The sequence below is a fragment of the Panthera onca genome, chromosome B2 (assembly GCF_046562875.1).
Source record: "Panthera onca isolate mPanOnc1 chromosome B2, mPanOnc1 haplotype 2, whole genome shotgun sequence".
In the NCBI taxonomy this organism is placed as follows: Eukaryota; Metazoa; Chordata; class Mammalia; order Carnivora; family Felidae; genus Panthera; species Panthera onca.
In genome coordinates, this window is record NC_138343.1 from 34,150,485 (window position 1) to 34,368,162 (window position 217,678).

General features: G+C 44.0%; 6 protein-coding genes, 2 long non-coding RNA genes and 2 pseudogenes across 12 annotated transcripts; 7 read left to right on the top strand and 3 right to left on the bottom strand.

The window, feature by feature from the left end:
- Positions 1 to 16,223: 16,223 nt before the first annotated feature.
- On the bottom strand, positions 16,224 to 23,919 carry LOC132666978 (uncharacterized). The gene is made up of 3 exons (XR_009604925.3): positions 22,433 to 23,919; positions 17,603 to 17,734; positions 16,224 to 17,281 (listed from the first exon to the last, which is right to left on the bottom strand). It is a non-coding gene; the product is annotated as an uncharacterized LOC132666978 (long non-coding RNA).
- Positions 23,920 to 27,629: 3,710 nt separating this feature from the next.
- ARMC12 (armadillo repeat containing 12) lies at positions 27,630 to 43,487 on the top strand. Of its 5 annotated transcripts, XM_060615305.3 has the most exons (7): positions 27,630 to 27,879; positions 30,709 to 30,757; positions 32,223 to 32,368; positions 32,585 to 32,719; positions 39,536 to 39,709; positions 39,852 to 39,923; positions 42,258 to 42,655. In XM_060615305.3, exons 2-7 carry the CDS (start codon positions 30,709 to 30,711, stop codon positions 42,588 to 42,590), a joined length of 909 nt encoding a protein of 302 aa, XP_060471288.1. In that variant the 5' UTR covers positions 27,630 to 27,879; the 3' UTR covers positions 42,591 to 42,655. The 5 variants fall into 5 exon arrangements, with proteins under 5 accessions (XP_060471288.1, XP_060471286.1, XP_060471285.1 ...); XM_060615303.3 differs by having other exon boundaries at positions 27,630 to 30,757; XM_060615300.3 differs by lacking the exons at positions 27,630 to 27,879; positions 30,709 to 30,757 and adding an exon at positions 30,767 to 31,616 and having other exon boundaries at positions 42,258 to 43,478.
- Positions 43,488 to 60,533: 17,046 nt separating this feature from the next.
- CLPSL2 (colipase like 2) lies at positions 60,534 to 62,581 on the top strand. Its single transcript, XM_060617174.2, has 3 exons — positions 60,534 to 60,620; positions 61,279 to 61,401; positions 62,486 to 62,581. The coding sequence occupies exons 1-3, from the start codon at positions 60,534 to 60,536 to the stop codon at positions 62,579 to 62,581; spliced, it is 306 nt and encodes a 101-aa protein (XP_060473157.2).
- Positions 62,582 to 70,290: 7,709 nt separating this feature from the next.
- CLPSL1 (colipase like 1) lies at positions 70,291 to 73,409 on the top strand (the record flags this gene model as incomplete). Its single annotated transcript, XM_078447619.2, has 2 exons — positions 70,291 to 70,756; positions 71,410 to 73,409. Coding segments are annotated over 2 exons (756 nt in total), but the record flags the coding sequence as incomplete, so codon positions are not given.
- Positions 73,410 to 76,286: 2,877 nt separating this feature from the next.
- Positions 76,287 to 80,144, bottom strand: CLPS (colipase). Its single transcript, XM_060615309.3, has 3 exons — positions 79,372 to 80,144; positions 77,727 to 77,849; positions 76,287 to 77,264 (listed from the first exon to the last, which is right to left on the bottom strand). Exons 1-3 carry the CDS (start codon positions 79,453 to 79,455, stop codon positions 77,133 to 77,135), a joined length of 339 nt encoding a protein of 112 aa, XP_060471292.1. The 5' UTR covers positions 79,456 to 80,144; the 3' UTR covers positions 76,287 to 77,132.
- Positions 80,145 to 88,164: 8,020 nt separating this feature from the next.
- On the top strand, positions 88,165 to 105,570 carry LHFPL5 (LHFPL tetraspan subfamily member 5). Its single transcript, XM_078446854.2, has 4 exons — positions 88,165 to 88,953; positions 95,597 to 95,833; positions 101,572 to 101,600; positions 105,096 to 105,570. The coding sequence occupies exons 1-3, from the start codon at positions 88,542 to 88,544 to the stop codon at positions 101,580 to 101,582; spliced, it is 660 nt and encodes a 219-aa protein (XP_078302980.1). The 5' UTR covers positions 88,165 to 88,541; the 3' UTR covers positions 101,583 to 101,600; positions 105,096 to 105,570.
- Positions 105,571 to 111,373: 5,803 nt separating this feature from the next.
- Positions 111,374 to 193,427, bottom strand: SRPK1 (SRSF protein kinase 1). The gene is given in 17 exon segments (XM_060615310.3): positions 111,374 to 113,920; positions 115,426 to 115,518; positions 120,433 to 120,502; positions 124,980 to 125,087; positions 133,527 to 133,627; positions 133,997 to 134,416; positions 134,793 to 135,006; positions 135,433 to 135,458; positions 136,972 to 137,137; positions 137,988 to 138,094; positions 142,148 to 142,235; positions 143,264 to 143,351; positions 144,297 to 144,405; positions 145,798 to 145,916; positions 192,805 to 192,984; positions 192,986 to 193,274; positions 193,277 to 193,427. Coding segments are annotated over 17 exon segments (2,439 nt in total). The 5' UTR covers positions 193,353 to 193,427; the 3' UTR covers positions 111,374 to 113,735.
- Positions 193,428 to 193,568: 141 nt separating this feature from the next.
- Positions 193,569 to 200,407, top strand: LOC144616373 (uncharacterized). Its single transcript, XR_013555604.2, has 3 exons — positions 193,569 to 193,749; positions 198,513 to 198,625; positions 198,847 to 200,407. It is a non-coding gene; the product is annotated as an uncharacterized LOC144616373 (long non-coding RNA).
- Positions 200,408 to 201,312: 905 nt separating this feature from the next.
- LOC132667919 (suppressor of cytokine signaling 5-like) lies at positions 201,313 to 202,972 on the top strand (annotated as a pseudogene).
- Positions 202,973 to 204,382: 1,410 nt separating this feature from the next.
- LOC132666412 (peptidyl-prolyl cis-trans isomerase A pseudogene) lies at positions 204,383 to 204,859 on the top strand (annotated as a pseudogene).
- The last annotated feature ends 12,819 nt before the right edge of the window (positions 204,860 to 217,678 follow it).

Consider the following 217,678-nt stretch of genomic DNA (forward strand, 5'->3'; position numbering starts at 1 on the left):
GTCTCCTCCAGGTAGCACAGCAGGGAGTGGCAAAGTTTGTATTTGAACTCATCCCACACAAGCCCTGTTCCATCTGCTATGGATCCACCTTTATGTTGGTTTCAGAACCCTTTCAAAGGTAGGTACGTACGGGAAGGATGTGCTGGTGTGTTTTTGTTTTTGTTTTTGTTTTTAAGTAAGCTCTACACCCAACATGGGGCTTGAACTCACGACCCTGAGATCAAGAGTTGCATGCTCTACCAACTGAGCCAGCCAGGTGCCCTAAAGATACACTGTCTTAAGAGTCAAACCACATGGTGGAGTGAATGTCTGTCACTTCATGGCTGCTTATCACATTTGAATAATTTTTCATTAATTTTGAAAAAAATTTCAGCCATTGTATGTTCAATTACTGTTTCTGTACCTCTTTCTTTCTGGGCCCCCAGTTGAAATACCTATTAGACCTTCTCACTACATCCTTTCTTCTGTATCTTCTATCTTTTGTCCTTCAACGCTTTGTTGTAAAAGTTTCTTGTGACTTTTCTTCGGTTCACTAATTCTCTCTTCAGCTTTTTAAAAAATTCTTCTCTTGGGGTGCCTAACATGCGACTCTTGATTGATCTCAGGGTCATGAGATCAAGTCGCTTAGTGTCCATGGGCATGGAGCCTCCTTAAAAAAAAAAAATTCTCCTCTTAAACCCATCCATCAAGCTCTTAATTTGTTGTTTGCTTGTTTGGGTTTCTTTTTTCAGTTCCAGAATTTCTCTTTGGGTCTTTTCAGATCTGCTATGTCACTTCTTATGTCTCTTTGTGACTTGCTCTAATTTTCAAGCTTGGCTTTTCTCTCCTTAAACAAAGTAAGTGTAGCTGTTTTATGGCTTATGTCTGTTAATTTCAATCTAGAGTCCCTGTGGATCGGTTTCCATTGTTAGTTTTTACTACTGGTTCTTCCTCATGAGGTTTTATCTCATCATGTACCTGGTTATGTTTTGGACATTGTATTTGAAAAATCATTTAAGGCAACAGTGATAACATCTTCCTCCCAAAAGGATTTCCATTGGTTTCTGCAGGCATTTGGGGACACTGGCAAGCTAAGATCACCTTAACTCAATTTCATGGCTTCTGATTTTCTGAGCTTCCCAGATGACTTGAAACTGGATTACAGTATGTGGGAGGGTTTGTTTATTTATGGTTTGTTTATTTATTTATTTATTTATTTATTTATTTATTTATGGTTCCTCCTTACCCAATGTTGCAGCTCTTTGAGGTTCCAGTCAAAGCCTGGGAGTTGTTTCAGTTATATATGGTTTCATAGCAAACTATCCTAAAATTTAGCAGTTTAAGACAGATGTCAGTGGACTTTTCCTTAAATGGCAAGATGGTAAATATTTTAGATTTGCAGGCCATATGGTCTCTGTTACAACTACTCAACTCTATCATTATAGTTCAAATCAGCCATAGACAATACATGAATGAATGGGATGGCTGTGTTCCACTAAAACTTTATTTACAAAGCCAGGCAGCCATTCTCAAGCTGATAAAGAATATCACCAAAAAAAACTCACAACTAACACCATGCTTAATGGTAAAAGACTTGATATCTTTTCCAAGAAAAAGACAAGGAACAGACATGAATGTCCACTCTTGCCACTTCTATTTAATATTTTACTGGAGGTTCTAGCCAGGGTGATTAGGCAAGACATAGAACTTAAAAGGCATCCAGATTGGAAAGAAAGTAGTAAAACTATCTCTAAACACAGATGACATGATCTTTGTGTATAGAAAATGCTAAGGAATCCACTTAAAAACTGTTAGAACCAATAAGCGAATTCAGGAGCACCTGGCTGGCTCAGTCAGTAGAGCATGTGACTCTTGATCTCAGGGTTGTGAGTTCAAGTCCCACATTGGATGTAGAGCTTACTTAATAATAAGTAGGGGTGCCTGGGTGGCTCATTTGGTTAAGTGTCCGACTTTGGCTCAGGTCATGATCTCACGGTTCATGGGTTCGAGCCCCATGTCGGGCTCTGTGCTGACAGCTCAGAGCCTGGACCCTGCTTTGGATTCTGTGTCTCTCTCTCTGCTTCTCCCCCACTCACGCTCAGTCTCTCTCTCTCAAAAATAAACAAACATTAAAAAAATTTAAAAAAATAAGTAAATTCAGCAAGTTTGCAGGAAACAAGATCTATAATAAAAATCAATGATATGTCTATACACTTTCAATGAACAATGAAAAAATGAGATTAAGAAAAAAATTTCCTTTATAATAGCCTAATAAAGAACAAAATACTGGGGTGCCTACCTGGCACAGTCAATAGAGTGTGTGACTCTTGATCTTGGAGTTGTGAGTTCAAGCCCCACGTTGGGTGTGGAGATTACTTAAAAATAAAATCTCAAAAAATAATAATAAAATACTTAGGGATAAATTTAACAAAAGAAGTACCAAACTTATACTCTGAAAACTACAAAACATTGTTGAAAGAAATTAAAGAAGACCTATATAATCCTATGTTCATACATCAAAAGACTTAACATCGTTAAGTTGGCAATACTCCCCAAATTATCTACAAATTCAATGCAATCCCATCAGAGTCCCAGCTGACTTCTTTATAGAAATTGACAAGGTGATTCTAAAATTCATACAGATTGCAAGGGACCCAGAACAGCCAAAACAATATTTAAACAAACAAACAAATAAACAAAGGGACCCTGCCTGGCTTAGTTGGTGGAGCCTGAGACTCTTGATCTCAAGGTTGTAAGCTCAAGCCCCACATTAGGTGTAGAGATTACTTAAAAATAAAATCTTTAGGGGCACCTGGGTGGCGCAGTCGGTTAAGCATCCGACTTCAGCCAGGTCACAATCTCGCGGTCCGTGAGTTCGAGCCCCGCGTCAGGCTCTGGGCTGATGGCTCGGAGCCTGGAGCCTGTTTCCGATTCTGTGTCTCCCTCTCTCTCTGCCCCTCCCCCGTTCATGCTCTGTCTCTCTCTGTCCCAAAAATAAATAAAAAACGTTGAAAAAAAAATTTTTTTTAAATAAAATAAAATCTTTAGACGGGCGCCTGGGTGGCTCAGTTGGTTAAGCATCTGACTCTTGATTTGGCTCAGGTCATGATCTGATGATTCAAGAGTTCGAGCCCCCTGTTGGGCTCCACGCTGATACTGCAGAGCCTGCATGGGATTCTGTCTCTCCCTCTCTCTCTGTCCCTCCCACACTCTCTCCTGCTCTCTCTCTCTCAAAATAAATAAATAAACTTAAAAAAATGTTCTAAGGTTGACTGTGTGATAGTTGCACACATCTATGAATATACTAAAGACCTCTGAGTTGCATACATAAAATGGATAAATTGTGTGGTAGGTGAATTAATTATAATTCAATAAAGCTGTTTAAAAAAAGAAGAAGAAGAACAGGGAGCCATTTATGGGCCATACTTTGCTTATTCCTGACTTAAAACGATAACTATTCTATTTAGTTGCTCATGATTCTTCAATGTGGAGCAGGGACACTGGTATCTACTCTATGTGGCATCAGTCAGGGCAGCTTGACTAGGCCGGAATGATCTACTTCCAAGATGGTCTTACTCACCTAGAGGGCAAGTGGGACCTCAGTGGGATGTTGGCGAGGGTCCTACGTTCTTCTCCCACATGGTCTCTCCATGAGGCTAGGTTGGGTTTCTCACAATATCCTGTCTCAAGATAATCAGACTTTTACATGGTGGCTGGCTTCCTCCAAAGGGCAAATGTGGAAGTTGCCAGGCCTTCTAGAGGTTTAGATCTGGAACTGACAGTGTCATTTCCACCATGTTCCGTAGGTGAAAGCAGGTCACAGGCCAGTCCGGATTCAAGGGGAGGGAACAGTTGTGGTGTGAGTACTCACACAATATCGTTCACTGGGGGCCTATACCAAAGTAACAATCTGTCCATTTTCCCTCTGTCCCCTAATGATTCACTTCCTTCCCAGTGCAAAATACACTCACCACCCCTTAAGACCCCCGAAAATCTCACCCCATTACTCTACCAGGATTGAGTTTGAACTCCCTAAGTTCAGGTCCAGGTATGAACGAGATTTCTCCAGTGATATTCCCCTGGATCTGACAACCTTTGAACTAAAGAGACAAGTTACCTGCTCCCCACAGGAAATGGTGACGCAGAGAAAGGACAATCTCAAAGTATATTCCTACTCGAAAAGGAGAAACTGGCAGACACAAAGCAGCCACAAGTCCATCGCAATTCTGAAATCCAGGTACACATCACCAGTTCCTCAGTTAGCTCCCAGTTCTTAAGGTAGTTAGACTTATTACATGGCAACTGACTTCCCCTAGAGCCAAAATATGGAAGCTACCTTCTTAAGGCTTGAACCCGACCTGGCACAACATCACTTCTGTCACATTCTATTGGGTAAAATGGGTCACAGAGCCAGCCCAGAGTCAAGGGGAGTACACACGGCATGAATACCCATAGCCATGGCTCACTGGAGATTATCAAAGTAATAATCTACCACAGGGGTGGTTTATCAGAGTCTCCAACCTCAGTAGGCCCTGCATTCCAGTTTTGTACCCCTAATCCTAATAAGCTTTCAAAAGCACAGCTCAACCTCTCTGATGACTCAGATTGGCAAATGCCCACGGACAAAAGCAGCCCCAAGTGCTGGACTCACTTCTCTGGTAGGGTTGCCAGATTTAACAAATAAAAATACAGGACATCCAGTTACATTTGAATTTCAAATAAACAATAAATTGCTTTTTAGTAGGAATATGTCCCAAGTACATATTATACTTATGCTAAAAAATAATTTGTTGTTTATTTGAAATTCAAATGTAACTGGGACTTACACTAAAAAAAAATGTTGCTTATCTGAAATTCAAATATATAACTGGAAGTCCTGTATTTTATCTGGCAACTCTAATCTCTCTGGATTCCTATCTGTTCATGTACCTTGGTTCAGTAATTCCTCACTATCTTGTTAGAGTTTTAATGCTTTTAACATTTAAAAATATTTGAAGATTGGGGCACCTGGGTGGCTCAGTCGGTTGAGCATCCGACTTTGGCTCTGGTCGTGATCTCACAGCTCGTGAGTTCAAGCCCTGCATCAGGCTCTCTGCTGACAGCTCAGAGCCTGGAGCCTGCTTTGGATTCTATGTCTCCCTCTCTGTCCCTCCTCTGCTCACGCCCTATCTCTTTCTCCCTCAAAAATAAATAGACATTAAAAAAAATATTTTTTAATAAAAATAAAAATATTTTAAGATTTAAAAATCTGGCATATGTAGTTGTCTTTTACAGGAGGATTGGTCTATATTCTAAGTGGTTTTTCTATATTTGGAGGAATTCCCCTATTGTGATTTTTGTCCTCAACCTGGAAGTCAGAACTCAGATTCTCAGCCTCTGTGGAAACTATACATGTGACTTAGCTCTACCAATCACACACCCAAGGGGGACTTGAAGTACAGAACATGAGGGTTGGTAAAGGGCTCCCACTTTTTGTTGGGCAGCTGGCTATAAAAAATTCAACTTTTTAAAAGTTTAATTATTTTTAAGAGAGAGAGAGATCAAGGGAGGGGCAGAGAGAGAGGGAGGGAGAGAGAGAGAATCCCAAGCAGACTCTCACTGTCAGCGCAGAACCCGACACGGGACTCAAACTCACAAACTGTGAGATCATGACCTGAGTCAGAAATCAAGAGTCAGATGTGTAACCGACTGAGCCACCCAGGCGCCCCCCAAAATTCAATTTTTAGAAATGAAGCAAATCTATGTTTGCTGTAATAGCGATTGTTAGTCATCCCCCAATATCTATTCTCTTCTCCTCTGATCTTGAGCAAGGTACCTGTCTACCTGGAATAAAGAATATGTTTCCCAAGGGTGCCTGGCTGGCTCAGCAGGCAGTAGAGCATGTGATTCTTGATCTCAGGGTCATGAGTTCAAGCCCCACATTGGGTATGGAGCCTACTTAAAGAAAAAAGAAAATGTTTCCCAGCCTCCCTTACAGCTGGGTGTGTCCCTGTGTTTTCTGGCCAATGAGAGTTGAGCAGAAATGTCATAGGAAGTGTTCTTAATGGGAGGAAGCATGTCCCTTTCTTTCCTTTCTTTCTGCTGGCTAGATGCAGATGTAATGGCTAGAGCTCAGACACCCATTTTGGACCGTGAAGTAGAGCCCTATGCTGAAGATGGCATAGCAAAAGGCAGAAGGAATCTGGGTCCCTGATAATTGTGGAGTCCTAGTGTTGTCTGACTACTTACTTCTAGACTTTATTAGTGAGAGATAAATCAATATCTAATCTTACAAGTCACTGATAGTTCGAATTTTCTGTCACTCACAGCCGAACATAATTGTAACTGATACAACTATGGATGTGGAGTGATTTCTAAGATAAATTGTTAAAGGAAGAAAGCAACGTGCAGAGCAATGTATGCAGTATGGTGGTATTTTGGGGGGAAATGCAGATAGATATATATGTATGTTTGTATATGAGCAGCCTTTTCCAGAAGGATATACTGTGAATTTTTCCCATGTACAAATATTACTTATTCAAAAGCTAATTTGGGATGCCTGGGTGGCTCAGTCAGTTAAGCATCTGACTCTTGATTTCGACTCTGGTCATGAGCTCACAGTTCATGAGATCTGCGCTGACAGCCCAGAGCCCGCTTGAGATTCTCTCTTTCTCTCTCTCTCTCTCTCTCTCTCTCCCTCTGCCCTTCCCCTGTGCACATTCTCTTTATATCTCTCAAAATAAATAAATTAACATTTTTTTAAAAAGCTACATTTATTTTTTTTATTTAATTTTTTTTTTTTTTATTTCTTATTTTGGAAAGGGAGGGCATGCGGGCGCCTGGGTGGCTCAGTGGATTGAGCGCCTGAGTTTAGCTCAGGTCACGATGTCACAGTCTGTGAGTTCGAGCCCCACATCAGGATCTGTGCTGACAGCTCAGAGCCTGGAGCCTGCTTCAGGCATGTGTCTCTCCCTCTCTCTCTGCCTCTCCCCTGCTCATGCTCTGTCTCTCTCTCTCACTCTCAAAAATAAACATTTAAAAAAATAATAAAAACAAAAAGAAAAGAAAAGGACAGCATGCAAACAGGAGACGGACAGAGGGAGAGAGAGGATCTTAAGCAGCCTTCACGCTCAGCATGGAACCCAACTCAGGGCTTAATGCAGGGCTTGATCCCACCACCCTGAGATCATGACCTGAGTCAAAATCAGGAGTCTGACACTCAACCAACTAAGCCACCCAGACGCCCCAAAAGCTAACTTTAAAAAAATAAAAAATTTAAAACTAGTTAATAATTTAAAATATTTTATACTTTTAAACCATAGTAATTGGTGAAACTACGGTCAATTTTCCTCTTTTCTTCTTCTTCTTTTTTTAAATGTCTATTTATTCATTTTGAGAGAGAGAGGATGAGAGAGAATCCCAGGCAGGCTCTGCATGGTCAGCACACAGCCTGACTTGGGGCTCGAACCCAGAACCGTGAGATCATGACCTGAGCTGAAATCAAGAGTCAAACACTCACCGTCTGAGCCACCCAAGCACCCCTCCTCTTTTTTCTACTTTTTTATATTTTTAGATTTCTATGCATACTTACATGCAAAATTGAATAGCCCAGACAATAAAAATAATTTACATTTTAAATAATTTGTGTTTTGGGGGAGCCTGGGTGGCTCAATCAGTTGAGCATCTGACTTGGGCTCAGGTCATGGGCTCAGGTCATGATCTCATGGCTTGTGAGTTTGAGCCCTCATTGGGCTCTGTGCTGACAGCTCACAGCTTGGAGCCTGGAGCCTGCTTCAGATACTGTGCTTCCTTCTCTCTCTGCCACTCCCCTGCTCATGCTCTCTCTCTCTCTCTCTCTCTCTCTCTCTCTCAAAAATAAATTAAAATTTTTAAATAATTAATTAATTAATAATTGTGTTTTGTTAATATGCATACCCTTTAATTCCCAGGACCTTAAAGACTAATATACTGAATGCACACTTTGGACTGCAAATCCGTTGAACAATGTATATTGAATACCTACTATCTATCAGGCACCATTCTAGGTAAATAAAACAGACAAAAGTTGCCTTTGTTTGTGGAGCTAAGGTCCTCACGGGGCAGACAACAAATAGACATACAAACAAGATTCTTTCAGATAGGGCTCACTGCTACAAAGTAAAAAACCGGGGTAAATGAGCCAAAAAATGTCGAGGACACCATCAGAGAGGGTGATGAAAGACCTTTGAGGAGGTGAAATTTGTGCCAAGACCTGAATGATGCGAAGGGGTCAGTTTCAAGAGGGGGAAATTTCAAGCAGACGAGAATTCCAGGAATGGGGACTAGAGCATGGAAGAAACAGAGGAATTGTTGGAGCAGCTGGGGAGAAGTGTGAGGCCGGGAGGAATGGTTCCAGAAGAGCTTGGAGGGGTGAGCAGACACGTGCCTCAGTGAGAGACCATTCCTCGCCTAAGCCGAATTGTGAAAATGAAAAAGACCAACAATACAAGAGCCAGTGGAATGGAGAACAGCTGGAATTCTCACACTTCTCTGGTGGCAACATACACTTCCACTTTGGAGCACAGTTTGGCAGTTTCTTTTGAAGCTTAACACACACTTATCATATAACTCACCAATTTTCCTCCCAAGCGAAATAGAAACGTGTTCACAGAAGGAGTTGTAGAAGAATGTTCCCAGCAACTTTTTTGCAATAGCCCCAAACTACAATCAACCCTAATCTTCATCAACAAGAGAACGGGTAAACAAATTGTGGTGTAGCCATACAATGGAATACAATACAGCTATGAAAAGGAACAAATTACTTACTAATGGAAGCAAAATCATAGACGAATGTCAAAAACATGTTGTTGAGCAAAAGAAGCTAGAAAGAAAATAGTACAGACTGTGTGATTCCTTGTACATGAAATTCTAGGAAATACCAATCTAATCCAAAGCAACAGAAAGCCGATTAGGGGCCGTTTGGGCCCAGGTGGGGACAGATTGCAAAAAGGAACAAGGAAACTTTTAGGGAGACAGAAATGATCTTTACTGCGATAGAGGCAAACACATTTGTCAAAACTCATCAAATTATACACCTATATGGGCACATTGTATTGTACATAAATTATGCCTCAGTAAAGTTTATCTAAACCACACACACACAAGGTGTGTGTTCTTATGTATGAGCCTGGTACATTTATCTGTCTGCTTCTCTCTGTATTTTCTAGGAAGTAGCTTGCAAGTAGTAATTTCTCACTTGCTCACTTGTTTTTTCCCCTGCCCCTAACCCCAACGAGAATTAAGCCTGACACCTCGAACTTCTAGCTTTTGAGGCCTGCTTCGTCACCTCAACCCTCACCACAGAGACGTTGATCTGCATTTCACAGAGAACAGAGGTCCAGCGTGGTTAAGTCAGCACGAGTGCTTTTCTCTCAAGGCGTCCTTGGTGAATTGGGGCAACCCCTCAGAGCCCCCAAAGAGTTTCTTTCCTCTGCTGGCCGATGCCTAAAATTCATGGGTCCAAGTGTCATCTTTTTGGCATTAGGCCTTTAGGAGCCTGGGAAGGGAGGTGGCCCCACAGGTCCTACAGAGGCTGGGGACACAGAGGTGAGCGAAATCCAGGCCCTGCCATTGAAACACTCGCAGTCCTGGCTCAGTGGTCTTAGTACAGTGGGCCTAAGACAGCCTGGAACTTGTTGGAAACACGGACTCCTGAGTTCCGGGGAGATTCTTATTTGGGTGGGGCATTGTTAACAAACTGCCAGGTAGTCAGTCCATTGCAGACCATCTTTGAAAAACGGGCTGGGACTGAAGAAATACTGAAACCATTTAGAATGAGCAATGGCCGAAATTGTCCCAAATGTGACGAATGCACCACAGCAGGATAAACACAAGAGAGATCTCACCATGCACAACTTGTGAAAAAACAAAAACACAGTGATAAAGAGAAACTCTGGTTCCAGGTTTAAGAGAAAGCTTTTGCAAGGTGGAAGGTGTTGGGAGAAAGTCCCAGACGTGGGTAAGAAGGGCAAGATAGGGCGGAAGGTGAACCTGATAGTTCAAAGAGAACTGTCTGGGCCCTTGAGGTTTGCTAAGGGGCAGCCAGTTGGACCTGGCCCTGGGAAAGGGCCCAGGCTCTGTTTTATAAGCTAATCCCCTCTCCACCTGCCCCTTTGCTATGAGGAGCCAGATTTGTACCCCATCCCAGTCTGGTTTTTCAGACTGTCATGGTTTTCTGGTTTGGGGCTGTCATGGCACAGCTGGATGCTGTTCTGACCCTGTCGTGCAAACAGCCGAAGGTATTTCCCAAGCCTGGGTACATGCAGGGCTCTGAGCTGGCTGCCCCCCGAGGAGACACAGAGGCACCAATGCCTCCTCTCCAGGGACTTAGCTCTGATGTCTGGAACCTGGCTGACCCTCGAACTGAAATTGGCTGTGTGCCCTGTGAACTCCCAGAAAGCATTTACTCAGGTTTCTTTGCAGCTTTGCTTCCCTGTCCAGACCCCATGGGCACAAATCAGAATTAATCATATCCCAGGAAGCCGGTGTATCAGCAGAGTGGGCATGCGTGGGCAGGGGCAAAAAGAGGGGTGACTGACTCAGATATTAGGGGTTAGGAGGGTATTGCTCAGGTCAACAGGAACCACACCTGTGGGGAGAACCCTGGGACTAGAGAGAGGTGGTAGCAAAGGCCAAGTCTGGTGGCCTAAAAGAGGGATAACCCAGTGAAATTTGCATCACTATGAAGACTCTTGGCTATGGTGTCCATACCAGCTAATGTCCACCGGGCGCTTATTGGAAGCTGGACCACGTTCTAGATGCTTTAAGTGTCTTAACTAAGGGAATCTTCAAAAACAACCTAAGGAAATTGTAGCACAGAGAAGTTAAATGGTCTGCCAAGCCAGCAAGTGGCAGAGCTGCGGCTAATCCTCTAAGCTACACCACCTTTCAGAAGTGAGCGTAGGGAGACAAGCTGTCGGCTGGCTGGGTGGCGAGCCTAGTGTGTTGAACTGTGGAATCAGCAAATTCTTCTGCCCTCGGGATTCTCATTCGAGCTTCCCCCCAGGTCGAAAGGCTTAATTTACATAGAGGATAGAAAATGAAAATTAAAAAATCAACCACTCGACCAAAAATGTGCAGTCAACCAGGGCAGAAATGAAGATGATGTCAGTGCCTGCTGCCCCAGTATGTGGCCGTTACCCACCTGCCTGGGGGGTCTCCCCTTCCACCGCATCCTCTCTTGCCTCCCACTTTGCTGCTCCACTCTTCCTACCACGGAACATTCTCGGAACTTCCACGCCCTTCTCCCTTCTCTCCAATTACCAAAATCTTTCGAGACTCAGTCCAAATCTCACCTCTTCCAGAAAACCCTCCCAGACATCTCCGGTTGGAACAACTCCGTCCCTGGCCCGTGTGCTGAGATAGGATGTTCTTTCAGCATCAGCCATAATTCACTTTGCATTAGGTCACTTCTCAGGGGAATCTGTCTCCCTGGTGCCATAAGCACAGAGATTGCTCAGGAGGTAGCTGACACCTGCCTATGCCATGGGCAGCTGGTCATAGTAAGCAGGTCACTAGAGGGTCTTGGGGACCTCTTTCTCCATTGACTTGAAAAAACAGGCTTGGAGACCCATCTAAATTCCATGTCAAAGGCCAGAAGATAACATGAAAATATGATGCATAGGATTTTACTCTCAAAATCTATTTTGAAAAAATGATCTACGTTCTAGAAAATAAAATAGCTTTGGCAAAGCAGACATCTTACATGAATGAAGATTGAGCCCTACTGCTTCATGTAATTAAATCTGAATGAGTTCATTCATTCATTCATTCATTCATTTGCTCATCAGGCATTAACCGAATCTGGTTGCTCAAAGCTATGTACGTTGGCAAATACTTAAGACAGTCAGCGAGGCAGTGTAGTGCAGGGGTTAACCGTGCAGACTCTTCAGCTGAACTGGCTGTGTGTAAATCCCACTACTGCTTATCAGGCATGTCACTTGAGGTAAATAAGTCACTTAAACTCTCTGCGTATCAGTTTTCCCATCTGTAAAATGGAAATGATAATTATAGCACCTATCAAGTTAGTGAGGATTAAATGAACTAATGAATATTAATAATATAATTGTCTAGTTATATATGTGTAAGATATAAAGCAGTCCGAATTGTGTCTGCTCTGTAGAAATGCTGGCTTTTAAATCATTCTTGTCAGCACTATTTTAAAATGTGTTCTAGCAGAGAACGGGGGACCCCCTCAATGTGGAAAGATAATGATGTCCTTCCTAGGTTAAGGAGGGGACAGGCATTCCAGGCAACAGGAACGGCATGTGCAAAGGCTCAGATGTGCACACCGGCACGGCCAGTCGGGGGAACCGGGAGGCTGGGGTCTAATGTGTAGTTGGGGGCAGGCTTAGAGATGCAAGCGCCGTGCACGGCCACCGCTGGTGGTGCCACGTGAGGTGTTTGGGCCTCCGTTCTGATGGCAATGGTGAGCCAGTGAAGGGCTCTCAGTTACAGATCAGCTGTGTGTTTGAGGCAGATGGTTCTGGTAGCCGAGTGAGGGAGGATGTAAGCTTGGAGGTGGGGCCCCTGGGGCCCCCCCGCCCCCCTCCAATTAGAAGCCCCGCGAGGGAGGCGGTACCAGATGCCTGCAGAAGCAGTGGCCGGGAGCCCTAAAAGGAGAGAACTCGTGAGAAAGAGGGAACAAGAATACCCCGTGGGACAGGGGACTGACTGGATGGGGTAGGAGAGGACAGATCTGGGGTGGCCCCCAAGTGCCACTCTCCGGGTGTTCCGCCCGTGTGGAACGAGACACATGCACGCGCGACAGTTGCTGCGTCTTACTCATTTCTGTAGCCTCCTCTTTCCCTCCTCCCCCTCCCCAGCACCACGCCAGGCACATGTTGTGTGCTCAGTGACTGCAGCTGAATCAGGTTTAACGGAACCCCAGTCTGCTCTCTGCCCAGCCCCTAGATTGGGCGACCGTGTCACAAACACAATCGCTCAGCCCTACCATGCTCTGGATTACTGCTGCGCTGTGCCCTGGAGGCGTCCGAAAGAAGCCCCGCTTTCCCTTGAGGAGGCCAGTCTGCCCGGGACCCCGCTCTCAGCCCCAGAGCTGCCACATCCACCTGGGGACTGGGCCCTCTTCAAAGCCCTCCTACCTCTCCAAGGGAAGAAGACAAGGGCCTAAGGCCCCTGCAGCAATGGGACGAATGAATGGAATGCAATCAAGAACTGACAGTAAAAGCAAAGAGATCTACCAGCCCCACAAAACGTCGCCCCCCTGGAGACATCTGTTCCCAGAAGTGGTGGAAACCTTACCCCCCTCCCCTGCCCCCATTCCTGTCAGCCACCCAAGCAAGGTGCTGCCCTGGAGTGAACCCACAGCTCTTGGGTCTTTCTCTGCTACCCGTAGGGTTATTCACTAGTAAGAGGAATGAAGGCAAAAGAGCCTGGTTTGCTATAAATCCAGAGGCAGCCGGGAGCCAGCAATGGAGCACTGTCCTCACCCCACACTCCCCCAGAGCATCCTCAGCAGGCAGGTATGAGCGGGGCTCACCCGAGAGCTGAAGGTGCAGAGGAGTCCCACATCATGGGAGAGTGAGTGTGTGTATACGTACACCCACGTGTGCATACACGGGAGAGTGTGGGCACCCCAGGCGCATGAGGGCACCACTGCATGCCATGCATTCCCTCATATTGCCCGTGTATACACCCATGTGTACGCACGCGTACCCATGCATGTGTCTTCATGTGCCCACGTGTGCGTGTGCAACGAATGTACGTGCGTGCACAGTGCCGCCCAGGGGAGGGGCAGGGGAGCAGAGGCAGCAGGGGGGTACATCTTTGCAAAGTTGATACATCTGTTTGTGGGGAGGTAGGTAGGAGTGGGTTTGGGTGTGGTTGTGGGAACGGGAGCCCTTTGTTTGTTGTGAGGGAGGATTTCTTCCCAGGTGTTTGTGAATGAGGACGGGACAGATGAGGTGGGGCAGCCGTTCTTCTGGCAGAGGCCGTGTCTGTCCTCGTCCTTCCTGGGGTCACCTCCCAGGGTGGCTACCTTTGCCCAAAGTGCCCCAGTTTGGAGCCCCGGCTTGGGCTGGGCTGCCCAGCAGGAAGGCACAATCTCACGGAGGCCCTGAGGAAGGATCAGATCAGTCTCGAAAGCTGAAAGGGGCATGTGGAAGTGGGGTGGGAGCAAGAACTCACCCCACACCTGCACTGGTGGTTGACAAAACAGATGTCTTCCCCACAGAGGCTGTCCTGGGACAGGAGGGTTGCAAAGTGAGGGAGGCTCTGTCTGTTCCGGGAGTGGAGACTTCGGGGCCACCCCTCGACAGATCCCAGATACTGGGACACCTGGGTGGCTCAGTCAGTTGAGCGTCTGACTCTTGGTTCCGGCTCGGGTCATGATCTCACGGTTGGGAGTCTGAGCCCCGTGTCAGGCTCTGCGCTGACAGCGCGGAACCTACTTGAGGTTCTCTCTCTCTTCTTCTCTCTCTGCCCCTCCCCCCCTGAAAAAAAAATAGATCCCAAATCCGGTGGGGGCAGCATGTGAATTAGGTCCCAGGTGACTGGGAGAATGTCAGAGGAAGGAAGGAGGAGGGAAAGAGGCATTCGTGTGGCAGAAAAACCTGAGCAAAGGCCCTGTGGTGAGGAAATGCAGGGTACACTCAAGAAAGTGAGAGCTGAGGGAAACGCGAAGCTCATCTCAAGTCCGCCTTCCTTCCGTGCATGGGAGAAAACCGGGGGCGCAGAGAGGGCACATCCCTCTAAGACCTAGAAGCAGGGACGAGGTCTCCTGACTTCTAGGTCAGTGCTCTTTCTGCTACTCCAGGACCAGAACGCCTGTGAGGGAAGAAAGCTGGGGAGTCAGGCTGTTGATTTTGCTTATCCTCAGTAGGGAGGACCGAGTCAAGGGTCCCTGTTCTTTGCTTCCCTCTGTCAGCAGCTCACTGTGTGATACTGCACGAGTCACTTTACCTCTCTGAGGTCATTTGAAGTGGGGAGAAGGCCTGGCCTCACCTGGCGATGGTACTCTTCACCCGCTGTGAACTGATGACATTTGTCTCAGTCATCCTCCTGTCCCCAGCACCCAGCAAGAAGCTATAGCACGATGTAGGTGCTCAAATAAGTGTTTTGTTTTTAAAATTTTTTAATGTTTACTCTTTGAGAGAGTGAGAGAGAGCTGGAGAAGGGCAGAAAGAGAGGGAGACACAGAATCCGAAACAGGCTCCAGGCTCCAAGCTGTCAGCACGGAATCGGACGTAGGGCTCGAACTCACGAACTGTGAGATCATGACCTGAGCCGTAGCTCAACCGACTGAGAGCCCCTCAAATACGTGTTTTTAAACAAAGGAAAGAAGAAATGATAAGCTCTGTGACTCTTATACCACCCTACTTTGAGAGCCTCAGCCTTTCCCCAGGCAGGACATAGGGTGAAGGAGGCCCCAAATCGTAGAGACCTTAGAAGGGAAGGCAGGAGAGATAAATAACCTAACTGCCCAGAGGCCCTGACTTCTCCGTGCCTCTGGGCGGATGCCCTTGAGAGCGCCCTTCCTCGCAGCCTTGGCCTCACAGAAAACTGCTGCCAGAGGAGGGGCAGGGACCTCACGCAGAACGTGGGGGTGGATGGACTCAGGAGGAGCCCTGGCAGGCCTCTCCCTCACTCCTGCTCTCCCCACTCACCGCCTCTCTGCTCCGAGAAGTGTCCCCAGACCTCTTGTTCCAATCCTGAGAGGTTGGGCTGGTTCTGGAACCTCCTGTTTCCCATGCCAGTGATTCCTTAGTTAATTCAGGATTAACCTCCTTTTTTGAGGCCCCCTTTTCACATTAAAGATTTTATTGCCCACTTCCCTCTTCTATGATAGCAGCTGTATTTCTTTGAACCTCGTAAAACGCATATGCGTGCACACACGCACAAAACTAATCTATGGTGTACAAATCAGATCGAGGTTGCCCCCCCCCCGGGGGGCAGAGATTGACTAGGAGGGGGCACACGGGAATTTAGGGGTACTGAAAATGGTCCAGATCTTGATCTAGGTGATGGTTGCACAGGTATATACACTTATCAAGTCATTAAGCTCTAAACTTAAGATTTGTGCTATTACTATATGTAGATTATACCTCAATGAAGTAATGCTAGTATCTAAAAGACACACATACTTGGGGTACCTAGCTGGCTCAGTCAGTAGGGCATGTGATTCTTGATCTTGGGGTTGTGAGTTCGAGCCCCAGGCTGGGCGTGGAGCCTACGTAAAAAAAAATTAAAAGACACACACAGAGAAATATATAGAACAGACATGCTCAGTTTAATCAATTATAAAGCAAGCACCCGTGTAAACACCACACCCTGCACCCATAGGTGTCCCTATGTCGTTAGTCCACAGTGTTGGGTGTAACCAAGTGGCTCCCCTTGGACCCCAACATCCACAGATTGGGCATCTCGGCTGCAGACATCATGCACTTCCTGCTTCTCAGACTTAGGGGGACACAGACAAAGGTGGGGTGGAACCCATGGGCTTTGGAACCTAGAATTTCCCATCAGCACAACCCCAAGCTTGACTACAACTCCTGTTCTGGTGAGCTGAAGGAACAGAAAACACACCCATTTCCCCTTTCTGGGAGGGGGGTTTCCGTACTGACCTCCCCCCCCCCCCCCCCCCCCGCCGCCAAGTCTTGGCTGGGGGGTGGGGGATGTCCCCAGTGAAAGTCAAGGAGAACTGTGCCTTCCCTGCATCCATGCTAAAAATAATTCCAGGCAGGGCTGCTGCCACTGAACAGCAGGAAGGACAGATTCATGTTTTGCTTTAAACCTAGAAGCAGCTCAGCAGTTGGGGGCGAGGGAGGGGTGGGAGAGGGAGGCTAGGGATCTGAGAACCCTGGCAGTACTCTCCCCACCCCCACCTCCCAGCTGCAGCTGGTCCTCTCAGGGGTGCCTGGGAGGGGGGTGTGAGTGCAAGAGAGAGAGAGAGAGAGAGAGAGAGAGAGTATGTGTGTGTGTGGTGACAGGGCCTCCCAGCAGAGCAGGAAGCCTGGGAAGGTTGGAGATGGGTGGGGAGGGGTCTCTGTCCTGCTAACTGGAGCGTGCAGCCTGGAAGGGCACGAGTCACGTACTCCACGGGGTCCCCACCTCCTCTGAGAGGAGCTCTGTCCCAGCAGCCCACACCACGCTCCTCTGCGGCCCCTGCCCGCCTGCAGTGTGGTGCCTGCCCCTCGGGGGCTCCTGGCACACACAGGGCTGAGGATTGTCACTTCACAGTCCCCTGCTCTGTCTGGCTTCTGCTCTGCCCAAAGAGATGGGGAGGTCCTCAAGGGCGGGTGCGGTCCAGTGGCGAGGAATTTCCCTGGAAACGGGAAGTACAAGATGTGTCAGTGTGGGATCCCAGCTCAAGGAGTAAGCGGCTGAGTACAGGGAAGAGGCCCCCCTGGCCGCCCTCTCCTGCTCTCTCTCCTCCCACTGCTCCCCTGCCTGGCTCATGCTTCAGAGGCCTCTCACGTGGCAGCAGGACCATTCTGTAGGTGACCTCAGTTTCCCAAGGTAACAGTACAAAACTATCACGAATTGAATGAATTGGACGTGTGCCATGTTCCAGGCACTGTACTGACTCTGACATGGATTATCTCACTTAATCCTCTCAGCAAGCCTCAATTATCAGAATTATTACTCTGCCTGTTTACAGATGATGAAACTGAGGCTTATGGTGATGAAGTGCTTGTCCTAGGATCCCACTGGTAGTACGCGGCAGAGACGGGGCTCAAAGTCACGATTTGGGACAGAGAATGTCCATGATGGATATCTAGAGAACAACGAGACAAAATTTTGGAAATTGGATCTTCCCAAATGATTTAGGACACACGGTTGCTGTACTTGATACTTTGGTTTAAACAAAACAAAACGAAACAAAACAGTGGCTTTAGAACCAAAATTTGTACTACCAGTTATGATTTGGGCCAAGAAATGTAACCATTCTGAGCCTCAGTTTCCATTTCTACCAAATGGGTACAATAATCCTTGCATAGAATTGCTACAGAGTAATGAATTTGAACCCAACGTTTTTTTTCTAAACCTGGAAAACACCATGCTCCTTACTGCCTCAGGGCCTTTGCCTGTGCTGTTTCCTTTTTTTTTTTTTTTAAGTTTATTTATTTTTGAGAGAAAGAGAAAGACACAGAAGGGCAGAGAGAGAGAATCCCAAGCAGGCTCCGTGCTGTCAGCCTGGAGCCCCACACAGGGCTTGATCCCGCAAACCACAAGACCATGACCTGAGCCAAAATCAAGAATTGGACGCTTAACTGCCAGAGCCACACAAGCACCCCACAAGTGCTGTTTCCTATACCTGAACCCTCAGCCCGTAGATGTTCACACACACTGATTTGTTCTCATCATCTTAATCTCAGCTCAAACTTAACTTTCCTTAGAGCAGCCTTGCCTGACTACCCAGACTACCCCATTCCCCTCAATTGCATCGCTCTGTTTTGGGGATCTGAAATTATCCTTCTCATTTATTTGTTTTATGTGTTTATTTGTTTATGGCCTATCCTACCTCTCCAACTGCCAAGGAGGTAAGTTTCCTGAGAGCGAGGATCCCTGTAGGGTTCAAGGACCCATTCCCAACGTTCAAAGCAGCACCTGGCAAACATCAGAGCTTGCTAAACATTTATGAATGAATAATGATCGTGCTTTAAAAACAGCATTATTTTCCAGTGTCTGACTCTCCCACAGGCCTCACTAAGCCAAAGGGCAGTAAATGTGGGTTAATGAGGGCTCAAGAGAGGGCTTTGGGCCTGGCCCAGGCCCAGCCCCAAAGCTCCCAGGCTGCGGGGAGCCATGAGGCTGCTTGGGCTTCCGGCTGCTCCAGGATAAAGGTCAACCCTCTTGCTGGAACATGAGGTTCTGCACCATCTGGGCCTGCCTGTCTCTGGCCTCATCTCCCTGGGTTCCCTAACCTGTACTCCATGTCCAGGCCAGACCAAACAACTCAAAGTGCCCACCGGAGAACACAGGCTGCTTCATGCCAGTGTGCCTTTATAGACATTATTCCTTCCACCTGGAATGCCCTGTACCCTTACTTTGCCTGGCTAGCTCCTTTCAGACTCGCAGACTGGCTTCCCCAGAGGGGCCCTCCCTGACCCCTCTGGCCACCCCCAGTCCCCAACTTCCCAGGGCACTATAATGATCTATTTTTGTGCACCTTCCCGAGTAGGCCAGAGATCCCTCAAGGGCAATGACCAGCTTTTGTGCCACCAGGATAAACCACAGTGCCTGGTGCAAACAGTAAGAGATTAACAGATGCTCCAGCACAGTGTTTAGACTTTGGGCCCCCAGGAATTAACACAATTCCTGGAGCACACAGTAGGTGTTCATTAAGTACCCACTGAACACGTGAACCTCAGCAACCTGACACTGGCAGAGCTGGAGGCAAGGGGAAGAGCTCAAGTGGGGGTAGGAATGGAAGATGCTTCCTTGGAAACAAGTCGATGTCAGTTGGGACCCTAGGAAACTTCCCAGGAGAATGAACACATAAACAGCAAAAAGAAAAGCAAACACAGATGGATGGAGGCTTATAAACAGGGCTCTCAGTGAGCAAAGACAGAGAGAAGGATGAAAGAGGAAGAACTGGGCTCAGAGGGGACAAAATGTGCCCATGAGAGCCGCAGAAGACAGGAAGCCAGAGACCGGGACAGGCCGACTCACTACAGGATGTCTGGTGCCCTTGCTTCAGCCTCTGGGGGTAGATAAGGGTGGCGTGGACAATGTGGTCCCTTCCTATGGTGGTAGAGCTGGGTGAAAGGCCACATGTCACGAGATTTTGGGACGTCTTGGGAAACTCTTCCTCTCTTAGCTCGGAAGAGGCCCCGTGTTATGAAACGAAGCACCCGAGATCGCACCGTCACAAACCAAGTTTCTTGCCTCTGGGTGAACAACCCAGCTGCTCTTGCCTCACGTTTCCCATCGGGAAAGTGACTGCTCTTCTCTTCACGGTAGAGGAACGTTAAGATCACGCCGAGTTGGGACATGTAGGTGAAACGTACGTGGCCTGACACAAACCCCAGGGATTGACATGACGGTGGTGATTTCTCCCAAAGTGCTGCCATAAATGGGTCCTAACAGAGACCATGCCGCCATGTCGCTGGGTGCCACAGACAGACCTGAGTTCAGAGACTCAGGCTCTGGTTTTTGAATCCCATGCCAGATCAATACAACAAGGCAAAGTTTATTCCCAGGTGAGGGGGTGGTAAGTGGCAGCAGGCGTGCCAGTTGGCAGAGGAACAACGGAGGATGCCCCCAGCCAGCAAGCCTGACCATCCAACTCTGCCATTCAGCCTCCTCCAGGGCCCCTACACTTCCAGCCTGTCAAATGGGCCGAAAACAGTTATACCTCAAGGCACACACGGACTCCCAGGAGGCAGAGTCTTTGGAATCACTTGAGAAAGAAGGGACTGAAACTGAGGCTTGAGCAATGGAGGACTTACAATTTAGGTGCATGGTCTAAGCAGCCTAGCAGACCATTTAGAAATGCTGGCATTGGCGGCACCTGGCTGGCTCAGTCAGTTGAGCGTCTGACTTTTGATTTCTGCTCAGGTCATGGTCCTGGGGGCGTGGGATGGAGCTCTCTGCTGGGCTCTGCACTGAGTGTGGAGCCTGCTTGAGATTCTCTCTCCTTCTGCCCCTCTCCCCCGTTCACTTGTGCGCGCTCTCTCTCTAGGAGGAGGAGCAGGAGGAGGAAGAGGAGGAGAAGGAGAGGAAGGGAAGAGGAAAGGGAAGAAGAAAGAAAAAGGAGGAGGGGGGAGGAGTAGGAGGCAAAGAAAAAGAAGGAGGAGGGGGGGGAGGAGGAGGAGGAGGAGAAGGAGACGAAATGCTGGCATTGATGTCAGACAAATATGAATCCCAGCTCTGTCACTTCTCTGAACCTCAGTTTCCTATTATTGTGAATAATAATATCACAAATTCCTAGGGGAAGAAGGCCAGGTCAGTCTCTGAATGTTGAAGCCACTTTGAGGAGGTTAAACTGGTCATGACTCAGAAAATCACTAAGTCACCAAGTGTCAAATTCCATTTCACAGCTTCTATTAGGAATGTGTGATTCCTGGAGGGTGGGGAGGGTCCTTTTCCACCCCCCACCCCCACCCCAGGCCCACCTCTGCCGTGTTCTCTGCTACTGATGGGGGAGGATCACAGATTAACAGGTCTGCCAAGCTTTGGGGGAGGCAACTTAAATAGAGCCTTCAGCTCACTTGTCCAGCTGGGCTTAAGAATATTGCTGAAGTGCTCGGGAAAACAAGAGTGGCAAGGAACAGAGGATGGACCTCAAAGGCCCAGAGAACCTTCAGACCTAAATCGGAGTCCATGACCTTGGAGGCAGTTGCAGGGCTGGGTGATGGGAGAGAGAAAGGGGACTGGGGGTTTTACCCTTTTGGAGTCCAGCTTTTCTCCTCCAGGGTCCTCTCTGCACCCCCGCCCCCACCACAAGAGTTTGGAACCCAAGGACTGATGCTTGGTGGGGTCCAGACCCCACGTGGGAGGTGGGCAGATGAGAGCAGGGGTGACTGACTGACAGCAGGATGCCACAGCTGAAGAAGAAAGTATAAATATAAAGCGGCCAGTGTAGGACTGGACAGAGGCCATATGAAACACACGGTACATTCCGGCCCCAGCGTAACAAACTGTACCAGCCTTTTGGAGAGCTGGGAGCAGCGTGGAGGGGAGGGAAGGGAGCAGAGGTTCCTTCGAGGTTGGCCCTGCCTCCTCCTCCCCCACTTCTCCCACAGTTTGGGCACCGCAGGGAAAGTCCCGATGTTCCTTTTGCAACCACAGGAAACCTACTATCCCTGCTCACACTCTGTACCCAGTGTTCCTCTCAGCAGCTCCAGACGGGGAGGGAGCAGCGAGTGGGGGAGGGAGAGAGGGCTGGGGGTTTAGGCAGCCACAGCAGCCCAGATAACATGAGGGGAGGTGGTAAGTGTCGCGTGGCCGCCAGGACGCTAACTCACAGACTCCCCGGCCCATAAGCGCTGCAACAGAGGTACAAATGGCGGTGAGGTGTAGGGAAGGAAGTGCCTTGCCCAAGATCACACAGCCAGTTGTTCACCAGGGTGGGACCAGAGTGCATCCAGAGCTGGGCAGCTCTCTTGGGTGTAGCGTGCAGGCGTGGCAGGCCAGGGAACAGGCAGTGCCCGTGAACTGAGGGTGGGGAGCCCAGATCCAAGGCTGCCTCTATGCTCTGGTTAAGCTCTGGGCAGGTCTGGCTTGGGCACCATCCCCTCCACTCCTTCCAAACCTACCCCCCTCCCTCCACCTAAATATTAGAGATAATGCATGTAAAGTGGCTAGCATGAAGGCTGGTTTGTGGTGATGTCAACCAGAATGAGTCACCTCCACGCCTCCTCTCTCCTCCTCCACACACACAGCCCAAGGCCTAGAACCTCCTGGGATCTTTCTCCCATATCACCACCTCCTTCCTGAGTCCCTATAGCTCTTAACATTTGGTACTCACCACCTGCTGGCTTGGGTTATTATTTAACCTCACGAGCTGTGTGTTTGTCTCTTCAACTGGTCTGCAAACTGCCCAAGGGCAGGAAATCATTTCAATACACCCAACGTTTACTGAACATCAACTCCAGTGCCAAACTTGGCCTGTGGGGGATGAGCTCAAGTGATGGGGGGGGGGAGGGGGCTCAAAGAGGCAGACTTTGTTTCCGCCTCAAGGACTTTTTAATCTGGTTAGAAGAACAGGATTAGTAAACAGATCACTAGAATACGAGACAGGCCACACGCTGTGCCGTGAGAAAGGTACAGACTGAATGTGCCGGGCATTGGGAGGGGAGAGGAATCAGATTTGGCTGGCGCTGTTTCAAGCGGGCTTTCTGAGCTGGAGCTGAAGAGATGGGTAGCCTCGGAGCATGGGCACCGCTGGCAGCAGAAATGGCACAGCATACTGCGGAGGTTGGAAGGTGGGAGACGAAAAGGACTTTAGGAATTGTGTCTTCAACTTTCTACTGACATCGTTAGCACGACCCAACAGAGCCTTCCATATGGTATGCTCAGTATGTCAGCCCTTTGTCCCCTCCTTGGTTTGGAGACGGTGGAACCTTCAGGAACTGCACTCAATGACGTCTTTCTGTAGATGGATGGGTAAAGAGAAAACGTGGCTCTGAATAAATCCGGGTTTGGGGCTGGAACAAAGGGAGGGGTCACGTTCCAGTTCGGGGTCGTCTTCTCCACCCTGCCGTCTGCTCCCGGGCTCTTCGTACTGCCGGCGTCCTGCCAGGGGTTTCCCAAGCTCTCCCAAAGGGCTGGGCTTGGTTTGCCAGCCCTTGGGAATCCCTGGAGTCTCCAGGCTGGTGCGAAGAGCGGACGGGGAAGAGGGTCCGAGACACGAGGAGGAGGAGGCTCCTCGTGGCGGGGGTGGGGTGGGGTGGGGGTGGGGGGGATCGCTTGAATCGGCCCCCCTCCAGCGGGCTTCCGTTGTCACGTGACTGCATCCCAGGTCTTCCAAGTGTGGGGCTGGCGCGCTCCCAAGCTATCCTCCTCCAGACGGGACCGAGCGCTAGCGGGGCTTGGGCGGCAGCCTGGGCGGCTCCTTCTCCCTCGAGGAGCTATCGACACCTGCCCCCCCCCCCCAAGTGTGCCGCTCGGGCCCCACGCGCGCCCGGGCTTCCACAGCAGGGCTCAGGTGGGGGCTGGAGAGGTCTGGGTGCTGTACGTAAGGCTGGCGCCCGGGCTGGGCTGCGGGGCCCCGCGGGCCGGGTGCGCGTCGCCGGGGCTCCGCACCAGCCCCCCGGCCGCCCCTGGCCGGGCCCCAGCGCGCACTCGCAGGGCTGCGGCGGCGGGGAGGCTGCGCGCCGAGCGCAAGCCGCGAGCACAAACAGGGCGAGGAGGCTGGTGTGAGCGCCTGGGCCCGGTGCCAGCGCGCCGGGGCTGGAACACAATGTCCCGAGCGGGCGGGCGAGCGGGGAGCGAGAACAGCCTGACTCAGCAGCTGGGTAAGTGGGTGTGCTCGCTCACCAGATCAACCGCTCTTGCAGCCTGCGGTCAGCGACGACCCGACTCTCGGAGGCTCCCTCGAGCCCGGGGGAGGAGGGGGGGGGGGGTGCGGGCGTACCGCCGGCTCCCCGGCTCCCGCCCCTGCCTGCCCCTGCCTGCCGCGCGGGACCTCTACGTGGCCCCTGTGAGCATCCCTCTGCCTTCTCGCCCCTGCGTTCCAGTGTCGATCGGCCCCCCAGCCTGAGCTGAGCAGCCTCGGCCCATCTGGGAGGGGAGCTGTCCTCCTGCCCCCCTGGGCAGGTGTGGCCCGGCCTGCAGCTTCTGTGTACAAGGCCCGTTTTCCCCAAAGCCCACCACTCTGGGAGGCCCCTGGAGGTCTTGGTGTGGGGGATGTAACTCATAGCGGCAGATGGAGGTAGAAATTTGTTCTAGGGTGGCGGGGAGCACAGGAAGAGGATGCTGAGAGAAAATGGGATATAGGGCAAGAAGATCTCCTCCACCTCTGTCCTTGGCTGACCCAGAGTTTAGAGTCTCTTCCTGTCCCCTCCCCTCAAAACCACGAGGCCCCTGAAGATTTCCTCAGAGGGAGGGAGAAGCAGGTGGGGAGGTGCTTTGAAGCCTGAGACCCCGCTTTTCTGCCTTCCCCACCCTCCCACCCAAAGCCACAACAAAGACCCATGAATCCTGCCACCCAGCCACAAAGCTTCTCCTTCCTCTGCTGTGCCTGCTGTCCCCTGTGGTCTGGTAGGGCCTTGGTGAGGATGACAGCCCAGGGCAGGACTCTTCCTGGAGGTGGAGACCTGTCCCACGCCCCAGCCTCCTGGGGTGTCTGCAAGGTGCCCCAGGGGACACGCTGTGCCTGGCGTGTGCCAGGGCTGGCAGGGAGGGGCTCCGTCCTCTGCTGAGTTCCAGGAAAGGCCCTGGCAGTCAGCACAGGCCTGGGTTCCAGGGCCTTTGAGGGTGGGGCTGGGGGAGGGACCCCAGGCAGCTGAAGTGCCTCACCTGGGCCTCATGCCCCTGGGCCATCTGATGGCATCTCTGGCATCCTCTGAGGAAATGGATGCCAATGCAGGCCTGGGCCACGGACCCCCTTCCCACACATAGAGTCATATTTCCCACATGTGTGCTCGCCCAGCCAAAGCTCACAGAATCTCCCAGCCAGGAGGTACCTCAATGTTGTCAACTCCAATCTTCTCCCTGGTATATGAAATCAGTCCAGGATATCCCAGGCCAGTGATGGTTCTGGAGCTGTTTGCACACCTGTAGTGACAGGGACACTCTCAAAAGACAGCCCACTGCCCTTCTCCAAGTCCAGTCACCTACAGGACACTTGCCCTCACATGGCCTGGAAGTGACTGAACTCATCCTCCTGTCCCTCACACCAGCTCTTCCCCGTTACCCACTGTGGGCTCTCCCATCCCCCGGACTCACCACCAAGGTGGGTTAATTTTTAACTATTTTCTCTCCTTCCCCATCCTGTATCTGATCCACTACCAAATTCTTCCCTTTGTTGCTTTTATTACAAGATGTATCGTTCCTTATTTTTCACATTCACCGCTTCCTCTCTATCCCCATAGATTCCACCTTTGGCCCAAATTCCCACAGCCTCTGTCACACTGTCCTTTCTGACCTAGGATTTTCCTTTCTCCTACTGGAATAATCTTTCTAAAACGCTGTTTAGTGTGTATGTTTTCAGCTTCAGATTCCTCAAACGCTGGGCATACCAGCTGTTAGCCTATGTGCTCCATAAGAAGGGGCCCAGATTAATTCATGGTGCGCCCAGACCACAGAGTCCAGCCCTGGGCCTGTTACATAGCAGAAGGGCAGCAAATGACCTATCCACTTGGTTGTGCTGACTTGGTGACCCCATTACCCTGGAGTCTGTTGGTTCCTCATGCTCGCTCAGGCCCTTTTGTTTTGAAAAGTCCCTATTTTTTATTTACCAAATCTTCAGAGAGGGGTGGGGAAGGGAGAAGCTGACATCCAAGTTAGCATCAGGGAGTTTGTGCGAGGTGCCAACTGCAAAGACCTTGAGTGCACAGTGAAATGAATGAGTGCAGCTGCCTGCTGGGATCCTCTGCTTTGGTAAGACACAGAAAATCACTGAGGAGGGTGGAAGGCAGAAAGGTGAGTGGGTGCAACCAGTGACTTTGGGTTTACAGACCGATCTTTTCGCCATTGGAGATTGCAGCCTGCCTAACTCTGGGTCCCTGGTCTGATGCCCGTGGATTGTTCTCTTTCTTGGCAGCAGATCATACACACACACGCACACATACACGCACACACACACTTTCTCTCTCCCTCCTGGTGATCCTGACCCCCAACATTTCAACATCTACCTCCTGCAGGAAGGCTCTGATACTCTACAAGCCATTTCGATCATTTTGTCAACTTCCCTCTGAGCCCTGTGAGCTGCCTTCAATCTCTTCTCTATTTTATCGCTTACTTATGTCCCGTAATATTTTCAACCCCATTGATTATAATCTCTTTCATGGCAGGGATAGTATCTTTCATTTATTTATTTAATATAATCTATTTGTTTAGAGAAGGGAGCATGAGATAGGACACTTTGACTTTGGAGGCCACATAAGCCTGGATCTGGATTCCAACACTTAGCTGTTTGGCCTTGGACAACTCTCTCAACCTCTGAACCAGTGTCTTCATCTGTAAAAGTCACTAGTGATAGTTACCTTGCAGAATGAGGGGCAAAGATTACAGAGAATACAAAGGGCCCAAAAAAGTGCCTGTTGCATAGTGATCAGACAATAGTTGGTCTTCATTCCCTGCACGCTGGGAGCCTTCCCTGAATTGGGGGACAAAGTTCCTTAACTAGCCTTCCCCCCCATACTGGAACACTTTTTAATCATTACACTGGTTCCACAGACGTGACCCGGGGCGCAAGGCCATCCTACCCTAACTAACAATAACGGGTGAGGGCAGGGTTCAGACCCTGAGCCACCATAGCCCAGCGCCTAAGCATGGCGCCCAGCAGAGCGCAAGCTCAATGAACGTTTGTTGAATGAACAGAACCGGTCCTCCCTTCGGTTTCTTGCAGCATCAGCGAGTGAGGAAGCAGATTGAAAAGCCCGCCCCCGCAGACTCCCCACCCCCACCTGGGTCCCAAAGCCTCCAGTAGCCTCCTTTCTCTAAGGTCTCTCCTTCTCCAGCCCGCTTCCCCCACCCCGGTTGCCTTGGAAACAGTGACGTGTGCATGCGGGGCGTGAGCCGTCTCCATCCTCTCCTGGAACCCCTGGCCCCTGCCTACTCAGACCCCGGCGGAGGATGAGATTGGGGGTCCTCGACCCTACCGCCCGCCTCCCGTCCCGGAGCTAGCCACGCCCACAGGGCCGCCCCCCGCGGGCGCGTAGCTCGCTCCAGTGCGGGCGCCCCACCCCCAGCCCGCCCGGCGCCGGTGAACTGGCGGGGGTCTGGAGAATGCCGGCTTCGGCCTCTGGGATCCCTTCCCACTCCTTCACCCCTGGCGGGCCAATGGATCCCGGGAACGCGGGCCGGCCCGCCCCTTCCCGGGCAGCCCTGGAGCGCGCTCCGCGTCCTGGGGGGTAGGCGGGAAGGGTGGGAGCCCCCGGGGCGCCTGAGCGCCGCGGAGCGCGGGAGAGCAGGGGTTAAACAAGGTGCCGGCGCCGGGCGCGGCGGGAGTGGGGGAAGGGAGCGAAGGGAAAGTGAGAGCGGGGGCGGCGGGGGGGTGGGGGGGGACGGGAGCGAAAGAACATCCTGTGCCCGTCGCCGGATGCGCGCCTGGGGAGGAGGTAGTCCGGGGAGGGGGGGAGCTAAGCGAGGAGGCCCGGGGCGGGGAAAGGCTCGGCCTCCGCCCCCCACCCGGCCCTCCTCCTCTGGGGGCGCCAATCTCAGTGCTTTCGCCGCGTTTCTCCTTGTCCCCCGGCTTCCGCTGGAGTAACGAGCTACAGAGAGGCCCCCGAATCTGGTTCCTGGGCCTGGGTAAGAGCCAGCTGGGGAGGGGACGGTCTCGGAAAGCGTTGTGTCCACGGCAGGGCACGGGCCGCACCCCCTGCCTTTCGTCTCTCCACTTTCTGGCTTTCTGCCTGGAGGAGCTCGCACGTATGGATTGCCCCCTGCTCACCAAGGGTCGCAACATAAATTCTGTCATTCAGTTCTGACAGCAGCACTTCCTGGTAGTTGGTAGGTGTCAGTAAACCCATATTCCGGAGGAGGAAACACAGGCTCAGATTATGGGATTTGCCCAAATCCAAGCCCATCGGACTCCAGAGAACGTTCCAATATGCAGTAGGCTGATTTCCCCTTAGTTTCTCCTGTGCGTGCAAGCGCTGGTCCCCTCCAGTGTCCCCCGCCATAAAGACCTAGCACTGTGTCTTGCACAGTAGGCCGCCAATAGCGTAATGGGCTTTTTAAATTAACTAGGTTGAAACACTCATTACCAGAGCTTGGTAGTTGGGGTTTCGTAGGTGGGGAATGGGCTGGGGGAAAGAGTCCTCCTGGTTTAAGTATTTTGGGGGGCTTCAGAGAGGCTCCAGAGGTGTTCAAGGCAATTAAATGGGTCAGGGGAGTTGAGATTGATTAGCCTGGAGAAGAGGGGTGGGGCGGGTAGAGGTGAATGTCTTTTAGGTATCACTGAGACCCATCATCTGTGTGCTCACTGCCTTCCCACACCCAACGTTTTTGTCCAGGTGAAACCTGCTTATAATAGTAATTGTAGTTGACATTTGATGGGCCCTGGGCACTGTTTCAAGGATTTAATCCTCACAAACCATCCCAAGAGGCAGACATTATTATTACCATTTTCCAGGTGGGGAAAGTGGGGGACAAAGAGAGCGCAAAGCTAAGTCAGTGGCCAACCTGGTTTTGAACCCTGGTGGTCTGGCTCGAGCCCACACTCTCCTTCACTAAACTAAGTTGCACCTACCATGATGGGAACATCAGCTTTGAGAGTAGAAAGCCAGTGCAGATGGCAGAGAGGTGTGTGCTAGGTCAGCCCTCGTGTTTTGCCTTGGTCAGGATAGGAAAGAAACTTGGGGCTGGTTGTGCGTATATGGAATCTCAGACTTCTCTGTCTGGATTTGACAGAAAGCAAAATAAGAAAACAAAAGCCAAGTTCCTACAAAGTTGCCTCTTGAACTTATGCACCCTGAGAACACTCAAAACACAACTACCATCTATTATCACTATCATTTCGTAAAAGCAAGCGCATTTTAATTCTCAAAATAAGAAAGACCTCCTCTGAATCAAAAGCAGTCGTTCCCAAGAAAGGACGGTCATTGACTTTACACCAACAAATGGACGTTCCTCTGTAATTTTTTTTTCACGGTGCTGTGGACTAGTGAGAATGTCACTCTGGGCATGGCCTCTGCCTCTTGGTCCCTCTGTATCATTTGAGAGCAGAACCAAGAGAAGTGTGCTTTAGGTGTAGCAGGAAGGAGTTGGGTTAAGGCCAAAAGAGGATGCTTTTTTTTTTTTTTCTTTAAAGAACAGGTGAGCGCTGCATTTACATAGGAAGTGAGGGTTGCAGAGTCAAGCCCACGGACTAGAGAGGCCAGTAGCCCTGGTTTCTACCCCAGAGAAGGGCAGCAACTTTGTTCTGAAGGATCTACCCTCAAATCCACCAAGGTAGCCTTAGAACATAAAGCAGTCCCATCAGGCAGCCATTTCCTGCCTGGAGTCCATGCGGCATGACAGGTGGTTCCATGGCAGCAGGGAGGCCTCCAGGGGCCTCTATCACCCCTCATCACAGAGTCCATGTAGTCACCCACCTTGGGTGACTTGGGTAGAGTGCTTGGGTAGGAATGACCCTTGAGGAGGGCCGAGGACAGAAGAGAGGAAAGGAAGAGAATGACCACCTAGGAGTGTTGCCTGTAGCCCAGGGTGTGCGATGTGAAGGCTCTGAGAGGACGGGCCCGGCTGGCTGCAGCCTCCTTGGGGATGCTACTTTCCTATTTCCTCACATCCTTCAAGTCCAGGTGTAGCCCAGGACCTAGACCCTTCTAACAGGAGCTTAAACCCAGGCAGGTGAAGCCCTATTCTGGCACAATGGTGCTCAGTGCTGGCTCTGGGCCTGAGCCTGGCTTGGGGTTTGTCACTTCCCTGTTTTGTACTAGGAGGCAAGGCCAGAGGGGACAAGCAGGGAAAGGGGAGAAAGAGGGAAGGGTCTAGTCTCTCCTGCCCTATCCTATTGGTGGAGACCAAGTCCTCCAAAGTCGAACTCTCATTTTCTGGGATGGTGGCATTTTCTCCACAGGAGGCCTCAAGCCTCATCTCACTGTGTAGGGGTGGGGCAGGGCACTGGGTTGTGGTTCTCCCAGATTTAGGCCCCCATCGTTTATTTATTTTTAAGTTTCTCTGAGAGAGTATGTGCACATGAGCAGGGGAGGGGCAGTGAGAGAGAGAATCCCAAGCAGGCTCCACACTGTCAGCCCAGAGCCCGATGCAGGGCTCAAACCCACAGACTGCAAGATCATGGCCTGAGCTGAAATCAAGAGTCGGATGTTCAACCGACTGAGCCACCCAGCCACCCCTTAGACCCCCATCATTTAAAGGCACACACCTACCCAAGTTTTAATCCTGGAGTTATAGGATGCTAAATCTGGATCCTCTCAGGTTGCAAATGCACAAACTGAGACCCAGACATGGGCAATCTCTTCCTCCTCCAGGGTCACACTGGTTGGGCCTGGAGTGCCTATATAACCAGATTCTTGCTCACTCCGGGTTGGATTTTGACACTGTTGACAAAAGTCGTGATTTTGACACTGACAGAAGTCATGATTGGAGCCCCTACTAAGTACAGGACTCTACCAGATGTTGCATATGCCGAGAGAGCTGCCCTCAAGAACTTTTGGCCAGACAGGTAATTACTACCCACTACAGGGGGAACTACAGTTGCTGGAAGGTGAGTTTGCCTCAAGGCTGCAAAACTTTACAAAGTGCTCCCCTTGATGGAAGGGGGCCCTGCCTGCAGAAACACCCAGATGCCCAGCAGTCAATCCATGGTGAAGAAATCAAAGATGAGAGGCCAGGGAGTGAGGGAACAGGGTTGCCAGTTGGGCACACCCGACACCCCTCCCAGAAACTTCCCAAGAAACAAGCCCAGAAATTGGGCCTCTGCTGCCCTCTAATGGAGGAAAGCAAGCCTCTAGAGCTGCCTACCGGGGCCCAGCCATCCTGGCTCTCCTAAAGAAAAGGGGACATGAAGGACCTTCCTGCCCCCAGAATTTTTATTCCCCTAGAGTCTCGAGCTTCATTTCCTACAGCCTCAGAAGCTGAAACTTCTCTCCTTCCAAGCGCCCCTGGCCATCTTGTTTCCCGATCACCACCCTCCATCCTGTTTCCCCAGTTTCCTTTGTTGCCCAGGTTCTGATTCTGGTACCCTGGTTCCCGGCCCTGCCAGAGTTCTGGTTCCAGAAGGCTCTTGCCAGGTGCCTTGGGCCTAGCTCCCACCTGGGAGCAAGGCAGCGCTGAAGACATGGGCATGAGTGTCCCCCAGTGCCTGGGGCAACTGCACATCCGCAAGGGTGTAGTGGGCTTGGCCACAGGTGCTGGGTTCATCTACTTGCTCTACAAGGCCATCAAGGCTGGCATAAAATGCCAACCGCCCCTCTGCACCACCTCACCAATCTGCATCGCCCGTGAGTGTACGGGCCCTGGGGAGAGGGCTCTGCCCCAGGAGGCACCTGCTCCCGAGGCCTCCAGTGTGGGAGGGCCCAAAGGTGACTCCTCCAAGCTCCTCTCTCCTCCCTCTTTCTCTCCTCCACCTTCCTCAAACCCGCCCTAGAGATGCTAGCTCAGAGTCCCCAGGAAGTAGATGGCTCTCCAGGACTCCTCTGGCAGGTCTCCGAATTTGACACTCACTCTAGCCCCCAGGATGCCACTGCTCGGAAACTTGGCATCAGCATTTCTTCCTAAGGGAACGGTTGGGGCACCTACATGCCCAGAACCTCCACCGGTCCATAGGACAACTTTGTGCCGAGTAGAAAAAGGCACCCTTCTGCCAGACTTTTTGATTGCCATCTGTTGGAATATCGTTGCCATATACTGATTATAACGAAATACCACATATGACTGCCATATGCCAGGAAATTGTTATAGTAAACACAAAACTATGACATTTAGGATACAAATGATACATCATTAGACGAAGTGCCCTGGGGCACAGCTCAGCTGTCTGTGGCGGTCCTGCATGTAGCAAGAAGGCCTCGCTTCAGAAAAAGCAAGACAGTCTTGTCCCCAGCTCCCTCTCCCCTCCCCCCTTCCCAACCCCATTCTCTGACCACTCCCGAGTCCCCAGCCTGAACCTGGCTGGGGTGGCTGTCTAGGCCTGGCAATCGAGCGAGAGCGGCACGGGCGGGACTCAGGTGAACTCCGGAGGCTCCTCAACTCTCTGGAGTGCAAACAGGATGAGTACGCCAAGAGCATGATCCTGCACAGTATCACGCGCTGTGTGTACTTGCTGGAGGCCGAGGTGAGGGAAAGGAAGCAGGAAGTCCCTCCCAACCAGCCCGGCCCCTGGGGGCTACGGCCGATCCCTGCCCCCTTGGCTGGACAGACTGTGTTCTGAGACCTGTCTCTCTGGCTGATGGCGGGAGGGGTCGTGCTGAGGGGCCTTGGTAACATGGGGGGCTGTGGGCCCAGGACACCCGCTTCTCCTGCCTCTTCTGTCTCTCTTGGCACACCCTAGGCCTCTGCTTGTACTACTGATGACATCGCATTGGTGGGCTCCATGCTGGATGACAAGGACAACAGTGTCAAAATCCAAGCTCTGAACACACTTAAAGCTTTCTCTGGCATCAGAAAATTCAGGCTTAAAGTCCAGGTGAGCAAAAGCAAGCGGTGGGGTGGACCACACAGGCTGTCCACAGACCGTGGGTTCTTTAATAGGCATGGGGTAAATAAATGGTCATGCTCCGGAAGTTTTGGGGTCTGATTTTCCTTGTAATCAAGTGAGAAAATGGTGGTCAGATTCCCGGCAGGATCATAAAAGCCTTTGAATATCAGGCTGAAACTGAACTAGGGTGCTAGGAGTATCTCTGAGCCCCAACTAGCAGAAAGCCCCAAGGTTCTTTCTGATACCATCCCATCCTACAACACCAATGGGGTGTCCTATGATGCAACTGCATTCTGACACCGTCTACCTGGAGTTAGTGCAGACCCCACAGATAAAGGATTCAGTCCCACGAGACTGCCTCCCACGTCACATGCCAGTCACAAGTGCCAGTACACTTAGCTATAAATTTGGACTTCCTCCTCTGGCTTGAGAATTCACTAGGAAGACTCACAGAACTCAGGAAAACACTGTACTTACATTTACCAGTTAATTATAAACTGAGGAGGAGCCAGATGGAGGAGACGCATAGAGCAAAGTATGGTGGGGGGAAGGGTGCAGTGTTTCCATGCCTTCTCTAGGTGAGCCACCCTCCTGGCACCTTGATGTGTCCACCAACCTGGAAGTTCTCCGAGCCCTGTTTAGGGGTATGTGTGGAGGTTTCAATATGTAGGTGTGATTGATTAATCATTGGCCATTTGTGATTGAACTCAATCACTAACCCCTCCCTTCTTCAACCTCCTTAATCATGGCTTGGCCTTTCTGGGCATCAGCATCCCCATCTGGAAGCTATCTACCATCCACAAGAGTCACCTGCTTGACATAAACTCCGGGGTAATGCAGAAGAACTTACTATGAAAAGCAAAACACCATTCTATCAGTCAAATGCAAGGATTTTTAGGAGCTCTGTGCCTAGAACCAGGGACAAAGACCAGATCTATCATATTGCCCACCCTCTGCTGTGTTGGTCTGATGCTGGTGGCTGGGCCACTGATGCCTTCACTACTACCACATAGAGAAAATACAAGCCACCACACGTCCCCAGGCTTACCTGTTTTCACACCCATCCTTTCCTGCTTTCCCGCTGATGCCATGGGAAAATGGCTTTCTTCCTGTCTGTGGTCAATGTTAGTCTCAGTACTGGATCCCATCCCCTTCTTTGAGGACTTCTTTCCTTAATTAGACTCTTTGTCTGATATGCCCCCCCCCCAACTCCTTCCCATTAATTCAACATGCTCTAATCCTTCCAATCCTAAAAAAACACCGTCCCATAAAAAAGAACCCTTCTTCCTTGACCTCCAAATTTCTCTCTAGCAAATGATCTCTCCTAATTAAAAATAAATATAGAAAACTTACAAATATTTTATATGTGTACGGTAGAAAGAACTATAAACAAAACACATGTAACCAAAACCCAGGCTAAGAAATCTAACATGACCAACAGCTTAGATGCTCCAGTTGCTCCCCTCCCCCACAATCCCAACCGGAGGCAATTATTTCCTCCATTTTGTGCATCTGTTCCTTGATTTCTTTATAGTTTTACCATATATTCAGGTATCATTCTGGCAACGCGAGGTAGTTAATAATAGGCAAAATGTAGTTTGGGATGTTTTTAAGCTTCAACATATCCGGAAGTGTGCAGTTTGTATCCTGTGGTTTGCCTTCCCCCCAGCACTGGAAGATTCATCTTTATTGGTGTAGGTAGCTCTGTTTCCTTGTTTTCTACTGCTGTATAGTGCTCTAGTTCACGAACATCCTGCGATTGTATTTATCCATTTGCCCATGGGTAGGCACTTAAATTGTTTCTACATTGTGCCATGAGCATTCTTGTATACATCTCCCTTGAGGATATAGGAGACTTTCTCTAGGATATGTATGTATGCAGGCGTGGGATGGCTGGATGAAAGGGTATGCCCAACTTTTCAAAAAGGGTTGTATTAATTTACGGCCTGTACTGGCTCTGCATGAATATTCCAGTTGCGTTATATTCTCCCCGCCAAAACTTGGTATTTTCACACTTTAAATTTTTTGCATCAAACTTTTTTGAGGAGGGGCACTTGGCTGGCTCAGTCAGTAGACCATGCTTGATCTTGAGGTCATGAGTTCAAGCCCCATATTGAGCATGGAGCCTACTTAAAAAGAAAGGAAGGAAGAAAAAATTTGGGGGGTTGGGGGGAAGGTCTCTAGGTCTCCACTTGGCTGGCTGCCTCTGCTTTATCCCTCAGCTCTCTCAGTTTCCCTAAGTCTGTAATTCTCAAACATATCAATTGCCTGCAGAGCTGTTTAACATTGAAGATTTCAGGACCCCACACCTAGAGAGTCTAGCTGAGCCGGGGAGCTATGTTTTTCACAAGCCCCCCCAGAAGATTCTGACGCAGCTGGTCTGGGCAACACTTTCCCCATCGTATCCTGAGGACCTGATCCCTATTCTCTGAGTAAAAGCAGCCAATCAGTTTTCATCTGGATGCACTTTCCTGCATCTCTGTCCGTAGCCTGGGGACTCCCTTGACCTCCAGACCCATGGCCAGCTGCTCCACTTAGACATCCTAGTGGCCCTCTAACTCAGCATGTCCAAAATGGAGCTTGCCCCTGTTCCCTAAGTTAGACCACCCTTTCCAGAGGGATCTGGTCCCATCAACCCCCTGCTTGGTCTTCCTTAAAGCTCTTAGCATAAAGATCACAGTCCTTGACTTCCTTGCCCCAGCCCCAGCCATTCACATTGTATGTTTCATGCTCTTCTGCTCCCTGGCCCTTGCACCGGCTGTTCCCTTTGCCTGAAACACCACACCAGATGTGCTCTTATCTGTCCTTCAGCTCTTAGTGGACAACAAGGGGTTGGGGCAGGGAGAGGCAGGTACCAGTGGGAATGCTGTGACCCTCACTCCAGGATTCTTGCCTCCCTCTTACATGGCTCACAAAAGTACAGCTTGTGGGATTCTCAGTCCTTGGTAGTATCTCTCAGTCCAAGCATCTTACGTCTTGGAAGTCAAGATCCCTTTATTCATTCAACAAATGTATATGAAGTACTTTGTGTTTAAGCACTGGAGACATAACAGTGAGCAGAACAGGAAAGATCTCGGTCCCAGTGGAAGCTTATATTCTAGCAGGGCAAGGCAGGCAATACACAAATTAGTGAAATCTATGGTATATTTCACGTAACAAGTGCTATGGAGAAAAATAAAGAAGGGTGGTAAGGAAGCTGGTATGGGAGCTTCCTATACAGTTTCAAAGGAGAAAATCTTTGGGACGTAGAGCTTGATGAAGGGTTCATAGAACTAGAAATAACACCAAAAGCATGATCTATAAGGGAAAAAATCGATACATTGGACTTCATCAAAACTAAAAGCATTTGCTTTGTGAAGAACCCTGTTAAGAGGCTGAAAAGACAAGCGGCAGGCAGGGAGGAAACATTTGCAAAGCACATAGCTGGCAAAGGACTCCTATCTAGATCATATAAAGAGCTCTCAAAACTCACTATTTAAAAAAATCTAAGTAGAAAATGGGCAAAAGACGTGGCGATATTGCACTGAAGAAGATCTATGAATTGCAAAGAAGCACACGAAAAGATGCTTAAAATCAGTAGACCTGAGGGAAACGTACTTAACGCTGCGGCAACCTATCACGACACACCTATTAAGTATTCTAAACTCAAAATTTGTGACAGTACCAGAAGCTGGCGAAGGCGGAGAGAGACTGGATCTCTTGTGCGTTGCTGGTGGGAATGTGAAATGGTACAGCAGCCATTCTGGAAAATAGTTTGGCAGGTTTTTTTGTTTTTTTGTTTTTTTAAAAACGAATTATATGTTTACCACACAACCCAGCAGTTGCACTCTTAGGCATTTATCCTAGAGAAATGAAAACTGTCTGCACAAAAACCTGTACACGATCTTATTTGTTGCCACTTTTCCTGTAATAGTCAAAAGCTAGAAACAAGCAAAATGTCTCTCAATGGATAGATGGTTAGACAAACTGGTAATCCACGCCATGGAACGCTAATCGGGAACACAAGGGAGTGAAGTCTTGACACACACCACAACTTGGATCTTAAGGGCATCACACTGGGTGAGAAACCAATCTCAGAAGGTCCCAAAGTGTGATTCAATGTATGTAACATTCTCAAAGTGAAAAAATTGTAGAGATGGAAAACAGATTAGTAGTTGGGCCGCTTTGGGTGGGAAGGGGCAAATGTGACCGTAATGGAGTCCCAGGAGGAAGATCTTTGTGGTGATGGGACACCGCTGATGGCATAATCCCTTGAGAGCAGTGGTGGTTACGTGAATCTACACACGTGATAAAATGACACAGCGCCAGACTCACACTTTGTGCCAACACCGATTTCCTCGTTTTGGTATCGTGTATAGTTATGTAAGGTGTGACCATTGAGGGAAACGGGGTGACAAGCACACAGGACCTCTCTGGGCTCTTTTTGCAACTTGCTGAGAATTTATAGTTATTTGGAAATTAAAAGTTTGAAAATAAGTATGTTGCATGTGCAGTGCTGTGGGGAATGGAATAAAGATGGGGGATAAGCAGGGCTGGGATGGGAGTGGTTGCAGTCTTAAAGAAGGGGGTGGTCAGGGAAGACCTCACGGAGAAGGCGGCATTAGCATAAAGTCTTCAAGGAGGTAAGAGAGGGAGCTATGACTACCTGGAGGGAGAGCATTCTAAGTAGAGGAAACAGCCTGCACAAAAACAAGATAAATGTGTATCTGGCATGCTCAAGGAATGGCTAAGAGACCATTGTGATGGCAACCACGGGAGCCAAGGAGAATAGGTGATGAGGTCAAAGAAATAGCGGTGGGGGTGGGGGGTGGGGGGAGGGGGGCAGAGCATATGGGACCTTGCAAGCCACTATAAGGACTTCAGCTCTTACCCTGAACGAACTAGGGACTTGAGCCGAAGAGTGACGTGTCTAACACATCTGCTATTCTGAAAATAGAGGCAGGGGGCGAGGATGGAAGCAGGGAGACAGGAGGCTCTTGCAGAAATCCAAGTGAGAAATCATGGTGGCTTGGAACAGGGTGGTAGAGAGGAGACGGTGAGAAGCAGCTTAACTGTTGATAGATTTTAGAAGGTAGAGCCAACAGGATTTTTCTGAAGGATTGGAAAAAGTGGTGTGAAGAAAAACAAAGCACAGTAGTTAAAGAGGACCACTTTAAAGATTTTTGACCCGAGTAATTGGAAGGGGGATGTAACCAACAGCAGAGACAGGGAAGATGGTGGAAGAAACAGGTTTGGGGACTGCATACATGTTAACTTTGAAAGGTCTATTAAGCATTCTGGCAAGGGACGCCTGGCTGGCTAGGTTGGCAGAGCATGTGACTCTTGATCTCGGCATTGTGAGTTTGTGCCTCACGTTGGGTATAGAGATCACTTAAAAAATAAAATCTTTAAAAATGGGGGTGGTTCATGCCGGTCAGAGTGGCTAAAATGAACAAATCAGGAGACTAGATAATGGAGAGGATGTGGAGAAATGGGAACCCTCTTGCACTGTTGGTGGGAATGTGGACTGGTGCAGCCGCTCTGGAAAACAGTGTGGAAGTTCCTCAAAAAATTAAAAATAGATCTACCCTATGACCCAGCAATAGCACTGCTACGAATTTACCCAAGGGGTACAGGAGTGCTGATGCATAGGGGCACTTGTACCCTAATGTTTATAGCAGCACTTTCAACAATAGCCAAATTATGGAAAGAGCCTAAATGTCCACCAACTGACGAATGGATAAAGAAGATGTGGTTTATACATACAATGGAATACTACTTGGCAATGAGAAAGAATGAAATCTGGCCTTTTGTAGCAACGTGGATGGAACTGGAGGGTATTATGCTAAGTGAAATAAATCAGACAGAGAAAGACAGATACCATATGTTTTCACTCACATGTGGATCCTGAAAAACTTAACAGAAGACCGTGGGGGAGGGGAAGGGGGGAAAAGTTACAGAGAGGGAAGGAGGCAAACCATAAGAGACTACTGAGAACAAACTGAGGGTTGATGGGGGTGGGGGAGAGAGGAAAGTGGGTGATGGGCATTGAGGAGGGCACTTGTTGGGATGAGCACTGGGTGTTGTATGGAAACCAATTTGACAATAAATTATATATATATATATATATATATATATATATATATATATATATGTATATATGTACGTATATATATATATGTATATATATACATATATATGTATGTATATATATATATGTATATATATGTATATATAAATAAAAGGGGGTGGTTGTGGTATGCCTGGGTGGCTCAGCTGGTTAAATGTCTAACTCTTGATTTTGGCTCAGGTCATGAGCCCAGGGTCAAGATATTTTCTCTCTCTCTCTCTCTCTCTCTTTCTCTCTCTCTCTCCCCCCCCCCCCCCCCCGCCCTTCTCTCCTGCTCATGCTCTCTCTCTCAAAAATAATAAAATACTCTAAAAAGCATTCTGGGTTGAGGTAGAATTGGCACCTGAATATATGAATCTGGAGTTCAGGGAGAGGTCTGGGTTGGAGACAGAAAGCTGAAAGGTATCAGCATCAATTGTATTTAACACTGTGAGTCTGGATGATATCACTAAGGGAGAGATGAAGATAGAGAAGAAAAGGTTAGGCCTAAGAACCAGGAAAGACTTCTGTGGAGGAGAAGCCAAGGGGAGAAAGGAGGTAGGAGTGACCTAAGAGGTCAAATAACAAGAGTGTTGTCTACTGGGTTTGGCTCAGGCATCATGGGTGGGGCAGGGAAGAGTGAAGGCAGAGGCTGGGACAGTGTTGGGGATCACCACATAAAAGCAGATCCTTCTCCCCCCACCCCCACCCCCCAGGAACACTCCATCAAGGTCCTGGAACTGATCTCCAGCATCTGGGATTCGGAGCTGCACATTGCAGGCCTCAGACTCCTCAACAACCTCCCACTGCCTGACTATGTGCATCCACAGCTGAGACGGGTGATGCCTGCCTTGATGGAGATCCTGCAGTCGGACTATATCCTGGCACAGGTGCCTGAGGACCGTGGCCCAGGCCCTGCCACTCCTGACCAGCCCTGCACCAGCACCTAGAGGGAGGAACAGAGATTTGTGCGTTCCCTGCTCGGGCCCAGAGCAATCTGCCTTCTCATGTCTTGCTCTTTCTTTTATTCAGGTGCAAGCCATTCAATTGCTGAGCTACCTGGCACAGAAGTATGATCTTCTCTATGATATTCTCAACTGCCAGGTGAGATAGGAACTAAAGAAGGGTTGATGGATACCAACTCAGATATTGGGGAAGGAAGAATCACGGATTCCCCAGGCAGACTTAGCCCTAACAAGATCGTCTTGTTTCTCTTCACGCCTTTGCACTAGATATATTGAAAAACATCCCCTCTTCCATTCTCCCAATAGAATAGAATTCATTTTGTTAGGAGGAGGATTCTCCTTTAAAGGGCCTTCTGAACTCTGAGAGCCAGGAATCCAGGCGACAAAACAAAAGACAATGTAGGTATTTTCATATTAGAGAAGAGTTGCTTATAACAAAAACCATTATTAGGAATAGACAAGGTCACTACGTAATAATTAGGTCAGAAGGATAAAGTAACTCTTAACTTATATGAACCTAATAACATAACCTCAAAATTTATATGGCAAGGTGCGCCTGGGTGGCTCGGTCGGTTAAGCATGCTACTTCAGCTTAGGTCATGATCTCATTGTTTGTGAGTTCCAGCCCCGCGTCCAGCTCTGTGCTGACAGCTCAGAGCCTGGAGCCTGCTTTGGGTTCTGTGTCTCCCTCTCTGTCTTCCCCTCCCCCACTTGCATTGTGTGTGTGTGTCTCTCTCTCTCTCAAAATAATAAACATTAAAGAAAATTTAAAAAAAATTATATGGCAAAAACTTGATAAAATTACAAGGAAAACATTTTTTTCTCTTTCTTCAGTTTTAGTGAGGTATAATGGACAGATAAAGTTGTAAGATATTTAAAGTGTACATAGTGGTGATTTGATATAATATAGATAATACATTGTGAAAGGATTCTCATTATCTAGTTGATTAGCAAACATATCTATCACTTCACATATTTACCTTTTGTGTGCGTGAGAACATTTAAGTTCTACTCTCTTAGCAAATTTTGATTATATAATACAGTATTATTAACTCTAATCGCCATGTTTTACATCAGATCCTCAGACCTTATTTATCGTATAGCCGAAAGTTTATATCCTTGTACCAATGTCTCCCTATTTCTTCTACACTGCCAGCCCCTGGCAACCATTTTTCTATTCTCTGTTTCCGAGTGTGACTTTTTTTTTTTTTTTTTTTTTTTTTAAGTTTCCACCAATAAGTGATACCGTGCAGTATCTGTTTTTCTCTGTCTGGCTTATCTTACTTAGCATAATGTCCTCAAAGTTCATCCATGTTGTCACAAATGGTAGGATTTTCTTCCTTTCACGGCTGAATCATTCTAAGGAAAAAACTGACACATCTACTACCACAATGGAAGATTTGGGAGATTTTAATTATTTTTTCAGCAATTAATAGATAAAAACCGAAAACTAGTAAGGGTATATTTGCTGTGAATAACTTAAATAAGCTTGAGCCACTAGACACACCTACAATTGTAAAGAACACTTCACAGTTAGTAAATGCACATTCATGTCAAACACACAACATATTTTAAAAAATTGGGGCACCTGGGTGGCTCAGTTGGTTAGGCGTCCAACTCTTGATTTTGGCTCAGGTCATGATCCCAGGGTCATGGGATCGAGCCCCATATTGGGCTTAGCGCTGGGCATGAGCTTGCTTAAGATTTTCTCTCTCTCTGGGGCACCCTGGGTGGCTCAGTCTGACTTCCGCTCAGGGCGCGTCTGACTTCCGCTCAGGGCGTGATCTCACAGTTTGTAAGTTTGAGCCCCGTGTGGGGCTCTGTGCTGATGGCTCAGAGCCTGGAGCCTGCTTCTGACTCTGTGTCTTCCTCTCTCTCTCTGCCCCTCCCCTGCTCATGCTCTGTGTCTCAAAAATAAATAAACGTTCAAAAAATTAAAAAAAAAAAAGATTTTCTCTGTCTCTCTCTCTCCCTCTACCCCTCTGCCTCTCTCTCTCTCTCAAAAAAAATTATTTTTTAAAAATGTGAGACAGAAAGAACATGAGCAGGGGATGGGCAAGGAGAGAGAGGGGAGGACAGAGAATCCAAAGTGGGCTTTGAGCCGACAACAGCAAGTCTGATGCGGGGCTCGAACTCACCAACCACGAGATCAAGACCTGAGCCGAAGTCAGATGCTCAACCAACTGAGCCACCCAGGCACCCCAAAATAAAAATATTTATAAAAATTAACAACATGATAAGCTTTAATATTTGACTCAACAGATTTCTCAGCATCAATGTTATGATCATATCTCTCATGTTTTATGACCACATTGCCATTGTGTTAGAGAATGATAACGAAAGGAAAACTACAAAAATCCTATTCAGTTGAATCTGAAGCTTAGGTACTGGGGAGCTGAGGCAATCGGAAGATGGAAGAACTTTAGAACTTGTCTTGGATTTCTTTGCCATTGTCGCTCCACTCCCGTCACAGGTGCATGCCAACTTCCTGAACCTGTTTCAGTCCACACAGCCAGGGAGTCTGCTGTTTGAGGTCCTGGTGTTTGCCGAGCGGCTAAGTGAGGGCCGGAATTCACCCCACTACCGTGCCGTGAAGTGGCATTACAACGAACAGTCGCTGCACGAAGCCCTTTTTGGGGATGAGTCACGACTGGCAGACCGGCTGCTCGCTCTGGTCATCCACCCTGAGGAGGAGGTTCAGATCCAGGCCTGCAAGGTCATAGTCAGCCTGCAGTGCTCCCAGGATGTGGGAGTCCGGCCCTCCGTCTGCCAGCCCAGCCGTTCCTACTTTAATAGCGGGGAATAAAATTAAGGAGAGCCAATAAATGACTATGGGAGAAAAGCGTGAGGAGCAGTTTCTGTTTAGGGCCTTCCAGGGGCTGGGTGGGGATTTCAGCCGGCCTGATTGCTACATGGAGCATGGCAAAGCATGGGTGCATCTCCCAGAACACGTCCCCACTTCTCTGCTTAGGGGACAGATTCCCTTCTGCCCCTGCTGCTTTTAAAATTTGAATGTGGAGCCAGTGCTTTAAGGGAGTTTTAGGGAGAAGGCACGTCTCGGGGACAGAGGCCAAAGATAATCAGCAGGAGACAGTATTGCATGGGCTTACTCAGCACGGGCCAGGCTGTGCCACAGTAACAAACAGCCTCCAAATTTTAGTGGCTTAAAAATGACAAAGTTTTTTTTTTTTTTTTTTAAGTTTATTTATTTATTCATTGGCGCAGAATGAGAGGGAGAGAGAGAGAGGAAGAATCCTAAGCAGGCTCCACACTGGCAGCACAGAGCCCAGCGTGAGGCTTGAACTCATGAACCGTGAGATCATGACCTGAGCTGAAACCAAGAGTCGGAGGCTTAACCAACTGAGCCACCCAGGTGCCCCGACAAGGTTATTTCTTATTCCTACTCCATGCCTACAGCTGGGGCGATAGAGGGACAGGTGTCTCTTCCAAACCCTCTTCTCTCTGTGACCAAGGCTGAGGGTGGATCTTCACTGTGTATCTACAACTCCTAGAGAAGGAAAAGGGAAGGTGGCAGTGATCACTGGCTCTTGAAAGTTACACCAGAGGGGCTCCTGGGTGGCTCAGTCGGGTAAGTGACCGACTTCAGCTCAGGTCACGATCTCCCGGTTGGTGAGTTTGAGCCCTGCATCGGGTTCTGTGCTGACAGCTCAGAGCCTGGAGCCTGCTTCGGATCCTGTGTCTCGCTCTCTCTCTGCCCCTCCCCCGGTCACACTCTGTCTCTCTGTCTCTCTCAAAAATAAATAAACATTAAAAAAAAAAAAAAAGCTACACCAGAAATGATGCTCGCACTTCACTAACCATAGAGGGTGGGGGAGATCAGTCTTACTATGTGTCCAAGAACTGAAAATATTTGGTGGAAAAAGCATTAATGACAGAGACTGCAGGCGTATTAGAAGAGTGAGAGCTCTGGAATCAGACTCTCAGGTTCAAATACAGCTCTGTCACGTACTGATTGTGTGACTTTAGGCAAGCCATGTACCCCATGTGAGCCTCAGTCCCTTCACCTATAAAATGACATATATAATAATCTATATAATGAGAGAACTTATCTCCTGAGGCTGTTGAGAGGATTACGTGGGGGATATGTGAGTTAGTGAATGTAAGACACAATGTTCTGCACGCGAAGGGTATTCACCAAAGATCGAAGATTGAGAGAGTGAAAGATTGACACTGGAAAGGTCCTAGAGAGCATTGAGTCCTATGTGTCTGCAGACCAGTCTCTTTGGGTTGCAGGCACCGGGGAGTCCCAGAACTCTCTAAGAAGCACCCTGAAATGCCACTAGAACTTAGCTTTAGAAACCAGAGTGATTATGTGAATAATATAAAATCATAACCATGTAATCTCCAGAAACAAGAAGACTGTCAAACCAAATATGATCACCTATTTTCAGAATTCCCAGATAGTGCATTTCCCATGTGTTCATTCATTGTGTTACCTGTGTTATTCTGGAAAACAAGCAGTAGTGGTTGTTAATGGTTTAAGAAAACATTACGGGGGGCACCTGGGTGGCTCAGTCGGTTGAGGATCTGGCTTTGGCTCAGGTCATGATCTCATGGTTCATGAGTTTGATCCCCACATCAGATTCTGTGCTGACAGCTTAGAGCCTGGAGCCTGCTTCGGATTCTGTGTCTCCCTCGCTCTTTGCCCCTCCCCCACTCATGCTCTGTCGCCCTTTCTCTCAAAAATAAATGAACATTAAAAAAAGAGAAAACGTTATGGGAGAAAACCCTAAAATTGGAGTCGTTCTATCTGCTACTACTTGATTTAGGAGGAAGAACATGTTGGCCCAGCTAAAGAACCCCAGTGTTCTTAGGGGCAGGACCACAGTCTAGTCTAAGGCCAACTCTGGCATTTTGCTGAAAGAAAAAACAAACCCAAAGAGGAAAAGTGATTTGCTCAAGGTTTCAAGACTGATCTGGGGAAGAAATAGGGTTAGAGCCTCCTAGACTCAAGCTTTTTGCTTTCATATTCCTTGGCCTGAGCCCCATGAGAGCAGACTCTGGATTCTAATCCAGAATCTGTGGCAGTTGAGGAAGATAGTGCTTTTGGCTTTTAGGGGTCTGTTTAGGACTGAATACTTGGGGAAATGTGTTCCCACTGAATTCCCGACCCAGGACCTCATCTATTGGGTCAGTGGGGGTGGGAGGAGGGTTGCTGATGAAGATGGGCTGATCAGAGAGCCGGTTCCTACTTGGGGACCATCCTCATCACCATCTCCCAAAGTCTGACTTGTCACCTCTGAGTGGACATCACTACCAGATCTGAATCATCAGCCCTTGTCTCTCTCCTGAGTGCAGGCCTGAGGGCTGCTCCTTCCTGCTTCTTGGATACACTGCAGTGACCCCAGTGGAACCTGTCAAAAGCCAACATCATCCTACCCCCTCCTCAGCCAGCTCCCTCTGTTCCTATGTCACCAGCTAAGTACTGGGCATCACCTTCAACCTCTGTCCACCACATCCAGCCAACCATTCAGAACATCCCACATCTACCCAGTTCTTCATTTTCCACTGCTGCTACCCTATTCCCTACATCGGGAATTCTGAGTTTTCTAATTCTGGTCTCCATTCTCTTTGACCCTACACACTCCAGGCTAATTTCAGAACCCCACACTGCATCATCCTCAAACACATTCACAGGTTCCCAACTGTCATGGTGAAATTTTTCTCAGCTCCAAAGCTAAGTCTCGTGATCTGACAGGTATAATTGTACTGACAACAAAAGTAGGTTGAGTTTTGCCCTCAAGGATATGGTCACCGGACCTCTTTTTTACATGATGGTGCCAAACGAATTAGCTTTGTATTCAAGGACCTTCATGATCTGGTCACCTTGCTTGCCACCAGCCTACCACGTCAAATCTCTTTACCAGCCAAACTGGAGTCTGCTGCCTAGTCACTGTTGCCCTACTTCTACCGCATGGGCTCTTGCCTCTAGGCTGTTGATATAATGTTCCCCCTACCTACAATGCTCTTCTCTTTCCTTTCTACTGGGCTGTGTCCTCTAGAGTCATCAGAGTTGGGTGACACCCTACTGCAGCCTAGAGCTTTCTCCAACAAGCCTTTGCTGCTTCCTGCAGCCCTTCACGTCTGATCCTTATATCTGGCATTTGGCTAATTAAAGCTTTGTTAAAAACTTTGTTCTTCTTTTTGCAGTAGGTCATATATGACTCCTGATAAAAACCTTGAAGGAAGAGCCTGCTCTGCGTAGGTGCATGGTAACAATTGGCTGATGGTAATAACAGGGGAGTTGGCAATGGGCAATGAGATGGGGAGGGGTGTATTGGTTATTTGTTGCTGTGTAACAAACTATGACAAAACGCAATGTCTCAATCTGGGTCCGATCAAGAGAGAGAAACTCCACAGTAACTTGAACGGGGACATTTTAATATAATTATTACCCCAGGTGATTAGAGTAACAAAAGAATTGGTGAGTAAAGGGTACAGAATACATGAATAGTAGATATAGGAGTAACCCCTACCCCCCATGGCTGAGGTCGAGGAAAGAGCACCCAAGGAAGAGGCACCCGCATCCCCCACTACGGCTGAATTCCAGACCTTGTTGAGTACATAGCCTATGGCTCGCCAGATGTCAGAAAAGTCACTGTACTGTCATGAGAGTGAAACTTGCCAGAGATCTGCCCTCTAGGATGCCAAGGAAAGTTCTTCACAGGGGGCTGCCAAACCAAAGGCCAGAAAACTGCCTGGGCAGGGTACAGGGGAAGGTGCTGCCCGCTGGGTGCTGCTGGCCTCTATGGACTGCAGAAGCCTGATACTAGGGAGCTCATGCGTGATCTAGGAGCCTCGTGCTGGAGAAGCCAGCAAATGCTCCTGGAGGTGGAGGCGCTCTGCTTACATTACTGCCCACAGGGGTCAGTGTCAGGAGAAGCTCCTAGCTACTGGCGTTGCTAGTCACTCTAGCGACTGGGCAGGGGTTTAGCTGTTTGCACTGCAGGAGCTTGCCAGCTGAGCGCACTTGATCCAGAAAACAAAAATTTTTTCCTCCTGCTGGGTCTCTCCAGATCCCTCCCTCTTAGCAATTTAAAACATCAGCAAGCATTTGTTATCTCTCATGGCGATTCTGAAGCATCTTAGCTGGGTGGTTCAGATCCAGTCAAGCTATGGTTGCAGTCAAACTTTTGGCCAGGGCTGCAATTATCTGAAGGCTTGACTGGGGCTGGAGGATCCACTTCCAAGATGGCTCATTTATTTGGCTGGCAAGTTGATGCTGGCTGTTGGCAGAAGACCTCAGTTTGTCCGTCTCCACAGAGATGCTTGAGAGTCCTAGTGGCATAGCAGCTGGCTTCTCCTAGAGTGGATCATCCAAGAGAAAGCAGGGCAAAAACTGCAGTACCCTTTCTGACCTAACTTGAAGTCATACATTATCAGTCCACCATATTCTATTCATTACAAGTCGTTCGCTGATCCAGCCCACATTTAAGGAAGGGAGAATTAGGCTCTGCCTTTTGAAGGGAGGAGTGGTAGAGAATTTGTGAACACTGAAGAACCACCGCAGAAGGCATTAATCAAAAAGGACTAATGGAACACCTACTGTGTGCTTAGCAGCGGGATGCATCTGTCTCCCCCTACAGAGGTTCTCTTCCAAGGAGAAGGGAAATTTCATAATTCATAGCTGCCACCTTATCCCTTCCCTCAGCTTTCCTTCCAGATGTTTAGCTTGTTTCCTTACCTGCAGACTTCTTTCACCTGCAGGCAATTACATTTCCAAGGAAACATCTCTTCCCATCTTTTCAGTTGATTCTGAGAAGGCTTCATAGAAGTGAGAGGCTTGCCTTGGATCTCCGGAGAGGAGAGGGCGGGGAGAGGAAAGAGGAAAGAGCTTTCCAGGGTGAGAAACGTGTGGCACCTGCTACAGCTTCTCTGTGGATGAGCAACAGCTTTCAAAATGAATGAGCAAGAAGCAAAGAAATAATAATAGGAGAACGTTTTTAAAAATGTGATTTCTTAAAATAGCTTATGTATTGTTGTCTGAGATGCAGTGGCCTAGATATATACAATAGAATGAGAAGAGGGAAGGAAGGCGGAGAATTTTACCAAAAGGGAAACCAATCAGTTTCCCTCAGATGGGACTATGTAGGGGCTGGCTTGCTGGTAGATGATAGCGAGCCAGACTGCCAATTACTCCTGATTTCCTAAAGGAGGCAGAGATCAGGGAATTTCAGCTGTCTCCATGAGATGACTTCCAGCAAGATCCCAACACAGTGTTCTCAAGCAAATGGAGCTGGAGTCCCTGGCTTTGTCCTAAGACTTAAAGCAGAACCTCTCCTTCTCTCTTAACTCACATTGCCACCAGCCTGCTCCCTGAGCCCAAAGCAATAAGAACTCCAGAGTCACTGTTACGAGTAAAGAAACAAAAAAGAGAGAGGAGAGAGATTGATTTCTCTTTTGTGAAATAGGAATCCTTTTATCACCAGCAAATAAAGCTTTAAAGATTATTTATTGGGGCACCTGGGTGGCTCAGTCAGTTAAGCATCCGACTTCATTCAGTTCAGGTCATGATCTTACAGTTTGTGAGTTTGAGCCCCACGTCGGACTCTGTGCTGACAGCTCAGAGCCTGGAGCCTAGTTTGGATTCTGTGTCTCCCTCTCTCTCTGCGCCCCACCCCCCTCAACTTGTGCTCTGTCTCTCTTTCTTTCAAAAAACTAAACATTAAAATTTTTTTTTAAATGTTTATTTTGAGAGAGAGAAAGAGTGGGGGAGGGACAGAGAGAGAGGGAGAGAGAATCCCAAGCAGGCTCCACACCCAGTGTGGAGCCCAACATGGGCCTCAATCCCCAAAACAGCAAGATCATGACCTGAGCTGAAATCAAGAGTTGGACACTTAACCAACTGAGCCATCCAGGTGTCCCAGCAAATATAACTTTTATGCCAATAATAATAGATGGCAAGTGTGGTTGACAGCCTTCTAAAATAACCCCAGGGGCACCTGGGTGGCTCAGTTGGTTGAGAGTCTGACTTCTGCTCAGGTCATGATCTCACAGTTCAAGCCCTGCATCGGGCTCTGTGCTGACAGCTCAGAGCCTGGAGCCTGCTTTGGATTCTGTGTCTCCTTCTCTCTCTGCTCCTCCCCTGCTCACACTCTGTCTCTCTCTCAAAAATAAATAAAGATTAATAAAAGTTTTCAAAAAAGACACTCAAAGGCATCTTTAAAAAAATAAAAATTAAAAATAAATAAATAAATAAAATAACCCCAATAATCCCCACTCCTAAATATGCCCTTCTATAATCTGCCTCCCTTGAATGTAATCTGGACTTAGTGACTTGCTTCTAACCAACAGAAGATGGCAAAGGAAGAGACTGTTATTTTTAAAACTTTATTTTTGAGAGAGAGAAGCGGGCTCCACACTGGCAGTACAGAGCCCAGTGTGGGGCTTGATCTCAGGAACGATATGATCATGACCTGAGCGGAAATCAGCAGTCAGATGCTTAACTGATTGAGCCACACAGGCGCCCCAAGAGACTGTTACTCTTTAGATTAGGTTACAAAAGACTATGACTTCCATCTTGCTTCCATTCTCTCTTGCCTTTCACTTGCTTGTGCTCATGAAGCCAGCTGCCATGCTGTGAGTTGTCTTTATGGAGAGGACTACATGGCAAGGAACCCTGGCCGGACTCAGGCCAAAGTCTGTGAAGAACCGAGTCTGTCAGTCCAAGATCCTGCAAGGAGCCAAAACCTGTCAACCACCACTTGAGGAAGCTTGGAAGCAGACCCACCCCAGTCGAGCCTGAAGATGACCACAGCCCCAGCCAACACCTTGACTGGAGCCTTGTGAGGGACCCAGAACCAGAGGACCCAGCTACACTGTGATTGGATTCCTGACACACAGAGACTGTGAACTAAGAAATAATGTGTTAAGCCACTAAGCTTTGGGGTAATTTGTTATACAACAATAGGAAACAAATACAACAAATGACTGTTTCATGGGACCAGTCACTGGGTGGGTTCTCTTCTTTCAGAATGAAAATGAGAACAAAAATCCACAACAGTACACTCAGCTGTGGGACCTTAATGCCTGTGATCCCTGCCTACAAGAAACTATGGCCATCAGAATGTCCTGGAACATGATATGGTTTCCTTTGAGAGGAATAAGAAGTGAGTGGAGAGAGAGCTTTCCTCCTCCATGACACTGGCCTACCGAGTCATTTGGTAAATCCACAACCCAGCCTGGGAGGTCCCTTTTCCCCTCTACTGCCTTCCTCTCCTCTAAACCCCACTCTCCCAGGGTTTCACAGTCATTGCCACCTTAAAACACCTCTTTTCCATGAGTTGGGCCAGGAGTCCCATAGCCGAAACTAAGTGGAGGAAAGAGTTAAGTGAGTAGGTATTTTTCTCCTAAGTGTTTGGCACTTGCTACAGCTTATCGGCTGATGAGTAACACGTTTCAAAATGAATGAGCATGGAGCAAACAAATAATAATAGAAAAGCATGGAAATGTGATTTCTTAAAATAGTTTATGTATTGTTGTCTGAGAAGCAGTGACCTAGATACGTACAACAGAGTGAGAAGAGGGAAGGAAGGCAGAGAAAGAGAGCGGGGTTCATGAACTTGGATTACATCTTTTGCCATTTCCTGGTGTTCTGTAGAGAGCACCAGAAGGTCTAAGCCACCAGAGCAAGTGTGAGAACCTCAGCTACTTCCAAGGGAGTGAACTGATTCCTCAGATTTGAGCCCTGGGTGAAACCTTATAGGAAATTCCCTGAGGCTGGAAGTACCCCAGGTCACGTTATTGGCAGGTGGGGAAGAGGCACTGTGTAACGAATCCTATTTCCTAAGGCTGGAAATCATCCAGACTAGCTACAGAGCTCCAGTGATGTCTTCTGGGCACATGGCTGGCGAGCATTTGTTGTTTCCAAAGTGTGTACATGTGGGCCACTGTGTTTGGCCCAGCACTGTCAGTCTGAGCTGACAAAGAATGACAAAGGGAAATGAATCCTCACTGTAGGACCTCTGCATTCTCCTATCACCCTGTGTACTTATATTCCGGGGGATGTGAGTACTTATATTCCGGAGTCAAATGTGAGTCCAGGGAGCCGAGAGGGTGTGGAATGGAGACTGCATGATTAAGGAGATTAGAGGCAGGACTCTTGGGCCTGAGCGGGAATGCACCTTATGGAATTAGTAGGCATACCTCTGGCACATACACATACAACATAGACTGCTAGACTGCAGCCATTCCTCATTGTTATCAGGCCACATGGCTGCCTAGAACAGACACTGCATTTCCCAGCTTCCCTTGCAGCTAGGTGTGGCCATGTGACGACACCTGGTCATCGGAATGGAAGAGTCCTTAAAGGGAGGACTCAGGCCCTGTCTTCCCCCACCCTCCATTCCACTGTCTGAAATAGAAACAGCTTGGTAAGCAATCTTGGATCAGGTTGATGAAAACAATACCCGCAGAGGCCAGAGCATCGAAATTAAAGCAGCCTGGACCACTGAGGCTGTGGAGATGCCATATCAGCCCTGGACTATGTACGCCGGGAACATTACATGCAAGAGAAATAAACCTCTATCTGACATTAAGCCATTTATTCTGTGGTTTATTTTACCATGGCTAAACATATTTGTATACCCTACAGCCCTGTCTAGGTAACGAGATGACACCACCAGTGATTTGTTTTACAGTTTATTTATGAGACAAACATTTATTGAGCTCTGAGTGCTCTAACTGTATCCTCTTAAATAGGTGCTGGCAGGTGAGCACAGAGCTGGGTACCAGTGGGGAGAGTGAGTTTGGTCCATCAAAGGACACAGAAAGGGGAGGCGAGCTCATCTACCTGCCCATCTTTCCCAGGACCATCCCTTGCCTCGGTTTCTGCAAGAGGAAGATATCATCTTTTATCTGTGAAGCAACTGTTTTTAGGGATTGTTTTATGATTACCATGGAAGGCTAGAGGGGATGGGCAAGTTCAAGTTACGGTGAGCAAGGCTGATGATGGCAGAGAGCAGAGGGAAGGAACAGTCTCTCTTGATTGTGGCTCGAAGAAAGTAAAAAAGGAGCTTCCACTCACCTGCCAGAGAGTAGGCCAGGATGGGTGCATAAAAACAGTGCAGTTGGTAAAGGGGAAGGTTGTGGGGCATGACACTTCCCGCCCCCCCACCCAAATTCCCAGAAGAGAGGAAAAACCCTGGCCATTGAATTTATGATTTTAAAAAACCTAACACATTAAACATATATGAAAAAGAAGCAGAGAAATAAAAAGCATAGGTTGTCAAAGTGACGTGCAGCTGTAAAAATGGAAAAGTTTTCAGACAGGAAGTAGAAACCTACCTTCACACCATCCAGGTAACCGGGGTCGCTTCCAGACATTTTGGCGGAGCGGGGCTGCTGTCGACTGGCTTGTGTAGCTTCTGTTCCACCTTGTCCTGGTGTGTCTTCCTATATAGCCAGGCTGGAAAGCGAAACATTAGACTATCACACCCAGGACCCCAGATGTGATTTTGGTACCACTGATCACACGCGCTGCCTGAGAACTAACGTGAATGGGGTTAAATGGGGCAGAGGTATTTGTGTGGGAGACGTTCTCTCTTTTGGCTAGGACAGATGTAGCAGACACAGGCAACGATCTTGATGGCAGCTTCCTGATCCTGAGGTCACAGCTAAGGTGTGTGTTCCTTGCGCCAACAGTTGTAGCAATGGCCTCCTGACTCTTAACCTTCCTGATGGTGGCTGAGTTAGTAGCTTCCCTGGCAGGTCAGGTCTGCAGTGTTTGTTGGGTTGCATTCCTGGAGGCTCAGTCTGGATCTCACTCCTCCAGTCCTGAATTTCAATGATTTTGTAAGCCCTCAGTTATCTGTATTACATCCCTTCCTGTTTAGAATAGGTACGATTGTGTCTGTTATCTGCAACTGAAGCCTGATGATGAAGTGCCTACCATAGAGCAGGTGTCACTAAATGTTTGTTGAGTGAATGAATCAATGGGCAAATGGAGATTGCTGAGATGTCCACAATGAGTTGGGCAGTCAGACCAGCTAGACTCAACAGAGTGGTAGAGTAATTGACGCGGACCACAAGTGGGTGGTGAAATCAATTTGGTGGGTTCTTTTTTTTCTTTTAATTTTTTTAAAATTTTACATCAAAATTAGTTAGCATATAGTGCAACAATGATTTCAGGGGTAGATTCCTTAATGCCCCTTACCCATTTAGCCCATCCCCCCTCCCACTGGTTACCCCTCCAGTAACCCTCAGTTTGTTCTCCATATTTATGAGTCTCTTCTGTTTTGTTCCCCTCCTTATTTTTATATTATTTTTGTTTCCCTTCCCTTATGTTCATCTGTTTTGTCTCTTAAAGTCCTCATATGAGTGAAGTCATATGATTTGTGTCTTTCTCTGACTGACTAATTTCTCTTAGCATAATACCCTCCAGTTCCATCCACATAGTTGCAAGTGGCAAGATTTCATTCTTTTTGATTGCCGAGGAATGTTCCATTGTGTGTGTGTATATATATATATATATATATATATATATATATATATATATACCACATCTTCTTTATCGATTCATCCATCGATGGACATTTGGGCTCTTTCCATACTTTGGCCATTGTTGATAGTGCTGCTTTAAACATGGGGGCGCATGTGTCCCTTGGAAACAGTACACCTGTATCCCTTGGATAAATGCCTAGTGGTGTAACTGCTGGGTCACAGGGTAGTTCTATTTTTAATTTTTTGAGGACCCTCCATACCGTTTTCCAGAGTGGCTGCACCAGCTTGCATTCCCACCAACAATGCAAAAGAGATCCTCTTTCTCCGCATCCTCGCCAACATCTGTTGTTGCCTGAGTTGTTAATGTTGGCCATTCTGACAGGTGTAAGGTGGTATCTTATTGTGGTATCGATTTCTATTTCCCTGATGATGAGTGATGCTGGGCATTTTTTCATGTGTCGGTTGGCCATCTGGATGTCTTCTTTGGAGAAGTGTCTATTCATGTCTTTTTCCCATTTCTTCACTGGATTATTTGTTTTTTGGGTGTTGAGTTTGATAAGTTCTTTGTAGATTTTGGATTTGGATACTAACTCTTTATCTGATATGTCGTTTGCAAATATCTTCTCCCATTCTGTCGGTTGCCTTTTAGTTTTGCTGATTGTTTCCTTCACTGTGCAGAAGCTTTTGATTTTGATGAGGTCCCAGTAATTCATTTTTGCTTTTGTTTCCCTTGCCTCTGGAGACATGTTGAGTAAGAAGTTGCTGCGGCCAAGATCACAGAGGTTTTTGCCTGCTTTCTCCTGGAGGATTTTGGTGGCTTCCTGTCTTACATTTAGGTATTTCATCCATTTTGAGTTTATTTTTGTGTATGGTACAAGAAAGTGGTCCAGGTTCATTCTTCTGCATGTCGCTGTCCTGTTTTCCTGGCACCACTTGCTGAAGAGACTGTCTTTATTCCATTGGATATTCTTTCCTGCTTTGTCAAAGATTAGTTGCCATACGTTTGTGGGTCCATTTCTGGGTTCTCTATTCTGTTCCATTGATCTGAGTGTCTGTTCTTGTGCCAGTACCATACTGTCTTGATGATTACAGCTTTGTGGTATAGCTTGAAGTCTGGGATTGTGATGCCTCCTGCTTTGGTTTTCTTTTTCAAGATTGCTTTGGCTATTCGGGGTCTTTTCTGGTTCCATACAAATTTTAGGATTATTTGCTCTAGCTCTGTGAAGAATGCTGGTGTTATTTTGATAGGGCTTGCATTGAATCTACAGATTGCTTTGGGTAGTATCGACATTTTAACAATATTTGTTCTTCCTATCCAGGAGCATGGAATCTTTTTCCATTTTTTTGTATCTTCTTCAATTTCTTTCATCAGCTTTCTATAGTTTTCAGCATATAGATTTTTCACCTCTTTTGTTAGATTTATTCCTAGGTATTTTATGGGTTTTGGTGCAATTGTGAATGGGATCGATTCCTTGATTTCTCTTTCTGTTGCTTCACTGTTGGTGAATAGGAATGCAACCAATTTCTGTGCATTGATTTTATATCCTGTAACTTTGCTGAATTCATGAATCAGTTCTAGCTGTTTTTGGTGGAATCTTTTGGGTTTTTCATATAGAGTATTATGTCATCTGCGAAGAGTGAAAGTTTGACTTCCTCCTGGCTGATTTGGATGCCTTTTATTTCTTTGCATTGTCTGATTGCTGAGGCTAAGACTTCCAATACTATGTCGAATAACAGTGGTGACAGTGGACATCCCTGTCTTGTTCCTGACCTTAGGGGGAAAGCTCTCAGTTTTTCCCCACTGAGGATGATATTAGCATTGGATTGTTCATATATGGCTTTTATGATTTTGAGGCACGATTCTTCTATCCCTAGTTTCTTGAGGGTTTTTATCAAGAAAGGATGCTCTATTTTGTGAAATGCTTTCTCTGCATCTATTGAGAGGATCATATGGTTCTTGTCCTTTATTGATGTGATGCATCATGTTAATTGTTTTGCAGATTCAATTTGGTGGATTCTAATCAACATTTTTAAAAGATGGAATAGAATAAACAATCTTAGAGCAGATCATATATAGTAAATGTAAGTATTATTTGTGAAACTTCAGTCCCATACACATATACACACATTATACATGCGTGTACACACACACACACACACACACACACACACATACACACACACACACACATTTGCAATGGTGATAATCCAACTATTCAACCACCAGCATGACACAGACATCAGTCAATTGGAATGGATGCTAAGAATAATTACTGGTTGTCTGAATACCAATATAAAGTGTATCTCTTTTAGTTGAAAAAAAAAGTGATTGAAATTCATGGTCTGTGGATTGTAGCTTAAGGTTTTGGGGGGATGGGAGGCCATGGCACATGTTTCTGAGTATCCTTCCTTTGGCATTGCCCCTGGTTAAAGGATCACGTCTATGACTCATTCCTAGTCCCGGGGGCAACCTTTCCTGATTCTAGAGCAATCCTCATGTGTCACAACTTGGGGTATTCTCCATACCTGTGTTTCTGCCTGCCAACATCCATCCCCACTCCCCAGGAACCAGCAATCTCCCATCTCCCCGTTGCCACCACCAGCACAGTTTTCCATTTAGGAGCCACCTCAACTGGGGTTACCTTCATGGCCTCCAAGTTTCCCAAAGCACTGACTGTCCTGACTGCATTCTGTTTTTTCCACAAGCAGACAGCTTGTCCTCACTGTGCTCTGCTCATTCTTACCTCCAAATCTTTGCTCACTCTGGACCCCCACTTGGAAAGCCTTTATTCTCTGCTTGCCTGAGTCCTAGCCTCCCTTCAAGGCTTTGAAAAAGAGCACTACCCCCTTCTGCTGGCATCCAGGGCTGTCCTGGGTGTTCTATGTATGACCGTGGTGTCTCCACCACTTCACCTCCAAATATTCCCCACTGCCTGTCTTCTCTAGGAAGCTTTGGCTGTGCTGTCTTCAGGTCTCAAACTCTTTCAGGCACCTGCTTGTTCATCGTTCTCCCCAGATCATCCTGAGAGCCCCCTCAGGGATGAATTGAGTAAGAGACAATTTCCACTACATCAGTTTTCTCCAGAATTTTATTTTGGATCTCATAGACTGATAAAACTTCCAAAAAACCTTGGGGACCGACAGAATTTGCATATATATATTCACAACATGTATTCAACTACTACGACATGGAAAACTGAAGAGGCATATGTCACTCTTGGCTGAGGCATTTAAGTGTCCGTATGCTTCCTCCATCTTTCTCTTCCACCTTGTATCATAAAAACACCAAAAAAAGGAGGAAGGACATGATTTCAGAACACAGACTCATTCTTTAAATTAAATATATTTATTTTTAACCAAAGCCCTACGTTACTCTTATTTTCATCATTTTGCTGTAGACCAGTGAGAACATTGTCATGGAAACCACCAGAAAGATGCAGGAAAGAAGAAAGATACTGGAGGATGTCAGAGGAGGGAAATGAAGGGACAGGGAAAGGGGACAGGGGGAGATTATGGAGGTCCACCAGCAAGGTGTCCTCCTGTTCTGGACAGACTCCCATTCTCATCATACAAGACTGGGGTGGCCATGTTTGGGCCCTGGCCAATGCGCAGGGCCGTGGCCACACTCAAAGGTCAGGTGGCTCAGCAACCACTCCCACATCCCAGCTCTGAACCCTGGTGATCTGGCTCCCACCCCCCTTCATACTGCACGGGTGTCCTGGACTTGTGCCTTTGACCAGCGCCAGCTGGATTTGGGAGACAAGCCATTGGTATAGAAGAAAGAGTGCAGGACTTGGAGTCTAGAGCCCAGGGTTTAGGCCCGGCTCTACTGAGTCACTTGTGGAAGTCCCTTCCTTCTCTGGTCCTCAGTTTCCTCACTTTAAAATGAAGGTTCTGGGACGCCTGGGTGGCTCAGTCAGTTAAGTGTCTGACTCTTGATTTGGGCTCAGGTCATGATCCCAGGGTCGTGAGATCAAGCCTTGTGTCAGGTTCTGCTCTGTTAGTGCAGAGCCTGCTTGGGATTCTCTCTCTCTGCCCTTCCCTTGCTCACGCACATGCACATGTACTCTTTCTCTCAAAATAAACTTAAAAAAAAAAAAAGAAGTTTCTGAATCAGTCTTAAATCATTTCTGAGGAAAACTGTGGCCCTATGTCTTAAAATTTTTTTTTAAGCCATGCACATAGAATTCCAGGGGCTCCACCATCCTCTCAGGGCCTTCAATAAACTTCCCAGGGGCCCTTGGACCCCAGATCAAGAACCCCAAATTGCCAATCCTGATACACAGCTTCTGGCCTCTTGCCTCCAAAACTGCCCTTTCCTGGGCAGTTAACAGTATTTTTCCAATTATCTAGCATTCACAAGGGCACAACCAGATACCACAGGGAAGGAGGTAACTCTGTGCAAAGAATTATTAGTGCCCGGGGATCCCCTCTAGTTCACAGTGGAGCTGGGAGATGTGGCGAGCTTCATGGTAACTAGCTGACCAAAGCAGAAGAACAAGGGTCTGAAGAGAGTGAGAGACCATGACTGCTGGAGAGAGAGGACACCTTGATGACAGGAATCCCTTTATGGGAACAAAGACTTCTGGCCACCCAAGGCAGTACAGGACAATTGTAAGAGCTTGGGCTCAATAGCTAGAATGCCCTGGGTTTATATCTGGCTCCGTGACTTAATTGTGTTATTTGGGCACAGATTTGGGAATCTTTGGGTTCCTCATCTGTAAAATGGGGATAAGAGGTAGCAGAAATGACTGAATACACTAAATATTCCAGGATTCCCTTGAATTTCCCCCCCTCCCTTGAAGAAGGTTGAGGTCATGTGACTAGTTCTGGCCAATGGTCACTGAGTGGAAGAGGCATATGTCACTCTTGGCTGAGGCATTTAAGTGTCCATATACTTCCTCCATCTTTCTCTTCCACCTTCCAGAATGACCCCAGAAACCAATCTTCCAGATAGTGTAGCTACAAGATGGAAGAAAGGTCTTCTGTCCCATATCAGACTTCACACGAGTGGTAAATAAAACATTATTGTGCCAAGCCACCAAAATTTCATTAGTTCTCTGTTGTGACAGCTAGTGTTAATTACCCATGACAAATATAGGGCTAATTGAGACAGTGGATCCAAAACTTTGAGTGCCATGGAAGCTGTTATTCTTAGAGAAAAGAGTTAAGGCCCCTATATTAGTCAGCTCAGCTGCCGTAACAAAATATCCTAGACTGGGTAGCTTAAATGACAGAGATGTATTTCTCACAGTTCTGAAAACCAGAAGCCCCAAATCACAGTGTCAGCATAGTTGGGTTCTGGTGAGGGCTCTTTTCTTGGCTTGGAGATGGCTGCATTTTTTGCTGTGTCCTCATATGACAGAGACAAAGAGACAGCAAGCTCTCTGGTGTCTTTTCTCCTTCTTCTCCTTCTCCTTCTCTGTCTAAAGTAATCTCTGTGCCAAACGTAGGTTTTGAACTCATGACCCCGAGATCAAGAGTAGCATGCTCTACCAAGTGAGCCAGCCAAGTACTGCTCTGGTGTCTCTTCTCATGAGGGCACTAATCTCCTCAGGAGGGACCCCTCATGACCTCATCTAAACCTAACCACCTCCCAAAGTCCCCATTTCTACATATATTATCCCACTGGGGGTCAGGGCTTCAACATATGAGTTTGGGAGGAGGCATAATTACATCTTTAGCACCCCCTACCAAGGCAGGGCTTCTCATACCACCGGCCTTTTTTTAAAAATTTTTAACGTTTGTTTATTTTTGAGAGACAGAGTATGAATGGGGGAGGGGCAGAGAGGGGGAAGACACAGAATCCAAAGCAGGATCCAGTCTCTGAGCTGTCAGCACAGAGCCCAACTTGGGGCTTGAACTCGTGAACCTTGAGATCATGACCTGAGCTGAAGTCTGACGTTTAACTGACTGAGCCACCCAGGCGCCCCTCATATCTCTTCTTTTTTTTTTTTAATGTTTATTTTTGAGAGAGAGAGAGAGAGCGCAAGTGGCTTGGGGCAGACACGGAGAGGCAGACACAATCTGAAACAGGTTCCAGGCTCTGAGTTGTCAGCACAGAGCCTAACGTGGGGTTCCAACTCAGGAAGAGTGAGATCATGACCTGAAACGAAGTCAGACACTTAAATGACTGAGTCACCCAGGTGCCCCTCATATCGCTTCTTAAGAGCAAATTTTTAGGGGCACCTGGGTGGCTCAGTTAAACAACCAACTCTTGATTTCAGCTCAGGTCATGACCTCTCAGTTTGTTGCAGTTTGTGGGTTCAAGCCCCAGGTTGGGCTCCATACAGGCATCTCAGAGCTTGCTTGGGATTCTCTCCCTGCCCCTCCCTCTCTCTCTGCCCCTTACCCCACCCCTCCCCCAATAAATAAATTTCTTAGAGCAAATTTTTAAAAAGAGAAGCAGGCAAGGGTGGGGTCAAGTGGGAGTTTCATGGAGAGGGCCATCCCGAGGAAGGCTCACCTCCCCAGAAACTCCGCTGATTGCTACATGCAGCTCTCCCTTAGCCCCCCTCTTCTTTCTGTGTCTTCCTCTCTCCTCCCTTCCATTTTGTCCCCCATGCCCTGACTTTCATAAAATTCACAGACAAATTCTGAGACAACTCATTAGGACTGCACAAGTCCTAGGTCTTGGAGGCCATCTTGTCTTACCTCCTGATTCTTACAGATGAGAACACTGGACCTGGAGAGGGTGTGAGAAGCAGAAGGGGGCGGGGAGTACTGGCTTCTTCAAAAGATAAGGGGTGGGGGACAATTTGGGGCACCAAGGACAGAGAGAGAAAGAGAGTGAGACTATTAAGAAGGAATCTATTTTCAAAGAAGAAGAAGAAGAAGAAGAAGAAGAAGAAGAAGAAGAAGAAGAAGAAGAAAGCTATTTTCGTTTCAGTATATCAACTTTGTATAATTTTTCCAAAAATTTTATTTCACAGGTTTTTTTTCTTTTTTTTTTTCAGTTTGGAAGTAATGCATATGGAGGCCCCTAGAGCCCCTAGTATCTACAATCCAGCCTGTCCAAGGCTTGAATCCGGGTGTCACCGAATACCTTGCAGTGCTCCCTAGGACCTGGGAGGCTCCTCCGTCGTGCTAGAAAGGGCTTCGGGCCCTTCTGCCTCAGCTCCTAAGCAGCCTGTGACCATTAACTTCACCACCCTCCACCCCTAGGCTAGGGCGGGGCCCTGGGGCGCCAGGTCACATGCTAGGCACAGGGTTTTCCCCCCCCATCCTGCCCCCACCCCGTGGCTCCTCAGGAGTCCAACCTGAGCCTCCAAGCTCCATGCTCAGGCCCATGGCCACAGCCTTCTTGCTCCTCATGGGGGTCCTGCTCCCTTACCAGGGCGAGTTCTGGCCCTTTAACAAGAAGAAGTTCATGAAGGTGAGCCAAAGAACGTCTGGAACCTTCCACTACAGTAGAGGGTGGTGGCGGTGGCATCATAGGCCAGCCAGGAGGCATCAGTTGGGTTTGGAGACAGAAGTGGGGGGTGGGGGTGGATACCACCCCAAAATGGGGACTTGTTCCCAGGGCTGGAAGCTTGATGTGTCCGCGGAAGAGTGTCAAAGCCCTACTTCACCTCCCTGTGGCCACTGAGGTCAAAGAAAGTGGTCTTCTGACCAGCATCCTGCCCTCTCTCCCCTGAGCCCACTTGTCCAGCCAGCCACGCCTCAGCAACCTGCCCTAATTCCTCCTTCCCCTATCCTAAGCACAATGACTGTTCCTTCCCTTCCCCATCTTTCACTCCCTCCCTTTCTTCCCACCCCCCCCTCCCCGCCAAAGCATGATCTGGGAGCATATGCTCCCCCAGCACTGGGGGAGGGAGGCCCAGGAAAGGAGAGGCAGAGGGAGAGGTACCAGTCCCCCTTCCTCTCCTGCTCCTCTGAGTGCTGCTGGAGTGGGTGTAGAGGGGTTGGCACCTGGCGGTCATCATCTCCCGGCTTCCCTTCCTGGCCCCCGGGGGCCTTGGCAAGGCACCAGGAATCCCCCCTCACTTTCCCACACAGCGAGAGGGCTGGTGACACAAGAGTTGTCCCCACAGATGAATGGGGCTGAGTGCTCCCACCACTCTGAGTGTGTCAGTGACTGCTGCCTGATGGACCTGAACAACAGGGGTGCTCTCTGTGCCCCCAAGGCCAGAGTAGCCAGGCTGTGCTTGCCCCAGGTGAGCCTCTGGGCTGGGGCGGCCCCCTCTGGCCGGAAGGGTGGGGAAGGTTAACAAAACCCAGGTGGCTGCCGCTCCTTCTTTGCACTCTGCTTGGAGTGCCTTTTCCCCTTCCTCCACCCGGCAAGCTCCTACTGGTCCTGCAGTACACCTCCAGCCACCTCCTCTGAGAAGCCTTCTCTGCTTGGAGCTCCCATGAGCTCATACCCTCGGCACAGCATGGCTCTCCCTGGTTTGCCGTGTTTTCTGTCTGCCTCCACCACTGGCTGGAGTTCTTCAAGGGCTGGTCGAGCCCTTACCCACCCTGGGCTTAGTATCTGCCCACAGTAGGTGTTCAACGAATGTTTGCTGAATGAGTATTCCCTAACCTAACATCACTGTGGCCAAGTAGATGGGAGAAGACCTTTTCCCTCCTGATCGCCACCTCCTTGCCACAATGACCTCATTTTTGGAGAGGGGCAAAGCACTGCAGCGGCAGGACCGTAGCTTTGGAGTTGGGCCTGAGTTTAAATCCTGAGTTTTTCAGGCCCTGTCTTTGCCTCCTCAGCCAGGTCACTTCTGCTCTCTCAGCCTTAGTTTCCTCATCCGTAAAATGGGGCTAAAGTAACAAGCTCACCAGGTCGTCCCGGCAACCACAGCGTTCACTGGAGCTGGGTTATGAGCTGGTGGACATGCAAAATGTGCAGGACGTCATGTTACTGCTCCTCTCTTCTTGTCGGGCCCCGGGCCCAGAGCTCCCTGGGAAGAATGGGCTGGCCTCCGGGTCCCTGTCTGGGGAGCTGCCGGTGCTGTAAGGAACCGGTCAGGCCCCTGACTTGACAGCTGAGGTGGCCAGAGGGTCTTTTCTTTATGGGCCCTTGCTCTGTTTTATTTAGTTCTCACAACACCCTGTGAGGTGGGTTACTATTATTATCCCCCTTTGACAGATGAGGAAACTGAAACCAAGAAGCTCATTAACCTGTCTATGGTCCCAAAGCTGCAGGGGGCTGCTCACCCCTTCACTTGCTCCTGCTCCCCAAGCTGTTTAAACTCCCTTCTCCCCTTTACCTTGGTGACCCCCAACCCTTGTTCGCATCTCCCGCAGACCAAGGGAAGCATCAACATCATATGCCCCTGCCAGTGGGGCTTGACGTGCATCTCCAAGGACCCGACCTGTTCCCGCCGGTGCCATTTGATTTAGAAAAAGATGCAGGCTGGTCACGGCCACCCCTCCCTCCCTCCCTGGGGGCCACGGGCCTGGAGAGTCCCCATCTTGCTCAAAGTCCAGCTCCTGAGACATTAAAGTCACTTCCTGACTCTGGCCTCTGTTGCACTTCCTGGGAGGGGAAATCTGGTAGGGATTGTTCCAGTCTGGGGCAGGAAGGTTTGGCCCTATCTGGACAGTGGAACTGCAGGAAGGGAACAGGGTAGGGGTGGGTGAGCCAAGAGGCTGGGTCCCGGAAGGGCCGAGTCTTGGGATGGAGGGCTGGATGGGAAGAGTGGGGTTGAAGAATACAGCGGGAGAGTATGTGTTGGGGTGCCCATGGGTGGGGGTGTGATAGGAAGGACTGGAAGGGGGTATTGAAATACTTTCCAAGGGCGGAGGTCATTGAGAGAGTGTTGATGAGAATGTATGTGAAGGCACAAAAATGTTCGTGCCTGGTGGTGAGAAAGGGACCTGGTACACAGAGGTCTCTCTCCATTCTCAGATATTATCGGTTCCATCGTATGGATAAAGAAACTGAGGCTCCGAGAGCTACATGATTTGCCCAAGGTCACATCATGGGGGGATCAGTTAGGACTCTTCCTGCTGCAAGTATCTAAAACAACCCAAACTGGTCTGGATGATCAGGAAATTCATTGGTGGTCACAACTGGAAGTGTGTGCCTCAGGTCTGGCTGAATCCAGCAGCTCTCAGGACGGATTCCTTCTCAGTAGCCACATAAGTTCCCGGTGTCACCCAACAGTGACAGCTCAGACTTCTTGAGCACTGATGTTCCACACACTGTACAAAGTGCTTTCTTATCTATATTAGCTTATTTTATTGTTACAACAAGTTTAGCGTAGGTACCCTAATTATCTTTATTTTACAAATAGGGGCGTGCCTGGCTGGCTCAGTTGGAAGAACATGCGACTCTTCCTCTCAGGGTCATGAGTTCGAGTCCCACGTTGGGTATAGAGATGACTGAATATATATATTTATATATATATATAAATCTACTTTACAAATAGGGTGTGTTGAATACCCTTCTCAGGAGTTCAGAGTAAGGGGTGGAGCTGGGATTCGAACACAGGCTGTCTTGCTCCCAAGGGCAGGCTCTTAACCACAAATCCACACCACCCCTTCCAGAGAAAGGAAACGTCTCTGTCTCCCCCTTCTCAGCCAACATCCTAAGACTGATTCTGACTGGATTGGCTTAGCGTGCAGCTCATCCTTGAACCAATCTGCTGTTAGGCAGCTCTTGCGTGAGCTGCACCTTGACTGGGCTGCGTACTCTCTGGCTTAACCATAGGAAGGGGAGCTCATGACCTTCAACTTCCCAGCAAGCTTTGCGGCAAAGCCCAGTTGAGTCACTGGGGAAACACGGCACAATTGTCCACAGTTCTCCGGAGAGGACCTATCTATATATCTGGGACCAAGTCATGGCTTTCTTTTCTTCAGGAGGTGAACATGGCAAAATTTTCATGAATATTGATGATAAAAAAAAAACCCAGGAAAATGATGCAGTTCCTCCCAGAGTCTGCTTACTGCAAACATGGACAACACGCTATCCCTAAGCTTGATGATAAGCTTTGTGGCAGGTGCGACTCCTCCCTTTAAGACCCCCTATAACAGAGCCCCCTGAAGCCAGACTCGAGGAGTGGGAGGGGTGCAGAATGGGGAAGAGTTAGAAGCATAATGACTCCTCCCGGCCTGGTGGGTGTGGAGGGCAGGTGTGCCAGTTATTTGCCTGTGCGCCTTCCTACTGCTCGCTCTTTATCCCTGGGGACTACATCTCCCAGCCTCCCTTGCCCTCTGGCATCTAGGACGGGCTGAAGATGAGAGGGCAGGAGAAGGAGCCATTGCCCCTCTTCCCACCTCCCCCAGCCCCACACCTGCCGCAGGTGGGGTCCTCCTGGCAGCAGTCCTCCCGTGTCCTTTGGGACAGCCACCCCTCCCCCACCTCCGGCAGTCCCCAGGGACTTCAGTCACTGTGTTTCTCCTGCCATGGGGCATCGGTGTCTTCCTGTTGCTGTTAATCTCCTGGTGGCCTTGACATCCTGCTGTGTTTCTCAGCTCCTCCATCCCCTATGTGACTGGCTCCCTATCTTTTTGTTTGGTTGTTTGTGAATGTTTGTTTGTTTATTTATTTGTTTATTTATTTATTTATTTATTTTTGAAAGAGCGCAAGCAGGGCAGAGGGGGACAGAGGATCTGAAGCGGGCTCTGCGCTGACAGCAGAGAGCCCGATGCAGGGCTCAAAATCAGGGACCATGAGATCATAAGCTGAGCTGAAGTCAGACACTCAACCAGCTGAGCCACCCAGGCGTCCCACCATTTCCCTATCTTCAATTGTCCCTGTTTCAAATACCTAGACTGGTTTCTGTCTTCCTGACTGAGCATCGACAGGCAGAGCAGGAAACCTTCCGAGTGGAGGGAAAGCTGATTCTAGAACACTAAACCCTCCTTAAATAGGTGGAATTCACTCAAAACACCGTTGCTTTAGAAAGCAAGCTGAGGTTGGTAGTGACTTATGAAAGATTGTATGAATATTTCTACTTTGGAAAAAATTAAAACCGATAAAGACTGAATACATCAAATCAAAATTGTGCCAGTGACATTTCATGTTGCTTTAAATTAGGCATACTGGGTGAGCCCCTATACATTCCCATTTGCCATGTTTAAGAACACTTACTGATCTTGCCTGCCAAAAACTCATTGCATCCTTTCTTTCTGTGACCCTGGATTTCCTTTAAGGAAACCACCCCTTCCGTTCCCAGTCCATGAGGTTGCATGGGCTCCATTCACAACAGAACACTAAATCTGACACAGATTGGTTCAGCAGGTGGTCGTGAGGCTGGTTCTTGCCTTTATGGATGGGTTTGAAGATGGACTCATGACCCAGTTTGATCCAATCAGAATGAAGGCTAGAATTTCTCCAAGAGTTACTGAGACGAAATGCTTTCTCCTCCACTGAACTTGAACGTGGGAGACAGTACTCTGTGGTTATTGGCAGCCATCTTATTACCATGTGGACTCAGAATGAAGCCAACACAGAGAGTTGAGCCAGGTGGTAGTGGCTTCATTTTAGCTCCTGTGACAAGCTGTGCCTTCCACCAGGTAGCTCTACCCCTGGGATTTTACAGAACAAAACCCAATAAACTCACTTTTTTTTCCTTAACCACTTTAGATTGGGTTTCTCTCACTTGCAACCAAGTAAGTCCTGACTGATTCCCTGTCTCTTGAAGATGAGAAGCTTTTCAGAACCTCTCTTTCTTGCTGTGGTAATAAATACTTACACTTGTTTCTTTGTTCCTTTATGGGAGTTAATATGCAGATTCAGAGGCATTGGTTTTCTGCATTTGGACGTTCAAGAATGAATATGTTCTGGGGCGCCTGGGTGGCTCAGTTGGTTAAGCATCCGACTCTTGATTTTGGCTCAGGTCATGATCTCAGGGTTGTAGGACTGAGTCTCTCGTCGTGCTCCACACTGAGTGTGGAGCCTGCTTGGGATTCTCCCTCTCCCTTTCGCTCTGCCCCTCCCCACCCAAATAAAAAATAAAGTAAAATAAATGTTCCTCGTTTGGAGGTTTTAGAGGAATAATCTTAAAATGTTTTTAAATGTTTATTTATTTTTGAGAGAGAGACAGAGACAGAGCACAAGCAGGGGAGGGGCAGAGAGAGAGCGAGACACGGAATCCGAAGCAGGCTCCAGGCTCTGAGCTGTCAGCACAGAGCCCGATGAGGGGCTCGAACTCACGAGTCGTGAGACCATGACCTGACCTGAGCCGAAGTCAGCCGCTCCACCTACTGAGCCACCCAGGCACCCCTAGAGGAATAACCTTAATGCTGAGAAGGCAAAAGCTCCAGTCCACCTTCATTTAACCAAATCTTTTCCCTCCTATCTGATCAGTCTTTCCTCTGCTCTGAGCCCCTCTCTCAGAAGGTTTATTTCTTTGTAAAAAAATTTTTTTTTAATTTTTTAATGTTTATTTATTTTTGAGACAGAGACAGAGCATGAACAGGGGAGGGGCAGAGAGAGAGGGAGACACAGAATCCGAAGCAGGCACCAGGCCCTGAGCTGTCAGCACAGAGCCCGACGTGGGGCTCAAACTCACAGACCGTGAGATCATGACCTGAGCCGAAGTCGGACGCTTAACCGACTGAGCCACCCAGGCGCCCCTCTTTGTAAAAATTTTTAATGTTTATTTATATTGAGAGAGAGAGAGAGAGAGAGAGCATGAGCAGGGGAGGGGCAGAGAGAGAGCGGAACACAGAATCCCAAGCAGGCTCCACACTGTCAGCACAGAGCCCGATGAAGGGCTCGAACTCATGAGCCATGAGATCATGACCTGAGCCAAAGTCAGACACTTAACTGAGCCACCCAGGTGCCCCTCAGAAGCCTTATTTCTAAGGCGAGGTCTCTACCCCTATAGTTTCCTCCTTCTCTCAAATACAAGGCAGAGACTCTGATGCCTCGATGCCCTGAATTCAAGTCCCATTTCATTTTCTTCATCCCTGGCACCGGAAGGACTGCCTTCCTGCAGGTAGCTTGGGCTGTGTGAATACTTCTGGCCAGTGAAGTGACCAGTGTAACTTCTGGGCCGAAGCAGAGAAGCCCAAGTGTGACACAATAAAAAGGAAGACTGTTTTTGATGGTTGGCCTGTGACAGTTTTCAAGCTGTCACCATTTAAGCATCGTGTCACCCCTGTGATGACCGCACTAGCCCGCAGTTTGCAGATGGGGAAGCTGAGGCTCAAAGAAGTTAAAAAGTCTGTCCGGGATCATGCTGCCAGTAGTCAGCAGAGCTGGAATTGGAACCCAGATCTTGAAAGTGCCAGAGCCCCAGTGCAGACTAGACTATTCTGCTGGCAGCCAAATGAGCATAGTAAATGGTTCAGGACGCAGCGGCGCTTTCTGGAAAACGTCCACTTCACCCCCTCTGTTTGTTCCTCTGTTCCTTTGATCTGGGAGCTGGCAGCCGGCCTCTCCAGTCAACCCTAGGAATGGGCAGTCACACCTCATTAGGTACCCTCCAGGCCTCCATCACATGGCAGTCACATGCCAAGGCAGGGATTTCGGTGGGAACTTAGGAGCACCACCACCAGCTCTGGGCCATGACGCAGCTGCTGCTCCTAGTCCTCTTCTCCCTCCTCCCTCTTTTCTTCCTTCTCACCAGCGGCTCATTTGGCAGGGGACGAACCAATTATTTGGTAAGGGACCTAGAGCATACAGTCGCCCCTTCTGCCATTGTGCTGAGACCCGCACTGTTTGGGGAGGTGGGTGCACACTGATGTGGGTCAAAGCCGGACATTGGAGGCAGCAGGGGGTGATGGCTGGAGGACGTCCGGGAGGAAAAAGAGACCCCCGTCCTAGTCACGGGAGCTGTGCCAGGATGTGCGAGGTGCTGCCACCGCACAGGGGAATATGACACAGGACTCCCCACCCCCGGCTTATGTCTGGTAAGAGAGACAGACATTCGTTCAGTCAACCCATTTTACCAAGCACCCAGGGAAATTCTTTTTGTAGGTGCTAGAGATAAGGCTGTGAACAAGACATAAAAATCCTTGCCCTTGTAGTGTGGCTATTCTACTCTAGGAGGCAAATAGGTAAAATATTTACATATCCCAGGTGATAAACACCTGAGGACAAAGGAAATAAGGAAGAGGCTTCAGGTGTGGTGGCGTAAGGAGAGGTTGCGGTTTGAAACCGTGTGCTGAGGGAAGACTTTATGAACAAAGCGAAATTTAGGCAAAGACCTAAAGGTGCGGTATTACAATATTACAACCAGAACCTACCAAGGGTGAGGACTTTAGTCCTAGAGACTAAGAAACACAGCAGTGAGCAACATAGGGAAAGAGCCTTGCCCTCAGAGTTGAGGCTCTAGCAGGAGGGACACAGAAAGTTAAAAAAGAAGAAGAAGAAGAAAAAAAGATGAAGATAATTTCAGAGAATCCTAGTGTTGTGAAATAGTGAAGCCAGGTGATGAGGGCTGCTGTAGCTGGGTGTTTGGGGAGGGCTCAGTGGGACACAGTCAGGCAGAGCTCAAAGGACAACATGTTCTGGGCAGAGGGACCAGCAAGTGCAAATGGCCAGGGGCCAGGTGATTCTGATATGTTCAGAGTCCCAGTGATGGCTGCAGGGTGTGTGTGTGTGTGTGTGTGTGTGTGTGTGTGTGTGTGTTGGAGGTGAGGCAAGAGATCTAGTGGTGGGCAGGCAGCCCTGGGATGAGTAAGCCCTGCAGGTCCCATAAAGAATTTTGGTATCAAAATGCCCTGGGGGGTGGGGTGGGGTGGGGTATTGCTTTGAAGCAAGGGAATGACATGATGGGATTTACCTTAAAAAAAAAAAAAAAAAAAAAAAGATTCCTCCTGGAAAGAATGGGGAGAGGGGGGTAGGTGAGACTGTTGCAGGGTGGAGGTCAGGGGTCTGGGGTGGGTTACTGGGAAGAGTGAAATGAGGGAAGCCAGTAAGAGGCTACTGGCAGTCCAACCCTCTCCTGCTTTATTTTCTTTATGGCACTTAGTCAAACGCAATAGATAGGATTATACATACATAAGTAATAATTGTTCATTAATAATATCTAACACATATATGTTAGGTAAAAACTATGTACAGTAAAATGCCCAAATCTTGATTTTACATTAAAATCAATTAATTTAAAACCCATGCAAACACCCTCGTAACCACCACCCCGATCGAGCTACAGAGCACTTCTGGCACCCTGCAAGGCACCCTTGGGCTCACTGTCAGTTGTAGGGCGAAAGGTAACACTCTCCAGACCTCTTCTGTTCTAGATTAGTTTTGCCTGCTTTTGAACTTCATGTAATGGAATCACACAGTATTCTTTTCATGGCTTCCTTTGCTCAGCATTTTGTGCCACTCTGTCTATTTCACTTATTTATTATCTGTCTTCTCCCTAGAGCTGCTCATGCTTGGCCAATAGCAAATCACGAGTCGCAAGAGTGACTGAAGTTAATTAATTAAAGTTAAGCAAAATTTAAAGTTCAGCTCCTCATTCACACTCGCCGCATTTCTAGTGCTCATTAGCCACACGTGGCTAGCGATCACCAAATTGGAACATGCAGAAAAAGCACATTTTCGTCCTTGCCAAAAGTTCTACTGGACAGCTGCTCTGGCGTGCCAGCTCCAGGAGGGAAGGCGTGTCTGGGCATTTCTGTTTGTTTTGTTCCCAGCTGTATCCCCGGTGCCTGAAACGTACTTGGACACAGTAGGTGCTCGGCATTTGCTTGTTGAATGAATTGAACTTGTCAGAGAGATGATGGTGGCAGTGACAGATGATGTGATGGCCTAGCGCTGGGGATCGCTGGTGTGGGTGAGTGTGGGGGAGGAGGGAGCCTGTAGGTGCCGTGCAAGCTCGACTGAAAAGGTAAGTAGGGGGGCTCCTGGGTGGCTCAGGTTAAGCCGAGTGCTGACAGCTCAGCGCCTGGAGCCTGCTTTGGATTTTAGGTCTCCCTCCCTCTCTCTCTGTCCCTCCCCTGCTCGTGCTCTCTCTCTGTCTCTCAAAAATAAATATAAGTTAAAGAAAAATAGACATTAAAAAACAAAAAAGTGAGTAGGAGTTTGCAGAGAGAAGGTTGTGCGGCGGAAGGAACCGCAGGAGCCAAGACGGGAAGGCCTGGATCACCCTGGTGTGTGTGTGAGCGAGAAGTAACCTATCTGCGGGACTCTAAAGGCAAACCCGTGATATCTCTTTGGTCCCCCTTTGGGAAAAATCCGGCGCCCCTCCGCACAGACATCCGCCGTCCCCAACTCCAGCCCGGGCGAGAGTGGGGGCTGCGGTGAGGGCGCAGCGCGGGAGGGGAACCTGCAGGGAGGAAGCCCAGGGGCGCCATCTCCCCGCAGGACGACAGGGAGATCTGCATCCAGGAGCAAGAAGTGCAAGAGCGGGTGCTGTCGCCGGGAGACCGAGGGCTGCGAGTCGCACTGCGCCCCCAAGGGGTCCGAGGGCAGCACGCGTCACCCGCAGGTGGGTGGCGGCGCCCCCTGGGGGGCGGGCGGGGTGAGCGGGGAGGACCCCCGGAAAGGAGGGGCAGGGGCGGACCCGGAGCCCAGGGGAGGGTGCGGGGTCGGCGACGGCGACCCGGAGCGGGGAATTGTCTGCTGCGACGGCACCTCCCAGCCGCTTGGGGGAGCCTGTGGACCGACCCAAGGTGGGACCCCACGCCAGGGGCTTGGAATCCAGATGGTTTGTTGTTGTTTTTATGTTTATTTATTTTGAGAGAGAGAGGGTGGGAGTGTGAACGGGGGAGGGGCAGAGAGAGGGGGACAGAGGATTCCAAGCCGGCTCCGCTCTGACAGCGGAGAGTTGGAAATGGGGCTGGAACTCACCAAAGGTGAGATCATGACCTGAGCCCAGGTAGGATGTTTAACCGACTGAGCCACCCAGGCGCCCCCATGCTTCTCTTTCTGATATAAGTTCCCCTTTTCAGTGGGTCATCTAAGTAAACTCTGGAAGTAGCATTGTCAATTGGCACAGGTAGAAGGTCTGGTCCTAATCATGGTTCTCAGCCCACCCTTCTCAACAGCCCCACGGGCTCTGCTGTGGCCCCAGGTGTTCTGGGCCAGAGGTTGTGGGCTGGGGTAGCCTCTGAGCTGGGTGTGCAGGAAAGGGGTGTTGGTTTGCTCATGAAAGGACTTCAGGAGAAAAGATGGAGGTCCCCTGTGGGAGGGTGTTTTTTCACTCGGGATAGACACCTGGGCTAATGACAGGAAAGGTGATGCCAGAGAATGAACTAGGAGAGCACCAACAATCCTAGGGGTCAGCCTGGAGGAGGCAACCAGAGGCACAGACTGAACAGCGCATGAAGGGGTCCCTCAAGCCCGGGCTCCTCTGCTGTGTGCAAGCAGATGGTCTTGCAGGGGAGCACTTCCAGGGGAGTGAAGGCTGCCCCCTCAGGGCTGAGGGCAAAGCAGCCCCCAAGGTCAAGATCAAAGTCCTGCCTTTCCCAGACATTCCTGGGCCTGTGTAAGGAGTGTCCCTGCCTGCCGAACCTGACGTGTGCATTTCCAAAGAATGAGAAATCATTTAACATCATCTATGGCCGTTGTAAGAAAATTGAAAAAAGGAAGTCAGCTAAGAACATTGTCTTGTAACGCTCCCTCTTTGCTGCCTTCCCCACCTCCTCCATCTATTCCTACGCCTCCCCAAATTTGTGTTCTTGCCCCTAGCCCTCAGAGCCTCCACCAGCAGGGGAGGGGCAGGGAGGGAGGGAGGGATGATGCACCATCACTGGAATAAAGACTTTTCAGTGTTTGCTGCCCCTGGTGCCAGGGGCTGGGGAGGCGTGGCTGGGATGGGCCGGGCACAGGTTGCTGGGGAGTGAAGGGGCTGAGAGGCCGGAAGCTTAGGCTTGGGCCTTTCCCCTGTTGGGGCATGAATGAAAGTCCCCCAGAGGAGACTTGAGCTCTTCTCCCCACCCCAACCCCTTTCTGGCTTCAGCCCATTCCATAATCCACCCGCCAAAAGCTCAGTTCACACCTGAACTCTTGGTTCCCCCTGACCTTAAAGGTCAGAAATGTGAAAGGAAGTGTACAAGACAAATGTGTATGAAGAACTGGCAGTCTCAGTGGGTAGAACATGTGAGTCCTTCTCTGGGTCATGAATTCGAGCCCTGCGCTGGGTGTAGAGATTTAAAAAAAAAAAAATTGCCTGTGTTTATGGAGCACTTACTTTATGCCAGGGGCGGTGCCAGATCCCTTACACACAGGATCTCATTTCATCCTACAAAAAAACCTTAGGAGGAGGGGTCAGAACTTTGATCACCCCATCTCAGGAGAACCTGAGACAGACTGAGCAACTTGTTCACAGTCACAGCGCTTGAACGTGATGAATCGGACTCTTTTGGGAGATCAGAAGAGAAAGGAGGGATGAGAAAAGGAGAGCCAAGGAAAGAGCGTGAGGAAAAGAAAGATCAGAGCGCCTACTGTGCTGTGGGGACGGGGAGACAATGAATCAGGACGAGTTTCTGCAAGCTGTACCTTTGGGTTGTGAGGCTTTAAGAGCCAGACGCTAGCTTGCTGGCTGTGAGTGTCGTGAATTCTCTGCAGAAGCAGGCTTCAAGGCAGCCCTGCTATATTTGGGTTACGTTCTGGGAATAAATAATTCAGATTTGGGACCCAAAGTTCCATGGTTAGCTACACTTCTGATTAGCTGAACCAAGTGTGAACCCAGATCTGAGCCAAGTATGTCCTCCAGGACGTCAGGCTTATGGTGCGAGAGCTCAGTAGTTGAGATGGAAGCTGAGGTTTACTTAAAGCACCCCCTGTAAGTCTTAGCAACACTCTAACCTTTATCTTGGCGGAAATTGCTCCTAAATGTGTCAGACAGATCCACAGTGTCACATGTACTTCAGAAAGACACAGGGCTGCGGTGCATGAGCTCCCCTTATTTGGAGAAAATCTATGAAAGGCCCTTGGAAGGGGAGATCGCAGGCTGGAAACCCAGCCTCCAAGAATACCTAATGTCTTCAAATTTAGAAGGGGAGGGGGAAAATACATTGCTGATGTGATTACACTGGTTTCATACAATGAAGAGGAGAAACTTTCCCTCTACCCTCTTAGGTTCAGTGTTGGGGGTCTGCAAATTAAACTGACAAAAGACAGATTGGCAAGAGAAAAGAGAGATTTTTTTTTTATTCACATACAGACGCATGTGGGGGAGTTCACAGAAAAAGGTGACCCAATGAGTCAGTTAGAATTTGGGGCATATATATCATCTTTATTGGGGAAGGGGAATGGGAGAAGGACCCTCTGGAAAATGGCTTCTTAATAGGGGAAGAAAGAGCACTTAGGGGAAAACACATTATTTTTTTTTTTCAACTTTTTTTTTTTTTTTTTAATTTATTTTTGGGACAGAGAGAGACAGAGCATGAACGGGGGAGGGGCAGAGAGAGAGGGAGACACAGAATCGGAAACAGGCTCCAGGCTCTGAGCCATCAGCCCAGAGCCTGACGCAGGGCTCGAACTCACGGACCGCGAGATCGTGACCTGGCTGAAGTCGGACGCTTAACCGACTGCGCCACCCAGGTGCCCCTAAAAAACACATTATTTTTAAGAAAGATAAATGGGCCCGTAGGAGAGTAGATGACAGTTATGATAGTTTTTGTGACAATGTCCATTTAGGTGTGGTGCTGACTTCTGCAGTGATGAGATTCCAGCACAAAGAGTCAATCTTTCTTGGTTGCCAGAAACTTCTCCAGGAGGGACTTTATGATAGTTGAGTTCTTTGGGGAGGCTCTGCTTTTAGACAGATGAAGGAGTTCAGAAAAATGCCTCTTTTCAAAATCCTTCAGCTTAAAAGAGCAGCACTGTCCAGCAGAAGGTGCAATGTGATTTTAAATTTTCTAATGGCCATACTTAAAAAGTAAAGAGAAACAGGTGGAACCAATTTTGACAATATAACACAATCAAAAATGTTATTTCAACGTGTAAAAATTATTTGAGATCTTTGACATTCTTCTTTTGGTAATAGGTCATCTGAATCCAATTTGTATTTTACGCGTACCCCAATTCAAGTGCTCAACATGTGACTAATTGGTACTATATTAGACAGCATATGTCTACAGGGTCCAGCATCCGGCATTTTTTATGGATTCAAGGCTGCAGATATTGCCACTTCTGTAGCTGAATTTGTAGCAGATCTAGAAAAAAGTTACAGCAAGGTGGGGAGCTCCTGGGGTTAGGATATTAAGGTAGAAAGTATCAATGACAAGGCTACAACCTATAGGACATCTTTATGGGAATTTGAAAACAGGGACTCCTTGGGGCACCTGGGTAGCTCAGTTGGTCAAGCATCCAATTTTGGCTCAGGTCATGATCTCCCGGTTCGTGGGTTTGAGCCCCGCATTGGGCTCTGTGCTGACAGCTTGGGGCCTGGAACCTGCTTCAGATTCTGTGTCTCCCTCTCTCTCTCTGCCCCTCCCCCATTCATGCTCTGTCTCTCTCTCTCTCTCTTTCTCAAGATAAATAAACATGAAAAAAAATAAAAATATTAAGAAAAAAAAAAAAAAGAAAATGGGGTCTTGTCTGGGCTCCAGGCTGGGTGAGAAGAAGGTGCCTTTGAACAGCAGCAACACAACAAAAAATATTCCCCTTCTTCCAGCAGTCGTGTATTACTCAGTCTCAGTGCCAAAAACAAGAACCACTCCAGATGGTTCAAGTAGAAAGGATTTAACACGGGGAACAGGGGGTTGAGGTCTTTGCCCCTTGCTGCCACAGAGCCCAGCTTCCCACTCACCCCTGGAAACTAGGAACATTTCCCTCGCACCCTTTATAGACTGTAACACAGTGCTGGGCACTATGGTCATTCAACAGATGTATGAAGAAGTGAATGAATGCAGGTTCCCACCCAGCTTTGGATCTAGGCACCACGGAGTATGACCCAACCCTGCCTCAGAGTCTGAGCCCCCTACTGGGTTAAGATATTGAAAGCCCCTCCAGTTGAGCACTAACTTAGGTATGGAGGATACTTACCTGACTCCCCAACAGCCTTTACCCCTCTTCCTTGCTAACTGAACCCCAGTATTGTTTGGCTGGTACTGGGCCCAGCCCTGGGAGAGGGATCTAATTAGCCCAAGCCAGTCATGGCGGTCCCATTCCCTTTGCCCAGTACTTGCTTTCCCAACTTCCCTTGTGGCCAGAGGTGGTCCCTTGACCCAGTTGGAGCCATTGAGATATGGAGATGTCAGCCTGGAGGCTTTTGGGCAAGATAAGAAAGTAGGCTAGGAGAAATAATCTGCTCTCAGCCCCTATCCAGCCACCCTCTACTCCATGCTTCTTAACTTGAACTTGGTAAGAGAATATGACCATTAGGAGCTGCCGTGAAGGCATCTGCCAGTTGAGAGGAGGTAACAGACGCGCAGTTCTGCCAACACTTCCTATCTCCAGACTTCTTTTTAATGTTTGTTTGTTTAGAGAATGAGTGGGGGAGGGGCAGAAAGAGAGAGAGAGAGAGAGAGAGAGAGAGAGAAAGAGAGAGAGAGGGAATCCCAAGCAGGTTTCCTGTCAGTGATCAGCGCAGAGCCTGACGAGGGGCTCAATCTCATGAATCATGAGATCACGACCTGAGCCCAAATCAAGAGTCAGACGCTCAACTGACTGAGCCCCCCAAGGTGCCCCCTCCAGACTTTTTAATTCACGAGAAACATGTGTCCCTATTTGTTTCAGCCATAATTCCTTGGTTTTTTTTGGTTACTTTTCAGGTAGATCCTGTCTTAACTCAGAAACCTAGTGGCTACTCTAAGGATTCCTTAATCACAGACTACAAAATCCTGGGGCTGGGAGAACATCTCAGCTTTAATTAGTTCATTCTCTTCCTTCTTTGCATGAATCTCCTCTCCTACATCCCCACTGAGGGTCAGTGAACCTCCACTTGCATATCTCAGTGACGGGGACCTCAGTACTGCCTAAGGCAACCTAGGTTTGATGGTTTTTATGTTAAACCAAAACCAAATTCCCTACAATCCCACCCATTTGTCTTAGTATGAATAATTGGGAAAGAACCAGGAATTGTAGAATGGGTAGGGGGGTGGAGTTAGCGGGTGTGCTGCTAACTTTTTCTTTAAGTTTTTAATTAGCAGACCTTTCTTTCTTTCTTCTTTCTCTTTCTTTTCTTTCTTTCTTTCTTTCTTTCTTTCTTTCTTTCCTTTCTTTCTTTCCTTTCTTTCAGTTTATTTATTTATTTTAAGAGAGCACAGTTGGGCCAGGAGTAGAGAGAAAGAGGAAAAGAGAGAATCCCAAGCAGGCTCTGTGTGGTCAGTACACAGCCCCACACAGGGCTTGTTCCCATGAACCGTGAGATCACAACCTGAGCTGAAATCAAGAGTCAGACACCTTACCGACTGAGCCACTCAGGCAACCCCCAGATTTTTCTAATTATGTGACATTGAGCAAGTTGCTTAACTTCTCTGAATGTTAGTTTTTGTTTTTGTTTTATCTATAGAGACGATATATTCTCCCTCCTAGATCGTTGTGAGGATTTGCTAGCAAAGAGTAAGCCCACAGCAATTGTTAGTGGTTTGACTCCTTAACACATGGGTTGTGTCAACCAGCTGGCATATCTGAGAGTTGGGTCCAGAAAGCAGATAGGACCCCAGGACAGGGGCTGGTAAATTTTGACGCAGGGCAGAGAATATGGGCCATTATGACTCCCCTCGAGAAGTGTGTGCATGTACCTGTCTGAGAACTTGAGGGGCAAGAAGCGCATCCCAGGGAGGTGTCACGGTCCCCAAATGGAGAGGTTCTCAGCATGGCTGCTTCACAACCTTGTCTCCAGTCTGTCCAGCCTCATCCCGCCTGGCCCCCGACCCATCCCTCCTTCCTCTGATCTATTGACTTCCTCTGACCTTGATGAGGCAAAGGCTTGAGGTGACATCAAGGAAGACGCTGACTCAACAAGAACATTCAGGAGCCTGGGGAAGGTTGCAGGAAGAGCTTTAATTGCTGAGAATCCAATCAGAAAAGGGAGGTGCTGGCCAAGGGGTGGCCAGCCAGGGAGGGGTGGTGGAAGAGGGGCAGCCTTCGGTGGTTTTACTCCCGGGAGCGTCCAGCATCGTGGCAGAAGCCAAAGTTGGTATTGGTGATGGAGCCCACGATGGTCTTGTCAACCTCACAGGTCAGGCCCCGCTCACAGGGACACTTGTAGTAAACCCCATAGAGTGTCTGCAAAGACACAGGGCCATTGGAGTCACAGGCTGTGTGTTGGGGGGGCTACTTTGGGCATAACATGCCCCCTGGCCTGACCCCAAGAACCCCTGGCCAGTCTCTTTTCAGTCTGTCTTCTTCTGACTGCCACCCCAGAGGGCACTGTGGGCCCCGAGGCTGGTCCCACTCTGTGCATTTACGCTGACTAACTACATCTCTCTGGGGAGGCCTCTATTCACCTGTCCGTGAAAAGGGGATAACAACCCCCTGCCCCCATTCATCTCACTGGTCACTTGTGAGGGTCAAAGGAGATGATGGCATGGGAAAGTGCTTTGAAGCCTGCTGACCTCCCCCTCTTAATCTCAGCGTTCAGGGCCCAGGCTGACGCTCCTCCGCGATCCTATCCCCAAGCCTGAGGGCCCTCCTCCTCTGAGCGGTCCCTCTTCCCACCACGACCGCCCCCACTCCGTGGGCACCCACCTTGGCAGAACACTCGCTGTTCTCACTGGCCTTGGGTGCGCAGCGGGCCAGGCTCAGCCCCGTGCTACGGTGGCAGCACTTGCTCTTGCATTGAAGGCTGTTCAGGCAGAGCTCGCCGTCTTCCTGCCGGGGCAGCCGGTTAGCCCAGGACCCCTTCCCTTGGTCCCTTCTCTACACCCCCCCTGCCCCGCCACCCACTGCCGCTGACAGTGCCTCCCCTGGTGGGGGCGTGTGTAGAGGAACCCAGCCCCTGGGTCTGGGGGCCAATCCACCTACCCCCAGCCCCAGTGTGTGAGAAGTGGGCAGGGTAGTGGTTGCGGGTCAGGACACGGGTTCTAGCACCCACTGTGCTATCAACTCCCTGGGTGACTCTGGGCAAGTCACTGCCCCACACTCTGCCTCGGTGTTCCCAAAATGGGGTCTCCAAACTTCTCTGGTTCCCACGCTCCGTGGAGGAGCCTGTGAAGGGTGAGGACCTTCTCCCTGGAAAATTCCTCCCTCCCCTGACTTTTACATATAACCTCAGGGGGATCCCGGACCCTCTGAGCCATGTAAGGCCCTGAGTTAAGAACCTTTGGGTACAGAGGCAGCATGGGGCAGCGTGACAGTGTGGCTCTGGAGCCAGCAGCCTGGGCTCCAATCCCTGCTCCGTGTTTTCCAGCTGTGTGACCTCAGGCAGGTGGTTTAACCTTTCTCTACAACTGCTTTCCATCTGAAAACGGACCTGATCCGAATAGGACCTATCTCGCATGGTCAGTATGAGGCATTTAGAACTGTGTCTGTGTGTCCCTCTAGGTCAGAAGCCAGACTCCCTGGGAGAGCTTTTTAAACTACTGCACATTTCTGAGCCAGGGTTTCCAGGGCAGGACCCTAGGGCTCTAGGTTTTTCTGAAGCTCCCTCAGCCAGTTTGAACCATTGCCCTGAGCATGTCCCATGCTGGTCAGCCTTGTCTGAGGCGCCAGCGGAAGAGGGCAGGACAGTCGTGGGCAGGATAGATAGAGATGCTTCACCTCTCAGCCTCCAGGCAGCCCCAGGTGGAGACATTGGAGGTTAAGATCGAAGCTTAAAAAATCTCCACCTGGGCACATGCACCCCAATATTTATAGCAACACTATCGACAGTAGCCAAATTATGGAGAGAGCCCAAATGTCCAATGACTGACAAATGGATAAAGATGGATAAAGAAGATGTGGTGTGTGTATATTATATAATGTAATAATACTCGGCAATCAAAAATAATAAAATCTTGCCATTTGCAACAATGTGGATGGAACTAAGAGTGTATTATGCTAAGCGAAATTAGTCAGAGAAAGACAAATATCGTATGATTTCACTCATATGTGGAATTTAAGAAACAAAACAGATGGACATAGAGGAAGGAGAGGAAAAATAAGATAAAAAAAAAACAGAGGGAGAGGTGTTGGTGGGGGCTGGGCTAAATGTGTGATGGGCATTAAGGAAGACGCTTGTTGGGATGGGCACCGGGTGTTCTCTGTAAGTGGTGAATCACTGAATTCTACTCCTGAAACCATTATTACACTATATGTTAACTAACTTGGATTTCAATAAAATTTAAAAATTAAAAAAAAAAAAAAAATCCCTGCCTGGATGTTCAGATGACTCCTTCCCTGAAGCCCCTCTTACCAGGTGGATAATGATTCCCCGAGGGTCAGGCACCGCATAGGCCACTGCGAGGGCAACCAGCAGAAGGACGAGGACCTTCTCCATGATGGACGGGCACAGCTGGTGTAGACAGCCGCTGGCAGGTCAGGTGGCAGAAGACAGACCCGGCCTGGGTGGTGGAGGTATAAAAGGGACTCTGTCCACATGTGACTCACCTTCCCCAGCCCGCTCGCTGGGCTGGATGTGAACCGAGGCCCAGCTGTGGCCAATCTGCTGGAGGGGCGTGTCCTGATAAAGCAAATGGGCGACACCTGGTTCCTTGTGCATGCGTGTGCGTGTATGTGTGCACCTGTGTGTGTGTGTGTGCGTGTGTGTGTGTGGTGGTGATACTGCATCGTGGTTGGGTGTGGACTCTGGAACACTTTTACTTGTAAAGTTATTAGCTGGGCAAGTTATCTGTTCTGAGCCTCAGTCTCCTTATCTTCAACTGGGGATCATTTTGAGAGTTGGGAGGGCTGAGTGAGTGAATATGTCGCATATATCTTAACACACATGGGTAGCTCAGCCCCGGGCTTGGCTCTGTCATTAGGATGTGTCAGCCGCTGTTACCGGTGCTCCATTCCCCGCTGGTGCCCGGAGCCCTGGTAGGGCTGGGACTTGGGTGAGGCGAGAGAGGCACCAAGGGTGTGAGCACCCCCTTCAGCTTTGCATGTAGGCATCTCTCTCCCCAGTCTAGGCCCTGCTTCTGGCTCCATCCAAACCCAGGGATCAGGCCCCGGTGAGGAGGGGCCCCAGCCTCCCCTGGGGCATTTTAGGGCAGGTCGAGGCTGCTGGGGCTGACCCGCTCTGTGATTGACCGCCAGAGGGGGGATGTGTGTTCTCACTTCCCACCTGCCCTCACACTGTGGGGGAGGCGGGGAGGGGGGGCCTGCCTCCGTGAGTGATTTCAGGGGCCCTTAGGATGGTCCTTCTCACGCAATTGTCTCCCGTTTCCTCTTCACTCAACATCTGCAGTCCCAAACCCCTTCAGTTAAGGCTTCCACTCAGCCTGTCCCCTACCCAAGGCCACCTGTGAACGTGAGCTGTAGTCTCTCCTGGCTGAGGACGAGGAAGTCTTGTGAATCGCAGATGGACCCAGGTCGGGGGAGGGGGGCTGAAGGCTGGGAAGGGTGCAGCTGCCAGAGTGTGCTCAGGTGTGGGACCAGAACAACTTTCCCTGGACGACCGCTCACTGCAGCCAAGGATCCCATCCCAGGAGGTGGAAGACCGCCCCGCTGTGGAGGCCCTGGATCCGGTTCCCCAGAGCACAGCTTGGATCCATATAGACTTGGCTTCCAAACTCGGCCCTCCCTAGCCACGTGACCTTGGACAGGTAATTTAAATCTGTAAGCCATCTGAGCCTGTTTCCTCTGTACCGAGGAAGATGATGGCTCCTTTGTAAGGTCAGGATTGAGTAAGACAATGCAGGTGGGAGTGCCTAGCGTCTAGTAGGTGTTCTGCCCTCGTAATACCCCCACCCCTCCGCCTTACAGCCCTAGAGGGTGGAATAGAGGGGAGTAGCTGGAGGAACGAGCTAGGAGACCCTCACAATGGGAGAAACCTGACACAAAAGTATCACTGATTAAAGCAACACTAGTCTGTCTTATTTTTATGGAACTCAGTGTTTAAAACCACTTTCCCCTATGAGGTCATTCTGGCCCCTCCTTCGCTTCCCACTCCCCTCCCCCCCAGTACCCCTGTGAGCAGAGCCACAGGGAGGGTAATTGCACTTTGCTTTTCAGCAGTCAAGGCCAGGAGGCTGGGGAAGGAACTGGAGGAGCTCTTTCCATCTGTGACCGGAGCTGTGAAAAGTGCATCAGTCCTATCTCCGGCTGGTCACAGCCAACTTCCCAGAGGAGGAAGAATGGAGTTTTTTCCGTTACAGATGAAGAGTATAGCAAAGAGAACTTTGGCCAATGTTTCTGCTTCCAAAATATAAGCAAAAATTAGATTTTTTTTTTTTTACCAAATCCCCATAAGGTTTAGCCACCCCTTGCCCAATCTAAAGAGTGTTGTGCATTGCGTTTTTCCCCTTTAAAAAGGAACCCCACATGCAATCACATGGATTAACTTCAGAGGCATAATGTTGAGTGAGGAAAGCCACAGACAGAAAACATACAACTGTGTGGTTATGTTTACATGCAGTTCAGGAAAAGGCAAAACTAACCTATGGTGATAAAAATCTGCAGGTTTACCCCTGGGTGGGCAAATTGGCTGGGAGGCGGCAAGAGGAAGCCTTCTGGAATGTTGGAATTGTTCTAAATCTTGATTTGGGGCATTGAGAGAGAGAGGGCATGAGTGAAAGAGGGCAGGGAGGGAGAGAGAGGGGAGAGAGAGAGACTCTCTGATGCGGAACTCACGAATGGTGAGATCATGACCCGAGCAGAAGTTGGATGCTGAGCTGACTGAGCCACCCAGGTGCCCCCACAGTATGTACTTTTAAAAAGTTGTGTTTTATTTTTGTTTTTATTTTTGGCCTGGCTTCTTAGCATAACACATTTGGGATTTGTGCACGTTGTGGCCGGTTTCTGTAGTTTGTTTCTACTGTTTCTGCTTCTGTTGTGTAGAATGGAACCACAGTGTGTTTATCCATTTCCGGCTGAAGGACATTTGGGTTATTTCTGAAAAATTTGGGGCAATTATTAATAAAGCTCTTATACAGGAGCACCTGGGTGGCTGGGTCGGTTAAGCGTCCGACTTCAGCTCGGGTCATGAGTTCGAGCCCTGCATCAGGCTCTGTGCTGACAGTTCAGAGCCTGGAGCCTGCTTCGGATTCTGTGTCTCCCTCTCTCTCTGCCCCTCCCCCACTCATGTACTGTCTCTCAAAAAAAAAAATAAACGTTAAAAAATGTTTAAAAAAGCTTTTATACATATTTGTGTACAGGTTTTTGTATGTGTGCAAGTTTTCATTTCTCTGGGACAAATAATCAGGAGTGAGATGGCTGAGTCTTGTGGCAAATGTTTGTTTCAATTTCTGAAAGATGTTGGACTGTTTTCCAAAAGAGCTGAACTAATGTGCATTCCTACCAGCAATGTATAAACGTTCCAAATGCTTTCTACATCCTCATCAGGGTTCGGCACTGCTGGTTTTTTAGTTTTTTTTCTCTTTCTTTCTTTCTCTTTCTTTTTTTTGTTGTTTGTTTCTTTGTTTTTGGTTTTTAATTTAGCCTTTCTAATAGATGTAAGAGCAGTATGTCATTTACGTTTCCCTACTGACTGATGATGTTGAGCATTTTTTCATGTGTTCAGTTGCCATCCATATATCTTCTTTGATCAAGTGTTTGTATCTTTTGCCAACCAATCTTTAATGGTTTTTTGTTTTCTTATTACTGAGTTTTGAGAGTTATCAGTGTCCTACAGGGGCTTGAAGTCTGTTGATATTATTGGGAGCCAGTAATGACTGGCTGGGTCCACCTTAGTGGGAAATCCATTCAGTCTCCGTCTGTCCCACCATGGACCCCTTGTTATGAGTCTCTGAGCCAGTGCAGGGTAGGAGCGGGCGGGGAAGGAGGCTGGCTAGCATTTACAGGAGTGGGGTGTCCTGTCCAGTTGATGTTAAAACCCTCTGCAGTAGCAAACCCTTGGAGAACATTCTTATAGGACTCAAATACTCTCTGGTTTTTGTCCCTATTTTGAGGATTCCATGTACCCTACCCCTTTCCTGAAAATCTTAACCCTCCAACCTTACTCTGTTGGAGACGATGACCATCTGGCTTGTACATTAGCTGCTGCCCACAGACTGACGTACCTCAGACTGTCTCTCCTTACAGGAGAGGTGGTATACTTTTTGAGGCAGCCATAACAAATTACCACCCACTTGGCAGATTGAAACAACAGAAGTTGGTTCCCCTACAATTCTGAAGGCCAAAAGTCGAAATCAAGGTATCAGCAGGGCTGTGCTTTCTACGGAGGCTTTAGGGGAGAATCGGTTCCATGCCCCTTCTTGCTTCCGGTGGTTACCAGCTTCCTTGGCTGAAACCCCATCATTCTAGTCTCGACCTCCATGGTTATGTCACCTTTTCCTTTTTGTCTGGATTCTCCTCTGTGTGTCTTAGAAGGATACTTGTCATTGGATGTAGGATCCGCCTAGATAATCTGGCAGGATCTTCTTATCTCAAATCTTTACTTATAGCTGCAAGGAACCTTTTTCTCAATAAAGTAATTTTTACAGGTTCTGGTTATTAGGATGTGGATCTTTGGGGGGTAGATAATTACAGCACTAGAAGTGCTACCTTCTGGGGAGATTTCCTCTCCTCACTGTCCCCAGGGCTGTCCTGAGTGGGGTTGTCATGCCATAGTAGTCCACTCCCACCTGGCCAGCACCCCCATCAGAGCTCTCTCTGGAGCAGGCGGAGGGTGGGGCTTCCACAGTGAGGGAAGAGGCCCGACTGTCCCCCTGGCCTCATACAGCAGAGTTTCACCCTCACATAGGAAGGAGGTCAGGGTGCTGGCCAGCCCAAACCAAAACAATGTGACAAGTGTCCACTAGAGACAGACATTTGTCTGCCTGCATCTTTTGAGTGACTGGTAGTGACTCATTTCTACAGCTCCCCTGGGGACATAGTGCTCTTTTTGATTTATTATTCGGAGAGTAAGAGAGAATGCCACAGGCTTTCACGTAGCTCTTCCTGGTACATTTGTCTTTAGCTCAAGGGTCAGGGAGCCAAGGTGAGGATTTGACCTGTTCCTGAGGTGATCTGGCGTAACCATTTAGAACATAGGATGGATTTCAGGCCTTGCAGTTCTGTACTGTCACAGCCCCTGAATCTTATCTTAATGGCCCTATGCCTTATAGCAACAGGTCTCAACAAATTCTCAGAGCCATAGCACATAAAGGTCTTGACTTAGGTTTTTTAAATGTTTATTTATTTATTTTGAGAGAGAGCGTGCTCGTGCCTGAGTGGGGGAGGAGCAGAGAGAGAGAGAGAGGGAGAGAGAGAATCCCAAGCAGGCTCTGCATTGTCAGTATAGAGCTGGACTAGGGGTTTGATCTCATGAACCATAAGATCATGACCTGAACTTAAATCAAGAGTTGGATGCTTAACTGACTGAGCCACCCAGGTGCCCCTTAACTTAAAAACATTTTTTAAAATGTTTTTTAGGGGCGCCTGGGTGGCGCAGTCGGTTAAGCGTCCGACTTCAGCCAGGTCACCATCTCGCGGTCCGTGAGTTCGAGCCCCGCGTCAGGCTCTGGGCTGATGGCTCGGAGCCTGGAGCCTGTTTCCGATTCTGTGTCTCCCTCTCTCTCTGCCCCTCCCCCGTTCATGCTCTGTCTCTCTCTGTCCCAAAAATAAATAAAAAACGTTGAAAAAAAATGTTTTTTATTTATTTTTGAGACAGAGACAGAGCATGAGCAGGGGAGGGGCAGAGAGAGAGGGGGACACAGAATCGGAAGCAGGCTCCAGGCTCCAAGCTGTCAGCACAGAGCCTGACACGGGGCTCGAACTCACAGACTGTGAGATCATGACCTGAGCTGAAGTCCGACGCTCAACCGACTGAGCCACCCAGGTGCCCCTTATTTTATTTTTTTTAAAGATTGTATTTTTAAGTAATCTCTACATCCAACATGGGGCTTTAACTCACAACCCTGAGACCAAAAGTCTTATGTTCCAGTCAGGTACCCCTCATTTTATTTATTGAGTCAATAATCTAGATGTCTGAGCTTGTCTTGCTTAATATTATTCAGTGCCCCCCCACTGAATTTCCTAATTTCTTCATTCTCCTTATTTTATTTATTTTTAGTAGGTGCTGTGCCCCAACATAGGACTTGAACTCACAACCCCTCAACCAAGCATCACATTCTCTACTGACTGAGCCAGCCAGGCACCCTTTCTTCATTCCCTTTAAATCTATTTTGACCAGGGCTGCCTGGGTGGCTCAGTCGGTTAAGCGTCCGACTTCAGCTCAGGTCATGATCTCGCGGTCTGTGAGTTCGAGCCCCGTGTCAGGCTCTGGGCTGACGGCTCAGAGCCTGGAGGCTGTTTCAGATTCTGTGTCTCCCTCTCTCTGCCCCTCCCCTGTTCATGCTCTGTCTCTCTCTGTCTCAAAAATAAATAAACGTTAAAAAAAATTTTTTTTTTAAATAAATCTGTTTTGACCAAAGCCACTTGGCTCCCAGAACTTGTCCCTCAGAGGGCACATGATCTCTGGTGTTCATGAGTGACAATTTTATTAGCTATTTCTCCTCTGTGTACCATGGAACATAAACAGGAATCTCAGAGCGTTTTGCCCGAAGCCCTCTTTCTGGTGCCAATGTTTGGATCAGTTAGGGCTCTTTGGTGCCCACGGCCAAAGCGTACTCTGGCTAATGAAATAAAAAAAGAAGGAAATAGAAGGATATAGGGTGGGTCACAGAGCTGAAGAAGGAGCAGGGCAACTGTCTAGGCAGAGTGGGAATCAGGGTGTGTCTGAAGTTCCCAGTAGCAGCAACTCATGGATTGTTTCTTAGGGATGTTGCCAAGGCCTGATAAAGCAATAGCTTTTTTTCCCTTTTGTCAGTCTACTACCAATTCAGATTCTCCAGGGAGAGACTGATGGCCTAGTTTGGGTCACCCACTCATCCTTGTCTCTGGAGTCTGTATGCCCTGTGATTGTCTCACCAGATCCTCAGGAAGCAGGAGAGTCTGTTCTCAGAGGCAGGGGAAGTTGTGCTGGGCAGGCCAAACAGAGGTGGTTCACCAGCCTAGAGCCTTCTCTGAGTGGGAGAAGATACAGTCTGTCTCTAGGGAAACTGCCGGTCTGATGGTGGACACATAGGCTGTGCCCTCAATGACCTTCCAGTCTGATGGGAAGACTGGTCACAAAACCAAAGAGATTTAAGAGAAAGAGGAAATGTAGGCAGTGGCACAAGTATGTTCAAGACAGGGTTTGGGGGGGGGGTGAGGGGAAAGACAGGGTTTTGGGTTTTTTTAGTAGTGAAAAACTGGAAACTGCTAAAATACCCTAAAAAGGGGAAATGCTCAAACAATTAAATGATTACATACTCTGAATCAATATACACACATTAAAATCATGTTTTTGAAAAAAAATAGTAATATGAGAAAATATTAATGGTGTAATGCTATGTGAAAAAAATTGGATACTAAATTGTCCAATTGTATAAAGCAGTATATGCAGAAGGAAGGAAATATGTCAAAATGTTAACAGAGGTAATAATAATGATAAACCTTTTGAGTACTTTTATATGTGAGGCCCTGTGCCAAACAGTTTACCTGTATTATTTTACCTAACCCTTAGGTGATAGGAACTATTCTCCCCATACTTTTTAAAAGCAGGCTCTACGCCCAGTGTGGGGCTTGAACCCGTGACCCTGAGATCAAGACCTGAGCTGAGATCAAGCGTCTGACTCTTAACCAACTGAGCCACTCAGGCTCCCTCTCCCCATTTTATAGATGAAGAAACTGAGGCCTGGGGAGGTTAAATCCACAGATAGTCATATAGCTAGTAAGTGGCTAACTCAATCCAGATGTGTCTAAAGCCAAAGTCCATGTGTTTTTTTAAAAAATGTTTATTTATTTATTTTGAGAAAGAGAGAGGGAGGGAAGGAGCATGAACAAGGGAGGGGCAGAGAGAGAGGGAGAGACAGAATCCCAAGCAGTTTCCACACTCAGCATGAAGACAAGCTCATGAATGGTGAGATCATGACCTGAGCTGAAATCAAGCGACATTTACCTGACTGAGCCACCCAGGCAACCCCAAAGTCCATGTTTTTAAGATAATCTTGACTCCCCTTAGCTTCCAATGTTGGGGTTATGAGTGATTTATATCCTTTTATGTAGCTTTCCTGAATTTGCTAGATCCCTACACCAAACATGTATTTACCTATACAGTCATGAGAAATACATATTTTGAAAAAGAAGGGGGAAAAAGAAATATGCAACAAAAACATATAAACAGGAGAAAGATATTGTATTGAACAAAACCATTTGGTAATGGATACCTGGGTGGCTCAGTCAGTTAAGCGTGGGACTTCAGCTCAAGTCATGATCTTGTGGTCTGTGAGTTCCAGCCCCAGGTCGGGCTTTGTGCTGACAGCTCAGAGCCCGGAGCCTGCTTGGAATTCTGTGTCTTCCTCTCTCTCTGCTTCTCCCCCGCTCACGCTCTGTCACTTTCTTTCTCTCTCAAAAATAAATAAACATTAAAAAAAAAAAACATATGTTAAAGTCTGGGAGGCCTCACAAGTATTGTCCTTTGCTGTGCTTTGTAGTTTTTTAATATAGCACTATCAGTCTGCATTGCAAATATATCTACGGATATACATATATGTAAATGCCTCACTGTCTTTGAGGGCAGGGACCCTCTTTTATCTCTGTGGTTTTGCCTAGGGAAGATACCCTCCAACATGGGGCTTAGCACATAGTAGGTTCTTAGAAATTGTTGATTGAAGAGAAACCATATGGACTAGAAACCAGTGACCGGAAGACACAATCAGAAAAGGTTTTGCTGGACTCCCCTGTATTGGGATTTCTGAGAGGGCGACTAGGGAGCCAGGGCGGGGTTGGATGGGATGGGGGAACAGTGTTCAAGGAGAGGTTTTGGTTCTGCGGCAGGAGTTGAGCGGGAGGAATGTGACAGCTGCAGCCCCACCCTCTCAATTTTTGTCACCCCCCCCCAACCCCCCCAACTCAGGAGGGTGAAGAGGGGTCTCAGTTCCCTGAGAAACTGAGCGGTGGGCGGGCCAGGAGCTCCGCATGCCTCCCCGGGCCGTCATCTGTTTCCCACCCTCCTCCGACCGGAGTCCCGAGGCGCTGGCCGCGGTGCTGAAGCAGCGCTCTCCGAGGAGGGAGGAAGGAGGGGCCGGGCCGCGGCGAAGAGGCGGAGCTCTATGAAGCTCTGAGCTGGAAAGGGGGGAGGGGCAGGGCGGCGCCAGCAGGCCCGAGACCCTGGCAGGCTTGAGAGGAGGCAGGAGACTGGAGACAGCCTGGCTAGAGTGGACAAAGGCATCTGGACAATCTTCCTCGGAAGAAACCAAGGTTGTCGTCCTGGTCTTATAAATCCTCTCTCTTCTACCTTGGAGGGACCCTCACCTTGTGTCCTGACCTCAGCCTCGTTCTCAAGCCCATCTGAGGAGTGACTGACTTCTAGGCTTTTCTGTCTGCGAAGCCACTAGCTTACAGCCCACAAGACCCCAGGTGAGGGCCTACTGCCTCACCATGGTGAAGTTGCTGCCCGCCCAGGAGGCAGCCAAGATCTACCACACCAACTATGTGCGCAACTCGAGGGCTGTGGGTGTGATGTGGGGCACACTCACCATCTGTTTTTCGGTGCTTGTTATGGCCCTCTTTATCCAGCCCTACTGGATTGGTGACAGCGTTAACACACCCCAGGCAGGCTACTTTGGCCTTTTCTCCTACTGTGTGGGCAACGTGCTGTCCTCTGAGCTCATCTGCAAGGGTGGCCCGCTGGACTTCTCCTCCATTCCCTCTAGAGCTTTCAAGACTGCCATGTTTTTTGTGGCCTTGGCCATGTTCCTCATCATTGGCTCCATCATCTGCTTTAGCCTCTTCTTCGTCTGCAACACGGCCACTGTCTACAAGATCTGTGCATGGATGCAGCTGGCTGCAGGTGAGCAGGGTTAATGGGAGGGCAAGTGGGGGCCCACCCCCCGCCACAGGGGACGCTGCACCATTCCGCCCTCTGGAGGCTCTTGGTCTTCTTCCCAGCTGTTCCTCTTTATTTTTTTTTTTCTTGAAGATTTAATTTTTTAAAGCAATCTCTACATGGGGCTTGAACATACAACCCCGAGATCAAGAGTCACATGCTCCACCGACCGAGTCCACCAGGCTCCCCTCAGCTGTTCTCCTTTAGCCCAGCCCTACTCAATGCTCTGTAGAAGCTTCTGAGGAGTAGAGAACTTTAGACTGGTTGAGACCAAAAGGATCGTTGAGATCAAATTGTTCAACCCCCTCATCTTACTGATAGGAACTGAGGTCCAGAGAAGGGGAGTGACTTGCCCAGGAGCACACAGCTAGTTGATAGAAGGTGTCCTGACTCCCAGGCCACCACATCAGAGGTTGTTGTTGCTCTGAGGAGGAAAAAGAAGGAAGCTTCCATTGTCAGCCATGTGGAAATAGGATCCAGCCCAGGGCAAAATGTCAGGCACATCCTAGATGTCTCCATCTCCCACTTCTGGGCGTTTGTTCTTTCTCTTTATGGATCCCCAGATCCCTGCCCTCACTCTTCCCCTCTCACCCAAAAGTGCTCTCAGGGAGATTCTAAAGTCAGTTGTTTATTTGGAGTGTTATGCTGTGACCTTTCCCATAGAAACTTGCATTGAAGTTCTCTCTTTCATGGTGGAGTGAAAGTCTTTGTTCCCTAGTTATAGGTTTCTGTACTTGAGGCAGCAAACGGGAGTGATATTTTGTCATGGGGGGAGTGGTGGTGGTGGCTAGGGTCTTTTATTATTATTTTTAATGTTTATTTATTGTTGAGAGAGAGCATGAGCAGGGGAAGAGTCAGGAAGGGGGGGAACAGAGGCTCCAAAGTGGGCTCTGTGCTGACAGCAGTCAGCCCTATTCAGGGCTTGAACCCATGAACTACAAGATCATGACCTGAGCCGAAGTTTGAGGCTTAACTGACTGAGCCACCCAGGCATCCCAGATGGCTAGGGTCTTTTAAAACTATGGAGGGGTGGGGCACCTGGGTGGCTCAGTCGGTTAAACCTTCGACTCTTGGTTTCCACTCGTGATCTCACGGTTTGTGGGTTCAAATCCCACACTGGGCTCTGCACTGACAGTGCGGAGCCTGCTTGGGATTCTCTCTCTTCCTCTTTCTCTGTCCCTCCCCTGCTGTCTCTGTCTCTCTCAAAATAAATAAATAAACTAAAAAAAAATTAAACAAACAAAAAACTATGTGGGGTAGGTGGCTACTTATGGTGCCCCAAAGCAGGCCTTTCCTGCCCCTTTTTCCTGCTCCTGGCCCAGGCAGGCCTCTCGGTCCTTGGGCCAGCTGCTCCCGTTTTCCTCTAAAGCTCAGGAAGACATGGCCTAAGGCCTTGTCCTTCAGCCCTTGGTCCCCTCCCATCCCAAGGACCACGCACAGACTGCCCATTCTAGGGAAATGTCCAGGGGCAGTGTGGGGACTTCAGACTAGAGAGCAAACCATCTTGATATCGTTGGTTAGAATGAGAAGTAGTATTATCCATAACAGGGGGAATGGAGCGGGGATCAGAATCCCAGACAACAAGGGGCGCCTGAGTGGGTCGGCCGGTTGGGCGTCTGACTTCGGCTCAGGTCACGATCTCGCGGTCCGTGAGTTCGAGCCCCGAGTCGGGCTCTGGGCTGATGGCTCAGAGCCTGGAGCCTGCTTCGGATTCTGTGTCTCCCTCTCTCTCTGCCCCTCCCCCGTTCATGCTCTGTCTCTCTCTGTCTCAAAAATAAATAAATAAAAAAAAAACGTTAAAAAAAGTAAAAAAAAAAAAAAAAAAAAAAAAAAAAAGAATCCCAGACAACAAAACACATAGATTCAAGACTCTGTCAGAGTTGGAGGGGACCTTAGAGAGCTATAGGTACCCCCCCACCCCCACCCAAAGATGAGGAATCTGGGACTGAGAAAGAGGAAAAGACTTGGCCAAACCTGTAACAGATCAACTGGCAACTAAGGACCAAGGAGAATTAAAGCAGCAGGTTCCAAGAAACAAGATGTATTCCAAACTCACTTTTATTGAGCCACACATTTACATAAGTATAATGACTTACAAAGCACTTTCACATCTACCCTCTGGAGGAGCCCATCCCTACCTAGTGAGGTGGGCGTTCCTCTTATTGATAAGAGGAATAAGAGCCTTATAGATAAGGCTCCTAATGGGTAACTTGACTTTTAGCACAGGTAGTGGTGGACAGAACCTTTGATTCCAAATTTTGTACTCAGGCTACTCACTTGGCTCCAGAGCTGCGTCTGCAATCCACCCACCATCTCCCTCTCTGGTCTCTCTGTATCATGAGTGAGAGGTTGGGACAGGGCTGAGGTAAATCTTGGTGGGAGGTGGGGAGAAGGAGGAGAAATGCAGATGTAGCAGTTCTGGGACAAAGAGGAGTAGAATGGACCCTGGCATGCTTACCAGCTGGTCCTCCATATCAGAGCTATGGGATGCTGGAAACACAACCATTCCTCTCATTCTCCACACTGCCCCCTCCCACAACCTCCTGCAACAGGTGTCATGTGCTGAACAGGCAGTGCTTGGGAGGGACTATGTGGGGGAGACGTCACCAGGCCATTTGAGTTAGACCCTGCCGGGTCATGGAGCTGGAGACATTGATAGCAGAGGTGGCCAGATGCCATCCCATGAAACATTTACATTGGGAAGAGCAAAAGTGGTGTCATGTTCCATTCTTTGGTGCAGGGGAATGGAAGATGAGCCAAAGGGAGGGATTAAGAGGGGGTCTGCTTTGCAGTCAGCAGCTGGGAGACGGGTCCATTTGAAGATGCCTAAACCAATTAGTTTAACCTTGCCAAGAAGCCTGAGGCCAGGGAAGGGAGCAGGAGAAAGGAAAGAGGATTGGTGCCTGGGCCAGTGGGGGGCTGTAGTTTAACAATGTTAATTGAGCTTCTGGATCCCAGGTATAAGTTGTGTGTGGTTCCAGCTCCTAGAAACACAGGTAGAGCAAGTTGCTTGTCTCTCTGAGTCTTGATAACCTCATCTGTAGGGTGTAGCAACAGCACCTCCCATCACAAGGTTCTTGTGAGGATGGGATGTATACTGCATGTAAAACACCTTGTACGGTCCTTGACACATAGGAGGTGCTCGGCAAATATGAAAAACACAAAAACAGTCAGGATGGGGGGGTGTGACAAAAAAACTCCCAAATCTTAGTGGCTTAAAACAAAGATTTATTCTTTGCTGGTGGCACAAGCTCACTGAGGATCAGCTGGGGGCTCTGCTTTCACCCTTCTCTTCTGGAACCCGGGCTGATGGAGCACCGGCTGTCATCTGGCTGTCATCATTGCAGAGGGAAAGGGAGCTCTGGAAGGCGTCTCCCCAGAAGTTACATGCTGTGGCCCGCAACCCCACACATTTCCGCTCCTATTTTGTTGTCTAAGGGAAGTCTTATGGCCTTGCCCAACTTGAAAAGAGAGGAGCAAGGAAATCTAACACCGCTATGTACCTGAAATGTTTGTGAACAGCTCTAATGACATTCACATCCCCTGAGGTTGCTTCCATCTGACTTCAATGCCAATAATAATAGCAGCAACTGACTTTAATTGGCTGGTTACCATGTACCAGACACTGCAGTAAGCATTTTCTTTCTTTCTTTCTTTCTCTCTCTCTTTCGTTCTTTCTTTTTTTCTTTCTTTCTTTTTGGTTTAAATGTTTATTTATTTATTTATGAGAGACAGAGAAAGAGAGAGAGAGAGAGAGACAGTGCGAGCAAAGGAGGGGCAGAGAGAGAGGGAGACAGAGAATCCCACGCAGGCTCCACACTGTCAGCAAAGAGCCTGACTCGGGGCTCGAACTCACGAACCATGAGATCATGACCTGAGCTGAAATCAAGAGTCAGATGCTTCACCAAGCTGAGCCACCCAGGTGTCCCCACAGTGAGCGTTTTCTATACATGATCACACTTAATCTTCGTAACTCCGCTATGAGTCAGGTAGTATTATCCTAATTTTACAGATGAGAGAATGGAAGTCAGAAAGGGTAAGTAAACTTGCCTGAGGATACCATGCTGGCCTCTGCTGAGAGTCCTGAGACATTACAAATGGAGTTGCCCCCCACTGTGCCCAGGTGGATGGGTCAGGTGCTCACAGAGGGTCATGGCACCCATTGTAACAACCTGTTTCCAGGTTGGAGGCCCTGGGCTATTTTCCAGAGATGCTACGGAAGGAGAAGGGGACCAAGGGGAGGAGATGGGGAGAATGGAAAGTCCAGAAGGGCAGCTCCTTTCCACATTGACCCATTCCACTCCTCCGCCCGGGTTAAGGTGGGGGCCACGGTTGGCACCAAAACTCTGGTCTTACACCAACTGGGGAAGGCCATAGGTTTTACCGAAGAGCTCTGGGAAAGTCCCCCCTCCCCTATGCTAAGTATCTTCCTGAAACACTTCTCATTTTGTCACGAAGTCTGAAATGTCAGCACTAAATACATTCAGCTCTTTGGAGTGATGTCAGTCTGAGAGTTTAGGGAATTAACTTTGAGGGAAAAAAAAAAAAAAGCCAGGAGCATGTGTTCAGGTCTTGACTCTGCCCTGGGCAACTCACTTGGTTTCTCTGAGACCTCAGTTTTCTAATCTGTAAAATGGGATATTAAGACATGGCCTACTTCACAGAACTGTTGTCAGGATCAAGAGGAAAAGGGTACACGAAGTATTTTGGACCTAAAAGACCTATACACTTATATGAATTAGCTTGTCCCATGTAAAATCAAAGGCGAGTTGATGCATTTAGGCGGGGAGGAGGGATCCTGATCTTTATACTTTACTCTGTATTTGTTTGATCTGTTGACTTTCCTTGCAAGCACAAACGGAGCCCAAGGTAGGTAACTGGGTCCTGTGAGGTGTTTCCCCGAGGTGCTCCTGGGTAGGGCACAGCCTCGGAACTGAAGAGCCTTTGGGCCTGTGGAAGGAGGGTGAGGGCTCAGAAGGTGGCACAGAGAATGGAAGGAACCCCCTGCCTGCATGTCGGTTGTGCTTGGGGTTGGCCTTGGTCACATCCCAGGATCGTGTCACATATCTTTGCAGCTAAGGTGGGGTGGTCCTTGGTGGGAGGGCAGGGAAGTGAGGAGAAGGAGGGAAAATGAAATTTTTGCCTGTAAATACTAAGTCAGTGAAAGCACAGGATGGGATAATTGTAGCTAACACTCGTGAAGCACTAAGTATGTGCTAAGCACTTTTCCAATATTAACTCATTTGCACCTCACTGCAATCCAAACAGGTAGGGCCTACTCATATTCCCACTGTATAGACGAGAAAACTGAGGCCAAAAAAAAAGCTTAAGTAGCTTGCTCTGAGTCACACAGCTAGTTAGGAAAGAGCTGGGCTTGAAATCCAGGCAGCCCGTTCTAGTGTTTCCCACCTTTCCTAGTGAGAGAATTACCTGAAAGAATGATTTTCAAAACAGGGATTCCCAGGGCACCTGGGTGGCTCAGTCAGTTGGGCGGCCGACTTCGGCTCAGGTCATGATCTCACAGCTTGTGAGTTCGAGCCCCATGTCAGGCTCTGGGCTGACAGCTTGGAGCCTGGAGTCTGCTTTGGATTCTGTGTCTCCCTCTCTGCCCCTCCCCCACTCACACTGTCTCTCTGTCTCTCAAAAATAAACATTAAAAAAAATTTTAACCCCCCCCCCCCCCCAGGATTCCTGAGCCCACCCCTAGCCTGGGAATCAGCATTTTAAACAAATATTCCAGGGGATTCTCAAATTTAGGGAAGTATGGACAACTGCAGTGTTATGCACTGAGTTAGGAGGGAGAGACCTATTTGCTTAAATGAAAGGTTCATGAGGGAAGCAGCCAGAGATGGGGCTGGAAAACTTTGTGTTTTCATTAAATCTAAGATTCCCAAGTTGTGGGACATACCATGATTCTGTGTGTGTAAAAAGGAAAAATACTCCTTTTTTTAAAAAAGTTTATTTATTTATTTTGAAAGAGAGAGAGAGAGGGAGAGCGAGTGGGGGAGGGACAGAGAGAGAGGGAGACAGAGAATTCTAAGCGGGCTCTGCCCTGTCAGCACAGAGCCTGATGCAGGGCTCGAACTCACTAACCAGGAGATCATGGCCTGAGCCGAAGTCAGACACTTAACTGAGCCACCCAGGTGTCTCCAAAAGAAAAAAATACTTGTAATCAAACCACGGCCTGAAGCTTTCTTACTATTTCAGAGATATCGGAGCATGAATAAATATATGTCTTAGGAGTGACGAGTTCTCTGGGTCGGGACCAGATTTTGGAGGGGTTTGAAGCCAGAGTAGCCAGTGCCTCGTCAAGTCCAAAGTGAGGGGCACGGCTGAGGGCCTGGTAGGATCACCTGGTGCCATGGCAGAACCTTCCCTGGGCGGAGGAGCTCCACTTTCTGCCTCTATCCCCACCAAGGGCAAGTCACTTTAACTCTTGGATCCTCCATTTTCTCCCCTGTGCTCTACAAGAACCATGGTAGGAGCTGCCCGCCCTCTCAAGGAGGAGGGGGAGTGACAAGGTGGCAACAGTGGGCGGGGGGGGGGGGCAGTAGCAGACTGAGCACAGCCAGCCTGACACCATCTTCACCCCCTCCCACCCCCTCAGCCACAGGCCTCATGATCGGCTGCCTGGTCTACCCGGATGGCTGGGACTCAAGTGAGGTGCGACGCATGTGTGGGGAGCAGACGGGCAAGTACACGCTGGGTCAGTGTACCATCCGCTGGGCCTTCATGCTGGCCATCCTCAGCATCGGAGACGCCCTCATCCTCTCCTTCCTGGCCTTCGTGCTGGGCTACCGGCAGGACAAGCTCCTCCCCGATGACTACAAGGCCGATGGAAAAGGTAACCTGCCCTCCCCCGGGGAGGTGGGGCTTCCTCTCAGCCGGTTACCAGAGGACTGGTCCCTGGCCCGGGGTTGGGGACGGACACCAAGACCAACTGGACACAGGCCTCGTTCCAGAGGCCAAAAGCCAGTGGGGGGTTGTAAGCTGGCGGCTGATGAGGCAGTGAGAGAGACCTGTGGGGCAGAGGCTGTCTGTGATAGAAGGGTGTCCTCATGCCTCCCCCGCCCCTGACTTCTGTCAGGGTCTCCAGGGGAGAGAACCCTGATCCAGCCTGGGGGGCGAGGTACGGCCTCCTAGAGAAGGCGGTGCTGGGGCTGGGTCCCCGAGTTCACCGGGAGTCTGCTTGGTGGATAGAGGAGCGGCCAGTCAGGAGAGGGGCTGTGTTGTTGGGGCAGGAGGAGAAAGGTAGATGAGGGGACAGATGTGACAGCTCCTGGAATGCATACGGTGGGCGGTCCCTTGAGTTAGAATAACCTTGGGGTTCTCTGTATGCCATCCTGTTTCAATTTCCTTCTGCCCAAATCCTACCCCTGAGTCATGAGTCAGTTGTAGGAGACCCGAAGCCCAGACGGACGCTTTAGCCTTTTCTGACTCCTTCCCAACTGACCTTTCTTCCTCTTATGGTACTTTCTGCTCCCGTTTCTCTTTCAGGGCATAAATTTTATCTCCTAGTCATAGGGCAAGGCCTGTCTCACATGCGTGTGAATCCAAAATTGCCCACTCTCCCCACAGTCTTCGCCCCATTGACCTGAACTCGAAGGGGGAGGCAAACTCCGTTGCCCCCTGGGACCAAGGACGCTTCCCAGATGAGGAACTTGCAGCCCGGAAGGGAGACCCCCCCCCCCCGCCCCCGCCCCAGGGCTACACAGAAAGGTGGTGGCAAAAATGACCAGACTCTGGCTCAGCCCAGGGCCCACTGCTCCATAAGGAAGTCATTAGACATCTCATCCTCCTCTGGCAGTGGAAGACTCGCACGCCTAAGTTATAGGATGAAAGCTGAAAACCAAATTGCTAGAATGAGCTGGACCAAGGAGGAGAGGAGAGAGAGGTGTCTTTCTGTTGAAGGAGGGGGCCGATAGTTCCTAGGTTCTGGGAACACTTAAGGTCTGGGTGCCTCGAAAACCCCGTGAGGGGAAGGGAAATGGGACTAGTATGTACTGAGGCTTTGCCATGTGCAGGAGTGATGTAAGGTTTGTTCCCAGGGGGCCATCTTTGTTTAATCTGCACAGCAGCCCTGGGGGGACGGGTTGGAGGTGGGGGGGTCCAGCAGGATCTGTCTGCACAACCAGCACTTTCTCCAGCGATGGAGGTTTTTCCAAGGGAGGCTGCAGCAGGGGCCGCCGCTGGAGGCATTTTGTTCAGCTTTTAGCCCCCAGGCGGGGCCAACCTTAAATCTGGAAACACTGCAGAGAACATTTTTGTAGTCCTCATTTGCATTCTTTCCTTTTCACCAGGGATTCTTTTAGCTGGAAAGAAATGTTACGCGCGCGTGGCGCGGAGTTCCCTTTACAGCGCTTCCTTGTGGAGAGATGGGTTTGTCTCTTTGACCCTTTATCTACTGATCAAAATGTCAGTTGGCTTTCCTCTCTTTCCTTGTCCCTCTTCTTTCGTGCCCCATGCACCTGTTTCAATCTTTTCAGATTCTTTTCTCTCCATATTTTAGTTCCCTCACTATCATGCAGGATTCAATTTATCCTTCTTGTTTATAACCTGTTAGGAAACACCCACATAACCTTTCTGAACACATCTAACTACTTAGTGAAGTAGCTATCGCTGCTGTCAAAGCACAAAATTGGGTCAGGAAAGCAGAATTAAAAAAAAATTTTTTTTTAAATGCTTATTTAGTTTTGAGAGAGACAGAGAGACAGAGCATGAGTGGGGGAGGGGCAGAGAGAGAGGGAGACACAGAATCCGAAGCGGGCTCCAGGCTCTGAGCCGTCAGCACAGAGCCCGACGCGGGGCTCGAACTCACAAACTGCGAGATCAGAACCAGAGCCGAAGTCAGATACTTAAGCGACTGAGCCACCCAGGTGCCCTGGAAGGCAGAATTTGAGTCCCAGTTCCTCCAAGTCGCTTTCCTCAAGGTGCTTCCCACGAAAAAGCAGGACACTAACTCCTGCTCTGCCACCTCTATTATTGTGTGACATGAAGGAAATGATGACAGAAGTGAAGGCTTGCATGAGTACATGGTTGCTGATCCGCTCGTTAAGGGTTAAGGAGGCAGAGGAGAATGAGTGTGGGCTTTGGAGTCAGACCTGGTTTTAAAACTGGGGCTCCGCTGTTAACCAGCTGTGACTGCAGACATTACTCAACTTCTCTGAGCGTTTCCTCATCCGAGCCCCGTTTTTACAGGGTGAGGTGGCAGGTTTCTCCTCGGTTGAAAAAATTACCTACTTCAAAAGATCGTGCTCAGGCACAAGACAAGGATGTCTGCCGTTGGCACTGCAGTTGAAGAGCATACTGGAGGTTATAGCCAGGGTAGTTAGGCAAGAAAAAGAAGGAAAAGAAAACCAGTTTGGAGAGGACAAAGTGCAACGATCTCTACTAGCAGATGACATGATTTTGCATATGGAACGTGCTAAAGAATCCACTAAAAAACCATGAAAGGTAACATGCAACATTAGCGAGGCTGCAGGATATAAACAATATACAAAAATCTATCACATTCGCACACACAGCAGTGAACAATCTGAAAATGACTTGTCAGAAAGCAATGTCACTTATAATAGCATCAAAAAATAAAATATGTAGGGGCACGCCTGGGTGGCTCAGTCTGGTTAAGCAGCCGACTTCGGCTCAGGTCATGATCTCGCGGTCCGTGAGTTCGAGCCCCACATCAGGCTCTGTGCTGACAGCTCAGAGCCTGGAGCCTGTTTCGGATTCTGTGTCTTCCTCTCTCTGACCCTCCCCTGTTCATGCTCTGTCTCTCTCTGTCTCAAAAACAAATAAACGTTAAAAAAAAAATTAAAAAAAAATAAATAAAATATGTAGAAAAAAATTTAACAAAAGAAGTGTGAGGTTTGTACATGAAAATTAAAAACCGTTGTTGAAAGAAATTAAAGGCCTAAATCAATGGGAGCATCCACATTCACGGATGAGAACACTTCATATTACAATGGCAATGCTCCCCAAACTGATCTATAGATTCAGTGCAATCCTTATCAAAATCCCTGCTGGCTTTTTGCAAAACTTGGTAAGCTGATCCTCAAACTCGTATGGAAACGCAAGGGACCCAGAAGAGCCAAAACAATCATGAAGAAGAACACAAGTTGGAGGACACACATGCCGTGATTTCAAAACTTACTACGAAGCTACAGTAATCAGGATGGTGTGGTCCTGGCATGAGGATCGACATACAGATCAATGGAATAAAATTAAGAGTCCAGAAATGAACCCAAACATAAATGGCAAACTGATTGTCAACAGAGATGCCAAGACCATTCAATGGAGGGAAAGAATAGTCTTTTCAGTAAATGGCGCTAGAACAACCAGACATCTACACGCAAAAGAATGAAGTCGGGGGCATCTTGGGTGGCCCAGTTGGTTGAGTGTCTGGTTTTAGCTCAGGTCATGATCTCACAGTTCATGGGTTCGAGCCCCAGGTTAGGCTCTGTGCTGACAACTTGGAGCCTGGAGCCTGCTTCAAATTCTATGTCTCCCTCTCTCTCTCTCTGCCTCTCCCCTGCTCTCACTCTGTCTGTCTCTCTCTCAAAAATAAATAAACATTAAAAAAAAAAAAAAAGAATGAAGTTGGACTGCCCACCTCACATGATATTTAAAAATTAACTGAAAATGGATCAAAGACCTAAATGTAAGATGTAACATTATAAAACTCTTAGAAGAAAACATAGCTATAAATCCTTGTGACCTTGGTTTAGGTGGTGGTTTCTTAGACGTGACACCTAATACACAAGCGACCAAAGGAAAAAATACGTATAAATTGGATTTCATAAAAAATGAAAGCTTTGGTGTGTCAAGGGACACCAACAAGAAAGTGAAGAAAAGACAACCCACGGAATGGGAGAATGTATTTGCAAATCATAATTCTAATATCCAGAATATAATAAGGACTCCTACAACTTGACAAATAAAACTACGAAGAACCCCATTTTTAAAGTGGGCAAAGGATTTGAATAGACATTTCTCCAAAGAAGATATCCAAATTGGCAAGACAGTTGACATCACTAGTCATGAGGAAAATGCAAATTAAAACCACAATGAGCTATTACTTCACATCCCACTAGGATGGCTGATAAAAAAGATGAACAGGGGCGCCTGGGTGGCTCAGTCGGTTGAGCATCCGACTTCGGCTCAGGTCATGATCTCATGGTTCATGAGTTCGAGCCCTACGTCGGGCTCTGGGCTGATGGCTCAGAGCCTGGAGCCTGCTTCGGATTCTGTGTCTCCCTCTCTCTCTGCCCCGTCCCCGCTCATGCTCTGTCTCTCTCTCCGTCAAGAATAAATAAAACATTAAAAAAAAAAAAAAAAAAAAAAAAAAAGATGAACAGTAACAGGTGTTGGTGAGCACGTGGAGAAAGGAACTCTCATACCCGGCTCGTGAAAAGGTAAAATGGCGCTATTGCTATAGAAAACAGGACGGCAGTTCCTCAAATGGTTAAACATAGAGAGAGGTGCTCTGTGACTCACACATTTATTCCTAGATACGTAGGCAAGAAAACTGCAAACACGTTTGCACAAAAACTTGGATATAAAGCTTCATAGCGGCACGAAAGCCAGGAAGTGGAAACCAACCAAACGTGAGTCAGCTGATGACCTGGATAAATAATATGTGTAAATCTACACAGTGGAATATTATTCAGCTGTAAGAAGTACTGATAATTGCTACCAAGTGGATGAACCTTGAAGACGTTGCAAGTGAAATGAGCCATACACAAAAGGCCATGTATTGTATGATCCCACTTATTTATTTATTTTTAAAGTTTATTTTCATTTATTTTTAAATTTTTATTTATTTTTATTTATTTCCAAAGCTTATTTATTAAAAATAAATTTTTAGAGAGAGGGTGCACGTGTGAGCGCACAAGTGGAGGAGGGGCAGGGGAGAGAGAGAGAGAGAGAGAGAGAGAGAGAGACTCCCAAGCAGGCTCTGTACTGTCGGCGCAGGGCCTGATGCGGGGCTTGAACTCACGAACTTCGAGATCATGACCTGAGCCGAAGTTGGACGCTTAGCCAATTGAGCCACCCGGGTGTCCTAACAGCGGTGATGGCTGCACAGCCCAGTGATTATCCTGGAACCCACCAACCTGTACACTTTGAGTTGAGTAGATTTCGTGTTAGTGAATTGTATCTCAAAAAAAACAAAAGATTGTGTGAAGGATTAGGCAGTGGGTAAATCACTAACAAAGCCTACATGTTATACAGGCGATTAACAAATGTTAGTTCTCTCCTCGTTCTGTCCTTCCGGTATCTCTACTTCTTACGTAATCACCTGCCCGACCACTAACAGCTCCTGGGCTCCAGGTGCCCACTGACACCCCCAGACACTGGGGGGGACATCGGTGAGGGAAGCGGTCTGATTGGACCTTACCGTCTGATAAGGGACACCACATGCAAAATGCAGTTACAAGCTGGTACACGTTAGGAACAACAACAACAATGCGAGCCTTCTCGAGAGTGAAGAAATCTGATCTGGTTTGGCGAGGGAGTTGTGTGCAGGGAATTATCCTGCAAACGAGGCCCGGGTGTATACACATAATGCTCTCTTTTTCATTGCAGAGGAAGTCTGAAGCAGCTGGCGTGCTGGTGAGTAATCCCACCGTTGGGTGGTCTGCCTGCCTTGGGGAAGGGCTGTGGCCTCCTTGGCCTCCGTTTCCTTACAGACTCATCAGGCGGCATGGCCCGTGGGGCCGGGTGTAGGGGCTGGCGTAGGGCCTGGGGGGAGGAGCAGTGACTCCCGCAGGAGCTAGCTGGCATCTGAGACCCCCTTGTTTTACCTCTTACTTGAGAAGTGGAAAAAGAACAGGAAGAAATAATGTCAAACAGCCAGGTGGTTTCATAAACTCATCTTTCTGTGGAGCCTGGCAAACAAGAACAGACTGCTTAGAAGTCATTCTTGTAAATGGGGCCCTTATTTTCAGAAAGACTTTAAGTGATCTGTAAGAAAAATAGAAAACCTAATTAAAAAAAAAAATAAAAGTCACAGAGAGGAAAACAAATATTCTAGAAAGCTAGGCTAATAGAAATACTACCTTCCTCATGCTTCCTGATAGCCAACACAAAAAGAAAAATATGACTTTAACTGATTTTAATGTCTGGTTGAAAAGGAAGCACAACATATCAATTTCCTTATTGCCTTTCAGGTTTCCAAAATGTGATTTAACAAGAATATTAAGGAACACATTAAAAAAATATAAAAGCCCATCATAGTATCACCTTCCAAATAGCTGCCATTTATTGAGGACCTACAGCAGGCTAGGCCCTTCGTGTGGGTAGAAGGGGTTATTTCCATTAAAAAGAAACTTTTTTTTAACGTTTATTTATTTTTGAGAGACAGAGAGAGACAGAGCATGAGCATGGGAGGGACAGAGAGAGGGGGAGACACAGAATCCGGAGCAGGCTCCGGGCTCTGAGCTGTCAGCACAGAGCCCGACGCGGGGCTCGAACTCAGGGAGTGCAAGATCATGACCTGAGCCAAAGTCGGCTGCTTAACCGACTGAGCCACCCAGGCGCCCTGGGGTTATCTCCATTTAAACGATTTTAATTTCTGCAAAGTACCTTCCAGTACACATAGATATACTTTTTTCAATAATAATAAACATTGCCCGCCCCCACCCCCGCCCCCCCATTAGGTGATTCTCAAACTCTAATATGCATACAACCTACCTGGGAATCTTCTTAAAATGGAAATTCTGATTCAGGGGCCATAGACACTGTTCCTAACCTGCTTCACGTAATGGCTACACTTTGAATAGCAAACTGTTAGAGTGTAAACATTTTCTCATTTTTTTTTCAATGTTCATTATTATAAGTTTTTTAAAGCCACAAACTCCATAGCCCTGGTGTACTCTTTAATGGCTAAACAAGACCTTGGTTATTAGCCATCGAGGACTGTTCTCACAGATAAGAACGTGTTGCTTCTGTTGATAAATTCTGGAGTAGAATTGCTGAATCAAAGGTAACCACACCTCTATGTCTTTTCACCCATTTCTCCTATCCCTCCGTATCTATGAGCTCGTCATTGTTTTTAATGTTTATTTATTTATTTATTTTTGAGAGAGAGAGAGAGAGAGAGAGAGAGAGAGAGAGAATTCCAAGCAGGCTCTGCAGTGTCAGTGCAGAGCCAGAAGTGGGGCTTGAACTCATGAACAGTGAGATCACGACCTGACCCCAAATTAAGAGTTGGATGCTTAACCAGCTGAGGCACCCAGGCACCTGTTTTTTGTTTTTTACCTTTCAAGATTCCACAGAGATTATAGGCAGTATTTGTCTTTTTCTGACTTATTTCACTTAGCATAATGCCCTGGAGGTCCATTCATGTTGTCACAAATGGCAAAATTTCATTTTTTTTGGCTGAATAACATTCCAATATAGATATATAGCACAATTTTTTTTAAGTTTGTTTATTTTGAGAGACAGAGACAGCACAAGTCGGGGAGGGGCAGAGAGAGAGAATCCCAAGCAAGCACCACACATTCAGTGCGGAGCCCAGCACGGGACTGGAACCCACGAAACTGTGAGATCATGACCAGGAGTCTGATGATGCTTAACCAACTGAGCCACCCAGGAGCCTCTATAGCACAGTTAAAAAAAAGTTTTTTTAAATTTTATTTTAGAGAGAGAGAGCATGCAAGCGAGGGAGAGGGGCAGAGAGAGAGAGAGAGAGAGAGAGACAGAGACAGGGGATCTTAAGTAGCCTCCACGCTCAGTGTGGAGCCTGATGCGGGGCTCAATCCTATAACCCTGGGATCATGACCTGAGCTGTAGTCAAGAGCTGGGTCCTCAATCGACTGAGTCCCCCAGGCATCCCTCCATAGCACAAGTTTTAAGTGTCCACTGATGGACAGTTAGGCTGTAAATGGCGCTGCCATGAACATGGGAATGCGTACATCTTTTTGAATCAGTATGTTTTTCTTTGGATAAATACCCCCAAATGGAATTGCTGGACCATACGGCAGTTCCATTTCTAATCTTTTGAGGAACCTCCATACTGTTTTTCCTAGTGGCTGCACCAACTCATAATCCCATCAACAGTGCACAGATGTTCTCTTTTCTCCATAACCTTGCCAACACTTTTTGTTTGTCTTTTTGATAGTAGCCTTTCTAAAAGGTGTGAGGTGATATTGTGGTTTTGATTTGCATTTCCCTGAGAGTTAATGATGTTGAGCATCTTTCTATGTGCCTGTTGGCCATCTGTATGTTTTCTTTGGGAAAATGTCTATACAGATCCTTTGCTCATTTTTTATGTATTTATTTATATTTATTCATTTTTTTCTTTGCTCATTTTTAGATTGTTTTCTTGCTATTGATTTATAGGAGTTCTCGATATATTTTGGATACATGATTTGCAAATATCTCCTCCCATTCAGCAGGCTGCTTTTTTATTGGTTGATGGTTTCCTTTGCTGTGCAGAGCTTTTTGTGTAGTCCCACGTGGTTTTTTTTTTTTTTTTTTCGCTTTTGGTGTTAAATTCAAAAAATCGTTGCCATGATCTATGTCAAGGCGCTTACCGCCTGTGGTTTCTTCTAGCGGCTTTATGGTTTCAGGTCTGATATTAAAGTCTTTAACCCATTTTGATTTAACTTTTGTGTATGGTGTAAGGTAGTGGGCCAGTTTCCCGGTACCATTTAGTGAAAAGACTGTCCTTTCCCCATTGTATATTCGTGACTTGTCATAAATTGGCCACAGCATAGGTTCATTTCTGGGCCGTCTACTCTGTTCCGCTGATCTGTGTGTCTGCTTTTATGCCAATACCATACCGTTTTAAGTTTTGTAATATAGGTTGAAATCAGGGAGCCATGATATCATGCTTCTAGCTTTGTTCTTGCCCAAGATTGCTTTTTAAAAATGATACTTTATTTATTTAAGAGACCTGAGTTTTTATTTGATGCACATTGACTATTATTTTATACACTAATGAAATTTGCCTGTCTGGGTAGGGCTAAATCAAAACGTAAGCTTCTGGGGGACATAGGGCACATACATGGGGAATTTGGTTTTGCTTGGCTTTCTAAAAGTGTCAAATTTTATACTCTTGCGATTTTTTTTTTTTTTTTAATACCACAGGTCATCTATTTCCCTGACAATGGAAAATTAAGGAATCGAATTCTTCAGCGATAGAAACTTGTTCCGTCCACGCTTCCCTGTTCCTGGCCACTATAGGTCTGATACCCTGAAGCCTTTCACTATAGGATTCGAACCTGACACTCTCCTGAGACAAGACCTCCTACCGTATGCAGAACACTTTCAGGAGGAGCAGAACTACAGTGACCCACATTAAAGATATTCAGAGAGACATGGGCGGTACTCTCCTGACGGGGCCCCAGTTCTCATCGTATCCCCTTCATACCGGCGATCACGTTACTCCCTGGAGGCCTCTCGTCTGTAAAATGAGAGGGCTGAGTCCACGTCTCAGGGCTTCCCAGGTCTGAGTCTCGAGAGCCTGAGGATACATTCGTTTGCAGGCACAGCAGACACTGCCACCCAGCTCTCAAAGGGCAGCTGAGGGAGAGGCGGTTGTCATGCCAGATCATTTCAGGTTGGGGCTTAGGGGGTCCTTTGCTTCTCCTTTCTTAACTGTTTTCTTATTGATGATCAGAGGTGGGTAAGGAATGGAGGGGCCACCAGAACCCAAATCTATCAGGAAGTCCTATGAAGACTGGGTGAACATAGGATCTAAAAACTTAGGAGAGTAAACTCCATTATGTTCCCTCATAGTGCCCACTCCGACCCAATCAGGACTGGCCCCCAGCTTAAGAAATTTGTTACTTGTGTCCAAGTAATTTGTTTTAGTAATAGATCACATTTCTTGTAAGAACAAAACAAAACGACTTTGGATTTGGCACTCAATGGTGAATCTTTTGCCAGCCTCCAGAGGGGAGCTTGATTGAGGGAATACCTCCTTGTAGCAAAGACGAAGACAGGTTCTTTGGGCTATTCCCTGCCTGGAGACGGTACCTAGAAACAGGGCTTGCTGATTATCTGCAGTGGATAATCCTGAGAGGTAGGTAGTTTTTCCTGGTCTTGCGCATTTACTTAGTAAAGAGAAAATGTAGCTGCTGGTAGAGGAGGGGAGGTAAACACAGAACGAATCTGTAATGGATCTTGTTACTTGATCAAGGAGCAGTCACTGATAACGGTAAAGTTTCTCATTCCTGGGCTGTAAGGGCATTTTTTTTTTTTTTTTTTTAAAGTGAACTCTGCCTTCCAACATAGGGTTTGAACTCATGACTTTGGCAAGAGTCCCATGCTCTACCAACTGAGCCAGCCAGGCGCCCCTGTAGGGCATGCTTTTTAACCAATGCCCTGACAACCTACCCAGTGAGGTTTCTTCTACAGTTCAGATGGATTTGGAACGAGCACCCCAGCATCGTCCTGTTGTTGGTAATGGGAACTATTGGAGTGAGACTTAAGAACAATCATATTCAGAGGTGCCTTAGTGGCTCAGTTGGGTAAGCATCTGACTCTTGCTCTTGGCTCAGGCCTTGATCTCAGGGTTGTGAGTTCAAGTCCCGTGTTGGGTACTACACGTGAAGCCTACTTAAAAAAAAAAAAAAAAATCCCATTCATATTTTCTTGTGTTGATAAAATTATTTCAGTCAGGCATTTACTTTATGCAAACTTGATGAACAACAGAATTTGACAATTTTTGTAGCTTAGTGCCTTTTCTACTTTACATCCATTTATTTCTCATAATTTTACTTTTCATATGAAAAGAAACATTTCTAAGTCTACCTTCTCAAAATTTCTCACTACAATGGCAACCATGGTGGGCCACAGAAGCTTCTGGGGAACTTGAGCATCTGCCAATAGCCTGCACCTTGCTCTTGCCAGAACAGCACGTTTCACCAAAGCAGGAGTCGGTTTACTAATGACCAGTCCTGGAGAAGGATCTGCAAATCTGTTTAGGAGTCAGCCAGCATTTCACCTTTTGCTTGATCTTCAAAGAAACTCAGAATTCAACCTCTCCAATCACAGTAATGATTTTGGTTGAAAGCTAGTAACTGCTTATCAGCTCAAGTGGCTTTACCTTTACTTAAACTCCTAAGGGCACCTTGAATCTCATCTTTGAAAGTACATAGAAAATCAATAAAATCAGCACCTGTCTAACCAAGTTGCCTTCTCACTTGCCTCTGCCTTGGGCTGGGGCGTAAGGATGGTTGTGATGCCCAAACTTCACCAGGGACTAGGCCTGGGCCGATATGGTCAAGAGAGGACTAGTCAGATCTGAGATGCTAACTGGATGGATATCTTAAATGCTTTGTCTTACATCCCTGTATTAGTTACCTGTTGCTGCATACAGAGCACATTACCACAGAACTCAGTGGCTTAAAACGTTTCCGTTTTTGTGGGTTAGGGGTGTCTCTGTCTCAAGGTTTCTCACAGGGCTGCAATTAAGCTATTGGGATCTGCCTCCAGACTCAGTGGTTGTCTGCAGGATGCAGACTGTGGGCCTCCCCATACTGCTACTCACATGGCAGCTTGCTTCCCCAGAAAGAGTTCCAAGACAGAACGAGAGAGGGGGGCAGAGAAGACAGCAGGCACAGCCCTTTGTAACCCAATCGTAGAAGTAACATCTGTCACTTTCGCCTTGATCTGTTAAAACAGTCACTAAGTCCAGCCCACATTCAAGGTGAGGGGATTACAAAAATGTGTTCATATCCGTGTGGGAATCACTGGAGTCTTTTTAAAAGTTGAAGTTACTCATTATTTTCTGCTGCAATGGGCACTTCCCAGAATGGTTTATCGAAACAAAGGTTAGAGTCCAGTAACCTTACATGCTGATGGATACGTATTTGTTTTGAAATAAGTTGCTGAAGATCAAACAAGGGCTCTGACCCTCTAAACTCACCCCTCTTTGTTATTGAACCTCAAGAGGATTTATAGTAGGGCCCACTAATTTTTTTTTTTCAATATATGAAGTTTATTGTCAAATTGGTTTCCATACAACACCCAGTGCTCATCCCAAAAGGTGCCCTCCTCAATACCCATCACCCACGCTCCCCTCCCTCCCACCCCCCATCAACCCTCAGTTTGTTCTCAGTTTTTAACAGTCTCTTATGCTTTGGCTCTCTCCCACCCTAACCTCTTTTTTTTTTTTTTTTTTCTTCCCCTCCCCCATGGGTTTCTGTTAAGTTTCTCAGGATCCACATAAGAGTGAAACCATATGGTATCTGTCTTTCTCTGTATGGCTTATTTCACTTAGCATCACACTCTCCAGTTCCATCCACGTTGCTACAAAAGGCCATATTTCATTTTTTCTCATTGCCACGTAGTATTCCATTGTGTATATAAACCACAATTTATCCATTCATCAGTTGGACATTTAGGCTCTTTCCATAATTTGGCTATTGTTAAGAGTGCTGCTATAAACATTGGGGTACAAGTGCCCCTATGCATCAGTACTCCTGTATCCCTTGGATAAATTCCTAGCAGTGCTATTGCTGGGTCATAGGGTAGGTCTATTTTTAATTTTCTGAGGAACCTCCACACTGCTTTCCAGAGTGGCTGCACCAATTTGCATTCCCACCAACAGTGCAAGAGGGTTCCCGTTTTTCCACATCCTCTCCAGCATCTATAGTCTCCTGATTTGTTCATTTTGGTAGGGCCCACTAATTTATTAAATTTTTTTTTAACATTTTATTCATTTTTGAGACGGAGAGAGCATGAGCAGGGGAGGGGCACAGAGGGAGACACAGAATCCCAAGCAGGCTCTAGGCTCTGAGCTGTCAGCACAGAGCCCGATGTGGGGGGCTTGAGCCCACGAAGAACCGTGAGATCATGACCTGACCTGAAGTCAGCCACTTAACCAACTAAGCCACCCAGGAGCCCCTAGTGTTAACTAATTTCTAACACTGATGGTCCTCTCCTCCGTATTCAGTAAATCCAAAGCAATCAATGCAACGTCTTAAAGGCACAACTTCTAGGAGCATAGCTCAAATGCAGGCAGCCGGTGCACTTCTACAACACGGTCAAGTTCTGCCAATTGTTATTGTATTAAAATGGGCAAAAACTACATCTGCATTAAGGACAAGATTATGATAAAAAAGCCTCCTCCCTTATAAGGAATGGTATGGTCAGCAACACAACTACATACTAACGTAAACTTGCTTAATTCGTTAAAACTTCTAAACACTTAAGATCATCTTCAATCTTCTGGCTTTTTAACGGAGATATTTGATATCACAAGGACTTGGTGTGGACTGGCATTTGTGCAAAGACATAAAGACAAACGCACATCATGCGTGTAGTTTTTAAATTCCAACTTTTAAAAACAGGACTTTAGTGACAGAGACAAACCTCCTCCTCAGTAGGTCTCAAGGTTCACATACTATCTTCATGTAATATATACAAGTTTATATAATCCTCATATACTGAAGACTATGCAAGCGATGTTAAGATACTAATACCTTGCCAACTGCAAAGGCACCACATTGGCGGGCAAAACACAAAGAACTGACGACTATTCAAGCTTCTTTGGTGTCATTAGGCCTGATTTCTGGAGTAAATGTAACTCTGATTCTATTATCAATAAATCATCCATTTTCTTTTTTAATTTTTTTTTTTTTAACATTTATTTATTTTTGAGACAGAGACAGAGCATGAACGGGGTAGAGTCAGAGAGAGAGGGAGACACAGAATCTGAAATAGGCTCCAGGCTCTGAGCAGTCAGCACAGAGCCCGACGCGGGGCTCGAACTCACGGACCGCGAGATCATGACCTGAGCCGAAGTCGGCCGCTTAACCAACTGAGCCACCCAGGCGCCCCTAAATCATCCATTTTCTATGAGACAGTCATCCAACAGCAAATCCCTTTCCTCAGAAGGGCAGACTGTTAGATTCCACAGGTTTCACAAATAAAAGAATGGGCAGTAATACAGTCTTGTAACCTGGGCCTGCTCTGGGGCAGCTAAATGGTTCCCCTGTGGACACTCAGGGCAAATGAAGAGTGAAAAGCAGGGGTCCGGGGAGGGGGATGGTTTAACTCCATCTCCGTTTGCTGGTTCTTTTGAGATTGCGACAAGCTCTCCTAGGACAACAGCAATGAAGTTTTCCAAAACCCTCTGAGCGCTAGGCCCATACATTTGACACAAGGCCTAGTGAGACCGCCTAGACTGGTCAGTCCAGTAAACCAACACGTTGGTTTGAGGAATTCTGGTTTAATTCGTTTAGGTTGTTTTTTAAACATGTTACATTCTCTTCTGGGCAACACTACAATATGAACACACTACACAGGTCTTCAGCATGATGTAATTAAATTAACTAGGACAGTTTATGTAGTTCAGGGGTGGGGAAGGACTTTCTATTGAATAACGTTAACAAACATAACAATGAAAGGCAAATAAAAAATTGGAAAAGTATGTGATGGAAAATAATAAAAATGCATCATCTTTAGTATATAACAAATCCTTACCACATAATCAAATAGGGAAGCACGCCAACATAGAGCTGGGTAATGGAGGTAGACAACCAAATAAAAATGGCCAAAAACCCATGAAACAAGTTTCTGACTTCACTAGTCATCCAATCTGCAAATTAAAACAAGACACTCCTGTTTTTTTTGGCAAACTGGGCATCAGGAATAAAATGAGTGTGGGGACGCCTGGGTGGCTAGTAGGTGGAGTGTCCAACTGGCTTAGGTCATGATCTGTTTGTGAGTTTGAGCCCTGCACGGGGTTCACTGCTATCAGCACAGAGCCCACTTCAGATCTTCTGTTGCCCCCTCTTGTGTGATCTCTTGTTGCCCCCTTTCCCACTTGTGCTCTCTCAAAAATAAAATAAGTCTAAAAAAAAGATTTTAAAAAAGGAATAAAATGAGTGCGATCCTAACAGGCCCATCCAAACACTGCTAGTCACAGCCAAACAGTCCGTTTCCCACAGAAGTTATGGGACATTCACTACAAGCCATAAAAATGTGCTTACAACCTGGCCCAGCCATTCCATGTCTAAGAATTTGTGCTAAGCAATAAATCAGATGTGTATGAGAGCCTGGGCACAATAGGGTTTGTCATGCCAGTGCCTTAGGCAGAGTTCACAAATCTTTGGCGTTCTGCATCTACAATGATTGTAATCTGAGGCCGGGGTGGGAAAGACATTACCACAAATATTCTGGGAAAATGCTATTGGATATAGGGAATAACAATTTTCTTAAAACTTTCCAAAATGTACTGTTAATCTCACCTACCCCCAATTTAAAGATAGAAGCAAAGCTACAAATGACATAAAGTGGCATGTGTTCAAGCTATACAATTTCACTGCTTATTTAAGTACAAAAAGCATACTCAACCAATCCTTTCCTCCATCCTGAAGGTTGGCTCAGACCAACTTGGGCAACAAATGAACAGAAATGCTCTGGAAACATGTAGGTTATTAAATAATTTGTTTATTGTACTGCATTTATAAAGAAAACAGACAATGCACCTGATAGAAAGAATAAAAATGCATTTGGGGTTTTAACTGACAGCAATAGAAATCCTTTAGTAAGATCATGGCAATTTGACAGTATTATGATTAAGTTCAATAAAGGTACATGGGGTACTTGGAAGATCAATTTCTATAGCTGCCTCTTTCTACGGCTTCTAATTCATCTGGCTCCTTAAATGACAGGGGGAAAAGCCCTTATTTGGAGGGAAAACATGTCCAAGAAAGAAGTTATAGGTTCTCTCTTCTTAAAATTTCTTTTTACATCAATTGTTAAAATGGGGCCTTCTATTTGTGTTTTGGTTATTTTACTTTAATATCATCACCAGAATTCCTGTAATTCCACAATTGTTATTTTACAGTGTAGAAAAGAATTCAGTTCTAGTCTGCTATTGCTTTAGATGTATATACAGCTGAAAAGCCAAAGTGGATTAGAAGTGCCGAAGGATTTTCCCTGCCGTTGTTGGATACAATCTATTTTCTTTATTCTTGATAGGTGCATAGACAGCCTCACTTAAAATTCTTTCTACAGGAACATGTCTGATTTCAGGACTACCCAATCAAGGATCTGATGAATGGCTGGCCATCGGTACTCAGGGTTCTAGGTTTATGAGTTAAATGGATTGCATAATTGCACCATGTTTTCCTTTGCTGTTGTTGGTGGAAAAATGGCAGAATCTGGACTCCAATTTCCTGTATAGAGGGTCAGCTACCTGAAAGTCTCATCAGCAGCTTTGCTAGGAGAGCCTTAAGTTGCACTTCCTTGGCTTTCTGTAAATCACTCCTGGAGCCGTCTCCGCAGAATGCTGTAGTCCTCAAGGCCCACTTGGTCTGTGCTGAACAAGTGGCTGTGACCCCAAGCCTGCCCCTCTTTTACTTTTCAATATGACCCGAGGAATATATGATGTCTAGGGCAAGTCTAAGAGACGCCCATTCTAAAGTAAGATTCACAGAGCCTTTTCTCATTAAAAAAAAAAAAAAAAAAAAAAAAGCCTCAAGTACATTTCAATTATCCCAAAATTGCAGTTAAAAACTTACATTATACAAAGAAATAGCAGCAGAGAATGGCTAATCTTAAAACAACCAAAAACAAAAAACAAAAATAAAAACAAAACAAAACACCCCCTCCAAAACAAAACAAAAAAACCCCCACCCCAAAAAGTGCCATCCCACCCTTCCCCTTGGTTCTTCTATACTGGGATTTCACTTAAGACCTGAAGCCTCTCAGAAAATGAGAAAGGCTAAGCCACAGAGGGAAACTGCTTCAAGGCTAAATTTGGACAAGATGAAGAAAAAGCTGTGAATACAAGTAGGGGACTGATTGGAAAAGAATCAGGAATTCTAGGGCATTTTCTTCTTAGAGGGGAAATCTCTGATACCCAGATCTCCTTTCTAGAGTCATCCTGAAGTCTTTAGTTAGTTATGGGGCAATAAACTCAAGTGCAGTGAGTAAAGTGCCAGCCAGGGGTTAAAACAATGAAAAACAAAACAGCCAAATGAACGAACTCTGCTGTTAGGGTAACAGAAGACACACAGGAAAGGACTGTTTTGCAAAACAGCTGTGGTTCTGCAGAAATTACAAATCAATGGTTCCGCTTCTGTTTTCATCAAAAATCACACCAAAGATTCAAGGATCTTAGAGTTATTAAAGGATGAAAGGAATTTGATAGTGCTTTGAACAGTGATAAAATGGTACCCAAATTTGGAGCTTATACAGCTCCTTTAAAAAGATAGCCTGAAAGTCGCAGGAAAAAATGTGAACATAGAGAGCAACAGAAACAGTCCAGGTAGATGATGCAGCCTGGATACAGCAAGTTTAATGTCTCTGCTGTACACAGAAGTAACACCCTTTCCCCTTCTCATCCTTATGCTGGCACTAGGATACGCACTAGAAAATTTGACTCTTAGAGTCAGTGAATAAAAGGATGAGCTCATACATCTTCATAGTTTTTAAAAAGGATGTGTATAATTTAAAGGGTGTTCTAATGGAAAGACAAGGGTACAGGGTGAGAGGCTGTTTCACATTTTAGTCTATTCGTCTTTGGCAGAGCCCAATCAAGGCCAAATTCACCTAGGATGCCCAATGGCTGTGGGGGATCTCCACAGGGTCAAGTAAGCAAACCCAAATGAACAGATTGATTTAAAAAAAGAAAACAAGAAAACAAAAAACAAAAAAACAAAACAAAAAAACCCCTTAGGAAACCCTTGAAGGAAGAGCTTCACCCTGAAAAGGGAAGAGGGAAATGCTTGTTGGGGAGGGGTGAGGGTCAGCATGTGATCTCTGCTGCACTGTTAGGCTGGGGCTTAGGAGTTGAGCCAAGGGTGCCGGAGACAATCGGCAGCAGTGGCTCTCTTCTCGGGTATCAGCTCCAACATGGGCAGTAAGAAATCCGTGAAGCCAGCTGCCTCTTCCTGAGACCACTCATACTTCTCCACTAGAACCTCAAAAAGGCCCCAGGGTTTCAGTTTCGTGATGTGTTTCAGGTCACCTATGATAAAGACAATACAAAAGAAACTGACTGACACTGACAAGTGACAAGAGCCTTTTGTGGATATCCAGGAACTAATCCGGGTGCTCTATAAAGAAATTTTGCCACCAGAATTGAATCTTTCTTCATTCAAATTTCTCACATTCTCCATTATGAGGGACTAAAAACTTAAGATGATTTGTTTGCTCCACCATTCCAGAATATTCTGTCCCAGTCAAATTGGGCAGGCCTAGCATGAACTAGGTATTCACTAAAATGAATATTAAATGCCTATATATGCAACATGGTGTCATATGGTGTTCAGAGGCAGTTTATTACCACATACCAAGAACAATTTGTTTGTACTGTTGTTGTTTTTTTTTTTTTGACTTAACAGTCTAGTAAATATTGCTTCCAAATAAGGCAGTAAGAGCTAATACCACGCCAAACCTGTATAAAAGCAACAAGACTAAAACAACAAACCCCACACAGGTTTCAGATATAGCTACGCTACACTTTGTAGTATTCTGGAATGTCATTCTAAATTTTGCTTCTTTGAAATGATAATTAAAAAAAAATAAGGTCAATTACAGTGCCTTATTAAGGTAAATGCTGCTTTAAAACTTCTACAACACTTATTTGAGGTCTCTTTTGTGGGCAGTGAGTGCCTGATTAATTACCTACTCGGTATATGCATGCCATTAACTGGTCTTTGTGCAAGGAGGAACTCTTATGAAGCACTTCAGTATTTTCCTGCCAAAATAGAAACATTAAATGTTTCTGAGGATGCTTGCTGTCAAGTGTTGAGAAAAATGATTTTCCTCGGCATTAGTGTAGAGGTTGTGAGGAAAAAGGGAGTCATGGCAAAAAGGGAAAAAAAGGCCAGTCTTCCAATCCCTTCCATGTCAGGTGTTCAAATTTCAGCTTTCAAATTTTATTTGTATGCTTAAGTACACATTTAAATATGCCAATGTATATTATCGAGTCAAAAAGTTGAAGTTAAGAGTATTCTCTTGGTTTCCTTCACTCCTCAGTGATGACATAAACTTATAAAATTGTCAAGGGTAAAGTTAATTTGTAGAACTGATGGGCTTAAGTGACTATGTTGGGTGTCACTAGGCCACAAGACAGAGTGAGATGTAATCCTGCCCTTAGGAAGCTTGAAGTAAATGATTTGCCCTTTGAAAGAGGCAGTTCTTAGACCAAATGCTAGCAAAAATCTGCCCATTTTCCAGAAGTGCTATAATAGGAGCAATCAATGTGCCAGGTACTATATACAAAGTAACTTATTCAATATGAAGTAGACACTTATAATCTCCAGTTAGAAATCAGCAGACTGAGGTTGTGTAGCAGCTGGGATTTGAACCCAGATAGTCTGGTTCCAGTCTCTGCTCTTGACAGCTCAGCAGTCAAGACAGGACCATTCTTCTATAGGTGCTGGGAATACATGTACCCAGCAGTACTTACCTCTTCATTTTTAAACACTTTGCCCCCTTAATGTCTGGGAACAAACACATTTATTTTACCTTTTTTGGTGAAAAATTCCTTGGAATATTTTCCTGCCACAATGAGCTTGCGAGGCACCTTCCCCAGAAGTTCTATGATCAATGCAATGTGATCTGTATGTTTCAAACATTTCAGGAAAGGGGAAAAAAAAGACATACATAACAGGAGTAACAAATGCAGTTCTAGACAATGGCAGAAAGAGTAGCATGCACACCTCTTTATGAAGCATTTCAGGGTTGCTTTCTGTCCTAAATAGGAAGAGGACTCTATCCACCTAATGGAGAGTCCAGAAAACCATAATAAAATCACGCACCCACTCCAGTGGGACTTGAGTGATAAGATAACTAAAAACAATCTTGGTGTGAATGCTCTGCTTCCTTAAGTTGTATACCTGGGGCCTAGATGAAAACTCATGTTAATAATACTACCTCTGCGATTGAAGAAGTCCTGTGAATATTTCCCACTGAGGGCAAAGCGTCTTGGAATTCTGCCTATCAGCTCTATAATGTGCGCAATGTGGTCTAAAATAGAAGGGTAAGAAGAACAGGATCAAGGACAAGCTGTAAAGGGTTTTTTTTTATGAATAGCTTTTTCAAGGACTAGCTCTTTAAGAGTAACTACAAATATAACCAAGGATATTCCAGGGGAGACTGGGAAGGTCGAAAATTATTTCAGGTGGTTGGTTACCTGATAGCAGCTGGCAAGTCCCACTCTGGAGTTTGGAGGCTTAACTAGATCTTTATTTCTATTTTGCCTATACATCTAGGTTCAGGTGGGTTTTTCAGATGAGGTGAAAAACTGTACCAATATTCTTTATACATTCTGGAACTGTTATTTATTTATGATACTGCCCTGGGCTTCACGTAATAATATCACTCTATTTAACAATGTTCATGACGATTAAGTTATCACATATGATTATTTGAGTTTTCACGACCACCCTGTACAACAGGCCAAAGATTAATACCCCATTGTAAAGATGAGAAAATAGAACCTCAGAGAGAATAAATGGCCTACTTGAAGGTACAGGGCTAAAAGGAGCTAGAACTCAAATGAAAACCCACATCTCATCATGTCTAGTTCAGAGCTATTTGTTTTAAAATAAATCATATTTTAAGTACAAATTAGAGAAAAACATTTTACTTTTCATTTATTTTTTAAATTTTTTTAGTGTTTATCTTTGAGAGAGAGTGACAGAGTGTAAGTGGGGGAGAGGCAGAGAGAGAAGGAGACACAGAATCCGAAGCAGGCTCCAGGCTCTGAGCTGTCAGCACAGAGCCCGTTGTGGGGCTTGAACTCACAAACTGTGAGATCGTGACCTGAGCCAAAGTTGGATGCTTTTAACTGACTGAGCCACCCAGGTGCCCCGAAAAACATTTTAAAATACAGCTACTTGACTTCTGTAGGCCACGAAAAGATGCCCACATCATAGCAGTGCGTTGTAACTGTCACGGCATGAATATGGACTGTGAACACTGCCAGGGATGTGTCCAGTGTGTCCCCAGGTGAGCCTGGGACTGGCCAGCATCCATCCACGCTTACAGGCAGCTCTACTACCTTTTTTTATTCTGCAGGTAACTAAGAATACGAAGTACATTTTAAAAAGTGATGGCTGCTAGTCACAAAAGGACTTTAATCCTGTTAGAGAATCATGAAGATCAAAAGGAATTACTTAAAGATTTCTAATGTTACCTTAAAGGGGAATAATAATATGCCAGAGACATCAATATATCTGGGAATTTGTGAATGTCTCAGGTCCTATATGTTTCTCATGTAAAGGACCCAGTGCTGTCATTTTAAGAGGGCTTTACATTCATGAATTCACTATAACCTTTTGGCAGTTTTGACTGAATTTATAGTTCGGTAACAAGGACTCAGCTGCTAAGAAATTTCTGCCTATTTTAGGCAAAACCTGCAAATAAATGTCTTTGTATAAACAGATTATAAATGAGACCACAGTTTATCTTCTGTAAACTTCCAAGTGAAGTATTGGTTCTTTTAATATTTTTCCTATACCAAGGAATTATTTTTCCCCTGAATGTGTTTTTACATTTAGTTCCAGCAACCTGTATCTGGTTTATCAATTGATCATAGGGCTGATATACCTGATAGGGAAAATTATCCAAGTATTATTCCAAGAGTTAGGGGCTGGAGAATATCATCAGAGAACACGCTTCTTAGGTTGGCCCCAGTCCTACCGTGACTTGTAACAAACTATGTATACACTGGCTGGAGGATAAGGGTTTGCTGTTTTCTGCTCTTATGGGCCTCTTAGGCAGTAGTTTAAAGTTTCACCTAAAGACTGTTAGTATTGACTGGTACAGGAGGAAATAAATTTGTATAGAAATACCTAGGATAGGTGGTTCTCCCTTATTCCTTACTTGGGACTTTTTATATATGTTTCAATCATCAAGTTTGGTAGCATAAGATCCTATACAATATAATTCCAGCTGCTCTATGTGTTCTGTACCACACACTATTTACAGAGAGTGTACAAAAATAGAAAAAAAAAAAAATCAACTACCCTCCCAAACAAAGATAGTAGGGCATTTCTTTCTTTCTTTCCTTCCTTCCTTTCTCTTTCTTTCTCTCTCTCTCTCTCTCCCTCCCTCCCTCCTTTCTTTCTATTACATTTATTTATTTTTGAGAAACAGAGTGAGACAAAGCATAAGCAGGGTATGGGCAGAAAGAGAAGGAGACACAGAATCTGAAGCAGGCTCCAGGTTCTGAGCAAGCGGTCAGCACAGAGCCTGACACGGGGCTCGAACCCATGGACTGGGAGATCATGACCTGAGCCGCCGAAGTCGGACGCTCAACCTACTGAGCCACCCAGGCACCTCTATAGTAGGGCATTTCTAAAATGGTGTAAGTCTATAGTGCCAAACTTACAACCAGAAAAAAAAAAAAAAAGCAGCAAAGACTAGGGAAAATTAAGTGTGTACATAGACAGTAATTACAGTTATATTCTTACAAGGGCTGATGTATAGAAAACACATATATACTGTACCCACTAAAATAGGCATTTGGCTATGGGAACTGGCGCAACATTTTCCAAACAGTACTTATTAGGAATGTCAGGAGGTCCTACTAAAAATGCCTACTAATATCCCAAGGGACCACAGTGTGAGAAATAGAGCTTTCTTGGTTCCACAGGGCACAAAACTTGATTTCCCTAAGATGGAGGAAAGCACAGGGAGTGAAGGACATATTTTCCTTATTGGGAGGGTATATTGCTAGTGCTCTTTCAAAGTAATTCCCGTTAATCCTGAAAACAAAATCTGCCCAAACTGTTTAATCAAGAAGGTAAGATACCTCTTTAACAGTTCTTTCATTCACAATTATCTCATCTAAGTTATCTGGCCACCACCATGATAAAAAAAAAAAAAAAAAAAAAATCACATGTGGGGATTAAGCTTAGGAATTCCCTGAGCTTGCACAGATGGGTTAATAAGGCATAAGGAAATAGAAAGCTACAGGATGAACGCATCCAAGATTAGGTAAACAGGGCAAAGGCCCCCAGTAGAGGACAAAATACTGGAATAGAAAAGCCTCAGGATGAAAGTATCAAAAATGAGGTAAACAAGATTAGGTATTCAGGGCAGAAACACCCCCCCAACTTAGTACAATAGCAAAAAGCTGCTTTCACAGGGAAGAAGGACCAAAATAGGTAAATAGGGCTATAGACCCCAGTAGGGCCTAGAGTGGAGCCCAGAGTGGAGCCCAGAGTGCCCAGAGTGGAGCTAATTAGCAAAAGAAAGGTGCCTTGCTGACCCGAGGGTGCAGGCTCTGTCTTGTCCCCTAGGCCAGTTTAGGTAAACAAAGGTGGTGCCTCAGGCCTGCTGTAAACAAACTCCCTCCCAGCTTTGTTTTGTATTGACCCAAACCCCTAACACCGCCTATCTTCAAAACTCTTCATTCCCCCGTCTATGAGTTAATGTTCATGGTTTCACGGTCTCTTTTACACATCTGCCACGCTTGTAAGCCTTCTGATCCTAATAAAAATGGAGCAAGGACCCTTACTCAGGGCTCTTGTCAACTCCTGAACATTAGCCTCTCTTGCATTTTAATCCTGCATCCCACTCTCTTGCTGGACAAGAGAGAACTCCAGACCCAGTCTACGACAATCACACATTTAGTTGTCTGCTTTTACAGCCTCTCAGATGGAGCAGCTCACAGCTTGGGCCTTTCCCACCGGCTATCACAAAATGTAAGCCAATAATATTTTGTTTTAAAATGGAACTCTAGGGGCGCCTGGGTGGCGCAGTCGGTTAAGCGTCCGACTTCAGCCAGGTCACGATCTCGCGGTCCGTGAGTTCGAGCCCCGCGTCGGGCTCTGGGCTGATGGCTCGGAGCTTGGAGCCTGTTTCCGATTCTGTGTCTCCCTCTCTCTCTGCCCCTCCCCCGTTCATGCTCTGTCTCTCTCTGTCCCCCCCCAAAAAAAATAAATAAAAAACGTTGAAAAAAAAAAAAATTAAAAATAAATAAATAAATAAATAAAATGGAACTCTAAATGTTAATATCATTTAAAAAGAAAAAAAGTATGGCTTTAATTTTTAGAAAAAGAGAATGCTCAATATTGTAGAATGTATACAAACAGGATATAGTCTCTGCATTCACAAACACCATTCAAATCGTATGTTTGCCTATAAAATTACTGACTTCCAAATAAAGTTGCAGGCATAAGTGAGCAAGCTGACGAACAGGTAATTCAAATGGGGTAAAGAATGAATCACTGATTTATAGAGAAAGGAAAATAACTAGATGTTTTAGAAGAAATTACCCAGTAAATACAATTTTTAGTTTGACCATGTGTAGCCTTTTCTCTTAATCCTCACAGAGTTCTTTAATAGCTACTATAAAATATTGAGTATACCTAATACTTAATATAAAACATCTTATATTTCTATCTTTTCTGGGATTTATATATTCTTAGCATACTAAAAAGACTAAGCTCTTCAGTACTACAAACCACACGGCCACACAAGTGTAACTACCATGCACAGACATCCTCAGTTAAGAGGACTCACCTTCATCCCGAGTGTACTCTTCCCCTGAATGCGGTTCAAACAAATAGTCGCCTGTGGCCAGTTCAAACGCCTAAGAAAAAGAGGACAATATATGAAAGCAGCAACAACAGGAAGCCTTTGGGAAGCTTACTGCTTGCTATTTGGCTCAATATGAAGTAATTTTTTCCTTCTCTGGAAAAGCCACAGATGATCATTTAAAAAAAATATCTTAAAGATTATTCCTAAAGAGCTTTCCTTCCACACCTGTATCTTAGTAAAATGAAGCAGGAAAACAGCAATAACATCATCAACATATGGATTATCCCCTCCCCCCATCAGCAATTCAGCTCTCTTGAGTTTATCTTTTTGCTGAGTGGGGTACATTTGGATATTAAGGTGGTTCTAAGTTATTAAATTATTCATGAGAACAGCAGCTCCTCTTATGTTGTAATTTCACATGGCTAGAAATTAAGATTCTGTACCCAGCGTCAAAACCAAAAAACTGAGACAGACACATCTCTACCTACGTATGACTATTATTTGGCAAAAAGTATAGTTTTTCAAAGTTTTGCTTTGGAACATACTCCCTAAAGTTTTAGATAGAACTTCCAATTCCTAGGTCTATAGAAAATCAGAAAAGGGTTGGGTGTAAATGTGGTCAAGAGCAATTCATGTTTTATGTGACTGGCACATTTAGCATTCACCACCGAGAAAAGAAAGACACGTCTTCTACAAGAAAAGCTCTTGTAAACAGTGTTCAAGAAGCGTGAAAAAGTAATTTCCTTTAGAATATGTGCCAAGCAGTACGGAAAGACAGCATCTGAGTGACGTTAATCTTTCACTGAATAAAAAGATGGATTAAAAGCAAGTAGTACAACTGCAGTTGTATAAAGAACCTAATTGGCATAAAAGTACAGTTGTAAGTCATTAGTCACGGGTCAATTTTGATCGAGTCGATGGTACTAAGTGGCCCAGACAATTACAGGAACCACGGGGTGGATTCCGGAGCACACTCTCTAACTCGGGCCCAGATGCAGGTCTCAGTGCTTGCCAGTGTCCGCTTCTGCAGTTTTCCCATGGGACAGCTTTTCTCAAGACATTACCTGAACTGTACTACCGCCCAGGCCACAAAACTAGAAGTTTCAGGACAGTCCCTAAAATGTCAGGGATGCTATGGCTTCTTACCAGGCATAGCTGGTTTTACATCCCAGCAGTTTATTTTGAAACTGAACCTGGTATGTGTTCTACCCCCACCCCCTTACTGTCCTGAGGTTTACAGTCCCAAAGTGGAAAAAAAAACCCCTGTTAATTCTTATTCATCAAAGTTTGTTACTATCTTCAGAAACCAGTACTTTTTCAAAGCCTCAGAGTGGGAGCTCAGTAAATATCCTGAAATTAAAGTTCACAGAGGTAAAGAATATTTTCTAAGATTTTAGTATTTTCTAAATCTTTTCGTCTAGATACTTATAACTAGTTACCTAAAGCTCTCTGACAGAACTATTTTTTGGAACATAAGGTTGATGCTAGTAGTTACCATTTTGTAAGTAATAGCAAAAATCCCCCCACAAATCAAACCAAACCAAAAGATCACAGTACCAAAATTCGAAACTAGCGGAAGCTCTAGGTTACGGAACACTTCAGTTGAATACGCTTCCCTTTACAGATAAGAAAACTGTGACCCAAACTGACAAGCAAAAAAGCCCATCCTAGAATGTAGGGGCTCCTAATTCCCCCTCCTGCCCTTGTCTCACGCTGACCAAAGAGCCTGCTCTGTGACAGTCAGGGTCACGCGGCCGTACATAGGCAACATCAGTTATGCAATCCAGTGAGCTGGCACATCCTGACAATGGAGTATCACTTAGTGTTGAAAAAGAAATGAGCCATCAAGTCGTGAAAAGACAAAGGAGAACCTTAAATATTTGAATATTATGAAGTGAAAGAAGCCAATCTGAAAAGTTTACATTTTTTATGACTCCAACTATATGACTTTCTGAAAAAGGCAAAACTATGAAGACAATAAAAAGATTGGTGGTGGCCAGGGGCTGGGGCTGGAGGAAGAGGGAGGAACAGGCAGAGCACAGAGCAATCTTAGGGCAGTGGAACCATTCTGCAGGATACTCTTGTGGTAGATATAGGTCACTGTACATTTGTCAAAATCCACAGAACGGAGGATTTAAAAACATCTATTCTTTACCAACTCTTAAATGGTCTTCACAGAACATTCCCTTTTCATAACTGCCCTTCTAACTCGGTAGTCTCAATCACGAATGTGGCAGGCAAACTCTCTCTCAGAGAGGGTCCAATCTTTCTATTAATTAATTGTATCAGATGCAGGATGATCCATCGCTTTCAGGCACTTCTGATATTCCAGGATTTGTTTTTACTTTCTGGTTATGGCTAAACGTAAGGCAACATTTCTAGGTCTATTAGCAAAACGAGAGAAATTTGGGGGAACAAGTGGGGCTCAACTTGTCACAATATTGTCATATCAGGTAAGTGCTTTCCTTCCCTTGGTCAAGAAATTTCCTGCATGTGAGCTGGTCCACTTAACGGGAGGCAAGGTTAATTCCCCTTTTATTTTTTTGCCTTAGTATTAATGTACTAAATAGCACGCAGGACCTACTGGCCTAAACAGTTAACCTCCTACTAAGAACCACATCATAATAAATCATACGTCATCTATAAACTAGCTATATTTTGTAAACGGTGGCATCTCTAGCACGTATTTTCTCTAGCAAATCAAATTCTTCCAAATATAAAACTTTAAAAGAAGTTAGATTTTATTCCAGTGTTCTTCCATCTGGTGCACAGTACCAAACCTTACATTTCAGGCAGTCAGCCATCTTAAAAGACCCCTGATACACCCTACCTAACAGAATGATTTACAAGGTCATGCCATATTAACAACACAGTTTTAACTCTATTATCTCTGGAAGACATAGTTTTTCAGGAATGTGCGTATCAAGAAATCTATGATCTTCTAGTCTGTAGTTTCTCAAGTTTTTCCCAGAGTTGACTGTGAATATTGTTAATTGAAATGACAGTTTAACAGGTTTCTGGTTTAGTTTCCTCATTTGATGGTCCACAAATATGTACTAAGTACTGCTTATATAATAAAGAATCTATTTGGTCTTTGTTTCTGTTTCCTGACAGGAAGCCTCTAAACGCTTGGAATTTCCAAGTGATGAGTACTTAATGGCACCCCCCTACACAGTTAAGACCGGGGGGCTGGATATGCCTCCTAATTGCACAAGATCCAACTGTGTGAGAACTGGGGCTTTGAGCCAGCATTATCCTAACCTCCAGGGAAGGAATGGGGGCTGGAGATGGAGTTCATTCACTCGATCATGACTAAGTAATGAAATCTTAGTAAAAAAAACTGGACACCTGAAGCTGTGTGAACTTCCCTAGGTGGTGGTACACACTGATATGCTGGGAAAGTGACACGTCCCAACGACACAGAAGCTTCACCTTTGGTACCTTCTTAGGCCTCACCCTATGCATGCTTTGATTTGACTGGTCCTGATTTGTAGCCTTTATGACAAAACTGTAATAGCAGTTTTAACACTTTCCTAAATTCTGGGAGTCATTCTAACAAGTTACTGAATCTGAAAGGATAATGGAACCTCCCAATTTGTAGCCGGTAGGTCAGAAAAGCAGGTGGCTTGTGGACTCCAGAGTCTGCAGCTGGAGTCTGAAATGAAGGCAGTCTCGTGGGAAATTATGCCCTTACTCTACAAAGTCTGCCAGAATTCTGGGTAGTTACCACCACAACTGCACTGTAAGCACCCACTCATAACGGGCCAGGCCCGGAAGCACACAATTAGCAATACGTAACAGCCACGATTCCTGTCAGCATGGCACTCACAACTTCGTAGAAGAGAAACAAGAAACACAATTACAAATGAAAGAGTATACTCTATTTCAGGAAACAAGAGAACATGTTCTAACATAGGCTATTTGTGGGAAACCATTTAGTATCAACTAAATCTGACCTCTTGAGTACTTTGCCAGGGACAAAGTAGCCATTTAAGAATCTTAGGATGATTGGGCTTCACATCTTGTGGGGTGTAAAGATGTCTGAGGAACTGTCAAACTGTACAGAATGAAGTAGTTTCCAGGGGTTTCCCTGATCTGAAAACAGATGAGAGCTGAAAGGGCAAGGGTACCTGTAACCTCCTCATCAAAAACAGTACCACCTTAGCAGTTGTTTCTAACAGCCCCTAACCCCCAGCAGCAGTAAGAAACATTTGGTGCCTTCAGCGCAACAGCAGTTTGGCAGAACCAAATGGAATGCCAGATGTTTTTAATTAGCTTTTGAATTCCTACCTATCCAGACAGAAAATTTAGACTGCCAGTGATGTCACAAAAAGTTTTATTTTCTTGTTTGTAAAATTCACTAGTCTACTGAAAATCAGCAAACAGAGCAAGGCAGAGAGCTACCGCATAACGTTAACGTAACGTAACGTAACGTAACGTAACGTAACGTAACGTAACGCAACGTAACATCTATCACATACCACATAACAGAGCTACCACATAACAAGGTCAAGGGGAAAAAACATTACCATGCATGCCGTGCTCCAAATGTCTGCAGGGGTATTATAGCCAGATCCTATCAGAACTTCCAACGAGCGATACTGCCTTGTTTGAATATCTTCAGTGAAATGCTTGTGCTGAGTAAATGAAGAAACAGTATTTTAAAATTCAGTTACTCTAAAAAGTAACACGTCACAATTACTTAATGGAGATGAAAATAAATTCTCTGAAGTTTTCCCTCAAACCAGTTTTCATTTACCTAGTTTAAGATACCATTTTTAAAAATTAGTTAATTTATTTTTAAGAGAGAGAGAGAGAGAGAGCGCACAAGCAGAGGAGGGGCAGAGAGAGAGGTAGACAGAGAATCCCAAGCAGGCTCCATGCTGTCAGTGCAGAGTCTGACGTGGGGCTAGAACTCAGGAACCTCTGAGATCATGACCTGAGCCAATATCAAGAGTCAGACTCTTAACCAACTAAGCCACCAGGAGCACCAAGTTTCTTAAGGTTATCATTTTGATGCTATTACTTCCAAACAGTACCTTGGTTTAACACACCATCCACATCAAATTATTTTTGCAAACATGGAGTCTAACCTTAATATAGATGCACGGATGGCAGAATAACAATGGCTTTTTAAGAAATGGAAAACTACTACCCCCAACAAAAATTAAGTTGTTCATTTGTCTAAAGTTAATAAGTACTTGAACAAATAAATGACACCAATACAGGGTCAATTCAAACCTTCCTTGCCATGCGCTCATTATGAAGAAATAAGACATTAGGCTTCAATTTTCAAGAATCTTATAAGCACCATCTATAAAGAACTCTTGCCCTCAATTCTCCTCTGTCCCCCTCACTCCTCTACAAAACCCAAACATGATTCTTGGGGAAACAGGGACCATGGCAAGCACTATGAGAATGCAATCAGCAAAACAACTGGAGTTTCTTTAACACATTAAATCGTATAGGAAGGGAAAACCTCTGAAGTAAAAGCAATTTAAGAGACATAGTACTCAATTTTGTATCCATGGATTTTATTTGGATCCTGTTACAAACAAAACGAAAAGGATGTTCCCAAGGTAACTAGCAAAACTGACGGAATAGAATCATCTTTTGGAAAGCTGTATTTATGAAAGAACATAAGATACCTGGGATATAGTTCGAAATAATCTCGAGTGGGTGGCAGAGTGGGTATATAGATGAAAGAGGACTGGCAATGACTTGATAGCTGCTGGGTGATATTAGCGTCATGACACCGGATTTCACTGTTCTATTCTCTCTACTTTGGTATAGGTGTGAAGTTGGCCGTAATAAAAAATATTGCAGGAAGCAGCGGCTTAGAATGATTCGTACACACAAAACAAAATTCAGGTAATATTAAAACGTGAAACAACAAAGTGTGGAAGACGATTCTCCAATCCTACTGCAACTCAAAAACGAGGAAGGGCACTTGTGAAGAGGAGAAATTAGGCAGATGAAGTTTCAGACAGAAAACCAGTATTGACTAGAGCTCCAAAGGGACTAAGATTGACCAAAAGACCAAAAGACCTGCACTCCGGGTAGAGAGAGCATCACCAATAAAGGCACAGAAAGACATCTGCTGAAGCCAACGGCTAATTTGCTAGGTTAGAGTTTGGATTTCATCTGGCACCACTGAGTGTTAGCGCACAAGAGAGTAAGAAGACTGTAAGAAGACTGACAGGACATCTAAGGACAGCATTGCTTCTGGTTGGTGGCCAGATTTAGGCTTAGTAATGAAAATCACTGGTTGTGGAAATAGGAGAGGGAAAAGTAAACCCAAGGATGGCCACAGAAAGAATAAGCAGAACTCAAAAATTCAGTGGCTATGTGTGAGAGACAGTAAGGAAGAGCCAAAAGGAACTTATTAGTGGCAGAGGGACAGCTGTCTGCTGACGAAAACAAGGTGGAGAGACTTTGGGAAGTGGTTTTAGAAGAAGACAATGGGTTCAGAGACGGAGTCTGAAGTGGGATGTACTGCAGGCAACTGCGATGCTGTAATTTATAAGACACATTTATATTTGGTCATTCATGTGTACTGGTGATTCAAAATGTATTTCTCATATACACTTGGTCTTCCTCCACTCTTCTCAGCTCACAACTCCCCAAATTCTTGGAATTCCCTGAGCAGTAAGAGTAATAGCATATTTGTTATATATGGTCTCTTGTCCTCAGTTCCAGAAAACCCTTCAGAGCTGTAGAGGTAAAATGGGTGTCTTATTATTCATAAGAAGCCCCTTTCCACTGCAATTGAGTTTATGTTAATGAGCTGACTTTTGGAGAGCACCTAAGGATGGGGGCTGGTTGCTAGAGGAACTGACCATGAATAGAGGGAATCCTACCCTCTGATTTCTGGGGAGGGGAGAGGGGCTAGAGACTGAACAATCACCGATGGTCAATGAATCACGTCTATGTAATGAAGCTTCCTCCAAAAGGAGGGGTGGGTTTGGGTAGATTCCACTCTGGGGAACCAGAATGCTTCCATATGTACTGGGGCAGGCCCCAAGCTGAGGACACAAGCATCTATGCATCTCTTTTCCTCTGGTTGTTATATCCTTTGTAATAAACCGGTAATGTAGTGAAGTAAATGTTTTTTCTGAGCTCTGTCAGCCATTCTAGCACGTCAGTCAAACCCAAGGAGGGGGCTGAGGGAACCTCTCACCTATAGCCAGTTGGTCAGAAGTACAGGTAACAACCAGGACTTGTGACCGGCATCCTGACTTGGAGGGGCTGGTTAAGCTTCCAATTTGTAGCCGGTTGGTCAGAAGCACAGGTAACTTGGGCTTGCAAGTGGCATCTGAAGTGGAAGGAGGTCTTGTGGGACTGAGCGCTTTACCTGTGGAATCTCATTGATCTCCTGGTAGTGTCAGAATTGAGTTGAATTCTCAGCCTGGTGCCCCAAGAATTGCTTGGTATGGGAAAGCCTTTACACACACACGCATTTTAGGATTGGGTCCAGTGAGACATTTAGAAAAATGGACATGCTGCTCAAGGGACTTGTCTTTTACTCCTTGTGCCTCATTAGTGCCTTAAAAAGATGGTGTAAATGATAAATGAGGTCAAGAATCAAGTGGATCAAATACAAACACATATCCACTCACTCCTAAAACTCCACTTAGTAGAGAATCCAGTGTTAATTTTTATTTATTTGTTAAAAAAATTCTCTTTAATGTTTACTTTTGAGAGAGACACACACACAGAGTGTGAGCAGGGGAGGGGCAGAGAGAGGGAGACACAGACTCCAAAGCAGGTTCCAGGCTTTGAGCTGTCGGCACAGAGCCTGACGCGGGGTCGAACTCACAAACTGTGAGATCATGACCTGAGCCGAAGTCAGATGCCCAACTGACTGAGCCACCCAGGTGCCCCTCCAGTGTTAATTTTTAAAGCATAAACTGACAGAGAGAATGGCAAAGAAGTTAGAGCGATAAAACTTACAAGATGGAACAGATCATTGGTAAATGTCTTAGTGGATCCAAGAAAACAGAATAAGCCGCAGGTGAAAGCTGAGAAGCGCTGTGATGTATATCCCCTCAAGGCTCAGAGTTGGGCAGTATTAGGTGGGATTAAACCAGAAACACTGCTTTAAAACATCCTTTAAACAAATAGGGCTCCAGGGGTACCTGTGGTGGCTCAGTTGGTTAATCGTCCGACTTCGGCTCCGGTCATGATCTCGCAGTTCATGAGTTTGAGCCCCATAATGGGGCTCTGTGCTAACAGCTTGGAGCCTGGAGCCTGGAGCCTGTTTCACATTGTGTCTCCCTCTCTGTCTGCCCCTCCCCCGCTCACACACACACACACTCTCTCTCAAAAAACAAAACAAAAACATTAAAAAAAATTAAAAGAAACAGGGCTCCAGAGCACAGGGCATAGTGCAATCTAACAGCCCCTTCCCTGGCCAGACAGATCATTTGGAGGTTTTCTCTAAATGGGTAAAATGGGGTCTCTGGAAGATGCTCCACACAGTTGAGGAGAGAGTACCGTTCTGAAAACAAGGAAATTAAGTGATTGTGTAACTGCATGTTGAACCCCCCATTTTCCTGCAGAAAGAAGGCAACAGACAACACACAGGAAGAAGAAAATGTCAATAATAGGATAATAAACTATATCCTCTAACAGATAATCAGAGAACCAAGAACTCTTGAAAAGTAAAAATATAATAGGGGAAATGAGAAAAAATAAAGCTTATAATAACTAGTTGAGAAATCTCCCAGAAAATAAAGCAAAAAGAAAATGACAGAAAATAGGAGAGAAAGGTACGACAGGACCTGCCTAGGAGGTCTAACATTTGAATAAGATTTCAGAGCTAGAGAAGAGACCAAGGAGAAGACAAGACAGACTGTAGACAGACAAAACCAAAGAACTAGACTTTCAATATGAAAAGTACATACCAAGTTCTTAGTATAAAAACAGACCCAGCACAACAGTGTGAAATAACGACCCTACAGACTTTCACAGGGAAAAAGGTTTCACGCAAGGGATCAAGAATTAGAATGGTGTTGGTCTTCAGCAGCAACTAGTCCTGGAACTAGAAGATAATGGAGCAAGACAAACATTCCAAGGGAAAATTATGTTCGACCTAAAACTTCACATGCAGCCAACTGACTGTGAAAGCAGGAGAGACACTAGCAAACATACAAGGTGTCCCCTCCCAGTTTCACACACCCTTTCTTAGGAAGCTACTGCAAGTTGCATGTACTCCCCAAACAAAATGACACAAAACCCACAAACAAACAAAAACTAAAAACCAAAAAGATGGAGTAAACCAAGAAAGATCAGTGAGGGGTGCCTGGCTTGCTCAGTCAGTAGAGTATTAATCTCAAGGAGGTGAGTTTGAGCCCCACATTGTATATGGAACCTACTTAAAAAAAAGATCGGGGAGACAGAAAGTAGGGGATACAGAAAGAGAGTAATAATGATCTCCCGGATGATGGTGAAAGGAAATCCAAATGACACTAATGCAGCAGGCCTACAAGGCAATCCAACAGGTGAACACAGAAGAAGTCTCCAGGTTCCAAGCTAGAGCTCTTCGGCAAGAAGTTGAAAGAGTGCCTGAGGTATCTGTATGCATTAAAGTATATGTATTTATACCACTGGGTGGAAGTGTGGGGCAATAAGTAGTGCAAAGATGACTAAGCAAATGAAAAAGAGTGTTAGGCAGAAAGGGAAAAGGAATCAGTATAATTTATGCTTGATAGAATTAGAGTCCCAATAATGTAAACACGGAACAATTAACTAGCCAAAATCCTATTAAATCTGGAACATGGTGGGTGGTTGCAGTGGTGATACGTAAGTCCTATTTTCCAGAGGGAAGAAATAATGCCTAAAATTGAAAAAGAAAAAAATTGGGAGCAATACAGCCAAGTTATTTATTAGCGATATAAAGGTAAATACTGTCGCACAGGGAGAAAAATTTGGCAAAGGGAAGGGGCAGATTTTTGAATTAACATCTAAATTATATACATGCATAACTGACACGAATATTTTAGAAATCAAGCTATCTGAAAATCATATTGAATCTCTGCTCTGCTGCAGAGATCAGTAAGGTGTGAGATCTGAGCAGGACCCAGCAGGGCAAGACGCCTGTGTCTAGCTCACCGCTGCATCCTAGTAGCCAGCTCAGAGCACGTGTCAGTACCTTTGCTGAAAGAGTGAATGGATGAAAAGACTGCAAAGTCGTCTTAGCACAGAGACACTTTAACAAAAGAGAAAAGACATGCAAAAGAAAAAAGAATACCTGTGGTAGCAAAAGTGACAGGAAAAATTGTATCAGAATAAAGAACAGTGTGCCAAATGGGTGAGACAATTATGGAGGAAGGTGTTCTAAACACAAAAGCACAGAAACTTGAATATAGTGTGGGCAGAAACTGACAAGCATTTGATGTTCGTACCATGTGATATTTGTGACACAGCCAATGTGTTTTTTACAATTCATTTACTGCAGTATTTATTGAGCACTTCCTACGTACCAGGTTCTGTTCTAAGTGCTATAGATACAGCAGTGAACAAATCTGTTGTGATGGGACATATGTTTAGGGAGAGGAATATTAAGCAAACAACTATATAGAATCAGACCATGCGTGAGAAGTGCTATGGAGAAAAAAAATTGAGTGGGGAGAGGCAGAAAGAGAAAATACATGAATTAATACAATGAAGGTGGTATGGGTTTGGAGAGTGGTGGTCTGCTAATTATGTTAGGTGTTCAGGGATAGATAGAGCTCCCTGATGACAACTGAATAGGAACTTGAAGAAAATGAGGAAGTGAGTTGTACATATGATCTTGGGAAGAGAATTCCAGGCAGAAGGAAGATAAGTGTTTTTGGCTTGGTGGTGTGTGGGACCTGGTAAAGACTTTGGCATTCATTTTGAGGGAAGTCACTGCAAGGTTCTGAAAAGAGCCTCCAGGGCTCACATTTAAAAGGATCGCTCTGATGGCTGTGTTGACAACAGTGTGTAGGGGGCACAGGCACGGAGAGCCAGGAGGCTACTGCAGCCATCCAGGTGAAGCCTTGGGGGCGTGGACCAGACAGAGGTATGTGGAGTAATTCTCATTCTGTGAAAAGCTTTTCCCCATTCTTACCGGTCAGTGCTAAGCTTGACTTCACTTTTTTCTCAAAGGTTATCATAATATTCTAGAAGTGATATCCTCCTAGAGTATGAACCATTGGGTACAGGATACCACAGGAAATTTGAAGTATTAAATAAATAAATAAATAAATAAATAAATAAATAAATAAATAAATCTATGAAAGTGGTTTCAACCACGCATAGTTTTTGCCTCAACAATCTTCAATGTTCCTATTTACACAGTATATGGCTCCAAGTACATGTCATTTATGCACAAAGCATTCTACTGTAGATTTTTATAAGCTATCCATTAAAATAATGCCCTCCCCCAAATTCTTAACTGGGTAAACAACTATATTAACATGACAGTATAGGGCTGCCTAGGTGGCTCAGTGATCTCACTTCGGCTCAGATCATGATCTCACAGTTTATAGGTTTGAGCCCTGAATCTGGCTCTGTGCTGACAGCAGAGCCTGCTTCAGATCCTGTCCCTCCTCTCTGCCCCTCCCCGACTTGTACATATGCACACACACGTGTGAGCTCTCTCCCTCAAAAATAAATAAAACCTTGGGGCGCCTGGGTGGCTCAGTCGGTTAAGCGTCCAACTTCGGCTCAGGTCATGATCTCGCGGTTTGTGAGTTCGAGCCCTGTGTCGGGCTCTGTGCTGACAGCTCAGAGCCTGGAGCCTGCTTCAGATTCTGTGTCTCACTCTCTCTCTGCCCCTTCCCTGCTCATGCTCTGTCTCTGTCTGTCTCAAAAAAAAAAAAAAAAAATTAAAAAAAAAATTAAAAAAATAAAAATAAAACCTTAAAAAAAAAAAACCCCTTAAAAACAAACAAACAAAAAACCCAACATGACACTATATACACCAAAACCCCTTTAAGGGATGCCTGGGTGGCTTAGTCATTTAAGCATCTGACTCTGGCACAGGTCATGATCTCACGGTTTGTTAGTTCTTAGTTTGAGCCCCACATCACGTGAGCTCAAGTCCTGCTCTGGGCTCCATACTCTCTCTGTCTTTCCCCCTCTCTCTGTACCTCATGGGATTCTCTCTCCCTCCTTCCCTCTCAAAAGTAAATAAACTAATTAATTAATTAAAAATTTAAAAAAACAAAAACAAAAACACTCTTTAAAAAAGAGCCCCAACTTTGACTTAGCAATTTTATGTGTGGCACACAACCTAAGGACAACCACAGAAAGATTGAAGAGCAAAGATGCTCACCACAAAGAGCCATCAAAGATGTGTAGAAACTACAGTACATTAGGGAAAACTACACAACCAACTGAATTTGATGCAAATATCTGGTTAACAAAGAAAAGTGTCCAAAATATGTTAGGTGCATTCAAAGGTTACAATTAATAAGTTAGATGCCAATTTTGGAAATAAGGGGGAAGTATGAACGTAAGGGTTGTGAGTCTGAAAGTGGGTAAAAATTCAGATAAAACAAGATTGGCCAGTAGTGAACATTACTGAATCGGGGTGACAGGTACCTGGAGTGGGAGTGGAGACTGTTTTATTATACCATTCTCTCCACTTTTGTAAATATATTTGAACTTTTCCGTAATAAAAGGTTAAGAAAAAAGTGAAAAAATATGCACCAAAATGTTAACTGGCAACCTGGGTACAGAACTACAGATATTTTCTTCCTTAGCACAATTAAAGTCCAAATTCTCATTCACTCATAGTCACTATTCAAAATAGTCTAGTCAATGCTATTCAAAACATAGCATTAAGGAGGCACCTGGGTGGCTCAGTCGATTAAGAGTCCAACTTTGGCTCAGGTCATGATCTCACGGTTCGTGAATTCAAGCCCCATGTCAGGCTCTGGGCTGACAGCTGAGAGCTCAGAGCCTGGAGCCTGCTTTGGATTCTGTGTCTCCCTCTGTCTCTGCCCCTCTCCCGCTCATGCTCTGTTTTTCTCTCTCTCAAAAATAAACATTAAAAAAAAAAATTCAAACAAACACCACACAGCACTAAGAGAAGTTTAACTTACCACCCAGCAGGCATTTCCAAGATCGGCAATTTTCACCTGGAGCTTTTCTGCATTTTTTGGCTCAAGGGGATTAACAAGAAAATTTCCAGCAGTGGATTTTCCTATAGACAATAGGCATCATCAGTAACACTGGTTAGTGAACACAGAAATACCCAAAGACTAATAAAACTCTCTGAAGTAATATACTCGGGCCCTTGACTGGCAACCTACACTCTAAATTTTCTAAGATAAAAAGAACAACATCCTCAGTTTATGGAATTAAAACCGACCTCTGCCTTCAGGGCAACAAAATGCTGTGCATCCACTACATTGACCAATACAGTTCAAAATTAGCTAAAAATTTACACACGGAAGGTAACCTGGTGCCTGCCATAAAGCTTTATGCATAAAAACAATGGTACTGTAAGTTTAGAAATTCATGAATATGCTATTCAGGGAAGGGTACTGGGGAAGTATGTCTGCACAGGTACCTTTGTTGTCCAATGGTCCATTTTGTTCTTGTTCTTGCTCATCTTCACAGGGTATCTCTGCCCGAATGCTTTCTTGAAGCTGGCTGATGTCCTGTTCACTGAATGACTGGTCTACATTTGGTGAAGACTGGCACATCATGGTATCTGACACCTCAGAGGTTATAGGTGTACAAGAGTCTGTTTCTTGAGATGTGCTGCTGTCTCCATTTTGGGAGCTTAGGAAACTAGGTTCCTGCTTCAAATTTTGGACATCACAGTCATTAGCATTATGTAGATCCTCTTTAAGCCTCAATGTTTCTTTATTATTGTTTTCAGTATAATTAACGATTTCAATTACTCCATTGCAATTAATCTCTGCTGCACCACCCTCTACACCACGTTCCATATGTGTCTGATCCTGGTTAATGGTACTTGACTCTTCTAAGGAACAAACAGACAAAAAGGATGTATGTGTATGTGTATGAGTGAAAGAACAAAAAAATTTCTCCATAAGATTAAAACGTTTTCTAGAACTTATACAGGGTGACATAAAAACATGACTGAACATCTAAAACCTATTTATGGAAGGACAAAGATCTTCTTATCCTTACTCAATTGCAAAATGAAGTCTATGTTGCATTTCCATAGAAAAGTCAGAAATTACATTTGAATATTACCTGCCTACCATTTATGAAAGTTCTGTACTCTTACTGTATAAGGACACCCCCAGAGATGTGTTTTATGCATGAAACCACTATATTATAGAACAATGATAAATTAATGTTAAAGTAAATTTTTGTGTATGCTCTATTTATACCAAGTTTTTCTTGGGTCATTTTATTAGGTGGGTTCTCTTTCAAGGGTCTTTCAACAGGACTCTCTGATTCTTCTTGCTTGTTTGGTCTTTTTTGCCCAGGGCCCGACTCTTTCTCCATTTCCTCAATTTCCTGCATTCGCTTCTCTAGTAATTCTGCCTGGCGCTTCTGCTTCTTCTTCAATTTCTTCTTCTTATTCTTTGACATTTTGTCAGCCTGGGCGGAGATTACAAACAGATAAAGCCTTCAGGTGGCTAATCCATTACCCCCAGTTGGAGATAACTGTTAACTTTAATATTTCCTAATTAAATTTCACTCTTTCCCTAACATAGCACTTAAGTTTCTCATTAACGTAAACAATGTGGATACTCTTATGAAACCAAATAAAAACAAAATTAACAATAAATCTTGGTCCTCTGATCAGTCTGTGGGGCTGGCTTACTCTCAGGCACACTCAAGTCCGTAGAAGCCTCACCAGTACAAACTTGTTAAAGATGCATGGGAATTTATTGGAAAAAATTATAGAAGCGCAGGAATATTTTCTTTGTTTTTCAAACTCTAAACAAACCGTGATCTCTAACAGAAAAATCCCTACCCACTGCCCACAGATCAGAATTAAACATAGAAACACCTTATACTTACTGGTTTAGGCTGGGGCGCAGTACTGACTGAAAAGAAAAGAAAATCAAGTAAGAATCCTGGTATTTGGCAGGCAACATAAGTTTATGCTGTAAAGGACACTGCTGTTATAAAGCAACTTTGGTAGAAGTACCATTTTTAAAAAAAATAATGCATATAAAAGTTGACAAACTTAAAATAAGCTTAAATAAATTAAATTCTTCTCCAGATAAAATCCAAGTCCCCATTTCTGGTTTTCCATTATTACTGCTGCAAAAATCTCATTCCCATGTATGTTTAAAATAGAAAATGACAGGCAACTACCTACCCCCTTACCCCCATCCAGGACTCCCATCTCTAATTCTTCCCCTTGGCACTGGTCTGTTTTAAAAGGAGCACAGCACCAAGAGCTAGAGTTATACAGCATGTTATGGATATTAGTTTAGCTTAGGTGGGAGGTAGAATCTTAAAAATTTTTTTGAAAGGGGTACCTGGGTGGCTTAGTTAAGTGTCTGACTTTGGCTCAGGTCATGATCTCACGGTTCATGGGTTCGAGCCCCACATCCAGCTCTGTGCTGACCGCTCGGAGCCTGGAGCCTGCTTCAGATTCTGTGTCTCCCTCTCTCTGCCCCTCCCCAGCTCACACTCTGTCTCTCTCTCAAAAATATTATTAAAAAAAAAAAAAAAAATTTTTTTTTAAGAAGCCACACAAGGTAAAATTTCCCTCTTAACTATTCTTAAGTGTACAGTTCAATAGTATTAATTATATTCACATTGTTGTGCAATATTACTAGAACTTTTCCATTTTGGAAAAATGAAACTCTATGCCCATCAATTAACTTCTCATTTCCCCCTTCTTTAGTCTATCTTTTTAAAGAAAGCCTATGTTAACTGATAATTCAGCTTAAATTTCCTCAAAACTAAAAGTTCCTCAAATATAATAAAACTGCTAATATTAAAATCTATACCCCAAATGGCAAAAAAATCATCATAATCATAGTCATCATTTAATTAGCACATAATACTGTGTGGCACCCTACTAAATGCTTTCACATGGAACTAATCCTAAGAACTCCTGCCAAGAGGGAAAAGGTAGTCAAGAACTCGCTCAGGGCACCCAAGCCAATGATGAAGCCCAGGACTCAAACCAGGTCTGTCCACTCCAATGCCTAAACTCAAGTTCTTGATAGCAAAGTTATCTTGCCCCTGCACAGATCACTGATCTATAAGCAAGCATGTATTGTCATGGTAAGAGGTAAACACATAAAAAATGGCCACTGAATCACAAGGGAAAACATTTTAAAACAAGAACATGAATTAGCTTTTAAAGTATACAAAATATCTGTACCTAAAAGACACAATCTCTAGACTTCTTTCTACAGGAGAGTGATACTGAGAATTAAAAAAGTCTTTTGAAGGCTGAGATTATTTCTTACACATAAATACTTACCATATATTATCGTTAAAGGAATGCGTGGTGCCTTACTTAACTACTGGTAATAGAACAAAACTAGGAACTTCTCTTAACTTCTAATGAGACCAAAGTCCTCAAAGAAAACATACCTGCAGATCCAGAGGGTGGAGGAGCTCCAGATCGCTGCCACTCTGTTGCTTCTGCAGCCAATCTTCGGATGTACTGCTCATTCACTGACAACAAGATGTTTTCTGGTTTAATGTCAGTGTGGATGATACGGCACTTGGTGTGTAAATAATCCAGACCCTGTAACACCTGGATGGGAATAGAGCAGTAGACTTGCAAACACAGAATACAAGTCTTTCTGGAGAAGGAAGAAATCACAATACAACATTTAAAAAAATAAAGATATAAAAACAATATGGTAGTTTTCAACAGAGAATAAAGCATTTTTAATAAGGCACAAAGAAACTTCCCCAGAAAGATTACTCGTAAACTATGAACAAAGGTCAGTGTTTATTTATAATAAAAAGTTTCAAGTGTTAAAAAGCTAATTCTATTTGGAGGTATTTAAAGAAGTACACAAAGACCAAGAATAAAAGTCAATATGCCCTTTGAGTGTTAAAATTTGGGTGATGAAAGAGATTTAGATATCTCTTAATTCACATTTCCTTGTTGATAAAGAACTGAGGTCTTTTGATTCCTAGTTTGGAGCTCTTTCCACAAAAACACATTATCCAAACAAATTATTTGCCCCTTGAAGTATTAATATTTGCCTGAGAGTGAACTTTACTATATATTGAGAGTTATTTAAAATATTAGAAAATGCCCTTGAATGTTATATAAAGAGACAGTAATAATTTGACATAGCAATTTTCTATTAATACATAATCAATATTTGCAACCAGAACTTTCAAATTTTCAAAATCAGTCACTGAACACAGCTTGCCCTCTAATGACTATTATAGGAGATGAATCTGGGAGAAATGGGTTATTGCTAAAACATTTAAACACAGAATAAACACTAGGGACTGAATCAAACACTTAATTTTAGCAATTAAAAAAATCTTCAGTTTTTAAAATAAAAACTCTATTGGATATAGAAAACTCCTGACACTTTAAGAATATAAAACAATCACCACAGAGAAAATACTAAGATACATACTTGTTGAATAATTTTTTTGACACAAGGCAGTGGGAGCCCTTGATAATTGGACTTGATGATCCACTTGAGCAGATGATGCCCTAAAACTTCAAACACCATGCAGATATCTAGGAATTTGTTAAGGAAGGAAAAAGGAAGCACAAAAGAAGAAGCAAGATAAAATGTGTCCCATCCCAATGAAATTGTTACTGTATTGTTCTTTTAGTAAAAAAGTTATAGAATATGACTAAAAAAAAATCTAGCTGTTAATATTCTGAATTCCAAAGATTGTTTAATGCTTTAGTTACTCAAAACATCCAAGAAATGGAAAACTCTGGGGGGGGGGGGCTGGTTATCGATAAAACTATGCACATTAAAACACTGAGTAGTAAAAGTGAAACACACTAGGCTTAAGTTGTTGCCTTTTCCCTGATGTAAAAACTAATGTCCAGGGTAACAACTTTTACTCTCACAGCCTCAAAGCAAGGAAAAATAACTTCTGCTTTAACTGCAGGAGATAATGTACCAAAACTTAACCTAAAAAAATGTGAATGCCAACAGTTTTTAAAAGTAGGAAACTGACTTGCTTTATGCTCTGTAGTTCACAAAACTGATCTTGATTCTAGTGCCACCGTGTGTTCTCATTACGTACACACATCCCAATCATCACAGCAGGAATAATTCTTTGAGCCAGTAGTGTGCAGGGCACTGCTGGGACTTAGTTGCTACCTTGTACCTCTAGAAGTTTCTACATATGGGAAAGTTGAGCTATACGTATGTCATAATGACCTAGTGCCCAGACTCTTCCTTTAAATAAGATTCTTTACTGAAGGAAAACCTGGGCTCCTTAAAGAAATGGCCAAATCCTGTGTGAACCTGGAAACCTTGCTGTGACAACAGTAATGGAATACGTCAAGAGGAACATGTCTTGACCTCAAGAGGATGCCACCGGTCAAGCTGAAAACATTTTTAAAAATGCAGTTATGGGGGCACCTGGGTAGCTCGGTCCAGTAAGTATCCAACTTCAGCTCAGGTCACGATCTCAAGGTTCGTGGGTTTGAGCCTCGCATCAGGCTCTGCACTGACAGTGCAAAGCCTGCTTGGGATTCTCTCTGTCCCCCTCCCCTGCTCGTGCTCGCTCGCTCTCTTCCTCTTTCTCTCAAAATAAAGAAATAAGCTTTAAAATTATTATGGATAAAATAATGTATCTAAGGTTGGCCACAAAATTAGTAGGAGGTAGAGACAAAATAAGATTGGCGATGAGTTGGTAACTCCTAAAGTGGGTAATGGGTTTGTGGACATTCATTAAACTACTCTACTTTTGTATATACAAAATCCAAATCAGGATTTTTAAAAATGTAGACTGCTTTAAAAAAATCCAGAAAAACAGATTTTTAAATTATTCTCTTATGTTCCTAGTTTCAATCTTTTTATTTTATTATTTTAAGTAGGCTTTAGGCCCAGTGAAGAGCCCAACACAGGGCTTGAACTCACAACTCTGAGATGATCAAGACCTGAGCTGAGATCAAGGGTCAAAGGCTTAACCAACTGAGCCACCCCACGCACCCCCTAGTTTCAATCTTTGATTTGTTGAGAGAAGTATTGCAATTTGACAATGGTATATGTATTTTTTGAGTGAGAGAGACAGAGAACAAACAAGCCAGGGAGAGGGATGGAGGGAGAGGGAAAGAGAGAAAGAAAAAGAGAGAGAGAGAGAGAGAGAGAGAGAGAGAGAGAGAGAGAGAGAGAATTCCAAGCAGGTTTGACACTCAGTGCAGAGCCCTATGTGGGGCTTAATCCCATGACCCCAGGATCATGACCTGATTAGAAATCAAGAGTTGGACACTCAACTGACTGAGCCACCCAGGCACCCATGACAATGTTTTTTTTGTTTTGTTTTGTTTTGACATTTATTTAGATGACAGAGTGAGACACAGTGTGAGCAGGGGAGGGGCAGGGAGAGAAAGGGACACAGAATCTGAAGCAGACTTCCAGGCTCTGAGCAAGTGTTCAGCACAGAGCCAGATGTGGGGCTTGAACCCACGAACCATAAGATCAGCACCTGAGCCTAAGTCGGACGTTCAACCGACTGAGTCACCCAGGCAACCCGGACAATGGTATTTTAATTTGTAAGCAGTGATATAAAAAAGACCAAATATTTAAAAACTTAAGAAACAAACAAACAAAAAAAAAAACTGGAAAAAAGGATACATGAAAAAGTTTCTTGAGGAGATGGTGTAAAAAAAAAAAAAAAAAAAAAAGAGGGCTGAAAACTAAGAAGAGTTAGATTTAAGTAAGAGGAGCTAGGGAAAGAAGGAAAATCCATACTAGAAAAAAGAAGTATCCTAAAGACATAGCAGGTCACATAGATGACCATAACTGATACTCATTGGGTAATGTCAATAGTATATACAGACTCGATGACCCTCTTTAATCATTCCTCTCTCCTTACTACTCAGGGAAGTAGAATGAACCAAGTATCCCGAAGTCTACATGATTAACTTTCCAGTTCAGGGCCCTTATATTTCAGTATGAGAAACGGCAGTGCTCTGGAGACGCTCAGATGCAAAGAAAAATACAGATACACAGCTCCATGCAGGCATGTCTGTGTGGTAAGCAGAGATGAGGGGCAGGAGAATAGCAACCCATTAACCCTTAACTCAGCATTCTGAATTTTATCCTTGTCAATCTCTAGTAGCAGCAAATAATGCAGTAGCCAAGACAGCTGGGAGACAAGTAGGAGGAAGGGCAGAGAGAAAACGGGCTAAGGACAAAGAGAAATAAATAAAACAGGGACTCAGTGCGTAAAAGTACAGAGAAACCATCTGGTAACATCCGGAAAGCATCTTGGAACTTGAAATTCAAATCCACTAAGATTTCAACAGTTAAAACAAAACGCATATACACACAGAGTAAACCGTCTACAAAGTGACTGCAATAGACACAAGACCCTGTTTTAAAATGGATGATTCTTGGAGCAGTCTCCTTCAGAGATCAGGGGTATGTGATTTGTACTTCTCAAAGGGAGTAACTTACAACTGAATTCAGAATGACAGATAAAAATCTTTTCACATTATCACCTGTTCTCTTATTCTCTCTTCTTGCTTCTCTGTTCAAATCTCTTACCATAGTCCACATAATACAGAACCATATGTAGCCCACCTCCTTAATAAAGGCCATAACTGGCAACTAATAATGTGTGTTAACAGAAGCTAAATATGCAGAGGTATAGGAGAAATGAGAGGTATGAAATGTCTTTCCTTTTACATTTTTAAATAGTTTATGAACAGGTAGTTTTAGACTCTCCAATCCAAGTGAGATTCTACATCTTTTATTCTGAAAAATCTGACAGGTCCTCATAAGCATGGCTGTTGCAACGCCTCTTAATTAACTCGGTGTATGTCACTCTGATACGAACTTACGTAAGAGAAAAATCAGCTAAGGTTCCTTCCAACTCTAAAAATTCTAAGAATCCAGATAAAAACATTAAACAAGTCAGTTTTTTCATCATGACAGAATGTGATCACATACCTGTTTAGATTCTAAGCATAACCCATGCACAGCCTCTTCCCTGTTGAAGGCTGGGAGATAATAAAATGTGTTAAATTTTTCTTTACCCAGTGTTTATCATGAAAAATTACTTCCACTAAAATTTCTGTGCTAATTGATAAAACTTATAGAACCTTTACTAATACAAGGCTATTTTTTAAAAAAGGTTTTCTTTTGGGGCGCCTGGGTGGTTGAGCTGGTTAAGCATCTGACTTCAGTCATATGTCACAGTTCTTGAGTTCGAGCCCCATGTCAGGCTCTGTGTTGACAGCTCAGAGCCTGGAGCCTGCTTCCGATTTCTGTGTCTCCCTCTCTTCTCTCTCTGTCCCTCTCCCATTTGCACTCTGTCTCGCTCTCTCTCAAAAATAAACAAACATTAAAAAAACCAAACAAGTTTTTGTTGGTTTAATTTGCCTGTAAAGGGGAAAAAGCCTAAAGCAATACTCTGAAAAATCATAACATATAAAGATAAACATGATTCACATCTATGTTCAGAAGCTTACAATAAAACTAAGTAGTTTGCTTGTACTTTGCCTTGAGGAAAGAGACGAATGCTATTTATTAAATCTGGTTCCTTTCTTAGAGATAGGTTATTTCATGATTTATTTTCAAACAGGTTCTTAAAAGGATACGTGTTCCGTTAACTCCTGATATTTTAAAGTCATCTAGTAGCTGAACAACCATTTCTCTATTCGGATCATTAGGGTCTGAGTTACGAACCTGAAGTGAGAAAGACAGTATTTAGCAAAAGGAGAAGCATGGAAATAATCCAAATAGTTGGGGAGGGAATACCCGCAGCACATGTAACAATGGATTAATTACTCCCAAGAAAGGCCTCGTACAAATCTATGAGAAAAACATACTAAAATTTTAATAGCTCAAATAGACAAAGAAATAAACAGTTAACAAAAGGAAATACCACCAACATAGACTGTTGCTCTAATTCAACCATTTTTCTACTAAAAGTGTACCTCCCAAATTAATCACTGGTTATCAGGCCATGAGGAATTAAGGAGACTTTACAGGATGTAAACCAACCACAACATTCATCACACTGTTCATTCAGCTGACCTTCTCTGCCCCATAAAAAAACCTTTCTCAATGAAGGAAGCAAACAGTACATTGATTTATTTTGGGGCACAAGCTCCTTATCTTGTCAGCCTGGCACTTTGAAAATTACTCTTAGAGCTCTCCGGGTCTAACATGCTCATTTTACAAATGAAAACTCTAAGGCTCAGAAGAAATGAAGTGATGAGAGGGAGGATATACTAGACTAGGGCTGGTCTTAAAGCCCAGGTTTTTGGAGTTTAAGCTCCTTCTACTACAATGACAGCTTCCTAATTTCTAGCAAAACCCAGAAGTTTTTTAAATAAAATTTACTTACGTTTTCAGATATTAAGGGAATTAATAAAATGCTTATTTTATATTATATATAGTTTATAACATTTTAAAACAGATGTTATAAACTTATTCACACAACTTTTAACCATAGTAGGAAAGTAAAACATTTTTTGGTGCTGTCTGGTAAATAAAACATGCTCAATAAACATTTTTGTTTGTTTGAAAGTTTTTTTCAGTGTTTACATACAGAAAATTCCCATCACAGCGTATTCCACCACTTCCAGTACCACATGCACAGAAGGTATACTTCATCTTCCTCTACCTCTTTAAGGATACTGGAACTTTATGTCTTAATTTAATATAACTTTATGATGCTTTGCAGTTCACACATATGATCTCATACTCACTGATTTCAGCAACCGGATTTCATCTAGTGCTGTTTCAGTATAATGTTCAGCACTTTTAACTACTTTCATTGCCACAAACTTCTTCCCCCTAAGAAGCAAACACAGGCAGTTAAGACGAATGCCCTATCCTTACTTTAGGAAGGTAAGATTCAGTCATAACTACGAGGCAATAAAAGTACAAATACGGATTCCATGTCTCCCTGTACTTAAACACAGGCTATTTCTATGGGATCACGTGTACCTGTTAATGGATGGCACTAACTGGCCAGATTTCATTTACAGGAGGAAGAAAATCCGTTTTAGGGTAATGTCAGTCACCATACATTTTCTCTAAGTTAAAGTCTACCTTCTCAATGTCTCCTTGAATCCAAGTAAAACCATGAAATGGGAATAAATAAGGGGGAAAACCCCATTAAACCAGAAGTATTTTACATATCTGCATGTCAAAACCTCAAAGGTTAAAAGCTGTAATACTTTCCTATAAGAAGCCAAAAGAAATACTTGGGTGAAACCGAACTGATAAAAAAATAAATAAAGTGCACAGATCTCAAATACTGTCCCATCAAAGACAGACCATACACTTGTAGGTAAACCTCCAATGTTAATTACCTGTGATTTTTATATAGGAAAAATTTTGGACTGTACAGTCGAGCGAATCTCTTATCAAAACAAAATATAAGAAAATAATTTCACATAGGTTGGTCCAGGACATCATCTAAAAATTTAAATCCAGTAAAAGACAAACAAAACAAAACAAAACCCTATGAATTTACATACCATACTTTTATGGAGTTTTTGTAATGTTTGAGTTTCTGAGTTCCAAGTGCCTTATGGACACTAATTTTGCCCCTAACATGCTTCTTCACCAGAGGAAAAGACAAATTTGCCCAAGAATATAAAGATTATCAACAACAAAATTCTGACCAAGAAATTGGTCTAGAGCTAGACTGAAGGCTGGATCATCTCTGGAAAATCAGACAAAAACACTTAGGCATCACTTAACTAATTCTTTTGCAGGACCACTACAACTTACTGAATATCCCACGATAACCACACTGTTGAAAAGTGTCCCCAGCCCAACTTTCGGATCACGTGATATCTCCCATTGAATAGATCTCCGATTTTCACAAGATGATAACCTCCTGGAAGAAACAACAGGGGGGAAACAGTCACTTAAGCAGTAAGAAGGAAAAGGTATCTCATAATCCATTTTCAACATCTATACACAGTTTATCAAATAAAAATGGTTTCTCTATGTAACAAATTGAGAAGAAAATTGTAAGTCTGACATACACAGCCACCTACTAAACTCATGTTACAGAAAAACATCTTCGCAAGTAAGACTAATGATTTAGAGTAAGCAAGTGATGCTTTGTTGAACAACCAATAGCTACTTAAAAAAATAAGTCACTGTCAAACAAAAACAAGGTTACATATCACAATATTCTTGCCCCTCAATAATCCAATAGATTTATCTAAATATATGAATGTTTAAAATAAAACATATTTATAGTTTCAGTCTCAGGATGTTCTTTTATGAAGGAGATTAATGAATTCCATCTATTTAGGAGCACCTGGGTGGCTCAGTTAAGTGTCTGACTCTTGATTTCAGTTCAGGTCATGATCTCATGACCTCAGTTCAGGAGTTCGAGCCCCATGTCTGGCTCTGCACTGACTTCTCTCTCTCTCTCTCTCTCTCTCTCTTTCTCCCTGTCTGCCCCTTCCTTGCTTGTGCATGCTCTCTCTCTCAAAAAAAAACAAAACAAAAAACAAAACAAAAAACCCTTAAACTTAAAAAAAAAAAAGAATTCCATTTATTTAACATTGAAAGAAAGAAAGAAAGAAAGAGAAAGAAAAAGAAAAGAAAGAAAGAAAGAAAGAAAGAAAGGGAAAATAGAGAGTTTGCTCCCTTAAACAAAATAAAAACCAGGAAGGCCTGAAAAGGCTGCCAACAGTGGCAGGAATCAAGGTATTTTTACGTGTATCTTTGCTTGCTGAGAATAACACAAACTATGTTCTCCTAGATGGTAAGATACATTCTGTTGTAACTTGCCACCCAGAATCGTAGAAAGTCTCATAAAGAAACAAAAAAGCTATCAGGCAACTTTATGACACAGTTTAAGTATCTATAATTCCAGTTTAACTTACCTTAGCAAGCATTACTATGAGAAAAAAGTAATGAAAAGGTTTTTTGAAAAGCCTGTATACCAAATCTCATCATTGGTTATTTCTGGGTGATACAGCATCACAGACAGTTTTTATTTTCTTTTTAATATATTTCGGAAATTTTCTAAGGTAAATATGCACTATCATTTTGAAGGAGAAAGAAGGGTAAAAACAGATTTAACATAAAATCAAGTTTTAATAAATTAAATTGAACTGAGAGGAAATATTATTTCTTATACTTAGAGAAAAGGATGCGATAAGCAGAAAGCATCAAAACAGCTTACACTGACAGACCCAACATTCAAGTGAGAAATTGCATATACTCATGAGTCATGTCTTACTTGGTGTGTTCTTATCAAAGGCCTTACCTTTACAATAATCATTGGGATCTTCCTGCTCATCATCATCAGATCCCAGAATCTCCTCTTCCTGCTCTGGTAGATCACTTTCCGAGTGGGGAGCAGAGCCTCGGTGCTGAGTTTCAGATCTAAGAAACACAAACATGTTCATTCCAGAATAAAATAGGACATTAAGAAAATGGCATTATCAAAATGTCTCCCCACTTAACAGATAATATAAACAGAACACTATCTAGTGGTGGCCTACGAAAATATTAACTATCACTTTACCTTATGTTAGGAAAATAATACTTTTTATATAAAAAGTCAGTACATGATTAAATAAAATCTGGGAAACACAAGTACAAAGGGAAAAAATTACTTGAGACTCAATATCCAAAGAAAATTGCCAATAAAATTACATTTTCTTTCAATATTTTCCTGTATTTTTATGAAAATATGTATCTATAATCACACACTATACAAATTTGTATCCTGCTTTTCCTATTATAAACTTTTCTCTTTATTCCTATGCAATCTCTTAAATCCACATATTTCCCTTAGACATATCACCACTTACTTTGGCACGTTCTGCTCACTCAGCTGGACATTTAACCTTGTTTCTAATTTTTTACCACTAAAAATAAAGCCAATGAGTAATTTTTGGATAATCTTTATTCTGCATTTAGAATTATTTCCCTAAAGTTAAATTACCAGGTAAGGATAAAAACATTCTCCCTATTTATAAAAATAACATGATAAATATTGAAAAATTGGAAAATAATTACTTTGTTTTAAAACACTGCTACTCTGAACAAATTAAGATTTAAAAAAAAATTTTTTTTTTTAACCTTTATTTATTTTTGAGACAGAGAGAGACAGAGCACGAATGGGGGAGGGGCAGAGAGAGAGGGAGACACAGAATCGGAAGCAGGCTCCAGGCTCTGAGCCATCAGCCCAGAGCCCGACGCGGGGCTCGAACTCACGGACCGCGAGATCGCGACCTGAGCTGAAGTCAGACGCTTAACCGACTGAGCCACCCAGGCGCCCCAAGAACAAATTAAGATTTTAAACTACTTCTTTCCAGTCTGTGGCCATAACTGGCTTTTAGGATTATTATTTAAGACTTTTCTAAAGGGGTTGTAACTGAATTATATCTCCTCACATATGTGGGCTTCTGGTACTTAAGTATTACCAGGTTTGGAAAACTTAGCTTCTTTGATAGGTAAAAATGGTCTCTCATTAAAAATTTAAAAAATTTTACTAATTCCTTCCTCTACATGCCAATCAATTAGTTATATCAAAATTTCTGTGCACTGAAAGGTTCGGAGGCAAAAAGACTTAGATTTACACTCAGGCTGACACTTATTAGCTACCTGCTAATAATAATAAATAATAAATAAATAATAAAGCTTTAAACAAAATAAGGTACAAAACATTCCTTCCAGTAGCTGCAGGAAAAGGAATTTTAACCCCCATTTTCAATATTTTATTTACCTTTTTATCAATCTGTTTCATCAGATTCTCTTTTCAAAACAACAAAAAAAAATTTGTTTTTATTATTAAAAAGTTTCTTTTTTAATTTTTTTTTCAATATATGAAATTTATTGTCGAATTGGTTTCCATACAACACCCAGCGCTCATCCCAAAAGGTGTCCTCCTCGATACCCATCACCCACCCCCTCCTCCCTCCCACCCCCCCCATCAACCCTCAGTTTGTTCTCAGTTTTTAAGAGTCTCTTATGCTTTGGCTCTCTCCCACTCTAACCTCTTTTTTTTTTTTTTTCCTTCCCCTCCCCCATGGGTTCCTGTTAAGTTTCTCAGGATCCACATAAGAGTGAAACCATATGGTATCTGTATGGCTTATTTCACTTAGCATCACACTCTCCAGTTCCATCCACGTGGCTACAAAGGGCCATATTTCATTCTTTCTCATTGCCACGTAGTAAAAAAGTTTCTTAATGTTTATTATTTATTTTTAAGAGACAGAGAATGAGCAGGGGAGGGGCAGAGAGCAAGGGAGACACAGAACCCAAAGCAGGCTCCAAGCTCTGAGCTGTCAGAGCCTGACACAGGGCTAGAACTCATGAACCATGAGATCATGACCCTGAGCTGAAGTCAGATGCTTAACCGACTGAGCCACCCAGGTGCCCCAACAACAAAAAAATTTTAATAGCAAAACCAGTTATATGGGCTATTGAGACAGAAGACATACCTTGGCAAGCAACACTTAATGATTCAGATTAGATTTTTGGTGACCTTTCCAACCTGCCTCACTTCTTGACACTTTTGGTCTTCCAGGAACACAGAGCAGCTATAAAACTACATGATTCAATGTGTTCATTTTTAGTGAAAACGTGTCTTTGGAAAACTTAATTAAGAACTACCCGGCCCAACTTCCTAGATAGAAATAATGAGTCTGAATGAATATTCCTAAAATTCAGATCAAAATGAATTTCTACAACAGATCTCTAATTTCAAACTTGTTGCCTTTTACAATTAAAATTACAATTTGACTGGGGTGCCTGGTTGGCTCAGTCAGATAAGTAAGTGTCTGATTCCTGATCTCAAGGTCATGAGTTCAAGCCTTGCAGTGGGCTCCACACTGGAAGTGGAGCCTACTTAAAAACAAAAACAAAAAGCAAAAAACAAACGAACAAAAATTACTATATGATTTTAAGAAGAACGAAAATTGTGAAAAATTTGAGAAGTACTGAGGTATAAGTGAAAACCAGACATAAAAATGCTGGAATATTAGAATTCTACAAATATCATAGGATTCGTTATGTTAAAAATTGTTTTTTAAAGATTTGAATATTCTTGGAAGCAAATACATTTGTGAACAGAAGTTTTTAGTTATAAAACTGTACATTAAATAGCATTCCCAGTTAAAGGATTTATGATTGAATTATAGACTGCAAGTCACAATGAGAAATGCCAAGACTCTACCCTGAGACATGTGTTGACACAGAAGAAACTCTCTTCTTATTCTAAAACAATACAGAAAGAGATCACCTAAGAAAAAAATCCTACTTTAACTTTTAAATATCATTTTAAAAATATGCTAAATTTATATATAAGCATTAATTTCAAATAGAGAACGTCTTAATGTTCAGTCATCTCTCTGTGGCAGATGTCCTGTTCCTTCAGTCCCAGAGTCTTCCTCTGTCTTGATTTACGTCTTCATTTCCATAGTGCATATTATTGGTAATTTCTGAAGAATGTGTGCATGGGAGGTAAATTTATTAAGATCTCTCCTATTATTTTATCCTCACTCTTGACTGCCAGTCTGAGTAAAAAATAAATGCTCCGTTGCCTTCTAGCTTTCAGTGGTGCTGACAAATCCAATCAATGCCTTCCCATTTCTGAGTCTCCAAACAGGGATTGTTTTTTCTCCCTGGAAGGAAGAAATCTTATTTTTAAAGAATTTTCTATTTTTTTAAATTTTATTTTTTAAACGTTTTTAATTTTATTTTTTTGAAAGACAGAGACAGAATGCAAGCAGGGGAAGGGCAGAGAGAGAGGGAGACACAGAATTCAAAGCAGGCTCTAGGCTCTGAGCTGTCAGCATAGAGCCCGATGTGGGGCTCGAACCCATGGATGAGAGATCATGACCTGAGCCAAAGTCAGATGCTCAACCAACTGAGCCATCCGGGCACCCCAAGAATTTGCTCTTTAATTCCCAGATTCTGAAATTTCCTGAATGGCTTTTTGAAAATCTAACTTGCTAAGTACTTTCTGTATCAGTACTTACAAAGTAGAGATTCATTTAGTTCTGAGAAAGTTTCCTATATTTCAAAGTGAATTTAATCCTCTGTCTATTCTCTCTGGAACTCTTTTTTTTCCCCCCAGATGCGGGACCCTCTGGCTTACTACATTAATTTCCTTACATTTTCTATCTCTTTAGATCTTGTTGTTCTATTTTCAACACTTATCCTTCTAACTTGTGTTGTCTGTTACATTTCTACCATATTTTTAATTTCCTAAACTTTGGTCTTTTTTTGTTTTTTTTATTAAAGTAAACTCTGTGGGGTTTGAACTCATGACCCTGAGATCAAGAATCATATGCTCTAGGGGCGCCTGGGTGGCTCAGTCGGTTAAGTGTCCAACTTCAGCTCAGGTCATGATCTCGCAGTTCGTGAGTCCGAGCCCCATGCTGAGATCTGTGCTGACAGCTCAGAGCCTGGAGCCTGCTTCAGATTCTGACTCCCTCTCTCTCTGCTCCTCCCCTGCTCATGCTCTCTTATCTCTCAAAAAAGAAATAAACGTTTTAAAAAAATTAGACAAACAAAAAAGAAGCTTAAGCTCTACCAGCTGAGCCAGCCAGGTGCCCCTTTTTTGCTCTTAATGTTCCTTTTTTACAGACTCCTGAACAGTTTCAATGATGCACTGTAATCTTTTACCTTAAGGATACTATTTATAGTTTTAAGTTTCCTTCTGATCCTTGCATCATCTTGGCTTTCTCAAACTGCCGATGTTTTACTAATCCCATACTTTTTACATATGATGTCCCTCAAGGAATATCAAACAACTGAAAAAAGTCTCTGTCATAAAAAGACAAAAAACAAAAAAACAAAAAAAGAAATTTTGAGGAAACAGAGACAGTTACTAATAGATAATGAGGATGATGACATGATTAAAGAATTCAGAATCACTGTTAACTTTTATTGATGATGGGTGTTAAAAGAAAAAAAAATCGGAAGAAATGTTACAGAAAGAAATTTCAGCTTATTAATATTAGGAACTGAAACCCATTCTTCCTGGAACAAAAAAAAGGAGAGTTCTAAAATAATTTCAGTCTGTGCCTTTAAACTCTTTATACCTACACTTCATGTCTCAAATATTTGCTATTCATGTTCAGAAGAAAGAAATTATGTCAGCACTTTAAAGCATATAAAATTTAACCCAATACATTTACAAAATCTCGAATAAATTGAAACAGACAACAGATAAAATTTTAATAGCAGTATGATTTCAAAAGAGTCAAATAATTTGTAACCTGATCAAAAGAGCAATAATGTTAGAAATAAGAATATACTTGGCCAGAATACAGAATGAAGCCAAGGCAAAAATCTATGAAGAAGGCAGAAAGTACTGGAAAAGTGTGACAGTTGCCGAAACCAAGAGGCGGACGCTTAACTAACTGAGCCAACCAGGTGCCCCCTGCTGCCATTTCTAAGGATCCTTTCAATTCAGATTTCATTCCTGGTATAATTCTCATTCCTAACCATCCTTCACCCCAATCACTAATCACCCAAATATATAGTAAAAACAAAGTGCCAAACAAAAACTTACTGTCTTTGTGAGCAAATACTATATATTGATAATTGCCATGAAGAATATGCTACTTATGAGTTTTTACTTAAACATTTCAGGAACTTACATATTTACATGAATGAACTACGTGAACTTCCCATCCCCTGCCTTTTTTTTTTTTTTTTTTTTTTTAACCAAGTCTATTAGTAACCCACTAAATTGGTTTATAACCTCCTAGCAGGTTGGCTTGAAAAAAACTGTCCTAGAATTATTTTTAATTTCTTTAGTGAGATAGAATTCACATGCCATAAATTCACCAATCTAAAGCATATAAATCAGTGGTTTTAGTATATTCACAGAGCTGTACAATCTCACCACAATCTAAATTTAGGACATTTTCATGACTCCCACAAAAAACACTAATCCCATTAGCAGTAACTCACCATTACACCTTTCCCTTAGACTCTGAAAGCCATTAATCTACTTTCTGTCTCTAAGAATTTGCCTATTTTGGACACTTCATGTAAGTGGAACCACTCAATGTGTGGTCTTCTCTGACTTCTTTCACATAGCATGTTTTCAAGGTTCATCCCATGTTGTAGGATGTAGCAGTTCTTCATTACTTCTTATGGATGAATAATATTCCATTATATGGATAAACACATTTCATTTATCCAGTCATCAGTTGATGGACATTTGGGTTGTTTCCATTCTTTGGCTATTATGAGTCATGCTGCTATCTTGATTTAAAGAGGAAATGAAATTTAAAATTTCAAAGTATTTAGAAATGAGTGCATTACATGTTAAAATCTGTGACACTCAGTTTCACCCAAGAGAAATATTTGTAACCTTGACTATACCAATTATAAAACAAAAGCTGTTATTAAATAAAGAGCTAAAAACAAAAACAGAAGGAATAAGAATTTTAAACTCCAAATCAAAAGTTAATTATTTGTACAAGATGAATAAGATAAGGCTTTAGGAAAATAAATTAAAAAAAAAAATCCTGTAACGATGTAACAGTAATGGAGATTAAAAAATTGAAAATCCATATCCTAAAAAAGGCAACAAAAGTCCAGACAGTTTTCAGGTCAAGTGCTACTACATTTTCAAAGAAGGGTTACTGGATAGCTTTCTTTTTATAAATGTTCCAGTACATCCTAAGAATTGCAAAAGGTCTCCACTTTGAGATCACTGGCTTAACCCTGACTTCCAAGGCTGAGAAGAAAGACACACACATGTATACAATGCACATACAAACAACCAATAGAAAACCATTGGTTTAGACTGTCTATTAGTCTGTCTTTTCAATGAGCTTTATGTAAAATTACCGAGTAACATTCACAAGCAAATTTTTATAAAAGGATAAGCCAAACAAAAATAAATCTATTACTGTCATTCATTACTAAATATATGTACAGAAGAAAAGAACACAAAAATTATGAAAATGTCAGACAAAACTCAAGATGCATTTGGGATCGAAATCCTTGATAAACTAGGAAAAAACTTAACTTAAAGATATCTACTAGAAACCCATAGAAATATTACATACATAGTTCTACAAATCGAAGACCTTCATTACAGTAAAACAGTTTTATGGTACTTTTCAAAGTTGTACTGACAGTCTTAGATGATAATTTAAGGCAAGAAAAAGAACCAGATTTGTCACCATTACAAAGTGGCTAATTTTATCCAGAAATTTTGAGAAAAACAACCAATTATAAAAGTATTTCTACAGACTAGCAATAACCAATAAAAAATATAACTGATAAAATACAATGAATTTACAGTAATAATACAAAATTGAAAAATATGTGATGCTTTAACAAACAAAAAGAAAAGCTATTCCTAGATAGGAAAAATCAAAACTGTAAACGTGTCTATTTTCCAGAAAGTAATCTATATACATTCAAAATCATCTCAATCAAAATCAACAGGATATTTTGTAGAACCTGTCCAGTAAAATCTAAGAAAAGAAAATTAGCTAAAATAGCCAAGATTTTTTTAAAAAGAGAAATAATTGGGAACTTGGCCTCTAAGGAGTAAGATATAATAAACAACTATAGTAATTAAAATCCTGTAACACTGATACTGGATTAGAATGAAATCAAGTATTGGATTAATGGAGCATTTCAAAACAATGGGAAAAACACTGACTGTTTATGATAATCACTGGGAAAATCAGCTATGTGGGGGAAAGGGTCCTTCCAAGGAGGAAGGTAGATCAATGAGACGGGATGTGATAAAATGTGAAGAAATGGGCCTTAAGCCAAGAACTGCATGCAGGTGGCCTGTAGAAGTTGTGAAAGACAAAAAATGGACTCTTCCCTAGAGACCCTAGAGGAATACTGATCTGCTGACCCATTTTAGACTTCTAACCTCCAGAAATGTAAGATGGTAACTTTGTGTTGTTTTAAGCTACTAAATTTATGGTAATTTGTTACAGCGACAATAGGAAACTAATACAGCCACGTAGCATTACTAATATGTCAATTCAAGAAAGATTGAAATGGTCCATGAACATATACAAGTATCTCAAAATCAACAGCAACAGGGAAACAAATTAAAACAAAAATCTTTTGGGGCACCTGGGTTGCTCAGCCATTTAAGCGTCTGACTTTGGCTCAGGTTATGATCTCATGGTTTGTGAGTTCAAGCCCCACGTTGGGTTCTGTGCTGACAGCTCACAGCCTGGAACCTGCTTCAGATTCTGTGTCTTCCTCTCTCTCTGGCCCCCTAACTCTCTCTCTCTCTCTCAAAAATAAATAATGAAAACGTTTTTTAAAAGTTAAGAAAAACCACAATGGTCTTTTTTTTTTTTTGCCACTGACTTGGCAGAAATTAAAAAGGATTAATTTCACATGTTGACAAGGATTTGGAGGGCATAGATGGGCATTCTTTTATGCTGTTAATGGGACTAATGTGTGAGTCTTTTTGAAAGGTAATTTGGCAGTTTAAAGTTTAAAAAATACATATCCTTTGACTTGGTAATAGTCCACTTCTGGGAGGCAATAATAATGGAATGGTTAAGAGCCCAAGTTCTGGAGGGTGACTGCTTGAATAATGAATCTGTCCTACCTTCTATAAGATGTGTGACTGAAGTCACTTAAGATCCCAAGTTTCACAAATGACCCATCTACAAAATGCCTAGTAAGTAGGTAGTGCTTGTTATTAGCTGTTATTAATGCATTCTAAAGTACATATACATGTTTAAAACAACTATGTCGGTGAGGACTCAGAGAAATTGGAACCCTTGTGCATTGTTGATGAGAACGTAAAAATGGTGCAGATGCTATGGAAAACAGTACGGTGAGTACTCAAAAAATAAAAAATATAATTGCCATAGAATCCAGCAATTCTACTTCTGGGTATACACCTAAAAGAACTGAAAGCAAGGACTCAAATATTAAATAAGCACAGAGTTTCAGTTCTAGAAGATGAAAGAAGATGGGGATAGATGGTGGTGATGATTGCACAACAACGTGAATGTATGTAATATCACTAAACTACACTTAAAAATGGTTAAGATGTTTATGTGTACCTTATCACAAGTTGAAAAAAAAAAACAAAACATCAACCTAGAAAAACTCACAATCCAACCCCAAATACCATGACAGAATTTGTAACAGTGCTTTGGCATGATGCTGTGATGTCACACAATATATAGATCCCTAGATCTTTTAATTAAGCAGGAAATAAAAATACTAAATTAAAAAAAAGGAAAGCCATCACTTTATTGTTAGTGTGACATAAATGAATACAATTTGTAATCAATAGTAGCAGTAATTTAAGTAATTTATGGCACCTCCATAAAAAGCAAAGGTACTACAATGGAAAGCTCTCTAAGACACACCATTAAAATGAAAAAGACAAATGCTTGCTTTGGCAGTGCACATACTAAAATGAAAAAGATGAGTAGCTCAATGATACATAGAGTGTGATCCATTTCACATATTTTAAAAATGTATGTAGGTACATATACTACTATACAAACATACTGAGGGGCTTTCAAGAATACAATTGTTCACAGCGTTCCCCTGGAGGAAAGAATGAAGGAATAAGGAAGGATGTAGGGAAATATAAAGGGAGTTTTCACATTTTGTCTTGTATAATACAATTCTGAATTGTTAGGATCTTTTCCAATGAGAATTACTCATGAAATAGTCACACACTTAAAAAATAGATAAAATTAAAAACAGATAAAACTCACTGTTAAATTGGTAAGAGTGCAGGGACAGGACTGCTACTGTCTGTTTTTTTTTTTTTTTTTTAAGTTTACTTATTTTGAGAGAGTGTGCACGTGAGCAGGGGAGGGACAGAGAAAGAGAGAGGGAGAGAGAGAGAATCCCAAGCAGGCTCGATACTGTCAGTGTGGAGACCAATGTAGGGCTCCAACACATAAACCGTGAGATCATGATCTGAGCCGAAATCAAGAGTCAGATGCTTAACTGAGCCACCCAGGTGCCCCTGGATTGCTACTTTCACACTCAGCTTCATTTTCTGTCCAGCATAATTTCTGAAAGGAAATGACCCTCTACAACTTGCCAAGGCCGCCAATCACATGGCTCTAAGCAAGATCTAGAATCCTTTTTAGAGGGAAATGACAGATGCAGAGCTCTATTTCTGAAATCTTAAGCAATAAGGACCAAGGAGTTGCCAGAGATGATTACTGCCACCAAGTAGGGAGATAATGTCTGAGAATGAAGTCAAAATAAAAATAAAGCTAAGACATTTATTGGCTAGGGGTGGAAAAAAATAGGTACCGAATGTATCTCCAGTGTCCAGAGGCAGTTCCCTACCTATTAATCCCTCTGGATATAGCCTGAGTTTGAACTGGGTACTTATAAAAAGAAGCATTCTAAATAAGACACATACATAAACACAATGAGGCAATAATCGCAACAGTTTTAAACTATTCCACTTCTAAATATTTATCCTATAAATTAAAATAAATACACACATGAACACAGACTTTATAATAATGTCAACTTCTTAGTTTTGATACAGTTACATAAAAAGCAACTACTGGGGGAAACTGGATGAAGGGTAACTGAGATCTTCCTATACTATCTCTGCAACTTCCTGTGAATCTGCAATTATTTTAAAATTTAAAAAACTTTAAAAATTTGTGGAAAAAATCAAGATACACACAAAGATTTGGACATAATGTTTATCATAGTATTTATTATAGCAAAAAATTAGAAACAAAAACTTTAAGATGATGGATTACACAACATTTATATTATCTTCCTGCTCCAAGCCAATAAAACTAAAACAAAGGATACATTAATAAATCTAAAACAATGTGGAAACAGAGAGAGAGCAACATCCTAACAACCTAGAAAACCAAAGGTGGGGTGAGTCACAGTGGTGGAGGGAGACAGCCAACCTATCATTAAACTATGGATACAGAGATATGATGGAAAGCGGGTATAAGAAGAGGGATGGTAAAAAGAGTTTTATAAACTGAAAGTTTGTAAAATAGCATTGATACCCTAACACAGCACAGTAGACAGCCTGGAATTTATCCTGTAGGGCTATGATCCCTAAAGAAAATGAACACAAACAGAATAACAAAGGCTGTCAGTGTGGATACTGGTACTCCAGAATAAAGTTCTCCAGATTCTGGTGCCCGGCATCATGGTGGTGTTCTGCCTATTCACCTGTAAGAAAAATCCTTGGTAAGGACACAGGGCTTTCAATTAGTTCTCTAATTGTTCATCTCATAAATATGAAAAGCTGACCAAGTATAAGTAAACATTTGAGGAAAACCTCCAACCCCCAAAGATAGAGACCAAGATAAACAACTAGAAAACTGATCCTAGAGGAGAGAAATGCATTCAGGAAGAACACGATTTTTAAAACTACAGTTGACCCTTGAACAACATGGGTATGAATTATGTGGGACTATTTATATGCAATTTTTTTTGACAAATACAGTACAGTCCTGTAAACGTATTTTATGATTTTCTTAGTAACATTTTCCTTTCTCTAGCATACGTTATTGGTAGAATATAGTATCTAATATACAACATAAAAAACAACGTGTTAATCAACTACGTTATGGGCAAGATGAGGATTCTGGTCAATAGTATGCTTTTAGCAGTTGAATTTTTGGGGATTCGAAACATACATGGACTTAAAAAAATTTTTTTTAAACATTTTTATTTATGACTGATAGAGAGAGGCAGAGCATGAGCATGGGAGGGGCAGAGAGAGGGGGAGACACAGAATCCGAAGCAGGGTCCAGGCTCTGAGTTGTCAGCACAGAGCCCGATGCAGGGCTCGAACTCATGATCTGAGCCGAAGTCAGATCATACATGGACTCCTGACTGTGTTGGGGGTCAGCGTCCCTAACCCCTGTGTTGTTCAAAGGTCAACTATAATTATGTGAACAAAGAGATCTTAAATGGTATTGGCTTCCAAACGGAGTAAGATTCACTAAAGGAAAAGTAATGAGTGAAAAAGAAGCTTCAGAAAATAGTCTTCTAAATGTAGGAGAAAAAAAATTACCCATGGAGATGATAAATGCACCAAAAAGAGATAAGAGGCAAAGGCAATCAATTCAGAAGGTCCAACATCTGAATAATGGGAGTTGCAGAACAAGAGATTTGGAGGGGAGGATATATTTAAAGAAATACAAGAAATGTGTGGGGATTAAATGGAATCTCCATTTAAATCAGAAGAGCCCTCCTGGTGCTCACCTGGATTACTTTTACCTACAAAGAGATAAATTACTAAGGAAATTTCAGAATCCAGTGTTATGATCCTAAAGGCTTCTAGGGGGGAAAAAGGTTTAAAAGGGCAATAATCACACTGGCATTAAATGTCTCATTTAGAAACCCAGGATAAAAAAGGACCATGAGGCAATGACTCCCAAATCCTGAGTAAAATCTTTCTTTTCTTTCTTTTTTTAGCCATTCTAACTCTGAATTGCATTGGAGGGCAGAGTCTTTTAAACATGGAGGGATTTTCCTTCCCTTTCCCTTCCTTTCCTTAGTAGGCTCCATACTGGGCAAGCCCCAATGTGGGGCCTGACCTCATGATCCTGAGATCAAGAGTTGGCCGCTTAACCAACTGAGTCACCCAGGCGCACCTATAATTCATCTTTTCTGAAGAAGTTACTTGAGGACAGAAAACAAAAGGTAAAACTGAGATAGAAAACATAAGATCCAGGTAAACAGTGAGTCCAAAAGAGAGGACAGGAAAAAAAGGTTCCAAGAGAAGAACTGTAAAGAAAACTATGGGGATTCAGAAGTGCACTTGTGATGAGTACTAGGTCATGTATGGAAGTGCTAAGTCACTATATCGCACACCTGAAATGAATATAGCACCATATATGTTAACTATACTGGAATTAAAAAAAAAAAAACAAAACCTGAAATGCATTTAATCTGAAATTAATCCAGAGCCAGAGACCAGAGGTCTCTAAGAGAGATCTCAGGGAAAACACATAGACAAGAAAGTATACCTGAAACACGGGAGGTACATGATAAAAGGAGACGACACAAAGCAGAAAAATAGAATTCCAGAAAACCACCAAAAGTCAAACAAAAAAGGATATACAATTATAGGTATAGCTGTTAAAGTAACATAAGTTACTGACGGATTATTGATTTTCCACTTTCAAAATCAACATGATTAAACATGCATCTAGGGGGCTGACTGTAATCCTTTCTAGGGACTTCAGAGGGCAGGTACCATCTTTGTGCTCTCCTGCCATGCTCTGGAGCACCAGGGCCTGCTAGAGGGGAATTTTACATGCAGTTGGTACTCTGGTTTTTATGTCCTGTGCCCTGGTTTTTGAAGCTGCCACTGAGAGGATAACCTATCATCACCTGGTTCTGGTGGCCAATGGGGCTTGCATTCCAGTTCCATGGGACTGTAGAAGTCAAAGAGATACTTCTTGGCAGGAAACTATCTCCAGGGCACTGTGCAGACTGCACATCAAGGCACAACCCCTGGTCTTTCTGTGAAGGAGACCTCTTGGCTTGTCCTGGGACTTCAGTCTCAGAGACAGGCTTCAGGTTTGGCATACATCTAGTAGATTACAGAGCTGCTCTCAAGGAACATAGCTGTGGACACCTCTTGGCATTCTTCCTCTGCCTTGCTCCAGCTTGCCAGTATCTACCAGAAAAGAGATTATACACTTATCTAGAGGCCTGATTTTTGCAACTGCTGCCCAGGGGACACTGGACAGTAAGACTTATGCTTGTGATTCCACAGGAATGTATGTATCTGCACACATTTAAAAGCTGCTGCCTACGGGTCTGGCTTCCAAAGAGCCTGATTCTAGGTGCTTAAATCCTCCCCTTAGGGGCATTCTCAATTACTGGGAGCTATTAAGAACTGCTTGGCATGTTCTCAAATCCTGGGATATATGAGAAATATAATAGGCTGCTTGGACAAACACAACATTTTGAAAGACAACAAAGAGTTGGGGTAGGGTTAAACAATAAGGTTCATCTCCTACATGAGGCCACTCCTTCAAGACTGGGAGAGGTGGCTGTTTTCAACCAACCAAGAGAGTCAAGCAAAATGATCAATCAGAAGAATATGTTTCAAACGAAAGAACAAGATAAAACCTCAGAAAAAAAAACTCTTAATGAAACAGAGGTAAGTTCAAAACAATGGTCACAAAGCTGCTCACTGAACTTGGGAGAAGAAGGGATGAACACAGTGAGAACTTTAATAGAGAGATAAGAAATACTAAAAAAGTACCCAATAGAAGTCACAGAGCTGAAGAATAGAATAACTGAACTGAAAAATACATGAGATTCAACAGCAGATGAATGAAACAGAAGAAAGGATCGGTCAACTCAAAGACAGTGAAAACTTAATTAGAGTAGGAAAAAAAGTGAAGACGGTTTAAGGGGCTTATGAAACAATATCAATTGGATGAATATTTGCATTATAGAGGTCCCAAAGGTGAAGAGAAAGAGAAAGGGGTAGAAATCTTGTTTGAAGAAATAATGGCTGAAAACTTCTATAACGTGGGAAAGGAAACAGACATCCAGATCTAGGAAGCCCAGAGAATTCCAAAAAAGATGAATCCAAGGAGATCCACACCAGGACACACGATTAAAATCTTAAAAGTTAAAGACAAGGAGAAAAAGAACTCATTATGTACAATGGAACCACCATAAAATTATGAGCAGACTGTTCAGCAGAATTCTCTGCAGGCCAGAAGGGAAGAGTACAATATATTCAAAGTACTGAAAGAAAAAAACCTTCCAACCAAGAGTACCCTATTTGCAACGTTATCATTCAATATTGAAGGAGAGATGAAGTTTTCCAGACAAGCAAAAGCTAAAGGAGTTCATCACCATTAAAGCAGCCTTGTAAGAAAAAGAAATGTTAAAGTGACTTCTTTAAGCTGAAAAGAAAAGGCCCTAAGTGGCAGCAAGAAAACGTAAGAATGTATCTCCCTCAAGAAGCAAACATATTGTAAAGAAACATAATTAATCACCATAAAGCTAGATGGAGGTTAAAAGACAAAAGCAGTAAAAACAACTATGATTATAATAATGAGTTAAGGGATACACAAGTAAAAAGTGACATCAAAACAAAAAACATGGGGTTGGGAGAGCTTTAGAATGGGCTCAAACTTAAGTTGTCATTAACTTAAAACAGATTATTAGATATAAGTTGTTGTATGTAAGCTTCATGGTAACCACAAAGCAAAAATCTATAGTGAACACACAAAAGGTAAAGAGAAAGGAATACACAATTGTATCAGTAAAAAAAGTCATTAAATCACAAAGAGAGCAAGAGAAGAAACAGAGAGGAACTACAAAACCAGCCAGCAAACAACTAAGTACATACCTGTCAACAATTACTTTAAATGTAAATGGAATAAATGCTCCAACCAAGACATAGAATGGTTGAATGGATAAAAAGCCAACACTCATCTATATGTGGCCTACAAGAGACTCACTTCAGATGTAAGAACACACAGACTGAAAATGAAAGTATAGAATGATATCCCATGCAAATGGAAACCAAAAGAAAGCTGGACTAGCTATACTTTTATCAGAAAAAAATGGACTTTAAAACAAAGACTGTAATAAGAGACAAAGATGGCATTATGAAATGATAAAGGGGTCAATCCAACAGTAGGATATGACATTTATAAATATGTATGTACCTAACATTGAAGCACCTAAATATACAAAGCAAATATTAACAGATCTCAAGGGAGAAAAGGACAGCAATAATATGGTAATAACAGGGAGTTTTAATATCCTACTTACATTGATGGACAGATCATCCAAACAAAAAATCAATAAGGAAACTAAGGTCTTAAATGACTCATTAGACCAGATGGATTTAACAGATACATACAGAATATGCCACCCAGAGGCAACAAAATACACGCTCTTCCAAGTGTACACGCACATTCTCTAAGACAGATTGTATGTTCACAAAACAAGTATTAATAAATATAAAAGGACTGAAATCATATCAAGCAGCTTTTCTTTTTTTTTTTTAAATTTATTTTTTGGGACAGAGAGAGAGACAGAGCATGAACGGGGGAGGGGCAGAGAGAGAGGGAGACACAGAATCGGAAGCAGGCTCCAGGCTCTGAGCCATCAGCCCAGAGCCCGACGCGGGGCTCGAACTCACGGACCGCGAGATCGTGACCTGGCTGAAGTCGGACGCTTAACCGACTGCGCCACCCAGGCGCCCCCAAGCAGCTTTTCTGACAACAGTATGAAACTAGAATTACAAGAAAACTAGGAAATAAGAGATTAAACAACATGCTACTGAACAACCAATGAGTCAAAAAAATTAAAAGAGAAATAAAAAAATATCTTGAGACAAATGAAACTGAAATGTACCAAAATTTGTGGGATGCAGTACTTCTAAGGGAGGTCACAGTGACAAATGCCTACCTTAAGAAACAAGAAAAGTCTCAAACAACGTAACTTTACACCTCAAGGAACTAGAAAAAGAAAAACAAAGCTCAAAGTTAGTACAAGGAAGGAAATAACAAAAACGAGAGCAGAAATATATAAAAAAGAGACTAACAAGACAACACAGAAGATCAATGAAACTAAGGGCTGGTTCTCTGAGAAGATAAACAAAACTGACAATCCTTTAAACTAGACTAAGAAAAAAAGATGACTCAAAATCAGAAATGAAAGACGAGAGGTTACAACTGCGCCTACAAATATACAAAAAATTATCAGTGACTACTATGAAACAATTATATGCTAACAAACTGGACAACCAAGAAGAAATGCATAAATTCCTAGAAACATATAACTTACCAAGACTGAATCATGAAGAAACAGAAAATCTGAACAGACCAATAACTAGGAAGGAGACTGAATCAGTAATAAAAAATCTCCCAACAAACAAAAACCAGACAGGTTCACTGGTTAAGTTCTACCTTAGAGTCAAAGAACAATACCAATTCTTCTCAAACTCTTCCAACAACGAGAAGAGGAGGGAGACCTTCCAAATTCATTTTACAAAGCCAGATTTACCCTGATCCCAAAACCAGACAAGGATACCAAAAGGAGGGAAAATTACAGGTTAATATCCCTGATAAACATAGATGCAAAAATCCTCAACAAAATATTAGCAAACCAAACTCAACAATACATTAAAGGATCATTCACCACAATCAAGGGGGACTTATTCCAGCGATGCAAGGATGGTTCAACATCCGCAAATCAGTCAACATGACACATATTAATAATAAGAAGGATAAAAATTATGATCATCTTGATAGATGAAGAAAAAGATTTAACAAAACTCAACATCCATTTATGATAAAAACTCTCAACAAAGTAGGTATAGAGAGAACATACCTTAACATAATAAAGGTCACGTAGGACACGGCCCACACCTGACACTGTATTCAACAGCAAGAAAGCCTTTTCTCTAAGATCAGGAACAAGACAAAGATGTTCATCTCACTGCTTCTATTCAACACTGTACTGGAAGGCCTAATCAGAGCAATTAGGCAAGAAAAAGAAATAAAAGGCATCCAAATTGGAAAGGAGTACAACTGTCACTATTTGCAGATAACGTGAGGTTATATATAGAAAAACCTAAAGACTTCATCAAAGAACAGAATAAATTCAGTTCAGTTGCAGAAATCAATACACATAAATTAGTTGTGTTTCTATATAATAATGATGAACTATCAGAAAGAGAAATTAAGAAAATAACACCATAAATAAAATACCTAGGAATAAACTTAACAAGGAGGTGAAACATCTGTATATTGTAAACTATGAAAACATTAATGAAAGAAAATGAAAAAGACACAAATGAATATAAAGACAGTCTATACTCTGGATCAGAAGAATCAATATTGTTGATTAAATAAATGTACATACTACCTAAAGCAATCTACACATTCAATGGAATCCCCATCAAAATTCCAATAGCCTTTTACAAAGAAAAAGGAACAAATAACCCTAAAATTCTGTATGGAACTGTAAAAAAAACCCAAGCAGGGGCGCCTGGGTGGCTCAGTCGGTTGGGCATCCGGCTTTGGCTCAGGTCATGATCTCGCAGCTTGTGAGTTCGAGCCCCACGTTGGGCTCTGTGTGGACAGCTCAGAGCTTGGAGCCTGCTTAGGATTCTGCACCTCCCTCTCTCTCTGCTCCTCCTCCTCCTCTCTCTCTCTCTCTCTCTCTCTCCAAATTAAACATTAAAGAAAAATTAAAAAAAAAAAAAAAAAAACCCAAGCAAACCAGTAACCAAAAAAATCTTGAGAAAGAACAAAGCTGGAAGTTTCATGCACCTTGATTTCAAACTACATTACAAAGCTACAGTGGTCAAAACAGTATGATACTGGCATAAAAATAGGCTCCTGGATCAACAGAACAGAATAGAGAACCCAGAAATAAATCCATGCATATATGGGTTTAAATTAATTTATGACAAAGGAGCCATGAATATATAAAGGGGAAAGAATAGTCTCTTCAATAAACAATGCTGGGAAAACTGGACAGTCATAGGCGTAAGAATGAAATTGGACCACTATTTTACACCATACACAAATAGATTAAACACTTTTAAGACTGGAAACCATGAAACTACTAGAAGAAAATATAGGTGGTAAACTCCTTGGCAAAGGTTTTGATTTTTTTCTTAATTTGACACCAAAAGCAAAAGTAAATGGGACTATATTTTGTACTAAAAAGCTGCACAGCAAAGGAAACCATCAACAAAATGAAAGGCAAGCTACTGAATGGGAGGAAACATTTGTAAATCATGTATCTGATAGGGGGCTAATATCCAAAATATTAAAGAATTCAAAAAGCTCAACAGGGACAAAATTCAATTAAAAAATTTAGATCTTCTAAAAGAAGATCTGAATAGACATTTTTCCAAAGACAGAGAGATGGCCAACAGATACATGAAAACATGTTCAACATCACTAACCACCAGGGAAATGCAAATCAAAACCTTAATGAGATATCACCTCACATCTGTTAGAAAGGCTATTAGCAAAAAAGACAAGAAATAACAAGTGTTGGTGGGGATGTGGAGAAACTGGAATACTCATACATTGCTCATGGAAATGTGAAATAATATAAACACTTTGGAAGTCTGTTAGTTTCTCAAAATGTTAAATGTTAGAATTACCACATGACCCAATAATTCTACTTCTAGGTACATATCCAGAAATGAAAACATGCGTCCACACACAAAGAAACTGTACACAACTGTTCACAAGAGCATTAATCTTAATAGCCCCAAAGTGGAAACAACTGAAATGTCCATCAACTGATGCACGGATAAATAAAAGTATATATATTCGTATGATGGAATATTATTCAGCCATAAAAAGAAATGAAGTACTGACACATCTGCAACATGGATGAACCTTAAAAACATTATACTAAGTGAAAGAAGTCAGCCACAAAAAGACCTCATATAATACTCCATTTACATGAAATGTCCAGAATTGGCAAATTCAGAGACAGAAAGTAGATTAGCTGCCAGAATCTAGGGGAAGGGTGTAAGGTGAGTGGTAATCAGTTTTGGCCTTTTTGTTTTTGGTGGCGGATGGTGGTGGATGGTGGTGGTGGTAAAAATGTTCTCAACTTATATTGTGGTAAGATGGTACGACTCTGCTCTAGGATACGGGAGAGAGAGTAGAGGTAGGATAAGTGAATTAAGTCTTCTTTAATCAAAGCAGGACTTAGGGCACCTGGGTGGCTCAGTCGGTTAAGTGTGGTTAAGTGTTTGACTCTTGATTTCAGCTCAGGTCATGATCTCACAGTCGTGAGATCGACCCTGCGTTGGGCTCGGGGCTCCTGCTTGGGATTCTGTCCTTCTCTCTCCCTCTGCCCCTCCCTAGCTTGCACGTTTTTTTCCTTCCTTCCTTCCTTCCTTCCTCCCTCCCTCCCTTCCTCCCTTCCTTCCTCCCTCCCTCCCTATCTCTCTCATAAATACATAAATAAATAAAATTTCAAATTAAAAAAATCATAGCAGGAATAGATGGTAATAGGTAAAGCTGAGCAATCAAGAAATCACAATAAGCATGATGGAGATGTGCACTAAACAGAATATGAAATGAATAATGTTACATGTCGATTATATTCCAATAAAACAAAGCAACCAGCTACAAAGAAACAGCTCAAAGCAGTTGCCTTAGGAAGTAGGCCCATGACTGGGGAAAGGGTAGGGCAGAACACTGTGTAGCTTTTGTTTAAAAAGGTTTCCATGCTAGGGGCACCTGGTGGCTCAGTTAGTTAAGCATCCTGACTCTTGAATTCAGCTCAGGTCAAGATCTCACAATTCATGAGTTCAAGCCCCGCACTGTTAGCACAGACTGCTTGCAATTCTCTTTCTCTCTCAAAATAAGTAAACATTAAAAAAGAAAAAGGCTTCCATTCTTCTTTTTTTTTTTTTTTTTCCCCAATACTAAGAGACATAATTCATCTTGGAAAAAACCAGAAACCTAACCATCCAACAAGAGAGAGCTAAGTGAATTTATTGGCTGTTTAAATCATCATTTGTGTCAAATTTGACTGCCAATTTGTTCATTTGACACAAAAATTGTAATTGCTGAAAAGATCACCTATTTGTACCCCTTAATCAATGTATTTCATTTTCAGGCTCTACTATTTTTTAAATGTTTCTGTGCAATGAACTTCTAAAGTATACATTACTATCTTTTTTTAAAAAGCCAATTTATCATACTGTTAGATTCTTCCAGTGTGAAGCATACTTCTTGTCTATGTGTTTTCCCTAAGACCTCCCTCTTAGAGCCCTCTGACCTCTAGGTCCAGAGTTTGTTTCCCAAAACAAAAATCACAAAAACATTCTACATAAACACTTGCAGAAAGAAGTTAGCATTATTCCTGTACCTTTATAGTCCCAATAAGATTAAGGGACTGTATAAGGGAATTCATGGCAATTCAGATTATGTAAGGAAAAAAAAGTTTCCTCTATATGAATTGACCATAAGACCTTAGATTCTACAGAACATTTGTGCCCTGTTGTCTCCCCTCTTCCAGAATCTCAATGCCAAACAGATAATCATATCTTATGAAAGATGTTATAACGGGGTAAGAGCATGGACTGCAACATAACTCACCTACAGTCAAATCCTGGAAATCCTGGCTTTGCTATTTATTCCCTGTGTGATCTTAGGCAAGTAACTTAACCTGTCTCTGTTTCCTTGTCTATAAAGTCATAAAAATAAAAGCACCAAGTTTATAAGGTTGCTCTGAGCACTGAATGAGTTAGTAGTACTCACCACAAGGCTTAGGATAGTGTCTGGTAATAGGTACTACTATTTTTTTTTTAATTTTTTTTAACGTTTTATTTATTTTTGAGACAGAGAGAGACAGAGCATGAACAGGGGAGGGGCAGAGAGAGAGGGAGACACAGAATCGGAAGCAGGCTCCAGGCTCTGAGCCATCAGCCCAGAGCCCGACGCGGGGCTCGAACTCACGGACCGCAAGATCGTGACCTGAGCTGAAGTCGGACGTCTAACCGACTGAGCCACCCAGGCGCCCCTAGGTACTACTATTTCTAATAGAGAAATCTGGATAGTCTCTTTGGCTGGAGCTCTTCTCTGTGATAGTTTAAATATTAACAAATACTGGCAGCTAGTCTGAGAAATGCAATGTAAAAGTTTTGGGAGAAAGGTACCTGCATTTAACCCAAGTACAATTAATTTTAAGACATGATATTATTTGAGATAAAAACACTATCTGGACTTCGAAAATATTTATTAGATGGAAGGTTTTTTTTTTTCTTTTTAGAGTGGCACTTTTTGTCATAGATGAATCACTGTTTCTAGAATCTTCTTCTTTTAACAGAAACATCACCTAAAAGCTACTGATTCTATTGCTATCCCTGTCAATAAATAACGGATCTTATTTTGTTGTTTGCCACTAAGAAAAATTATTTAAGTGAGTTCAGTAAAGCTCCTTACATGATTAACGTATACAAAAGCACTCTGATACTGAGAGATGAGAATTTTTCTTGTAACTATGAAGCTGCTTCGCTGTGGTCATCTATTTGTGCCTGATGCTTATCATACACCAGCATGCCAGCAAACACAATTCTGTTGCTTCTCTCAAGGAAGTGCAGTTGTTCATTAATGACAGAGAAACAATAGGAAGAAAAAAAGAAGTCTGAACTTGTTACATGATTTTCCTCCCCTTTATTTTATTTGGACATGTTCAAATCATTCATGACTGCAATTCTTTGGTGGTAACCTTAAAATATCTCTAGACTTCAAATTATTACATATTGCCTAAAATGTTATAGAGAAGTCAACTGACAGCTCCCATCTAGGGCAGTTTCTGCACTTCAAAGGAATACAGTTTAGAAATTCCAACTCATAAAAGCATGTTACAATCTTTCCTCTCCAAAGACAGAATAGATTTAAAAGAATCAATGTTTTAAATAACATCGGGGCACCCTGGTGGCTCAGTTGGTTAAGTGTCTTGACTTCGGCTCAGGTCATGATCTCACAGTTCCTGAGTTTGAGCCCTGCGTTGGCAGTCAGGCTCTGTGCTGACAACTCAGGGCCTGGAGCCAGCTTTGGATTCTGTATCTCCCTCTCTCTGCCCCTCCCCCACTCACACTGTCTGTCTGTCTGTCTGTCTCTCTCTCTCTCCTTCAAAATAAATAAACATTAAAAAAATTTTTTTAAATAACAAAAATGTCAACTTTAAAAACTGCATACACATCTACTTTTCAAATTTATTCCAAAAAGACCAAGCCTCCTTGTTTCAGCCTAATTCAAAACCACAAGGAGGTTAAAGTCCACCACCGCTTTATGTAATGACTATGTACATAACAGAGGAAAAGTTATTTTAAGTATTTTACCAAAGTACATGGGAATACAGAACAAAATTACATTGCAGCCATTCCTTCCCATCTAGTTCTTTATGCACTACTGAAAATAGTCCAGGAGGAGAAAGTATGCAACAAAATCAAAACTTGTTCTCCCGTTTGGGGGGACAGAAAAGCCATCAAGTTCAATATATTCACAAATACTAATGTTTTCTAATGTAATCCAAAGGGGACATGTACTGTAACAAGGTTTTACCTTAAAAATTATTCAAAACCTAGATTCTAATAACCACATGGTCAAACTTCCCATTACACGTAGCAATACAATATGAGATACACAACACCTTCTTGAATACTCTCATCAGAATGTTTAACTGAAACCTAATCAATCTTTTCGTCTTAACTTCCAGTTTTAAGGAAATGCAAGGAAAGGAGGAACAAGTTAAACAAGTTAGACAAATCCAGAGTGTGGGGTATTTTCTAAGACAACTGGTCTGATCTCTTGGCTGGGAGTGGGGTGGGAGGGGTGGGGGGGGGAGGGGAGTTATGGTGGTGGGGTAGGGGGAACTGTTTTAGATGAAATATATACACACAGAAAATATGAGAACTTGATTTAATCATGATTCAAACAGCAGACATTTATAAGGCAACTGGGGAAACATAGATATAAACTGCCTGTGAGATGATATTAAGGAATTATTGTCCATAATATCATTACCACAGCTAAGAAAGATATGTGAAAGAACATCCTTATTCTTAGGAGGAGCAAGCTGAAGTATTTAGGGATATGGGGTCATGGTTTCTGCAACTTACTTTCAAACAGTTCAGTCAAAAGAAGTATTTATACACATATATCTAACTAACACCCCTAGATGGCTAAATGTACTAAGTATTTATTATGCTAGTCTCAGCTTTTCTAGGTTTTTGAAATTTCTCATCATTGAGGAAAAGGATTAGGATAGAATCAAACTTTTCTTATGCTTATAGTCATTATTATTACACTTAAAAACATTAAATATTCCACACAGATGCATTATTTATTATTTCTAATTTGTTGGAAATTTAGATTTCTGTGATTAATAACTTCAAACACTAAAAAAAAGGGATACACAGGAAAGCATTAAATCTACTTTCCTGACATGGTACAACTATAGGTAATAAATCATCTTCTTGTAGCTTATAGAAATCTAGTACAGGTATGGTTATGAATTCCATTTATATACACCACCAATCTGTGTCAAAGCAGAAATTTCCTTTGTAAAGTAGGTATTTGTTCAAGAATGAAAAGTGTTTCTTTGACATCTGGTCAACCAGATTTAGTCAGCAGGTAGAATATCTGTGTAACAATATTAATTTTTCTAAAGTATTTATTTATTGGGATCCCTGGGTGGCTAGTCAGTTAAGTGACTGACTTCAGCTCAGGTCATGATCTTACAGTTTGTGAGCTCGAGCCCCATGTCGGGCTCTGTGCTGACAGAGCCTGCTTGGAGCCTGCTTTGGATTCTGTGTTTCCCTCTCTCTCTGCCCCTCCTCTGCTTGTGCTCTGTCTCTCAAAAATAAACAAACATTAAAAAAAAACTTTAAGTTATTTATTTGAGACAGCAAGTGCGAGAGAGAATGAGTAGGGAAGGGGCGGGGGGTGGGGGCGGGAGAGGACAGGGGGCTCTGGGCTGACAGCAGAGAACCTAATGGAGGACTCAAACTCACAATTCATGAGATCATGATCTGAGCCCAAGTTAGATGCTCAACTAAGCCACCCAGGTGCCCCCCTTATCCATTTTTGTTTTACATACTCCCTCATATTTCATAGGCATTCAAATGTTTACTGAATTGAACAGACTTATTTCTTTGGCTCCTGTTAATAAATATAATCATCCTTCAATTTTACATCAAGGTTTCATTCTATCTACTGATTCCATGAAAAGGAATGTTTTCCTGTTGAGTTCTTTAAGAAAACATTTTGATGCTTCTCTTAGATCCAATCCTAGTAAAATGAAAAGATATGTTCACTCAATAATGTATACATAAATTCAGAGAAACTTCATTCATAATAGGCCCAAACAGAAAATAACACGGATGTCTATCAATGGAGTAAAGATTAAAAACTGAGGTACAGGCATGTAATAGATTAGTATTCAGCAATAAAAAGGAACTACTAAAACATACAACAAACACAGATCAATCTCGAAACCATTATGCTGAGCAAAAGAAGACAGACACCAAAGAGTAGATACTGTACAATTCCTTTTATATTAGTTCATTGACCAAACTAATCTAAAATGAAGAAAGAAGACCTGGCCCGGGGTCAGGTTGGGGAGGGGGTAATTACATGGATACATACATTTGTCAAAATATACTGAACTATACTATGAAATGGGTTAATTTTATTGTTTGCTCATTTTACTGTATTGTTACACCTCAATAAAACTGACTTTAAAATAGGGCATGGTATTCCCTTCCTTCTATTTTTAATAGAAATTAAAGCTATCCCTGGATTAATACAAAGCCAAGGAACTGAATTCTCCTTGAGTATTCAGAGTTTTTGCCATTTGGCAAACAACAGGAAACTGAGAGCTCTTCCTAAGGAAAGGTCCTGTAATGGAGCAGCAATAAGCAGTGAATGAGACAAAGGAGGCAAGAACAGCAGATCTGGAGACAAGCACTTCATTTGCAAGGGGCCCTTGAAAGAGCACAAAGAATGGGTGCTAACAACAAAAACAAGTAGGAGAAATACATGTGGGTCAGTTTAAGATTACAAAATGCATACCTTTAAGAGGAGACATTACAGAACAATTTCCCATAATTTAGTTTGGAAAAATTCATAAATTTGGAAGTCTGCCTAATTTCTATTTCCTTTTAATAAAACCTACTTGAAAATGTTTCTATACCCTAAAACTTTTTAGAAATCTGAAGTTTAGTTGATTCTCTAGTCACTTGAAATCCCTCTAATCTCAAATGAATTCAAGCAGCAGTCATTCAAAAGAACTAATGCACTTCTTGATTTTTAGGGTAAACTAAGATTTAAAAAATTTTTTTAATGTTTGTTTATTTTTGAGAGACAGAGAGAGAGAGAGAGAGAGAGAGAGAGAGAATGAACATGGGAGGGGCAGAGAGAGAGGGAGACACAGAATCTGAAGCAGGTTCCAGGCTCTGGGCTGTCAGCATAGAGCCCAACGTAGGGCTCAAACCCACTAACCACGAGATCATGACCTGAGCTGAAGTCAGACACTCAACCAACTGAGCCATCCAGGAGCCCCTACAGTAATTGTTTTTAAGCTGACACACGGCATACCAGAGAAAGACACCATATTTCCCAGTCTCCCTTGCAGCTATTTACAGGCCATGTAGAAGGAAACTCCTCAAGAAACTGGCAAGCACCCTACACCATTTCCCATGCTTGAAACAGATGCTACCTGGGCCTCTGAACACACGGGGCACAACCCAGGATGGCAGGAGAAGTGAGCAAGGAGTCTGTGGGTCCATAACACTTTGTGGAGTAAGCCACTGTGAACAGCTAAGGATACATCCCCAGAATTTTACACTGGGAAGAAATAATCTTGTTTTAGCCACTTATTACTTTGGATCTTTTGTTACTCACTGTTAAAAGTTAAGTCTTTCTCTTACTCCAGCTCCCCATCCCTTTTCCCTTCTCCAAAGGGAATACAAGCCAGTTTCTCCTATATGATTCTATACAAGAGTAAATGTATATATGGGTGTACATGGGGGCACATATACACATATCCTTATTTTTAACTACTGTTAGCATACAATACAATATTCAAGGCATCCCTTTTTCATTCAGCAACATTTCAGAATAATGCCTTAACTAGGGATGCAGGTGTTTCCTTTTTTCCCCTAAGAAATTAGTTTTTAAAAGAGCAAGGGAAGGGCATAGAGAGAAGATGACACAGAATCTAAAGCACGCTCCAGGCTCTAAGCTGTCAGCACAGAGCCCGACGTGGGGCTTGAACTCACAAACTGTGAGATCATGACCTGAGCCAAAGTTAGATGCTTAACAGACTGAGCCACCCAGGTACCCCAGGTGTTTCATTATTAATGGGAGCATGATATACCCTAATTTTTAAAAAGTATGCATTCTGTGGGACGTTTCCTTCTACGGTCACTAACTACTAACCCTTGTATTTAATACTTTTTTACACATGGATATGTATATCAGTGTAACAAATGCCTAGAAACGGAAAAGTCAGGTCAAAGGGTATGTGCAATTTAATTTACTTTTTGATACATACTACTGATCGCCTTTCACAGATGCTATATCAATTTACACTCCTATTAGCAATGTATGACTGTTTCTCCATTTCAATGCCATATATTATTTTTTGTTTTTTTGCCAACTTGATGGGGAAACACAGAATCTCAAAGGATGGTAAAAAGCCCTATAATTCAAGTTGATCACATTGGTAGTTGTCTTAAGTAAAAATGAAAGTGTTATGATCTCACAGCCCATGAGTTCAAGCCCCGCATCTGGCTCTGTGTAGACAGCTCAGAGCCTGGAGCCTGCTTTGGATTCTCTCTCTGCCCCTCCCCAGCTCATGCTCTGTCTCTCTCTCTCTCTCTCCTTCAAAAAGAAATAAACATTTAAAAAAAAGTTTTTTAATAAAAAAAATAAAAATGTTAGAGTAAAAAGCAGGCAATCCTATATACACTGTAAATAGTTATTATTACCTAAAACATAGAAGCAAACAGGCCATTTCTTTGCCTAAGGATGTACTGACTCCTGTGCCTAATCACCTTTCTTGCAATCATCACACTCATATGTATCAATTCTAATTTCTAGTTGGGGTTTCTCTGAAGTTAAGCAAGAACTTAAAAAACTTGGAAATCCATAAAAAGAATGATGATCTCTAAGAACAGGTACAAAGTGATTTCCAGAATACAATGTTAAGGAGAAAAACAGTACAGTGCAAAAGAATGTATGCTTATTGCCTTATGTACAAGACAGAAAAATAATATATAATACTTGCTCATTTTTACAAAAAATAAGTCAGAAATGAATGAAATGGTTATACCTTTAGGCAGTGGGTGGGAACAAGAAAAACGAGAAAGGGATGGGAATCGACTTCCTGAGCCATGTACAACGTTTTAATTACTGAAATGAAAAGAAAAAACTGATGGGGGAAAAAAAAAAAAATCAAACCTTAAAGGGGAGCCTAGGTTGGCTCAGTTGGTTGGGCACCTGACTCTTGATTTCACAGGTCATGATTTCACAGTTCATGAGATCGAGCCCCACGTCAGGCTCTGCGCTGACTGAGGAGCCAGCTTGGGATTCTCTCTCCCTCTCTCTCTGCCCCTCCCCTGCTCATGCTGTTTCTCAAAATAAATAAACATTAAAAAAAAAAAAAAAATCAAACCTAAAATTAAATGTAAACAGATGAAAAAAATAAATGAATAAAACATAGGGAAAAATTAATTCTGGACAGTTGTCTATGCATCCTTAAGTGGGATATTATCATGAGGACTTAAAGAACTATAAAGAAATCTTGCACTTAATTGACTGTTGATGGTGACATGTAATCTTGAAAGTACTTGTGTGTAACTGAAAGAAAAAGGAATATAGATTCATTGAGAACAAAGAAGGGATATGTCAATACAGAATGGGAGAAAGTGAAGAAAACCCATAGTACATTTGAATTGGAAGTACCATAAGCTACCTACCTACCTATTTTTTAATATATATTTAAATATATTTCCTAGCTCCACCCTCTAGGCCCACTGAAAGGGCCTAGAAACAACAGAACCCTAATAGCAATGAGCAGGACCAGCATCTAGACCTCGGTTTCCAAATATAGTTCCTCACTAAAAAGCACAAGGGGGTGGGGGGAGGTCTTTGGAAAAATGGGAGATTCCAGTCTGGGGCAGGGACAGCAGATAGAGAACCTGGAATATTTCCTTTTGCAGAAAGCTAAGACATAACTAAAGATAAAGAGACATAAGCAAATGTAATGCTTGAACCCTGGCTAAATTCTAGATCCAAAAAAAGAAAGACAGTATAAAAGACATATATGAGAAAATACTAAAATATAAATATAGTTGGAGTATTAGATGATATTGAATTAATATTCACTTTCTTACATGTGATCATTATCAGTGTAATAATGTTATTGCATTTATTAAAGGAAAATGTCATTGTTAGATGTATCTTGAAGTATTTAGAGATGATGTGTCATGAGACCTGCCACTTCCAAATGCTTCAACAACAAATACCACATAGACAGTTTTATTTCATTAGAGGCCCAAAAGTGGAAACAATCCAGATGATCACCAAAAAGTGAATGGAGAAACAAATGGTGGTATAGCCACACACTGGAATACTACGCAGCCATAAAAAGAAATAAGCTACTGATAGATAAAACATGGATGCATGTCAAAGTCATCATGATGAAAGAAGCCAAATACAGAAGAATACATGCTGTGTATTTACATTTACATAAAATTCTAATTTTTTTTTTAACGTTTATTGATTTTTGAGACAGAGAGAGACAGAGCATGAAGAGGGGTGGGTCAGAGAGAAAGAGGGAGACACAGAATATGGAACAGGCTCCAGGCTCTGAGCTGTCAGCACAGAGCCTGAGGCGGGGCTCGAACCCATGAACTGCGAGATCATGACCTGAGCCGAAGTCGGACGCTTAACCGACTGAGCCACCCAGGCGCCCCTAAAATTCTAGAAAATGTAAACTGATGTGTAGTGTCAGAGAACAGATCAGTCACTGCCTGGGGCCAGCAGTGTAGGAAGGGATGGACTGCAAAAAGGAAAATTTGAGGAAACATCTGGCACAACAAAAATTTTTGTACTTTGATTATTGTGGTAGTTTCACGGATGCATACAGTTGCCAAAAGTCATCAAATTGTGTACTTTGGTATAGAAAGATGGAAAAAAATACGGCAAAATGTCAGCAATAAGTAAACACAGGAGAAGATGATTACAGGTTATCATACCATTTTTTTTTAACTTTGCTGCAGGCTTAAATTTTTTTTCAAATAACAAAGTTGAATGGAGAACAGACAATTCACAAAAAGAGGTAAAAATGACCCTCCATAGATATGAAAAGAAGGTCAAACTCACTGAAAGAGAAATGTAAATTAAATACCAAGACACCATTTCTCACCTATCAGACTGCCAAAAATTAATAAGCATTCTGCTGGTGAAGCTGTTGGAAAATGGGCACTCTGATACACTGCTAGTGAGAATGCACACAGCACAATCCTGCTGAAATGAAATCTGGTAATAATTATAAATCTCATTAGGTTTCAACTTAGCAATCCCACTTCTAGGAATCCACCCTAGAGGATACACCTTCACGAATGAAAATACATTTGCACAAGGCTATTCACCGCAGCCTTGCTTGTAATTACAAAATATTGAAAACAACCTAAACGCTCACGCATGGGAGTGGTTGAATACACTGTGGTACATGCACAGAACTGAGCACTGTGAAGCTGGAAAAAAAAAAAAAGATGAGGAAATTCTTTATAACCTGGGATAGTGTAATAGTAACTGAATGGGAAAAGCAGAGTGCAAACAAGTTATTCCATGTTACCTTCCATAAAAGAAAGAAGAGGTTATTAAAAAAAAAAAATACACACACCTGCTCATTTGTGCAAAACGAAACACAGTGGGACTAACAGAGAAACTAAAGCAACAATGGGCAAGTGGGAAAGGGGTGGAAAGAGAGGGGAATGGGGCCCGGGTATCTGGGATGAGGAGGAAGTGAACTTCTGGGTAGATATTTTGTATAGCTCTGACTTTCAGAACCACAGTAGTGTGTCCTTTGGCTCCCAAAATAAAAAAAATAAAAACCAGGATGCGAGGAGCACCCAAAATGGAATGCAAACACTAACAAATGAACCTAACTGCATGCCAAATGAACATCACACTTTGAGCACAGGTTCAAAAGGTTTCCTTTGTTTTGTTTTGTAAAGTTTATTTTGAGAGAGACAGAGAGAGAGAGTAAAGGAGGGGGAGAGAGAGAGAGAGAGAGAGAGAGAGAGAGAGAGAAAGAGAGAGAGGGAGAGGGAAGGAGGGAGGGAGAGGGAGGGAGGGAGGGAGAGAGAGAGAGGGAGGGAGGGAGAGAGGGGGAGAGGGGGAGAGGGGGAGAGAGGGGGAGAGGGGGAGAGGGGGAGAGGGGGAGAGGGGGAGAGGGGGAGAGAGGGGGAGAGGGGGAGAGGGGGAGAGGGGGAGAGGGGGAGAGGGGGAGAGGGGGAGAGAGGAAGAGAGGGAGAGAGGGGGAGAAGGGGAGAGGGGGAGAGGGGGAGAGGGGGAGAGGGGGAGAGGGGGAGAGAGAGAAAGAGAGAGAGAGAATTCCAAGCTGGCTCCACACTATTAGCACAGAGCCCAACATGGGGCTCATTCTCATGAACCATGAGATATCATGACTTGAGGTGAAATCAAGATTTAGACGCTTAACTGACTGAACCACCCAAGAGCCCCTAAAAGTTTCTCCCCCCAACGTTTCTTTGGTTTTGACTCTCCTTTTTACCTTTTGCTATGCATACATTTTTTACTCTTATGGGATAAAATATTTCAGTCTTTATATATACAGCTTTTTGGTCATGATTAGGAGGACTGCCTTCCTCTAAGATTATTTCAGTTTTAAGTTTTACAGTTTTTCTTACATGTTCATGGTTTCCGTTTTCTTTTCTAATGTTTAAATCTTTGATCCATCTCTAATTATTTATGTTAAGAACAGGGTGAGAATATAACCTTTTTTTTACCCCAGTTCTTCCAACAGCAGTTGGAATCCATTTTTTTCTGAATTCATTTGAAACACAACTTATATGGTGTTAAATTCCCATGTATTTACTTCTTTTTGGAGTCTCCATTCTGTGCCACTGTCTTGTCTATTCAGGCATCAGGATCAAGCAATTTTAAGTGTTATAACTTCATAGCATTTAAAATATCTGGGAAGTTCCCATACCACCCGTATTACTACACTTTTCAGAATTTTTACCATTCTCAACATTTGTATTTTTCCATAAAAGTTAAAATCTGTTTTAGTTTTAACAGAATATTGTCACTAGGTAGGAAATTTATATATTAGTTTAGGGAGAACTAATTATTATTTAAATGAGTCCTCACATACTCAATATTTTAGGTGACGTATTAAGCACACATGCTACGATGGCACTGTGTCAAGGACAGAAATACGGAGTTTCACTACCACTACATTAATTACCATTGCTCCAAACAGCCTACTCGCTGCGGGGCAATGCCAACAAACAGGCATGAGGAGGTTATCACAGGTTCTGCCACCTAAGCTTTCCATTGGAAATAAAGAACTGTGATGTCACAGACCTACTACTATGCCAACATACTGTCCAACATAAAAATTTAAGACCTTAAAATCATATCCAAATCTTGGTTTCTAAACACCAGGGCTGGGGTGCCTGGGTGGCTCAGCTGGTTAAGCGTCCAATCTGGATTTCAGCTCAGGCCATGATCTCAAGGTTCGTGAGATAGAGCCTCGTCGGGCTCAGTGCTGACAAGCGTCGAGCCTGCCTGAGATGCTCTCTCTTCCCCCTTCCCCACCCACTCACGCTCTCTCAAAAATAACCTTTGAAATAAAATAGAATAGAATAAAAAATAATAAAATAAAATAAAATAAAATAAAATAAACCAGGGCTCCTTAGAGAAAGGACTGATCCCATGGTTGGAGCAGGCAAAGTACAAGATGAATCTGGAACATGCTATTGTGCTAGAAAGTGTAAATACTCAAAGAATGAAAGAGACTTGTTGAAAGATAAAGTGTCACCTTGAAGGGGCTCCCACTGGCCAAATATGAAAGAATATGAGTATCAAATAGTGAGAGTAATGGATTAAACTCACCGAATAAAAACAGATTCCCTAAGTTCATACCAATGATTATGACTAGGATGATGAATGGGGAAAAGGAAAAGTTTTTTCTAATAACAAAATGCTGACAATTAACTCTATAAGGAAATGGGAGAATTATATAATCACTGTTTTGCAACTGTCATATAACTGGCTTAGGCAAGAATCAATAATGGATACTAATGCAGTGAAATTTCAATGAGGAAAAGTTATTTACACAGGTCAAAATATCTCCCCATAACGAACTTATGATTTACAAAAGAGAAAACCATAATAATACGCTGAAGAAACTTGGTAGTCACCACCCATACTGGGACAGATATGTCTGCTGTGCCGATATGATTCACCAAGGAAGATTAACTTAGGTGGTACCAAAATGCATAACCTGAATCATGAGGAAACAGACAAACCCAAGCTGAAGGACAGTCTGAAAATAAATGGCCTATATTCTTCAAAAATATCAATTCCAGGAAAGACAAAGGCAGGCCATGGAACTGTTCTAAATGCAATGCACAATCTTAAGGTAGATAGTAGGCCAGAAAAAAAAATTTTTTTCCTACAAAGCTCATTGGGACAATTGGCAAAATCTGAATAAGATCCAGATTAAATAATAATATTGTATTAATGCCTTATTTCTTATTTTGATAATTGCGATTATGTAAGTGAATGTCCTTGTTTTAAGGCAATACATGAAGTATTCAGGGGTAAAGGGGACAATGCAACTTACTCTCAAACAGTTCATAAGCAAAAGTTTTCTTCAGGCATCCAAATTTTCCATTTATATGTCTGAGCTGGCAAAACAAACTACTGTAGAGCCTGCTTACTATCTGGAAGGCTCACCCACATTTACAACAAACAACCACTAGATGGCACTCTGTGATCTTCTAATCCCAGCAGCCTAGGTTTCCATAGGCAGCATTTTAGACTTCATTATGTTAAAAAACATTCATTTTGTTAAAAAACAAAAACACAACTGGTGATCTTTAATAAACCACCATTACCGGGCAACTACTACATTCAAAACAGATGTTTTCACAAAGGTCTTACAAGGTCTTTCATGATCCGACTTTTCACTGGCTCACAAACCCATCTCTCTGACCACATCTCTTTTAAGGTACTGCCTTTTCACAGAACTTTCTTGACACTTCTATATAAAACAGGAGTTGGCTGCATGCCCTCCCCTACCCCCTTACCCTACTTTATTTTTCTTCAGTACTTGACATTTTATTGTCTTCTTTCCCACACTCCCAGAATGTACGTCTCACGAGGACATTTATTTTGCTCAATGCCTGTATCCCAAATGTCTAGAAAAGAGATGCACACAAGGCACGTTTCTTCTCTTTCATCACTAGCTATTACTCATCCTCCTCCAATTGTCCATTACATGTCCACCCCCCACAACAAGTCCCCTAAAGGAGAGAGACTGTGAAGAGCCTTAAATGTCAAGCACTATTTTATGTGGAAGTCATCAAGCCATTTAAGCACAAAGTGACCCTATAACAACAGTGCTTTAGAAAAATTCTTTTGTCAAGAAGGTGGTAAAAGATAGTGGGAGTGGAAAGCAAAGATACAGGGACACTGTCGAGGTAGTGGTTACAACAGCCAAGGTCTCTGATGCCAAGAGACTTAGGTTTGATCCTGGCTCTACAGTTTGCAAGAGCTCCATGACTTTGGATAAATTGCTAATTCAGGAAGCTCTTTGTCCTTCAGCTGCCCAGTGTGTAAAAAAGAGGGCAGTAAAAAATGTACCTTATAGGGAACATAGAGGTTATGCTTATCCTATGCTTGGTACAGGGCCTGATACAGAAATTTTAGCATTGCATGTAGGAAATAAGGGAAAGGGAGTAAGCAAATATCTGTTCATTAGTCAATTTATTTTTACTGAGTGCTCATAAGTATGTTGAGTACGTTTCTAGGCACTGGAAATGCAGCCATGAGCAAAAAGAAAAAAAAAAAAATAGCTCAGAGTCTTTCTTTATCATGTTTATATTTGAGCAGGAGGTTAACAAAAAAATAGCCCTAAATATCTGAATCTACCTGGTTCTTGAGTTTCTGTTGGTGAACAGCTAATGCTGGGACAGCAAAGTCCTATTCTCAAGATCTCTAAGGTAGACACGTGTTCTATAATGTCAGGCTATGAGAAGGGCTATGAAGAAAAATGAAGGTAAGGGGACAACAATACATAGACATCATTTTAAATAAGAGTTGTGACCTTTGAGTAAAGAGGTGAGGGATACTGGAATTTACTCTGGAATGTTTCAAAAAAAGTGAAATCCAGAAGAACAGATTTGAGGATGATGTGTTTGGGGTCTTAGAAATAATTTAGCTCTGGCTTCAAAAAACAAACTAGGAGCCTCTGGGTGGCTCAGTCGATTGAGTATGACTACTGATTTTGGCTCAGGTCATGATCCCAGGGTCGTGGGATCAAGCCCTGTGTTGGGCTCCGTGCTGAGTGTGGAGCTTGCTTAGATTCTCTCGCTCTAAAATAAATAATTTAAAAAAGGCAAACTAAAAGCGGATGAGAGAAAGCACCCTAGCAACTCTAGTTTGCTTACTTGTAAACTTTAGTCTTCATTTCTTTCGACTGTGGAAAATAAAAAATTGTAGGATCTCCTAGTGCAGAGAATTGTCTTCCAGGGACTGTGTTATGGGTTGAACTGTATCCCCCCAAAACAGATACACTGGAGTCCCAGCCTCTATATCTCAGAATGTGACTTTATTTGGGGATAGGATCTTTATACAGGTAAACAAGTTAAGATGAAGTCATTAGAATGAGACCTAATCCGTAGGACTAGTGTCTTTATAAAAAGGGAAAATTTGGACACACATAGAGACACACACAGAGGGAAGATGATGCATAGACACAGAGAGAAAACGGCCATCTTCAAAATAAGGACAGAGGCCTGAAAAAGATCCTTACCTCTGAGCCCTCAGATGGAACTAACCCTGTTCACACCTTGATTTCAGACTTGTAGCCTCCAGAACTGTGAGACAATAAATTTCTGTGGGTTTAGCCACCCAGTTTGTGGCACTGTTACAGTAACCCTAGAAAACCAATACAGACTGAGAGAAGATCTATTTGCATACTCATCTCCCTTAAGATCAAAAGCCTGTTGGGGCACCTGGATGGCTCAGTTTGTTAAGTGTCCAACTCTTGGTTCTGGCTCAGGTCAGGATCTCACAGTCCGGCTCTGCAATGAGTGTGGAGCCTGCTGGATTCTTTCTCTCTCTCTGCCCCTCCTCCACTTGCTCTCTCAAAATAAATAAACTTAAAAAAAAAAAAAAATAGATCACAGGGGTTCCTGAGTGGCTTAGGTGGTTAAGCATCTGATTCTTGGTTTTGGCTCAGGTCATGATCTCGTGGTTTCAAGCCCTGCACTGGGCTCTGTGCTGGCAGCACCCATCCTGCTTGGGATTCTCGGTCTCCTCTTCTCTGCTCCTCTCTCACTCATGCTGTCTCTTTCTCAAAATAAGTAAACTTAAAAAAAAAAATCATAAACCTCTTATAGGGTAGAGCTGATATTGCTTGAAATCATCTTTGCATCTCTTTTGAAGTATCTGATCTAATGCAAAAACTTAATAAGGTACTATTTTAAGTTCCGGCACCTAAACACAGTAGAGCTTAATAAGTACTCAAATTCTCCCACTACTTTTCCATATATATTTTTCCTGACAGGCATTTCTTTGTTCTGCAAATTGACAAGCTAAAGTTAATTTCTGAGACACACTGGAATTGGCCCTATCAAAATAAAAATTTGAGTGTCTAAGTTTATTAGGTGTTAATTAAATATAAACCGTTCTTTATCTTTAGGCAACTATACTCCAAATTAAACTTTATATAGACCCCAACAGAGGAAATACTGACAAGTTAAAACCATTAGTTTGATGCATGAGTAATAATAAAAAATGTCACATAAAAGTCAAAGGTGGGGCACCTGAGTGGCTCAGTAGGTTAAGCGTCTGACTTCGGCTCAGGTCATAATCTCATGGTTCATGAGTTCGAGACCTGCCATCAGGCTCTGTGCTGACAGCTCAGGGCCTGGAGCCTGCTTCGATTCTGTGTCTCCCTCTCTCTCTGTTCCTCTCCCACTCATGCCAGATCTGTCTCTCTCTCTCAAAAATAGATAAACATTAAAAAAAAATTAAAGGAAAAGTCAAAGGTAAATCCATCTAAGGAAGAACGCATGAGGAAGGAAGTAACCACCAAAGCACTTTACTCTAGCTCAGCACTAGGCTAGGCACTCACACGCAATTTCACCCTCAGAATCTCACCATCTACAGATAAGGCAAGTCAGACTCAGGAAGTCAAACGACATTGCCCAAGTTCACCCACCAGTGGCGTTGGAGGCAAATTGGAACCTGGGGCTGTGTGATTCAGAAAGACAAGCTCTTTTTGCTAAGGAGCATAGAAGCATGTATCTATATTAACCTTCCACCTTAGAAACATGAGCACAAGTTACCTAATTTAATCATATTATATTGTTAATACTAGCAACGAAAAATGCAAAATACAGTTCCTGTTAAATCTATTCTCAAAGTCATAGGTAGTTACAGAAGAGAAAAGGAGTATCAAGGGAGCTTGCCACCAAGCTCATGTGTAAAAACAAGCTGACATCTTTGATCAAACTCCTAGGTTGAAAGGACATTCAAGAACCTTCTCAAGCTGGAGCCGCACTATATACAATTAAGAGCAAAGCGAATAAGATACAGTTGCCATAAATTACATTTATAATCAGTTACAAAATAAGGCTACCTTAGGTCAAGAAACAAGAGTTCACAAAATCACACCCAAAAGTATTGGCAACCTTTTAAAAAATGACTAGCCACTCAGTACAAAGAATTTAGAACCTGAGTAAATTAAATATACAATGGTCATCAACGTGACTCATGGTACACCAAACTTCATGGCACTGATGTTTGTTCACCACGGTAGGTGACACTTCTCATCTGGTAGTTAAAATATCTATTACATGTTCTCAAAGTTTGTGATAAGCTACCCTAAAATACCCATCCATGTTGTTCAAGGCATTTAAGCCACCAGTACATTTATTACCCAATAGCAACCAATTACCCCTGGCCTCAGTCTTCATCTATATAACTGAAGGCATGTCATGGTACTAATGAATGTGCTTTTTATTTATCTAGCTCCTGCCAACTGACTTTTGTGTCCAGTGCCACTATACTTCTCTGAAAATGAATAAAGTGTGTTTAATTTATTTTGTGGCTTCTGATAATTTCTGAAGTCATTCTTTGTCGAAGCAGTTGAAAAACTGTATACTCTGGTCTTCATAGCTGATCTCACGGGTTTTTTCAAACTCTCAAAGTTAATTCTCCAGTAAGAGGTACACAGAACCACAGGGCTCTTCCACAACTGTGCTTACGATAACTTTAGGAAAGGTGCCTAAGATTGTGATCCTGAAATTCCATTTCCCATTGAAAAGCTTCTTAGAGAAAGGGCTATTTTCTGGTCTGGGGCAGAAAACGTACAAGATAAATCTGGACTAACTGCCATACTAAATAGCAAAAAAGCTATCAAAGATGCCTCAGATTGAATCAAATGGACTTTGGGGCTGGGCCATCGTGAAGGGACTCCAACTGGCCAAAGACAGGACAATCGATAAAAATAACAACTACACGTTCTACAAAATGCATGAATGTTGAAAACATCATGCTAAGTTAAAGAAACCAGTCACAAAAGACCACTTATTGTAGGATTCCATTTATACAAAATGTCCAGACTAGGCAAATCCAGAGACACAAAGTAGATTAGTCACTGCCTAGGGTTGGAGGTGGTGTACTATGGGGGTAATGAGGAGTGATAGCTAATGGGTAAAGGGTTTCTTTTGGGGTGACAGAAATGTTTCAAACTTATTAGATTATGGTGATGGCTGCACAACTCTGTGAGCATACTAAAAACCACTGAGTTGTACACGTTTAACAGGTGAATTTCATGGTATGTAAATTATAATTCCAGAAAACTGTGGGGGGGGGGGGAGCCCAACTACAATGGATTGAACCACAAATATGTTTACAGCTATGAGCTCATACTAAAATTAACCTTAACTGGTCATTTCGGAGGATGCTAGGACTCTAACTCATTAATGAAATTTGGAAAGTACAAGTATTTATCCTGTGTCTTATATATAAAGTGTCTCTAGGGGTAACACCAAAGAAATGAGGTAAAGTTCCTTTTTATAGAACTATATAATTAATAAGTTAAAGAACTGAATATTACCATTTTGCAACACTAAATAAAATAAACGGATCTAGGCAATGCTCAGTGGCCGCTAACATCACAAAAATTAACCAGTCAGTAGGTGCCTCCTGGTCAAAGTATACAATGCCACTTACGAAGCAAACAAAAACAGATTTGCAAGGAAAATAACCCATGAATAACATATAGATAAAAAGACCAGAGAGACTATTCAAACAGCAATATAATGACCTTATAAGTCCTGATTCAAACAAACTTAAAATTAGCAGGGAAATCTGAACCCTGATTGGGTATTTGCTATTATGGACTTGTTTCAAAATATTTTAAGCGTGGGGGCGCCTGGGTGGCTCAGCTGGTTAAGCGTATGGCTACTGATTTCAGCTCGGGTCATGATTTCCAGCCCCACATCAGGCTCTGTGCTGAGTGTGGAGCCTGCTTGGGATTCTCTCTCCCTCTGCCCCTATACCCCTCTCCCCCACTCACAGGCTCTCTCTCTCTCTCTCAAAAAAAAAAAAAAAAAAAATAATAATAATAATAATTTTTTTGAGTGTTATATTAGTACTGTAGCTGTTTTGAAAATTAAGAGTCCGTATTTTAAAGGCACCTGGGTAGCTCAGCTGGTTGAGCACCCATCTCCGGCTCAGGTCATGAGCTCATGGTTCATGACTTTGAGCCCCACATTGGGCTCACTGCTGTCAGCCCAGAGCCCCTTTTAGATTGTCTGTCACCTTCTCTCTGTGCCCCTCCCCCACTCATGCGCATGCGCACGCTCTCTCTCTCAAAAATTAAAAAAAAAAAAAAAAAAAAGAGTCCATATTTTACAAAATGATATGATGTCTGAGGTTTGCTTTAAAGTAAGATGGGTGGGGGGCACCCGGGTGGCACAGTTCATTGAGGATTCAACTCTTGACTTCCACTCAGGTCATGATCCCAAGGTTGTAGGATCCCAAGGTTGTAGGATCCCACACTGGGCTCCACGATGAGCATGGAGCCTGCTTAACATTCTCTCTCTCTCTCTCTCTCTCTCTCTCTCTCTCTCTCTGCCCCTCTCCATTGCTCACACTCTCACAATCTCTAAAATAAAAACATAAAAATTAAAAAAAGATGGAGTAGAGCAGAAAAAGAAGATAAAGATGAAACATGAACCATAGTTAGTAACTGATGAAGTTGAGATGGATGCACAAAAGTTTATTTTGCAGGGCACCTGGGTGGCTCAGTCAGTTAAGCATCCGACTCTTGATTTTGGCTCAGGTTATGATCTTGAGGTTCACGGGATCCAGCCCACGTCACTGCACTGACAGCACTAAGCCTGCTTGGGATTCTCTCTCTCCCCCTCTCGCTGTCCCTCCCCTACTCGTGCTCTCTCTTTCTCTCAAAATAGACATTTTTTAAAAAGTTTATCTTGCTACTTTCTTTTTTGGATATATTTGAAATTTTCCACAAGAAACCTTTTTAAAAAAATTTCTTTATTTACTTAGAGAGAGGCAGAGAGAGAGTCCCAAGCAGGCTCCGTGCTGTCAGCATGGAGCCTCACTCAGGGCCTGATCTCAGAAACCGTGAATTCCCGACGTGAGCCAAATCAAGAGTCGGACACATAACTGACAGCCACGCAGGCACCACCACAATTAAACTTTTAAAAAGACAACAATGCTGCCAATGCCATACATCACTGGAATTACTCCATTTCACAGATTCAAACACAAATAGGTTTCCTACCATTCCCACATCTCTGAAATCAAGACAGCATCTTATAGCGAATGGTGTATCAGTTTAACTGGTAGTGGTTTTTTTTTTTTTGAGTGGCATATAAAATGGTGTAATTTAAAACTGATTGTGTCCCAAATTCAATGAAAAAAATGTACAAGATTATAAATATATCTGCTTATTTATCTCTTAGCTAAATCATTATTTGCATCATACTAGAAAGGAAGAGTTCAAAAAAATCTCTTGACTATCTCCATTTTCTTACTTGCTTGGGATTAATTCAGTTACAGTGAGAGAATCATTAAAATGATACTTTAGCCAATATAAAAATAAAATTAGTCTGCAAACTAGCATTCGTGATAGAGAAGATCTGGGAAGTATCGAGCAAAAAGTCTAAAGTATGATGGGGGCGGGGGGGGGGGGAACACTGCCTCATTTATCTTGCCAGGTCTAAAAATTATAATAAAAACTAAGTCTAGTTGACCAGCCCATCTTTTCTTCATTTTTAATAAAGGAGTTCCTAAGCACCCACCACTTCGGCATTTGCATAAGTTGCTGGTTTCAAGTAATCTAAAGAACATAGTAATTTGGCAAGCCTCTGGGCCTCACTGCAGCAGAAAGACTAATGTAAACAAAATTTACTAACGTATATAAACTTATCGAGGAAGAAAAGAGAAGAAACTATTTCTGACAACCACAATTCTAGAAATGTAATTTTGCAAGCACGTACTTTAATGGAGTGACAATTAAAAATAATACCTTTTTAAGATGACAACTCACATTGAAAATTTCAAAGATAAAAAGCAAAGAAAAAGATGGATTGGGCCCATTTTTTTAAAAATCAATAAATGAAATTAGAAAGGCTAATAACCCGAGAAATGTAAATTTGCCACATGACAAAAAGTGTATTTCTTTTTTATTTTTTAAATGTTTGTTTACTTTTGGGAGAGACAGAGCTTGAGTGGGAAACAGGCAGAGAGCGGGGCACAGAGGATCCAAAGCAGGCTCTACACTGATAGCAGCAGGGAGCCCCATGTGGGGTTTTGAACTCAAACCATGCAATCAGAAGCCAGATGCTTAACCAACTGAGCCACCCAGGGGCTCCGACAAAAGGTATATTCTTAATAAATAGTTCTTAAGATTAAGAAAATGATCAATAATCCATACAAAAATGGGTAAAAGATAGGAGCTGGTCAATAAATACATCCCACAAATGGTCAACCTGACCGGTAACAAAAGAAATTAAAACAAGATACTTATAGATTACCAAATTTGGGCAACATTTTCAAGTAACAATGCCCCAGTTCTGGTGGCCAAGTAGGATGTGCAAAAGTATTCCCACTTCCAACATTCTGCCTGGAGCAGTTCTCCTTCATTCACCTCCTTCAAGTGTCACCTAGATGCAGCTTCAATCACCCTATTTAAAACCGCACCCTCACCCCCACTCCTCAAATTCCCCTTATCTTCCTCTATTTTTCCAACTTATGGTCTTAACATACTACGCAATTTACTTATGTGCATTGTTTATTCTGTCTCCAATCCCCATGAAAATAAAGTTCCCAAGGACAAAGATGTTTTTCTTTCACAGGGATGGAAAACTGCTTGGGATATAGGAGGTCTGCAAAAATTGTTTGTTTAATGAACAGGAAAATTAAACTAGTTAATTCCTTTAAAAAAAATTTTTTTTAATGTTTATTTTTGAGAAAGAGACAGAGTGTGAGTGGGGGAGGGACAGAGAGGGAGGCACAGAATCTGAAGCCGGCTCCAGGCTCTGCGCTATTAGCACAGAGCCCAAGGCGGGACTCAAACCCATGAACCGTGAGATCATGACCTGAGCCGAGTCCAAAGCTTAACTGACTGACTGAGCCACCCATGCGCCCCTAAATTAGTTAATTCCTAATTAAACTAGTAAATGTCTCTGGAGAAAATTTTGTTGACAATATGAATTTAAAAACCTTTAAAATGTACATAACCAGTAATATCCCTCCTAAGAATTTATCCTAAGTAAATAATCACTGATGTGAACAATGGCTATCCAAAAGACCATTCATCTTTGCTATGAAGTGTGAAAAACTTGAACCAATGTATACTGGAACCTTTAAAAGCAAGTGGAATATTTAATGCTATGAAAAACATTCATGATAAGGTTAGCTGGGGAAAAGTATACCCAATGATTCCATTTTTGTCTTAACTAAAATAAATTATGATATACCCGTTTAACAGAATGCTATCTAGATGAAGCTACTCACTGTGTCCTGATACAGAACCACTTCTAGGCCTTAGTGGAAAAGGCAGACCTTAAAAAAATAGTAAGGTTATGCTATAAGGAACTGATACAGAATCAATTTCCAAGGTACGTTGGTAAGTACAAAAAGCATCCAAAACCATTTAACTTAAAAAAATTGTTTCAAGTTCATGTACTGTACTGTATAAAAATGTTAGAAATTTTCAACTATCGGGGCACCTGGGCAACTCAGTCAGTTGAGCATCCGACTCTGGCTCAGGTCATGATCTGAACTGTTAGTTCAAGCACCACATCAGGCTCACTGCTGTCCGTGCAGAGCCTGCCATGGATCCTCTGTCCCCTTCTCTCTCTGCCCCTCCCTTGTTCACGCTCGCTCTCTCAAAAATAAAAAAAAAAAAGAAATTTTCAACTATCCTTTCTTCTGAATTTTCAATATAATCAGATATTTTGGAAAATTAGGAAATAAAGCCATCTCTCCTCTCCTTTGACTTCACAGATTGGTGAGTACTAACATGAACAAAATCACTTCTCCAGCTCAAACTGTTTTACTACCAAATTTATACTAAACCCAGTTCTTTAACTGCAAGTAAGTAAAAATTACTGTCCAAAGTAATTTCCTAAGCTAAGTAATTATTAGATATGAATACCATTCTGGAAGTATGTTCCATAGAAGTAATGGGAAAAATAGGACACCTGGGTGGCTTAGTTGGTTAAGCGTCCAACTTCAGCTTAGGCCATGATCTCGATGTACGTGAGTTCGAGCCCCGCGTCAGGCTCTGTGTTGACAGCTCAGAGCCTGGAGCCTGCTTCAGATTCTGTGTCTCCCTCTCTCTTTGCCCCTCCCCTGCTCACGCTCTGTCTCTCTCTCAAAAATAAAGATTAAAAAAAATTTTTATTTGATTAAAAAAAATAATATGAAGAACAAACATTAACTGTGTTAAATTGTAAGAGCTATGACAAATGGATAAAGGCACACACCTATTGGTATATATACTGAAAACAGAATGACCAAAGGAAGATAGAGAATTACATCCTTTTGTTTTTGTTTTTTTTTTTTAACGTTTATTTTTGAGACAGAGAGAGACAGAGCATGAACGGGGGAGGGGCAGAGAGAGAGGGAGACACAGAACTGGAAGCAGGCTCCAGGCTCTGAGCCATCAGCCCAGAGCCCGACGCGGGTCTCAAACTCGCGGACCGCGAGATCGTGACCTGAGCTGAAGTCGGACGCTCAACCGACTGAGCCACCCAGGCGCCCCAAGAATTACATCCTTTTGGAGACATAGCCAGGGGGCTCTGAAAGGGTACTTAAACTTTAACCCAGGCATCCTGTGGTACCTTATACAGAAGCCTTAGTTTGCTCAGTTTCTACCTTGTTTGTCCTCAGACACATCAGAAGGAACTGTTACTTGGGAGACAGCAGTGGTTAGTACCAGGGCTTTGTTTGGGGTATGTCGGACCCAGGGTTGAATACTAGCTTTACAATATTCTGTGGAAGTAATCTGGAAAAATCTCAATTTCCTTATCTGTAAAGTGAAACAGTTTATCATCAACTAGTTAATTTTAGTAAATAGGAATACAGTGTCTGAAAAAGTGAAGTGGAGACAAAATTCTTCAAATAAGACAACTGAAAACCCCCAAGGTCAAATCTTTCAGCACAGTGAAAGAGCCCAAAGGAAACAAATACTGAATAGCACTGCGCTGGAAGGCAGGGGCCCTGGATTCCAGTTTTGTCCTTGCTACAACCAGCTGCAGCTCCATGGACATGATTTTTCATGTATGTAGGTTCTAGTTTTAAGATCTACAAAATCAGGGGACTGAAATCCTTTCCACCTGTACCCCGCCATGACTAAATTACTAAGACGTTACTTACAGTTTTACTTTTCATTTAAATGCTTGGTTTTTCTAACTTCTCCGTTGTCATCATGACTAAGCCAAGACCATTTCCTTAACTAACTCATCCAAGGTCAAACTGCTAAAAAGTGGCAAAATCACAATTCAAACCAGATCTGACTCACTTGGGAGACCAAATTCTATGGCATGCTTCTTCTTTAGACCTTCTTCCTGACTAATCTGGTAACCAGCAGCTTGCCTTTGCAAAAGGACTGGAAGTCCAGAGTGCAGTCAGGGGTCATGGAACAGAGTCAAGTTACCTGAGTCAGGTGGGGCTTGAACTTCTGACACAGTATTCTAACCAAGTTAATTAGACATTTCAGCTACTTAAAAGGAGGCTGGAGAAACAAAAAAAGAAAGGTAAAATTGTCAAGAGAAACCATTAACTGAAGACAAAAATAAAGCATCTCTGAAACTGCAAGTAAATGAAGGTCATTCATTTATATAAAACTTCAGGAATTAACAGTTGTACAAAATGAAATATTCCGTAAAATAACTGCTAGATTATCTGTACTACTCGCTTGCTTTTGTGCAAGTGTGAAAATAATGGACACAAATTACCTAACAGTGAATGAAGGAGTAACAGAGAATCCAAAGCACATATATTCGGCTTTAGAAATAAAGAATATGGTTTAAATAGATAATCCAAAGTAATGATTATCTGGTACCAAAAACAGATGATGAGGTGTCTGGCTTGCTCAGTTGGTAGAGCATGCAACTTTTGATCTCAGGGTCATGAGTTCAAGCCCCACATTGGGTGTGGCGCCTACTTTAAAAATACATATATATATGATCACCTTTATATATTTTCCTCCCAAGTTACAGGTTGATTCAGGTTAATACAAAATAATTTCCATGTGGAGAGACCAAGACAGATCACTTCTCAACAATACAGTGAACAGTAAAATTACCATCTCTTTACATCAGCAGAAAATACGTTTTATAGCACATTCCTATCAGCTCCACAGGGAATAATAAAACTAAGGCACATACAAAAAAAGAGTAACACTTAAATTCCCACTGCAGACAAGAACCAGGTTAGCTCCTCGGCTGTTTCCATTAAACCAATGTGGGATTACGAACTGGTTCTGAGGGGCGCCTGAGTGGCTCAGTCCGTTGGGCATCTGACTTCCGCTCACGTCATGATCTCACGGTTGGTGAGTTCAAGCCCCACTTCAGGCTCTGTGCTGACAGCTCAAAGCCTGGAGCCTGTTTCAGATTCTGTGTCTCCCTCTCTCTCTGTCCCTCCCCTTCTTGTGCTCGGTCTGTCTCTCTCAAAAATAAACAAAAAAACATTTTTTCTTTAATAAATAAAAACTGGTTTTGGAACAACCCATATGTGGATAATCACGAGGCAAACACAGGGAGATAAACTCACATTTAAATATGTTTGGTTACCAAGCACTTTATAAAATAAAAAATTTCATGAGACAGTTAACAGAAATGGAGCAAGAGGTGAGGTCACCTACCACTTTAGCTCTATTGCTATAAGCCATTATGTGTCATTCTCAAACATCAGGTCGTCACCAAAACCACACACACACACACACACACACACACACACACACGCATCTGATAATATCATTCAGAAAGGTAACCTAGGAAAACCTCAGAAATGCTCGTTTTCTCAGCTCAAGAAGGAGACCGTATACAACTCCACACAACATCAAGGAAATGGAAGAGTGTCTGGAAAATGATGCACTGTTCTCTAAAGGCAATTTGCAAGCCACTGCAATTAAACGTGAGAACAAGATAAAAGTTCTCTAGACTAAGCCTCACTTTGCAGAAGCCCTCTACTGGGCGTTCCCAAGATGTGACCAACTTTTGTGTTTCCCACAGCAGCGCTTAAAACCACGGTTATGCATCCTGCTGGTAAAACCCGGACATGTGGCACTTCACACACCAAACCAGAATCACCAAGAGCGTTGGCTAAAGAACTTGCCCGTCACTACCGTGAGGCCCACTCCACAAGGCATCTGCATTCAGCGCGAGGGCTGGAGGTTTTGAGAGAAGAAACAGAAACGCAGTGGTCTGCCTGCCACGGCGAGGAAGGCGACGCTCCGTGCGGGCTCAGGAAGTTGCCCGACCAGGGGGAAAGCTCCATGCCCTCCTCTATGAAAGCGAGCGGGTGGCTGGCAGACCAAAATGCGGAAAATTCACTTAAGAACTCCCTGACGGCCTACCGTGCAGACGTAGGAGTCAAGTTTAAGACTCGGGGAAGCAGGTGGGGGAGAGGCCAGAGTTCACAAACAGATAATGATCTACCAGCTCCGTCGGGAGGCCCAGACCCGGGAGTTGGGGGGGGGTGGGGGGGGAAGGGGGGGGGGTCGTGCCTCCTCTCTGGAGTTGGGGAGCTGACGGACCGGACGGGCTCTGGTCCTCCTCCAACAGCCCTTTCCAGCGGGCCTGGCCCTCGGCAACATCAGCTCCGCTCCGCATGGCTCACGGAGTGCGACCCTCCAAGGCCACTCCGCGACCATGTGGCTGGGGCCGCAGGGCGCCCAAACCCGGCGCACGTTCAAGAGGTGAAACCAGAGGAGAGGAGGTGCGGGAGGAAATCCAAAGAATGGGATGTCGGGGTACAAGACTCACTTCCTCTGGGCTTTGTCCTTCTTGGCCTTGGTCCTTTTCTTTCGGGCCTGGAGCGCAAGCACTGCAGGAGAGAGGGATGGATGAAGGGCGAATGTGGAGTAAAGGAGGCGACCAAGGTGAGGGTGGAGACCCAGCAGGGGCGCGAGGCCCGGGTGCGGGGCCTGGCCGAGGGGCGGCCGGCGGGGCGCAGAGCTGCGCCCGGGCGGGGTGCGCCGGCGGGGGCTCGGGTCGGGTCAGGGGGCCGGCGGGCGGGGGTCCGCCTCGCCGGCCGCGGGCCGGGCCCTGCAGCGGCCCCAAGGCGCGGGCCGGCCTGGCGGGGAACAAGGGGCGATGACTGCCGGTGCGGAAGGAAGCCTGGGCTGAGGGGCGCGGACCCGCAGCCCAGAGGCGGGGGGTGAAGGGCGGCGCCACCACAGTGGGGGGGCGCCGCACGCCCGGGGACCGGACTGCGGCGAATAGGCAAAGCTCCGACGCGGACCCGGGCCTCGCCCCGCCGGCCGTTGCCCCTCGTGGCGGAGGCCGCTCCACCGCTCACCTTTCCGCTCCATGGCGAGACCGGTAACCGCCAGGCGCCTGCGCACTCGAGTGGCGGCGACTCCCGCTCCCGCCGCGGCCCAAAACCAAGCCCGCGCACACCCCGCCCCCCAGTTCCCGCCCCGCCCCCGCCCCACGACGGCGCGCGCCTGCGCGTTGAGCGCGGAGCCTACCACCTGCTCTCGAGAAGGGGGGGCGGCGGTAAAGAATCGGGGGCTGGAAGAAGGAAAGAACGCCGAGTGTGAATGCTACAGAGGTGTTCAAGAACCAGGCTTGGAAGCCTGGCGGGCTCAGGTTCGTTCCATTTGCGGGGAGGTTGCCCTTTAGCAGAGGAGGAGACCGTGGCCTTGAGGGTTCCCTGCGTGCTGCGTCAGTGCTCTGCAGCCTACTGGAGTCCGCCTCAGTTTCCTGGTCTGTAAAATGGATTTAATTAGGCGTGTCCTAGTTCCTTCCCTGAGCTCTTGTGAGGATCAATTGAGATACTATAGAAAGAGAATGGGGGGCCGGGGGGAAAGATGACAAGTGAGAAAGAAAAGAAAAGTGGGGCAACACAAAAGAAAGACTGGAAGGACGAAACCTGTGAGCCTATCCTCACTTTAAAAGTGAAAACTTTAAAAGTGAATTTTCTTTTAAAATTTCACGTTTAAATGAAGGCTGTAAAGGAAGGAAGGGGGAGAATAAAGACAATGTTTTCTCATCTTACCACTATCATCTTTTCAGTACGTGATAAATATAGTTGTCGTATAGGATTTTATACTTTTCTAGGTGCATTATGTCTCATTTGATATTTATGACAACTTAAAAGCAAAATGTTACCTCCACTATACAAAGAAACAAAAAGCTGGAGAGGATGCGTATTTATTAAATCGTGGTGCCTCGATGCAATGATTCAATCATCAAACCCTTTTTGTAAAGCAAGGTTAGCAAAAATTTTCTGTAAAGGACCATATAGGAAACATTAAGGCTTGTGGGCATAAGCTCTCTTTCTCAGCTACTCAATTCTGCCACTGGAGCTCAAAAGGAAAATGGAAAATAAGGGCTGTGTTCCAATAAAGCTTTACTTAACGGTTCCTGAAATTTGCATTTCATGTCATGAAATATTCTTCTTCTGTTGATCTTTTTCCAACTATTTCAATCATTCTTGGCTCAGGTCTTAGTTTGCCAACTTCTGTTGTGAAGTACTACAACTGGACAGGGCGGAAGCCCTGGAGACCGTTGCCCTAAAAGAAATTAGACTATAGTGGGGAAGACAGACAAGTAATTAATTGAGAAAGGAAGATGAAAATGGGATAGTGCTGCACAAGTGAAGCATGGGGGCTTGGGTGGGATTTTGCTGAGCAAAGTAAATAATTACATCCAGCCAGGGAGGAGGCAGCTCTTGGACTGGGTCTTGGGAAATGGGTAGGGTTTCCATAGGTGGAGAAGGAGATGTTAGGCATTCCTGAATGAGAAAATCAGTTGAGCAAAAAGGGACCGATTTGGAAATGGGTGGGGGCTGGGACTGGTAATGACTGAAGTGCATCAAGTGGGATGCGAGGCCAGAAATGCCGGTTTGCCAAATTTGAAATTTAGATAATTAATATCTGTTGCACGGAACCTGAATGATAGCATTTCTGGACATATTGCAAAAGAGGACAGCACCTGTTGGCCAAGGAAAACTTCTTCCCAATTTGCTCCCCACTCTGCTTAGGAACAGAAGGAGAGTTGGGTCAGACAGTGACACCCTGGAGTCTAAGGATTCTGCTAGGGCAGCAAAACCTCATGTGATTTAGAAAAGACGGGAGAGCTGTGGTAGCTGACGAAAAGTTCCAGAATCGGGAAAGTACCCTCCACCAGAGAGTTAGGTCTGTGAGGCTAGGGACCCTGTTTGGATTTTCCTTGATGTATCCTCAGTGCCTACAACAGTGTCCAGCCCTCAGTAGGTGCTCAGGTGTTTGTCTAATCAAAGAATAAATGATGTGCAGTGTATGAGAAAGTTCTGGACGAGAGAGAGAAAACGCTGAGAAGGACAACATGAAGCTGTGCTAACACCCAAATGGGTTCCTGCAGATTCATCAAAAAGGGAATAAGTTTAACTTGGCATGAGAGTGATCATTGCTTCTTTCTTTGCTCCAAGAGCTTACCAACTGTTTAATAATGCATTTGAGAATTTTTCCAGAGTCCATGTCAAAGTTCACTGGATTGAGTTCCCTGAATTGACCATTCCTTCCTTTTTTCATTTGGGCTCCCCATTCCCTCCGTCTCACCCCCACTTTCACAGGGCTTGTTCTATCCTGGACTTCACCCTTCCTCTTCAAGTGGTGGCCACTCTTGCATACATACTCCCACAACTGTTTTTCTCAAGTTCTTTTAAAAGTAGAATTATTCAGAGAACGTGAACTGTTCAGGAGTAGTGTCAGAATTTAATTTCTGAAATGATCCCATTCTCCATGAGCTAATTTCTTAAGACTGCCCTGGAGTCTTCCCTAACGCTTGCGCGTTTTGAAATTTGTTCACCCAAACTTTAGTTTCGGACACACTTTGGTTACCACAAACTCTTACACTTTGTCCAAAGTTTTCATCTGAATTAAATCCCAAGTATCATTTCTCTGTATGGCTTCCCCTTTGTCTTGTAAGATGAAATGGGCAACAGAAGAAACTGAAAATACATCAGATGCTGGGAGCCTGGGTGGCTCAGTTGGTTGAGTGTCTGACTCTTGATTTTGACTCAGGTCATGATCCCAGGGTCATGGGATCGAGCCTCGGGTGGAGCCTGCTTGAGATTCTCTCTCTGTGTCCCTCTGTCTCTCTATCTCTCCCTCTGCCCCTCTCTGCTGCTCATGCTCTTTCTCTCTCTCTCAAATTAAAAAAAAAAAAAAAATTAAAAAAGAATACATCACATGCTCTATTTTGGAGATTCCCAATAGATGTCTACATAATTGGAGAACCCCAATAGAATTTTACATAGTTTTGTAAAGTATATTGGGAAAACATATTCTAGACTTGAGTTTCAGGAAACACAAGGCATGTTCAACACTTAGTTGAAGAGGACTGGATGAAAGGACTGAGGTGTGGATAGGGTTAAGGGAAACCGACGAGGGATGGTGAGGCATCCAGGGAGTAGCAATAGTGGGAGTCTTTACCACCCCCAGGCCCGAAGGGACAGGGGGTGGAGGTGTTACCAGAACCCAATAATAGCTTGTATTAGTCTGCTTAGGGTTGATATAACAAAGGACCACAAACTGGGTGGCTTAATCCACAGAGAATTTATTGTCTCACAGTTCTGGAGGCTAGAAATCCAGGTATCAGGAGGGATGGTTCCTTCTTGGGGACTGTGAGGGAAGGATCTGTCCTCTTTCCTTGGCTTGTAGATGACTGTATCTCCGTATCTCTTTATATTTTCTTCTATGTGTGTCTCGATCTGTGTCCAGATTTCCCCTTTTCATAAGAACATCAGTCGTACTGGACCAGGACTCATCCTAATGATCTCCTTTAACTTGATGACCTCTGTAAAGACCCTATCTCCAAATAAGGTCATTTTCTGAGGTACTGGGGGTTAAGACTCCAATATATCTTTTTTTTTTTTTTTTTTGGGCGGGGGGCACAATTCAACCCATATCAGAATTGTAGTGATAAGAAAGAAGTGCCTGACAGCAGCTGTGTCCCTTGATAAAAGGACAAAGCCATTGCCCAGCAGGCATTTAAATACCCCACTTCTTTCCTTCTCATCCTCTCAGGCTAGTGCCTCCCATTGACTGAACTCACTTCAAGTTAGAAGGCAAGGGTGCCTGGGTGATGCAGTCCATGCAAGCCAGCTGCCCAGCACACAGAGAGGGTGGAGACGGGTGGAGGGTTAATCTGGAGGGACAACAGAATATCCAGCACAGCCTGTCTGGGCAGTCTATAGGATACACCCAAGGTGGCTAGCATTTTTTAAGCCAGTAAGTCAGCCTTTTGGGCTCCCTGGTCCCTGGAGAGGCTTGAGAACAGAAGCTGCTTGGAGATAGCCCCTTTCTGGCTTTGTTTTTTTCTTTCTATAAAAGCTTAAGCTTCACAAGGGAATTGTGTTGGAGTGAAGGGTTGGGGAGACTAGGGGGAGGAGATGAAAGAATAAAAGGCTTGGCTTGGTGAGATGGGAAACTACGTTAAGTTCTCTGAGGTCTTAGTGTCTGTGTCATTTTGGATGCTCTGCCCACCGCAGGAAAGTTAGGGGAAACAGGAGATTCTCTGGCAATGAGGAGGTTACAGAGATCGGTGGTTCCAGAGGCAGCTAGAGCCCTTGCCCTGCTCCCTGGAAGTGCTCCAGGGAGACAGCAAGGTGTTGCAAACTGACCTAAGATGATCATGTCCAACTCGTCCTTCTTTTTTTTGTTGGTTACAGTAGCTGCCGGAGAAGTCCGAAGTGACGAGGGGTTGCCTGCTTCACATCCTTACTTCCAGAATATGTAAAGAAAATGTTGCAGTCTAAAATCTGCCACAACCACACACACACACACACACACACACACACACCCACACCATTTATTAAACACTCATTAGCAGGCAGGCACAAAACAGCTCCTATGACTATATAGCTTCTTTGAGGTCTCTCTGTCCTTTTGGATGCTCTGGCCACGGCATGAATCAAAGCTTTACTCAGGGTGGGGCAACGGTGTCACAGAGGGAGGACTCTGTCTCCCACATGGGAGGCATCAGAGAACCAGAGAGGGAGTCTGCTTTCAACTTCGTTATGCTGTTCCAATCCTGATCAACCCCAGAGGTGACATCAGAAGCAGGTTTCCTCTCACGAGGTGAGCTGATGTCAATTTGTGTAATCATTGTCATTTTAAAAAGCTGTCGTTAGTGGGATTCGTGGTAATCGATTACCCTGAACCCTTGGTCGAAGCCATCTTCTGACTAAGATGCTCGCAAAGCACCCCTGGCAGAGGAATTGCAGATTACAGTACAAGCTGCCCCTGGGGGTAACTATGAGTAGTGCCTACAAGTGTCATTCTGTCTTTGCCCAAAGTTTTAATATGCCCCAAGTATTTTCTTTTGAAAGGGTGGGTTCATTTCTTGAAAAATGCCAATTAAAGAAAAAGGAAGAAACATGGGAGTCCAACACCAGAGGAACGATTCAGAAAGTTTTACAGCACCTCCCCTCCAGGTGAGTTGCCAAAACAGGGATACATCGAATCCTCTCTATGGTTCTGTAGGTACCAGAAGCCCCCAGGAGGCTGCCGGCCAGGCAAAGATGCTCTGCTATACTAAATACGTTCCAGGGGCCATGCAGACTTGGACAATAAAAATAACGGACTGGAGATCGGAAGTATGTACCCTATTTTCTGAGCAGTGCCTAAACCTCCCAAGCTCTTATGTGACCCTAGGGAGAGGAAGCCCATAATGACAGGGATTTAATTTCTCCAGTCTGGCAATCTCAGGGGCAGGGCGAAGGCAGTGTAGGCAATACACAGCAATGGTTTACACACTCGAATTCTGGAATCGACCTGCTGTGCCATGTTGAACCCATCTTGCTTTTCCTTCTCGCAGGTACTTGCCGCCATGCTCACCCTTCGTGACGAATTTATTGAGCGCCCGCCCGCAGGCCAGGGCCGTGAGAAGCAGAGAAGGAAAACACCAACTCCTTGCCCTATAGGACTTAATAGCTAACTCATATAATAATTACTGTTTACTAGACACTGTTGTCGCTCAGCTGTCAAACAACACTACCAAATCGGTGCTATTATCAGCATCTCTGGCAGATGAAGAAACTGAGGCATAACCAAGGCCACCCAGAGCGCCCAGGTGGCTCAGCCTTTAAGCATCTGACTTCTGCTCAGGTCACGAACTCACAGTTTGTGAGTTCACGCGGAGTGAGTTTGAGCCCCGCATCAGGTGGAATACAAGGCCCACTTCAGGTGAGGCCCAGCTTTCCCTGCCCACCCCCACCCCCTTTCTCTCTCTCTGTCCCTCACTCACTTGCGCCCTCTAAATAAATAAATAAATAGATAAATAAATTAATAAATAACCAAGGCCACCCAAAGTAGTAAGAGGCAGGGTTTTGAATCTGGGCTGTCAGGTTCCTGAATCCACACTGTTGGCCGCAAACCATATCGCCTATCTAGTTTAGTGAGGGATGGACAGGTAAATAAATAATTCACATAGAGCACAATGGTCGAAGCACGAAGTACCATGGCAGCACAAAATTAGACCCTGACAGCTCAGGATCTGAGGAGGGATGGGGAGAGAGGTATCTCCTGAATGAGATGACACCTGGACAGCGCTGGAAAGCATGAATCGGTGCCAGCTGGGAACAGAAGAGAGGGGAGAGAACTCTGGCCACATAAGCAGGGTATTGGGGAGTGGGGGCGGGGCCTAAACACCGCAGCGTCACCAGAGAATAAAATGCCAGGGGGGAGGTGGGACACAGTTTGCTCGACAAATGTTTGTTGGGCCTCTTATATGTGCAGGACTGTGCTTATTGCCGAGGGTATAGCAGGGACAGGGTGTCCAAGGAGCCTGAACTTGAGCTTTCGAACATTTTGCTCCCCTAACTTACTAAAATAGCTCTTTAAAACTACCCCCATGTGAAACATTCAACACACTGGAAAAGGAAGGGAACTTCCTCAATCTGATAAAGGGCATCTCTGAAAACCCCCACAGCTAACATCGTATTTAATGGGGAGAGACTGAATGCCTTCCCTCTAAGGTCAGGAATAAGACAGGGATGTCCACTCTTCCCACTTCTCTTCAGTATTGAACCGGAGGTTCCAGCTAGAGTCACTAGGCAAGAAGATTAAATAAAAGCAAACAAACTGGAAAGGAAATTGACACTTTACAATAAAAGTGTTACAGGGGCACCTGGGTGGCTCGGTTGGTTGGGCTTCTGACTCTTGATTTTGGCTCGGGTCAAGATCTCATGGTAGCGGGATCGAGCCCCCGCCTCATCAGGCTCCGCGCGGAGTGTGGAGCTTGCTTGGGATTCTCTCCCTCTCACTGCCCCCTCTCACTGCGCGTGCTTTCTCAAAATAAATAAACATTTTAAAAAATAAAAGTGTTACATCAGCTTTGAATGCCATCCAGCGGAGTTTAAATACTACAGCAGTTTGATGGCCACCATCATCCATTTATATGTAAATAAAGTAAAACGACTTTGTTAACTACAAGAAACGCTACATTATTCCTTTTTCTCCTTGAATTTGCGTTTTTATTCCATTTTACTCTTGCAGAAGTTTATCCTCAAGTAGTATAATTTTATGCCTGAAAGTTCTTATTGATCACCCTATGATACTTCTTTACCACAGAAATGTGCATTTACACTGAAATTCAATTTTTAAAAACATTTCCTGTGATCGTAGTCTTCTAAAAACTTTCTACCTATTATTACAAGGATTCTTATTGCAGGATTAATCAAAATAATGTACAGCATCATTTTTTGATAAATGAAGTCTTGTTGCAAATACTACCTCAGTAGAAGGGAGGTGATTTTTCTCAACAGGTCCTGCGTCGTTCTGTTCCTATTTTTTTTTTTTTTTTTTTTTTTTTTTTTGGTAATGGCCAAGACAATTGGCTTGTATAAAACAAGTAGATGGGAGTAAAAAGAGTTTTGCCATCAGCAATGTAATTCTCGGAGTTCTTTTGCAACTTCTTCCAAAGAATTTGCCAAAAATCATGCAGTAACCATCACCAAAGCTTGTCTTAATGACCCATCAACTGACAATTCCAGGAGGCACTCATTGAATTTTGTCAAAATCAAATAATTTGAAACTATCTGGCTTGCGGGCGCCTGGGTGGCTCAGTTGGTTAAGCGTCTGGCTTCAGCTCAGGTTGTGATCTCACAGCTCATGGGTTCAAGCTCCGCATTGCGCTCTGTGCTGACAGCTCAGAGCTGGCCTGGAGCCTGCTTCGGATTCTGTGTCTCCCTCTCTCTCCGCCCCTCCCCTGCTCACATTGTCTCTCTCTCAAAAATAAATAAGCATTAAAAAAAACTTTTTTAATTACCTGATTTGCATAAAGATGTGCTACCTGGTCATTAAAGTTGTTTACTTTCTCAATCCAGACACCAGTATTTCAATATATATACATATGTGTGTGTGTGTGTGTGTGTGTGTGTTTAATATTTATTTTTGAGAGAGAGAGACAGAGCACAAGTGGGAGAGGGGCAGAGAGAGAGACACAACACACACAGAATCAGAAGCAGGGTCCAGACTCTGAGATGTTAGCACAGAGCCCGACACAGGGCTCAAACTCATGGCCCATGAGATCATGACCTGAGCTGAAGCCAGAGAGTTAACCGACTGAGCCACCCAGGTGCCCCAGACACCAGTATTTCAATATGTCCCTTTGTTTGGACCCCTGAAAGGAAGTCAGTCTGTGGGACAAAGGTTGCAAGAACTGTGGGCTTGTGTTTTCCCACGAGAACTTACAACAAGTAGTTAAAGCCCTTCTTTTCTAAAAAAGAAAAATACACCTGTCTGAATCAAGCCTTTTAATACACCTTTCTAAATCCTGAAAATGCCCTTTTCCTGCTGGCTCAGATTTAGCTCCAAAATGGCATTTGATTACATAAGCATTCAGCCCCTGTGAAACCACATTCAACATTTTTTTTTTTTTGATACATTTGATCCATATTTGGCTTCTATAGAGGATAAAGAAGATAAGCTTAGAAAAAGAAGGTGGCTTAGTATTGCAGAAGGTTGACACCCCTCCTAATACACAAATACATCCATTGAAGCCACCGCACAGGCTAGTTGGTTATATTAAGTGGGACTGAAGTTAGCTGCTGGAATGCCTGAAATAAGTGGGGACGGTTTTGCCATTTCACAAGCTAGTTGTGACACAGAAGAGGACACAACCACCCTGTGTTTGCAGTCACGTAGGCAGAAGCAACGTCAGGTATCTGGAGATAGCTATCCACAGATTGGTTACATCCACTGCCTCCTGTCTAATTTTTTTCTGATTACAGGGAATCCCCGTTGCTGGAGAGTGTTCCAAAGCAGAAGCCCTTTTTTAAAAAAAAAAAATTATTTTTGAGACAGAGTACAAGCAGGGGAGGGGCAGGAGAGAGAGAGAGAGAGAGAGAGAGAGAGAGAGAGAGAGAATCCAAAGCAGGCTCCAGGCTCTGAGCTATCAGCACACAGCCCAACACGGGGCTCGAACCCGCGAACTGTGAGATCATGACCTGAGCTGAATTTGGACACTCAACCGACTGAGCCACCCAGGCGCCCCGGAAACCCTTCCTGAAGGGAAAGCTGCATTTTTGCTCAGGGGCTCTGGGCAAAAGGACTCCCTCTTCTCCGTGAGCTTCCAAGGCTACAGCAGATCCCTTCATGCCCAAATTGAACACTGGAACCCCAACTTTGATTTTGATGTTCACGCCCTGTGTCTATTTCACTCCTCTGCTGTTGACAGGATTTTTGGAACATGAAAAAGACCCCAGTTCTTACATGTATTTCGAGCCATTGCTTACGATATCACTAAATAGGACTTTGCCTTTTAGCCTGCAATATATCTGCCACGCAGTAATGTGCAGAAACACTACATGTGATGGAACTGATGGGCTCCCTTTACCGTCAATGTCACGGGATTGTTTTTTTTTTTTTTTTTAAAGAGTATCATTATAAATGAAAGGTTGAGAGTTCCTTGCTTAGAACAAGAACCAATCAAGGCAAAGTAAACTCTCCTGTTCCCAAAGGGCATTAACTAGATCTGCTTTTATGTGCATCGGACACATGTCCACGTGAGGCAAGCACACATGTCTATGTTAGGTTTGGTCAGTACAGTGTACAAGCTTAGCGTTAGTACCTGTCAGATGTGATCTGCTGTTACTTAGGTAAGTGCGGTGCCTATTGAGACAACAGAGGATAGAGCTACAGGTGTTCAGTAAGGCTACAGAAACATCTTGCCGATTTAACAGATTGGTTTTTAATATCTGCGGTAACTGAGTGACGCAACTCTGGGGCACTTGCTATAAAGAATTCTATTTCTGGGGCACCTGGGTGGCTCAGTTGGCTGAGTGGCCGACTTCGGCTCAGCTCATGATCTCGCGATCCGTGAGCTCGAGCCCTGCGTTGGGCTCTGTGCTGGCAGCTGGGAGCCTGGAGCCTGCTGGGATTCTGAGTCTCCCTCTCTCTCTGCCCCTCCCCCACTTGCCCTCTATCTCTCTCTGTCTCTCAAAAATAAATAAATGTTAAAAAAAATTTAAAAAATATTTCTATTTCTTATTGAAGAGTGAATTATTTATATTGGGTGAGTGTTTCAACAGTATGACTAATTTTTTTTTAATGTTTATTTTTGAGCCGGACAGAGTGCGAGCTGGGGAAGGGCAGAGAGAGAGTGACACACAGAATCCCAGACAGACTCCAGGCTCTGAGCTGTCAGCACAGAGCCCGATGCAGGGCTCAAACCCACAAACCGTGAGATCATGACCTGAGTTGAAGTTGGATGCTTAACCGACTGAGCCACCCAGGCACCCCGAGTATGGCTAATTTTTAAGTTATTTTTTTAAAAAGAATTTCTCTATGACCTTCCAAAAGCAGTGGTACTTGTAGTTACATAAAGTAGGCTTTGGAGGTCCGAAAAATAAAGACTGCTTTCCTTTTAGGAAAAAAAAATGCAATTTTCTGGCCACAAGGGCATAGTACAGTTCACTTAAGTGTTGATATAGTTTATATTCAGTCTCCTTGTCTCTTCTGCAAAAGGTTAAGTGAACTGTTAAGTAAACTGGTTTTCTAAATAACACTCGTCAAAATTTCAGATTTATAAAGTTGGTAGTAAAGGTGTTTTTTTTTTTTAATGTTAATTAATTTTTTTAAGAGAGAGAGAGACAGAGTGCGAGCAGGGGAGGGGCAGAGAGAGAAGACGACACGATCTGAAGCAGGCTCCAGGCTCTGAGCTGTAGGCCCAGAGCCTGGCGCGGGGCTTGTATTCACGACGGTGAGATCATCCCCTGAGCCAAGGTCTGACGCTTGACCGACTGAGCCCCCCAGGTGCCCCAAGTTGGTAGTAGAATTTTATTTAAAGCCCTTAGCTACTAATAGTTCAATGAGTGCCTTAACTTAAAACAGACGTTTCAGGCCGTCCAGCCATGGTCAACCCCACAGTGGCGTTCTTTGACATTGGCGGTGACAGCGAGCCGTGGGGCCGCATCTCTGTTCCAAAGATAGCAGAGAACTTTAGTGCTCCGAGCACTGGGGAGCAAGGCTTTGATTATAAAGGCTCCTGCCTTCACAGGCTTATTCCGGGATTTATGTGCCAGGGTGGTGACTTCACGTGCTGTAATGGCACTGGCCGTGAGTCCATCTATGGGGAGAAATTTGATGATGAGAATTTCACCCGTGAAGCACACGGGTCCTGGCATCTTGTCCATGGCAAGTACTGGACCCAAACAAACGCTTCCCAGTTCTTCATCTGCGTTGCCAACGCTGAGCGATTGGGTGACGGGCTTGTGGTCTTGGACAAGGTGAGAGAGGGCAGGAATATCCAGGAAGCCACGGAACACTTCGGCTCCAGGCATGGCAAGGCCGGCAAGAAGATCGTCATTGCAAACTGTGGACAAATCTAATAAATTTGACTTGTGTTTTTGTCTTCGCTGTAAGACTATTCCTTCTGTAGCCGGGAGCTACCCCGTTGTCCCCATCTGCTCGAAATACCCTTTAATCTTTGTGTTCTCACTGCAGTTCTGTGGGACCCATATTTTCCTTACCCTCCTCTGAGTCTAGCTGGATTGCAGAGTTAAGTTTATGGCTATGAAATAAACACCAAACAAGAACAACAACCCGCACTCCCTCCACCCCAAACTAAAAAACAGACATTTGGAACAGCTGTTGCAATGTAATCCTGTGTGTGACTTTTTAAACATTTTTTTTTTTTTTTTTTTTTTTAATTTTTGGGACAGAGAGAGACAGAGCATGAACGGGGGAGGGGCAGAAAGAGAGGGAGACACAGATTCGGAAACAGGCTCCAGGCTCTGAGCCATCAGCCCAGAGCCTGACGCGGGGCTCAAACTCACGGACCGCGAGATCGTGACCTGGCTGAAGTTGGACGCTTAACCGACTGCGCCACCCAGGCGCCCCTTAAACATTTTTTTTTAATGTGTGTTTATTTTTGAGAGAGAGAGTGAGTGGAGGAGGGGCAGAGAGAGAAAGAATCTGAAGCAGGCTCCACGCTGCCAGTGCAAAGGCCAACATGGGGCTTGAACCCATGAACCGTGAGATCATGACCTGAGCAGCAGTCGGATGCTCAACCGACTGAGCCACCCAGGTGCCCCCTGTGTGTGACTTTTAAGTTGACGTGTGTAAGTCTAATCATTGATTCCCATGCCGAGTTCCTAGTCCCATGATAGTTTTGTGAACCAAGGAGAAAGTGAGACTAGACACTGCCCAGACAAACCAGATAATAGTAACTCCAGTGGCTGCTGATGTTGAAGTAATTGTTAAACTGTAATTAATAATTCGGAGGGCGGTATTTCTCTCTTTGTTGTAAACCCTAATAGCCAAGTTGCTTAAGTACAATTTATCGAGTTTCAGGGCAGTTACTTTTTAATGGAGAACCTGAAACCTAAATTGCAGATTTATTTAAAAAAAAAATTTTTTTTTAACGTTTATTTATTTTTGAGACAGAGAGAGACAGAACATGAACGGGGGAGGGTCAGAGAGAGAGGGAGACACAGAATCTGAAACAGGCTCCAGGCTCTGAGCTGTCAGCACAGAGCCCGACGCGGGGCTCGAACTCACGGACCGTGATGTCGTGACCTGAGCCGAAGTCGGACGCTCAACCAACTGAGCCACCCAGGCGCCCCCTAAATTGCAGATTTAAAAGGGACTGTTCAACCATTGTATCTGTAAATAAGTTTATTTGCACCTTTTTGTCACTCAGAATAGTACGAGATACTACTTGAGTGAACTATCGGGAAGTAATATCAAGTTTTAGTGTTTGCTTCGTAGTATTGAACTGAATTTACAGTTCTATCCTAGACATTTTTCACTAAGGTGGTCGAATCCATTCACAAGAATGGATTCTTTCACAAGAATGGAGTCTTTTTGTTAATGTGCTCAGAACCACTGGCGAGTGTCCCTGAGTTTCCTGACCGGTGCTGCAGAATGTTAGTTTACATCCCTCTGGCTATGGGCAAGGCTACAAAAGAAAAACAGCTATAATTGTATATAACCCTAACCCTTTGACTGCTAAGGTATGTTTCTACTTCATGTGCCTTGTGATGGCTGCTTTTTTGAGAGCTAATAAAGTATTTTTGGTGTTCTTGTAAAAACCAGAAACAAACCAACCAGCCCAAGCTAAAATACCTTCCTGATGCTCCCAGCAGAGGGTGACATAGAGTCCTGCCCCCTCTTTGCCCTTAAAGCCCTGCAGCATTTTCAAACTAAGGATCAGTGTATTTAGCATTACAGTCCTTGGGTTATAGCTGTCTCCTCCTCCAGCCTATGATTTCCTCCAGATTCATTCTGTAAAAACCCAGACTAGCATAAGGCTCAGCACTTGGCAAGCACTCAAATGTTCCCTAAGTGAAAAAATCTGGACGTGAACTGCTGACATCATGGGTTGGCCCAGGACAACTTGCTCTGAGACTGGAGAGGCAGCCATGACCAAGGCTTCCTAAAAAAGAGGGTGAGAAGGGCACCTGGGTGGCTCAGTTGGTTAAGTGTCCGACTTCGGCTCAGGTCACGGTCTCCCGGTTTGTGACATTGAGCCCTGCATCGGGCTCTGTGCTGACAGCACAGAATGGAGCCCGCTTGGGATTCTCTGTCTCCCTCTCTCTCTGCCCCTCCCCCCGTCTCAAAATAAACAAATAAACTTAAAAAAAAAATCACCTTGAGAACAAGAAATGCATGTTAGTATGGGTGATTTTTCTCCTAGATTTAATCAAAGAAGCACCCTAATTTGCTGAAGTTTTAAAAAGTTCTATAACTTTGGGAGGGGAGCATCCTTCCATTGCTCTGAGAAAGCCCGTGCTCTCTAGTAAAGCAAAGGAAGTTCCTCAGAATGTTAACAGAATTTATCTCTAGGGAATGGACGTACAAGGGATTCTTTTTTCCTGCTTTTCTGCATTTTGTAGATTTTCACTTAACAGCAAGTATTACTCTTAGAATGGAAAACTTTATTTTCACAAATATATATTATGAGCCCCTAAAAGTCTCCATATGCAGATTGATAAAATAACGCAAAATTAATCAGAGCCTGAGGCTCCTGTGACTATGTTAAATCCAATATTCAGAGCATTGGCTATATTTAGAAAGATTTTTTCTCTCAGTTTAGGGGGAACATTAGCCCTAGGCTAAACGCTGCTCTGGTCTCACCTAACGAAACATAAATAATACTTGAAGTGGTCAAAATGTTTCCAACCCATTGAACCATATCCCGGAACAAAGCTCAAGAATATTTCTAGGAGGGGCGCCTGGGTGGCTCAGTCGGTTAAGCGTCCGACTTCAGCTCAGGTCACGATCTCGCGGTCCGTGAGTTCGAGCCCCGCGTCGGGCTCTGGGCTGATGGCTCAGAGCCTGGAGCCTGCTTCCGATTCTGTCTCCTCTCTCTCTGCCCTTCCCCCATTCATGCTCTGTCTCTCTCTGTCTCAAAAATAAATAAACGTTAAAAAAAAAAATTAAAAAAAAAAAAAAAAGAATATTTCTAGGAATGCAATTGTATCCCATCTCCCAAAGGAGAAAATTTACAATATCTAATACAATTGGTCCAGTATCCAGTAAAAGTTCATGTGTATGCAAAGAAGTAGAAAAACGTGACCCTTAATGAGAAGGAAATGCTACCAATTGACATTAACCCAGAATGTACATTGATAGAATTAGTAGAAAAGTACATGAACAACTATAACTGTATTCTGTATGTTTAGGAAACTATAGGAAATATTGAATACATTAAATACAAATGTAAAAGATGTTAAAAAAAAAAGGCCAATATTGAACTTCTAGAAAAGAGAACAATAACGTCTGAGATGAAAAAATCTACTGTATGGGATTAACAGCTGAACAGACATTGCAGAAGGAAAAAAAATCAGTGAATCCGAAGCTCTCACTGCAGAGGCTATCCAAAACGAAACACAGAAAGAAAGAATAAAGAAAATAAATAGAGAGGTGCCTGGGTGGCTCAGTCGGTTGAGCGTCCGACTTCGGCTCAGGTCATGATCTCACAGTTCATGGGTTCAAGCCCTGCGTCGGGCTCTGTGCTGACAGCTCAGAGCCTGGAACCTGCTTCGGTTTCTCTGTCTCCCTCTCTGTCTCTGCTCCTCCCTTGCTTGTGCTGTCTCTCAAAAATAAATAAACGTTAAAAAATAATAATAAAATAAAATCTTAAAAGAAAAAAGAAAACTATACCAAAGCACATCATAACCAAATTGCTTAAAACCACTAATAAAGAGCAAATTCTTAATAAAACTAAGCAAAAATTAAAGTCCTGGTAATTCTTTTTTTAAATTTTTTTAATGTTTATTTATTTTTTTGAGAGAGAGAGAGTGTGTGAGCAGGGGAGAAGCAGAGAGACAGAGAGACACAGAATCCGAAGCGGGCTCCAGGCTTTGTCAGCACAGAACCTGACTTGGGGCTCAAACTTGCAAACTGCGAGATCATGACCTGAGCTGAAGTCAGACGCTCAACTGACTTGACTGACACTCAACTAGGATAAAATTGAATCACTAATAATATTCAATTAATGCAGATGAAGGCAGAAAAAGGAAAAATGGAACAAAGAACAAATGATACAGATAAAAAATAGCAAATGATAAGACTCAAACCTAACCCTATCAGGGATCACATTATATGCAGTTGTCTAAATATCCCAAAGTTGAGCCACCCAGGGGCCCCAAAAGGGAACAAATCCTAAAGGTAGTAGGAGATAAAAGACATATTACATGCAGGAGAACCAAAAAGAGTTGACAGCAGATTTTTCTGTAGAAACCACGCAAGCCAGGGATGCCTGGGTGGCTCAGCCAGTGGAGTGACTGACTCTTGATTTCAGCTCAGGTTATGATCCCGGGGTCGAGCCCTGCATTGGGCTCCTCACTGGGTGTGGAGTCTGCTTGGGATTCTCTTTCTCTCTCTCTCTCTCCCACTGTTCCTCTCCCCTGCCTTGTGCTCTCTCTCTTTCAAGAAAGAAAGAAAGAAAGAAAGAAAGAAAGAAAGAAAGAAAAGAAGCCGTGCAAACCAAAAGAGAGTGGAGCAACCTCTTTGAAATATTGAAGACTGCCAAACCTAGATTCTACTTAGTGAAAGCATCTTTCAAAACCAAAGATGAAATACAGACTTTTTTTGGACACAAAAAATCTGGAAGACCTACACTACAAGAAATGTTCAAGGAAGTCATTCGAGCAGAAGGAAAGTGATTCCAGATAGAAACATAGATCTACACCTAGGAGTGAAAAGCAATAGAAACACAATGTGGATAAATAAAGAACAATAAAATAAAGAAAATAAAATAAAGAAAATAAATTTTGTTCTTTTTATTTAAATCTTCTTAAAGATAATTAACTTGTTTAAAGTAAAAAACATAGTAGCAATACATTTGAGGGCTTCTAATATACATAGAAGTAAAACGTATGATCACAGTAGCATGAAGATTTTAAGGGAAGATATACAAGTATACAGGTGTAAGGTTCTTATATTATACATGAAGCCACACAATATTACTTGAAGGTAGACTGTGATAAGTTAAATATGCAACCACTAAAACAACCCAGTGAAGAGTTGTAGCTAACAATCCAACAAAAAGGATAAAGTTGCATCACTAATAATACTTAATGCAGAAGAAGGCAGAAAAAGGAAAAATGAAACAAAGAACAAACGATACAGATAAGAAATAGCAAATGATAGACTCAAACCTAACCCTAACAGTGATCACATTATATGCAGTGGTCTAAATATCCCAAATAAAGGTGAGAGATTTTTAGAGAGAAAAAAACAAGACAAAACCAAGATCAAATTATACACCACCTACAAGAAAACCGCTTTATTTATTTATTTTTAATTAATTAGTTACTTAATTAAAGATGATTTATTGTCAAGTTGGCTAATGTACAGGGTACACAGTGAGCTCTCGGTTTGGGGTGTAGATTTCCGTGAGTCATCGCTTATATACAACACCCAGTGCTCACCCCAACAAGTGCCATCCTCAATGCCCATCACCCATTTTCCCCTCTCCACCCCCTCCATCAACCCTCAGTTTGTTCTCCGTATTAAGAGTCTCTTATGGTTTGCCTCCTAAGTGAAGAAAGTCAATCAGAGAAAGACATATCGTATGTTTTCATTCATATGTGCAACTTGAGAAACTTAACAGAAGACCACGGGGGAAGGGAAGGGGAAAAAGAGTTACAAAAAGAAACCCACTTTAAATATAAAGATACAAATATGTTAAAAATAAAAGGATAGAAAAAAGAAGACTTACCATGTAACACTATTCTAAAGAAAGCCCTAATGGCAATAGTAATATTAGACAAATGGCAACAATAATATTAGACAAAGCAAATTTCAGAGCAAAAGTATCACCAGGCACAAAGAGTGCCATTTCATAAAGAATGAATGTGTCCATTCATCAGGAAGACATAACAAAGCTAAGTATTAAGAATCTAAGAACAGAGCATCAATATACATAAGCAAAATTAACAGAATGCAAAGAGAAATTGACAAACCTATAATTGTAGTTGGAGTTTTCTTTTTCTTTTCTTTTCTTTTTTTTTTTTTAAAGATTTTATTTTATTTTACTTCAAGTAATCTCTGTACACTCAACGTGGGGCTTGAACTTACAACTCTGAGATCAAGGGTCGCACGCTCTTCCGATTGAGGCAGCCAGGTACCACAATAGTTGGAGTTTTTAATACCCCTGTCTCCATAATTGATAGAACAAGTGGACAAAAAATCAGTAATGATTTAGAAGATTTGAACAACACTATCAACCAACTTGACCTTATTGACATTTATAAAATAATCTTTCCAACCACAGCAGAACACATTGTTTTTAAGTGCACATGGACCAGTTGCCAAGGCAGACCTTCTCTGGGATCATAAAACAAGTCTCAAAAATTTTTAAAGGAATCAAATCATGCGAAGTGTGTTCTCTCACCACAAAGCAATTAAGTTAGAAATAAATGAAAGGTATCTAGAAAATCCCCCAAATATCTGGAAACTAAATAACACACCTCTAAATATTCCAGGGGTCAAAGAAATCAAGAGTTAAATCATTAAGTATTTTGAACTGAATAAAAACATAACATATTAACATTTGTGGAATGTTGCTAAAGCAGCAGGTGGATGGAAATTTATAGCATTGTAACACCAGTATTAAAACAGAAGTTCTCAAATCAATGACCTCAGCTTCCACCGTAAGAATCTAATGAAATAAGGGCAAATGAAGCCCAAAGCAAGCAAAGAAAAGAAATAAAGATCAGAGTAGAAATCAATGAAATAAGATCAGACAAACCGTATTGCAAATCAATAAAACTAAAAGATACGTGAATATAAAACAAGCATATGAGATCATTTTCAACATTATTGGCCACTAGGAAAGACAAATTAAAACCACAGTGAAATATAACTATATAGCTATTGAAACATCTTAAATTAAAAAGACTGAACAAAACTAGTGTGGATGAGGAGAGGGAGCAACTGAATTCTCAGACGCTGCTGGTGGAGACATCAAATAGTACAAACATTTTCAGAAATTCATTAATCACACGTTTACCATTTGACTCAGCCATTCTATTGCTGAGAAAAGTGGAAGTCTATGTTCATGCAAAGACTTTTGCATTACTGTTTATAGCAACGTTATTTTTAATACCCCCAAATTAGAAACAACCTTTATCCATAAGGAGATGAATGGATAAACAGACTATGAGATGCCTACACAGTGGAAAACTACATAGCAACAAAAAGGGATGAATTCTTGGTACGTGCAGCAACATGCATGAATCTTAAAGTAATTATGCTGGTTGGAGGGAAGATGGCGGCGTAGGAGGACGCTGGGCTCACCGCGCGTCCTGCTGATCACTTAGATTCCACCTACACCTGCCTAAAGAACCCAGAAAACCGCCAGAGGATTAGCAGAACGGAGTCTCCAGAGCCAAGCCCACGGAAGAGGGTAGGAAGGGCGGCGAGACGGTGCGCGCTCCACGGACTGGCGGGAGGGAGCCGGGGCGGAGGGGCGGCTCGCCGGCCAAGCAGAGCCCCCGAGTCTGGCTGGCAAAAGCGGAGGGGCCGGGCGGACTGTGTTCCGACAGCAAGCGCGACTTAGCGTCTGGGAGGTCATAAGTTAACAGCTCTGCTCGGAAAGCGGGAAGGCTGGAGGACAAAGGGAGGGAGAGCTGCTGAGCCCCCGGACGGCAGAGCTCAGCTTGGCGGGGAACAAAGGCGCTCGCCAGCGCCATCTCCCCTGCCCATCCCCCAGCCAAAATCCCAAAGGGAACCGGTTCCTGCCAGGGAACTTGCTCGCTCCACGCAAACACCCAACTCTGTGCTTCTGCGGAGCCAAACCTCCGGCAGCGGATCTGACTCCCTCCCGCTGACACAGGGCCCCTCCTGAAGTGGATCACCTAAGGAGAAGCGAGCTAAGCCTGCCCCTCCTGCCCCCGTGCACCTTGCCTACCCACCCCAGCTAATACGCCAGATCCCCAGCACCACAAGCCCGGCAGTGTGCAAGTAGCCCAGATGGGCCACGCCACCCCACAGTGAATCCCGCCCCTAGGAGAGGGGAAGAGAAGGCACACACCAGTCTGACTGTGGCCCCAGCGGTGGGCTGGGGGCAGACATCAGGACTGACTGCGGCCCTGCCCACCAACTCCAGTTATACACCACAGCACAGGGGAAGTGCCCTGCAGGTCCGCACCACTCCAGGGACTATCCAAAATGACCAAACGGAAGAATTCCCCTCAAAAGAAACTACAGGAAATAACAACAGCCAATGAGCTGATCAAAAAGGATTTAAATAATATAACAGAAAGTGAATTTAGAATAATAGTCATAAAATTAATCGCTGGGCTTGAAAACAGTATACAGGACAGCAGAGAATCTCTTGCCACAGAGATCAAGGGACTAAGGAACAGTCACGAGGAGCTAAAAAGCGCTTTAAACGAAATGCAAAACAAAATGGAAACGACGACGGCTCGGATTGAAGAGGCAGAGGAGAGAATAGGTGAACTAGAAGATAAAGTTATGGAAAAAGAGGAAGCTGAGAGAAAGAGAGATAAAAAAATCCAGGAGTATGAGGGAAAAATTAGAGAACTAAGTGATACACTAAAAAGAAATAATATACACATAATTGGTATCCCAGAGGAGGAAGAGAGAGGGAAAGGTGCTGAAGGGGTACTTGAAGAAATTATAGCTGAGAACTTCCCTGAACTGGGGAAGGAAAAAGGCACTGAAATCCAAGAGGCACAGAGAACTCCCTTCAGACGTAACTTGAATCGATCTTCTGCACGACATATCATAGTGAAATTGGCAAAATACAAGGATAAAGAGAAAATTCTGAAAGCAGCAAGGGATAAACGTGCCCTCACATATAAAGGGAGACCTCTAAGACTCGTGACTGATCTCTCCTTTGAAACTTGGCAGGCCAGAAAGGCTTGGCACGATATCTTCAGTGTGCTAAACAGAAAAAATATGCAGCCAAGAATCCTTTATCCAGCAAGTCTGTCATTTAGAATAGAAGGAGAGATAAAGGTTTTCCCAAACAAACAAAAACTGAAGGAATTCATCACCACTAAACCAGCCCTACAAGAGATCCTAAGGGGGATCCTGTGAGACAAAGTACCAGAGACATACAGACATACATAAAACATACAGACATCACAATGACTCTAAACCCATATCTTTCTATAATAACACTGAATGTAAATGGATTAAATGCGCCAACCAAAAGACATAGGGTATCAGAATGGATAAAAAAACAAGACCCATCTATTTGCTGTCTACAAGAGACTCATTTTAGATCTGAGGACACCTTTAGATTGAGAGTGAGGGGATGGAGAACTATTTATCATGCTACTGGAAGCCAAAAGAAAGCTGGAGTAGCCATACTTATATCAGACAAACTAGACTTTAAATTAAAGGCTGTAACAAGAGATGAAGAAGGGCATTATATAACAATTACAGGGTCTATCCATCAGGAAGAGCTAACAATTATAAATGTCTATGCGCCGAATACCGGAGCCCCCAGATATATAAAACAATTACTCATAAACATAAGCAACCTTATTGATAAGAATGTGGTCATTGCAGGGGACTTTAACACCCCACTTACAGAAATGGATAGATCATCTAGACACACAGTCAATAAAGAAACAAGGGCCCTGAATGATACATTGGATCACATGGACTTGACAGATATATTTAGAACTCTGCATCCCAAAGCAACAGAATATACTTTCTTCTCGAGTGCACATGGAACATTCTCCAAGATAGATCATATACTGGGTCACAAAACAGCCCTTCATAAGTTTACAAGAATTGAAATTATACCATGCATACTTTCAGACCACAATGCTATGAAGCTTGAAATCAACCACAGGAAAAAGTCTGGAAAACCTCCAAAAGCATGGAGGTTAAAGAACACCCTACTAACGAATGAGTGGGTCAACCAGGCAATTAGAGAAGAAATTAAACAATATATGGAAACAAACGAAAATGAAAATACAACAATCCAAATGCTTTGGGATGCAGCGAAGGCAGTCCTGAGAGGAAAATACATTGCAATCCAGGCCTATCTCAAGAAACAAGAAAAATCCCAAATACAAAATCTAACAGCACACCTAAAGGAAATAGAAGCAGAACAGCAAAGGCAGCCTAAACCCAGCAGAAGAAGAGAAATAATAAAGATCAGAGCAGAAATAAACAATATAGAATCTAAAAAAACTGTAGAGCAGATCAACGAAACCAAGAGTTGGTTTTTTGAAAAGATAAACAAAATTGACAAACCTCTAGCCAGGCTTCTCAAAAAGAAAAGGCAGATGACCCAAATAGATAAAATCATGAATGAAAATGGAATGATTACAACCAATCCCTCAGAGATACAAACAATTATCAGGGAATACTATGAAAAATTATATGCCAACAAATTGGACAACCTGGAAGAAATGGACAAATTCCTAAACACCCACACTCTTCCAAAACTCAATCAGGAGGAAATAGAAAGCTTGAACAGACCCATAACCAGTGAAGAAATTGAATCGGTTATCAGAAATCTCCCAACACATAAGAGTCCAGGACCAGATGGCTTCCCAGGGGAGTTCTACCAGACGTTTAAAGCAGAGATAATACCTATCCTTCTCAAGCTATTCCAAGAAATAGAAAGGGAAGGAAAACTTCCAGACTCATTCTATGAAGCCAGTATTACTTTGATTCCTAAACCAGACAGAGACCCAGTAAAAAAAGAGAACTACAGGCCACTATCCCTGATGAATATGGATGCAAAAATTCTCAATAAGATACTAGCAAATCGAATTCAACAGCATATAAAAAGAATTATTCACCATGATCAATTGGGATTCATTCCTGGGATGCAGGGCTGGCAACATTCGCAAATCGATCAACGTGATAAATCACATTAACAAAAAAAAAAGAGAAGAGCCATATGATCCTGTCAATCGATGCAGAAAAGGCCTTTGACAAAATCCAGCACCCTTTCTTAATAAAAACCCTTGAGAAAGTCGGGATAGAAGGAACATACTTAAAGATCATAAAAGCCATTTATGAAAAGCCCACAGCTAACATCATCCTCAACGGGGAAAAACTGAGAGCTTTTTCCCTGAGATCAGGAACACGACAGGGATGCCCACTTTCACCGCTGTTGTTTAACATAGTGCTGGAAGTTCTAGCATCAGCAATCAGACAACAAAAGGAAATCAAAGGCATCAAAATTGGCAAAGATGAAGTCAAGCTTTCGCTTTTTGCAGATGACATGATATTATACATGGAAAATCCGATAGACTCCACCAAAAGTCTGCTAGAACTGATCCATGAATTCAGCAAAGTTGCAGGATACAAAATCAATGTGCAGAAATCAGTTGCATTCTTATACACTAACAATGAAGCAACAGAAAGACAAATAAAGAAACTGATCCCATTCACAATTGCACCAAGAAGCATAAAATACCTAGGAATAAATCTAACCAAAGATGTAAAAGATCTGTATGCTGAAAACTATAGAAAGCTTATGCAGGTAATTGAAGAAGATATAAAGAAATGGAAAGACATTCCCTGCTCATGGATTGGAAGAATAAATATTGTCAAAATGTCAATACTACCCAAAGCTATCTACACATTCAATGTAATCCCAATCAAAATTGCACCAGCATTCTTCTCGAAACTAGAACAAGCAATCCTAAAATTCATATGGAACCACAAAAGGCCCCGAATAGCCAAAGTCATTTTGAAGAAGACCAAAGCAGGAGGCATCACAATCCCAGACTTTAGCCTCTACTACAAAGCTGTTATCATCAAGACAGCATGGTATTGGCATAAAAACAGACATATAGACCAATGGAATAGAATAGAAACCCCAGAACTAGACCCACAAACGTATGGCCAACTCATCTTTGACAAAGCAGGAAAGAACATCCAATGGAAAAAAGACAGTCTCTTTAACAAATGGTGCTGGGAGAACTGGACAGCAACATGCAGAAGGTTGAAACTAGACCACTTTCTCACACCATTCACAAAAATAAACTCAAAATGGATAAAGGACCTAAATGTGAGACAGGAAACCATCAAAACCTTAGAGGAGAAAGCAGGAAAAGACCTCTCTGACCTCAGCCGTAGCAATCTCTTACTCAGCACATCCCCAAAGGCAAGGGAATTAAAAGCAAAAGTGAATTACTGGGACCTTACGAAGATAAAAAGCTTCTGCACAGCAAAGGAAACAACCAACAAAACTAAAAGGCAACCAACGGAATGGGAAAAGATATTTGCAAATGACATATTGGACAAAGGGCTAGTATCCAAAATCTATAAAGAGCTCACCAAACTCCACACCCGAAAAACGAATAACCCAGTGAAGAAATGGGCAGAAAACATGAATAGACACTTCTCTAAAGAAGACATCCGGATGTCCAACAGGCACATGAAAAGATGTTCGACGTCGCTTCTTATCAGGGAAATACAAATCAAAACCACACTCAGATATCACCTCACGCCAGTCAGAGTGGCCAAAATGAAGAAATCAGGAGACTATAGATGCTGGAGAGGATGTGGAGAAACGGGAACCCTCTTGCACTGTTGGTGGGAATGCAAATTGGTGCAGCCACTCTGGAAAGCAGTGTGGAGGTTCCTCAGAAAATTAAAAATAGACCTACCCTATGACCCAGCAATAGCACTGCTAGGAATTTATCCAAGGGATACAGGAGTACTGATGCATAGGGGCACTTGTACCCCAATGT

Excerpts from the sequence above, each read along its gene's own strand:
- ARMC12 (XM_060615300.3), top strand. The coding sequence starts at position 31,373 with ATGGGCATGAGTGTCCCCCAGTGCCTGGGGCAACTGCACATCCGCAAG. Across the intron at positions 31,617-32,222 it reads CAGTGTGGGAGGGCCCAAAG|GCCTGGCAATCGAGCGAGAG; the intron begins GTGACTCCTCCA and ends GTGGCTGTCTAG. Across the intron at positions 32,369-32,584 it reads TGTACTTGCTGGAGGCCGAG|GCCTCTGCTTGTACTACTGA; the intron begins GTGAGGGAAAGG and ends GGCACACCCTAG.
- CLPSL2 (XM_060617174.2), top strand. The coding sequence starts at position 60,534 with ATGGCCACAGCCTTCTTGCTCCTCATGGGGGTCCTGCTCCCTTACCAG. Across the intron at positions 60,621-61,278 it reads ACAAGAAGAAGTTCATGAAG|ATGAATGGGGCTGAGTGCTC; the intron begins GTGAGCCAAAGA and ends TTGTCCCCACAG. Across the intron at positions 61,402-62,485 it reads CCAGGCTGTGCTTGCCCCAG|ACCAAGGGAAGCATCAACAT; the intron begins GTGAGCCTCTGG and ends CATCTCCCGCAG.
- CLPS (XM_060615309.3), bottom strand. The coding sequence starts at position 79,455 with ATGGAGAAGGTCCTCGTCCTTCTGCTGGTTGCCCTCGCAGTGGCCTAT. Across the intron at positions 77,850-79,371 it reads GGGGAATCATTATCCACCTG|GAAGACGGCGAGCTCTGCCT; the intron begins GTAAGAGGGGCT and ends CTGCCCCGGCAG. Across the intron at positions 77,265-77,726 it reads ACAGCGAGTGTTCTGCCAAG|ACACTCTATGGGGTTTACTA; the intron begins GTGGGTGCCCAC and ends GTGTCTTTGCAG.
- LHFPL5 (XM_078446854.2), top strand. The coding sequence starts at position 88,542 with ATGGTGAAGTTGCTGCCCGCCCAGGAGGCAGCCAAGATCTACCACACC. Across the intron at positions 88,954-95,596 it reads ATGGATGCAGCTGGCTGCAG|CCACAGGCCTCATGATCGGC; the intron begins GTGAGCAGGGTT and ends CCACCCCCTCAG.